We start from the raw sequence: 250,628 nt of genomic DNA, 5'->3' as shown, positions 1-250,628 counted from the left end.
TAATGGAAGGAAGAATATATAGTATTCATTCTATGATTCTTTCTTTCTTTCTTTTTCCTGCTTCACCTAAAGTTATGCAGGAAGGCTGCCCAATCAGTCTTTTAGCAATGAGTGTTCTTTCAGATAGATAATCTTTCACTGATTAAATCAGCAAATCTCAAAATGAAGATCTCATAATTATGCTTACGGACATCAGTTGTTAGATGGGTTTCACAACTCTTAGGAAAGATTTGGAGAAGCTTCTCTAAAGCACATTATCTTCCATCAGTAATGCCGTTTGAGTCCATTACAGTTTATAACCTCCTATTTGTTGCATTACATAACTTCAGACATAAATTGCATAAAGTTTTAGATGCATCACTTGAATCTTTGAATTATCCTGATCAATTTAGAAAATGCTAGGATTCTGTTTTTGAAGTTACGATCTACATGAACCAGATCCACTTTAAAGCATCACAGGAAAATCAGATATTGGAATTACTGGAGCACCCAATGTAATAGTCTGGAATATAAACATTCAGAGAAACTAAAACAATAATTTGGATTTATCTGCAAAGATTTCCTTCAGATCACAAAACTGTAGCATTCATTCCCCATCTCTACCCCCATTACAGATTAACAGTATGCTATGGAAAGAGGATTTTTGATATTTCATTATATCAAAGGAAATAATTCAATCTTTGTGTGCATTGTATATAATAGTAATTCTAGTGCAAACCTGAACATACCTGATAGTAAATGCCATGAAAAGTAAGAGAGCTCATAAGCAGGTATGTGTAGGATAATGATATTTATAACTGTTATTTAAATATAAATATGAAATACAATTATTGGCCGGACAAATACTGCTAGCAATATACAATGTACAAAAAATGGGTGTCAGTCCTTTGGTTAGCATAAACTCTTACCTGCCCAGAAAAAAAATAGCTTTATACTCAAAACATGGACCATAAGGTTTCAACTGAAACAATAATATGCACTATTCGTTTTTTAAAATTTCTCACATTTTATTCTATTGACTCACATTTGTTGCATTCAGCTTTATTATTTAGGAGTTAAGGCAGGTATCTCAGTCCCATGTGGTCCTCACCTTCTTAACCTGTAATCTAGAGGTTGTTAATATAATACAGAAACAGAGAAAAAATGAACCATTTTTTTGTGCTCCTTTCTTAATCTTCAGAATTTTTCTTTAAAACTTAATGAGCCTCTCTGCCATAGCTTTTTATGATCATAGATTTTTTAATCCCCATTTTAAGACTTAACCCTAGAATTTATAGCAGGAAAATACATCTTTCAGACTTTTGCTGGCCCGTTTTCGGTGTTGACATACTTCAGTATTTTAAATATTGAATTAAAAAAAACCCTTTACCATTTCATTGAAGGCTAAAAACTATTAGATTATTTTCAGGTTCAAATGAAAGTGCTATGTGTTCAGGAAAAGTTAAGAAATTTAGGAAAGGAGAAGAAAATGTTTCTTGACAGTTAATGAAAGTCAAAAAATAGAGCATCCTGCCTCTCAGTCTTGGAGAGAAGATAAAGGCCTACAGATAGAATTCAGCATCAAAGGCCCAAGCTACATTTTTATAGTGACATGTATCAGTGATATATGCATGACAGACATATCAGATTTGCCAATACAATATCCTTCTAATGTCACCTCAAATTTCATTGGTCACTACCTCTTTGGGTTCTAATAAATTCTTGGTTCAGTTACTTAGTTAACAGTATTTTTGACTCTGACCATGGACATGATTTCTCAAGGACTGTCTGCCTTGACTTCTTATAAGCTTCTTATAAAGTCTTCTTATAAGACTTCTGCTTATAAGCTCGTGGTGTCATCAAGCCACCCTATTTCCTATTCTGCCTTCAGTTTTTCTAAGCACCAGATTCTTCTCCAGTGGCTCTTGCCCTTGTATTATGTGTTCAAAATGTTTAAGCCTCAGTTTTATTATGAGTGCTTCCAGTGAGCAGTGTGGCTTTCCTTCATATAGTATGGAATTATTTGTTGTTTTTATGGTCTCGGCAGTTTTATCCAGCACTGTAATTCAAAGGCATCAGTTTTTCTTCATTCAGCCTTTCTGACAGTCCATCTTTCATAGCCATACATTACAATGTGGAAAATAATGATTTTGATAACATGCATATCTTTGTTGTCAGTCTGATGTCTTTGCACTGTAATATCTTTTATAAATTTGTCATAGTTTTCATTCAAGTAATAGTCATCTCTTTATGTCATGGCTACAGTCACTATCCCTGTTAATTTTTGAGCCTACCAATTAAAATGGACATTATGATCACTTTAATTATATAATATTGCATTTTTTAAGTTTTGAGTACCCCTTCAGAGAAATCTGGGCTAATTTCTCTGAAGGCCCATATGAGATTATGTTGACTGAAATTCTAGATTAAATTACACTTTTTGGAAATACCCTGGTGTCATGTTCTCATTCTAATGTCTAGTTAACATTGTAACGTTTCACATGTCATTCTCTGTTCCGTGTTCCTTCACCCGGGGTTTTTCCATTCTTTCGCCCTCCATTGTTTTGAGGGCTTGGAATGCATGTTTGGGTTTGCGCTCCTGTTCAAGGTTACTTTCCCAGGCGCGTCTAACGGCTTCCAGCACCTGGGAGGGGGAGCGTCCTGACGGGCGACGGGGCGGGACCTGCTTACAAGCAAGGCTTTTAAGTTTGTATTTGGCGCGCTTTTGCTCATTCTCAGCTTTCTCTGTATTTGCATACTATTCCTTTAATAAATCAGTTATCTTTAAGCCCGAGCTTGTGAGACTGAGTATTTGGGTTTAGGCAATCATTACACCTGGCCTCCTTGATCTTACAGGATAACTTCATGTCCACATGGAAGAAGGGAATCCTGGAGATTCAAAATATTACAGTGTTTTAGTTCACCATGTGATCTCCTTGGTTCGGAAAGAACCTGGTTAGATTTGCAACAACAGGGCCTCACTACAGATATTGAGCAGGATTTATCCAAAACACTTGCTTTGCCATGGCTATAGGAAGCCATTCTCTCATGCAAAATATTTTTTTTTTAAAAATTCATCCATCTCACAGGAGAGCCTTCACTCTTGCCCACTATGATGTTTTGGTTTCCTCCCTTTTTAGAAGAAAGAATTCAGTATGTTCCTGTGCAAGACCAACTTTGCCCATGCCCCCTAGAGGAAATGGAATCAGTTTCACAGCCCTTTTTAAATGACGTAGCGCATTGAATTAATACCTTCTCTTCTGATTCATAATCATGCAAGATCAAACCAGGAGATAACTTGTTCCTTCTAGCTGATTAAACAGAAAATATCCTTAGAAATATTGCCAAATTTATTGTAGTCATTGTTCCTACAAAATGATTGTCTAGCAATATTATAATTTGCAATGATTAGTATTTTTATGCTCTTTGATTCCTCAGACTGCTTTAACATATACAGTATCTTTTTTTGTTTGTTTTGTATGCATCACCCTCTGACTATAAATTTAATTTAAAAATCATTCTAATTTTAAAATTCTTTAATTTCCTCCCCCCACCTTAATTTACCTGGATATATTGTGTTGTATTGTATTGTATGGTAATATCCTTGATATTTTCATTTTTGGCCACAAATAAGCTTTAACTGGCTAACTTCATATTTCTCCTAAATAGCAGGCATTTGTTTTTCATGAGTCTTGTCAATATTCCTGTACATTTTTTACCATACAAGTTAAAATTGATGGATATAATTATGTAATATTAACAAAATATATATTTTTTGTCAGTTGATATATTTTAATTCTCACAGATATACTGCAAAACTAATTGAAGCTAATAATAACTTTCTCTGGGTTCTGGTAAAATAAAATTTAGAAATATATTTCTCTGTATCAGAGTATTAGATTACAATAAAACTGTGAGGAAAGTAGTAATTACCAACAGTATTACAAAATTAAATGTATCTAAACATAGCAATGTACAGTCTTCTTAATACTTTCTATCTGTTGGTTATACGTTCCAGTGACTTTGAACAAATTCTGAAATTCTCCATGGTCAGATTGGGATGTTATAAACAAACATATATTTCAGGATTTTAATTGCTAATTTTAGAGGAAGGTGCATTTTTTCTCTCTTAGTGTAATTTCTGACAGTGCATAATCTCTCTGTGAATTATTATCCATTAACTGTTCTATGCCAACTTTTATTCTTGTCACTCTCTGTTGGAGAGAGAATATGGGTTGTTTAATGCAAAGCTTGATTCAGACCATGTCCTCAAGCAGTATTTACAGGTCCATTTAAAGCAGATGTCTCAAGCTCAAATCTTAAGTGCCAGATGACAACTAATTTATTATTCCAAAGCCTACATCACTGAAGCCTTTTCATATAGATGCAAAAGTATCAATATTCTAGTGAGTCAAAAATGAAGATGAAAAAGAGTACCATGTACTCTTTTAATAAGCATTTATTTTCACCATTTCAATTTGGCTACTTAGACTGCAGTGATGGCTGTGCAGTAAGAGTTAGGGATGTGGACATTGGTGCTGGATGTGTGATGATAGGTGGCTCTGCATGAAGAGCAGCTAAGAGCAGCAGGACCACTGGCTTCTTGTTTTTCTGCAGAAGCTGTGAAACACCAGGTTGAGGTACCTCCTCTCACACTCCTACCAGAGCTAGGCCTGAGCCATTGCCTTGCACTGGGCTGGTAGATTCTGCCACTGACCCCTTGTAAGGGTTTCCCCTTCCCTACAAGGTGTTTCAGAAGGGTGAGGTGGCAAGACTGCAGTGACAGTTGGTCCGCAAAATGTTTAGAGGCTGGACTAGCTATTTTTGTAACTCTGCAAACCATCTGATATATTTTTCTTGTGTATAGATGGTGATGCTTATACATATATGCATACACACGTTGGTTTCCTAATCAGTCGATACCATTGCAGAAAGTTCTGTATCTTTCACATAGAGTGGTTCATGCAGTATGTGTGTGAAACAGTATTTTCTGTGATTACACCTCCTTCTAACTGGTACATTATGGGATTTTGATTTTATTCTTTTATTTATACCACATTAAACAATTTCATTAAAGCTCAAAACAGTACAAAAATAAAATCATAAATAAATGCATGTACTTACATCATTTGTAATCCATTGCTTTGTAACTGTCCTCACCATAATCAAGTTTCAGTTGATTTCAAAGAATCTTGACATAACAACTACAATCAAGAGAAGTAATACCTACAATTTTCCCTTTCACACAGCATTACAACATGCTGCTTGAGTGGTTTAGAAATGCAAAGTAACACAAGTAATGGAAAAGAATATAAAGTCCCATAGCGTATATCCATCTTTTGCCAAAATAGGCTTTCTGGATAATAGCTAATGCATTTCAGCCAGAACGCTAGTGTCATTACTGAATAAAGTAGAAGTACTTCTTGTACAGAATTTCCATATGTAATAAAGGTTCTGAGAATTCTGGTAGATTTATCATTAACATATATAGAACTGTTAACTGTGTTTGTTGTTTATTCGTTTAGTCGCTTCCGACTCTTTGTGACTTCATGGACCAGCCCACGCCAGAGCTTCCTGTCGGTCGTCAACACCCCCAGCTCCCCCGGGGATGAGTCCGTCACCTCTAGAATATCATCCATCCACCTTGCCCTTGGTCGGCCCCTCTTCCTTTTGCCTTCCACTCTCCCTAGCATCAGCATCTTCTCCAGGGTGTCCTGCCTTCTCATTATGTGGCCAAAGTATTTCAGTTTTGCCTTTAATATCATTCCCTCAAGTGAGCAGTCTGGCTTTATTTCCTGGAGGATGGACTGGTTGGATCTTCTTGCAGTCCAAGGCACTCTCAGAATTTTCCTCCAACACCACAGTTCAAAAGCATCGATCTTCCTTCGCTCAGCCTTCCTTATGGTCCAGCTCTCACAGCCATATGTTACTACAGGGAACACCATTGCTTTAACTATGCGGGCCTTTGTTGTCAGTGTGATGTCTCTGCTCTTAACTATTTTATCGAGATTTGTCATTGCTCTTCTCCCAAGGATTAAGCGTCTTCTGATTTCCTGACTGCAGTCAGCATCTGCAGTAATCTTTGCACCTAGGAATACAAAGTCTTTCACTGCTTCTACATTTTCTCCCTCTATTTGCCAGTTATCAATCAAGCTGGTTGCCATAATCTTGGTTTTTTTGAGGTTTAGCTGCAAGCCAGCTTTTGCACTTTCTTCTTTCACCTTCATCATAAGGCTCCTCAGTTCCTCTTCGCTTTCAGCCATCAAAGTGGTATCATCTGCATATCTGAGATTGTTAATGTTTCTTCCAGAGATTTTAACTCCAGCCTTGGATTCCTCAAGCCCAGCTTGTCGCATGATGTGTTCTGCATACAAGTTGAATAGGTAGGGTGAGAGTATACAGCCCTGCCGTACTCCTTTCCCAATCTTAAACCAGTCCGTTGTTCCGTGGTCTGTTCTTACTGTTGCTACTTGGTCGTTATACAGATTCTTCAGGAGGCAGACAAGATGACTTGGTATCCCCATACCGCTAAGAACTTGCCACAATTTGTTATGGTCCACACAGTCAAAGGCTTTAGAATAGTCAATAAAACAGAAATAGATGTTTTTCTGAAACTCCCTGGCTTTTTCCATTATCCAGCGGATATTGGCAATTTGGTCTCTAGTTCCTCTGCCTTTTCTAAAGCCAGCTTGTACATCTGGCAATTCTCGCTCCATGAATTGCTGAAGTCTACCTTGCAGGATCTTGAGCATTACCTTACTGGCATGTGAAATGAGTGCCACTGTTCGATAGTTTGAACATTCTTTAGTGTTTCCCTTTTTTGGTATGGGGATATAAGTTGATTTTTTCCAATCTGATGGCCATTCTTGTGTTTTCCAAATTTGCTGGCATATAGCATGCATTACCTTGACAGCATCATCTTGCAAGATTTTGAACAGTTCAGCTGGGATGCCGTTGTCTCCTGCTGCCTTGTTCTTAGCAATGCTTCTTAAGGCCCACTCAACCTCACTCTTCAGGATGTCTGGCTCTAGCTCACTGACCACACCGTCAACGCTATCCCCGATATTGTTATCCTTCCTATACAGGTCTTCTGTATATTCTTGCCACCTTTTCTTGATCTCTTCTGCTTCTGTTAGGTCCTTGCCATCTTTGTTTTTGATCATACCCATTTTGGCCTGGAATTTACCTCCAATGTTTCTAATTTTCTGGAAGAGGTCTCTTGTCCTTCCTATTCTATTGTCTTCTTCCACTTCCGCGCATTGCTTGTTTAAAAATAATTCCTTATCTCTTCTGGCTAACCTCTGGAATTTTGCATTTAATTGGGCATATCTCCCCCTATCACTGTTGCCTTTTGCTTTCCTTCTTTCTTGGGCTACTTCTAGTGTCTCAGCAGACAGCCATTTTGCCTTCTTGGTTTTCTCTTTCTTTGGGATGTATTTTGTTGCCGCCTCCTGAACAATGCTGCCAACTTCTGTCCATAATTCTTCCGGGACCCTATCTACTAAGTCCAGTCCCTTAAATCGATTCCTCACCTCCACTGCATATTCCTTAGGAATATTAGTGAGCTCATATCTAGCCGATCTGTGGGTCTTCCGTAATCTCTTTAGTCTGATCCTAAATTGTGCAAGAAGAAGTTCGTGATCTGAACTACAGTCAGCTCCAGGCCTTGTTTTTACCGACTGTACAGATGTCCGCCACCTTTGGCTGCAAAGGATGTAATCAATCTGATTTCGGTGTTGTCCATCTGGTGAAGTCCATGTATAAAGCCGTCTCTTAGGTTGTTGGAAGAGAGTGTTTGTTATGCAGAGCGAATTGTCTTGGCAAAATTCTATCAGCCTATGTCCTGCTTCATTTTGTTCTCCCAGGCCATACTTTCCTGTAATTCGAGGTGTCATTTGACTGCCCACCTTAGCATTCCAGTCTCCTGTGATGAAAATAACATCTCTTTTAGGCGTGTTGTCCAGTAGGTGCTGCAGATCCTCATAGAACTGCTCTACTTCAGCTTCTTCAGCATTTGTGGTTGGGGCGTATATTTGGATCACTGTGATGTTAGATGGCTTGCCCTGAATTCGAATTGAGATCATTCTGTCATTTTTTGGGTTGTATCCAAGCACTGCTTTAGCCACTTTACTATTAATTATGAAGGCTACTCCATTTCTTCTGTGGTCCTCTTGTCCACAGTAGTAGATCTGGTGGTCATTTGATGTGAAGTGGCTGAAAAGTTGAAATTATCACTGCTTGGTAGAATATCAGTGATAAAAATGAACATACTACCCAGGATAATATTTCTATTTCAGACAATACCAATATTGAAAAATGATGTACCTTCTAAAAAAAAAATCAAGGTTTATATAGCAGGGGAATAAACCAAATCTAAAGTATAAGATTTTACAAGATGCAAAAGAAAGAAGAGGGTTAATCTTAAATTATACCTTGCTGCATGTTGTTTAGTATGGATGAAGGAGTGGATATTGTTAAGAAATAAGATAATGTTGGAGTTGGAAGTTCACAATCTGAGGTTTTGGGTGGTTTCTTATGGTATGACAAAGTGAAAGTGAGTGTAGCTTTTAAGAATCATTACCTGAAAAATACATTATTAAAAATATGGAATAAATATAAACCCAGACCATGTCCAAAGATATCATTATTGACATCTACACAAGAAGCTTTTTGTAGAAGAGAAACAGCAGATAAAGAAAAATGGTTAACATGTGAAGATCTATTAATACAAGATAAGGGAAAAATTAAGATGAAGACAAGAGAACAATTAGCAACAGAAGGACACTCTTTTCAGTAGTTTTCTTATAGTCAGATAAAAGAGGACAAAAGGACAATTAGAATTGAGAAGAGGAAAAATGAATTTGAAGTAGAGTTATGTACAAAGGATGATCATATAATAGCTAAAATGTATACATTGTTATTAAGAATTGAAACAGGATGAACAGGTTAAAGACTGTATGGTGAAATGGGCTGCAAATTTTGGTTGTAATATAAATATGGATATATGGGAGAAAATGTGGGAAACTGGTGTTAAATTTATATTGTGTCATAATTTAAGAGAACTTTTATAAAATTATTTATTGTTGGTATATGACACTGGTTAAACGGTAAAAAATGTATAAAGGAATATCAAACCAGTGTTGGAAGTGTGAAAAGGAAGAGGGAACTTTTTATCATTCATGGTGGACTTGTGAAAAAGCAAAGAAATTTTGGGTGCAAATTCATAGTGTCCAAAAGATATTGCGGATTAATATTACGATGAAACTGGAATTATTTCTATTGGGTTTTATGGACAATGAACCAGAAAAGAAATAGGAGAAGCTAACATTGTACATGATAATTACAGCAAGATTATTGAGTGCACAAAGATGGAAGAGTAAGAATAATGACATACAATAATGACATACAGTAGAAGATTGGATTTTAAAATTGATGGGAGCTTATGGAAAAGGCAAAGCTCACCAGGTGGGCCGGGAAAAAATGATAAAGACTTGTTTAAAAGACTGGAAGCCTTATATGGACTTTTTGTTGAAAGGTGAAGAGACTTAACATGATTTATGCATTTGGGGATTAAAAAGGGTCAAAGAGGAAGGGGAAAAAATAAGATGGCAATTACTTGATAGAAAGAAGGGTGGAAGTCATATTCTATGTTTTTTTTTTTCTTTTCTATATTCTTATTTTGTCTGTAGGTTGTGTCATGGCAACTGGATTTCTTTCTTTTTGGTTGAAACGTTTCACTGCTTGTCCAAGTGAAAGCAGTGAAACGTTTCAACCAAAAAGAAAGAAATCCAGTTGCCATGACACAACCTACAGACAATTCCACCTGGATGACTGAGAATCTTCATTGACATATTCTTGATTATTCTTCTAATGTTTTATACTTTTATTGAATTGAAAAATTCTAATAAAATATTTTAAAAATAAAGTTCTGTCCATAGGATTATGTTCTAACAATATTTATGTGAGTTTCATCTCAGATGAAAGTTTAAGCACTGTTCATGATTCCTTCACGAGCGCTATAGAGATTTTAACAAGAAATCCTATATGTATATAATGCCTGTGAAGATGCGAGCAGGAATATATGCAGAAACAGCCATGGTGGGTGGGAGTCAAAGGCAAAATGGCAGTCACAATATCACAACAGAAGCCCCACCATTGTAATTATATACAATATTGATGCATGTACAAAAGGGCAGGGCTTCAATTTTATTTATTTTCCATTTTATTGTTTTATTGCTTGAAAGTATGTAAGAGATAAGTGATGAAGATAAAATCAAGTACAGGTAATGAAATACAGGTGGATAAACAAAAAAAACCTAAAATAGCAAAAAATTAATATCATTGAAAGTTTATGGTATTTTAAAATATTTCATATCCATTTTAAAATGTTGAATTTTGAGCTAAAAATCTTTGGTTAACAGTTGAAGTTATTAAAGAAAGACTGTAGATAGTAAACAATACTTTAAATCAAAGCTTTAAACTGTTCATTGCATTAATTATAACCCAAAACCCAAATTTTGGATGTGGTACACTTTCCTGTATAAGATGATGATGATGATGATGATGATGATGATGATGATGATGATATATTAAACTTGTATGCCACCAACTTGTAATGACTCTGGACAGCATATAACGAACAAAGAAATCACAATTAATCAATAAAACATAAAAAATGGCAAGCATGATGAAGTGAGGGGTCTTACTCTTCCTTGCCAAGGACCTGGGTGATGAGGCAGGTCTTCACGGCTCTTCTAAACAACAGCAGAGTAGGGGCCATCTGGATCTACGTACTTTCCAATTAGTATTAAATTCTATATCAGATTTACTTTTTAAATACAAAGTTATTTTAGACATCAAGCCATACTCTCACAATTTACTTAGCCATTCTCCTGAAGAGAGAATGAGAGATCTTTTCCAATAAGAGGTATATAAAACCCTTACAGCCATTAATATAAACAATGCTATTTCTGTGTATTTTGAAGGGATAAATGATTTAATGAAATTTAGTAACAATACATCAAGTCGCAAATGAAATTACAACTTTCAAAATTTGTTCTGTTCTACAAAAAAAAAAATATTCCAATGTTGTTGGTCTTTATGACCACAGAGATTCGGTTTCAATGTTGTCAGCAGCTTGCCAGGTTTGAACCTCTCCTGTGAATGCCTGGAAATCTGGAAAGGCCCTAGAAGCAAGTAACTACAGGGGTACAAAAATTTTGAGGACAGAGTAACTTCTATATTGTTGAAGATATACAGAATTAGGAATCCTAAGAAAAAAAAGATATTGCCAACTTCATATTATAAAACATCTGTAAGTTTTGAAAGCTTGTATCTTATACATTGTACAAGTTAGCATTCAGTATCTTTGCGAAACATTGACCCTAAGATTTTAACAGCTACCTTGACAAGAAGCTTACAGAAGGTATAGCTGTTACTATTATATCTACAGGTAGTCCTTGTTTAATTAATTAATCATTAAGTGAAGTGGTCGCTAAGTGAAACGACTGTGCTTATGATCTCACTTCAGCTTTCCTTTGCTTTGCAGACCTGCGAAGGTCGTAAAAGTGAGGACCGGTCATAAAAGTTACTTTTTCATCACTGTTGTAACTTTGAATGGTCACTAAATGAAGCAGTCACTAAAGGAGAACTAACAAATTACTTTGAAGAAAATTTCTAATGTTTTTAGAATTCAATTTAAAAATTGATCTTTTAAATTGTTCTCAGATGTACATTTACATTATACCTTTTATTTATTATATGACTAAAGGGAATTAGAATTATTTTGTCATCAAATACCAATATGGTAGAGTTAGTGCAGAGGATAGCAGGGATTTTTTCCATACATTTCAAAGGCATCAAATAAATATAGATATCAAATTAATAAAACTGCACAGCTTACTTTTTCTTGATATTTTGTGTAGTAAATATATTCTTACTACAGACAATACTTTTTAATGGCAAAAATCTATCTATGCTGGGAAATTATAATATTGTTTTGAACTGCAAAGCATTTGGATTGTGTCAGCACAGATTCATTAATAGTAACACACTAATTTTTTGTTGTATTTCAGTCAAGTAAAAATACAGGAGGTCTAACTAGATCAGCTGTGATAGTTGGGATTTCATTTACAGTTTCACATTATGTAATCAGTTACTATATAATTATTTTGCCTATGTTTTAATATTGTGAGAAAAATGTTCCTTTAATAAGAAACCAAAGCAACTGGAGATAAATGTCACAAATACTTTTATAGGAATGCACTACAGTGATCACTGGGCTTTTTGCCAATGGACTGCAAGAGAGAGCCGAAAATGAAACAACTCTACAAATTATGTATGTTTGGCTTGTACCACCACAGAAACATAAAAGGAATATTACAATATGACCCTGAACCAGAATGCTTTTGATAGACAAAATATTGGAGTGACCTCTGTGTTACTCTTCATACTAGTAACACAAGTTCCATTTAAATAATATCTACACTTTTACTGTATTTGCATCTCTTCACACCACGCAATCCATACTCAGAAAGGACAGCTGTCTGGCTTCAGTTATCTGTCTCCATTCCAGTTTATCTGTCTCTCAATGAAAGCCACAGTGGCATCCAGGTGGGGAAAAAGTACCTGCCATAGTCCAAAACCAACTCTTCAGTGAAAAGTCCACATTCATAAGCCACAGTCCACCCGGAAAAGATGAAAAGTTTGTAATGGTGGGTCAGCAGCTCCAAACACATATACAGTAGCTGCTGCTCTGTCCTTTCCAGGTCCAGGTGCTGCTTGTCAGAGACAAGATGGTTACTGGCCTAATGCAGCACTCACATGGCCCAGGGCAGCTCAGCCACATCACTACTGGCCTGCTCCTGCTCCCTCTGCTGCCACTCCACCACTGTCAGAACGCTGCCACCTGCAAAAGAGAACTGCCACTCTGATCTTCTGTGGCCACCTCCACTTGAAAAACATGCCACCGACTTCCTCTGGCATTGCCAGCTCCGTTTTCACTGCTCTACTGCCAACCGCTAAACAGCTAATTGGCACACTGGGAACAGTGGCTTGACTCCACAACTGCCAGTGACTCTCCAAAGGGCTCCCTTACCATCTCCAATGAGTAGGAGACAATCACCAGGTGCCTCTCCTTCTCAAGTCACCCAAGGGCCCGACAAGAGACACAATCTATGTCAGACTGATAAAACACGATTCTTCTCTTTTTCCTGCTCCCGTGTTTGGCCTGGGGGATCCATAATCCCATATCCTTCCAATAACATTTGGATACCAACTCTAGCATCCTAACACAAATCCAAAACAAAAACCACATGTAAAGAGACTTTATTTTTATTTATCAATGTTATTGAAACAAAGTTGAAATATATAATACCATATGGAAGACATTGGAGAAACTATTGATATACTTTGTAAATGTTTTCACATACTATTTTTCTTTTGCAAAAACACAGCAGTGGTCTAGATTTCTGTTTGAGTAATTAAAAAAATATATTCTGCATAATCTAACACTGCTAAAACAAAAAAAGAGGTTTTTTTCTGACAAAAGGCATAAGTATTACTTGATTTCTTAAATTATATACATGCTACAGATTAAATAATGCTGCTGTGATATTTTCAAATAAGGAGGAAATGTGCATGAGTTGTGGAAATATAGTACAATATAACAGTAACAATATGGCCATAGCCAGCAGTATGTGGATTAAAAGAAATATTTTCTAGGCACTGTTGGAATATAGTAATTGTTCTAATGAACTGTAATTGTATCTCATCCTATCTGAAAAGCAGGATTCCAGTTGTATTGAAGTATTTCTAACCTGAAAATGGTTCTTCCTGTCCCATCTTGAGGGATGAGATTTTTCCAGTGGCCATGTTAAAAATGCATTAATATTTTAGAACAGGAGTCCTCAAATATAGCAACTTCTAAAAGAATAAATGAATTGTGCAACCCACCCTGCCCAAATAAAACTAATAATTTTCATTAGGACTAGGGTTGACTAAGAACCAGATACTGTATATCAATTAAAGATATGTAAAGTTCATCATGCTTTCTTGACTAAGGCTCATTTTATCAGTACTACCAGTAGATCATCCTTAGCTTTTCTTTTACTGTCAAACCAAAACATTTCCATTTAGAAAGACTAGAAATTTAAAATAACAGCACATTTTTAAAGACACTCCAAAGACTACCAATATAGTGCTACTTCCTGAACCAGAAGTTACCAGAGATGTCAGGAAAAAAATCTGCCAATCACAATACTGCTGCTGCATTGGTGGATGATTTTGACAGATGGCCAGACCCCTTCTTTTGGCTTCCCAGTCACATCAGAAACAAGATTCGACTGTGTTCCAGCTTTGCCTGTACAAGCCTCATCCATTTTTTTTTTTAAAAGGGCAACTCCCTCCTCAGGGGTTTGAGAAACTGCATTTTAGAATTTAAATGCTGCAAATGTATAATCTGGACACATTTATGTATCAACAAAGTTAAGATTTTTAAAGGAATGTATGCAAGGGATACTTAACGTTCAGTAGGTGAATCATGCCTCTGGATATTGAGAAGTAAGAATTTGTTTTTTGCTCTACAAGGTATCATTCAAACCCTTCAAGAAAGATCATTCTTGGATCTAGACATCATTGTATTTGATTTTATAGTACACATATGAGCATGAATTCCCACAGTCATTCAACACATTTCCATTTAAGCTTTTTACTGTAATTTAGTATCTTTAATCTGGCATGCATTTATACATAATTTACTGTTGCTATTGTGCTGGTAAAGAATGTGATCTAAACTAATAGCCATGATAAAGCAAACAGTTTTATGTAATGTACTCACTTTTGAATAGAAAATACTGCACTGCTTCCTTAGGGTGAAAGCATAGAATATTGTGAATGATCTCGATTATATTGTTGCAGGACCAGCATTTGCACTTTGTGGTAATTTTCTTTCATCCAAAATGTACATATTAAAACCTTGGCATTGCCTTTTTGTGATTCAAGAAAATGCAGGATTGGGAAGAAATAGTTATTAATTCTTGCTTTCAAATTATTGGGAGTGGTGTTTTTTTTTAGCTAACAGACTTTCATTATAGAAAATCGCAGGAACAGCATGATCTAACAATACAGAAATATGCTGACCTTTTGTGGGGCAAAAACTCTCTGTATTGTAACAGAAAGTTTACAATTCCGCAAGTTTTTTTTCTTAATTAAAAACTGGTATTATGTCTGACCACTTCACTGAAGTAAATAACAGGGTACGTGTTATTTTTATTTATTCCCTTCCATTCCTAATGGATATAACCTAACAAGCATTTTTATACTAATTAATATAAAGCACAGGAGAATTCTACTGGATCAGACAGAGGCCTGTTTCCTTTGTAATCCTTTTCCTATTACTTGGGACTCACTGAATTCAAGGGAAATGTATTTATTTGGGAGACATATGTACAATTGCACTTTTCAGTCTAGCTTCCTTCCTGCCAGCAAGATCTCTTACTTATACAGCTTACTGTAAAGGTTATAGATATTTTTTGCATCATTTGTTACAATGTCTATAACTTGAAACATACTGTAATACATTTAGACAATTATCAGGACACATTAAGTGTGGCTTAATGTTAATCAAGTGTAAAATCCATGTAAGTAAATGGATCCCAGACAACAGAACCAAAACCAACCAAGTTTTGTTAGCTCTCCCCCATTTTGTATGGTTTTTAATTTATGTACAAATTGTCAGAAAAAAAAAACCTCAGCTGTGTCCTGATCTGAGTTCAAGGCCCTGCATATGGAGTGGGGAATGCTAAACTTTCCCCTACCCCCTTGGTTTTCAAAACAAAACCCTGTTCTATTTTGTGGTCAATCCTCTACCTCACCTAATGTTCCAGAGAACTAATGGCTATTAAATTGTAGATCAGCCATTAGTTTAGAACTGGATAAGCTAGACCGTTGTTAAGACAAGGTAGCTACAACGAACTGTAGTTACAGAATGTGCTTTAGGCTTTCATTTTTAATCACAGTGGATTTACACAACACTGTAAGGCTAAGGCAAACTGTATATGGTCCATGCAAATAAAAGTCTTGAGTGTTATGGTTGTCATGCGTACTGATGGCGAGCAGGAGGGGGACCCTATCCAGGGGGGAAAACGCATGCGTAGTACTGAGGAGTTAAGCAGCCATTCAAAGAGACACAGATCAGACCCGCCTTGACTTTTGGGGTTTATCTGTCTGGGTTTTTCCCACGCTTCTTCAGTTTGTTAGGATTTTCTGTCTAATGTAGCAGTAATAAAACACTAGAGACCTATTCCTTGTCTCAGCGTGGTTCCTGGCGGTTAGGACAATGGTGGCGGGGGGGGGCGAGGAATGGAGCATAGCTATTAAAATGTTATTTTAAAGATTATGCTTTAACTTTAAGACCTTGATAAAACATTAACTTTTCAGGTAGTTTGATGAAAGATACAATTTTGAATTAAAACAAATACGTTTGTTGGATTTTTCTTAGTGAAACTTTGTGTTTTCACATAAACATACTGAGGTAGAAAAATGAGTACGACTGAATATCTCAGTTGAATTTTCTACAAACACTCAGCATGATCAAAACTGCTATTACAGGAAAGGTTCCTGTCAAAAGCTATTTTATTTATTTTTATTTATTAAATTTATATCATATATATTAAACAACTTACGAAGTAGGCCACTGAGCATAATTTTGATTCATCTATTCCATCTGTTGTTTCAGTCCCTCACCTCAATGTGAAGCAAACTGAGTTTCTTATGTTTAAATTTACTGATACCAAAGCATGCAACATGACTGTGTGAGACATGTCCTAGGAATGCATTTCAATATACAGTACCTCTTCATCAGAACACTAATTTAATAAATCATCCTGTGGATGGAAATACCGCTTTTTTGAAATGGTATAATGTACTGTAGTGGTTTTTCCAATCTGTTCTTCTCTTTTGTTTCATGTTGCTGCCCATACTTAACTGAGCGATTGGCATAGCTGAATCAAGCACTTAAAAACAGGAATACATTCACAGAACATGCACATTAAATCCAGATATTCTTTTTTCCCCCAACTGAAGTCATTTCTCTTTATTTACATAGTCACATTTAAGAAGAAAGGGCCCTGTATTCATACTGCAAAGACTGTTAGGTTCATGTTTTCCTTCTTTCTGTAGAAACTGGTACATTGCTTAATCCTCAGATAAGAATCTTTACTCTTCTCCAACAGGTGGTGGTGGCTGACACAGTTTGTACAATCTGCCAACACAAAGAATAATTATAATAGTTCCTGTGACATGAAAAATGTTCAAATATTAAGCATTATGTGTGTTTTTTCCATTTACTATACATCTGTTGAGTCAGAAGCAAAATACAGATTGAAAACCAGAATAAAATTACTATCCTTAAAGCATGCATAATTCATTTAAGTAAGAAAATAGTTTTGCATTGATATAAGTACCGTTACATTGGTTACTATATTAAGGGCTCTTAGTCAGTAAGAAGCACTTCATTTATTTTAACAATACTGAAATGTCTGTGTGTTCCACTTCCAAGTGCTGGTGTGTTCCAGGAGTTCTACAACTTCCCCAATATTACTTTTTTTGGAATATATTTATAAATGTATGTGGATGTTGTATGGTGAGAGGTTCTCAGAATTAACACTCAGGGACATTCTCATCACATTTATTGGGAACCACCATTTCTACAGACAGCAATTCAAATTTGCCTTCTTTCTTTAAGTTCTAGCCATGACAATAAAAAATGACAAGCTAGTCTAGCCTTTCCCACTTCGCTGAGCATTGTAATATCAAAATATATTTAGGTAACTTTCAGGACATTTCTAGGAAGTATATGGAATAATTACCCATGTCTTCTTGGGATCACTGAAGCACAATAATAACTGTCACTTCTCCTTTGCCAAATTTTAAGAGGCATTGTCTTAGAACTATATGTTCTAAATTCAAGATGGGGGTGGGGAAAGCCTATTTATCTTAAATTGATTAAAGGTTCCCTCTCTGATTGACTGAGGCCAAATCTGAATTTTGCTTTGGAAACAGGAGGTTTCCATATATACAGTTAACTCTTACTGGAAATCAACTTTTTTATGTTTAATTTTTGTTATAAAAGTAAAATGTAAAATAAATGTTTCAGATGGACAGATGTAGTCAATTTGTGCAAGAGAAGCCTTTCAGCAATGAAACAGCAGTTAAATATAGGGAAATTGAATCAACTCTAATCACTGTAAACTTGCATCTAATTCAAAGCAATAAGCAGCACAAATGAAGCACACAAGTCTGTATATAGAAAGGCAGAGACAAATGTCTGCTTCTTCCAGGAATGTAATTTACTGAAAATGATTTACATAAAAATGAAATAAGCATGCTATCTCTGTTGCTCAGCAACTAAAAGAAATTAATATATATTAAGGGTGACTGAATCATTCACTAAACAGGTATTTCAAAAATAAACCTTATTCTGTTAAATTTTAATACAGCTAAGACTAACGTGCCTATACAAATACATTACAGTTCAATTATTTTTCAATAAAGGTATTACATTTAAATCTAGATAAGGGCAGTCTGTAAGCAGAATTGATTGGCATGATTCTTGTAAAACAAAAGCATAATTCACTCTTTAGGACTTATCCATTGAAGCTTGAGATGTGTGCAATTCATCATTGCATGAAAATAAATTCTCAGAAATCTAAACCAGAGACATTTTTTAAAAAATCAAGCAAAATATTCTTGGACAGTTACTGAATCCAGATAAAGACACAGCACTAAAATGCAGCACTAAAATTATTTGTTACACTGCATTAAATATAAAATCAAATATATATGAAATAACTATAATATTTAACTTACATTCTAAATAAGGACATGAGAAATGTCATACTGCTAAATAAGACGCAAAGTCTATCTGATCCAGCATTGTGTTCCTTCAGAGACTCAAGTAGCTCACGAGGGCATTAGCATCCTCCCTCACAAGTTCTCTTGCAACTGATATTCAGAGCATTCCCATCAGCTTGACCATTGCCAAAGTCTTTCACCCCACAACTAAAATGCATGATGGATTGACCAGGCTATTTCTAGATCTATCAGAATGCTGTAACAGCAAATATGTTGACTTGTTTCCAAGTTTATAATGCTTGTAGACAGTGAGCAATAAGAGTTTTTTCTTCCTGGGTAAATCAAAGCTCATTGCCTACCAGTAACAAGTGCCTTGTCCTGTCTCCTCAGATTAATACCAAAGCACAAATCCCTTTCCCTTTAAAAAAACGAGCTGGAGCAGGAGGAGGAAAGAGATGATGTTGATGGCTTGATGTGCTTATCATGGTGGCAGTCCCTAAAGGCTATACAGGTAGACCTCGCTTACTGACTGCCTCATGCAGTGACCATTCAATTACAACAGTGCTAAAAAAATAACTTTGCGACCAAGGCACGCATTTATGACCTTTGCAGTATCTCTCTCTCAGTCACGTATTTGCCATTACAGTCAGTTAGTACACATTGTCCTGGGCCTGACCTGGTTTTTTTCCCCCTTACAGAGTGAAGGGATTGGAAAGGAAGGGATTACAAGAGAGTAAGCAGGCACACAATGGGGAACACCCAACTATTTGCCTAGCATGCTCATGGCTCCCAGCCCCAAGAGCATGTATTCCCCATTGTGTGCCTGCTTACTCTCTTGTAATCCCTTCCTCTCCAATGAATGTAAATACAAATATTAATTCCCTTCTTACTAATTATCCCAGCACTGGGGTGAGAATTCCAAAGGGTGGGGAAGTAGGGAAAAAAGAAAGCTGAAATAAAATTGTAAGCACAGTCACAGTCACGTGATTTTCTACTTAGCAACTGCATCACTTAGTGGCCAAGTTGCGGGTCCCAATTGTGGTTGCTAAATGAAGACTACATCTTATTGTCACTGGGCCCTTTAAACAGCATGATGTCCTGCCATTACAGTGAGAGGCAGTGAAAGCCAGGCATCCCCTCCGAAGTCACACAATCCAGCCCCAGGCAAGACAACACAGCAAAATTTGGCTGCTTCAGCCTGTGACCCTCATTACTTGAAAACATGTTTTGTGGGATAGTAGAAATTGCAATTTTACTTCTGGGACTTGCAGTAGTGTCACAGAATTAGTAGGAGGCTCAGGTGGATCCCCAATTAGATCTGTGTCCTGGTCTGAAAGAATCCTCAGCAAGAGAATTCTTCAGCATCTGATATTCAGAGAACAACTATAGATACTGGCTTTTCCCCCCCATGCATCAACATATTCTCATGGTACTTACATATCTCCCATGGCATTCCACAATAGGAGAGCAGCTAGAGAGGGATACAAAGAAGAACAGTCTTCTACTGCTCTTCCTAGTTCTGCCACTAATTAAAAGGAAGGGAGGGCTAGTTCTGCCACTAATTAAAAGGAAGGGAGGGCTGTATTTTGGGAAGATGGCATAACCAACAGTTGGGCATTTTTTTCTAATTCAGAAATATATCTGCACCACAAACATTTTGGGGCTTTAAAACACACTTCTAAATAGGAGTGGCAGTTTTGCATGCTTTCAAAGAAAGCTTCACTGAAATCTCTGCATGCTATAGCTCAGCACCATCCTCTGTTGTGAGCAAGATATAATATTTGCATTATAAGATCTTTGGTATACAGAGTTCTGCATGTACTAGTTTTAGTGAACTCTTTGTTCAAAGTAATTCAGTACACAAATTGACACTTTTCTCTACGATTAGGTTTTTTAAAATGGTATTTTTGCTTGATGGTATTCCTGCTGAGGAACAAATTGCTAAATAAAAATAATTACATTGAAATCTGATTCTAAAAAGGAAAAAAAATCTTCACTTAAATATTAGTGGCAGTTCAAGTCGATCTCCAGGAAATATATTTGGCAGAAATTGTTAAAATTATTTCAGTGAAAAGAAATAGATTGAAACATTAGGTTACCTTGGGGCAGATGGTGGTGTTCGATCCCTAACTCCTAAATTCTTTGCAGTATTTTGAACTCTTGCTCCCTGGAAGAAAGAAAAGTAGTTGTGCTTCCCATATAGTTTTTTTTAAGCATTTGTTATTATCATTATTAGACTAACTTTCAAAAAGGATAAAAGCAGAATATCTAAATAATTATTTTTACTTCTCTATCAGAAATATATGCATAAAAAATAAAGAGTAAATAAGAATATACTGCTGCTTACAACATAATCATATAAAAAATTAAAAAGTATGGATATATTTGTTAATCTTCAATTCATAAAACTTATTTGTCAATAGACATATGCTGGATTTCTAATTCATTGCTAACCAGTTTCATAGATGTGGAAGTTGCAGCTCCTATATATGCAGATCATAATCCAATAATTGTAAGATTGAACAGAAGAACCTCCAGACAAAAACAACAACATTTCTGTTATTACAAGAGGACATCAAATTGAAGTGGCAACAGGAATTAAAGAGCTTCTTCCAAATCAATTTCTGATTTTCTGTCTTTGTTGTTTATTCGTTTAGTCGCTTCCGACTCTTCGTGACTTCATGGACCAGCCCACGTCAGAGCTTCCTGTCGGTCGTCGACACCCCCAGCTCCCCCAGGGACAAGTCCATCACCTCTAGAATATCATCCATCCATCTTGCCCTTGGTCGGCCCCTCTTCCTTTTGCCTTCCACTCTCCCTAGCATCAGCATCTTCTCCAGGGTGTCCTGTCTTCTCATTATGTGGCCAAAGTATTTCAGTTTTGCCTTTAATACCATTCCCTCAAGTGAGCAGTCTGGCTTGATTTCCTGGAGGATGGACTGGTTTGATCCTCTTGCAGTCCAAGGCACTCTCAGAATTTTCCTCCAACACCACAGTTCAAAAGCATCGATCTTCCTTCTCTCAGCCTTCCTTATGGTCCAGCTCTCGCAGCCATATGTTACTACGGGGAACACCATAGATTTTCTGTCTACAATATGGGATATCAGCATTTATGAGAAAAAATATTTATCTCTCTAAGATATAAAGGAAGCTATGCAAAAAGAGAAGGATATACTGAAGCAATTAGAATTAAGGCACAAACATAACTCAGTTTTGGATTTAGAAGAAAAGATAAAAGTGATCTGTAGTCAACATAATCATATAAAATCTTATTTACTCCATTAGATCTAATGGAGTAAATGAGACCTACAGTAAAGAAACTGAATTACAAATAATTCTGCATCTCAAAAGAAAACCTAACAGAATTTAATTCAACTTGGGATCCATGTTTGGATTATAATTCTATATATAGGCTTGTGCCCTTGTGGGGAAGATGTGAAAGAGATTCAGAGACTGACACAATATTTCTGGCAGCGCAGAATGTAGGAGAATGAAGAAAAGTCAAAGTATTTATTTATCGAAGTATTCTAATAAACCATATGATGAAAAACAGCATTTTAGTTGCAGGTATTGGGATGTGCCCAATCTAGACATAGACATCTATGAACCTGGGGGATTCTTGCAACCATCAGGGCTGCTTTCATGGACCAAGTCAGAATCCCCATGTGTGCAATCATGAAGCCAGTAGTGGTCAAGATTATTGATGCCCACTCCTGAGGGTCCGGCTCTGTTAGCAAGAACAACTGAATGCCATGAAGATGTAGAACCCCTGCAAGCCACTCAACTACCATTGGGAATATTAGATGTATCATAGCAATCAGATAGCACTGCCTGAGCTATCAAGTCAGAAAGCACTACTTCTGATATATAGCAGGAAAAAATGGAGGATAACTGTTAATGTTTTCTACTACAGATTAAGGTTACTATGGTAACTAATCATTTTGGCCGGGTGAAGAGGTTGAATTCAACTGTCCCCTTTTCAGATGTTAATTTTTGCACCTGGGGGAAAAAAAAAACTTGCCTGGACTTGTTTTTTAGTTTCTGTTTCCCTTCTGTGTAGGCATGTAGAGAGTCAGCAGCTCTCACTGAGAGCCTGCAAGAATGCAGAACCTTTTAAATATGTTTTGCTTTCTGTAAATAAAATTATTTTTATAGAAATGCCTGGTGTGTGACTTTTCTGATCTCTCCTGGGCCAAAGGCTTTCCCAGCAATCTGCCAACAGGTTATGTGCCCAGTAAACAGCCCAGTAAGCCCAGTAAAACCCAGAGATAATAGAGAGATCAGCTCCACACCTCATGCACAATTTAAAGGCAGGTAGCAAAGACCTGTGAAGATTTTCTTTGGAGCCACCTGGAGATTTTCCAGCAACTGCCGGTCTACAGGACAAAGAAGCCAGCTGAGGTGACTTGCAAAAGAAGGAAGAAGCCATGGCTACCTCCCAGCCCTCAGCGATGCCTCTTGAGCACCTATCAGAGACCAACTATTTGAATTGGGCCCTGAAGATGGAGATGTATCTTCGCAGAGAGAACCTTTAGCTGCCAATTGGTGAGCAAACCCCGCAAAATCCCAGTGCTGAATGGCTGAGACAGGATGAGTGGGCTAGAGCCACCATTATCCTGGGAGTTGAGGACAATCAGCTAGTCCACATGCGAGGTATGCAGTCTGCAAAGCAACTTTGGGACGCTTTGAGAGACTTGTATGTAAAGGCAACAGCAGGGAGTAAAGTTACCCTGACGAAAAAGCTGTACAAAGCCTACCTTGCAGAAGGAGATAGCCTTCCTGAACACCTGCATTATATTCAGCAGCTGTTTGTTGAGTTGCAGGAGAGAGGAATGGATTTTACACCTCTCACAAAATCCTATATCCTCCTATCCTCACGGAATGAAATGTGGGACACACTGATTTGTACCCTGGAGGCTATGCCTGAAGCAGACCTCACCCCATCGTATGTTACACAGCGCTTACTCACTGAATGGGAGAAGAGAGAGGAAAGATCCCTCCCCATCTCTTCTGGAAAGCTGCAGTACCAGAAAACAAGGGAAAAGAAGGGAAAGGAAGCTGAGGCCACAGCGCTAGCCAGCCAGTGATGCTTCACTTGTGGTTCAGCTGGACATTTGCAGAAAGACTGTGCCTTGAGACCCAGAGAAGACAGAGAAGAAGAACACAAGGGCAACACAGAAGAAGGCTCTTCAGACAACCCAAATTGCACAGGTTGCTGAGAAGGGTAATTCTGGTGTATGGGTGTTAGATTCTGGGCCCAATTGTCATTTATGTAACTGTAAAAGCTCTTTTGTGTCACTGTCTAAAACTGAAAGACAAAGTGTATCTTTGGCTGATGGGTCAGTGACCAAAATTATGGGACAAGGTGACTTGTATTTATCCTGCTTGGGAGAAACTGTAAAAGGTGTGTTGTATGTGCCAAATTTACAATCAAACCTTTTATCTGTGGCACAATTGGCTGCAACAGGGTATATCATAACATTTAAGAAAAATGGTTGTGAGATACGTAAACATGGAAAATTGTCCCCTTTTCAGATGTTAATTTTTGCACCTGGGAAAAAAAAAACTTGCTTGGACTTGTTTTTTAGTTTCTGTTTCCCTTCTGTGCAGGCATGTAGAGAGTCAGCAGCTCTCACTGAGAGCCTGCAAGAATGCAGAACCTTTTAAATATGTTTTGCTTTCTGTAAATAAAATTATTTTTATAGAAATGCCTGGTGTGTGACTTTTCTGATCTTTCCTGGGCCAAAGGCTTTCCCAGCAATCTGCCAACATTAACTTCCCAGCAGGCTGAGGCTGGCTAAAGGAAAATATTTTGTGTTGCTGCCCTGTTAGTGACCCAAACTCTCAGTGCCTCTTTAAAAAAACTGCATCTTTTCCTGGGCTTGTATAATAGCTGCAGAATCTCCAGAAAATATGCATTTGAGTTAATGAGATGCCAACACTGTACCCACGCTGTTCCAATGCAACTTGTTACACACTGGTGGTACTTCTCTAACTCAAACATGCATTTTTCTGTTACTGCATGTCAGTTGAATCTAAGAAAAAAATGCAGCTTATTTAAGGAAACAGTGACAGGTACAACATGCATGACCATGCCTAATGCAAAGTACTTTCTTGTTTTCAATCTAAGTACTACATATCCCTACCAGCATGCGAGTCAGTGTGGGCTGTCATGCTAATTAAGTGGGTACATTGCTGGCTTGAAAATCATATTCAAATAATACTAATCAATGGTTCCTCATCAAACTGAAATGAGACCACAGGATTCAGTATTGACTCCTGGAATCTTCCATATATTTATTGATGACTTGTATGAACAAGTGGAAGGAATGTTTATCAAATCTGCAAATAATAAAACATTGCTGAGATAGCTAATACCTTAGAAGACTGAAATAAAATTCTAAATGATCTTGCTAGGTCAGAGAAATGAGATGAAAGTAAAGAAATTCAACAGATAATTGCAGGTTGACACACATAGGATATGGGATCCATGGCTTAGTAATGGCACATAAGAGAAAGATAGTGGAATAATAATTGATTGCAAACTGAATATGAGCCAGTGGTGTCATGTGGCTGCAAAAAAAGGCAAATGCAATTTTAGGCTATATCAGCAGAGAATAATTTGCGAAACAGGAAGTAATCATTCTATTTTATTCTGCTTTGGTCAGACCTTAATTCAAGTACAGTCTCTTCTTCTAGGCCCAGAGAAATTGGAAGAGTTCAGAGGAAGGCAATGAGCTTAAGCTGATGGTTAGAATTGTAGTCCTATGAAGATAAATTAAAAGACTTGTGTATATTTAGCCTTGGGAAAAAGACAGGTAAAGGGAGGTATACTAAAAGGTCAAGATTTGTTCTTTCCAGAATTCAGACAAAGAATAATAGATATGAATTACAAGAAGGCACATCCCAAATGCATGGTAGAAAAATATTCTTAAAGGTAAGAGCAATTTGACAGAGGTACCAATCATTCAGGTGGTGGGTTCCCATTCATTGGATGTGTTTATGCAAGGGATAGACACCACCTATTTGGGATGCTTTAATTTGGAATGACCCCTTCCAATGTCACAATTCTATCATCATGGCCCTTTCCCATGGCTCCTTCTATGACTCAAAATTCCTTCTCTTCATTTATTTGATTCAGTTTCAGCACCTCTTGACTCCAGACCAACTCTGGGTAGCTCACAATGTAACAAAACCAGATAAAAATAGAACACACAATAAATAATGAACAAGATGGGGAATCTGGGCAAACACAGAAAAATATATACAAAATACAATGAACAAGGGGCTCCATACACCTTAGCTTAAGGTGGGTAGGGAAGTAGGCAGAAGCAAAACAGCATTTAGTAATTACTAATAACAACAATTAAATAATAACTAACAATTAAATTTAAACAATGCAAAGTAAAAACTATTTTTAGAGGAACTGTAATAGTTCCTATGAGAATATGATCAATGCCAGCTTATCTTCAGCCTCGTATCTTTCTACACTTTTCTTTTTTGGCAAGAGCTATAGAGAAGATAAAAGTCATTAACATTTTCAGCAGCAGTTTGTTGTCAGTCAAAAAGGAACAATATTCATTCAAAATTTAATAGTTGTTAAATATTTTTTCTATACTTTTTTTGGTGCTTTTTCCAATTGTGTTCCTTTCATGACTTTCCTCAGGATTCACAGGAAACACAACTGCTGCCTTGGTGTCATATGAATTCTTCCTTAAATCTCACACTTACTCAGATTGGTGCATTAGTTGTACATGGTTCAATAGTTCTAAGTTCCTGCCATGACTGACAAAATCTGAATCCTTAGATCCTCATCTTGCACATGCTACACTTCCTTATACTTTCCAAATTGGAAGTTTGATTTGCAACTCTAGAAATCATTTTTGGAGAGAAAGCTGAGTACTGGATAGGAAAACAACAAATTATAATTAAAATAAAATAACTTACTTGCTTGCGCATCACATCTGTAGCTTGGAGGATATAGCGAGGAGGTAGACCATGACTTCGAGCAAGAATTATTGCTTGCTCTAAAGTGATGCTCAGCGTACAACTAAAAAAAAAACAACACCCCCAAATCAGAGAAATCAAGTAAAAGTATAAAATCAAGTATACAGTATTTGTTTTGTGGAATTAAGACCAGCTGGTTGTGGGGCTGTAGCCTAGATTGGGATATTAAAAAAAAAAATCCTGGACAAAAGAAATTGCAAATTGTTTCATATTTTTGCTAAGAAACTATAATGACATACCCATGAAGGCACCAACAGTCAAACTCAACTCAAGGGAAATGTAAACTTTATTATAATATAAAGGCACTTCCCAAATTATGTTCTGTTCCTTCTGTTCCAGAAAGGCTTATGTAACTTGATTTTTGCCTGAGAATAGGATGAACTGTCCCTAAAACATGCAGTGCAAGTTCATGTGTGATGAAATACAGACTATTACCTCCTCCTTACTTCTTCATTATTTTTATTTTCTGCTGTATAAAATGAAGGAAAGCCTCCACCTTTGGAGGTGCTACCCACCTCACAGTCTCACTCTACAGTATTTATCTGCATGCACTGCATGCATAAGGTGTGAATTTTTATGCACCTTGAAAATTTTAGATGTGACTTATGGAAACATTTTAAGCTGAGTTTAAGTAAGTCAGGTCCTACATCTGACTGAGAAATCTCTGCACTATTCTTTTATTCCTTTTAGGGGAAAAACATTCAAAATCATAGTAAGATAATTTATTAGAAATGTCACAGTGTCACAAAATAGCAACCAATTTCTCTAGATCTCTTCTTTTACATCCAGCCTTAAGAACTGGAGAATTTGAAATTTTGTTTAGTACTTTGGTCTTATTTTAACTAAGTTATTACCTAATAGCATCTTTATGCTGTTATTGGATATGTGCACTTAATGGATTATTTTGAGAGACTTTTTTCTCAAGATCAGTATAGTTAAAGCTTACCAAGCACATTGAACATATCCATGGTCAAAATTTAAATTTGGTCCTGACAAATTTTCCACATTCAGTGTTTGTATTTTTTAGACGATATATAACTTTAACGTATTACTGTAATCATAAGTCAGACAGGAATTATAGTGGCATTATAAATTGCTGTAAGTTGATGGTTTATTTACAAACATTTATAAACATATTTGCAAATGCAATTAAAGCAAGCAAATTACTTACAAAGTTAGTTTGATAATACCTCAAAAAAAAGATTTGGTTGATTTTCATGTTCAGTAATAAATCTAAACATGTTCCACATAATACTATGAGGGTTAAAAGGAAGATGCATATATTACAGTGAAGTACCATGGTACAAGAACTCTTTTTCACTTTGATACACTACACTTCTGAGACTGCTCAAACTTGTGAATTTTCACTCTACTTTTTTTTCAACTGTTGGATGTTAGATGTTTTATTCTCTTCCCTCAAATTAAGCAGATATAGAGAACCTAACCAGCAGTTGATATCCCTATAGTCATCTGCAGCTAGCCAAGATGATGCCAAAATAGTAAAACATGTCTTGCAATGTCATGATGCAAGCTCTGCCCTTTCATCCTTATGTCGCAACACAACACATAAGTATGTAAGGGGCAGAAATTGTATCACAATGTTGGGATGCACAGTTCATCACTTGCCCCCCACCATGGACTCCCACAAATCTCTCATATAAACTTCAAGCAATTATAACTAATTATTTTTTGGTTTTACTGAATAATTTAAAAAATGAGCCTTTTTTAATATTAATTTTAGATTTAATCTTCTCATTTGCTAAATAAATATCCTACCAGCTTATCCATCTGCCACTTACACACCCTATTCCCTTTGCTGGATTTCACTTATTAATGACCTTTAAATAAATTAGTTTTTGTTCATGAGAAAGTCAATGTTATTCAGGATTTTATTCAAAATACAGAAGAGAGTTTCCAAGAGTCTGTATTATTAAAACTGCCCATTAAAATTTCACGTGTTTCAGTTCTCTTCTGATGCCTTTCCCCATACTGCTGATACCCTTCACAAGGCAAGAGAAAGATAGGCTATGTAACACAAATGGATTAATATTGCCTCCAGTAGTACCATGCAACCACACTCTCCCCGATGAATTCTTTCAGTTCTATAGGTATCCTGTTTCCCATTATTTTAAAAGTTTAACTAGAAAAAAAAATAAGGAGAGCCATGTATATACCATCTACACACACACACACACACACACACACACACACACATATATACATACATACATACAAACACACCAAGACACACACACACACACATATATACATACATACACACACACCAAGACATACATACACACACACCAAGACATACATACACACACACATACATACACACATACACACTGTATACGCACACAATACGCATATAAACAAACCAAAAGTCAGAATAAGATAAAGACCTTGTTCCTAAAAGTCATGGATTTCATGGTCCCAATTTCAAGGAGAAGCCACAGAACCTTTACAGAATTCCAGATTCAGACCCTTATTTCAGATGTTTCAGATATTGTGACAGTTTGTTTTATATCTATATTTGCAATAGTTAATAATGTATTTTTTTTCCTAAAAGAACCTGCCCTGGGACATAAAACCTTCATTGCTCTCCTAATTACTAATATGTACTATATTTTCACCTCTAGATTTTATAGAGAATAATAGCAAATCTAGGAAATGAGAATGATAAAACAGAAAACTCAGCTTGGACTTTACATCAGGACTTTATTTAAAAAATCATTCTCATTGTTATAAAATAACTAATTGTACAAATTGCAGCTGACAGTTAAAATTATGATACATTATTACTTTTTTTAGGAAACTGAGAAAAATAATTTTAATAGAGGAAGAGAGCAGTGGGCAAGATAGCTCAAAGTGTGGTTTTATGAACACAAGTGAATCCAGGGGAAAAAACTGTTTGCCATAAAAAGTATTATCCCTCTGAAGCATTGAGTTGTATCAACATTGCCTTTCCACAAATAGTTTATTTCTATTTGCAGAAGCACTTTTAAGAAAGCTCTCCACTAAAGGAAGAATGTCAGGTAGTTTCTTACATTCCTGGGCACTTGTCCTGGAAGATTGGGGGCCTTTCATAAGCTAAAAAGTCAGCAGATTATCTTTAATTTATACCTATAGCAAACAGTAGCCTAGATATTTGTACATCTATACACTATAAGGAAAAATTACAAGAATATGGTTCTGTATAGCCATTTACTGTTCATACTTAAGACCTGAGTATGGAGGATATACAGTATAAACAAGCTTCAGTGACATGTTGCATATACTACCCCTATCTGCTTGCCAAGATATCCACATGGTTAGTATAAAGATCTCTATGAGATTTATCAATGCATTTGTCTGTTTGGTTGTATTAGGACTGTAGGTTCTCTTGAAGTTTGGGCCATTTCTAACTTTTTAAAACAAAATGTTCTTTTCGGTCACAACATCACAAGGCACATAATTCACCACATAAAAGATTGCCAATCCCTTTGTGCATGATAATTGGGTTAAGGTGCCAAAGCCTGAGGCCTCTGTAACAGCTGCCATGAAACCAGCTACCATGGAGAGTTTGAGAGTAGATGTTGTGCTGATTAACAGGTTTGTGTGAACAGCATACTGATGGAATAGCTCAATAGCATCAAATGCAGAATGAGGAACAGAAAGCAGCATGCACAGGTAATGTTCTGGCATGTGGTATCACTGCAAGATCAAATAAGCCCCGGCTCTGGCCTTACAGAGGTAATCCAGATGGATATGGATAGTCTGGTACCTTCTGCTAAGGAAAAAGAATGACTTTAGGCAAAGGTGTGGGCCACTTAGAAGCAGTTTCAAATCAGTTTTTGTTACACAACATATCTCTGGTTGAATTGAAGAGTCTAATGCAATCTGTAGAATGACACTTCAGTCTATCAAGAGAACTTGGCAGTATCACTATGTATTCAAAAAGAATACTAGAGTAGTTTATGCATACAGAACCAATTTAGTTTGGGAAATGTCAATTCCATTTTAAAATATATATTTTACAGAATGTGAAAAATGTTACATATTCTCATGATGACCCAATGGAATTCCACTCATGCAATAAGCATTAATCTATTGGAATTATTTTATAGTTTTCTGTGAAGCAGTTCTATACTGCTAATGACTGGAGTACAATAAAGAACTGCTGGACAGATTTTTGTCATCTCTAAATTTATTGCAACAGATTATTAGAATGTTCTGAAAATATGAATCTGTTACAGTAACTTTCACACCACCTACTAGAGATATGAGTAAAAAATTATTTGTAAGCATTTTGCATATGGGTAGGTAAATGTTCAAAAGAGGAAGGATTTCTTGTTCATGATTTTACTACATATATAAGTATGAAATGTTACCAGAGATAATATTGTTTAAAATGTTTATTCCTAAGCTAAAATCATTACCATCTCAATCAAACTATGGTTATTTGCAGGTTTCATTTAATTCAGCGAGGCATTTCTGCACATTACAGTTATACTCTGAAGCTTTCAGTTAATCAGCAGGATTTCAAAATTCTTAATGTAGACAAGATTGTTTAGCGCTGTGCATGTTTGTGTGTGTATACACACACATAAACACATATATTCCTTAATAGCTGTAAAAGATGCATCACTAATATTATCCCTGTACCAATGAAAAGGCTGAAAATAAGAGATAATGACTTCCCTAAATCTTTTATTTCTATCTATCTATCTATCTATCTATCTATCTATCTATCTATCTATCTATCTAATTTATCCCCGCCCATCTCCTCCTGTCGGAGGACTCTGGGCGGTTTACAACAATCGATTAAAACCATCACAATAATACAAAAAGTAAAATACAGTAAAAAATAGTATAAATAGAAATAAAAATAAAAATGTATTTTCTAGTCATTAAGATCATCTAGGATGCTGCCTTGATGGTGCTACATATGCCAGAGATCAGTTACGTGGTAATCTGAAAGAAAGTAGTCCCAGTACAGGTGCTCCAACTATAGAATTTCCTAAACTCTAGCTGCCATGCCTAATTAATTTTCAGTATCAGCTGAAGACTCAGAAGTTTATCCAAGTTTTTGTTGAATCCATGTTGCTCTCTTCTTTCGTATTATTCCACTGTCCAGTTTATTGCTATTTAATTGTTTTTAATCTCAATTTACACAACTGCTTTTTAATTACTTTGTAATAATAGAATATGTATAATAAATTGTATAAGTAAAAACAAAGCATGACTGCATTATGATTTCAGTCCCACCACTCGTACTCTTAGTTATATCAACAGTACTATCTATCTATGTAGGATACACACACACAAAAACATGTACACACACACACCCATACCCATACCCATACCCATCCTCTTCATTCTTGGGTCTGGATGGCAATTAACAGTAATTTTTAAAAAAGATAAATTATCGTACCGGTGAACTCCACTATTGCACATGACGATGTGGCAAGCTCCCAGCCGGCTACAGAGTTCTGAAGAGACTGACAGTAGTCCAACTCCAGAAGCACCACAAGCTGTGAAAGCACAGGCTGCTGTGCGCTTGGATCTTATGAAAGACGCCATTAGTCGGTAAAGCTCATCCAAAGAATTGATGGGTCGCATTAGCTGCAAGTAAATTACAATGCTTCCTTCATTAAGAGTGTCCTCTGTGACAATATACTGTATATGTGCTATTATAAGTGAAACAAAATGAAAAATGCAACTCTCTTGAACATCCTGTGAGTATCTAGAGAACACTGGTTGTCCTCACAATGAATTCCTAACTTCTATTTCATATAACACATATGATGAACATTTATTAAATTTATACCCTGCATTTCTGTCCATACAACAGTTACAGTAACGTACAACAAGCAAAAATAGAAACTATGAAACACAAAGATGAAATCAGTACAACACAATTAAAATCAGGTAACATTAAAATCAATTAAAAGGTTGGTGGAAGAGATGGGGTGTTGCCATTTTTCTGAATACTGGGAGAGTTGAGAATAACCACACTTCCTTGGGGAGGGCATTACAAAGCCTGGGAACCACACAGAGAAGGCCTTTTCTCACATGGGTCTAATATTGTTCACCAGACCTCTTTGAATAGTCTTTGACAGTCTCCCAGGCCATGTCCTTCACTTCAACATGTTCTTAATTCCTTTTTAGTGCACTAGAGTAATTACATTGTTCTATCCAGTGTTGTTCTCATGAAAATGAAAATAGGGTATTCTCTGTTCCTCATCTGATCTGATCTCATATTTTGCTCAATGACAAACATAAAACAAGAACAATCAGGCAAACAAGAAAAAGAAAAACAAGTGAGAATGACTTCTAAAATATAAGTGGAGTAAGACAATGAACACAAAAAAAGAAAAAGAAAAAGACAAGATATTAGCACTAAAACAATAACTCTAAAACTAATTCTTAGAATATAAAATGGATAATATTGTTAACATTAAAGTGCTGACCCTAAGATAGATTTACATTCTAAAGAGAGCCAGTTTGATCTAGTGGTTAAGGCAACGGGCTAGAAACCAGGAGACTGTGAGTTCTAGTCCTGCCTCAGGCATGAAGGCGAGCTGGGTGACCTTGGGCCAGTCACTCTCTCTCAGCCCAACTCACCTCACAGGGTTGTTGTTGTGGGGAAAAGAGGAGGAGGAAGGAATATATGGTATGTTCACTGCCTTGAGTTATTTATAAGAATAATAAAGGCAGGATAATAAAATAAATACATACAAATAAAATACAAATTATTATACACAATAATGTGAAATCACAGCTGCCAATTCTTTAGCTGGTTTGGCCTTCAATTGCATTGAGTTCTTCCCAAGAACCTAGGATGTTGTAATGTATCGGCATAGTATATGTGCGGACCCAAGCAGTGTCGCCTTCTGTAATTGACAGATGGAAATTTTGTCAATGTGCAGATTTTCTAACTGCTGTCCAAAGTTTTGAATGGTACCCAGTATGCTGATAACCACTGGGACCACCACTGCTGGTTCATGCCATAATCTTTCGACCCTGATTTTCAGATCTTGATACCTTGTGATCTTCTCCAATTCTTTGTCTTCTATTCTACTATCCCCTGGTATTGCCACGTCAATTATCCACCCTTTCTTCTTTTCAACCACAGTTAAATCTGGTGTGTTATGTGTCAAGACTTTATCAGTTTGCATTCAATTTGTAATATTTTAACCTGTTCATTTTCGAGTACTTTTTCAACTATATGCTCCCACCAATTTTCATTAATGGCAGATGATGATGATGATGATGATTTTGTGTCTTCAGGTCAGTCTTGACTCCTGGCGACTGCCTGGACAAGTCCCTGAAGTTTTCTTGGCAAGGTTTTTTGGAAGTGGTTTGCCACTGCCTGCTTCCTAGGGCTGAGAGAATGACTGGCCCAAGGTCACCCAGCTGGCTTTGTGCCTAAGGCGAGACTAGAACTCATGGTTTCCTGGTTTCTAGCCTGGTGCCTTAACCACTACACAAAACTGGCTATCCAAATTATTATTAGTACTAAAACTATAAAAACTAGTTAACGTATATAATCAAAGGAGAAACACAGTCTCTGTATCTGTGCATGCACAGCAGTAAAGTCTTTTGTTGTCATTCCATGTTTTTATTATACTCTATGACTGAGAACAATCAGATGGCATTATAATATAAGAGCAGCAGTCAGCTCACATCTAGCTTTGCAGGCAGCATAACAAAATCTGGTGACATCCAAGGAAATAAAATCCACCTGTACATATAAAATAAATCAGTGGATATTTTACCAAATGAGGATAAGTAAAACAGGCTCTGAAATTCCTATCCCTATAAAACCAGAAACTTGGGCAGTGGATTCTGTAGCTCCAGAATTCTTTCTGGTCATCACGAAACTTTTCTTCTTAACATCAAATGCAGATAAAATAGAATTCTCAACTTAGTCACATGAATTAATTGAGGAAACAAGGATTGAGGTTTGCCATTCCAGGAACAAATGTGGTTCCTGTCTCTAATGTAGACTTCGGTAGTCAACTTTGGTTGTTTACAGAAATTGAACAGAGTTGGCCCCAAAGAGCAGCTGGATGGAGAATCACTTCAAAATTCCAGGCTGTTTAGTAGATTGTAAAGGAAAAAAAAATCCCAAAACTAGGCAAAGACAAACCACTTCTGTATCACTGCCAAAAACCCTACATGGAAGAAATCACCAGAAACTGAATGGAGTCAAACACATCTTTACCTCTTTATTTCTGAGATACAGGATCAGAAATTCCATAACTATAAAAAAAAGTGTCCTATTTGTCAAAGAGGTAGCCAAAGTTAATTCTTTGACTCTGACTGAAATACATATGGCAATTAGACATTAACTCTCAACATTTTACTACAACACAATTTTTTTCTGAAAATGTTGACCTATACAGGGCCAGATTAAGGCTGATACCTTAAGCCCAACAATGGTGCCCCTCAACAGAAGTGAAATTCTCACGCCATGAGACGGAAACAAATGTGATATCTGATGACACTTTTATATCAAACGTTTAAATTTTAACCACTCACCATACTAAACAAAACATTTTTTAATAATGCAGATTAAAGTTGAACATGGCAGATACTGTAAGGACAATTACAAAAAAAAATTGACCAAAGTCAACTGTGGCAGTAAAAGGGTTAAGGGCATGATAGGGGAAAAAACTATTGTACCCCCCTTCTCTTGGCGTCCTAAGCACATGCTTATTTTGCGTAATCCAGGGCTGGACCCATAGCATCAAAGCAAGTTTGAAACCTCTGCTGACTGCTGATAATACCCATCTATTTTACCTTTTATGCTGCTTGCCTTTTGTTTTAAATTTGTACAGAAATGTCACCTTCTTTGCATAGGATAATGTCTTTGTATGCACTTCACTGCTTCTATGAAAAAAACGAATTAATTGCAGTTCTGAATATAATAGGCTTGGAAGATACATGGGACCTTCCCAATTTCCCAATGTTCAACACTTAAATCCCATTACTGTGCGACTATGAAAGTATTTCATGAGATTAAAGGTTGTATTAATTTATTACAAAATATAATTGGTTCATGTGGACAGCATGCACTGCAATACTGCTTCACAACAGACCATGTTCAAATGCTTAGTTTAATCTCACACATATTGATTTACCTTATCTACATAAGCAGCTTTTGATGTTGAATTAGGAGGAAGATTTGATTTGTCCAGATAAAATGCTCTGGAAAAAAAAACAATACCCACAATATATTAATATTACTCAGGTTCATTTATAAAATAAACTCATTCAGTCTCTTTGTGACATTTTAAAGTATTTACAACCCTGAAAATTGCAGAACATTAAATGTGAACTGCCTTATGAATCCCTATGTGGAACATTAGTGTGCAAAAAATACTTTAGAGGCACTCAGAGCTGTCTTGAGAATTAAAAGCATTCTACTACAGAATGTAAACAAATGTTTAAGAGACAGTAAAGAAAATAGAATTATCAATTATAAATCTCTTTTTTACATGTTTAGAATTCTTGATATTCTGTGATTTGATCACAGTACCAGCAGCTTTTTTGCAAAGCACCACAATTAATAACAATTTGGGGAATGGGATTATGCATCAGAATCCATGCTCACAGTATTAGTTATACTTTCATTTCAGTGTAACAAATGAAGTTTTAAAAATATCTTTGATCTATAGTGGGAGTGACACCTTTTGCTGTCCAGGACCTGCACAACATCCTTCAGGAAGGTAAGGGATACAGGGGGGTGGGGCAAACATGCAATGTGACCATAGGGAGGTCATGACCTTGGATAAGGCCAGGATTTTGTCATCTTACCCACATTATGGGTAGGGAACTTTCTAAATTATGTTACATCTATTTGTGGTTGGAATTACAATTTTTATATATTTTCCAATTAAAAACTGTGGGAAGCTATGCTGCTAATTTTACACACAAAAGGAGTGTGAGGACATGTAACTCTGGGACTTCAAGATGCCTACCCCTTCCTCACGAAAATGATCATGCAGCAAATAGTCAATATATTACATAGTATTTGTAATCTTCAGTGATTCCAATGTCTAATGCAAATATTTTAGAATTTCAGAGCTGTAAATATGGCATCAAGCTTCCAAAATGATAGCTGTTTTCTGTATTGCAGCAAAAGACACAATGCATTTTGTAGCACCTCTGTCGTTTTTAAAGGATTATGTTGATATTTTCAACTACAAGATAGATAAACTTTCATTTTAGAGATACCCAAATACTGCAGATTCTATTGCTGAAATTATTTTCTCAATGTACTCAGGATCTAAAGCAATACTAAAGAACACACTGAATGATGGAATATTGACAATGAAAAAAAATCTGTTCAAGTGTCCTCTATATATTAAAAACTCAGTATTTATTATCTGTTACCTACCTTACTATGAACTCTTATATTACGTAGTATATATAAAAAAGGAAATGACAGTTCCTATCATATTTATCTAATATAAAACTTTTTAAAACTATATAGTTCAGTTAAATAAGAACCAATGGCACCCTAATGCAGTATAAATATGTGACTCTTAAAAATGTATTCTGTAGTAAAGATTTATTATAACGTAAACTTTCACGGATCAGAATCACTTTGTACAGAGAGCAAAAAATGTATTCAAAAGTTTTGAAAGACCATGAGATACAAAATAAACGATTTCAGATTTTGTTCTTAGGTTCAGATTTTGGCCAACATCTCACGTTATCTGAAGAAGGAGACTACTGTACACTCTATGAAATTTGATCCAAATAATATTGAAACCCTATGCACATTTACTACAGAGTAAGAACTGCATTCATTTGGGATTTATTTCTTGGTTAAAATGTTTGGAAGTGCACTGTACATTTGTTAGTCTTTACAGACCCTTCTTTCTCCTTCTTGTTGCTACTGATATATGTTTAAATATAACATTTTTTATATTTATGAATGGATAGAATGGAGGCAGTGTTGCAAAATATTGCATGTTGTCAGTGCAGAAATTATTTTGAATGGTGCATCTCTCTACTACTGTGAGTTCAGTGACTTCTTCTAAACATGGCCAGTGTATAGGTGCTGCTGGGAAAGTCCTTTATAAATGCTGTTCTTAACTTTTTTCAGCACAAGTGAAAAATGACTATCATTGCTCTGCCATGTTGGTATCTTCCAGTTTGTGTTTTTTTCTCTCCAGGTTTAGCAAGAACGAGAGAGAGCAATCTTCCTACTTCCATAATAGCAGCATTTCTGATCCTGACATGATGTGGATGTAAGATTACTCTTCCCAAAATATTAATTAGATTTTTAAAGTATAGCCTATCACAAAAATAATTTCCTCCACAATTAGCTGACACTTGAGTGAAAACTGGTACAGCAACTTCCGGCTGTTTTTCACAGAATGATCTCTGGTGTTTCTGAGAACCTGCAAAGCTGCAGACAGCATACAAATTCCCAGCACTTCACTTAATTACTAAATGCTTGTTTAGAACCTTAATCAAATGTTATAAGGAAAGCTAATGGAAAAGTTGGCATACTGCCTGAAAAAAAAAACACTATTTTTTAATCTACTTAAAATGGTAAGGATGAAATCTTAATGCTTATGCATGCACAGAAACTGTTTGCTTTGCAACTTTTAAAATTTAGTAGATACTTTGTAGGGTTTGGGGGTTGGGGTTTTTGTTTGTTTGTTTGTTTTGTATATGCAGAATATCTGTATATTCTGCGAAAAATTGGCTTCTGTTCTGCGTCAAGGTTTGGCTTGTGTGACTCCTAGCTGCCATTCTCCAGTTTAAGGAGCAGAATTTCAAAGTTTGGGTTGGTAAATCCAGGTTACTTAACCTAAGAGCTTGAAGTCTGCTATACCAACAGCCACTCCATTTGCAAATAATGCTCAATGCACTTTAACGTAACTCACCTTTTCCCCTAATTGTCCTCACCATCTACAGTTCAGAAATACTCTGGTGAAACAGAATTCCCTTGCCTTACCACACTTGACAGGAGACGGCTCTATTTTCCTTCTCTGCTGTTCTTCCTCTCTCACTGCACCTCAACCAGTACAAACGGCAGCTAAATGTTTTATACTGTGTATCTTCTATTTATCTATTGTGTATGTTTTAATGTTATGTGATGGGGGGTTGTTTTTTGTTGTTATATGCCACCTAGGGTCACATTGTTTGAATTGGACAGCCTTACAAATCTAATAAATGCATGCATGCATACATAAAAAATCATGAAGACAGGTTTGCTACCACTTCCTTTCCAACTTCCACTCCAACCACATTTTTTTCTTCCTTGTTTTTATGTCTCTTTGGGCTCTGCAAACCTGGAATTAGGGAGAGGGAGAACAGAGAAAAAGCTGGCAGAAATGAAAATTACAACTTATGTAGGGGAAGAATTCACCTCTCCAGCCTTCCTTTGTGTTGGGAGAAGTTGTGTCCACAAGGAGAAAAAGGGTGTGCATTCAACTGTCTTTGAATAAATGCATTGTTTGGCCTGTAGTGAATTTAGGAAAAGCAGTGTCAGGCTCCCCACCCATCTCACCTCCCCCAAATAGATTTTGGTTGTTTAGGATTGAGGAAAACTGAAAGAGAAATGCATGGAGTCTCACTTTGCAGCACAGAAGCTGTTCCTGTTCCATTCCTGAGGTGAAAGGAACAACAACAACAAAAAAGCTGTTTTGCAATCTGGTTTGACAGGGAGATTTTCTCCTCTCTCAAAACACTAGGACCAGGATTGTTCCAATGAAGCTGATTTGAAGATTTAGAACAGACAAAAGAAAGTACATATTCACACAGTGTGTAATTAACCTGTGGAATTCATTGCTACAAGATGTGTTGATAGATCTTAACATACGATTATAGAATGTAAGGGTTTGAAGTGACATTAGAAATCTAGTCCAACCCCATGCCCAGCGCAGAGATACTACACTAGCTCTCCAAAGGCTCTAAGAAGATAGCATAAGCAGAGAAGACAGCGTTCTGAAGGGAGCCACATGGAATAAAAGTTCGCCGGAAAAGCTGGGTCCAAAAAGGACTCAGCAACGGCAGCCAGGCGCTCCGCTGGGCAAAAAAGGTGAAAGGTCAGTGCGGGGAGCTGGGAGAAAAGGCAGCTGGGTGAAGGAATGCAGGCTGGGGAGGCTGGAGCTTGCTATTGGTGGCCTCCCACAGCGCAGCTGGGACAGGACAGGTGGCCTCATGCCATGTGGCTGGGGTTCCCGCCCTGCAAGGCAGGGTGCAGGGCTTCCAAAGGGCAGCGATGGGGGGAGATAGGCAGGGGGGAGTTGAAGACAGTGTTCAAGCCTGGGAAGAACCAGGCCCAGAATGGCTTGGATTGGGCTGGGTGCTCAGGCTAACGATGGGTAAAATTCACTTAACAATGGCAAGGGGAATTGCTAGGATTGCTGTCACTAAGCAATGCCATCCCGTTTTACAACCGCATGGTTTAGCGATGGAAATTCCAAGCTCAGTTACCATTGTTAAATGAAGACTACCTGCATACAATTTTCCTATCCAAACATACGACTTTGCATGTGACCCTAGTGAAATTCATCTTGTGTGTTTTTGCTAATTATTCCAGTTTGTTGCAATCTTCCTTAAATTCTCATGCTGTCATCTAAAGTGTTTTTATGTCGCCTGCAAATAATCTGATAATCCTATTTTCTAACACTTCATTCAAGTCATTTATAAATATGTTGAACAGCACAGGTCAGAGAATGGAGCCTTGTAGTATAGCACTCAATCCTTCCAACTAGATGTGGAGCCTTTAACATAGCCTTTTTCAACCTTCTGACCCTGGAGGAACCCTTGAAATATTTTTCAGGCCTCGGGGAAGCCCTGCGCATTCAGGCTCAAATATAGGCCAGAAGTTACAAAACTATTATATCCGTTTCACGTGTAGGCCTGGATATATGCATTAACAGTGTTCTTAAACTAAAAATAAAAGAATGAAACTTACCTCTTTAATGTCAAGTTGCCCGAATTTGAAATAATTTTTTTAGATAAATCGTGATCTCCCAGGGAATCCCTAGGGACCTCTCGCAGAATCCTAGGGTTCCACAGAACCCCAGTTGAGAAACCCTGTTTTACCATGTACACATTGGGTACAATTGTTCAACTAGTTCTGTATCCATCTAATGGTAGCATAGTCCAACCCCCATTTTGCCTTCTTTTCAAGTGAAATTTACTGGACACTTTGTCAAATGTTTAGTTGAAGTCAACAGACTGCTTAATAATCTGTTATAAAGTTTTGCCTGATATTGGCATCAAGCTGATCATTTGTAATTACCCAGGTCCTCTTTTTACTCTTTTTTCCTATTTAAAGACATGAACATTTGCTTTTCTCTAATCCTCTGACACTCTGCCTGTCCTCCATGATTTTTGAAATATCATAGAAAGGTGCTTCAATGTGACATCTAGAAGCTCCTTCAAGAGTATTTCAGACCTTAAGCAAGCATGAGCACAACCTCTCTGCTACTAATTAGGGCAGCCATGCCTTTTTTTCTGGCTTCTTCATGAGTCTGAAAAAAATACTACTGCATTAAGGACTCAACTTATTATAGTGACTTTTAGAGCAGCAGTATTTGATTTCAGCTTCACACAGAAGCCTGAAATAGAGCTGCTTTAATGAATAGTAGAGAAGTGCTGAGTTTGCAGAACTCTTCTTCTGAATCTTTTTGAAGCATGCACAGCCCTCACAGGTAGGCCTTTTCAGGGTTGAAAGGAAATTAAGCGAACGGAGATTAGAAAAACAGATTTAGTTCTTAAGGCTGCAGTCTACTAAATTTGAATCTTATCTTAGTTCTATAATTTGGCACGTTTATTTTATTATTATTTATTAGAGAGATTTACATGGCTGCCCAACTCACTCACAGTAACTCCAAAGACTTACAGAAATAAAACCCCAAATACAAAACCCGCTACATCTCCACCCCTGTGGCGGCAACAATACATTCAGACAAACAACTTAATGGGCTCCACATCAACCTGGGGTCCTCAGGCCCACTGGCAAAACTATGTCTTCAGGGCCTTTCGGAAGAGTATTAAGGTGGAGGCCAATCTTATCTCTGTGGGGATGATGTTCCACAGGGAGGAAGCCACCACGGAGAAGGCCCTTCTTCTCAGTCCCACTAGATGGAACTCCTTAACGGGGGGACCTATAACATACCTCGCCTCCCTGATCTGGTGGGTCAGGTAGAAGTAATTGGGTGAAGGTGGTCCTTCAAATAACCTGTCCCCATGCCATGTAGGGCTTTAAAGGTGATAACCAGCACCTTGAATTGGACTCGGAAGCAAACTGACAACCAATGCAGCTCCCGCAAGAGAGGTGACACATGTGCAAATCTGGACTTGCACAAAACCATGCGGACTGCCACATTTTAAAACCAACTGAAGCTTCTGGGTACTTTTCAAGGGCAGCCCCATGTAGAGCACATTACAGTAGTCAAGATGGGAGGTGACTAAGGCATGGGTGACTGTGAGTAGGGCCTGTTGGTCCAGGAAGGGTAGTAACTGGAGCATAACCCATAGTTGTGCAAAGGCCCTCCTGGCCACAACCGCCAGCTGCTCCTCAAGCAGGAGTCGCGAGTCCAAGAGCTTGGAGTCCATCTAGAGTAGTGCAACCCCATCCAAGACCAAATGTGGCAATTCTCCATGAACCAAAGAGCCCCAAACCCAGAGCCATTCCCTCTTGCCAGGGTTCAGTTTCAAGCCATTGCTCCCCATCTAGACTTTATCAGCCTCCAGGCACTGCCAAAGGGAGGTGACAGCATTGAAAAGGAATTTTGTTAATGTGCATTGTGAAAACAATATAGGAATAAACCTATGGTCTGAAACATGATAAAAGGGAAATAAAACAAAAGAGTGGTGCATGCAATTACATTATAGCTGTGGCTAACTCAGTGAATTTGTTGATAAAGTTGGGTTCAACTACACAGCAGTACATACAAGTGCTTTGTATGATACAAAATAATGCATTAGTTACTAAGAAAGAGGAAGGGAAGATAATATACTGTTCTTATGCATTGTGGTGCTGAAAAAACTTTACTGTGATCTGGCCTCTTTCTTTAAACTGCTCAAGCAATGAAAGGAGTAAGATGTAAAGCATTTGGAAGGAAAGGTAAAATAAAAATCTTAATTCTAATATGAACATTTATTTGAATTTATGAGAATAATATGAATTATTGCTTTTTAAAACATTAATCACATTACTTAGTTAATGAGAAATTCAGCACATTAAAAACCCATCAGCAACATAAAGATGTCATTGTGTTCATAGGAGATGTTCTGGTATTATATGCCTGTCAGTCTTTTTTACATATCTAGTAAGACTTGGGTTCACTTTCTAGATCTTTGGAACGGACAGCTATGGAACACAATTGATGTACTTGAGGGTTCACAGTACTGGAAAAAATCAAGTTGTGGCAGGAAAATGATTAAGACCAAAAACACAGCATAGACTCTCAAATGAGGTATTGAAACATGCATGTAAAGTTAATTCCAGGCTGAGTTATCATAGTTTATGGGAATTATGCTGGAAATTATATCTAATATGTTCAGATTTTTGTCTTTATTTTTCCCTACCTACAATCAATCAATATACTCATACTTAACTGACTGCAGATAGAAAAAAAGAGAAAAATCTGAATGTGTTCTTGTACTATGGTCCACTAAAACAGGACTTTTGTCCATACTGTTTTAGCACTGTGATCCAAATTTGTGCTTAGAAAGAACAAATAGCTGCTCACTCACCTGAGTTTTTGGTTATACTGTTTTACTTTTTCCAATGAAGCTGCATTAATCTGTGCCTGAAATTCTTCTACTGATACATTGTCTCTATAATAATACCCTTCCATACTTTCCAGGGCTATAAAAGAATACAAAAGATACAATACAGATCCTTATCAAACTGATCCATTCATTTATTTATTCTCGTTTTCCTATATCTATAGATGCTGTAGTCCTCCAGGTATGATTTTGCTTTTCTACAGCTAACACACATGGGACTGGAATGTACACGGTCATATTACCTAAAATAAAATCATTACTGAAGGAAATATGACCTCTAAGTAGAAAGATATCACAAGCCTGTTCTTCTCTGTACCTTTAAATATACTGTATAAGTTAAGGAAGAATGTTCTGCATTTCACTGTTGTTTCACATTCCTATAGTCATCTTCAAGTAGTCACATAAGATTAGGTTAACCTAAGTACCTGCAATAGCCTTTTTCAACTGGGTAACAGATTTATTATGTGAATAGATCAATAGGTACCGCTTCGGCGGGAAGGTAACGGCGTTCCGAGTCGTCATGCTGGCCACATGACCCAGAAGTGTCTATGACAACACCGGCTCCAAGGCTTAGAAACGGAGATGAGCACCGCCCCCTAGAGTCGGACACGACTGGACTTTACGTCAAGGGAAACCTTTACCTTACCTTCAGGATAAACATCATTCTAAAACAATATAAAAATCCTCTTTACTAGCAAAATTTGAAAACAATTTTTAAACTTTTAGATCAGAATTTTTCATACTTGGCAACTTAAAGGAGGGTGGATTTCAACTCCCTGAATTCCCCAAAAGCACGTAAGTTTTTAAAGAAAAATTTGGACATTTCATCAAGTTCAAATTTGCAAGAAGATGTCCAGACAGACAGAAGTATACAAACAAATTAATATATAAAAAATCAAGGTAGGTATTAGTAAAACATGTGTAGAATAACAACGTACATATATTTTACCTGGCGTCACTGTGTGTGAGTTGGACAGCCATATAAATTTATTCAATACAACATAACACAACACAATACTTATGCATGATGTGATTTTCTTCAAAATACTGCTGTGTCCAAAAATACTGTAAAGCTTCAGAATGTCACTAACTAAGACTATTCAGAATGCCACTAATTAAAACTAAAAACTATTAAGAGAAGGTGAACTTAAAAATATTTTACCTTGTGCAAATAGAACTGGGTAAAGTTTAAAACCTCCACCATTTTTCAGTCTTTGAGGAAGCTGTTCAAAATTGTAACTATCAAGATAAAAATAAATCTTCAAAGCTTGCCGGCTTCCTTCTGCTTGATATGTGATTGGCATATCTAAAAATAAAATAAAATAACATATTATCAAAAGCTACCAATCCAAAGTTTGCAAGCTGTTTTGCAAAGATTTGCAAATGTTTTAAGAAAGTAAAGCTAAATCAACTATTTTTAAGTGGGAATAAAGGAGCTATGTGTAAGACAGGGAAGTAGTTTGACATAATGATCTTAATGTTGGAGTACAGTTGAGAAAACTCAGGTTCAAACTTGGTCAGGACTTTTGTAATGAAAAAAATGAGGGGACCAGTATATTTACTTGAGCTACTTGGAAGAAAGATGGAACATAAAACAAAGTATCACAGTTAATCCCTGTGGTGCCATGGGAAACATAGTTTGGATTGGAAGTTTATGTTGACCTACTATCCAAATGCCAAACATTGAATCCTTGTGTCACAATATTAATATGCATGTAAAAATACTAATTCTATGTCATAGTGTCATAGCCTCATCACATAATTAATTTCATCTATGTTCCATATCATTGGCTACTGCTGAATAAAGATATGAAAATGCCATGATAACATACTACATGGACTATTATGGGAATATATGAATATTAACTGGAAGAATTAATACATGAGGCACAAATGCAGTCTCTGTGACAATACTAGATGGCACCATCTCAACGTTTAAACATTTTTTAAAAAGTACATAGTTTTTAAATGTATAAAATCTTACAAGACTTCTTTGTTCTTGTACAAGAATTTATAAGAGTTCAGCCATTTTTTAAAAACTCAGTGAAAATGTAACATTCCCATCAGAAAGACTCCTTCCTCTGCATTTTCTTTTGTAGATACCATTACATTTCTCAGATAGCTTTAAGATAAAATTTGAAATTGTGACTATGTTCATACATTGTGCTGAGTAGTAATGTGTATGTGGGAGGTGTTGGCCTAGTGTGATGTATGAACCCAGCCATTATGGCTTACCCAATACACCATGGTTAAAAGAAATAATTGTTTAGCACATTGCAGAACCCAATCAGTACCTTTAAACTTGAAATAATGGAACCTGAATAAAGACCTTCTGCCCATCTTCTTTTCATTTTGTGCTTGGCTGCTACCCCAGGCTTTTATTAATAATTCTCCTTTCCCCTGTAACTTGTACTTATCCCTACAGCTATCATAAGTAACATTAAACTTAGTGCACACCTACTATCATTGCTGGGTGCTATAAATAAAGGAATGCCATCAAGGTTGCAGTAATACTGGATACCCTATTACCAGTCTCCTCAAAATGGTTAAAAATTGAAAATGTTGCATATGTTTACTGTACAAGCAAATATGACACAAATGAAAAAATGTAATTATATCCTATAATATTTTACAAGAAAAGGGAGATTTAAATATACTTTGCAATACTCACTTGCTACTAAAGGTTCCTGTTCAGAGTGTTTAAAATAAAATGTAACTTTCTCCAAGTCAAATAATGCAACCAATGTGTCTTCTAGCATAGCTTGTTCGTCAGTCTGAAAATATATACATAGAGAGTAATCATGCTATATTGATTATTATAAACATTAACTAGAGATAGCCATATCCTCTTTCACTGAAGCAATAAACTGACTCATCAGTAAATGAAGATCAATTGACTTCTACTGAATTTTACTCCAGCTTCTCTTGTCAGATTATTATCAACAATGAATACAGTATAGAAAGTTAATTTACTGTGTTGGCTATGTAATTTAATTGCATATAATTTTAATTGTTGTTCAAGGAAATAAGTATACTTAAAATGTGTTACTACAAACCAAGCATAAAAGCTTACATTGGCTTTTGTATGCTACAATATTTAGTACCACTGAAAGGAAAATGAAATTCTGCATTAGTGTGGCTTCTAAAATAATTTGTAATTTTCTCATCCTGTTTTATTATTATTGCTAACAAAGAAAACATTCACCCAGAACTACAGCTTACTAGAAGGCAAAGATTTATAGAACTTACAAGAAAAATCAAGGAGTTTCTGATTCCTTTCCTAATCAATCAAATGCAAAATAATACAGATGGACTACAACCTCCAGAGGCATCTTTAACGTATGAGGTATGCTACCTTTCATCAACCTAATGTCACCCGATGGACTGTATAACAACAGCCAGAATTCTCAGCCAGAAAATGGGCAATGGTTATTTCGGAACTCTGGGAGGTGTAGTGCAACATATTTGTAGGACACAAGTTTAGGAAAGGGTACAAGATGAATTTGATTTCTGTGGACCAGAATTTCTGAACCAGAAATCCCAAATTTGTGGGCTTCATAGGCATATCTGAAATTCTGAGGGCAAATCATGGTTACACAAGAATACACAGAAACACACGCACACAGAATGGTTGCCATGGCAGTTTGCCTATTTCCAAAGTGACTTCATTTGGAGGGTTGCCAATCACAACATCGATTCACCAGAAGTATAATATGAGATTGCTTATTGCTTCCCCATCTCATCCCTTCAAGATTTGTCTGTCACATCACAGATCGCTCTTTTTTCTCAGTAGGGGAACACATTTCCAAACAAATGACTAGGCTAAAGCCATTTGCCAGTTTTATTTTCTAGCAACATTTGTTGTGCACAGGAGTGAGGCAACAGGCTTTTTTGTAAATAAAGATAATGATAGTGGTTGACACATTATTATAGCTTTCAAAGATTTCTTTGTTAATCTGTTCAAAATTAAACTCAGCTGAAAAGGGAACTGATGGGTGCCAAGAGATGTCTGTTGCCTCAAATACCATGTTGAGGATCCCAGCTCTGTTCCATGAAAACTGCTTCAAAAGTGAGGAATATAAGATACTGATACAAAACCACAGATATAAAAAAGAATGAAAACTCAATTATTTAAGAAGAATCTCTATTTTCTTATGGAATAATTAAATATATATATATATATATATATATATATATATATATATATATATATATATATAATTTAAGTCAATAATGTTAACAGCATTAACTGCTAAGATGTAATGTGTTCAGTCCAGACTGTAAGTCCTATGGAAACTAAGCTGTGGTCAATTTAACAATGACTAAGCTGTACCACCACTTTCACTGAAACTAAAGTGTAGCTAACGTAGCCTAGATTTAATTCAATGGATCCTGGTTTCCCAGATTTACAAAAGGAGTCCTGGAAAAGTAGGAATGAAGCCAAATCACATATAAGGGAGAGGAAACAGCACTTTCACATGAGTGAGGACTTGAGGAATGCACTTAACGGCTTCATAGAGCCTAGAAATGCTATGTCTAGTGGTCTCAAACTCTTCCCAGTTCTGGCTTCAGTGAGCACTTCAGAATTATGAACCAGCCATAATTAGGAGGCAACAAAAAGGTTTAAATGGCTAGAAGTAATTTCATATATTAATATGAACGAATCAGCTCTTTTACTCTGGTACATAGTGGACAAATACAACAGATCCTTGATACAATTGACCTATTGGTTTGATTTACCAGGTTTTTAGAATAATATAGAATGATATCAATCAACAGTCAACAACATTCTTAGAAAACTGTTCCTTCTTTACAGAGTTTCATTTCAGCCAGTTTTGGTCAGGACAATAAAGTATTAGTCAATATTATATAGACATTCATAGGGTTTCTCACCAGATTTGGTGACAGCAGTGATTGGAAATAAAGGAGGACACCTGCAGTGGATATCTGTTCCAACCATCTCCTACTGGCTTCTTGTGTTTCCATTTCACACTCCTTGCCATTGTCAAACGTTTGATTTAAGGCAGCCATTAATTGCTCTGAAAATGCACAAACTGTAGCTACTAGACTCTGGCAAAAGACCATATCTCTCCTCAGCTGTATCTCACTATCTGCAAAGAGCATTATAGAGGAAATAGATGAAAAATTTTCTAATTGGACCAGAAAGTAAATGTACTCTTAAGCACTGACCTTGTTTTCTTAGCACAAAAATTGCTATTAAGCACCAAGTAATATATATGCATGTAGTTTCTCTTGATTGCACAGGCTGATGATAGAAATGCCATGCTGTGGCTATATAGTATGCTTGTAGACTATAGGTAAAACCATAAATGAATTTAATAAATGATTCTACCTCACTAGGCATTCAAGCATCAAAGAATGCTATTTGCTGTAAAATCATGTTTAATTTAAATGTATATATACTGTAATGCTATTCTATTTTGCATTTACATCTAATACATATCCACATGTTAACCTACTTTCATGGCAATTGTCTTCTATATAATAAATAATCATTTACCTCTTTATATCACAATCTTATACATGCTTGCTCAGAAAGTCCAATGAGATCCATGGGTCTTACTCTCATGCATCAATAGAGGTAGTCCTTGTTGAACAACTACTCATTCAGCAACCATTCTAAGTTACAAAGGCGCTGAATGAGGGAGACTTATGACAAGTCATCATAGTTGCGGCCATCACAGTATCCCGCAGTCATGTGATCACCATTTGTGTCCTTCACTGAGAGCTTCTGACAAGCAAAGTCAATGGGGAAGTCAGCAGAAGGTCACAAATGGTGACCACGTGACATCCTCACTTAACAACCTGCAGTGATCTGCTTAACAACCGCAACCAGGAGTGCAGGAATTTCCATAGCTAAGCAGTGCGATCACATGACATTGCACTTTATGACTGTGTTGCTTAGCAACAGAAATTCCAGTTCCAATTGCTGTTGAGGACTACCGGTAAAGGAAATTGTGCAAAATTCTGGTCACAGCTACCACCTGCTCCTCAAACATGAGTTGTGAGTCCAAAAGGACTCCCAAATTGAGGAGTGGTTCTGTTTGGGGTAGTGCAACCCCATCCAGAACAGATTAATACCAATCTCTAAATATTAAACTATTTTACTTACTTATGTTTATGATAATTATTTAAGGCCATTAAAGCTCCTAACAGCAAAAATGTCTGGCTACCTGAATGAATTCTATTCTTCATTTATTGTTTTTGGGTTGACAAAAAACTGAAGGTGACATACCATTGCAAAATGCTACCTTTTAGCACCTTGGACTCACCATAGTATAATACCCCTAGTTCTGGACAAATATAAGTGCTAATCAAGGTTTACCAGTATTTTATTTTATGATTTTATTTTATGTGTGGACTTTGATCTATGGCCACAATAAAGAATCTCTCTCTCTTTCTCTCCCTCATACATGACCAACTATACTTTATATTTTGCATACATGTAAGGTGGGAAATCACATTTAATGAATTAAATTCATTAGATGTGGCCCAATCTTTTCCCAGGCTTATCTTTTTCTTTCTTTCTTTTTTCTTTTTACATTCAGTAAATACTCCTAAAGATGAAGACATCTGCAAAATTTGGTCAACTGCTTTAAATAAAAATTACCTGTATATTCAAGAAGTGCCAAAAGAACTCTTGCTTTTACCTCTGGAAAAGAAAAATAGAAGAACCAGTTACAAAATCATGTTTTGCACTCAGGGTGGAGATGGGGAGTTCCTTTCTATTTCAACACCAAGTTTCTGTTTTTTTTTATGAAGTATGTCTTTCATTCATGGATCTTCATATGTTTCTATTCAAAGTGACTAGTACTGTACGTATAAATACAGGACCATACATATAGGGTGAAAGATTTATACCATCTGAAGAGAAACCAGAGAAAACAATAAGTCCAGCAACCTTACCAACAGCTTTGCCGTCAAATGCCATTTATTTCAGGGATAACTACACCACGAAAAATTTAATCACATATGCGAATGTGGCATATCTAGACTCAGAAAATAGACTAAAGACATAGCAAAAACTGCTCAGTGAAGGTTGGAATTTACCATGGTTGATGTATTTACAAATTGCTGGAAAAATAAAAAGTGATCTCAAGAAAGATCTCAAGAAAGAAGGAGAGACCTTGAAAAAGATGACAGAATTTGAAACTCTTATTCAAAACCAAGATCACCTATTGTCATATATATAAATTGTTATTAAAATATGACACGGAGATAAAACAAATCAAAAGTTGTATGATAAAGTGGATGCAAAACTTCACAGTATAACAATGGGAAGAGCTATGAAAAAAGTCAATAAAATTTACTTCAAGTTACAATTTAAGGGAAAATTGGTATAAAATGTTTTACAGATGGTATATAACTTCATCAATAATTACCAATATAGACAAATCATACAACAATAAATGTTGGAAATGCTGCAACAAAGAACATTTTATCATATGTGGTGATCATGTAAAAAAATTCAAAAGTACTGGAAAGAAATACATCAAAATATTTGGAAAATTCTAAAAATAAAATTGAACTGAAATCACAAATATTTTTATTAGGTATCATTCCAGAAAACATAAATGAAAAATACCACAATTTACTAAGATAGATGCTGAGAGCTGCAAGAACAAATTTGATACAACACTGGAAAAGAGAAACTTTGCCAAAAAAAAGGAGGGGGGTAGTCCTTCTAGCTTTGGCAAGAGATGCTGCTGGAGTGAAAGGCACCCAGATGGGACGTGGAGCAGAGGAGGCTGCAGCTGGGAAAACCAGGAACTGGATGATGCATGGCCAAGAAAAAGATACTGTGAAGATACTGTACGTATCTGAGGCAGCTGAATGCAAGAAAAGGAATCTGCAGAAAGAGCCAGTAGAAAGGAAAACACAGCCATGGACTGCAGATGGTGGCAGAGCAAACTTTGCGTGGTTCAGGTGCTGGTAACTGGACAAGTGTGTTAAAGACAGAAGTTGTTAGCATTCCTAATCCTGTGTCATAAATAAATATGTGGAGGAGGAAGAAGAAACTAGAGCTAAGCATTTTGTGTTAAAAAGTAAAGGTGTAGAAGTTTAAGTTATTTAGTTAAAATCTGTTAGTATACCTTAAAGCCAGAATTTGTTAGTGTACATATTTACATTTATGCTTGCTCTCTGTCTCTCTCTCTCTCTCCACCTCTGCACCCATACACACAAATGCTTTGTATTCAGACAAAGCTTGGAATTCAGACAAATCAGCCATCAATAAACACATAGAGATAAACCACATTTACACCCCATTCAAAAGAGACAATAAAAAAGCGAAGAAGGAAACAAGAACACCAGAACACCTCCTCTCCAGCAGCCAACACCCAGATAAGCAGGGATTAACACCAGGCAAACAATCAAACAGAAAACAATACTCTAATCAAGGAACCACCAAGGAGAAAACCACACCCCAACCAACACTGGCAGGGCAAGCTACTGTATATAAACAGGGAGCAAACCTCACACTCACTTGCACTGAGGATGTTACCTAGTCGGGTAATGAAATATCTGGAACCAAACAACCAATCTCGGAGAGTACCAAGGCCTCCACAGTTCAGCCCTGAGCTACATATATTCTTTTCTATTGGATAAACACTTTATTCACTAAATTCGTGCTGTTTATTGTTATATAAGCTTAGTATAAATAAACTTTGCACTATGCTTGTAGAATAGCAATAAACAGCACCGTATACAGATGTTACCTGCCTGTGTGTGTCTGGCTTCATTTCTCTCTGTTCTTATCCTCCAACATAGTGATGTCTCCAAATTCGGAATAGTGGTATGGGTTGCCTTGTAGCATAGAGTGGGGAAGCAGATTTCCTCCAGACTCCCCACAGTACAGATTTTATCAAGATAAGGGCTTTAGGGAAGAAAAGTCAAGGAACTCTGAAGTCCTATTTTCTACCATTCTCTAGGCATCCTTTCTTCCAGTTCAAGAGAGGCACAAAAAGGCTGGAGTGCTTGCAGATTCATCCTTAAGGGATAAGATTTTGGTGGAAGTAGAAGGATTTCACCTGAATATGGACTGAATGGAATGGCCTGCCAGGCCCCATCCCCACTCTAGCAAAAGACCACAAATATCACTAATTCACACAATCAGGTTACTGGGATTTTACAACTCTTCTATAATCTGAATTATTATCAATTATTATCTTTTACATTCCAGAACTTCTGCCTAAGTTGCATAATAAAAAGAACAGCTACAGATGAATTACTAACCTTCGACGAATTTTCTGATGTTTTGAGAAAGGTTTTGGACACTGTTGGGAAGGTTCCAAGGATCTTGCTTAATATGAAGCCTCAGTTTCTTTGGACAGCTCAGCTTAAGTTCAATTTCTTGCTGAAATTCTGGGCAAAAACAGAATTATTAATTTTGCTACAATATTTTTATATTACAATACAGTAATAAGCAATTCATTTGAGGCATACAACCGTAATAAATATGTTCAGAAAAATATGTTGTCTCATTAAGCCATACCATCCTGCAAATCTCAACAAAGCAATTAATCCACACAATGTTACTACTCTACTTGCACAGAAATGCACTTCCCTGTTCAGATATAGCAACCAGACCTGGCCATCATCAGTGGATTTGGATAAACCCATTCCTCTTCAATTATTCTTGATTTCATGATTTCAGAAATCATAGTTTGTTTCCAAATCTGAATCCAAAATCACACTTTGAACTAGGCTATTAATTCAGATTTGGAAACATATAGTAGCTTTCAGCACATTATAGTTTATCTGGTTTGGATACTACAGCAGATACTTACAGATGAATTATTTTATTATTACTACTAAGACTCAGGACAGCTAACCATATTAAAGGATAAAAGCATAATGTAATAATCAATTTAAAATAGCAGAATCAGTACAACTTTGATAAAGAAATAGAAGTCCAACCTAAAAAAATATAAATGATTCCATTAAAAAATATTAGGCAAACCGTTTTGGAGACAGCATTCTACAACCAGGGCATCACATTGCCAAAAGCCCTTTTTGCAATCATCAACTGCTTAATTTCTCAGTAGGCAGGAAATGAGGACTGATTAATGCAATTGATCTTCCACATGTTTTTTTCTAATCAGAAAGTTAAAAAACTTGGAGTATGGGATGGAACAGTGGAGGAGAGTAAACAGAATTTATATTGAGTTTTATAATATTCAGAAACCCTTCCCAGAGAAAGAAAAATGTACCAATTCTAGTTTATAATCAAGTCTCTTCTAGTTGTCTGCTTATTTGCTGTAAAAAGAATCTTTTTACCAACAGGAAGGAAGGAAGGAAGGAAGGAAGGAAGGAAGGAAGGAAGGAAATCTGGAGAAATGAAAAATGAAAAAATCTGGAGAAAAGCAAAAATGAAAATGGGATGTATGAGAATGGAAAAAAAATACTGGCCAAACTCAAACTCTTATTCAAAAAGTTTTATTCAAAATATTAAATATTTATTGCATTTCAGTTGAATGTATCTTCTACAACACCATAAGAACTAATGAATTTGCTACTTTTCTCTCACAATTCCTTCTGCCACAGCAACCTGTGTGCTAAAAAAGGCCCCTAAAATGGTTATTCATGGAGGTTCTCTAAATATAATACAGAATACATTTCAAATTTTTACATCATGTTTAGTATTTAACAACTTTCAACTATAAAGTAACCCTGTTAACAAAAGTGCTAGAAACTACACTCACTGTCATACTTAGCTTTGCAAAATTAATACCTTGCAAACTTCGACCAGGAGTGAAGAACTTGGTCTGCTCAAAAGCTCTTGCCACTGCTGGTCCTTTCAGTAGATTAATAATTGAATCTACCTGTTGGATTCAGAAGCAATTGATAAATATTAAAAAGAAGTTTATTTTGATAATCTTTTCAATATAATTTAAAATATTATAGCAATTGGTAGATCCAGTTAGGAAAACCTAGGCATTTGTTAGAAGAAAGAATATAGAGATGTGGGACAAACCTACTTTCATTTTTTGGTCTCAGTGGACAAATGAACCTCCATCCTTCCAATCTTTCATTAATCAACGATATCAAAACCAAACAAGAACTTTTTAACAACTCAGCAAGCTTGTCTAAGGAGAAAGAACTAATCACTCTGATGTTTTCTCAACCTATGTCAGGTTTTAGTTGACTTTAGCTCCTTGCAGAGACTCTGTCTGGGTACACACACTGTGGTAAGCTATAAAGTGATTTATTTGCCTTGGTTTAGTGTGCTATGTAAATCAAGCCAATCTGTAAACCATGGTTATTCTTTAATGCAACCTGTGACCCAGCCAACTATGGTTTATTCATAGTTGCTGCTTAAATGAACCATAGTTTAGTAAAAGCCTAACAGAAGCCAGGATGGCTTTCCTTATCCAAGGTCCTCTTTTTGCTTGTTCACTGTGCAAGACAGCTATTGACTTTGCTCACCTTGATTCTGATCTTATCCCATTTCCTCCCCCCATTCTTTCTTATCATATATCATGTATCTTATGTCACATGTTGTGAGATTCAGAGTCTAAAATTAATATTCCCTTTAGGTTTTTTTTTTTAATCATATGGCATAGCAGTTTGATGTTCATGCTGCTTTTTCTTGCTGGGAAATCCTTGTGAGGTACAGCAGCCAGATGTGTAGACTATTTAGCCGTGATAAGTCACATTGCCTGGGGTGCACCATGAGGAGGCTAGTCTACATTGCACTGAGTTGGGCTGAGAGAGAGTGACTGGCCCAAGGTCACCCAGCCGGCTTTCATGCCTAAGGTGGGACTAGAACTCACAGACTCCTGGTTTCTAGCCCAGAGCCTTAACCACTAGACCAAACTGGCTCTCACTCCCTTTAGTAATTATGATTGAGTAAACCTGGAAAAAATACTGTCAGAAGTATAATTAGCATTTATAAAGTAGTTTCACATAAATGTACTAGATTAGATCCCTTAGTTAGATGCAGTTAATTCACTGAAATCAGTAAGAATTTAAAAATTTATGGAATATATGAAATTTTTCAGGAGAATAAGTACAGTCACTGGGAGAAAAAGGACAAGTAATAGCTGCCCTTTTCAGTTAAGTAAATATAACTGAAAATCAGAAACCTTGCCTGCAAAATAAATGTACCAACTATGCAGCATGTCATCCCCAGCTAAATCCAAACTGTGTTCATTGTTCTTTGCTCCTGAATGTCAGTTCTTGGATGTAATGTTGAAACAGTATATACGTATAATTAAAGAATTGCTCTTATTGACATTATATTAAAACCAGACAAGAATAGAAACAGACAACACAGCACACAGGTATTCCAAAAATTAACAATTAAATGTTTTACAGACACAAGGAATAAAAAAGCAATTTTTAAGAATCCTTTAATTATGACATAGGCTGAAGAAAACTGAAATGAAATAGCTCACCTGACCAAAAAGATGCTCCAAACAACCATAAAGTTTATCCTGCTTATCATGAGAAATGCAGATACTCTGAGGAAGTTCATCACCTATTAAAACAGTAGTTGAAATTACAGTTGACTTGAGAGCAGAGATATTCACACTCTGTATCTGGATTAACTTGATGCTGAAAAAGATCTAGAAATTGAATTGGGGCACTAAGCTTGCTACCAGAGTAGGGATTTTCCTCCTGTTTTTGGAAAAAGCTACATAATTATATGAAGTAACTACTTCCAATCTGATTTCCCTCTTGTTTCACTCAAGTTCTTGTTAGCTTAACTGACAGTTTCATTCAGGTTTATAGCAGCATTCCATCCAACGTATTTCATCCATTTCCCTAGGTTTTTAGGGTGTTGCAGTGGGAAGAAAAAAAACGAGATGTATGCTAGCAACATCATCCTTTGTTTTGTCCTCTTTCTACATCCTATTGTTGTTTAGAGGGAAGATAAGAAGGATTCTTAAAATCTATCCTGATTTTCAAGTATAATTTGTCTGCCCACATATGGGAGTTAGTTATAGGTAAACTAGTCTAATATGTCTCACCTATCCAGTTCAATTAAATGGTAAATGAGAGCTTTTGAATAAAGAAGATACTTGTAGCTAAGTGGAAGAAGGACCTTATTTCCATCTACATGACATATAGACAACAAGATTTTGGAGATGAATATCTTTATTGTAATCTGTTATATTGTTTTTAATGAGTGTTATGATGTGATTTTATGGTTGTAGTGTTTTATGACCTCAGTTTGTCATAAATGTGTAACTGTGACAGTATGCAAGTAACAGAAAATTTAAAAAAAATTAAAATAAAAGTTCCAGTAAACAGAATTCACATTCCCCTAAATAAGTATGTAAACACACACACACACACACAACCATATATTTAAAAAGCACCTGAATCCATTTCATCACTATGAAAATAAGAACTGCACTGGCTACTGCAAATACTGGTGAAAGAAGCAGTAGAATTCCGGTTGCTGTTGCAATCACTAAAAAAAAGAAAGAAAAATATAAGAGTATAAATCCTTCAGAATATTTACATTTACATTTGTCTAGGCATTTATTTCAAATACTTTATTAACATTATTTGTACTATTAAACAAGGCACACAGTAAATTTTATTTGTCTCTTGAAGTAAAAAACATCAGTGCTTGAGTAATTTTGAAGCTAAGCAATATAGTGCCAAAGGCTACAACTGAAGAGGGAAGTGGGATTAAGTTCACTGAAAATGTATCAACAGCCGAGTCCTCTAAGAAAGGGTAATATGGTTCAAGAGAGAGGAATGGCTGTGACAATGAAAAACTTCATTCATATTAGTATATTGATTCAGAAAGTATAAATTTAGCATGTTTGCATCAAAATGCATATTAAAAAAATCCTTCACTTGCAAATAAGCACAAATGGGAAAAGATTTTCAATACCCCAGATATGTATTACTTAATAAGACTATGTAACAGATTTTTAAAAAGCTTTAATATTTTATTATTATACACAGTAGAAGTGTGAACATGATCCATTCAATGTCTCTCCTCACTATTAAATGATCCATTACCTATATGAATCCCGGTTGCTTGTAGTGTCATGACCAGAATCTTCCTGCTCATCACTTAGTACACTGAAGCATACTTTTTTTCCATTGCGTTCTCCTTTTTCATTATCATTGTCCGTTGATGTTAACAATTCATGGGTTGTATGTTCTGAACTTGGAGAATATGTTATTGAAGAGAGAAGGCTGAAATTGATAAATTTAGTAGAGGTAATTAAAAATAGTGCATACCACTAATATAGTATTAAAATGTATAAATGCTGACATGGCATATTCCTAAAATACAAGCAGAAATCTAATGTGGCTAGGCTCATATACTATCTAATCAAGAATTACTCTGCCCAAACATTGTTCATTTACTCCATACACATACTGTATATCTTTACATAAAATATATAATACTTTAAAATTTTAGATTAAAACCAGACTCTGCTCCAACTGGCAGAAATGCAAAAGACCTGGGGTACTTCTATTTGATATTAGAGTTGTCTTAATGAAATTAATGGAATTAAAGTTAGTCCTATTGGTCTGAATAGGTATTTTTAAATACCGTATGACTATTCAACCCACAAATGCCAAGTACTGAATGTGGGAAGACAACATGAAAATTGTTTTATCACTGAGTTATGGTTGCCCAAGAAAAATCCAAAATACAAACTAAAGCTATAATTCTAGGAAGCTAATGTATGTATTAATGCCTAAATCCCTAAGATATGTACCTTACGTTTACTTACTCATCTATTTGAAAAATACAGTTTTCCATCTCCTTTAATGCACTTTGTAATTTGCACAACAGTTTCTGATAGATGTCTTGCATTTCTAAATCTTCCTCTTTTAACAGATACCGTAAACCATGGCCATCCTGTTGACCTAATGAGTGACCTGATGGAGCTGCCATGGTTGTTATTGTATGTTGTATATAAACCACGGGATTCAGTTTACCTAGACAAAGTATATTGCATAAATTGCTTAAGAATATATAGATTCACTATAACTCAATTAATTTAAGCTCAAAACAGTTTATTTTCATAAATCTAATAGTTGCAATTACATAATTTTAACAGCCAATCTGTACACATTCATAACATGAACACAAGTTGCTGAAAATCCACTTGTGTTGAAATTAATTCATTTTTACAAGCGTAATTCATTTTTTAAAATTATCCCACAAGCTAATGAAACAATTTAATCCAAATGATAATATAAATTATTAAACAATACTGAAAAAACATGAGTAGTTATTGAAAAATATATTTGTGTCTATACTTTAGCAAAAACTAGAGACAGAGATAGACAGGCTGACATAGACACACAAATAATTATGATTGCTTCTCAGCTGTCAGGGGAGTAAATTAAGCAAGCAAACATTACTCTCAACTTTTTCTTTTTTAGTGATTGTTCAATGACTACTTCAAAAGTAACAATGTGCTTCTTATTTAGTAAAGATGGCACTCATTTTAAATAGGATGCACTTGATGCTGCTGAAAAAAATAACTGAATCTGATAAACATTTGCAACATCCTGTTATTACAATCATAATGTGACCATTTAATTATATGAGGAAGAAGAAATAAGCAGTAATCTAGAAAATGACAAAAAAAGTGGCAGACTGGGGAGACAGATGTAACAGAATCACAAAATAAGAATTTAATAGTGGTTACTGAATATATCTGACTCCAGCAAATAAATAAATAAATAAAATTAAAATGGAAAATTATATGTATGGATGTGGCTTGGCTCTATGTGCGAGTCTGCAATTACCACTACACCAAACCAGCCATTATGCAGTACCACAGTGGCAATTTCCCATTCCATCAGTTTTCCTCTCCATAGAAGAAAAGCTGATGGGCTGGAAGCCTGAAAGTTTCAGAACTCCAGTTCTTGGGAGAACTGTAGTCATCCCAGCCACTCTCTCCCACCTGCTGTTCAGGAGGGAACACCAGACATCCCTGTATGCAGATAAACAGGGCAACTTCAAGGAGAAATGTCCATCTCAACACATTCCCCTCTCCATCATTTTTCCTCTGCGAAAAGCAAGCATGAGTGAAGAAAGGTAGAAAAGAAAGGCTAAATGGTGGCAACAACAGTATTTAGTTTATAAAGCAAGAACAGTCCAAGCTCATTAATCTCTGAGTAGAACCAAAAATTCCTCTCTGCCCTTAATAACTGTAGCAATTAAGACTTTCTCTACCTCCCAGTTAACCCAATCTTTTCATTTCTTGTCACACTAGTAAAGAAATCAATTTTCAGAGAAAGACCTTGATGTTTACCTTGTTCAGTATGTCTGTTTTCTTTTTCATTGGAAAAATGTTTTCTGCTGTCTAGCTGAACACCAAAAGCACTGCCAAGTGAGGTTGAAGTTTTAGGGTATGAAACCTCCATGACATTGATATGGCAGTTAGTCGGACAGAAATCACTGCTGTGCAGTGGTGAGATCTTTGACTTAGCTTGCTTGAAGGTAGGCCAAGCTCGATTTTTTAAGACCCGTGAAAACTACAGGTAAATCCAAGAGGGGAAGGTTATACAAATAATAAAGATTTCAGCTTAAACTACATAATTTCAAAAAAATAACTTAAACTTCAGCAATTCATTTTTCAGATGTGAGAAAATGTATTGTTTCAGTCTCTTATTTTTACACACAGAATTTCTGTTTCCACAACACATATTTCTGCACACAAAATTGTGTTTCTGCATCGGAATATGGGAGGACACCACACCTTGTTGAGTTTAAGACAATGTCAGTTACAAAGAATCAAATGCAATATCCACAAAAGGAACTTGAACATATCCTATGTTTTGATAAGCATAAATTATACCCACTTCACAGATCATGTAACTTTATAATAGAGCGAGCCACAAGTTTCACCTCCAAAAGTGGGAAAAATCAATCACTCATCCATCATTTCTATTCCCATTTAATATCCAAAGCTGCTTTGTTTTGATCTGAATGTTCTATAGCCCATGGAATTACAAAGTTAAATAGTTAAATAGATGTTGTCATAGATGTGTGACTTGGTATTATATTTGCTGGTATGACAGGCATATGCGGAATAATCTTAAATGTAGTAATCCTGGCGTGCTTTAACAGTATTTTCAAATTTGACTGATAAAGTAGCATTGTTTGGTTCCAAGAAAGGAAATTATGCTGAACTCAGAGGAAAGAATTCATAAACACTGAGCACAAATCAAATGCCTTGGCCGGATTCCTTCATATATGACATTGTATATTATATCTATAACCAAGGAGTTTGAGGTTTCTGAAACCGATAGCAATTTTAGCAGCATTGCTAACAGCAGCAGCTATTTTTTCATATGTGGATAGTTCCAGTAGACTTCTATGCTCTGCCAAAAAACCTCCAGGTTTAGACAAATTTTACCAAAGTCCCCCAATTACTGTAGATCACATATTACTTTTATAGTGGAGATTACAGTGGTCTCCTCCATTTCACTATTTGTTAGATCTTTTAACCTATCCTTCTGTTATCACCAACTATCATAGATATGTTGGCATGAGAGTTGTATTCCAATATATCTGGAGGAGACCAGATTGTAAAACACAGAAATCATAACTAAGAGTTATGTACATTTCACTCAGGCAGTTCTGTTGAAAACTTGGGACTTTAGAAATAATAAAAAGTTACATTTATTGCTGAGTGGAAACCCCTTATGGACTTTTTGCATTAAAAAAAAATGAACTTAAGATTTATGGCCTTGACGATTAGATAGGATAGATTATAGAAAAAAGAGTCATGATGTAACTTTAGAGAAAGAGGTAAATTTACAGTTGTACTTATAACTTCTGTAAAGAAGATTGGAAGCTACTTCTTTATATCTTTTTTCTTTCTTTTCTATTTTTCTTCTACTTTTTTTTCTTTTTACACTTTAGCTTTCTCTTTTATTTCTTCCTTTTTCTTTCTTCTTTCTTATTCTATTTTAGTTTCTATTAATTTTCACTCTTGCTTTTAAAACTTTCAATAAAATTATTTTAAAAAAAAAGACACAGTAAAAACTGCAGGGAACCAATGGATCTTTATTTATAAATTTCAAACTTTTACACTGAAACTAACAACACAGTTAAAGCATTCTTAGACACTTTTGTTTCTATGGTTTTACATACCTCTCTGAAAGAGAAAAGCATAACTATCCTTAGAATAAATCTTATTCCTAACAGCACCCCCAATAGTAAACATACTTAAAGTAACAACTGTGCATCATGTTTATAGATTTCTCAAAGAACTTATCAGGGCAGATGGGGAATGTGGGGGTTTATTACTTTAGGTTTAGTAAATATGTCTACCTCCCCCAGATGGTTGTACCAGTGTACTTGTTCCTGACCTCTTGCTATTCTTGTCTTGGACACTGCAGATCATATTACATTTTTCTACAATACACAAAAAATATATGAAAAGGACTTAGTCTATCATAGAAAGTTCAATTCCACAGGAATCATGATAAACATAAGGCCAGTTCGCAGCCAAACTATTTTTTCTGAGATTGTCATCCTGTTCCACCTTCCAGGTACACTCTCAAAATCTACTTTGCAAGTTTAGAAACCTTCCCAAGCATATTTTGAGGTATACTTTATCATGTAAATTCCATCTAGATACCATCTATGCATTTACTTTGATTATATATATTTATATATAATTGTTTACCCATACTTAGTTCCAGCTGAATGTTTTCAGTATTTCTTCCAAGCAAATTTCCAACCTTTACCTTTTTGTAACTTGTAATCCTTCTGCAAATGTGCTCTATTTTTTCATTGCAAATGGCACTGAATTTGCTTTGAAGATTGGCAGGAATTACTTCATGAATCCTATTTAAGCTACTACAGTTTTGCACAAATTGCTCATCACTTTTTGCTAGAGCTTCAAGGATCTGTAAGTAGGACAGAAACAGTAATTATTAAAAGGTTGTTATCAATCCTCATACTTTAAAAATATTTCGGAATAAAACAAAGTGTTAAAATGTTTTAAAATATTTAAAAAGAATATCTGAATAAGCATACATGAAACTTAAGACAAAGAAGGACCTTTTGAGTCACTTTTTTTTTTAAGTTTAGGAATTATGTCATGATTTACCATAGCAAATATACAGATGCACTCATACTTCCCTTCAAAGGACAGCACAGCCCTAATACATGAACCCATCCTTTTGTTTCTGTCAGGTATTTAATATATAACACAGGTAACACAGTAACAACAAGGGCAAGAAGATGGAGGCAACAACACCATGCACCGATGATGGAGGAAAGGAAGAGGCAGCAGTAGTATATATTGTTACAGTCTAACAATAGAATAACATTTTGGAGTAAGGACAGATTTGTTAACTCTGTTCTTAAATGTTTATTTTTCATGGTTTTCAAAATATTGGGAAAGAGAATTCCAGTAAGTCTGCAAGCTCCATTGACAAGCCAATTCCTTATTGAATTATCATCAGACATCAAATGGAAAGAGATCCTCTCACGATACCACACAGAGACTGAAGGAACAGAAGAACTGGCAATCTCCACTGATGACACATATTATAGGCACACCTCTGTTGCTGCCAGCAAGCTATCAAATAATGGACTCAATATTGAGAGAAAGCAAAAGAGAGCAAAACTTCTCCTTTATGTGAAATGAATCTCTGGATCAACTAGGGAGGAAAGTTATCTACAGTACATACATTAATATAATAATGTAGTCTTTCCATGATGATTTTGATAACATGGGGACAAAGGGATTTGCAGCAGGCTAGCTTAGCTTGGTGTCTTAATTCCCTTTATATAATCTGTATATTTAGGGAGGTTGTCATTTGGTTATATACTAATAACACCTTTATGATCCTTGAATCTGTATCTTCTTCCTTCTAACTCTGTACTTCCTCCTCCTCCTCCTCGTCTATTAGATAAAGTATTTGTAGAGTTTTGCTGCTCTGAACAATTAATAAACATCAGAGTAGAAATTCTTAATATATAAATAGAACAACTGAAAATCTGCTTAGTATTGTAACCAAGCATGTTCCTCCGCCTATGTTGTACAAAATGATATTTCCTAAATGCTATTAAAATACAGTAGCAGTTTTGGGGGAGGGGTAATGCTGTATTTAATAATTTCCTTATTCAAAACACTTCTAAGAAATATTGGGAAACAAAAGAAATTAGTAATCAGGATTAGTTTGATGCTTAGCCTCTTTGGCATTTATCATTTATTGTTTTGAATTTAGTAGATAACCATGATTCATAACCTTAAACAAACATCAAGAGCACACAAATCCCTGATTTGAAATAACATGATTTCCAATATGTTTCTTCAGTGAGAATATAGGGGAAAACAAATTAAATAAATGTTTTATGCATCATACCTTTGCAGTCAGACTGAAAAAGCCTTTGGGTTCAATCATTTTCTCTAAAACATGGCATTTTATTCCAGCAGTACTGTCATACTCGTAAACAACACCATACTCCAGATGAACATTATCAACAGTCAGGCAGACATGGTCCTTTCGTCCATCAATTATTGCCATAGTATTAAATTTATCAATTGCTTCTAAAATCAAAAATTTAAATCAATTTATTTTGCTTCTGTGTATTAATTAAACCAATTAATGTAATAAGAAGCAATAAATTTTCATGGTTAAATAAAATAATTTTAAAAAATTATTTAAGTGATGAGCAAATTAGCATCCAAGGTAACAATGTATACAGACTACCTCTGAAACATGTATTATTTATTCCACAGTGATTTAAGAAATTATTACCAACCAAAAATGTAGACTCTCCTTGTGATGGTTTAATGGCTGGCTAGTGCTATATAATTTCTAAGATTCCCAATGAATTCAAAAGCAAAATCATGGATATGTAAGGTATGACAGCTTTTCCTCATTCTTTACTTTACTAGCTAATAATTCATGCAATGCATACAAATAATGTCTGAAGAAGTCATGCATTTCTCCATAGTTCGCATCCCACCTTTGCTGGCATGTATCTCACTTGAAGAGAGATGTGCAATTTCCTTGTTTTACTCCGGCATGTTCATATTTGCTTTTCTTGCTTTAATAATGGCTAAACTTTTATTATGGCTAATAATAAGAGACAAATAATCCCACCTTCAACTTTATAATCAAATGCATCTCCTCCATCATCGCCCAATGGTTTAGTATTCGTTTTCTGAAAATCTTCCTGGGCACTGTCAGTGTTGTTATATATCCACTGAATAGAATCTTGCTGTAGGATAACAACAACAACAACAACAATAACAACAACAAAAAGTTTACAAGTCTCATTAAAACCATAATGCATGTAGGTTTTGAAAAAGTAAAAAAAGTGGGGGTTTTATTTGCAATAAATCAAAATGAAACATTGATTTTTCAAAACTATTTACATGGGGGAAGGGAGGACTGCTGCTAGAAACAACCAGGTTTTGTTGTTGTTGTTGTTGAAGTGCATGGTAAATTTCTATTGATCATATGAAGCTATATGATTAATTATATGATACTATAATTCTTTTAAAAAATCCAAGAGGCATTTTAATTTATTTAATAAGGGAAAAATCAAATACTGATTTACAAAATTATTCTTCCCCCACTCCCCACAAAAATTCTACCACCTGGATAAACCTATAAAATAGCTTGTATTCTGATAGATTTTAAAATATAGACTCTAAAGGGAAATGTGGAAGATAAAATGAAGCTTAAGCAACAATATCAAGTATTACTGTTTTTATATGTGCAGCACTAAAATAGGTTCCCTTTCAATATAATTGAAATTTTATTTATGACAAATTCCAAATTTTACTCAACAGATTAATATAGAAGAGGGTTATAGACCCGCACACAGTCACATATAATGATGCCTTGTATTTTCTCATTTTTAACCTTTATTTCACAACAACTCATTACCAAAAATATCAACACAAATTGTTTGATAATAATAAAAAAGAGGCTAATCTAGCAGTGTGCTATATTAAATCTCACTGTTGCCCATTTGTTTAATAGTGAGAACCAAACAGCAGGATTTATACATCAGTGGAAGCCATGACTGTTCTCATAAATCTTTATTCAGTTCTTTGCTCATAAAATGGGCTAGAAACCAGGAGGCTGTGAGTTCTAGTCCTGCCTTAGGCATGAAACCCGGCTGGGTGACCTTGGGCCAGTCATTCTCTCTCAGCCCAACCCACCTCACAGGATTCCCGTTGTGGGGAAAATAGGAGGAGGAAGGAGTATTAGGTATGTTCCCTGCCTTGAGTTATTTGTAAAAAATAATAATAATAAAGGCGGGATATAAAAATAAATAAATAAATAAATGAGAAGAAAGCACTGTAGTCCATGGAAAAGTCCACAGTTAATCAAAGAGAGCTTACAGCTACTCAGAGCATAAAAGGTTTTGTGTTAGTGGGATATTCAAACCCATCACTGGAAGAGTTCCATCAAATGTTTGTCTCTGATATTGTTAATATCTGGTATTGATAAAGTTGTCAAAAACCTTAATGCTAGGTAAAATGCCTCTATATGTTTTTCTTTTCTCTTCCATTTCCACCCTGCATGTATAACAACAGCAACTCCACTATTTTCACTTGCAGATTGTACCTGAGTAACGGAAGAGAGTAAAATATTCAAGGATGGTATCCCTACATTTAATTTTTTTGTTTAAAAATTTGTACTCTTTTATGGAACATAGCTTTTACAGAATATAGCAATTAGGTTAGATAGCAGCCTTTATCAGATAGCAGGACAAGTTAAAAAGGTTGACATGGTGGGTGCCTCCTTGTGAACGAAGCCCCATCCTTTTTCAACATGAATCATGTACAAGTAAAAAAATCCTTTCCATCCATTCATGGTGAAATGTTATATTAATTATATTTTTCCATGAACTGCCAAAGATAGATAACAGATATGGGCCACTGAAATAAAAACAAGGATGTGTATAACTAACAAAATAATTAGCATTACATGCATTGGACGTCTGAATTTCCTGCAGGCTGTCACATGGGCAATTACACTTGCATGTGTTTCTTTGCTGACATTAATTCCATTCACTTTGATTATGCACTGTCCAGGATGAAGCCCAGCAGCAGCTGCCACAGTTCCTTTAAAACAATTCAGAAATTAAGTTAGAAATCTACCTAGAAATGGGGGAAAGCCATACTACAGCTGACTTTAGTGTTATTCCTTCTCAATTCCAAATTATATTAAATTGAACCAACACTGCATTTGTTATACACCACCTAGAAATACTTTAATTTCAATCAGTGAACACTGTAAGAAAAAATGTATTCAGTTATTTCTAGTTGACCAAACTCTAAAACTCTGGATGCAAACATTGCATTTTGTTAGTTTACTCCCTTAGACCAATAAGGCACACCATAATCATATTTTAAGGATTTATTCTATAAAAGATTAATACAATTAATTATTGGCTGCAAACAATACAGCTGAATAAGGTTCAACCAGGATAAATGAACTGAAGATGAATTTATAGTTTTAGATCCCATGCAGTCTGAAAGCAGTTATTTATAAAATCCCAAATCCTAAGCCACACCAAATCACCATATCAGAACCTTATTACTTTCTCACGTTAAATTAAACAGCTTGCCCCCACATATAAGAACTGCCCACTATTCCCTTCATTATTGCCTGTTGTATCTGATTTGTTGTTAAATGGCAGCACATAACAACAGAATTTCCTTTTATCTCTACTAACTCTTCGTGCATCAAATTTTGAATATTCCTCAAGCATCAGTCTCAAGGCTCTATATATTTGTGTGTGCATTTATTACATTTGGCCAAATATTCATAAATACAGGCCAATTCTTACCTCTTCCAACAGCATGAACAACAGAAGGACCAAAGCCTCGTATTTGGAATCCAAGGCCATCCACAGAGTCAGGAATCTTAACTGTCCTTTAAGCAAGATAAACCTCACAATGAAGCATCTAATACTAACATTTCTATTTATGTGTCAAATTTTACATAAGATTCAAATAACATATTGTATTCAATTTTTCAAAATAAAGCTTACATTCAGTGGAAGAATAAGCATTGCCTTTAACATAAACTAGCAAGAAACTTTATAATAACCATGAGTTCTGTGAGGTTTTCTCCCAAAAACCAGGACACCGGATCATGGCTTTTATTCATGTTGGCTATTATTACCCAATAGCCAACATGAATACAGGTAGACCTCGGTTAGCAACTGCCCTGTGTAGCGTCCACTCAAAGTTACAATGGTGCTGAAAAAGTACCTTAATGACCAGCCCTTGCATTTACAATTGTCACAGCATCCCACAGTCACATGATCACCATTTGCGTACTTCACAACCAAAAGCCGGCAGTAAAATCGCAAGTTGTGGTCACGTGATGTCTTGCTTAATGACCCTTGGTGACTCGCTTAATGACCAAATGGGAAGTGAGGTTGTACATCCGTGTGGTCACATGATGCTTCACTTAGCGAATGCATCACTTAGCAATGGAATTGCCAGTTCCAACTATGGTTGCTAAGTGAGGGCTACCTGTATTCAGTCTGAACAGAAAATTGGCATATCAAGCAAAAAGATAAATAAATGTTGTTGATACATAATATACTAATAATATACTAATAATATATACTAATAATAATATACTAATTAAGATTAACAGAAAGATAAATGTAATAATGTCTTGATATTTTGGTATTATTCAGTGATTAGTGGTAAAAAGCACTGGGTAGTACATCCATACCAGCCACCAGCCACCATCCATCCATCCATCCATACCAGCCACCCTTCAGAACTACAGGAGAAGAGGAAAATGCTATTCTATCTGGCTTATTTGTTTGACACATGGGAGAGCATCTTCTGCACTACTCCCAGGCTGTGAAATGCATTCTTTGGAGCTGTGTTTAGACCCCACTCAATGAACAGCCAAGATGTATTTCTTTTGTTGAGCTTTTAATTAGTGGCATTTCTAACTTACTGGTATTGGTTCTAACTTACATACAGTAAACATTCAAAAATATATCTTGCATTTTATTTATGATTGACCACCTTGAGCGCACAAAATTGAGTGGAAAGGCAGGATATAAATTGAATTCATCATCATCAAAATATATAAAATTTAGCAAAACTATTTCCAACATAATGACATCTATGCCTATCTATCTATCAAACTTTATCACCGCCCATCTCCCCCCCAAGGAGGGACTCTGGGTGGGCAAGGATACAGGGCATATGCTTTTGTAATGTATTTTGATTACTATTTTTATAATTTCCAAAACCAAACAAACAACTTACTCCCTTGGCTTTGTGCTCACAAGGACCCTGAGCGGCTTTCTACTGCTTAAACATGCTTTCAGAAAACTATCCACTTCAGTGAAGGGCCTTAGGAAAACTAGGTCACCATTAATGGTAAAGATCTTTTTCCCAATTTCCAGGCCTGCCACCTAGATAAGAAAGCAAAAATAGATATATAATCAATTAGCATCACAATATCAGTGATCCATTATTATTATTTACATATACAGAGGAAGAGCTTCAAACTTTTCCCATCTAGCTATGTTCACAATTGTGGAATCTATATAATCTTACGTTTTTTCTCAAGAGCAGAAAACATCTTTATGGAAACAACTAATCCTGGAAGTTCAATATTATTGGAACAGTCTCCTGTATTTGTTACTTGTCATTTCTAATATTTTTTTCCAAGCTTGACAGCATAAAGTTTAAATAAATGGTGGATTAAACAGATTCACTTACCTATTTACCAAAACCACTTCATTCAAGAAAGACATGCATATGAAAATGTGTAACTTACTGTAAATAATAGTAAGTTTGTAGATACAGATTTTTTGAAGGTACAAAAGTCAAATGGTACCTTCAAAATTCTTTTGACTAAAATATTTGACTTGCCACAGCACAAAAATCTTGTCCAGGTTCAAGTGATTTTTGAGCAAAGTGGACTTACTCAGGAATGTTTGCCAGTTTATTTAAACACTCAAAAATTTATCACTGAAATCCAGTTTCCTTTTCAACATTAAACTCTAGTTTCACAAAAATACAGAGATGAATGCTAGATCTAATTTTAAACATATATTCCTATACCCAACTGCATATACACAATGTATGTATGCTGATAAATTTTATTTATTTATTTATCTTATTCACATAGCCGCACCTATTACATAAAACAACTTTGTGCGGCTAACAACAATTAAATAAATAACAAAAGACAAAAAAATTCCAAATCTTGTCTTCCTGTGGTGAATAGCAGACTAAGCAGTACTGCGTTTTTAAGTAGCGCCAATGGCACAGCATTTTCTGGGTGCAGGCAGGGTCCCTGCAGCCTGAAGAATTCTCCAGGTAAGGAGAATCCAGGAAATCATCCCTTTTGTTCTCCAGACAGCATTTTCTTGCAGGGTCATCATGGAATGGAATCCCTGCCATCAATCCATGATTGAGAATGCTGGGAGGCGCAGATGTCATCAAGTTTGGGGCTGCACTGAAGCTGTAAAACGGACACTAAATCTTGCCACCCCATTTCTAAAACACCAAGGTTTTTTTTTTTAATTTGTTACCAAGGAGAGGCCTTTTGCAACAAAGAAATGCAAAGCCCTTGGTGATTTTCATTATTTTTGGAATTTACTAATTTGGAAAGTTGGCCTTTTTAATATTTAAATTCTAATATTGGGATTTAATATTTAAATTCTAATATTGGGATTTAAAGACTTTTGCTGTTTTGTTGCCATTTTCTTAATGTTTTGAGGATTACAAAAGGTTTATCTACTTCGCTGAATCGGCAGAGTTGAATTTTGAGCTATCGGCCTCTGCTTTCCTGTGAGAACAGCTTTTATCTACATCTTCTTTCTCCCGGTAACACACTGTGGAAAGACATGGAAAAAATGAAAGCAATCTTTAAAGAACTTTATCTTGACATCACCCAAGCCCTGGATTGTCTCTTAGAACTTGTGGAGTCTAAAGCCTACTAACAACTTTAAAAAGAAGACAAGAGTAAAAACTACTTTGAGAGTAGTGCTGTTTCCTTAAAGAAGAAAATGGAGATTATTGTTTCCAAAAAAGTGAAGGGAGAAAAATTGGACTGTGGAGAGTTAACTTTGATTCTGAAGAAAGAAGAGTTTTGGGTGCAAAGGGAGATACACATTGGCTGTGTTCCTGGAAAATTGAGATCAAGAATCAAGGCCGGCTGCTGAATTTGAGACTTATAAGGGAAAAGCTTTGTGTGTAATACTGAGATATGTAAATGCCTTAGTTTATTTTGAAGTCAGATAATCGTTTAAATGTGTTTATAAGGATGGTCTCTTAAAGGTTTCGACTGATGTTTTTGTTTTGGGGATAACGATTTTACCTTGCGTAAAAGCACATTAACCAAATGTAGATAATTTATTTTTTGTTATTTTATTAGGCAGAGAGTAGTAAAATTTTAGTGAAGTAGGACAGTATTTGAGTATTTGCTTATTAGGTGAATAATTATGTTGGAAAAGGTTTTTTATTTTTTTAAGAGGAAGAGATAGTTTGTTTTAGAGAAGAATGTCATATAGAGATGGAAATGGTTGATAGAAATAATGTTTATCTTAGTTTAAATTAGACTAAGAGATTGATAATGAGTTATATATATATCTTTATTGTAGAAAGTTGGAAGCCACCATGTAATAGTCTTCTCTGTATTTTCACACTTTTTTAGTTTTCTTTTTTCTTATAGTATTCTTTGTTTCAGTCTTTTTAGTTTTTATGTATTTTATGTATATGTTGAAAAATAATAATAAAGCTTTGTTTAAAAAATTACAAAATCTTTTAAACCAACAAGCGCCATAATAATCCAATCACAGAACCACAAATGCCAGATTCACCTCCCCTTCTGATCCAGTGCCTGAGGGAAAAGCCAGATCTTAATTGCCCTCTGGAAAGCAAGGATGGTATGGACTGTTTGGACGTTAAAGGTCCAAAGTTGAGAAGACAGAGTAAGCACCACCCTCTTCTACATCTGAGGGAGAACAATTCCTCAGAGTTGATCTGCTGAAGGCACCATAGAACAGTTAAGAGTTGAACATACCACTGAGCCAAAATACAAACAAACAAACCTTACAAAGCAGAGAAAAAGTTATATGGAGTTACTTGTTGAGTTAAATCTCACTTATAAATTACATCTTTTAGAACAGAATATTGTGTGAGAAACCAGTAATGAGAGGTCAAAGAAATACAAGTCTGGAAACATGAGGCTGTTTATTACAACGGCAGAAAGCCTTGGAGATGCTATTAAATAGCTTAGGCCTAGCCTAATTAGAAGAGTTGACATCCTCTCCTCTCAAAAAGGCTTGCCAATCTCCACTGTTCAGCTCTCCTTAGCTAACAATGTATTCTAGGGTTTGACACTCTCCAAAATTCAAGATCCAATTCCTTATAATCTTAATTGATAGCCACTTGTCCAGGGTCTGAATGGTTACTTGCAGATGGTTGACAGCTTGTTGATGATCAGAGATTCTAAAAGGTTTTCATCTTCAGCCTCAGAATTAGAGTCCATTCCCCATAGCACAACATTAAAGACTTTAGTTGCAGATTCACATGTGAAACAAATTAGCTTGAAAATTGTAAGAAACAACATGCTATAAATACTGAAACAGTGTTCCAAGTTAATGAGAATATTCAAGATGAAATGACCCATGTACAATGACTATTTGAATAAATAATACAATTTTTAAACATTCCTTTAAGCACTGAACAAGATCAATTTATGCCGGTTATTATGGAGCATATATGAGATTTTTTTTCAGTGCAACTGTAATACATGTTGGAAATTAAAACTACAAATTGTGTGGGTTTCTGTTCCCATGCAGTACAGCATCCTGCTCCTATTCTAGGTAGATTTTTTTAAGATCCACAACATCAGATAATACATTTTATTTATCTTGGCAATACAGGATCTTTGGAATAGTATCCCAAGTGGTTAACAATTTTTCCCAATATGCCTCCACAGACAGTTCAGAAATGCAAACTACTTAATGGAGTTGCTTTACTATAAGACAAAATAAGATTAAACCTTTTCCCCCCTTGCAATATTTTCTATGTTCCTGGATTCTGAAGCAAAGACATATACTGTATAGTAGTGATATCCTCTGTCCTATCACAATGAGAAAATCATTTTTTCATCTGCAGATGCATGGAAGTGTATTGGTCTAGAAATATGGAACACCTGAAATAAAGAAATAGCTGTCTGTTTTGTTTCTAACATTTTCCATATATTTTAAAGGGAGATGGGAGCTTTGGCTCTGGGAAGAGTTCTACTGCTATATAAGAATATACTTTATGGAAACCCTTGTAGTAGTCTTTTTTTTCTTTGAATTTCCTTATAGGTTTTCTTTGGAAATTTTCTTTTTGTTACTTTCTAGTTTTTGACATGTTTTTCAGACTATCTTCAAAGTTCATTTTTACTTTTTAAATTATCTATGTTTTTCAAACTTTCTAGTTTTGTAAGTCTGTTTCAGTTAAAAAAATTCTTTTTCTTTGATCTATAGAAATTTTAGTTATTTTATTTACTTATGTTCATGTTATCTTTAGATCTTTCATGAAATATAAAAGACCTTAGATGTTGTTAGAAGAGACAGTTCTTTATTAGACAGGTAACTGAAAACCTGAAGTTCTTTTTCCTAACAAGAAACTCATATTCTTCCACATAAATTTTTTATCAAGAAGATGGGTAGATCATCTCTGTTTGGTAGCAATTCAACACCTGCTAGGGATACAGTGACTTTGATAGGCCTTCAAAATGTGTACTGGAATAACAACTTAGTAATCCAGAAGGATATTTTTTTTAATATTGTTAATTTAATATTCTAACAATTACATGAGATTTATTCATTTTAATAGCCCTACTAAATACCATCCAGATACGGTGGGGGCAGTGGGGGAGATACTACGTTTTTTAATACTACTGGTAGATCAGATAATTCTGAATGAAGATTTTAATAAGTATTCTTTGCTAGACTGTAACCTTGCTCCAATCAAAATTAATTTCTTGTACATGGAAAGTCTTACATGCTTACCTATGAACCTACTTTAAAATAGTTATATATAAGATTGCATTGCAGAAATATATTTCTTGTTCTACAAAAATAATTCTCAACGTTTTGGATCTAGGTAACCTAAAAAATCACCTGTCATATGTAGACATATCTACACCAACTTTCTCAGCTGTCTTACTCATCACACACTCAATCAATTCTCTACAGTTCTTCCCCTAAATTTGAAGAATAATGTTTCTTTCAATAAACATTGAAGGATATCAAAGTTCACATTTTAGGAAATTACAGATGTTGAGCATCTATAAGCTTAAATACCAAGAAGGTGTGCATAGCTGACTGCAATTCTCTGTACACTAGTGATATCCTGTGTCCTATCCCAATGAGAAAAACATTGTGCTAAGGATAGTTCTCTTAACCATGAGTCAGTATTAGGCAGTTGTAACCCTGTGTCATGAGTACTGATGGCAAGCAGAAGGGGGCCTCTATCCAGGGGGGAAAACGCATGCGTAGTACTGAGGAATTAAGCAGCCATTCAAAGAGACACAGATCAGACCCGCCTTAACTTTCGGGGTTTATCTGTCTGGGTTTTCTCACGCTTCTTCAGTTTGTTAGGATTTTCTGTCTTATGTAGCAGTAATAAACACTAGAGACCTACTCCTCGTCTCAGCGTGATTCCTGACTGTTAGGACACCCTGGGCCTCCTGCATTCCCAAGCACTATTTTTTTTGCAGCCCCTAAAAGCCTTTCTAATCACTGTTGCTGAAAATCAGGAGCACGCTTACCAACTTTTTGAGGTAGAAAAGGTGTGAAAAGTGTAATGTAAGCCCCAAATAGGTTTAACATAATTTAAAAGAAAACATCAAAACTCCAGTGCCAAAAACTGCCAGGTGTCAGGGCCACATCCAGTATAGTCCATAACTGGATTTTCACAACGTGCTAAGCCGAAATCAAACAAACCACAGTATGGCTTAATTGCATTGTGGAATCATCCATATTGTAAGTTTTTAATTTCTACCTGAGAAATTTTGTAAATGCTTTTAGATATTCTTTAATGTTTTAAACACACACAAATCAGTTAAAAATAAAGTAAAACTCTCTAATTGAAGTAATTGCCAAAACATCTGTGAACCTTTTCTATGAGTAGAAATGTAATAATTGGGACAGTTATGAATAAGACTGTATTACCTCAGCATTGGAGCCCTTTTCTAATGTTTTAACAATGGGTGCTTTGTTTTTGTCTTCCAAGCCAAAACCATAGGTCCCTTCAGTTGATCTGATCTGAAAAAAGAAAAATTTTAAATTATTATGCTGGATAATTATTGCTGACAGAGAACTATTACCACTTTATGATTGTTACCACTGTGAACATTAGGCCTGGCAAATATTTTCATCTGCAAAAACTGTGACATTAATCATATGCATCTATCTGGGCATTGTATCAACTTTTAGCCAACAAAGACTAAGCATATGCTTCACTCTCTATAAAGGGCCTATATGTTATTCTCCAGCTAATACATATTTTCCACTCAAAACTGAAGAGTACAAAAAAATGACAAGGGTTAGAAAAGCAAGAGGGCTCTAATGGGATTTTAAGTTGATGGACAACAGAATGGATCTGAAAACATTATGTTATAAAGTTGTCTATGTACAAACAGTTGGAGTCAGCAGCATCAAAATCAAATAAATAAAACACAGCATTTTTAAAAACTTACCAGCAATGATTTTGCTATTACATTTTCTACTACTTTTAAGTCATGCTTCATAAGTCTGTGCTTCATGTTGGAGCCTTCCATTTCTTCATCCGCAAAAAAACGAAAAAGAAGTGGTTCATCTTTGAATTCACTTTTTTCCAGCACTATTTGACAGAAAAAAAGATTAATATTATTTGTGAAACACCTACAGACTTACTGATTTATAATTCAGCTAAAAATTTATTTAGTATATAATTTATTAAATAAGTGTCTTACTACACAGAATTCTTTCAAATAAATAGTATTTCCTTCTTCACTTCTAACTCTACTTCCCTTTTTTTCTCTGTTGCTTTCCCCACATTGAATTTTACATTATAAATATATTAGAATAAAACCCATCCTATTATACCCTATGAAGTATTGTGTATATTGTTGTAGGTACAATGGATAGAGAATATGGGGATACCATCACTACCCATTGACTGAGAGAGAAAAGGTATGATGTTGTAGCAGAGTAGGCTCAAGAAATATCATAACAACTGAGACTTCCGGTGGGATCGTGGTGGACTGAACAGCTTTGCCCGCAAACTCTGCGGGCAAAACTGGCATCGTGGCAGTTTTTCGGGCTCAGGCTGGTTTCTCCTGAAACCCAGGAACGTTTTTCCGGATCAAGGAAAACGCTTGGAATTGACCCATTTGTCCTCCGGACAGCGAGTTGCAGCCGGGAGATCATAAACAGCATTTGCGATCGATGGGTAAGACTTTGCCGGGAGGCTGGGACGACCAAACCGCGCTGCAGCCTTAAAGGGACATTAAGTCCAGCCACCCCATTTCTAAAGCACTCAATTTGTATTGTATACAACCCAAAGTATGAATCCGGTATGTAGATGACACTTTTGTCATAATACAAAAGAAACAACTGGAAGAAACCCACAAAACCATCAATAACATCTTTAATGGAATAAAATTCACAAGGGAGGAAGAAAACAACAACTCACTACCATTCCTGGACATCCTCATCAGTAGAGGAAATGATGGTAAGTTAGAAACACAAGTCTACAGGAAAGCGACCCACACCAACCAAGGGCTCCACTACCAAAGTAACAATCAAACCTCCCACAAGAGAAGCTGTGTAAAAACGTTATTCAGATGAGCACTTACACACTACAGCAACCCAGAACACCAGAAAAAAGAAAAAGAACATCTGCACAGCATTTTCCAACAAAATGGATACCCGCTCAACTTTATCAAAAAGTGCCTCACAACCCAACCCACTACAACCCACCCAATGGAAACTATGAAAAAGATAACACTGCCATACATCAGAAACGTCTCAGAAACCCCTAACAGACTGTTATACAACCACATGGCATCACTGTAGCACATAAACCAACTAAAACTCTTCAAAACATATTAAGCAACCCAAAAGAACCAATAGCCCAAGAAGAAAAAACAGGAGTTATTTACAACATACAGTGCAAAGACTGTTAACAGCCACTATGTAGGACAGACAGGCAGAAGACTAGCAGAGCGCATCCATGAACACCAACTAGCAGTCAGAAGACACGATGAGAATTCCTTAATCTCACAACACATGGACAGACTCAACCATAGTTTCAACTGGGAAACTGTGAGCATCCTAAACAAAGCCAAATCCAAAAACACCAGAGAATTCCTGGAAGCCTGGCACTCAGACCAAGCAGCCATCAACAGACACATAGAGGTAAACAACATTTACATACCATTCAGAAGAGACAATAGAAAAGCCAAAAGACCAGTACACTCCCTTGCCAGCAATCAACACCCAGATATGCAAAAATCAACATTAGGATTAACACCAGATGAACCATCAAACAGCACAATACACCCTAGTCAAGGAACTATTAACTCAGGCAATCAACCAAGCAGCAAACAACAGCCCAATCAAAGAACTCCCAAAGAGAGAACAACACCCCCACCAACACAAGCAGGGCAAGCCACAGTATATAAACTGAAAGCAAGGCCCACTCCCTCTTTGCAATGAAGATGTTGCCTAGTCTGGCAATGAAACGTCTGCAAGAAAACAACAAGGCTCAGAGAGCACCAAGGACTCCACAAATCATTAGTAATTTCCACTTCTGTGAAAGGCGGAAGCTATGTCCCAGAAACAATTATTTTTCATTGATGGACCTATATTATGGAATATTTTCCCTCCTGAACTTAGACCAGCACCCATTCTGATGGCATTCCAAAAATTGGTTAAAATGAGGTTTTCCAGAAAGTGTCTGAAAAATGATGAAGTGTCACCACCTTTGGCTTTATTGTAGGTGACTACTTATTATTGTGTTTAATGTAGTTTTGTTATATTGTTACACATGTTATTCTTTTATGATGTTAACTGCTAGGAGTCTTCATGGATTATGGCATTTATTAGTTTTAATAAATAAATAAGAAAGTGGATCCTTGTAGTATTGTATTTCTCACAGCTAGTAGCAGGTAAGTTACAAAGGAAACGGCATAGCACTGTATGATTAGGAACAATGGGTGACAGTATATTGTCTGTAATCTGTACAGGTATTCTAAGGGAAACTCAAGAAAGTTCGTAATTAGGTAGTACTTTTTAAAGTATAAATAACGAAACAAAAGTTCTAGCAATGAATCAATAAATACTACAGACTGCATATCCTAGGGAACTAGCTTATCTCAGTATTATTATCCGACTCTAAAGTTAGAATCTTTATATTAACAAAAATAAAACTTTTTAAAAATTTATATAAATCTATAGTTTACCATGATGCATAAATCCATTGTCACAAAGTGCTATTCCAAAGATCATTGCTTCTTCTCTTGTTCTGCAATCCCCCTGCAAATAATACACTTATCAATATAAAAACGAACATAGGCTATTATAATTTCTGTAGTATCTTGGATTATACAGGCCCACTATTTTAAATTTAGAACATAAGTGATAATAAATTTACTCTTTACTTTGGTAACAAAATAAAATACACTTACATAATATAATGTATCTAATTTTTTAAAAAATAGATAAATATATAGTGTATGGACCAAGAATGCTTAATACTTTTGAGTCCTTCAAAACATACTGGAATTCAACAGTTGGCCAAGAATATCAAGATATTTATAGTTAACAGATATAAAAAAACAAAATTATATGGCATATGAAAATGTTAATTTCTGATGGCAATATATTGACATTTATTTCATTTTTCTAATCAAGTTTATATACTTCAAGCACTGCCCTACCTGTGCAATTAGCCAGTCTATCATTTTATTAGCCATTATGACAGATTTGTAGGTTCTTAAATGGTAATCTTTATCTCTGGGAAGGAGGAAAAAAACATAGAATAGATCATCTCCAAAATATATATTCTGCAGAAGCTGAATACTACATACTATACACCCCAAATATAATCTAAGTAGTTCCTTAATATATTCAAAATTATTTCCATTTGTATTAGTTTCTAATAATAATGCTTTATTTTAGTTACAATTATTGTGTATTTTAGCCATGGTTGAAGTGTATTACAAGTATTAACCTCCCATATATCTGCAAAACTAGGCTTTTTTATTTATGGAATTCCCTTGAGGAGAGAATAAAAGAGAATGTTACAGTATAATATTATAATTTGTCTCACATCATGGATGTTTCCAGATGAAGTTTTTATCTAGCAATCAGTCTGACTTTCTGGAACCTAGATGACTGTGTCATGTAACACTCCTTTTTTCTGCCCACCTTTCCCATCTTTCCACATACAAACCGACATACAGACACAAAACACAAAAAACTAAAACACTAGTAAGGAAATCCGAAATAGTAATACATCTTTAATATTCTTGATTGGCTGATTAATTAGATATATATCCTGTCTTTCCTGCAAAAGCTCAATCTGGCTTATTTGGAATCTCCCTTTATTTCATTCCTACTATAGGCCTGTAAGGTAGGTTGGGCCGACAGAGATAGTGATTAGCCCAAAGTCATTTAATGAATGACTGAATACGCACTTATACCACTGAGAGGTATTCAGGTGGAAGTACCCTTTGCTTTAATATATTTTTTTTATTTCATAACCATATTCTCAATATTCTTTGGAGTTGAACAACATATATACTATGCTCATAGGGTTATGGTTACTGAGAATAAGGAATGTAATGTACATTCTTAATTTTATATACATACATACATACACATATATATGCTCTTAATAAAAATGATTTGGAACAATAGTATCTTCAGACAGAGTCATACCCGAAAAAGAGAGAAAGAGAAAATGTGTGCATTTCCAGATCATCTGAGAGTTTAGAAAGGCAACTGCAGCCTATCATTTTATTGTTAAAGTTTAATGAAGACTAGTTTACTTTACTAGAATTTTTCTTAAATTAATTTATGACATTTTACAATTTATTCCTTTTATTTCTGGCATTTTCAAGTTTGAGAATTGCAATTGCAATTCTTGCTTGCAATTATTATACTGATTTTACATGATACTTTAAAAAGTACTATTTTTGTTTTGTTTGGGGTAAGCCATACACACATAATTTGTGGAAAGAAAGGGCAACTGGGCTCTTTTAATACCAGAAGGGTCTATGAATAAATAAATAGGAATCCTGCCCCCACATGTGGTATAGTTGTAATTGTCATAATCTCAATTTTTATTCATTGTTGATTTGCGTTAGAATGAAATACTGTATGCGTTGTTTTAACTAATTTTATTTTATGATATTATTATTTTATGTCTTTATCTGTGAATCACCCTAAATATTGCAATTATTCCAATTCATCTGTGGGAAAGAGAAGTGTAGATACAAGCATGCCCTGCATTAGTCTGATAATAATGAAGGCTTTGCTGGTCAATGATCAAAATAAAATGACTGACTGACTTTATGGAAGGCTGCTGTTCTGGCAGCACTTTCTATGGCAATAATTTCAGCTTAATCTTCTCTTACTAGAACAATGAACAATTATTTAGCTCTGCATAAGTGGGTAGCGACTATTGTTTAATTTTAGGAAAATAAAGAACTTAAACCCAAACTTACCTTATCACAGGAGTAAACAGACTGTGCAGACGACAGTATAATCTTACACCCTGTTAAGTATATGAACAATGTTAAACCTAAATTATTCAAAATCAAGTAAAGCTAATAGACATTTATGCAAAACTCACTGTCTCAAATAATGGGAATTTATGGCCTTAATTTAAATTGCTTTATAAAGTGAGAGGGAAAAAATCCTTCACAAGCATATTTGAAATCCAGGAAAATTCCACATAGCTACCTCTTCAAAACTAACTATTGATTTTAGTTCATATCATTTGTTGTTTTAGTATACGCAGCAACATTTTCAACTGTGACCTCTTACCCACTGACACCTAAAACAAACACTTATCAAATATGAGTAAAAGTGATAGCTTTGTCTAATGAATTAAAGAACAGATGTCGCTACTTCTTGCTGAGAGTGGCTTCTACTGTTACATTTTAATTATCAGCATGACGTTCAAAGTGTAGCCTTGAAAGCAGTTATGCACTTCTGATCACAATACTGTGATAAGGTAGGATTTGTAGCTTATTTAATTACAATGCTCTTTTGTTCCCACTTCACTTCTCCCTTCACAAGAGCAAATACATAAATCAGGCAATGTTTTCTAATGGTTTATTACACCAAACAAATCAGGATCATAAACCAACATTTAAAACAGGGTTTCTTGTTAGCTTATAAAGTATGGCTTGTTTGCCTACCACAAAGCATTATCCTGGGTTCAAGCATCACACTAAGGTAGTGTTTTTCAATCTCAGCAACTTTAAGATGTGTGGACCACACATCTTAAAGCTGCTGAGGTTGAGAAACACTGCACTAAGGTATTCCTGCCCAATTTATTTACTCAGTTAAATAAGGCAAAAGGATGACTAGAAGGCTGCATGTAACTCATGCACCCTGTGAGCTTATTTTTAATGAATTATTGGCCTGCCTTCTAGTCCTTCAGCAAATGAATATAGTATGTTATTCACTGAAAGAATGGTAACATTAAACTGAGAAGCAAAATTCAATCAAAATATTTATTTATTTATCCAATTTGTCCCCGCCCATCTCCTCCCTTCAGGGGACTCTGGGCGGTTATACTAAATATACTCACCTACTATTACATTAGTGTTAAATATTATATAACACAACAATGTAATTTATCTTACTCTTCACCCAGCTCAACAGAACATAAAATAATTTTATCTCGTTATTTTTGCACATCAGTAAAACAGGAAATTTGATTTATATTAATATGTTACAACACAAATTTTATAATGGCATGTGTTTAGTTTTTAATCAGAATGTTTGTATTTTTAAATATATAGTATAACTTTGGAATGTTTGTACCTTGGAAATTACATCCTGCATTTCGTTTCTTGGATAATATGTGCCATCATCATAACGGAATCTATAGAGCATGTGTTCAGGTTTAAACTGATGTTTGTCTGTAACTAAAGCAAAAGCAAACATTAAAATATGTCTATGCTTTAGTCCATAAAGAAAATCATGAAAAGAGCTAGAAGTACAATATGCTGTATCCTAAAATTCCCTGTAATAGATTTGTCCTTTTTCACCATGGCAAATTACCATGGTAAAAAAACATCAATGAGATTTCATTAGACTCCAGCTTAAGCATTTATTTTATTGTGCCCTGTGTCTTACCAGCAAAAACTTTACTTTTCAAAGAATGCTGCACATGGTAGCCTTTGTCTTACTTCAATTTTATTATGGTCACTGACCAGTACAAGATACAATTCTATAAAGATATACACATTAGCCTTAAAATATGAACCATCTGATTTAAAATAATTTTAAATTTGAATTTACAAGTTCCAGTTAAATGTTAAAATACATTTAGATCACAATGTAAATGAGTCCCTTAATCAAATTTAAAAACAATCTTATTAATTTACATTATCATGACTAATATTCTATCAAATATAAGTGTCTATAAAAATATGGTATGTAAAATATTAAAAAGAGTAATAAAAAGGCTTCTCGGCCTTTTGGCTAAGATCAAGTATAGTATCTGTAGCCTTTGTCAAGGATTCAGAAGTCCAATTATTTCTAGGGATCTTTGCACAGGGAAAATTATAAGCGTTAAGGATTTAGAATAGGAAAGCATAACTTATGAACCCAAAGCTTTCCTGCCACTAGATTTATTCCAAAAGTGGTTGCCAAATTTGAATCTTTAATATGAATAATATATCCATCTCCCTCTCATTTTGTGTTAGGCCCCTGCCAGCTGCCTGAACTGAAAAATCTTTTTTCTCAAGAACAAATCTCACAATGTCCTCATTATCAAGCTTTATTAAAAACAATGTAAGAGTGTTACAAGTATTCAAGGAAGTGAACAATTCTCCTGTTAGTACTAAAATATTTTCATGTATATCAGGGCAGGGACTTTGAGTCTTTTCTCACAACTTATTGGTATAACAGTGACAATGCGTATTTTTTTCTCAGATGCAGTGAGGGGAATCTGCAGCTGTGGGTTGTTTAGTGAGTTATCTGAATCCTTATCAGTTTCAGAACAAATCTGTTTAAATAAATATAACTTCATCATTAGTTTTTGCACAGTCATTTACTGACTCTTCTTTCTGATGGTCCCACTGACTTTTGGAGCATTCACTCAGTGAAAAGTTTTACAACCGAAATACACCTCTAGGATTTAATGAAGGCCTGCTTGATATGCTTCATATTCTATCAGAATAAGTTTGGAAGAAGCAAAGGCAGGCAAGGCATTTTTCTAAATCAATGCCCAGCAATGTTTTTAGGCCCCTTACATCAGGATGCAATTTAATGGCCACAGAAATATAATATTTTATCACATGCCATGTTGTATCATCTTTCTCTCACAGACACAGACACCCACAAACACATAATTAAAATTTTTAAACAACCCGAAGCCTATATAAGAGCACACAGCTCTTTTAAGATTTTCTTATTCTGTAAGAGTTTGTGCATTTTTAATTTTTAAAAATGAGTACTGCTTTGCAGACCCATTTTGGGGTATTAAAAGTGATATGCCTCCAATTATGTTTCTAATGGTGTAATTGTGACCCTGACAATATTTGGTTCTCACTGACCTATACCTAATTAATAGACAGATCAAAATCTTACCCAAATTAACCCATTCTAACACAATACATTCCAAACTAAAACAGAGAAACTTATTCATAAGTATATATTATTTAATCCAACACTTTCTTCTGTCAGATTAGTTCAATATTAAGATTAATGCACTTTCTGTTCTTTCCTACTGTAGCTCTGTTACTACTGTACTCTTCATGCATACATCACTCAGTCATTAATCAGATTCATGTTTCAGTTCTCTATCTATTTTGGCTCATAGTACTACCAGCTATTGTGTTCATTTGTGTCCATTCTAGAACATCTATACGTGTGTCTTTGTTTGGCTTGCTATTTAGAAGGTATGGACTTGTAACCAAATAGAATCTGATAAACAACCAAACTGATGAACAGAGGGTTTTCAGATAGACTAACTATGCAATAGGAGTAAACAACCTGAGAGACAGAAACAGCAGAAAAAATAATTAAATGCAGCATCTGGACATTTTAAACAACTGAGCTGCAAAACAGGAAGAAGGAAGTTGCATGTTGATCATATTTAGTCTGTACCACCAATTATACTTAGTCTAAGTTATTTGAAAATCAAAAAACAAATTTCATATTCATTTATATCCATGATTGAAAAGATATGAACCTTTATTCTGAATCCTTGAAACACTTTGTTCTGCTGTATGACTAATAGAACAAAAATATTAAAGATTTAAATAACACATTTTAACTTCTGCTTTCTTCAGTTGTATCTCCTTGTCTGGCCTTGGAAAGTACACAAGAGCAGGCTTGGTTTGTACTTAAGATGGGAGAGCTCCAGGGAATCCCGAAGCTGTGAGCTAGGCATAAAATGGGGAAAAAAAGTGAACTAGAGGAAGGACATTGCAAACCATTGCAATTTTGTATTGCTGCCAAAAAACCCAACATGACTTTGAACGCAATAGGAGTTGAACTTGACTTGAAGGAGACTTTAGTTCTTACTTTCTTCAGCTGTTCTGATATGAAAAGCATGTTTTGGGGTCTTTATTATTAGATAAGATTATGTCTCATTTAAAAATTTAAAAAGAAGTAAAGTAAAAAACACCCACAAACTTCATAGTAGTTCTGAGTTAACCAATTATTGCAAGTCCATAATGAATAATATTGAATAAATAATATCAATAAAATCCTTAAAATTTACAATCAAAGTGGATATAGCAAATCCAGAAAATAATACATTTCTAATGTAAACCTAATGGTCTCTCAAATGCACAGCGATTTTCTGCTTCTGTGCAAAAACAGATGGTCTGTTCAATTTTATTTTAAGAATACAGTTCCTGTGGAAACACAGCTGGGTCTACATACTAATAAGTAAATAAGTAAGTTCCTCTATTTTGGTCAACAACCAGCATAAAATAATAACAAGACAAAAACAAAAAGAGTCAAGTATGTTGTTGTTTATTCGTTTAGTCGCTTCCGACTCTTCGTGACTTCATGGACCAGCCCACGCCAGAGCTTCCTGTCGGTCGTCTACACCCCCAGCTCCCCCAGGGACGAGTCCGTCACCTCTAGAATATCATCCATCCATCTTGCCCTTGGTCGGCCCCTCTTCCTTTTGCCTTCCACTCTCCCTAGCATCAGCATCTTCTCCAGGGTGTCCTGTCTTCTCATTATGTGGCCAAAGTATTTCAGTTTTGCCTTTAATATCATTCCCTCAAGTGAGCAGTCTGGCTTGATTTCCTGGAGGATGGACTGGTTGGATCTTCTTGCAGTCCAAGGCACTCTCAGAATTTTCCTCCAACACCACAGTTCAAAAGCATCGATCTTCCTTCGCTCAGCCTTCCTTATGGTCCAGCTCTCGCAGCCATATGTTACTACAGGGAACACCATTGCTTTAACTATGCGGGCCTTTGTTGTCAGTGTGATGTCTCTGCTCTTAACTATTTTATCGAGATTTGTCATTGCTCTTCTTCCAAGGATTAAGCGTCTTCTGATTTCCTGACTGCAGTCAGCATCTGCAGTAATCTTTGCACCTAGGAATACAAAGTCTTTCACTGCTTCTACATTTTCTCCCTCTATTTGCCAGTTATCAATCAAGCTGGTTGCCATAATCTTGGTTTTTTTGAGGTTTAGCTGCAAACCAGCTTTTGCACTTTCTTCTTTCACCTTCATCATAAGGCTCCTCAGTTCCTCTTCACTTTCAGCCATCAAAGTGGTATCATCTGCATATCTGAGATTGTTAATGTTTCTTCCAGAGATTTTAACTCCAGCCTTGGATTCCTCAAGCCCAGCTTGTCGCATGATGTGTTCTGCATACAAGTTGAATAGGTAGGGTGAGAGGATACAGCCCTGCCGTACTCCTTTCCCAATCTTAAACCAGTCTGTTGTTCCGTGGTCTGTTCTTACTGTTGCTACTTGGTCGTTATACAGATTCTTCAGGAGGCATACAAGATGACTTGGTATCCCCATACCACTAAGAACTTGCCACAATTTGTTATGGTCCACACAGTCAAAGGCTTTAGAATAGTCAATAAAACAGAAATAGATGTTTTTCTGAAACTCCCTGGCTTTTTCCATTATCCAGCGGATGTTGGCAATTTGGTCTCTAGTTCCTCTGCCTTTTCTAAACCCAGCTTGTACGTCTGGCAATTCTCGCTCCATGAACTGCTGAAGTCTACCTTGCAGGATCTTGAGCATTACCTTACTGGCATGTGAAATGAGTGCCACTGTTCGATAGTTTGAACATTCTTTAGTGTTTCCCTTTTTTGGTATGGGGATATAAGTTGATTTTTTCCAGTCTGATGGCCATTCTTGTGTTTTCCAAATTTGCTGGCATATAGCATGCATTACCTTGACAGCATCATCTTGCAAGATTTTGAACAGTTCAGCTGGGATGCTGTCGTCTCCTGTTGCCTTGTTATTAGCAATGCTTCTTAAGGCCACTCAACCTCACTCTTCAGGATGTCTGGCTCTAGCTCACCGACCACACTGTCAAAGCTATCCCCGATATTGTTATCCTTCCTATACAGGTCTTCTGTATATTCTTGCCACCTTTTCTTGATCTCTTCTTCTTCTGTTAGGTCCTTGCCATCTTTGTTTTTGATCATACCCATTTTTGCCTGGAATTTACCTCCAATGTTTCTAATTTTCTGGAAGAGGTCTCTTGTCCTTCCTATTCTATTGTCTTCTTCCACTTCCGCGCATTGCTTGTTTAAAAATAATTCCTTATCTCTTCTGGCTAACCTCTGGAATTTTGCATTTAATTGGGCATATCTCCCCCTATCACTGTTGCCTTTTGCTTTCCTTCTTTCTTGGGCTACTTCTAGTGTCTCAGCAGACAGCCATTTTGCCTTCTTGGTTTTCTCTTTCTTTGGGATGTATTTTGTTGCCGCCTCCTGAACAATGCTGCCAACTTCTGTCCAGAGTTCTTCCGGGACCCTATCTACTAAGTCCAGTCCCTTAAATCTATTCTTCACCTCCACTGCATATTCCTTAGGAATATTAGTGAGCTCATATCTAGCTGATCTGTGGGTCTTCCCTAATCTCTTTAGTCTGATCCTAAATTGTGCAAGAAGAAGTTCGTGATCTGAACTACAGTCAGCTCCAGGCCTTGTTTTTACCGACTGTACAGATGTCCGCCACCTTTGGCTGCAAAGGATGCAATCAATCTGATTTTGGTGTTGTCCATCTGGTGAAGTCCATGTATAAAGCCGTCTCTTAGGTTGTTGGAAGAGAGTGTTTGTTATGCAGAGTGAATTGTCTTGGCAAAATTCTATCAGCCTGTGTCCTGCTTCGTTTTGTTCTCCCAGGCCATACTTACCTGTAATTCCAGGTGTCATTTGACTGCCCACCTTAGCATTCCAGTCTCCTGTGATGAAAATAACATCTCTTTTAGGCGTGTTGTCCAGTAGGTGCTGCAGATCCTCATAGAACTGCTCTACTTCAGCTTCTTCAGCATTTGTGGTTGGGGCGTATATTTGGATCACTGTGATGTTAGATGGCTTGCCCTGAATTCGAATTGAGATCATTCTATCATTTTTTGGGTTGTATCCAAGCACTGCTTTAGCCACTTTACTATTAATTATGAAGGCTACTCCATTTCTTCTGTGGTCCTCTTGTCCGCAGTAGTAGATCTGGTGGTCATTTGATGTGAAGTGGCCCATTCCAGTCCATTTCAGTTCACTGACACCCAGAATGTCTATCTTTAATCTTGACATCTCACCAATAACCACATCCAATTTGCCCTGGCTCATAGATCTTACATTCCAGGTTCCGATGGTGTGTTGATCCTTAGAACATCGGATTCGCCATTCACCACCAGCACCATCGGCCGCTAGCCGTCCTTTCGGCTTTGAGCTAGCTGCGTCATCACGTCTGGGGCTAGTTGAGCTCATCCTCTGTTCCTCCCCAGTAGCATTTTGACCATCTTCCGACCTGGGGGTCTCATCTTCCGATGGTATACCGACATATCTCTGGTTGTACTGATCCATTTAGTTTTCACGGCAAGAATACTGAGGTGGGTTGCCATTACCTTCCCCAGGGATCGCATTTAGTCTGACCTCTCTGTCATGACCTTCCCGTCTTGGGTGGCCCTTCACGGTTTAGCTCATGGCATCATTGAGGTGCTCAAGCTCCAGCACCACGACAAGGTAACGATCCTTTGCTGAAGAGTCAAGTATGGGGCAAGGTATAAAAGATAAAATGGAGAATACCAGTCCATGTAAGCTCTTAAACAATATTTGGATATAGTATATTGTGGATATAATATAGCATAATAAAACAGATTATTCTTTAGGTTAAAACTGAAACTCAGAGCTAAAACTAATATTTTAATCCCATCAACAAAGCAGGTGAGGGAGAAATTATTACTGGGTTATTGGGCCAAGAAATTGACTAGAGCAATTTTACTTGAAGAGAGTCCAACTTAAAACACTGTCAATGGCAACAATAATGATAACAAATAAAAGAGGGATTTTTCAATGTATTTGCTCACATTCCAGCCTGCTGACTAATAAGAATAGGATGTCTGGCTCAAACTTTCATCTTCTAAAATAATTACTCCATCAGAAGTGCTTGTAAAATAGTCATTACATTCCTGTTGGGTCTATTTAGGATTGAATTCTGTTTAAAGCAACTGCAGTTTTGATATCAAAAACTTCCTCCTAAAAACAGTTTAATGTAGTACATATAAACTAAACACAGCCTGCACAAAACAAAAAAATATGAACCCTTAAAGAAAATCCAATGTTGATTGTGATACTTCATCAAATACAAGCTTCATTTTCATGTTTGCTCACTTTTTAAAAAAAAGGTTATTTGGGCAAAGTGGAAAATACAACTATATTATATTGTCTAGTCAGATTGATTTATCTTGCAATTTATCTTATTTGGTTGTGCAAAGAATGATCAAAATTTCACATAAAGAGGCAGATAGCCAAGGAGCGATAACCAGCAAATATTTATTATATGCATTTAATGCAGATAGCTTCTGCAGTAGGTTACTGTTTTAGTTAATTAGAAGGGAGCGAGAAGGTTAGTGAAGGTAGTGAGAAAGTCAGCATAACTCCAGCTGCAAATTTCTTGCTAGATCTTAAGACTTGATTTTTATTGATAGTCAAGAGCCTCTTCTCTCAACAGCCTTCTATACCATCAACAATGTTATCCTTCTGGACTGCTTATGGGGACTGGTGATTGGAAGCACTGTTTTACAACAGTTATATACCTCCTCTGCAGTTAGTGTAAGTCAGTGGTTGTGTCAGAGGAGAGGTAAGCCTAATGGCCAATAACTAGAAGAAACATGACTAGATGAAGAACTCTATCCCTATCAAACTCTGCATCAACTGACTCATCCACTGTCAGCAACTACACTGAGCTTCAGTTCATGAATACTGTCTTCCCAACTACTGACTCCAGACATTGGCTCAAAACTTCCTTCACATCAGCGGAAATTAAGTTTACATAACATAAATTAAAGCTATATTTCTATGCTATGAGAATATTCATTAACACTAAAATCATGGTCATCCACAGGGGACAAGAGATGACATCTGCATGACAACATCATGCAAATACCATGACTTACCAGTTGTCAGGATGCAAGTACATAATGGCGGAAGCATCACTGTTCATGTCATAATTTTGGTGTCATCAGAGTTTACTGCAGATGCCACTAACAGAACTCTAACCCCCCACATAAGCTATTCTAGCCAAATAAAAGCTGCTAATATATCTCTAAAAGCTAGGACAAATAATAGACCAAACTGTTCCAAAGACTTATTCCATAACTTTTGGCTATAACAAATGTCACTCACATAAATAATTATGTACTCCGTATACCTACAGACAAGTAAAAGAAGTTAAATGTTTGAAAATAATTGTTGGGAAAGGTAACTTATTTACCATGGTGGATAATGCCATTCTCTAACAAAGCCTGACCAAGATGAACACCTTCTTCCGGCCTGTGAATCTCTCCAGTTTCCAACAACCAAGATACAAACTCACTAATTAAAAAAAAAGCAATTAAACAAAAATTACTTTAACATATTTAAGTTAAATATAGTAGAGAAGCAAAATTCCTAAAGAAGCAACAGAAAACATGTTGATTATTAACGGTGTAGTCCAATTCATGTCTACTTAGGAATAAGATGCTCTGATCACAATAGGATGGACTCTGAGGGAAGAATATCAGATTAGAACCTAAATTGTGATTTTAGAATTCATAATTTTTTGTTTCTCTAACAGCTAGGATGGAGCAGGGATCAGTAAAATCTTGGTGGCCAGAGGTTGCGTTTAATATTTTTGGAAGAACTGAAAGCTGCAGTGGATGAAGTGATGAATCAGAGCTAATGACACCATCACACTTTTTTTTTCCCCTGAGGTACACTGGGGGATATTTCTTTGTTTTTAACTACGGTAAGCCAGTTTAGAGGTCACATTATAGTTTTCCTACGTGTCCTATCTCAAAACGGCAGGGAACAACTGTGCAATCAAAGTTCAGTAATATAGCCAGAGGGAGCTCTTACGAGCTACTAAGAAGGCATTTAGGAACTATGCGTGACTTTATGGTTACAAGTTTTTATTCCTTATCTATTCTGATCTGATCTGATCTATGTCCATAGGTACAAATTTGTTGCTGGAACTTAAGTCCTGTTTTACACTGATAGTCTGGTGAAGCAAATGACTGGGCTTCAGGAAGAATCTGATGTTCCTAGAAGCAATATGCAATCAGTTTTATTATACAATATCCTTATTAGTCTAAATGAAAGAGCACTCATTTTTTACTGTGGCACCTGAGACTATCTGCATAAAAATGTTATTTATATAATAATCTTTATAGGCCATGGTTTTTTTATCTCCTTTTAATACCTTATGTGAAATATTACTGAACATTTTAAAAAATGGCTTTATGTTTTACAAGACCAAAAAAGAGCTATTTATGCTACTCTCTCTTGTTGATCCATGAAAAGAATGAGAAACCGTAATACACATTCTATTTAATGTTCCAAACCAGTGTTTGGCCACTTTCAGATGTGTAGATTTCAACTCCAGAATTCCCCACACATCTTTAAGTGGCCAAGGATGAGAAACACTGTTCTAAACTTTAGAACACAATTCTGTCTACAAGAAAGACTGAGGGGGAGTTCACCAATTACTTTTGCATATGTGAAGTAACATTTATGGTTTCCACACTGCATTTCTAATGCTCAGGGGACAGGCAGACATTGTATTTATTTATATCAGCATTCCAGAAAGATTTGTATACTTGTATAGTATCTGCTGCTTCCTTTCAGAAAGATTATTTAGAACAGCCAATTCCCAGAATTTACCAGTCAGCATCAGAGTGAGAATATGTGGGCCAAAGCAGGAATCCTAAGCAGTCTGATCATTTTAAAGAAATTTCTCTCAAGTTAAATAAAGAATAACTAAAATAATGATACAAAATTTTAAACACAAATATTAAACACATACTTTCCAAGGAAACATTTTGGAAAAGTAGTTAATTTTCTCTTTCGGTCTTTGATCAAATTCCCTTGTTTGCACATCATTTTGTAAAGTTTTTCTCCTTGTTCAGAGATCATCACCCAAGTATCTTGTTCCATACCAAGTTTTAGCCCTGAAAAAAAAAATCACAGTATAAGAATTCTGAAACATTTCCAAATACTGTATTGCCATCTGTCTATAGTTGGGGGGGGAGAGCTTCAGCTTTCAATCTTTGTAACTTTAGATGTAAAGTAACTTGTGATTCCCTTTAAAGGCTTTTAAAATCAGAATGGTAACATCACTAAAAACAGCTGGAAAAGTTCAAACAAAACATTGCAGACATCATTTTCTGTAAACACACACACACACACACACACACGTACATAAATATATACTGTCATGTTCACCGTTGCGGTGTTTATGCATTGTAACAGTTTACTTGCCAAGGTGCTGATACATGTGCTGGCTGGGAGGGTGCTGCTGAGAGCCTTGTACATGAGACGTGATGGACTGTGCCAGGGAGGAATGTGTTTCGGCTATCTCTTAAATGTCAAGGTCTTTTTACCCGTTGATCAGCAGAGCTCGTTAGGAGCACCTGGGAATGTGGGGTTGTACTGGAGGCGAAGGAGGAGGTGGGCTGATGTTTGTAACAATGATATTTAGTTTGAGTTTAGGCGCACTTTTCTCATTCTCAGCTTTTTACCTGTTTGCACTCTTTTCTGAATAAACCCAGAACCTGAATTGTGATTTTGAGTCTGAGAGTTTTATTTGGATTAAGGCAATCGTCACATAAAGCTGAGAATCATACTTTAAACCAACCTCGCTACTCTTTACCGGAAAATTTTCTTGCGAAAGGGGAACTAGCGATGGCAGAAGGGGGAAAGGATCCTACGGAGTTCGAGGAGGAAACGGGACAACTTCCAGAGTCGACGTTCCCGAGCAGGGACCCGAGCCCCATCCCACCCCACCCCACACCCCAGTCGGGGGACTCCAACTCTACCACGGGATCGAAGAAACCCCTGACGGACGACGTGACGGGGCAGGAACAATTTCTGTGGGATGCCCTGATGGACCCCCGGCCCGGCACATCCCGTTCCACCTGGAAGCTCCGCTGGCCCGACACTCCGAGGGGGGTGCGCCCGGACGTGTCGGGGAGCCCGCTACCTGAGGGGCCGGGGCTAGAGGACTCTGCCACACCGGATAGAATCAGGGTCCTGGAATCCAAGATTGAATCGATGGAACACGTCTTGCGCTCTATGTCGGCTGCCTTTGGGGACCTCGTGAAAATCATCCGAGGTCCCGGAGCACTTGGGCCACCTAGCCTCCTGCCTTCACCGTCACAGACTGCTGAAAGGAGAAGCCAACCACAAGACTTTCCATCAGGTCCGCGGGGATCCACTCCCGTAGGGGGGGGCCCTAGTCGTCCTTCCAGTGGGGTCCCACAGCTTGGAGGAACTTCCCGGGAATTCGCGGTAAAGTTTGATGGTGACCCCGCTAACCTATCTTTCTTTCTCACCAATGCCGCCAGTTACATGAGACGGCATGGCCACCTCTTTTCTTCGGAAGAAGAGAAGATCTCGGTGGTGGCCACGAAATTGAAGGGCAGGGCGGCTGACTGGTATGTCCAGCTGTCGGAGATTGAAGCGCCAGCCCTGGCAACTTTCGATGCCTTTTTGGCTGCACTGAAGCGCTATTTTGAGGATCCCTTGGCTAAAGAGAGGGCTAAGGACGCTCTTAAAGAACTAGTATAAGGGCAAAAGCCTGTTGCTGATTATGCTCTTGAATTCAAGGTTTTGGCAGGTAAAGTTCCTGAATGGTCCGAGGCCACCTTGATTGATCGATTTAAGGATGGCCTCAATCTCGAAGTCTTGCGCTGGGCGCTTGGGCGAGCCGATCCGAACTCTTTACTTGACTGGATTTGCCTCGCTGGTAAAGCTGAACATGCCCAGCGCACCTTTATGATGGCCACCAAAGACAAGCCTGGCACCACTACCCAAGCACCGTTTCTACCATCAACCTCTAGATGGGATACAGAGAAACAACGCCGCTTTGTCAGGGGACAATGCATCACATGTGGAAAACCGGGTCACCGCGCCGTCAACTGCCCCAAGGCTAAGGCACCAGATTGTCCGTCCAAACTGCCACAAAAGATGACCAAGAAACCACTCAACCCTCCTCGCAGATTGACGGTGGCACTGGCGACTGCAGACGACGATGTCTACACTCCGGGAGACGATTTAGCTGCTCTCGACCAGCCGGCAGAAAACACTTTCCACCTGCCTTAACCAGCGCCACGGGGCAGGTGGTAGAATCCGGGCGCAATTCCAACATGGTGAGTGCTGATTGCCCTATCCTCGCTGTCAAAATTGAATTGGGATTTCAATCCAAGTCCGTCGAGGTCTGGGCTTTACTAGACTCGAGCTGTTCCAGATGTTTAATCCATCCTGACTTAGTCAAGGCATTGGAGTTGCCCTGCTTCCCTCTTCCAAAGCCGCTGCTTTTTCAGCAGCTTGATGGCTCCATGGCAGGGAGGGGGGCCTGCCACACAGTTTACTGGGGAAGTCGCTTTGCGTATGGGATCCCACTTCGAACTCCTTTACTTCATTGTCACCCCAGTGGGAAATCCTTTAGTGGTGTTAGGGATTCCATGGTTCACCTCTCATAATCCCTACATCAATTGGAGGTCCCGCTCCATTACCTTTGAGTATGGCTTCTATCGAGCTCCTCTTCTGGGACGTTCCATGCCTATGACGGTGGGGCGAGCAGAGATTGTTGATTCTCTAGCTTCCCCATCCCCCTTAGAGGGTCTACCGACTACATACTCAGACTTTGCTGATGTTTTTGGGGAGGAGGAGGCCGACCAATTACCCCCCCATCGCAAGACGGACTGTTCCACTGAACTTCTTCCTGACGTCCCCTTGCCGAAGCCAAAGATTTACCCCATGACTAAGAAAGAACTTACCGCCTTGCGGGAGTTCATTGATAAAAACCTAGCTCGCGGCTTCATTGAGCCAGCAAACTCGCCGGTTGGGGCTCCCGTCTTGTTCCGGGAGAAGAAGGATGGCACCCTCAGACTTTGCACGGACTACCGCGGGTTAAATTCCGCCTCACTCTCCAACAAGTACCCTCTGCCCCTCGTCAAGGACATGCTCGCACATTTGTCCACTGGCAGAGTTTTCTCAAAGTTGGACCTCCGCAAAGCTTACTATCGCATTTGCATTCGGGAGGGGGATGAATGGAAGACGGCTTTTAATTGCCCGTTGGGTTCTTTCCAGTATAAGGTTCTCCCTTTTGGTCTGGCAGGGGCTCCGGGGGTTTTCATGCAGCTGATCAATGAAGTTTTGCATGACCACTTGTTTAAAGGGGTTTTGGTGTATTTGGATGATGTCCTCATTTATACTAAGTCTTTGGCAGAACACGAACGACTTCTTAAACAAGTTCTCACCAAGCTTAGGAATGCCAAGCTTTATGCTAAACTTTCTAAATGTGAGTTCCATAAGTCTCGCTTGGATTACTTTGGTTACAGGATTTCGGATAAGGGCATTGAAATGGATCCTGTTAAGGTTCAAGCAGTGCTTACTTGGGAGCGACCCCGAACCCAGCACCAACTTCAAAGTTTCCTGGGGTTCGCCAATTTTTACATATCTTTTGTCAGGGGGTTCGCTGAAATTGCCCTGCCTCTAACTGATTTGTTGCGTACTAAGGGGGTGGGGGAAACTCGCAAGGTTAAGAACCCGGGGGCCATGCTCAATTGGACTCCTGCATGTCAGGCTGCTTTTGATCGGTTGATGGCTCTTTTTACTGAAGAGCCCATCCTTTCCCACTCTGACCCGGACCTTCCGTTCATTGTTCAGGTCGATGCCTCTGATTTTTCTATTGGAGCTATTTTGTTGCAAAAGGATTCTGCTGGGCTTTTGAAACCTTGTGCCTATCTTTCTCGAAAGTTTTCTGAAACGGAGAGGTGCTGGCATGTTTGGGAGAAGGAGGCTTTTGCTGTTAAAGCTGCCTTGGAGGCTTGGAGGCACCTGTTGGAAGGGGCTTCTTCCCCTTTCAAGGTTTGGACGGATCACCGCAACCTCGAAGCACTATGTACACCCAGACGCCTCAGCCCAAAGCAAATTCGTTGGGCTCAATTTTTCAGCCGTTTCAATTTCCAACTTAAATTTATCCCAGGGAAAAAGAACTTTTTGGCTGATGCCCTTTCCAGATTGCTGCAAGACGAGGGCCCGGTTTCCGATGTAATTGGCACTGTCCTCTCGGGGCCGCAATTGGGTCTAGTGGCTGTCACGCGTAGCAGCACTCAGGGCCAGCCATCGTCTCCTTCATCTCCGATTCCATCGCTCCGCCCTCCAGTTCGCAAGCCACCTCCATTGTCGGGTGGATTGCGCTCTGCTTTTGTTTCTGCATTGCGGTCTGACCCCTGGCTTCTTGCTAATCCTGACAAGGTGTCCATTGAGCACGACCTCGCCTGGGTTGGGGGACGTTTGTATGTGCCTGACTCTCAATGTTCTGCTGTACTGGCCCGTTCGCATGACAGTAAGCAGGCTGGTCACGTTGGTTTTCTCAAGTCCCTCCATTTGGTCCGGAGACAATTCTGGTGGCCCACCCTCCGGAAGGATGTCAAAGCCTATATGGCTTCCTGCCCTGTCTGCGCTATGTCCAAGTGTTCTGCTGGTAAACCGCATTGGCTCCTACAGCCTGTGCCTAACGCTTCTCACCCTTGGGATGTGATCTCCATGGATTTTATTGTGGACCTACCCCCCAGTCAAAAGAAGACTGTCATTTGGGTGGTCAAGGACTATTTTTCTAAGCAGGCTCATTTTATTCCCTGCGCTTCCATTCCCTCGGCGCAACAGCTGGCTAAGCTTTTCTTGGTACACGTGTACTGTCCGCATGGCTGCCCCTCTCGTTTGGTGACCGATAGGGGCACACAATTTATCTCGAAGTTTTGGCGGGCTTTTTTGAAGCTGATTGGCACTGAGCAGGCGTTGTCGACCTCTTGGCATCCCCAGACGGACGGATCTACTGAGGTCCTTAATGCCACATTGGAGCAATTTCTTCGCTCATACATAAACTACCATCAGGATGATTGGGTTGACTTGCTCCCTTTCGCTGAGGTCGCTTACAATAATGCCGTTAACCAAAGCACTGGGCAAACACCTTTTCGCATTGTTTCTGGGAGGGATTTTGTTCCCATTCCGGAATTTCCACAACCTCCCGCTCCGGCTGTTGCTGCCTGTGATTGGGGCTCTAAGTTGGCTGATTCCTGGCCCGTTATTCAGACCACTCTTCGAGAGGCTCAAGCAGCCTATAAACTGCACGCTGATAAGCACCGCTGCCGGCAGCCCGCTTTTCAGGTGGGGGATTTGGTCTATCTTTCTACGAAGTTTATAAAGTCTCCTCAGGCCTCTAAGAAGCTGGCTCCTAAGTTTATTGGACCTTTCCCTATTACTGCGGTGCTCAATCCTGTCACTGTTTGTTTGGATTTGCCTCATAATTTGAAGCGCTTGCATCCTGTTTTTCACTGCAGCTTGCTCAAGCCTGCTCAGGACTCATTTCGCTGGCATCCCCGCCCGCCTCCCCCTCCACTGGTCATGATTGATGGGCAGCAACACTTCGAGGTTAAGGAGGTGCTCGACTCTCGCAGGCTTCGGGGATCTCCTCAGTACCTGGTCCGCTGGAAGCACTTTCCCCATCCTGAATGGGTTGCTGCACGCGATGTTCTGGCTCCTGATTTACTACGTGCTTTTCATGTTGCCTATCCTTCCAAGCCCTCTGCTTGATGATTCCTTTTTTTGGGGGGGGGGCGGTATGTCATGTTCACCGTTGTGGTGTTTATGCATCATAACGGTTTACTTGCCAAGGTGCTGATACGTGTGCTGGCTGGGAGGGTGCTGCTGAGAGCCTTGTACATGAGACGTGATGGACTGTGCCAGGGAGGAATGTGTTTCGGCCATCTCTTAAATGTCAAGGTCTTTTTACCCGTTGATCAGCAGAGCTCGTTAGGAGCACCTGGGAATGTGGGGTTGTACTATATGCGAAGGAGGGGGTGGGCTGATGTTTGTAACGATGATATTTAGTCTGAGTTTAGGCGTGCTTTTCTCATTCTCAGCTTTTTACCTGTTTGCACTCTTTTCTGAATAAACCCAGAACCTGAATTGTGATTTTGAGTCTGAAAGTTTTATTTGGATTAAGGCAATCGTCACATATACATAGTAAAGGTAAAGGTTTCCCTTGACATTAAGTGTCCGGCTCTAGGGGGCGGTGCTCATCTCCGTTTCAAAGCCGAAGAGCCAGCGTTTGTCTGTAGACACTTCCATGGTCATGTGGCCGGCATGACTAAACAGAACGCAGTTACCTGCCCACCGAAGCGGTACCTATTAATCTACTCACATTTGCATGTTTTCGAACTGCTAGGTTGGCAGGAGCTGGGACTAGCAACAGGAGCTCACCCCGTCACGTGGATTCGAACCGCCAACCTTCCGATTGGCAACCTCAGCAGCTCAATAGTTTAACCTGCAGCACCACCATGTCCCTTGTACGTACGTATGTACATACATACATACATACAAAAGAGATACTGAAAGATTCAGGTTAAAATTCCTAATATAGTATTCACTGTTAAAATGATCTCAAGAAGCAGGTCTGGGAAAGCTCCTTTTCAAATACACAGTGACTGTAGAGTCTTTTCAAACATCCCCATTCAAGAGGGATCTTACCTGAAAATCATTTCAAAAGTTGAATGGACAACAGCTGCCAGGGAAACTAAGGACCCAACAGTACCAGATTAACAAAACTGGATAATGAAGACAAAGCCTAAACACTGACAGTAATACATACATACATTCATATACAGTATATCCCCTCCCCCTCTAACAACTTCTACTGGTGAAATGGTGGGTGACTCTTGCTCACACTGGGGTAAGCTGGAAGGGCAAAGCTGCCCTAAGAGTGACTAAGTCTGGATCCAACTTACAATTTTCTAGAAAGCCCAAGGGCTTTATTTGCACTGGTTTAGTTCACATATTATGTTAAGCCATAACAAGGTTGGTTTGTTTTTGGTCAGCACTGTGGCTTAATATTATGCCAACAAGATCCTTATGGCTTCTTCAAAAACTATAGTTTAACTTCTTTAAAGGAATTGCCTATCCCAGATATCTCAGGTATATTGAATATGCATATATTACACTCAGGCACATTACTGTTTATTTATTCAATCATCTAAGTTGCCTAATGATTTTAATGACCACTCCATCTTGAGAAAGTTCATGTTCTTGGGGACTTTTTTGACCTACAGACACCAAAACAGAGATTGCATCCTAAACAGATCAATGTTTGAAGAGAAAATAGCATATCATTATTTATACTCTTTTATATTACTATATAATACAGTATATGTAGTGTGTGTGCCTATGTGTGCACGCGCGCATATGTGTATAGTATATATGATATACTATTTTCAGGCAAAATTCTTATTTTTTATACAGTATAAGCACTTTTATTAAGCATTAAAAATCCTTACTTTTAATTTTTATTAATAGCATTATTTCGATTTTACACCATCTTTAATATCAGAGGGTGTTCAAAGCAGCTAACAGATCAACTGTTAAAATACTCACAATTAAAATTAATAAAATTGCAAAAATTATTCAGCAATATTCCATTGTGGCAGAATACACACAATGCTCAAAATATAAGATGACAGGAAGAAAGTGAATACATCTTTTTCCATCTCCCTCACCAATCTTTTTAAAAATCTTTTAAGATCATGATCCCACTACTTCAGAAAGTCAGCTAAATTTCCTTTTCACTTATACTTATGTAAACGTTTTCAGTTACTTTATATTCATGAAAGTGAGCAGAATTATAAAGTAAACAAAAGCTCCTTTTTATTCATGGTGAATGGAATGCTGTTTACAACTACTTTTAGTGAAGGCATTTGAATTCTGCACACTGTTTTGTCCATGAAACTTCTGTTATTCCATATGTAATTAAGTCAGTGCATCTTGATTTATAAAAGAGATGTTTACACAGATGTTTTGGAGATGCGATGACTGAGTTATCCACATAGATTATCAAAATAAAATCCCTAGAGAAATGTTCCAATAGAAGAGAATACATGTAGCTCAGGACTGACCAGTGGAATCCTTGGTGCTTTCTCAGCTTCCATATATACTAAGCCACTGTATATAAACAGGGAGCAAAACGCATTCTCACTAGTACTGATGATGTTTCCTAGTCGGGTAATGAAACATCTGCAAGCAAACAACCAAGCTCAGAGAGCACCAAAGACTCCACACTAGAGAAATGTTTCAGAAGCTTTTATTCTGAGAACCAATGTGATACAGGTAGTCCTCGCTTAACGACCACAATTAGGACCAGAATTTCAGTTGCAATCATTAAGTGAATCCGACCCAATTTTACAGCCTTTTTTGCAGCGGTTGTTAAGCGAATCACCACAGGGGTTAAACAAACCACATGGTTGTTAAGTGAATCATCTGGTTCCTCACTGATTTTGCTTGCCAGAAGCTGGCCAGGAAGGTAAAAAATGGTGTTCATGTGACCATGGGACACTGCAATGGCCATAAAGGAGAACTGGTTGCCAAGAGTCCAAATTGTGATCATGTGACCGTGGGAACGCTGCAATGGTTATGTGAACACTGGTTGTAAGTCGGATTTTTCAGCACTGTCTTAAGTCCGAACCATCATTAAACAAATGGTTGTTAAGTGAGGACTACTTGTAAATAATCTGACTCTTGCTCTTGTTTCCCTCATTGTTGGCTATAATTTTCTACTGTCCCTGAGGCCCTGCCTTGCATATCTAAAACAATATATAAATTCTTCATGTGAGACCTAAAGTACATTCTCCCACTCTAGGCTCAAGTCACCCATTTTTTCAAAAGATCTAGGGAGTTCTGTTTTGTTGTTGAATTTTTATCGCACATCTCTGCTTGGGCTAAGAATCTTAGGAGCTGTCAATGAGTGCACAGGAGGCTTCCTGGGGGCTTGGTGGATCTAACTCAACCAGAGCAGAGTCATTGGTTCCATCACTACTGGAATCACTCACACCAAGTCTAATTCCACTTCTTCCCCATCTTCCTCATCAGAGGAGTGTCCAGCAGGATCATAACATTTCAGGACTGAATTCACCCACTAGATATTGCTGGTAAAACCAGTTGGTATTGCCCGGAGATATAGGGAACAGAGGTTCAGAGATACTGCTGTTCTACATCCCTCAGGTGAGAAATGCAAGGAACAAGAAGTACACAGCCAGTCTTCCTCCAGGTGTGATGTTGTATGGAAATAAAATTCATGCTCTCACCTTTTCTTCTTTCCCTTTCTTTTAGGATAGCTTCCAGCCACTCATGCTTTTCTTCAGGTGTTTTGGCCATACACACAAACCATTTATTTTTTGCTGTGTTGTGTATCTTCCAACCATTGAGAACAATGTGACCACTGCTGTGATAATCAGCTGGAAAATGATCACAGAAAGGAAACATCTGAAATGTACTTTCTGTTGGATGGCTACTAAATGCTCTGAGCTGTACAAAATTGCTTCTGATCTCACCCTAAGCATTACAAACAATGAAAGAATGTGCTCTTACCTAAAGCAAAACTTCCCTAGATAAATGCTAGCATCTGAGTGTTTCCTCCATGTTTTATGAAAATTTCAAAATGGTTTGGAAACAGGAGGAAGCTATAATTTAATTTTTGACTGGCAGCTCAGAATTATGAATGTAGTCATGCCTAGCCAAAATCAAATCAAGTATCTTTCTGTTATCTAAACAGAAATGCCAGCTCAGAAAAATCCATCCATTTACCAAATAGAGCAAATAAAAATAAAGCATGTCATAAGCAAAGAAACACTGGAACACAAGTGGCAATTTCCACTGGAAAAGACAGTCATTCATGCCCTGGTCAACTTATGGCTTGACTTCTGCAACGTGCTCTACATGGGGCTAACCTTGCAGACCACCTGGAATTTTCAAATGGTCCAGAATGCAGTGGCACAGACAGTAATGAGCATGCCTTGGTATGCCCATGTAATATCTCTGCTTTGTGAGTTGCACTGGTTGCAGGTTTGCTTCTGGGTGCAATTCAAGATGCTGGGTTTTACCCATAAAGCCCTTCATGCATAGGGCCTGGTTACCTGAGGGACCACCTATAGTATCTGCGCAGCCAATTTGATCTGGCAGGACAGACACACTCCGGGTTTCTTTGATTAGACAATGCCATCTTTTGGGACCCCGGAAATGCATCTGCTCTGTCCTGCACTTGTCCTCTGGAATGAGCTTCCCCACAAGATCCAGATGGCCCCCAGCCTACTGGTGTTTTGAAGGGGCTTGAAGACCTGACTCTTCTCCCAGGCTTTAGCAAGGGTGAATGAAGCCCCTTGGATTATTTTTTCTATTCCAATCTGGTTTCTGTCATTTTGCTATCATTTATTTCTGATTTTTGTTTCTGATTTTTTAAAAATGTTTTTACTTGTGAGCCACCCAGAATCATTGGGAAGCATACAAATTTAATAATAAATAAATAAACGCTAAAATAGTACTATATTCCAGATACAGCAAGAAGATATAACTCTGCATCTTGGTAACTCAGTGAATGACTATTGCTAATCTTTTACTACCTTTGTATTACTATCAGGATCCCTGGAATATGCTGCTTCAGCACAGCAGCTCACAGGATCAAGGCCCAATAACGATCAGGAGCCATTCTGTATACATAGGAGCATAACTTGCTTATTTATATAACCTTTGATCTTCCATTTATGCCAAATTTATTTACATCAAATAACTGCATAAGTTATTGAAATTGTATACAGGTAGTCCTCATTTAACGACCACTCCTTCAGCAACTGTTCAAAGTTACAACAGCACTGAACAAGGAGACCTCCAACTGGTCCTTGTAGTTGCAGCCGTCGCATGATTATGATTTGGGCACTTGGCAACCAGCTCACAATTACGACAGTCACATATCCTACTGTCATGTGATTGCCATTTGCGACTTTTACTGCTGGCTTCCAACAGGCAATGTCAATGGGGAAGCCAGCAGGAGGTCGCAAATGGCAATCATGTGACGTCGCGCTTAACGACCATGCCGGATTTGCTTAACAATGGCAACTGGAACTAGACCGACTGCTGTCATAAATTGGTGCAGTCACATGATGTTGCACTTTATGAGCACATTGCTTAGTGACAGAGTTGCCAGTCCCAATTAACATCTTTAAGTGAGAACTACCTGTATTATTACAGTTATATGGGACACGAAGTTAACATGCAAAAGATATCAATACTTAAAAAAGTGATGTATATTCATATACCTGTGCCATCATCTACGTTCTCAACTTCCATCACCTCTGTATTTATTCTGCCCCGGAAAAGGTATCGATGACTTTCTGGAGATGCTTTGCTGTTTTTCAGTCGTCTAATTGAGAAAAGTTTTAAAATTACTGGTTGTACTTCAGGCTCACCAAGATTGTTTATTATTATCAGCAATTAGTTTTACACTAAAAATTGAATACTATCTAGACCTCATTTTATTTTATGCTGTTGTAGATAAATAAACCTTAATAAGAAATTTTGGTTGCAATGAAAGACAAAGGATGCTTTGTAGTCTTAAACTTTTATTCTAAAATCTTAGTTTCTTTTGCATTAGATGGAAACTTGTATTTCTAGAATTTTCATTATCTGAGCATTATAGTAGTTAAAATATCCATATATTTTAAACATTTAAATTCACATAATTTATATATGTTCAGCCTTGAAAGCATAAATCAAAGAATGTGTCTTACCTATGCTTTCTTTTGCAATAGACCAAAAGATTGTCAAAAAGAAAGAACACTCGCTCCTGTATATTTCCTGCTGAGATTTTCAACAAAACACCACACATCAGCAATTCTGTGCAAGTGTCTGTGATGTTAGATCCCTAGCAAAGAAACATATGAAAAGAACAATTAAGTGGACCCAAAAGCTGACTGACAAACCCAAGAAATACTGTTTTCTACATACATAATGCATTTTAGCTAATCAAAACAGCAAAGTGGATTCAGCATTCAGAAAACAATCTTGATTATGAGTTATTATTCCCACAATCTACCTATCTTGTTTTAAAAACTGGTTTATTACACAGACTAGTGATGTACCATCTGGAAATACCATCTCAACGGATGGTTCTTTAAAACCACGAAACTAAATTTCTCAGAGGATCCCTTTAAACTGCTCTCATAAAGAAATTTTGTATCAATCTTCCCCAATCAGAGAGAACAAAGAAGATGGAACTCAATACAACTGGAGGCAGAAAACTGGGGATACTGCCTTACAAACTGGTTGCACTGACCAGAAGCTGCTCTCCAAAGTTTCAGAAAAGTTTTCCCTGTTACCATCAGGCATAGGTCTTTCAATTTCTATCGCTCCTCATACTTTTACATACCAATAGGGATTCCTATATACAAAGCATGTGTTCAATCACTGCCCCCAAAATCTGGAAGCTGCCTCCAAAAGCCACAAGATGACTTTTAACTTTTGTTCTGTGGAGACATCTTTTGAAGAGATTGTTTCAAAGAACTGCATATGCTTCAGGACTGCAACCATAGTAATTTGGATATAGGAAAATGTGGACTGCACATCCAAATACATTTGGTTAAATAAAAGTTCTCTGAAATCAGTGAAGCTTGCTTTAAAATAAAAAAAAATTAAGCAGAATATTCACCGTATGTGCCAGGATCAGACTGAAGAGGTAAGCCATTTGAACAAAGCAAGATTCTGCTGAATTAGGGACTATGAGATTCTAAAAATAATGGGTAACATTCTTCACTGATGTAATTGCAAAGACATTTTTAAGAGGGACTCTAAAGAAAAGGTTCAAAAAAACATTAACTATACTGCAAGAACTTCAGCAAAGGATCGTTACCTTGTCGTGGTGCTGGAGCTTGAGCACCTCCATGATGCCATGAGCTAAACCATGAAGGGCCACCCAAGACGGGAAAGTCATGACAGAGAGGTCAGACTAAATGCGATCCCTGGGGAAGGTAATGGCAACCCACCCCAGTATTCTTGCCATGAAAACTAAATGGATCAGTACAACCAGAGATATGTCGATATACCATCGGAAGATGAGACCCCCAGGTCGGAAGATGGTCAAAATGCTACTGGGGAGGAACAGAGGATGAGTTCAACTAGCCCCAGACGTGATGATGCAGCTAGCTCAAAGCCGAAAGGACGGCTAGCGGCCGACGGTGCTGGTGGTGAATGGCGAATCTGATGTTCTAAGGATCAACACACCATTGGAACCTGGAATGTAAGATCTATGAGCCAGGGCAAATTGGATGTGGTTATTGGTGAGATGTCAAGATTAAAGATAGACATTCTGGGTGTCAGTGAACTGAAATGGACTGGAATGGGCCACTTCACGTCAAATGACCACCAGATCTACTACTGTGGACAAGAGGACCACAGAAGAAATGGAGTAGCCTTCATAATTAATAGTAAAGTGGCTAAAGCAGTGCTTGGATACAATCCAAAAAACGATAGAATGACCTCAATTTGAATTCAGGGCAAGCCATCTAACATCACAGTGATCCAAATATACGCCCCAACCACAGATGCTGAAGAAGCTGAAGTAGAGCAGTTCTGTGAGGATCTGCAGCACCTACTGGACAACACGCCTAAAAGATATGTTATTTTCATCACGGGAGACTAGAATGCTAAGGTGGGCAGTCAAATGACACATGGAATTACAGGTAAGCATGGCCTGGGTGAACAAAAAGAAGCAGGACATGGGCTGATAGAATTTTGCCAAGACAACTCACTCTGCATAACAAACACTATCTTCCAGCAACCTAAGAGACTGCTTTATACATGGACTTCCCCAGATGGACAACACCGAAACCAGATTGACTACATCCTTTGCAGCCAAAGGTGGCGGACATCTATACAGTTGGTAAAAACACGACCTGGACCTGACTGTAGTTCAGATCACGAACGTCTTATCGCACAATTTAGGATCAGACTAAAGAGATTAGGGAAGACCCACAGATCAGCTAGATATGAGCTCACTAATATTCCTAAGGAATATGCAGTGGAGGTGAAGAATAGATTTAAGGGACTGGACTTAGTAGATAGGGTCCCAGAAGAACTATGGACAGAAGTCCGCAACATTGTTCAGGAGGTGGCAACAAAATACATCCCAAAGAAAGAGAAAACCAAGAAGGCAAAATGGCTGTCTGCTGAGACACTAGAAGTAGCCCAAGAAAGAAGGAAAGCAAAAGGCAACAGTGATAGGGGGAGATATGCCCAATTAAATGCAAAATTCCAGAGGTTAGCCAGAAGAGACAAGGAATTATTTTTAAACAAGCAATGCGTGGAAGTGGAAGAAGACAATAGAATAGGAAGGACAAGAGACCTCTTCCAGAAAATTAGAAACATCGGAGGTAAATTCCAGGCCAAAATGGGTATGATCAAAAACAAAGATGGCAAGGACCTAACAGAAGAAGAAGAGATCAAGAAAAGGTGGCAAGAATATACAGAAGACCTGTATAGGAAGGATAACAATATCGGGGATAGCTTTGACGGTGTGGTCAGTGAGCTAGAGCCAGACATCCTGAAGAGTGAGGTTGAATGGGCCTTAAGAAGCATTGCTAATAACAAGGCAGCAGAAGACGACGGCATCCCAGCCTAACTGTTCAAAATCTTGCAAGATGATGCTGTCAAGGTAATGCATGCTATATGCCAGCAAATTTGGAAAACACAAGAATGGCCATCAGATTGGAAAAAATCAACTTATATCCCCATACCAAAAAAGGGAAACACTAAAGAATGTTCAAACTATCGAACAGTGGCACTCATTTCACATGCCAGTAAGGTAATGCTCAAGATCCTGCAAGGTAGACTTCAGCAATTCATGGAGCGAGAATTGCCAGATGTACAAGCTGGGTTTAGAAAAGGCAGAGGAACTAGGGACCAAATTGCCAATATCCAATGGATAATGGAAAAAGCCAGGGAGTTTCAGAAAAACATCTATTTCTGTTTTATTGACTATTCTAAAGCCTTTGACTGTGTGGACCATAACAAATTGTGGCAAGTTCTTAGTGGTATGGGGATACCAAGTCATCTTGTATGCCTCCTGAAGAATCTGTATAACGACCAAGTAGCAACAGTAAGAACAGACCACGGAACAACAGACTGGTTTAAGATTGGGAAAGGAGTACGGCAGGGCTGTATACTCTCACCCTACCTATTCAACTTGTACGCAGAACACATCATGCGACAAACTGGGCTTGAGGAATCCAAGGCTGGAGTTAAAATCGCTGGAAGAAACATTAACAATCTCAGATATGCAGATGATACCACTTTGATGGCTGAAAGCGAAGAGGAACTGAGGAGCCTTATGATGAAGGTGAAAGAAGAAAGTGCAAAAGCTGGCTTGCAGCTAAACCTCAAAAAAACCAAGATTATGGCAACCAGCTCGATTGATAACTGGCAAATAGAGGGAGAAAATGTAGAAGCAGTGAAAGACTTTGTATTTCTAGGTGCGAAGATTACTGCAGATGCTGACTGCAGTCAGGAAATCAGAAGATGCTTAATCCTTGGGAGAAGAGCAATGACAAATCTCGATAAAATAGTTAAGAGCAGAGACATCACACTGACAACAAAGGTCTGCATAGTTAAAGCAATGGTGTTCCCCGTCGTAACATATGGCTGCGAGAGCTGGACCATAAGGAAGGCTGAGAGAAGGAAGATCGATGCTTTTGAACTGTGGTGTTGGGAGGAAAATTCTGAGAGTGCCTTGGACTGCAAGAAGATCAAACCAGTCAATACTCCAGGAAATAAAGCCAGACTGCTCACTTGAGGGAATGGTATTAAAGGCAAAAATGAAATACTTTGGCCACATAATGAGAAGACAGGACACCCTGGAGAAGATGCTGATGCTAGGGAGAGTGGAAGGCAAAAGGAAGAGGGGCCGACCAAGGGCAAGGTGGATGGATGATATTCTAGAGCTGACGGACTCGTCCCTGTGGGAGCTGGGGGTGTTGACGACTGACAGGAAGCTCTGGCGTGGGCTGGTCCATGAAGTCACGAAGAGTCGGAAGCGACTAAACGAATAAACAACAATACTGCAAGAAGTATTTTTCTTAGTGCTTTATTTTAGGCTTATTTTAAAATATTACCTATTTGATACTGCTTTCCTATAGCACAAAATATTATCATATACAACATACATGCTTTCTCCTGAATGAAATCATCAGTATAACTAATCAAATATAGGCTCTTCTGTCCTCAAACCACTGCATGCATACTTACTCACATTATATCTTTGCCTAACCGCATAATGAAAGCCAGTCTGGTGTAGTGGTTAAGGCTTCAGGCTAGAAACCGGGAGATGGTGAGTTCTAGTCCCACCTTAGACACAAAGCCAGCTGTGTGACCTTGGACCAGTCCCTCTCTCAGCCCTAGGATAGAGGCAATGGCAAATCACCCCTGAAAAAACCTTGCCAAGAAAACTGCAACAATTGTCCAGGCATTCTCTGAGAATCAGACATGACTGAATAGATAAAAAAAAAAATAACCTAATAGTTTATCTTTATTATCACAGTTGCCAAATAATGATTAGTGGGTTCTCCAAACCAAAGTTACCAAAATAGTTTCACCCTGATTCTGCCTAAGTCCCCTGTTCATTGTGTAAACATAACAATTATCAATTTGCTCTTCTACTTGAGATCCCTTAAATGGAAATGCAATTAAGTATGGTTTATTATTAACTTATGAACCATAACCAATCAATAAAATGTCTGCAAAGGATGCAAGTAAAAGCAGAACTGTGTTATTATTTATAGAAGAAAGGTTGGGCCCTCCATACAATTTTTCTCGTCTAAATGCTATAGCTCTTAGTTCTCTTGGGAAATACATCAGTTACATTAATAAAAAATTAGTATAAATACAATATAAAAATAACAACCAGTAAAACACAATATAAATCTCACTTTCTATAGAACTCACTTAAAATAGAAAATTCTTCAGCACATAAAGTAATTCATTTCCTAAATAATGCAATTGCCACTGTATATGAAAGTCAAACCACAAAAATAAAATCAGGTCATACAGATTATTTCAATTTGATTTAACAGTGTTTCCTATAATGCATAACGGCCACTTATATTCTACTTTTCTAAATTTGCACAAAAACTGGATTTTTTTAACTAGTACAGGTAGTCCTCACTTATCAACCGCAATTGGGACCAGCAACTCTGTGGCTAAGCGACACAGTCATTTAATGAAATATCATGTGGCCTCACCAGACTTAAGACATCAGTTCTGCTGTGGTCATTAAGCACAACATCACATGACTGTGACTTGCGACTTACTGCCGGCTTCTCCACTGACTGCTCGTCGGAAGCTGGCTGTGAAGCACTCAAATGGCGAGCACATGACTGCAGGGATGCTGCAAATGGTCATATGTTCAAGAAACAGTCAGAAAGCTACTTTTTCAGCACTGTCGTAAATATGAACAGTTGCTAAACAGGGCAATCTTTATCTGAGGACTATCTGTACTAGTTAATCTGTCACATAATGAAATGTTGTGTTCTTACAATTAGAAGATTTTTTGCAATTTTGGTCATTTGTCCAAATGGGACATTGTAGAGGACTGCAGAATGCAGCCCAGAGCTTGAAACAGTTGCCAATCTCTGCTCTATATTAAATGAAATGGCAGAGAAAGCACCTGAAATGACACTGGAGGAAAACAAGGAGCTAATATGACCAAACATAAGTAGGAACCTTTATTAGGGACTACCTTTTGGCAATAAGAGTGCCAAATTATTTTTCTGCTGTTATCATGTCCACAGTCAGCTAGGGTGGGAGGGCTTAGAGGATCCTCCCCAGCTCTGGTCTTGGAGGACCCTGAAAGGCCACTGTAAGAAATATTCTAGGCATCTAGCACATAAAGTTACTCAAATCCACTATGAGCTGGATTCTAGCTATGCAGATCTTATGGAGTTGACTTGGGGCATGGTTTGTCTGTGTTATCTAGCAAATGTTTAAATCTGTTGGTCCTGAGGAAGTGGACAGAGTTCTCAGAACTGTGGGCTTGGCCACCTATATGTTTGATCCATGTCCCTCCTGGCTGATCAAGGAGGCCTAGAAGGTATTTTATGAGTGGGTCCAGGCAGTAATTAATTTAGTTTTTTAGTGAGAGGGTGGTCCTCTCTGCACTTAAGGAGATGGTGGTCCATTCTCTCTTCAAGAAACCATCGCTGGAACAACTATTGTTCAGTTTCCAACCTCCCCTTTTTAGAGAAGATTATGAAGACGTTAGTTGGGCTGCAGCTTCATAGAGTTCTGGGGCTAACAGATTATCTGGACCCTTTTCAATCAGGATTCAGGCCTGGGCATAGCACTGAAATGGCATCAAGATGGTGGTGGTGCAACTTCTGGGGAAGAAATGGCAAACTGAAGACAGCGCCCCTAAAAGTGGAGCTGACAACCATGGTGGAATAAAGAGCCAGTGAGTAGACAAACTTCACAATTCCTCTCCGGACAAGAAGAGGACTTGAGATTGCCCACAAGTGCTCCATATAGTTGCTCCTTGCAAAGAGACCACAAGACAGCAGTCTCTGGTGGGTTTAGAGCTATGAGAGATGAAGGAATAGCCATCTTTTTGCTCAAACCACAGTCAGTGCCTTCAAAAGGACATATTTGGGTTCGCATACTTCCTTTTCTAACCAGTTTCAGAAATAGCTTGTTAACTGCTTTTCAGCTATTAGGAACCTTTGGATTGACATGTTTTACAGCACCAGGTGAGTTTCCTTCAATCCTTAGCAAAAAAGTTTTAAATGCAAGTTGAAGGACCTAACTTTTTCTTTTCTTTTGGAATAAACAGCAAAAGGGTGATTAGAATTTTGATTTTGGAAAGTTATAAATGGACTAAGGGTCCAAATGGATTTGAAATAAGATTTTGGAATTAATTGTAAGAATCCTTCCTGTGACAAAATGCTTTAGTTTTGAATTATCTTTAAAAAAAGGATAGGATGAGACTTTGAAGGTTGGACACTAGAGGGAACCATAAGAAACTAAAGATTATAATTAAAGGAGAAGAACACTTAAATTTGACTAATACAGAATGAAGCAAAATATTTCAACATTGGACATATTGAAGGATATTTTTGAAAAATGGACCCAGAAGTTAATTGTAAGAGTGCCCACCTCTATAGATAGACTGTGTTTAAAAGATGTTATGGAAGAGAAACAAGTTTTAGCTTACAAGATTGAGACTGATGTGACAGTGGATTTAAAAATGACAGGCTACAAGAATGATATGGAAAAAGATGCTACACTGGACATACAAAAGAAACTGGCTGATATCTTAATAATTAAAAGGGATATACAAATAACAAACCAAGAGGGTGGCCTGGATAATTTTCCTATATTGAATTTACAAAAGAGACTTGTTAAAGCTTTGAGGAATTTTGTGAGAAATGACAAAGAAAAAATGAAAAGCAATCATGTTCTAGGACATTATTTGAAGGGATTAAAGATTGGGATTGTTAAATGTAAAAGGAAGGAATATACAGTTGGTTTATTTGACTAAGGTTAAAATAGTTATATTATTATCCCTAGTAACCCTTAATGGACTTTTATTTATTTATAAATTTATTCACTGCCCATCTCCCCCTCATGGGGGACTCTGCTGATCAGGACTGAATGACGAGGCCTTAAGGATTTGTTTATAGATAAGAGATGGGATATGGGAAGGCGAGATCATTTGTTGGATTTTAAGAGAAGGTGGTAAGTTACTAAAATTGCTTATACTTGTGATGAAAGGGGAAGTCATTTCTTTATATATTTCTTTTCTTTTTCTTTACTATATTCTTATTTTTTTCTTCCTTTTCTATTTTTCTGTTTTTTTCATTTCTGCACTTTTTATTTTTCCTTTTTATTCTTTTATTAGTTGTTATCTTTTTAATTGTAACTTTTAATAAAATTACTATTAAAAAAAGACGGTGGTGGTGCATCCTCCTTCCTCTAAGTTGGTTCCATTCGGTGTTAATTGGGGGCCCGGGGGAGGAGAAATTGAGCCTAGGTCTTTGCTTTGTGGAGTCCCTCAGAGCACTACCCTCTCCCCACTCCTCTTTAACATCTACTTAGAACCATGGTTGAGGTCAACTGCTGGCAGGAGGGATCAATTCAAAATATCCTGAATTTCTTCTGTCATGAAACCAAAACAAAAAACTAAGTTATTTTAACAGCTATGATTCTACAATAAAAACACCCACTCAATAAAACTTCAGAGATTTAGCATTAAACAAGAAACAATTAAGTTTTAAAATGTATTCTTCAAGATAATGTCTGCTTTTCCACGATTTTCTAATTATAATCATCAACAAAGCCCAATTTTATGACACTTTTGCATAGGAATTCAAGTCATGCTTTGATCCTCCATCAGATGCTAAATATAAGCCTTTTCCTAAATAAGCAATGTGCTAAACATTTTTTTCTGACAGAAAATCTCTAACTAGTATGTTTCTCTGTTCTTAAGCCTTATAGAAAACCAGATGTTCAGTTAATTAAAGCTGCTCCTTTAGTGCAGGATGATTTATTGAAGAAATGTCTCATAAAATGTGGTGGTTTAAAAAAAAATTAAATGAGAACATTAAACTCTCATTTGAAAAACGTTTACCCTTAAACATCTAGCAACTGAGTTGTAACCAAAATTTATTTTGGTTACAAAAAATACTTATGAAGGTGTAATGTAGCAAGCCTTCACTAGTAAACCATAATTAACTGGCAATATGTTTTCCATACAGAACAGTGATACCATATATATTTATCTTGCTATTGTAATAATGTTTGTTTTTAACTGGTAGCAGTTATCTTGAAGTCACAAAGGCCACCCCAGAAATCTGAATACAGGTAGTCCTCATTTAGTGACTGCCTAGCACAGCAACCGTTCACAGTTTTGACAGTGATGAAAAAGTAACTTTGCGACCAATCCTCACATTTACGACCTTTGCACGTCTGTAAAGCAAAGGAGCGCTGAAGTAAGATCATAAGTACAGTTGTGGTTTCTCTTAGTGACCATTTTGTTTAATGACTGAGTTGCAGTCCCAACTGTAGTTGCTAACAAGGACTACCTGTATTTTTTTTTAAAAAACTCAGGATGCCAAGGATTGAACTAGGAACTTCTATATGCAAAGCAGATGTTCAGCTACTAAGCTATTGTCCTTTTATCATATGAAAACTCTGATGATGCACTGGATGTCCTTCCCCACAAAACCTATTCTAAACTAGTGATACTTCATTAAATTCAGTGGTCAATATGCATATTAATTCCATCTATTTGATTAATGGGGAAACATGCATTCAAAATGATCTGAGAGATCATAAATTTACTATAATGATACTTTAACTGTTTCTCACTAATACACAACATTAAGTTGATTACATGTTAATATGTTTTTATTGCGTACTGTTTTTGTTACTATTTGTAGTGTATTCAATACAGAGTAACTGTAAGAGAAAGAAGAAAAAGGAGAAGGAGAAGGAGACAGCACATGGATTGTATTCATTTCTGTTAAAAGCAGAGCAACCATTCATTCATTCACAGAACCGGCTAAACAGAAGCTAAGTTGATGGTGACTGAGTTCATATATCACACAAAGACATGGTTTGCTGAACTACAATTTCATTATTGAATCATAATTGGGTTTGGGTATAATGCTAAGTTAAAATCTAAAAAATACTGCTTAGCAGGGTATGAGAAAAAGCTATAAGTTTCATGCTTTGGCCAATACAGATTACCTCTTTTCTGCTTCCATTAAACTTCTATTTGATCAGGTACTGTGATTCACTTCATCTATTATTTCCTTCTGCTGAGTTTTCTTTTATATTCTCATCCAAAAATATTCAGACCCATTTTCTATCTTCTTTCAAGTAATTTCTCCTAGATCATTTATTTTCACCTCCATTCTTTTGAATTTACTTCATATTTCTGTGACAGTACAGAAACTAGATGCAATGGTTACATCAGGAACTTATCATAAAGGTTCTGGCCTTTTTTCCTTGCAAACGCATATGCTTCTATTTTAGACGTATTTTTTTAACTTTGCACCTCAGTCTTATTTCTATTACTACAGTGAAAACATTTTTAAAAATTCCACAAAAATATATAACCCAAAAAGTCCTAGCCATTATAAGGAGTTTTTTTATAATTAATTATCATTTTTAGGAGTTATGGGTACTAAGACCCGTGAGCAATCATATTGAGAAAGAGGCAAGACAGAAGCAATTTTCCCTCAACACATGTTTCTCCATCCCATTTATTCTGAAAGGAAATGTACTAAAAAGGAATTTCACATTATTTGAAACCTTTGCCCTCTCCTCAATGGAAAATATAGTTGATTACAAGGGAAACCTTTAGCTGTCTTTTTTCCCTTTTCCACTGGCTCAATCTTGAAATTTCTGTTATTTCTGTTATCCAGATGTGGACTGATCAAGTTTCACAAAGTTAATAATCTAATCAGTAAAACAAAGAACAATGATGTATTCTAATTGTGAATTATGTATGATAATGTCCTGGGTGGAATATTAAAAAATTGTACAGAGTTCTTATTTCCTCCACATTTGCTAAAATGACATATTTTGTGACATTACCTCCCATCCTTCAATGTTAGACTGCCATTCCTCTAAAACTTCTAATTTCTCCATCTGTCTTTTGGCTTCATTTATGTTGGAACAGACAGCTTTCATTGTTTGGAGAGCTTCCATTAAGGTAGAGTAGTCACTGTGCTTTTTGGGAGTGCGCTTTAACAATTCCTATTTTTTTTTAAAAAAAAGAATAATAAAGGGAAAAATAAATTCTTACACTCTTCCCCAAATGGAAATCAATTATTAAAATACCACTGTTCATGATAAGCAATAAAACCATGCATAATCATTTGGGAATAAATTCTGTTAAAGGTGTAGGTACCATAGGATTGTGACATCAAACTGACCATGAGATTAAAATTAAATACTTAGCATCATTATCTACTTTCATTAAATGCATAGTTTCCTATTCAAATATCTAAGAGACTGGATCACATCTGAATCCTGTTTTACTTGGTGTCTTGCTGAATGTATTTTCACTATCTTTATGACAGCTATAGTCAAATACCAAAAGATTCGGTTCTAATATTTTGTATCAGCAGAAGTCATGGATTGAATATGGGCATTTGTGCCTACATAGGTTTTCTCTTCTTACTTTATCTTCAGATAACCAACCAGCAACTTTATTCAAAATTATTCACTGGGGAAAGTGAAGCTAGAAGATCTGCTGGTGGGCCCTTGTAGGTGTAGAAGTACAGTGACTCCAGAAATGGTCCATCCATAGTGCTGGACAGGATTGCACTCCCCCATATGAAACTGGCTCTTTTCCCAGACTCACAGCTCCTGCTTCACCATCAGGTACAGAGGGTGGCCAAGAAAGCCTTTGCACAATTACTTCTTGTGCATCACTTGTGACCCATTCTGGGCGAGGAGGCATTGTACATGGACATTCACGTCCTTATCACCTCAAGATTGGATAACTGCAATGGGGCTGCCCTTGCAGACCATCCAGAAGCTTACAGTGGTTCAGCATGCAATGGCCTGAGTAGAAACAGGTACACCTAGGTTTGTGCATGTAATACTTCTATTCTGGGAGCTGCATTGGCTGCCAGTCGCCTTCCATTTTATCACCCTTAAAGTCCCCAACAGCATTAATGAATAGGCAAACAAACAACATCCCTGCTGCACATTTAGCAAATCCACAAATTATTCTCACTCCTTTTCAGATCAAGTACATGCAGCAATTCTTTATGTTGCATTTCACTCCATGGTCTAATAATTTCAAGCATGCCATAGTTATATAATCTGAATGGAGGGACAGACTACTTATATCCTTTAAAGATATGGAGGGAAACAGATTTCAGAAGGAAAGGAGTTTGCCACTCGGGGGAAAAATGGAAGAAGGCAATATGATTCCAACAGGAGATTTACACAAGAAAGGGGTAAGTAGAAGTGTGTTCCCCTGAACAAGGCCCAAAACAGCTTCCAGTTATTTCTTCCAGCTGAAATAAGAAACCTTATAGGCACATAGGAGTTCCTTCCTAGCAATAGCAAAGTTCTTTTCCAAAAATCTCTGTCTGGGGACAGTAGTGTTGGCATACTAGGTTCCATCTTTTGTCTCTGTGCATAATGGGTATACCTTTAAAAAACAATCTCATTTGTTTCGGCAAACATATTTTTATTACTGAATGACAAACAGAATTCAAAAAAATAACATGACTTCCATGTAAAATATAATATATTCAAAAGAAGAATATATCGTCACACTTCTTCAAACAAAAATGCATACCTTCAAAAGAAGTGGATATTTGCATATTCTCTGGATTGGCGATACCAAATAACCTTCTAAAGGTACATCTGTATTCTTCCGTCCTCCTAACAGCATGCAGTTCTAGAAAGAAATTAAATCATTTGTATTTCAACTGAAACAAATCTCTTATAATGCTATAAACTTGCTTGGCTACTCAATTTTCAAGTGGCTTCATTGTCCAGGAATGTTGCTCACTCCATTTTATGTATTAGCTGGCTGTAGCTAATCATATTACAACACAGGTAGTCCTCAAGTTACGACTACAGTTGGGACCAGAATTGCTGTTGCTAAGCAATGAGATCATAAAGCGCAACATCACGTGACGACATCATTTTGTGACGGCAATCCAGGCTGACCTGGTTGTTGTCGTAAACCCCAGACTTGTGGGTTGTTAAGTGAGAGAGTCCCAGGTAAAGTGCGTGGGGATGCCGCAGAGGGGTGGAGGAGGCCAGGGGAGGCCCAGCACAGGCAGTGCATGTGTTGGGGGAGGGGGGTGCTGCCATGCAGTGTGAGCTCAGGAAGGTTGGGAAAAGAGCGTACAGGGTGCATACAGGCGCAGGGAGGCAGGGGAAAGAGGACACCGAGTGCATGTGAGTGAAGGGTGGAAGGAGGTTGCGATCCATGCAAGCAAAGAAAGGCTGGAGGTGGGAGTGATTTGCAACCCTCCCTGCTGGCTTCCCCACTGACTTTGCTTGTGGGAAGCCAGCAGATAAGGTCGCAAACAGCAATCACATGACTGAGGGATGCTGCAACTGGTCATGCAAACTGGTTGCCAAGCACTCAAATTTTGTTCACATGACCGCAGGGGTGCTGCAACAGCAGGAACTTCGTTCTAAGTCCCTTCGTTCAGTGCCGTCTTACTCTGAACAATCACTGAACGAATGGTCGAAACTCGAGGACTACCTGTACATGTTCTCTTGCTAAATCTACTAGACACAGATTCTTCAAAGTAGATGTAACAACTAGCACACTCAAGCACTCATTCAATGACAGTCCAGAGAACAGGCTATTTCTACTGCTTTAATGAGGTGAATTGACTAGTACAAGAAGAAAGCTGCGAATGGAGAATTCCCGCTCAAACTAAGATTTAAAACTACAAGCCTCTAACTTACCCCCCTTACCCCTTTACCTACTAAAGCATGCAACCCCCCTTCCCATGCCAGATGGCTCTTTTGGCATTCATCCGCCCCTGATGGCCTTGGGGCTGCTCTGCCAATATGTCTTCAGCCATAACAATCCAGTTCACGCTCTGATCCAGTACCCCCTCCGTTCTGGTGACACAAAGTCTGTTAACACCAGGAGGTGAAAGATGGAAGCAATCCCAATAAGAGGGTTCTGTGAACCTTTGATCAGAGAATCTGACAGTAGATTTTGCTATGAATTTTTGGAAAAATTGTTAAAATTTTTACTGGGAATTGTTCATTATAAGCAACTATATAAAGAACAAGGCAACTGCATATGGTATCAAAATTCCAGAGTTCTCTGTCTTAGCTATTTACATCACTTAGACATAATTTTTGAAGCATAATGGAAATTTGGTAGCCTGTTACCTGGGTCATACTTCCTCAATATCTTTCACAGACATAGGCATAAATAGAATGAAATAGAGCAGACATTGACACTCAACCTGGGGAAAAAATAATTTATCTTGATAATATAATGTAACCAGTATATTGTTTAAAATGTAATAAAAACACAGTGAAATTTTAATTAACTCCAGATCAAAAACACTTTGTATCATTTTATATACATTATGGTAAAATTCTGACCTAATTATCCTTTGCTTTTAAGCCAGACTGATAGTGCTTTTCGGCACTGATGCGAACTCAGATTGACTGAAATTGATGGGCAGTAGATTCAGAACAATGGACAATGCATCACATGGCACATGATTAATTTATAGAATTCACAATTATAAGATCAGGTGTTCTTATGCTATTTTATTGGCCTAAGCCATTTTATTAATGGCTATTAGCCATGTTGTCTATATGGAATCTCCTCATTCGGCTTTAGTGTAATACCCGTTGCTAGTGTAGAAATAGGAAAAGAATGTATTGAGCAAAGGATAAACTTGCACTACCCCAGACATTACCTGACAACAATTCACTTCATTTCTATAAACCATGCTAATTGGGACTAATTTAGAATTCAACAACATTTGAATAACTGCACGTTCTCCACCCTTAGTCTTCATGCCCTCTTTAGAAGTTTCTTAGAGGCATTTGGCAACTTTGGGAAGCAGGATGGTGAATAAGGTGGGCACTTAGTCTTGTCCAGCAGGCTACTCTTTAGTTAGTTATTTAGCCTTCAAAATAGGTACATGTCACTTAGAAACTTTTTTTTTTTTGGTGCCTTCAAGTCATTCTTGACTGCTGGTGACTGCCTGTACTTGTCCCTGAAGTTTTCTTGGCAAGATTTCAGAAGTGGTTTGCCATTGCCTGCTTCCTAGGGCTGAGAGAGAGTGGCTGGCCCAAGGTCACCCAGCTAGCTTTGTGGCCAAGGTGGGACTAGAACTCCTGGTCTCCCAGTTTCTAGCCTGATGCCTTAACCACTACACCAAACTGGCTCTCCTTAGAAATATACTGCAATCAAATTACTGCACAAATCAGAAGACAGAGATACAAAATACAAAAAAATATTTACCAGTAAAAATGTCCGTACTGTTTTTATTTTGTTAAGTTCAAGCAAAAGCTTTTGTGCTTTTTCATGATTGCTGCAGTATTCATCATAGATACAAAATCTGTCTCTCTGAAGAAAAAGTTTTTAGATTAGTTATTTTGGTCATATTTTTGTTTCTTTTCCTTTAACAGATATTTTTAAAGGAATAATGTAAATTTAAAATATAAATAAATACAGTATCTGCAAACTAATATAAAACACAATTGGATTACAACAAATACCTAATGCTGACAGATCAATTTATAAAAAATTAAAGGTGCTTTCTTCATTTTTATTTTAGTTTTATAGTTAGGTTCAAGTAGTGTTTGTACCTTCTCATGGTTAAGATCAGGCTCCCATATGGCACCTATTGCACAATGAATATCACGTGTAACTTTAGAGAACTGTGCATTTCAAAGTCAGTGAAATTACTGCTGTTCACTTACATATCAAATCTGTTCTAGTGTGAAATAAATGTTACCTGCATCATACTGGGGAAAAAGTTATTCAGGGCAAATGTTAAAAAGTGATTATTGTTCAGTATGTTAGGCCAGCTTCATGAAAAATCATGATGACACCTACTCTTTCTACTGAATAGGCTGCAAATTCAGCTTCCAAGATCTCATAAATTATGCAATCAAGATCATTTTGTCTTCTGAGTGGAGTATGCATGAACTATCATGCCAGCAATTGTTTTTTTAAAAAGCAGCACTGCAGAAAATAATATAATCAATTACATAAAGCTTATATTATCGGATTTGACATACAAAGTGGAGAAAGCAGGATCCCACTTCTTGTTGTGAATTAGGTTCAGGATGCAGACATTCTTCAATCCTAGATAGGAAATTCTTGTGAACTTCTAGAATATCTTCAATATTTGAGAACAATGTCTGTAAGTAAGAAACCCAGAGTATAAATAAATAAATTCAAGAAACAATAAAAAGGAAGTGAGAATAAATAAGAACTAACCTTAACTGTTTCCTCTGTTACATTTTTATCAACCTTTGTAATAGCCCATTGCATTATTCTGTGAAGGAATGCCTGGATACAAAGAAAAAGAAAAATGAAGAAATTACCAACGCACTAAAAAGGCAGACCCAGTAGCTCAGAATAGCTAAAGAAAGAAAGAAAGGATACAGTGATAAATTTTGACATGAATGAAAATGATACATGGGTCAGCACTCTACTGGCTTTCAGCATCTTTGTGCAATGGTCCAGCTATTTCTCATAAATATAAACAAAATTAGCAAAGATCTCATACAGAATAACCAAACTATGAACTCTCAAATGATTATGCAATCCCATGGAATTATGTAAGATTTTGTGATTTCACAGAATTTCAGGATAAGTTATTTCAGGTAAGTATCACTCTGCTCATCCCTGGTCTATGAAATCACAGAATATAGATGATATTTTAGTTTAAAAAGAAGAAACACATAATACACCCCCAAGAAAAAAAATGTTACTTGCAAATACCTAAAGTTATTAGTGAAGAGAGCTCAGGATGGCATCCACTCACCATGAATGAAACCCAGTTCAAAACCCCCTAATTCAATGCACAACTCCTCAGTTCTTATTTCCAAATATTTTAAGCACAATATGGGAAAACCAAACCAAAAAAGACCACAAATAATGCATACACACCCTTAGGGAAAGCCAACAGATGCTGACACAATAGATTATATATATTCTCTATAAATTAAATATATTATCTATATTTAAGCATTATGTCTCTTTGCAGGTTTTTACATAAAAAGATGAAAAGATTTTTCACTTCAGAACGAGCTAGAAAACATATTTTGATAAATTTGTCTATAAATCTGTAATTTCTGAGCTCACACCACACTGCAGCACCTCCCTCCCCAACTCATGCGTGGCCTGCGCCGGCCCTCCCAGGCCTCTTGTATCCAGGACTCCTGCCTCTTCCCGCTTAATGACCCATGGGTTACAACAGCAACCAGGACTGCCCAGGATTGCCATCGCTAAGCGATGTGGTCATGTGACATTGCGCTTTATGACTGCATTGCTTAGCATTGGAAATTCTGGTCCCAACTGTGGTCATAAGTCGAGGACTACCTATAATCCAGCACCTTAACCACCAAGCTTTATGGGGAAAGTACTGATGTTACAACAATTTCTTTGACTTCTGGGGAGCAATGGCAAATGGAAGACAGCTCTGTTGAGAGCGTAGCTGAACAGCAGAACAAGGAGCTAGTGAATGGACCAGCTTCTAGAAACTCTTCTCTGGACAAGGAGAGGACTCAAGATAGCCCACAAATGGCCACAAACCATCTGGACTTATAATATGCTGTTTTTGAGAATTAAACATCTCTCCAATCACCAAGAGTTAGAAAGATAAACAGAGTAAGCCTCATATGGAGACAAAGCAATAAAAACAAAATCTGAAGGAATACAATAACAGAATATTTTATTTGACCAAAAATATATTAATAAGAAACTGCAAATCTATTTTATTGAAACCTAACTCCAGAATATTTACTAGAGATTCTTCCCTCACAAAAACTATGTTTAGAGACTGAATTATCTGAGAATATGCCTGGCCAAAAACAACCACCACCACCTGGTAGCAGTTACAATTATATTGGTGCCATGGCAATATAAGTGTAACGGTTGCCTAATCCCAAATACTCAGTCTCACAAGCTCGGGCTTAAAGATAACTGATTTATTAAAGGAATAGTATGCAAATACAGAGAAAGCTGAGAATGAGCAAAAGCGCGCCAAATACAAACTTAAAAGCCTTGCCTGTGAGCAAGTTCCGCCCCATCCCTCGTCAGGACGCTCCCCCTCCCAGGTGCTAGAAGCCGTTAGACGCGCCTGGGAAAGTAACCTTGAGCAGGAGCGCAAACCCAAACATACATTCCAAGCCCTCAAAACAACGGAGGGTGAAGGAATGGAAAAACCCCGGGTGAAGGAACACGGAACAGAAGAGGACATGTGAAACGTTACAATGTTAACAGCACATTGAAATGAGAACATGACATATTGCCCCCTTAAAAAAAACTATGGAGCAGGTTTGTCAGGGTAGGCAGAGTGGAATTGAGCTACGAGTCGAGGGGAAAGGACGTCTGAAGCAGCAACCCATTCAGGATGAGGGAAATGTTTCCAGCGGACGAGGTATTGTAAAGTGGAGCGCTGGCGTCGGGAGTCGAGGATGGATGTCACCTCGAAGTGTTGCTGGTTGTCGATCATGAGTGGAGGTGGTGGAATGGGTTGTGGATGCCAGCGGTCCGACGACAGGCAGGGTTTGAGTAAACTACAATGGAAAACAGGATGTAAACGTTTAAGGTTGTGAGGCAAATCAAGTTTAAACGTAACAGGGTTGAGTTGAGCAATAATTGGAAAAGGTCCGACAAATTTAGGGCCAAGTTTCTTAGAGGGCTGTGGGGACTTGATAAACTTAGTGGATAAGTAGACTTTATCCCCGACAGCAAAGGATGGTTCTGGGGAACGCTTTGCATCGGCATGGCGTTTATAGGTAGCCTGGGCATGGAGGAGAGCCAGTTGAATATTAGACCATGAGTCTTGTAGAGAGTCCGCCCAATCAGTAAGGGAGGCTGGTAGCGGTTGAGGATGAGGAAGTTCAGGAATAGGAACAAACTCACGTCCAAAAACTGTTTTAAAAGGAACTTGACCAGTGGTTTGATGAACGGCATTGTTGTAAGCGACCTCAGCAAATGGGAGTAAGTCGACCCAATTGTCCTGTTGGTAGTTAACAAAAGCCCTGAGGTACTGTTCCAGTGTGGAATTAACCGCCTCTGTAGATCCGTCCGTTTCCGGATGCCAGGCGGTGGAAAGTGACTGTTTTGTACCCAAAAGTTTTAAAAATGCCCGCCAGAATTGTGACGTAAATTGTGTGCCTCTGTCACTCACCAAACGGGCGGGGATACCGTGGAGGCGGTACACGTGGGTGAGGAAGAGGCGTGCCAGCTGTTGTGCGGTGGGGATAGACGCGCATGGGATAAAGTGGGCTTGTTTGGAGAAAAAGTCTTTGACCACCCAAATGACAGTTTTGCGTTGACTAGGGGGTAGATCAACGATAAAGTCCATGGAAATGTCCTGCCAAGGGACAGATGGGGTGGCAACGGGTTGAAGGAGACCTTGGGGTTTGCCCGGTTTGCGCTTTATCGCCGCACATACAGGGCACGCAGTCACATATGCCTTCAGGTCTTTGAGTAAAGTTGGCCACCAGAATTGCCGGCGCACAAGGTGCAAAGTTTTTACGTAGCCAAAATGTCCAGCCAGCTTGTCATCGTGGCAGCACTGGAGTATGGTTTTTCTCATAGCATCGGGTACATAAAGGCGATCGTTGCGCCAGGCAAGATCGTCGGTAAAAGTTAAAATGTGTCTATTGGTTTGTAACCAAGTATCTGTTTTAAGGTGGGAAAGCAACTGTTGTTGCAAATCGGAGGGAATTGACAAGTGCGGCGAGCGGCTGGAAGGCAGAGCGGCTGGAGGTTGCGTTGATTGTGCTCGGGTCTGGCTGCGAGTCACTGCTTGCAAACTTAATTGTTTGTCGGTCCAGACGGTGCCTTGGACCGTTGGCCCTGGGCCAGCATCTTGGGGTCTGCGGGAGAGTGCATCAGCTAAAAAGTTTTTCTTGCCTGGTATAAATTTAAGGGTGAAGTCGAAGCGGCTGAAAAACTCAGCCCAGCGCAGCTGTTTGGGACTGAGTTTTCGACTGGTGCTTAGAGCTTCCAGATTTTTATGGTCGGTCCAGACTTCAAAAGGGTTTGAAGTGCCTTCCAATAGGTGTCGCCATGTTTCTAAAGCCGTTTTTACAGCAAAAGCCTCTTTTTCCCAAACGTGCCATCTTCTCTCCGTTTCAGTGAATTTGCGAGAGAGGTAGGCACAGGGTTTTAAGGCGCCAGATTGGTCAGATTGTAACAAAATTGCTCCTATGGAGAAATCAGAAGCATCAACTTGTACAACAAAGGGTTTAGAGGGGTTTGGATGCTGTAAAATTGGTTCTGTGGTAAATATTTGTTTGAGCGCTTCGAACGCTTGCTGACAGGCAGGAGTCCATTTAAGGAGCGCGCCTGGGTTCTTTGAACGTCGCGTATCCCCCTGTCCTTTAGTTTTTAACAGTTCAGTAAGGGGGAGGGCGATTTCAGCGAAATTTTGGGCGAATGCCCGATAGAAATTGGCGAATCCAAGGAAACTTTGTAATTGTCTCCTGGTACGGGGCGGCTCCCATGCCACAATAGCCTCTACTTTTGCAGGGTCCATTTCAATGCCCTGAGATGAAATTCGATAGCCTAGGTAATCAATTTGTGACTGATGAAATGCACATTTTGACAGTTTTGCGTACAACTCTGCTTTTTTCAATTTAGCCAGTACCTGACGCACCAAGTGGATATGTTCTGACATGGTTTCAGTATAAATCAATACATCATCCAAATATACCAGTACCCCCTTAAATAGGTGGTCATGCAAGACCTCATTGATTAGTTGCATAAAAACCCCAGGTGCTCCGGATAAACCAAATGGTAAGACTTTGTATTGGAAAGCCCCAAGAGGACAGTTAAATGCTGTTTTCCACTCATCCCCTTCCCTTATGCGAATACGAAAATAAGCTTCTCTCAAATCCAGTTTTGAGAAAATTTTGCCTCTGGACAGATGTGATAACATATCTTTGATCAGGGGCAAAGGATATTTATTTAATATTGAGACCGCATTGAGCCCGCGGAAATCGGTACAAAGTCTTAATGACCCATCCTTTTTTGGCCTGAATAGGACAGGGGCTCCTACCGGGGAATTAGCCGGCTCAATGAAACCCCTAGCCAGGTTTTTGTCAATGAACTCCCTTAGCGTAGTGAGCTCTTTGGGAGACATGGGGTATATTTTTGGGTGAGGCAATTTTACATTTGGTAAAAACTCAATGGCACAGTCCGTTTTTCGGTGGGGTGGCAAGCGATCCGCTTCCTTTTCCCCAAATACCTCAGCAAAATCCTGATACTGATTGGGTAGTCCCTCAAGAGGTTGAAGCGTTTGCACATTAGTATACGCTACCCCTCCACCCTCCATGTCTTCCAGTAGGTCCTTTTCGGGTACTTTGTAAAATCCATCTGCAAAAGTCACAGTTCTATGCAGCCAGTTCTGCTGTACAATAAAAGGGTTCTGCTGTACAAACCAAGGCATCCCCAAGATTACCAGAGGACCCCCCACTGGAGCTACCACAAATGGCAGCTTTTCTTGGTGGGAGCCCATCTGCAAGGCGACCAGTCCCGTGGAATGATTGACTGCTTTCCCTCCCGTCATAGTTCCATCCAATTGGGTGAAAATCATAGGTCTTGGCAAAGGGAACGTGGGCAGTTCCAGAGCCGCTACGACATCAGGGTGCATAAGGGAACGGGAGCAACCCGAGTCTAGCATGGCCCACACTTCCACAGTTTTGGTTTTTGAGCTCAGTTTAACTTTAACAGTCAGTGTGGGGAAATTTCCACTCACCGAATCGTGGTTACGCCCGGTTTCTTCCACCTGCCCTAGGGCGCCCTTCAGGGCAGGTGGTAGGCTTTTCCCGCCGGCTGCTCGAATTGCAACTCTTCTTCCTCTTCTCCGAAGGGTAGTTCTGGGGGGTCCAGTTCCGCGACGGCTGCTTTCAGTTTCCGCGGTGGAGCAGGAGCAGGCGACTTTACCGTAGGTTTCGTCTGTCGTTCCTCTGGACGGCGTCTCGGGCACGACGTGGCTCGATGCCCTTCTTTCCCACATCTGAGGCACTGACCCTTGGAGAACCGTCGCTCCCTCTCCTCTTCCCAGGTTTTCGGTTTGGGGCGGCTGGCAAGTCCAGATGTGCGCGCTCCTCTAGCAAGACGCGTTTGTCTAAGCTCTTTGGTATGGGCATAGGTTTGTAGGGCATTTTCTGCGCTGCCCGCCAACTGAATCCACCCATATAGCGTTTTGGGATCATCTCTTCCTAGTGCCCATCGAAGGATTTCGGGTTCTAGCCCCTGTTTGAACAATTCAATTATTGTTGGCTCAGACCAGTCTTCCACTTTTCCTGCCAAAGCTTTAAATTCCAACGCATATTTGGCAACTGAGAGGGACCCTTGGTAGAGTTTCCGCAGGTCATTTTTAGCTGTTTCTTGAGCTAGGGGGTCTTCAAAATGCTGTTTAAGTGCCCACAAAAAGTCATCGAAGTCCTCTAACTCAGTTGCCTCAGCCTGGCATAGTTGCACATACCAATCCGCTGCCCTTCCTCTCAGCTTGTTGGCAATGAAATTGATCTTGCCATGTTCTGACCGAAAGTTCCGACCCCAATCTTCTATATAATGCTTGGCATTAGTGATAAAGAAGGAGAGCGTTGTGGGATCCCCATCGAATTTCACTCCAAATGGTGGGAAGGTTCTCGCCGGCTCAGCTGGCTGTGGCGGTGCCGCGAATGTCAGCGTACGCCGAGCCCCCATGGGTGGTCGATCCCTAGGAGGTCTTGCCTCTCGCTCCCCCCCTTGACGGGCTGATCGAGTCTTGCTTCTCCCCCGGGTTGATAGGGTACTGTGCCTGGGGTACTGTGACGGCTCTTCCTCCCAATCCTCCGGGGTGGGCTCTGCCTCTCTGGGTAGATCCTTAAGGATTGTCACTATTAAATCCATTTTATCCTCTAATGCCCTCATTCGGGCTGGAGTGACCGGCTCTTCCGGAGGTTGGTTGGTTACCACCACCCTCGGTGACAAGGGGACTTCGGGCTCCCAGGACAATTGTGGAGACCCCCTCCCCGGTGCTCTTTCCATAACAGTTCTATGTTCACTCCTGAGACTCTCCTGCAGTTCGTCTAATTGGATATCTCGCAACTCCCGACGTGCTGCTCTTTGCGCTCTCGAGGTTAGCGCTGGTCGGATTCTGGCCGCCTCCCGTTCCTCCTCGCTTCCCTCACTTGCGCGAAGCTGAGGTTCTGTCATCGCTAGCGTTCCCTCTTATCCAACGATTGGATGGGGCTAGCGGAAAATGGATGAAATGATTCTCAGCTTTATGTAACGGTTGCCTAATCCCAAATACTCAGTCTCACAAGCTCGGGCTTAAAGATAACTGATTTATTAAAGGAATAGTATGCAAATACAGAGAAAGCTGAGAATGAGCAAAAGCGCGCCAAATACAAACTTAAAAGCCTTGCCTGTGAGCAAGTTCCGCCCCATCCCTCGTCAGGACGCTCCCCCTCCCAGGTGCTAGAAGCCGTTAGACGCGCCTGGGAAAGTAACCTTGAGCAGGAGCGCAAACCCAAACATACATTCCAAGCCCTCAAAACAACGGAGGGTGAAGGAATGGAAAAACCCCGGGTGAAGGAACACGGAACAGAAGAGGACATGTGAAACGTTACAATGTTAACAGCACATTGAAATGAGAACATGACAATAAGGACATCAATGGGTATTGCTCAGGCATATTGCCTCTGAATTCTATATTCAATGAGAATTGCCACCCTTAGCATAGTTTACTATCTGAACCTATACTATCAGCAGAAACACTTTAAGAAGTAGAGATACTTGCACCAGATTTCTGAAGTCAACTGAGAACTACACATGGTCTTGGAAAACACATGGCACAGCTCCAACAATATTTCTACTAAGATAAGGAGGTGCTTATGAACAGGGGTGCACATGAGAATTGATAGGGGAAAAAAGGGATAACAAAGCTTCTAGAGCACTGAAACATGCCTCTTGTATTTCTTGCATTACATCTACTTTAGTATTAATGGATAACTGGCAAAAAAAGTTAGAAAGAAGGTGTATTTCTCTATTTTTGGCAATCATAAATAACAAATAGCAATACACATAAGGCTACTAAAACATTTCCTTAGAGATATAGGGTATTTCCTTATACTAGATCAGATTAATTTTTCTTAGAGTCAGCATTGTCTATTCTGACTTCAGAAGTTGTGATTTCAATTTGCCAAGGCTAGAGATTTTTGTACTTACATCAGCACAAATACATCCAATTAACACAAGCATGTATAGATGTGGACTCAGCTTTCAGCTACAGTGAAACAACTCTTGTGAATAACCAAATGTTTTGCATGTGACTACAAGCAATTAGTAGATTGAAGCAATTAGTCCCTGCTCTTCTCAAACAATCCATTTTTCATCAGCAACAACCAGCATTTTTTCCTTCAAAGATTTAAAATTATTTCTAACTTTTCTATGAAAAGGCAGCCATGAATGCTGTAGAATGTTCAAAATGTATAAGGCTGCAGTGTGGATTATTTAACCAGAGAAATGTTGAAATATGAATACAGTGTACTTATGGAATAGCTGTTCAACTTTGCATGTGTCAAATTGCATTTGGACCTGATGACTGGAAGCGTGCCTTCTCTATCGCAGTGCCTGCCCTTTGGAATGAGGTTCCCCATGAGACCCAGTTGACTCCCAAACTGTTGACCTTCCAGAAGACCTTGAGCTAGGGGGCTTAGAACCCCTTGTCAGATGTATGGTATGCTGCTGTTGACTGGATTTGTCTTCTTGTTTATTTCTATGTACTTCATTTGGACTGTGTATTTGTTTTGTTGTATTTATGCTGAGCGCCACCCAGAGTCAATTGGTGTCAAGTGGTATCTAAGTTGAAAAAAATAAATAAGAATGCCATTAGTGTTTTCCTATATAAAGGAAAAGGTAGCAAGAACAAATGCAAAAACTACAAGGGGATTTGATTGCTACATGTGCCTGGGAAGGCGTTTTGCAGAATTTTAATTGAAAGGATATAAGAGGTGAAGGAGCAAAAATTGGGACCTACATTTCAGCTTTATGCTAGGCAAAGGGTATGCAAATCAGGTTTGATCTTTAGCAGGTCACTGAGTAATGTATGAATGTGAGAAAGAAACTTCACTGAACATTTGTTGACTCAGAGAAACATATGATTAAGTTAATAGGCTTAAACTATGAAACTATTGCATTGGAATTGAAGGTTGCTTAATAAATGCCATGAGAGCAGTATTATAGAAGTAAACCATATATGCTTCAGCAAAGGATCATTATCTTGTCGTGGTGCTGGAGCTTCAGCACCTCAATGATGCCATGAGCTAAACCGTGAAGGGCCACCCAAGACGGGAAGGTCATGACAGAGAGGTCAGACTAAATGTGATCCCTGGGACAGGTAATGGCAACCCACCCCAGTATTCTTGCCGTGAAAACTAAATGGATCAGTCCAACCAGAGATATGTCGGTATACCATCGGAAGATGAGACCCCCAGGTCGGAAGATGGTCAAAATGCTACTGGGGAGGAACAGAGGATGAGTTCAACTAGCCCCAGATGTGATGACGCAGCTAGCTCAAAGCCGAAAGGACGGCTAGCGGCCGACGGTGCTGGTGGTGAACAGTGAATCCGATGTTCTAAGGATCAACACACCACTGGAACCTGGAATGTAAGATCTATAAGCCAGGGCAAATTGGATGTGGTTATTGGTGAGATGTCAAGATTAAAGATAGACATTTTGGGCGTCAGTGAACTGAAATGGACTGGAATGGGCCACTTCACATCAAATGACCACCAGATCTACTACTGTGGACAAGAGGACCACAGAAGAAATGGAGTAGCCTTCATAATTAATAGTAAAGTGGCTAAAGCAGTGCTTGGATACAATCCAAAAAACGATAGAATGACCTCAATTTGAATTCAGGGCAAGCCATCTAACATCACAGTGATCCAAATATACGCCCCAACCACAGATGCTGAAGAAGCTGAAGTAGAGCAGTTCTATGAGGATCTGCAGCACCTACTGGACAACACACCTAAAAGAGATGTTATTTTCATCATGGGAGACTGGAATGCTAAGGTGGGCAGTCAAATGACACCTGGAATTACAGGTAAGCATGGCCTGGGAGAACAAAACGAAGCAGGACATAGGCTGATAGAATTTTGCCAAGACAACTCACTCTGCATAACAAACACTCTCTTCCAACAACCTAAGAGACCGTTTCATACATGGACTTCACCAGATGGGCAACACCGAAATCAGATTGACTACATCCCTTGCAGCCAAAGGTGGCGGACATCTATACAGTTGGTACAAACAAGACCTGGAGCTGACTGTAGTTCAGATCACAAACTTCTTCTTGCACAATTTAGGATCAGACTAAAGAGATTAGGGAAGACCCACAGATCAGCTAGATATGAGCTCACTAATATTCCTAAGGAATATGCAGTGGAGGTGAAGAATAGATTTAAGGGACTGGACTTAGGGTCCCGGAAGAACTATGGACAACAACACTGTTCGCAACATTGTTCAGGAGGCGGCAACAAAATACATCCCAAAGAAAGAGAAAACCAAGAAGGCAAAATGGCTGTCTGCTGAGACACTAGAAGTAGCCCAAGAAAGAAGGAAAGCAAAAGGCAACAGTGATAGGGGGAGATATGCCCAATTAAATGCAAAATTCCAGAGATTAGTCAGAAGAGATAAGGAATTATTTTTAAACAAGCAATGCGCGGAAGTGGAAGAAGACAATAGAATAGGAAGGACAAGAGACCTCTTCCAGAAAATTAGAAACATTGGAGGTAAATTCCAGGCCAAAATGGGTATGATCAAAAACAAAGATGGCAAGGACCTAACAGAAGAAGAAGAGATCAAGAAAAGGTGGCAAGAATATACAGAAGACCTGTATAGGAAGGATAACAATATCGGGGATAGCTTTGACGGTGTGGTCAGTGAGCTAGAGCCAGACATCCTGAAGAGTGAGGTTGAGTGGGCCTTAAGAAGCATTGCTAATAACAAGGCAGCAGGAGACGACGGCATCCCAGCCTAACTGTTCAAAATCTTGCAAGATGATGCTGTCAAGGTAATGCATGCTATATGCCAGCAAATTTGGAAAACACAAGAATGGCCATCAGATTGGAAAAAATCAACTTATATCCCCATACCAAAAAAGGGAAACACTAAAGAATGTTCAAACTATCGAACAGTGGCACTCATTTCACATGCCAGTAAGGTAATGCTCAAGATCCTGCAAGGTAGACTTCAGCAATTCATGGAGCGAGAATTGCCAGATGTACAAGCTGGGTTTAGAAAAGGCAGAGGAACTAGAGACCAAATTGCCAATATCCGCTGGATAATGGAAAAAGCCAGGGAGTTTCAGAAAAACATCTATTTCTGTTTTATTGACTATTCTAAAGCCTTTGACTGTGTGGACCATAACAAATTGTGGCAAGTTCTTAGCGGTATGGGGATACCAAGTCATCTTGTATGCCTCCTGAAGAATCTGTATAACGACCAAGTAGCAACAGTAAGAACAGACCACGGAACAACGGACTGGTTTAAGATTGGGAAAGGAGTACGGCAGGGCTGTATCCTCTCACCCTACCTATTCAACTTGTATGCAGAACACATCATGCGACAAGCTGGCCTTGAGGAATCCAAGGCTGGAGTTAAAATCTCTGGAAGAAACATTAACAATCTCAGATATGCAGATGATACCACTTTGATGGCTGAAAGTGAAGAGGAACTGAGGAGCCTTATGATGAAGGTGAAAGAAGAAAGTGCAAAAGCTGGCTTGCAGCTAAACCTCAAAAAAACCAAGATTATGGCAACCAGCTTGATTGATAACTGGCAAATAGAGGGAGAAAATGTAGAAGCAGTGAAAGACTTTGTATTCCTAGGTGCAAAGATTACTGCAGATGCTGACTGCAGTCAGGAAATCAGAAGACGCTTAATCCTTGGGAGAAGAGCAATGACAAATCTCGATAAAATAGTTAAGAGCAGAGACATCACACTGACAACAAAGGCCCGCATAGTTAAAGCAATGGTGTTCCCTGTAGTAACATATGGCTGTGAGAGCTGGACCATAAGGAAGGCTGAGCGAAGGAAGATCGATGCTTTTGAACTGTGGTGTTGGAGGAAAATTCTGAGAGTGCCTTGGACTGCAAGAAGAACCAACCAGTCCATCCTCCAGGAAATAAAGCCAGACTGCTCACTTGAGGGAATGATATTAAAGGCAAAACTGAAATACTTTGGCCACATAATGAGAAGACAGGACACCCTGGAGAAGATGCTGATGCTGGGGAGAGTGGAAGGCAAAAGGAAGAGGGGCCGACCAAGGGCAAGATGGATGGATGATATTCTAGAGGTGACGGACTCGTCCCTGGGGGAGCTGGGGGTGTTGACGACCGACAGGAAGCTCTGGCGTGGGCTGGTCCATGAAGTCACGAAGAGTCGGAGGCGACTAAACGAATAAACAACAACATACCAATGCATTCCAATTATAAACCTAAACAACACACTTTTATATACAGGCACCATCCTGACAATACACATCCTTCTTACACAATTCTACTACCATAAAATAATTCTACTGGTATAAAAACAGAAGAGGTTTGTGAAATGCTGCTGAGTAATACATCACTAATTCCCTCCACAAGTCGGAAATTCACTGTAATTTTTGGTTCTCTGCCTAATGCATAACAGTAATTTCTTCCTTGAATTTAATTTTCACATAGGCTAAGTATTTGGAAAGCAAGTGAATATTTTAAACACACATATCTGACATAAAGTTTCTATTAGCAATGACACAGTGAAGCAAAATATGTCCCTTCCTTAAAAAATAATCAGCATGAAGAATTGCATGATTTATAGGAGATTCCCCCGACATACTGTAATATAGGTGGTTTTTCTCTTACACCTTCTCTAATTGTACTTTATTTCAAAAGAAATAAATTTAATTAAATATATTAGAAATATTCAATTATTAATATATGGGCAAGAGCCTCGTGTAGCGCAGTGTGGTAGTATTTCAACCGAAACTCTCCCCACAACCCGGGTTCAATCCCAGCGGAAGCTGGATTCTCAGGTAGCCGGCTCAGGTCGACTCAGCCTTCCCTCCTTCCGAAGTCAGTAAAATGAGTACCCAGCTTGCTGGGGAAGGTGATGACTGGGGAAGGCAATGGCAAACCACCCCGCTATAGTCTGCCAAGAAAACATCACAGAAATGGCGTCCCCCCAAAGGGTCAGACATGACTTGGTGCTTGCACAGGGGACCTTTCACTTTCACAATATATGGGCAGATGAAGAGATAAGCAGAAAATTATTTAAAACTCATCTGCATAAGAAAAGCAGGTACTTTGTAAGGCTGAAAATGTCTACCTGAAAGCTACATCATTTACCTCTCAGTCTGTTACGTGGTTCATTTTACATGTTTATTCGGGATACTTTATCTTTACTCCAAAAGAAATCACATAAGTTAATATGAACAAAAATATTCAGATTTCATCAAATCCTTACTGAGATCCTCACTGCATCATTACATCTCAACTAACCATGCTGAGAAATTAATACAGAATAGTATTTCAAAACACTGTTCAAAAACTGTACACGATATTGTTCGCTGACCAATGAAATAAATCATTCACTATAAATGAAAAAAAAAAAGAATGTTGCATCTAATCAGCTGAATGAATTTAGAAAAAATTGTACTGCAACAAAAAGGAAGATGTCTGGGCTGACTGTCCTTCTTAGGGTGTGAATGTAATTGTATATGGTGTGGCACGTACCCATCTCCTTCTACCTGTACCTCTCAAGATATCACTGAACACCTTTACTGCTTCCCCTGCTTACTAATTAGAAAAATAAAATTGCTTCTTAATTAATTCAGAAATGTGTTTTACATTTTAAAAGGATTATTTACATGTTCCTCACCTAATGCAATATATTTGTATATGTATCTCCATATAAGTATGTGTATATATACATGTAATCCTTGCTTACCAACTGCTTGTTCAGCAACCGTTTCAAATGAAAAAGGAGACTTACGACCAGTCCTCAAAGTTGTAGCTGTCACAGCATCACCACAGTCATGTGATCAAGATTCAGGGGCTTGGTAACCAGCATACATTTATGATGGTTACAGCATCCCACTGTCACATGATTGCCAAGCCAGCTTCCAACAAGCAGTCAATGGGAAAGCCAGCAGGAAGTAGCAAGTGGCAGTCACATGATATCGTGCTTAATGACCTGCAGTGATTTACTTATGACTGCAGCCAGAACTGACATCTTAAGTCAGCAGTCATGTGATGTTTCACTTAATGACCACGCCACTTAGCAAAAAACTTACCAGTACCAAATGTGGTTGGTGAGTGAGGACTACTATGCTTCAAAGACCAGGACAGAAAAATAAATTTACTATTAACTGAATTTATAAATACTGATTAATATTAATTGCCTATAAAAATATAGCCTATATACAAAATTAATTGATCTCACTCTGCATATACCAGTGATTCTCTCAAACACATACAACACGTTCATATACAGAAAAACACAAGTTTGTCTCCTTCCAACAGAACAGCAAAGAAAAGTAATGCTGGAGAACAACAGAAGGGGCAGTTGCATTGGGAAGGGAAGAGAAGGGGGAGACATGGATGGAGATGAGACAAGGGAACAGGTAACTAGACAGGAAAGGAAAGAAAACAAAGTGAAGTTATTAAATGTTATACACTTGGGTTAAGTTCATCACAGAAACAGCTCTTAATCTTCAAAAGCAACAATGTTCTGCAGCATCCACTTGCACCTCATGTGTGTAATTCCTTCTACACTCCTACTATTCTCATCAGCTAATATAAACCAATGTCCTCTCCCATTCATAGGAACTCATTACATGCCAATTTAGATGCCAATTTATCCATCTTAAAATCTGAAAACTCACAGGCTGAGGCAGGAGGGCTCACTCCATCTCATTCCAGTGCTGCCATCATTGCCATTAAAGTGAAGTATGAGCAAGGTAGACCTAGAGGGTATGTGTACAACTCTAATATAGAGAACACTTGTGAATATCGTATACATAATGCCATGTCAGAAGCACTAGCAGAAGAGTAACAGCAACCCTGGAGTTGAACTATCCATTTTCAATCTGTCCTAAAGGCTAGGATTTACTCTGCTTTATCAGCAGGCTGGCATCATCTTTATTGTTCTCAGTGGAAATTCCACAGAAGTCCATGTGGGAAGAAAAATATGTCTTATGCTAAGCCATAAACCATGATTCACAAATCAGAATGTGAATACCAAGATACTAGCTCAGATTCTATTCTCATATGTATGAAATTAAGATTGCTTGCCCCAGTGTATGCATATTAAACTTTTTATACTGAACAGCAGTTACCTTTATAATGCCCATTCTCTCTGTTTGAAAAATCTATTTTTATGTTTCAACCACTCTAAATAATTGTGAGTACCTCTTAAAGTATCTCTTTTCAAATCATTAAAGCAGCTGCATCTTTCCCCAGGCTTGCATGGTTGGAAGACAGCAAAGATCAGCAGTCACTTAAGGCCAAAAAAAGCTGCAGCTGTTTCAACAGTTTGAGAGAGATTATTTGTATGTCCTCTCTCACAATCTGAAACTTCTCTCAATGAATCTGTACAATGCAAATAATAACAATAGATCTTGCAGCATATCCAGAGCAGCACTTAAGAGTTACATCCTTTCTAGTTAATTCCCTAATTAACTAACCCATATCACAGTAATGTATTTAATATACTTTCTATGTCCTGAAAATACATTCACTCATTCTAATATATCAAACTCTCTAATTTATTTTACCATATCAAGACCATTATAATAATTTTAATCTCAAATGAAATATTATGTAATAGTTTTCAGTGTTGGGCATTTCAGATCACTGTACAGGTAGTCCTCACTTAACTATGGTAATTGGGACTGGAATTTCCATCAATGAGCAATGTGGTCATAAAGTGTGATGTCATATGACTGCACCACTTAGTAACAGCAATCCAGCAGTCCCTGTTGCCATTGTTAACTGAGAATTGTGGGTCATTAACCAAGGACCTCCTCACAACTTCCTGCCAGCTTCCAACAACAAAAGTCAGTGGGGAAGCTAGCAGGAAGTTACAAGTCCCAGGTGGCTTGCAAGCAGATCGGCAGGCAGGTTAGTGGTGCGCATGAGCAATTTCAAGCCTGGGGGTGGCTGCTGCTGGGTGGGGAAGGGTGTGTATGTAGTTGCAGTGGCACACATGAGCAATTTTGGGCTCGGGATAGCTGCTGCCAGGTGGGGGAGACTTACACAAGCAACTTGTTACCTTCGCTGCTGGCTTCCCCATTGACTTTGTTTTTGGGAAGTTGGTAGGGAACGTCACAAATGGCGATCACATGACTGCTGCAACCGTCGTGTGAGCAGGTTGCCAAGCACTCAGATCACAATCATGTGACCACAGGGATGGTGCAATGGCTGGAACTTCGAGGACTGGTCATAAGTACCACTCATTCAGGACCGTTGCAACTTTGAATGAGTTGTCAGTGGTCAGTGAGGACTACTTATAAACACTATCTTTGTTTTTAAAAAAGCACACAGACATCCACACTTGTATTCTGGCCTCACTGGAAAAATACACACACATATATACACGTACGTGTGAGACAGATTTTCCACAAACCAGGAAGAAAAAGATGAAATCTCCATCCATGAAAGGATGAATGAGCAAAGACTGGAAGAATCCAAATCTGAGCCTTTCAAACAGCATCTGTACAGTCTTGAACCAGTTTGGCTACATATCTAAACCAGTTCTGTGATCTCAAGGCACGAATGGAGCAGCATTATTAGTGAAATGTTACCACTCACTAAACATTTCTGCTGGTGCTTCTGTATGTCATTCACATTTGGTTATTTTTCGCTTGAGATACAGTAATACATTCCTAGTGTACAATAATATTGCAGACAAATTCCCAAACATTTATTAGAAGATTACCTGTAGCAGGAATGGTAACAATAACAATACACAAGACTGCATTATTAGGGGCTGTCACTGGCTCAGTCTAATGTTTGCCAGTTTCTAGTTGAACTACAGCCCAAAGTTCAGAATAAAAGGATTTCTAATTCTAATCTGATAAAGAAAACAGGTGGTGCTACTGATACTTAATTCTGAGTCACCAAATGTCCATTCATGTTTTTCCCCCACACACAATAGACAAATCAAACTTAAGAACAGCAGAAACTAGAAGCAAATGGAAGAGATTTTGACTTTCTATGGTAATTGTGTCTCAACTTCCGTTATATTTACAAGATGCATCTGCCATACAAATGGCATGTTATGGAGCAAAGGAAAAGGAAATCACACAACCTTATCAAATAGCACAGCCATCTGAAGCTCTTCCTCTCCATTTAAAGCATTCACAAAACACGAAGTTTTGAAAACTATTAGGGAGTCATAAATTACTATACAAGTTATTCATATTTTTCTGAACAATATTTATGGAATGTTTAGAAATGAGATGTGGAACATGTACATAGATAAATAATATATACGAAATGTAAATTTAACTCCAGGTTACCTTCTGACTTAACTTAGGAGAAGGGCTTGATAGATTTAAAAAATATATTGTATTACATAACAAATGTGGTCCTCCATTTCTGTGTAAACAGCTGTTTGGAAACCTTTAGTAGTATGTGTCCTTAATTATTCATGCTGCAAAGGGGAAAAACACTTTTGTTTACAAAGGTGTTATTATTCTCTTGATATCTATCTCTCAAAACAACTATTTTTCAGAATAACCCCATCAACACAAGTACATTTGTTTTACAGAGCTACACTCATATTGTCATGCAGTAATGCATCTAGTCTCTGGTGTGCTATCATCTTTGAACTTCATTACTGATCCTGACACTGTTATTATGAGTTGTATTGAACAGTCTTCTATAATATATGCTCATCTACTGTAGTGTGGAGACTTTCTGATTTTTTTAACAGCCTTCCCATGATCCAGCTAGCAGGCAGTTCTTTTCACTGATCATGGAGAAGCTTGTTGCTGGCTGTTTACAAAATTATCTCCTGAATCTTTATCAGTCTGGGAACCAACTACAATACCATCTACTCTCCAAATCTATTGATGAGCAAAGTTCTCATAGGCCAGCTTGGACTTATGCAACCTAAAAGATTTTTTTTCCCAGTGTAAAACAATGGAAATCATTATTTCTTTTCTTGGAGCCCGTCCTTAAGTTTAGACCTCATTATTCACCTAATAGCCTGTTTGTCAAGCTATTTTTAAACAGGGATTGGTATAATGAATGCCTCCCATGTGCATTCTGAGTGGAGCCCAACATGTCCCTTCCATGAGTGGAACAGGGAAGGACAGGATGCCACTAACCCTCTTTTGTCCGCTAGACCATGAGATACATCTTGGAGAGCTTGTCTTGTTCCTGCTATAGTTCCTTGGTCAGCTTGTACAACTCAGATTCCTTGTCCACTATGGTCACCAGCAAGGTTAGAAAGAGGACATAGCTGGTGCTAGGAAATCAGACAGCTGCCTCATCTGGTACAGTAAAAGCCAAGGCCTGTCTCTTAGGCCAGGGAGGGAAAAGACAGTGCATTGTGTGCAAGTCACTCTCTTCTCAATGGGCTCAGCCTCTCTGATTTTACTGGAGAGGATGGGAGTTGGAACCTAAAGGAGGCAAGCAAAGGTGCTCTCCTGTAAGAAATAGCAACTCAGCACCTCCTGGATACTCTCCATTGTCATGCTGGGTTCTCTCTGCTCAAATGCCGAATAGCAATGGACATTCTAATCTTCTGTTCTAACCTTATTAATGTTCAGCCAGATGTGGAAAATCCCATGGAAGGCAGCAGCTTCATCAAACTGAAGCAGGGGTCAATAGGATTCCCTAAAGCTGCACAATCATGCCACTACTACATCAACTATAGCAACAATATAAAGCATGCAAAGACAGATGCTTACACAAGAAGTCAGCATCTTGGCAGAATCTGAGAAACATAAAACAAACAAGCCACTGCTGGGATGGGTTCGTATTTTTAACAAATAAAGAAAAAATATGCAAGTTTTTGAATCACCCAGAACTCTGACCAAGATTTGCATGCTGCCTATTTCTGTCAGTGTCACCTATTTCTGTCAATGTCATCATATACATACGATCTCTGGGGCTGACTCTCAGGCTAGAAAAGAAACAGAAGAAACTTCAAACATTAATAATTAGCAAATGAATATTTCAATATCAGTCTTATCTGAGAAAAGGATGATTGGTCCTTTGGCCTTGCATTCTGGGAAAGAGGTTCATATCACTCTTAGATATCTTGCCTGAATGAATTCACTAATAAAGGATTCTTATATTAACCCCTTACCTTCTTGACAATAAGCCTAACTAATGAAACTCACTGTGAATCTTTCTTTCTGGGTTATACACTGCTGATAGGGGCTTGATACCTGACACAACTATTTCTACCTGCAGCTCAGGAAAAGAGGAAAAGAACTTTTGGTGAACAAGCTGGAAACATTTTCTGCATTTGGGGATGGAATGGGGTTCTGGAGCTGAAGAACTCTGGAAAAAATCTGGAGCTGATTTTTTTGAACTGGCAAGGTTACAGGCTGGAAGGTGCACTGTGAGGAAGTCCTGAAATCAGGCATTTAAAAATAGAAATGTAAAATCTCTTATGCCTCTTTTTTCTTTATCCACTAACATACTTCAAAGTTTTCAGAAATGGCTAAACCTCCAGTCAAAGCTTATCTTCACACCATTCCACATTAAAGACAGTGATTGGTAGATGTTTTCCTGCTGTCTGGTGGCATTTGGTGGGAGGGGAGGGAAACAAAGTTGGGGGAATACAAACAGTCTTTTTTTTTTAACTTCCTCTGTATAAGGGTGCCACCTTTTGACAGCATACTTCCTGTGGCAAGATACTACTCAACAGTGGGAGCCATTTTTTTTTAATGTCAGTATAGTTTTCCATAGACTCCAAGACCAGTGAACAGTACTTCAGATGAGTTGTGAAGAGCAGCTTGTAGTCTCAGTTACAAATAGAGGCAATAAAGTATTCTGGGAAGAGTAAAGAATGACTGAAAGCATATCTTGCCTGCTCCAGGACATTTTATTAATTTGATTGATATCCACCTTTCAAAGAAATACTCAGGGCAGAAAATGTGAATGATGCAAATGATACTGGTACAAAACAATATGCTTCTCACATTTAATCTACTATAAATGTTTATGTGACTTACAGAGTCTTGAAGAAGGCAGAAGTCATCTTGAACATTAGCTACTTAGGTATACCTAGCTGCATTCACATGACCCATTTGGCCAAGCCTGCTATTACTCCTGCATAAACACTTAACCAGATGATACACAAAGAATAAGGATACCCCAGTTTAACAGGAAGCCCCTATCTTGGCAGGAAGCCCAACCACCATGAGGGAAGGTTTCCTGGTTTGGTTTTATTTGAAAAAAAAAAAAGATGAATCCCAAATACCCACCCCAGCCACAGTTGGAAAAAGCCTGCACATCTGCACCCCTTTTCTGTCCATTTCACAACCCATGTGACAATGAAGCATGACTGCATGTGTGAAAAGCTAAAACAATCAGAGAGACAAAACGCTAGGACCATTCTAGGCTCTCTTCTCTCTTATGGCAATAGGAAAAAGGATAACCCTATATGGTTTTTATATGCTTTTATGTGTTTTTCTACTGTAATTTGTTTTTTGGTTGTATTTTTAATTATGTACTTGAGATGGGCAACTATATAAGTAGAATAAATAAATACAAAAATAAATAATAAAATAAATCCTCTCTTCCACTATTACATAACATGGCTGACTGGCGGAATTTAGTCTAAAACAGCTGTTTTCAATTAAAGCTAATTTCCTCTCATTGTAGTACAGACTAATTTATGATATTCACACGGCATGCTAATCTCCCTTAACCTGCTCCAGCATTATGCTGTATTCACACAACATCACAGTGACCCAGAATAGTAAAAAAGCAGTCAGATGATCTACTACCTGAAGTGCTTTTTATAATTCATTTAGCAAGTATATACTGGAGGCCCTATTTTTTTTCTTCCAACAAGCCAAAAGTTGAAAGCCAAAAACAAAACATTATTTCTCACTCTGGAAGCATGAAAATCTAATTGAAATAAGAAGATTTAGACTTTCAAGATTTATTTATTTATTGAAATAGCTAGCTGTTGAACTCCAGTGAGCCTTCATACATGAATATCTTCACAGTTTAGTCTGTCTTTTTGCATTCCAATATGGTACTACTACTACTACTACTACCACCACCACCAGAGTTAAACTCAAAAGCTTCATTTCACAATGGCAAACACTGCACTAAAAGAGTAGACAGGTTAGCCATGAGTTGAATAAGTTATAATTGTCTGGATTCATTACATACACTATTCATACAACACTATTCCAGGAATTCTCAAACTGTGGGTCATGATCCTCTGGGAGATCATGTGCAAATCTGAGGGGGCTATACATGTACATTTCTAGGTGGTCAGAAGGGGAGCAGACAGAGATTGCAGGTTCTGCAGAGCTCTGATCCCAGGGAAGGCAGGAGACAACAGCATGTGGCACGTGGCCAATATAAAGAAAACGAGGAGTAGGAGAAACGAATGAGGAGGTGTGCTCTGAGAAGCAATTTCTCAGAGCTGGGGAAATAGCAAGGCAATAAACTCACTACTTTGTGTAGCTGCTGCCGAAAATGGTACATTTGCTCAGCATCACTGTGAGCAGCTATCAGCAGCATGGAATTCTAGAGTGCAGAAGCAGCAGACAGAATCTGCTTAGGGCCCAAAGATGCTCAGTCTCCATATCACTGGAGAGCCTGATGTCTTGTGTGCCAAGAGAAACCCCTTTTTCCCCCTGCTGCCTTGGTACTTCAACTTTCTCCACCTCTGATGCTAGACACACATCTCCCAATTTCTCACCCTCAGCCAATCATACAAGTTTCAGAGTTCTTCAAGAGCCTTAGAGTATCCCAAAGCAGATACAGCCATCTTCCTTACATAGCAAAGGGCATGCAATTTTTATTTCAGGAAGTCCCTCCACTTCCCCTGTAGCAGGCTCCCTAAACACTCCCCCAGGGATTAGAAGAGCTAAGTTCCATCCCCCCCAGGTGGGTCATTGCACCTGCTAGATTGCTCACTATGCCTTGAATCAACTAGATCAGAATATCTGGAGAAAAGCAAGTTAAAAATTCCCAGCCTTCAGAGTTGTCTCAGCTCCCTTGGGCAACTTTCCCCTTCTTCCATCACTCCTTCTTTTGCCATTTCCTCTCCAAAATGCTTTCCCCATCCCCTGCCTTCTCCTCCCTGTTTCACTGGCTCTTGTTAAGGGGACCCAAAGTTGGCAAGAAGGAACTTCACAGGGAGAACTGCACCCAGGAAGACAAAAGCCTCAGCTGCAGCCTCTCAAAAGCATTTGTGCCCAGCAGGAAGATGAGGATGAAGATGAGGATGATAATTTATTAAACATGTGTGCTGCCTGACTTCAACAACTCTGGGTGGCTTACAACATCAAATGAAGATTTTATTACAATAAAATCAATTAACGATAAAGACAAAAGATGGCAAGGGTGACAGACCAGATGGAATGAAGTGAGGAGTCTCATTCTCCTTCACCAAAGGACTGCGTGAATATGGAATATTCCCCAGATTTGGGTGGCCCAAACACCCACAGCCACTCAGCCTTTGTAGGACTGAGTTGGAGACAGTTCCTCCCATCCAAACACACATAGCCTCCAGGCACTGGGACAGACCCATGACAGACACACTTTGCTGGCTCAGGGTTGAAAGATATAATTGGATATCATCAACATATTGATGATACCAAACCCCAAACCAGCAGATGACTTCACCCAGTGGTTTCATGTAGATGTTGAAAAGAAGGAGAGAGAGAGACTAGAATCCTGCGGCGCCCCGCAAAAGAGGGGCCTAGGGTGATCTCTGCCCCGCAACCAACACCACTGGAACCAGCCCTAGAGAAAGGAAGAGAACCACTCTAAAAGAGTACCCCCAATCCCCAACCCACAGAGCGGCTCAAAAGGATACCATGATTGATGATACTGAAAGCCACTGATCAAGGAGATCAAGGAATACAAGGATGGATGCACCACCTCCATCCCAGCTCTGCCACAGGTCGTCAACAAGTGTGACCAAGGCTGTCTCAATACTAAATCCCAGCCTGAAACCTGATTGAAATGGGTCTAAATAACCCGTTTCCTCCAGGGTTCACATCAGCTGCAGACTGACCACCTTCTCAACAACCTTCCCCTTCCCCAAAAAGGTAATTCCCCAATGGTAATTGTTGAAAACCACTGGGTCCAAGAGTGGCGTCTTGAGGAGTGGGTGATGCTGATGCTAATGCCTCTTTCAAGGCAAGGGGTATCATCCCCTCCTTCAGAGAGGCTGACACCATAGTCTGGACCCAACTGTGGGTCACCTCCCTGGCCACTTTTATGACCCAAGAGGAGTCCAGATTCAGTAAACAGATGGCTGAGCTGACTGCACAGAAAAAACTCTCCACTTCCTCAGTAATCACTGGCTCAAAACTCATCCCAGATCACACCATCAGATTGTGCCCAGGTACAGTACCTCAACCTGCCCTGCCTAGTTAGAGTCCAAGTGAATCTGAGTGACTTTATCCCTCAGATAGTCTGAATAATCCTCACAGTGACCCAATAGGGATCAAGTTACCCTAAGCAGAGCTGCTGGATCGCTATCAGCAAATGCAAGAGCAGAGAAATATTGACATTTTGCTGCCATTATTGCCATGAGGTAATCCCTAATATGGGCTTTTATCCGTGTCCAGTCAGACTTGCTCTGAGTTTACCTCCAATGGTGCTCCAGGCATCTCTTCCGGTGCCTCATCTCCCAGAGCCCCTTGGTAAACCAATGTGCATCCAAGGATTGGTGCACAGGGAGAGGCCACAAAGGAGAGATATGATCCACAGCGCCAGCCACTTACCCATTCCAGGCAGCAACTAGCGCTTTGGCCAAACCACCCACCAGATCTTCAGGGAAAACTGCAAGCTGTCTTGGGAACCCTACTAGGTCCATCAGTCTCCCGGGGTGGATTGATCAAACAGGCCCTGTCTCCCTGAAGGGAGGGGTGAAGGGAGCCAAAAGGCAACCAGGGAGTGATCTGTTCATGGCAATAGGCTGATGCTAATGTCCTCTACTACCAGATCACAACTCAACCGCCCCAAGACAAAAACTAGATATAATGTGCAGCCTCCAGTATCTATCAGGCTATCAATGAATTGGGACAGGTCCATGTCTGCACTGAGGCCACAAACTCCTGAGACGCCCCAGAATCAATGTCATCAGATGGCAAGTTCAAATCCCCAAGTACCAACAACCTTGAGGACTCCATGGCCAACCCAGGAACAGAATCCAGCAGCTCAGGCTGAGATGCTACTGGGCAGCAGGAAGCGCGGTACACCAACAGCAATCCCAACTGTTCCCTTAAGCCCAACTTCAACCAGAGCACCTCACATCAGGTTATCTGTGGAGTGAAGCCCCAGAAAGCCCGTAATAACTCATGGATAACAACAGCCACCCCACTCTCCTACCTTCCCCTGGGTTCTCAACTGGTGCAGAACCCTAAACCCAGGTGGGCACATTACCAAGAGGGCCAACCAGGTCTGGTCCCAACCAAGTCTGGTAAAACATGCCAAGTTTGCAGTCTCCTCCAAGTTAAGATCATGGATAAGGGCAGTTTTGTTACACACTGAACTGGCATTCAAAAGCAACAGTCAAAGTCCAGGGCCACCAAGGATCTGGTTGCCAGCACCAGGCACTGAGGGTAGAAACTGAGGGCCAGACAGCGGGATCACTTTCAAACAGCAGCCTGGTGTCCCTAAGTGCGGCCCACCCTTGGATTCCTGCCATATCTTCCTCTGCCCATCACCATCAAGGTGGACCTATCTGCCCCCCTCAGCTCCCTACTTCCCACCCCACTCTGCTATGCTTCCTTCCCAGGTCCAGGCACACATACCCAATCTCTGCACCACTATCACCACAAGACAATTCCCCTATAACTCACTATGACCTATCAGGAACTCAAGCACCCCTAATCACACCTGCCTCAGGGCACTCAGTGTCTGGAGGATCCAAGCCCCAGTGGGAGAAAGGAAAAAAAACACACACACACAGACACGATGCAGGGAGGCAAACCAGAAGCCCATCACTATAGACCAACTGGCCTCTCTAGGAACAAGGCTTCAGCAGTAGTTTTTTCTCTAATTGGCTTGCTTCCTAGTGTGGGAAGGAGTTCAAATCCCATCATCTCCAGTCAGCTGACTGGAGCTGATGGGATTTGGCATTTCAGTCTTCTAGAGTACAGCGCCAAAAAGTTCACACAATTGGAGAAAGTTTAATTCTTCCAACAGTTATTGATATCCATATAAATATTGGTAGTAGTCATAATAGCAGTAGTACTGTTAGTCATTTATTTGTTTGAGGGGATCAGAGCACCATGAATGTTTAGAACTCCTGCATTAAACCATAAACTATGGTTTAGAAACCACAGTCCTTGGGTTCACACAACATACTGAACATACTGAACCTAATCCAAACAAACTATGGTTTGTACAATGTGTTTTGTGATGTGGGCAAAAGCTTTCAAGAAAATACAGAAGAAGAAAATGGGTCTGATTATTTCCAGCATGGAAAACGAACATAAGCTGACCAAGCAAAAGCAGCAGAAAGTAATAATGGATGGACTGGTCAAAATGGGATGGAAGACGGCATGGCATCTGCATTGTAACTTGGGGAGGGGCAGTTTGTCCTCTAAGTGGCTGAAGAGAGCAAGGGCACTGATGTCTCTAGAGTGATGAAAGAGCTGACCTGGCTGGGGCAAGGCTGAACAGTTTAAATGGTATTTTGCATTAAAAAGTAAATAACTATGCTGCTAAAATTTGGCAGTTTCAATGTCAAGTAAATCGTTAGAACAAATTGGGCTTTGATGTTGAGGTACATCACAACAGAAACAAAATCCCCCCAAAATCACTTTTGTATAAAACCAAATGACAAATTAGAACAATATGTTTTCAATTAAATTAGATGTATTGATGTGTATTGATGTATACAGAGCTTACCAGACTAGACTTCAAAGTTATTTTATAGATCATATTTTACTTCATCATGATTGTTCTTTCCAGCAGACAAGTTAAATATTTTCTCTCACATGATAATCAGCAGAAAGTTCACATACAACAGAAAATTAAACAGGAAGTTTGCTATTTGAAAGATTTCCTTTTCAGACAGGATGAAGAGGGGAGGCGGAAAAGAGGAAAAAATGTGAAACCTATTATGGGAGGCACTCTACAGAACTAAGCAGATAACTTGATTACTTTTTAATTATGCTGCCAATAAATCCTGAAGATATTGTAGGTAGAAGATAATGTAGTTGATGTTTATAATATAATCCTGTCCCAAAATATTACTTTGTTTCCTTAAAAAAGATAACTTTATCCATACGCAAAACCATATTCTGATTCTAGCAAAACAAACCTCTGTCCAGAAATTGACTGTATAAAATCAGTGTTTTTAAAATTGTCTGTTTTATGCTTTTTTAAGACTTACTCAGACTTGTTCAAAAACTAAGTCAAATTAGCAAACTGGCTTATTAATAACTAAATTGCAAGCCACAGTTAAAAAACATAGTGGTTAAGTTCACACAGTACATTAATCCAAAATTTAAAAACATTCACTTTGGTTTACTGTGATGTGTGCATCTAAGCCACAGAGTTGGACCCAGACTCAATCAAAGTAGACCCATTGAAATGATGCCTTAAATGCCATTGAGTAACAGCACATGCTTAAGTACAAAGGAGCATCTTAAGTGGCATTAATTTAAATGGATTCACTATATAATTAGGTTGAATTCCCTGTCATGTTTTTTTCCCAATAATCAGTCACCAACCATTACCAAAACAAGATTTAAGTAGGAGGATTTCAAAGGGGAGTAAGAGAAGAAAGGGTAAATGCTACATGTGGCTTTAATATTATACAGATGCTGTAGATCAACCACCCCCTTTGTACTATTTTACTCTTTCCCTGGTTACCCCCCACCAGAACCCAGGGCAGTATAGAGATTTTAGAGCCTTGAAAGTTGAAATTCCATAGCTAACACCTCCCTAAACTCAGCAAACGTGATTTTCTTTTTCAGTGCGTGAGCGCTCAGAGAAGTTACCTGCCAGGAAATGACCTTTTAAAGGAAGCCGAGATTTCAGCTTGTTTGTTTGAAACGTTACTCTCCTCCGTTTACACATCAACTAAGTCAGTCCAGTCCACCAGAAATCCAAGATGCGCTCCTAAGCTACTGCATCCCTTTCCAAATGTTGCTGGCCTCGACGCCTCAAAGCGGCATCTTTTCACATTAGACCCCGGAGATTTATTTCCTTCGCTCTTCGCTGGCAAGCTTGGCCAGGGGGAGAAGGGGGAGGGGAGGCAGGGCAATTCTTTGTGCACAGCAAACAAGCCAGGAAAAGGCCGGGGAGGGGGTGGGGGGAATGTAACTCACCGACACCAAAAACTCCAAAGTGTTCACGTAGTCGCGCTCCGTCTTCAGCAGCTCATTCAAAACGCACACCCGCAGGCGTAGCTGCTTCTCCGGATCCTTCCCGCTCTCGCCTTTCCCTTCCCCTTTGCTTTCTTCTGTCATTATTTCCCCACCCCACCCCGCAAAAGAAGCGCAGCTACAACTTTTTTCCTTCCGCCTAAGGCGGCCGGTAGGAGTCGGGAAAGGCCCCCGCGACCTCCCCCAACGAAGTTCAGAACAGAAAACAGCCCAAGCGCCCGCGCGCTTCCATTAAGGGCGAGAGGGCATCTAAGCAGCTGAGACAGGCTCCCACGGCTAGGCAGCAACTTTCCTCTTCCCGCCCACCAGTAAGTGCTCTTTTCCAGTAAGGAAGAGGGACCCTGCCTGTAGGAAACGAGCGGCCTCCTCCGTAGAGCAAAGAGGTTTGGAGGATCGCGGCAGGAGCAGCCTTTGGACATTAATCAAACGCGTTGCATCCATGTGACTCCGACCCCTTCCGTCTCCCGCGCCAGATCTCAGGAAAAAAGAGAGGAAGCCCAACCTTGGGAATGGTTGCGTGCCAGCAACGGCTTGTTTGACACACAAGCCTGTGTGCGCTTGAGTTTGTTCTGCGCTAATTGGAGATCTCCCAGTTGAGAAGCTACAGCTTTAAACTGCCCCAAAAAAGTTGAGCTGAATTCTGAATTCTGGCCCTGAACGTATTGTTCTTGGTGTTTCAGTCACCTCCTAAGTCCTGCATATTCATAGTCATATCCTGCATATACACCCACATATTCTTCCCCATCTCAGGTAAGTATAATGTGAAAGTCATGCAATGATAGATATAAATTGGGGGATAAACATCATACATGCCACTTACAGCCAGTTACCAAAATTATTCAACAATTTATGCTGCTGAATGTATTTATTATAGCAAAAGCCATACCCCCCCAAAAAAACGAAAGAGAAATTGATAATAGTTATAAGTCCATCTGTTATAGTAATAAAATATGTCCCATCAAACATTTTATGAAGGTACAGGCTATCACACAGGTTAAATCCATCCTGTTGAATCCATCCTAACATTCCAGATCTTTATGCCTTTGAGTTAATATCTACACAAACACCTAAGCATATTCACCCAAACATACACAGGTTTCCTACTTGTCATTTATATGCTTCATTGGTGCAAAGAACAGATTATTCATTTACATGTTGCACTCTTACCTTACCCTTCAATCACAAAGCATTTCCTGGCAGCTTGGAAAGATCAACCTGCTATTTCTCAGAGGTGTGGTGGCCTCCCTTTCAGTGGATGTGTTCATGCAAAGGTCAGATAGCCATATATTGTGGAACTAAATTCAACAGGTTTTACTTCATAGTTCTGCAAAATAATATGAATCATCATCATCATCATCAAGTTTTAAACTAGGCCTAAACAACTATCAGCACTAAGTTGTCCTTAAGTGAGGAAGCAGCACTACTAAGGAAAGAGACCTTTCGTCAGAGAAGATAAGATTTGTGGTCAAGGCTCTATTCCTGCATCAAGGATACTGTTAACAATTTCTTTAACAATGAAATGCTGCAGAAGAAAAAAAAATAAGCTCAGTACTTCAGCTGAGGGAAATAAAAATGGTGCCATGGTTCTCCCTTAACTTTTTGTAGATTTAACAACTTATTTCTGTGTTCACCCACAGCAAATACTGCTGAGACCAGTTAGGTACTGAATTACAGTTCTCATAATCCCTGACCATTGGTTATGCTTGCTGGAGTTGTAAGCTATGGTAATTCAGCAACTTTGGGATGACTGCGGGACCCCAAACCCTGATTTAAGAAGAGATCTAGTGGATGTCTTGTGATAATACAAGGAGTAAAAACCAAAAATGGTCCTGTTTGCTTTTGAAGTTGTTTAATACTGGCAGAGTTAGGTAAAAGAATGTGTGACTGCAAAGTTATAGCTGTTGTGCTGCTCTGGCACAATAATTGAAGATTCAGTCTTGCTGGGGATTTTCTCACCTATCAAATGCAGCATTAAACAGCATTAGCATTTATTAATATTATAGGATAAGTGTTTGTGGTGTGCAGAGTATGCTACCAGAATATCAGATTCATGTTTTCATTGAGATGCTTACAATGAAGTGCATTCCAATGTGCTTACCCTCTCACATGTACTTGGTGAGCCAAAACACTAATGCCTCTCTCAATAGCAAATAAACGAGGGTTTATTCAAAGACAGCTTGTGAGCCACCAGAGAAAAGGCAAAGAACAAGAACAGTCAATCCTCTGTTTTCTTCATTTTAATGTGTATAGTTGAGGAAAAACCACACCACAAATTGTGTCAGGAGCCAGGACATAGAAAAGCAATTATTTCCTGTGAAAAGGAAAGTTATATAAGATATGAAGATGGTGTGCATATGTATACACATGTGTACAAAATAAAAGGCATTCAGCAATACTTATCCAAGCTTCTTTAATCATGCTTGTGTAAAAGAAACTTCATTCTTTAGACAGTAAAACTGGGGTACCCAACCTTTTGGGTCCAGTGAGTACCTTTGGAATTTTGAGAGCACATTATGGGTACTTACAAAATAGTTACCATGGTGAGTGTGGCCAATCACTGAACACCCTTACACCAGAAGGCAAACAAAGCATTTAGTCGTAGCTACTCACAAGTTTTTTTTCTTAAGAATACCTACAAAATCTATGTGAGGTACACAAGCAGTGCTGGATATAAAAGTTATGCTTGAGGACAGTGTACTGCTGCAAGCTATTCCATTTCATTTTTTTTAGTTAAAAGAGTTTTTAAAAATCAAATTAAGTAGGGCAGGGAGCTTCACAACTGCTAAATAACATATCTATAGACATTCTGTCAACCTGTAGTTCCAATCTGGAGATTCAGAGTATAAAATGAAGACACTGTAGACTTTTTTTTCCTAGTCCAATATGATAGCCTTGGCATTTCAGTATTTCACCCAACCTAGTAATCATCACATACATTTTAAGACCAGATGCAAACATTTCCTTTGTTTGCAAAAACCTTTGCTTAATTGTATTTCAGGATGGTTTATAATTTCAGTCTGTATTAGCTTGTAACATAGACATTGATCCTATACTAAAAAAGATATAATAATTTAGATTATACACACTGCATTTTAATAAACTCTAGCAAACATCCTGAATCTGGCTCTGTATTTGGTACTCTGTTTTCTTATTGTCTATCTTCCTTCCTTCCTTCCTTCCTTCCTTCCTTCCTTCCTTCCTTCCTTCCTAAAGCTCAAGGCAACATATGTGATACTTTTTCTCCCACTAACAACTGAGATGGGTTAGGCTTTGAGTGATTGACTCAAAGCCATCCAGCAATCTTCAAGAGTGAGAGAAGGTTTTAAAATGGGTCTCCAAAGTTCCCACCAATAAATTTTGCTATGTTGATAAAAAAATCATCTTCCACTTCTCTTTTTGGATATGGTTTCCCATTCTTCCAAGAAAAGGTAAAATGTTCTTTATTCAAAAGAGTTGCATTTGGGGAAGAAACATTTAACCACAGCCTCCATGGTAAGACACCCTCCCATAAGATACCTTCTTCAAGACAACTGGTCTTCAAAAAGGCTTCTGATGACTCCTTCATGAAGGATGCGGTTAGAGAAGAAAGGTTGACCCTACTCTTTTTGCACATTTTGACCATTTCCCTCCAATCATACCATAGCAATCATATAATAAAAGGTATTTTCCATCTAATTGTCTCACACAGAAGAAAGTCAAAATAAATTCTCTCTCTTCCCTGTACCGCAATTGCCGTTAGTTTATCCCTCTCCCAGCAATATGTCTAGAAAAAACTCTGGCATTAGCTACAATCAGAGGCTTTTTTCAAACCAAACTGCTATAAAGGTAAACAAGAAAAGAATGCAGCTCTCTGGCTAAAAAGCTGCCTCACTGCTGTTTTAAACTAGCCGAAGTTACCCTCATGTAAAATATGACAAACTGGTTGGCTTAAAACAGGAATTGAGCACTTGTGATTCCACCCTTACATCTGAGCTGAAGGAAGAGGAAGGCAGAAAAGCTCATGCAGACTTGAGACTTGTTGTTCATTCCCCAAAAACAACAGCTTAGTGTTTTACATCTAAATGGCCTGAAGTCTTACAGACTTCAAATGTATTGTAACTGATTTCATAGTATGTCCAACCGATTCATCCAGCGCCCTCAAAATGTCATCTTAGTGCTGTACTAAATATTTTACTATTAATGCCAACTTCTGAAACTCTGATTTAACTTGTTCTGTTTAATTGCTGTGATTAGTTTAATTCTATTTATAGCTTATCACAGTTATATAAGTCCTGCAATATGCATTTTATCACTCCCACATAAGCCTATAATGTCCATAAACCTACGAGTCCTCCTTAATCAAGTGATCAGCTGTTTCAACTGCTGAGATTAAAAATCTGATAGTGCATCTGAAAGCTGGAAAAGTTCTAGTAAAAGTGATCATATTATAGCCAAGCTGGTTAAAAAAAATATTGGCCTTATCTTTTACTTACCTCCATAAAAAGAACCTTATATCCAGTGTTAGGGGATCAGCGGTTATCATACCTATATTCATATACCCTGTCTGAGGAACAATCACATTTTGAGCAGAGCAATCTTAAAGTCTGATATTGCTACACATGATGGAAAATTTTCAAACTGAAATTAAAATTAATTTATGCAGAGAATTAATTTTGTTTTACTTTAAGAACTTACCAAACCATATCTTCAAATAAGAATAGGCCTTTTTTGACAGTTAAATACTTTTAAATCTATAGTCTATTTTAAACATGTTTATTAAACTTCAGTTATGGGCAAACAGTTTGCATAAGCCTGTTGAATTAATTGTTAATGCATCTAGAATTAGACTGGGTTCCTTTTCATTAACATATTGGGGGGTTGCCTCTTAATGCAGAGGCAAGGAATTAGGAAAAAAAGAATTAGATATACATATATAAGAATAGCTGAGATAATGTTATAAAGCTTTTCAATTATCCTTTGTGACCTATCTTGACTAAGCTTTCAGCTCTATATACACCTAGTTAAAGGTATGCTCCTTTGAAATTAGTGCAACATATTTCTAAGCAAACAAAATCCACTCTAGATACCTAGAGAATATCCAGAATATCCACTGAAATTCATTCTAATTAAGAACATCTCAGATTCATATTTTCATTTTGGAGAAATTCTATTTGTTTTATCCAATATAAGATAGGTTGGTGAAAGTTTGCAAAATAAACTCTGTGTAGTTGCACAAATAAGTGGCCAAATCAGTACATCTTTAGATACTCATTTCCTGTCTGAATTTTGAAAATCTAATGCAACTGAAATGCATTAATATAAATTTTTGTGTCCCAGCACTGAGTTTTATATTTTCTTCCACAGGGCTGAGAAAATATGGCAGAATACAGTATTTTAATAGCAGTAGAGGTATTAGTACACTTCACCAAAACACTTCTGTTTATTCACCCTATGTAGTGAAATGTTATATATTTACCATTTGCTATAAGAGTCTCTTTCAAATTTACACTAATGAAATGGTTGATACTGAATTTAATTTCTTTCAAGAGTTAGCTTGTCCTGTTTCTTCATTAACATTTTTCAACCAGCCTTTCTCTGGGCTTTTCCAGTTAATTCCTGTTCAATTAATGCATTATACAAATGATGGTTGGTGCTCCTGTGTGGTTCATGGAAACCAGAAATGAAATCCTAATTTAATAAATATTAATAAAGACTATACATGTTATCTGGACGGTGTTGTGGCTAAGTTCATACACTTGATATCAAAGGTAACAGAAGAATGGTAAAGTTATAGCACAGAAAATGTTAATAACAGAATTTCAGAAAGATTTCCTTACTGAAACTTGCAAAATGTTTGAGATAAGTGGGTTGCAGATTTTGCTCAGATAATTAAACTTTTTTCAAATGACAGCTTCTGACCCTTACAGCTCTATCCAGTTAACACTACATATATTGGGTGAAGGATTATTACTGTATTGTTCTGTTCCAGATCAAAAGAAGAAAGTTCTTCCAACCACATCATTTCCCCAACCTTGCTTCTCCTTTTTGCAAAATTGCTATTAGCTCCTTTTTGCAAAATGAAGACCTGTATTCTACCTATGCCCAGCAGATCAAGTAGCAGCTTAGGAGAGATGATTCAGATCAAGCAAATGACTCAGTGCTACTAGCGTAGTGGCCAAGGCTACAAATCAGGAGACTGTGAGTTCTAATCCCCCCTTAGACACAACGCCAGCTGGGGGACCTTGAGCTAGTCATTCTCTCTCAGCCTAGGAAGTAGCCAGTGGCAAACCACTTCTGAAATCTTACCAAGAAAACTGCAGGGACTTTTCCAGGCAGTCGCCAGGAGTCAAAACAGACTCGAAGGCACCCCCCCCCCAAAAAGGGGGGAAGGAATACCAAGATTGAATACTGTCACCTTATTTATTAACTTACATGCAAAATACATCTTAAAAAATCTTTGAGTAGAAGAAACAAATTGGAATTAACATAGATGGGAGAAACATCAACAACCTCAGATATGCTAATAATACCACTTTGATGGCAAGAAGCAAGAAAGACTTAAGAAATCTGATGCTGAAGATGAAAAATAAGAGTGCAAAAACCAGAACTCTGTTCAATATTTAAAAAACCACCTTAATATTACTGTATGTCAACAGATGATGCCAATCCAATGCAAATGGGTAGAGAAGAAGGTGAAGTGAAGAGCCGATCTAACTATTGCTATCTCACTTTTGTAATACGCTTGCACTAGGGACAGAGGAGATAAGCAAAATTGCTATTGAGCCGGGGCAAAGACCTGAAGGTAGCTTTGTGATTGGACCATGCCACCACTCAGGGGACATGCGTCATGTCTCAGGCACATATAAAAGCTCCCGATACCTCCATCGTGTGTGGGTCATGCGGTTTCCCAAGTGAAGCCTGTATTGAGCACCCAGCCGTTTGTTTGATCAAATAAACTGTTGTTGAAATTAAATACATGTTGTCTGAAGTGTCTGCATTGGGAAGTAAAGGTACTTCAGACGTTGGGACCCTACAGAAGTACAACAGACCTTCTCATCTTAGGCTTAAATATTCCACAGGGACAGTGATTTTAGCCATGAAATAAACAGACAACTGGTGTCTGCTACTTCGGTGAAAGACTATAACAAGTCTAGACAAAATATTAAAATGCAGAGACATTGCACTGACCACAAAGGTATTTATTTTCAAAGCTATAGCCTTCCCAGTTGTAATATATGGCTTTGAAAACTGGATCATCCTAAAGGCTGGAGAAATCATTGAGTACTGTAGAGGATCACAATAATAACAAATAATTCAGTACTATATGAAGTAAAATCAGTTTGCTCTCTGGAAGCACTAACAATGAAGCAAAAGCTTAGCTATTTTAGAGACATAATGCAAAGGCATTACAGGAGAAGAGTCTGCTGCTTGGAAAATCATAGGCAATTGAAAAAGAGGCTAACTAAAGACATGGTGACAACACAAGCGTAAGCTCACAAGAGCTCAGAGAAGCAGTTACTGACAGAGAGTCTTGGCAAAATTTTGCCCGTATGTGTCATGCGCTGCCTACCTCTGAATAATGCTCAGACACTGGCTCGGTGGAACAGGCTCTGGTTTATTCACAGCGCAGGTACAGCATCGGAAAAAAGCTGAGAGTGACAGGAGCGCGCCGGTGCGGGGTTTAAATACCCCGCGCCGGTCAGCGCCCCCTCACTCGCGGTCACGTCACCCCCCTTTGTCCAACACGTTGACCTGCCGGTGGGCGAGGGGTTGCGAGGCCCCGCTGGCGTTCCGGGATCGCCCATCATCGGTTTCTCTATTCCTCCGGTGATTGCTGTCAGCTGGGCGATCTCCGTTGTATTAGCGCTAATGGCTTGGGTGTGCTCCGCGATCCGTTTAGCTATTGTTTCTTGACCTACAGTCGTTGTGAGTTGATGGCTACTTATCTTGAGCCCCTTCCCCTGTTTCCTTGCTATTGTCATGTGTGCCATTGCGCTGATGACTTCAGCTCAACGGCACTCATGACAGTATGGTTACGAAGGATCAGAAATAACTGAACAACAATGTTGAGATAAAATTATGAAAAAGTCTAGTGATTCCATAATAGAGCTCTTGCATCTTACCTAGCTTGCCTTGAAGAGAATGCATGAAGTTTGGCTGTACTGCAAACAATGTACATTTTTCAACATGCGTAGAATTATATTTCCAGAATATCTTAAAGGCACAAGCTTGAATTACTAGCTAAACTTTGCAGACACTGCAACAATTTTTCTAAATAATATATTGCACAGCAGAAATAATGGAGACATGGTGTAAGTATACTTTAGGGTACACTTTATGGAATCTTTATGGAATCTTATATCTAACTAAGATTCATTGCTTCTTCCTCCTCTACCCCATGTTAGTATAACAAATGTGTGGATCCAGCATAATTATCACCATCCTTATTTCTATGCAGACAAAATATAGGGAAAGAACCCATGCAGGATTTGAGCATTAACTTCTTTGGTAATTTATATCTTTTTATTTCTTGAGACAAATTCAGATCAATTTTAAGATCCACAAACTGTCCCTTACATTGGCAGCCATGTTATTGCACTTTATACCCAGAAAATCAAATTAATAATGTTTTCAGATTTTTCTTCAGTTAACAAAATTCTTTAAAATTCCATGACTGTATAGAGTATCACACTTTCATTATTTCTGTATACTGAATCATTTATTCCTGACATTATTATTTTGCCATTTGAAATAATGATTACATATCAAAGTCAGCATCCCTAATTGGCCAACTGCAATACTTACCAGCATGATTCATATTTATTGCACATGGAACACTTGATTCAGCAGTACATTCAAGGATGCATAAAAAGTATTTTCCTTATTCAATGCTAGAAAATGTAGACAACAGCTTATAAAATTCTATGCTGTTAAACTTAGAAATAAGGATGAATTCATGTGCAACACAATCATTAGATTCCACCCTAATCATCCAAAATTATATTAACAAACCAGAAGATTGTTACTGATTTCTACATATACAACAAACTAAATTCATTAACAACAGCAGACACAGATCTAAAACACAAGTTTTCTTACATAATGCATATTCAAGAGAAAATATAAGCATAACTACTCATCATATTAAGCTTTATAAACATCAATATATCATACAAGTAAAAATATGTAGAATCCAGTGTGGGTTAACCACATGCATATTCAAAGTAATCAACATGTGTGTCTTTAATAATATGAAATATGTTGGGTTAGTAGTTAACCTCTATTCAACCCATGTAGTCCCAGCAAATATCATCCTAAAACTACTATCTGTAGGAAGAGACACCATTAATGGCTTTGGGAATTTTTTTTCAGTTAATCTCTCTGACATCCCTTACAGTTCTGATGCTGCTACTTTCACGAGGAGGACAGAGAATTTCATTATTATACATGCAACCACTCTCATTATTTGCATTTACATAATACAACAACTAACTTTGGCTCTAAAGGAATAGTAATAATAATAATAATCCCCCAGCAAGGCACTGCGTTGACATGGTTGTGGGGCTTGCATGCTCTGAGGAAGATGAGAGCTATGACAGAGGTTCAACCATACTGGGCAGGTCTAATCAAAGGACCCAGACAAAGAGTGCCTCTCCCATAAACAATATGGTGAGACGTAACTTACAGAAACCTATGCTGGATCAATTGTCACCCAAGTCAACAAGGACCGTGCTTGGTGTTGGAGCTCCTGGACATCTGGTGACAAGTGGGCTAGAGGACTCAGGACTGTTGGCTGAGCAACCAGGGTCAGCAGCTGCAGGACTACTGGAAGAAAAGTTGCTTACCCGTTGCAAATATCCAAAGTAGCAACAATGGTGCATTGGAATATCTGCAAGAAATACCACTTTTCTGCAAGCAAGAACTGGTGGGACCACAGAATAGACGAAGTAATAGAAAATGAAGAAGCTAAAGTGCTCTGGGACTTTAGAATTCACACAGACAAGCATCTGCCGCACAACACCTCAGACTTAACAACTGTTGGTAAGAAAGACAAAAAAAACTCTGGATAGTGGACATTGCAATACCTGGAGACAGCAGAAGAGAAGAGAAAGAACTGGAGAAAATCACAAAATATAAAGACCTGCAAACATAAGTAGAACGACTGTGTCAAAAGAAAGCAAAGATAGTTCCAGTAGTAATAGGCAACTTGGGTTCAATTCCAAAACATCTGGAGCACCACTTGAATGCCATCGGCACTGACAAAATCACCATCAGTCAGTTGCAAAAGGCAGCCTTACTTGGAACAGCTTACATCCTGCGACATCCTTTAATACTATTAAACAGCAACATCTGCCTATCCCAGGTCCTTGGGAAATTCAACAGGTGGACATAAATGCCAAATTCAGTCTAAACATCTGACAGACTGTGTAACCAACCATAATAATTTTATCCTGCCTTGTTAATTATATCAGGAGGGGGGTGGTGGGGAGAGAGAGAGATCAGAATTCTATTTTTTGTCCTTCCTGATTCTTTCTGAGTGTTAGGGCTAGATTTAACAAGGACAGAAACAAAAAACCTAAGATTAGAAGAATCCAAAAAAGTAACAATGCATAGTTTCAACTCTTGCCCAAAACTGAGAGGTTCTCAGCCTGTTATGGCACATAGGCTGGAGAAAGAAGTTTAAGATTTGAATCATGACTCTACTATAAATGTGGCTTGCATTTTTTTGTTTGGTAGTTGCTGGATTTCCTTTTTAATGGCTTTCTTGGTTCTTTCAATAAATCTAACTTATCAAAGAGCTACATCCTTAAATAGTTGTAGTATCAGTTGGGAGAAATTGATTTCAAGTTTCATTCTGTCTCTTATTATAACATTCTCTGTGACAAACCTGTTCTAGTATGTACTCTGGTTGAAATAAAGGCTAAATTTCTGTTACAACTTTGATTAATTCACCTAATTGTCAGTTGTGTAGAAAAAACTTTCCAAGAGCTGAATGTACGTATCCTTCCAAGCCACATTAAAAAAAAAGTACATGACAAAAGGCAAGCATCCAGTGAGAGAATGTGGGGAGTATGGGAAAGTAATGAGAGAGTAGACATTAACAATCAAAAGACAGAAGGCAAATCCCTTGTCATCCTCTTTAATCCCTTGCAATTTAGCCAAGGTGGCAAGAAACCTGGGAAGAAACATTTCAAATCATTTAAAGAGACCCACCTTAATTTACGCACTAAAAATGAAGGTTGGAAATTCTGCTTAGATTTTTCCAAGATTCTGCATTCATCCCAAGACTAACAGTAAAGATACTTACTGAAGTCTATGTAGTTTTTGATCTTGCCTAGCTGTGTGGGGCTTGACATATCCATTTCACATATGATATAATAATAATATAGTAGTAGTAATTATTATTATTATTTATTAAATGTATATGCTGCCCGACTCCCAGCAACTCTGGGCAGTTTACAATTGTTAAAAATATTTAAAAACAAAGAATAATAAAAAAACAGCACAAAACAAAAGAACAAAAGGTGGCAGAGAAAACAAACACGGAGGGGAACAATGAAAAGGAAGAAATCTGTTATAGCAGAGGAAAAGTGTCCACTTTGTACTTTTAGCTGAGATTATACTACCATAAACCAGAACATTAATTCAAACACAGCACTTCATTTTGCTTTTTATACTGCTTTTATACTGTCAATTTTAAAATGGTTTTAATGGGCAATATCTCCCATGCTAGAGGAACCCTGAGCCTAGATAACAAAAATACAGCTATTAGTCTCAAGCTTGTTTGTACTGCAGTCCAATTTTATAGGTCCCAAGAGGACTATTTACATGGTGTTTTGCATGTGTACCATTCTATTATTCCTTAGTGGTTGCAACAGAAGTACATGATTTCTGTGGAATTTCTGTTTCTGCCATACTACTAAATAATGGAAGGTTAAGGAGGGAGTAATCTAAAACTATGTTTCCAGAATAACTCAGAAGAGATGGATTATTCATTCTGGTCTGGAATCTGGTTTGTTTCTACATGTAAAAAAGGAGATAGCCCACTTTCATCTGCAGTATGTTTTGCTCAGTTATTTTTAAAAACTCACAATTTGTAAATAGGACTCATTGCATAGCTGAGTCATGCTGACAAATTCTTCAAATGAAACTCAAGGAATTCCAGGAACTCTCTACAATACTGCAATACAAGTGGTAGACTATTGAATAAAGATTTCCTGTGGAAGTACTGAATCTTTTGCTTAACATAAGTATTTCCCATTTGGTCACATTAATTTTGTGTTTCATGTATAGAAGCTACTTCAAGGTTAAGATGGAATGACTATAAAAATACATTCTTCATTTTGGTCAAACTGAGATACCGATTTATAAAAAAGTAGGAATTATGCGTGGGTTGATCTGGAGCCTGGATGATCATAAATTTTAGTGTCATTCTGGCCCTATGATCTTAGGTATATAGAGGAGGTCAGCAACCCCTTACTCCAGGGGAACATTTTGAGTGTTGGGCAAAGGCTCCCCTGGCCATGGCTGCCACCTGCTCTTCAAGCAGAAGTCATAAGTCCAGGAGAACCCCCAGGTTCCACACTGGATCTGTCTGGGGCAGTGCAACCCCATCCAGAACCAAAGATGGTAAATTCCTGGATACCAAGGAGCCCCCAATCCACAGCCATTCCATCTTACCAGGATTCAGCTGAAGCCTGTTGTTCCCCATCCAGACCCCTACAGCCTCCAGGCATCGAGAGAGGGTTGTCACAGTATCACTTAAGTCACTTGGAATGGAGATGCATAATTGGGTATCATCAGCATACTGATGATACCTCATCCAGTGGTGACGGATGATCTCACCCAGCAGTTTCATATAGATGTTAAAAAGGAGAGGAGAGAGTACTGAACCCTGTACCCCGCACAGGAGGGGTCATGGGCTGGATCTCTCGCTCCCTAGCAACACTAATTGGGACCAGCCCTGGAGGAAGGAGGTGAACCAGCACAAAACCGCACCACCCACCCCCAACTCCCTGAGCCAACCCAAAAGGATACCATGGTCGATGGTATTAAAAGCTGCTGAGAGGTTAAGAAGAGCAAGGATGGATGCATTGCCCCCATCCTGCTTCCGCCAGAGATCATCCAAAAGTGCAACCAATGCTGTTATATTTGTTTAATATAAGAATAGTTCTACAAAGTTTTAACTGTTTTGAATAATACACTATTCTGCCATTATTTGGTTTTCCTTTTAAACTCTACTGGACCAATGACTGCAAACATTTTATAAAATCAGTGGTAGAGAGTAACTAGACATTTACCTACTTATACAGTATTTATATCCTATCAATCCTACCAGCAACATTTATTCCCACTGCTCCAGGGACCAATATCCCTAATTATTACAGTACTCTATTCTTCTTTATGCCTAAATATAAGGAACTCTAGGAATTATCATTTTAGCGGAATAAGACACATATGGCACTGCCTCTCTGCCTCCCAGACTGTAAGTTCTAGTTTAAATATACCAATATATGCCACTAATGATCAGCTACACTAAATCTCACAAGATATGGACAATGTGGAAATTGGTTTCTGCAAAAATTTTCAAGCACCATCTAATTCTTTTTTCCGTATGGAAATTGAATTAATGACCTCTGTGGATCTTTCTGGATTGCTGGTTCCAGGGAAATGTTATTTGTTTTTCTCCTTCCATGTCTTCATGGGAAAATCAGCTGGTGCTACTGCCCCCCTATTTGTCATGACAGCAGATAGTTTTAGTTGGTGAAGAACAATGAAACAGCGACAGTATAGAAGCTCATGCCTAAGAAAAAGGATCTACGTTACACAGGGGCTCCTCTTCACAAATTCACAGCAATCAAATGTGATAATTACCATCAGTTTAAATAGTCTTTAAAAGTCTGGACAAATTAATGGAGGATTATGCTATTACCAATTCTTAGTTTAACAATTGTATATTGGCTGTATACTCTCTCTTGAATTAGAGGCAGCATACATTAGAGAGCAACAGCAGAAGAGAACTATCATCCATGTCTATGAACTCCCTAAATGCATTTAATTGGCAACTGCCTGACATAGAAGTCTGAACACAGAGTTAAATGTATGTTCTTATGGCAAAATAGGGATATTAAACCTGGCTCTGTGATTGTTTCAGAATGTTGTCATTTTATCTTTGAATTTGGACAATGTTTGTTAATTACTTTGTGCTCAGAAATTAGTACAATTGTAAATGCAGTTCAGGCATAAGGTTTTTAATGGAATGTACTCTTTATTTCTCACTATCTATTTAGTAGCTGTATTTAAATGAGAAATACATTTGTGAGGAAGATCATGTTAGTGTGCTTATTTATTCAGTTCAGTAGAATAAAATATGCACTTACTCTTTTTCCCTTGACATTCATTGCATTGCTATTTTGACATCTGAATTCTCAGTATAATGAGATTTCCTGATTAAAAAAATTCTTTACTCAGTATCATTTCTTTTTCTTCACAAGGTTTTGTGAGTAAGGCAATAACTCATTTCTGGAATCTGCCACGTTACCAGTGTAACATTATTAACCTTATTTTTATTCTTATTTAACAACAGTTTTTGAATGTATTTCAGTGCGTATGTGTCCAAAACTTCCATTTATTATTAATTTATTTCTAGACTGACTCCGCAGTATGCAGTATTAGAATGCATGTGTATCCTGTACTTTACCTGTTGTCTGTCATTCTTATGTTTTACACGCTGCTTAATTTTACAATATTGAAATTGTCTTTGGAAAGATATGTAGTACTTTTACCACTTTTGCATTTCTCCATCTGACCATCCATGCACAGCTTGTAGGAAAAAAACAGTGCTCCAGGATATTAAGAGTGCTTATCAATAGGACATTTTAAATGTAATTCTTCATTGTGAAACAAAAACTTTAAAAGCTCTGAGTTGAGACTTCATAAACTGCTATTTTATATGAATAAATATTTTTAATGAGAAAGTATACATGCTCTTACTGTGAAAAATCTCCAGAGAAAATCAGAATTTTCCTCCTCTTGAAGGAGGAAATGTGCATGCACAGATCATAGAGAGGTAACTGGAAAGTTGTGTGCAAGGATATACGGCTGTTTTATATCCACTGTACTGTACAGAAATAAACCTGGATTTGGTGCCACATATTAAGCAACAAGAGGAAGGAACCAATCTGAGTGACTTTGAACATGTAAAATTGTGAAATGTGGTACATTTTAGTTACATGCATTAAAACTTACTAAGCGTCTATAAAAATGTTTGGTTGGCCCTTAAAATACAACAACTTCTGGAATAAAATCAAAGAAATCATCAAGGAGGAATGTGAAAAGTGACTGCCAAAGACCAAACAAGCAGAAAACAGCAAACTGGACCTCAGAACAGACAGTGGAAATTACTAAGAACAGAAGAAAAGTGAAAGCCAAGACAGACAATGGTCTCAGCAAGGAACATAACAAAGGATTTTATGAACTGTTAGAAGAGTTAACAAGCAGTATTACAACAATATCTGTAAAGACACTGAAGATGGAAACAGCCATGGAAAAACAAAAAAGTCTTTCAAAATATCTCTGAACTCAGAAGGAGGTTCCTCAAATTGGTATGCTAAAGAATGCCAATGGACAGATAGAACTGATTCAAAGAAAAGAAAGATGGAAGGAATATACTGTACAGAGATGACAACAGGCAAGATACCTTAGAAAATACTGTAGTCCCTACTTACAAGAACCTCTAGTTCTAGAAGATGAAGTTAGATCCGCACTCCGGTCCTTACCAAGTCAAAAGACTACAGGAAGTAATGGGATACCTAAAGAAATATGGCAAACAACAGAGGAAGAATCAGTAAAGGTTCTAACCAAGCTATGCCAGCAAATGTGGAGAACAACATAGTGGCCAAAAGATTGAAAGAGGTCAATCTACATTTCAATACCAAAAAAAAGGAGACTTAACAGAGTGTGCAGACTATCATACAATATCCTTACTTTCACATGCCAGCAAAATAATGCTTAAGATCATCCAATGCAGATTAGAGTCCTACCTGGAAAAGGAGATGCCAGATGTTCAAGGAACATTGGAATGTGCTTAGAAAAATGGGAAACCTATATACAGGTCACGTAGCCATAGAACAGACAGAACTTAGTGAAACAGACTGGGTCCAGATTGGCAAAGGAGTGAGACAAGGCTATACATTCTTCCCTTATTTATTCAACCTACAGTATATGCTGAATATATATTAAGGGAAACTGGATTTGAAGATGAGTGCAGTTTTAAAACTGGAGGAAGAAACATCAATAACCTGTGCTATGCTGATGACAGCACTCTGATAGCTGAAAATGCAAAGGATTTGCAAGCTCTAGAAAAAAATCAAGAAGCAAACTGAAAAAAATGGGACTAAAATTAAATATAAAGAAGACCAAACTAATGACAACAGGTACAACAACCAGCCTTAGAATTAACAATGAAGATAAAAAAGTGGTAATTACCGTAGCTTCTGCCTTTTAGGATCAATCATCAATAGTAACCATCAATAATAGTCAATAAATATGCCACAGAGAGCACGTGGTAGGCCAGCAATGAAAGATATTGGGGAAGAGATATTCAGATGCTGTGATGAATGTAAACCTATAAAGATTAGAATCATGCAGGCAATGGTTTTTCTTGTGACACTATGGAAGTGCAAGTTAGACTTTGAAGTAGCACAATAGAAAGAGTACTGACACCTTTGAACTATGGTGTCCTAGAAGACTCTTGAGAATACCATGGATAGCCAAGAAAGCAAACAAACAGATCACAGAACAAATCAATCCAGAAGTCTCACCTGAGGTGCAAATGACTAGATTCAAATTATCATATTTTGGATATATTATGTGAAGACTTAACTTCCTTGAGAAGTCAATAATGCTGGGAAAGATGGAAAGAAAGGAAAAAGGATTACCAGCAGCAAGGTGGATAGACTCAATTGCAGGTATCCACCACTGCTTTAGGTTATATTATGTATGCACAATTATAGTAGCTAAGATTCATTCATGATGCATCATAGCTTTTTTTTCTAAATGGAAATTACTCTAGTGAAGAGACAAAAGCAGATAATATTGTGTCTATTATAATGCAGTCAGCTAATTGATTGAAGTAATTGGCATTTGCATTCAATTAAAATGGTATTGTGTTTAAGGTTTTAGATTAGGACCAGGGATATCTGAGTTCAAGTCTAGCCTCATCTATGGAACCCATTGGGTAACTTTAAGCTAATTCCTACCTGTCAACCCAAGATACAGTGGAAGAAAATCCTGGAGGAATGAGTACAATTTACAGTGCCTTAAGCTGCTAGAGAATAGGCAGGAAATAAATACAATGAAAGAAAGAAAGGTTTCCTTTCTGTGAGGTACTTTTGCATGAGACTCTTGCCAAGTACATTTCTCATTCAAAAAATGGTCAGATCCAGATCAGCTTAATTTCATTTGAGTTTTGTGAGCTGTCAAACTATGCCCTAGGATGTACTTACCTTTATTAAGTGCTTTCTATTTAAATTAAAACTGCCTATGACTTTTCAGAATCCAATATTTCAATATCTTGTATTAAAGATGATTTGTCTTTGGCAAAACTTTTTCATTTATCATCAGCTGTGCCAAGGATATGTTTCTCCATTATTCTCATTTCTTGAGGTTTCTTCAGTCAATGTTCTCTCTTCTATTTGTTTATTTTACTTAGACAAAATGGCAGAGAAATTTCAAATGTAGTATTCATCAACATTCTGAAGAGTGCTCTTTTAAAGGCAACAGAGATATCTATTAGCAAGTTACACAGAACATAAGGTATACTCAAAAAATTATTTAATATTTTGAAAGCTTGCTTTCATAAAAAGTTGCAGTTGGAGAGCCTATTTCAAAAAGCACAGCTCTGATTATGAATATATAGCCTCAACTTTTATCTGATATTGAAATGTCTTCTTGCTCCATGAACTTTTCACTTCACAGCTGCATATTTGATAGATTAATTAATTTAAAAATTAATTTTTAATTTACTAATAAGATCATCTTGCTTTCTTGGACAGCATACAACTTGCCTCCTCCTATTGCACGCTGTATTTTTTATACTATAAAAAAACTAACTTGTTCATACAATATGAGGATGATTCCAGATGGACAGGTCCTAGTGCTATCAATCAAAATATACCACTATACCATTCTTCGCATTTTCCTGTGGTAGGCAATAGGGCATAAACATCAATGGGATGTTAGAGGTGTGGAAATCAGTGACTTATGGATCTCTGCAGGTCATTGATTTCTAAGAGTGACTGTATAAAAGCTCTTCTAGAAGCATACAATTCAACTTGTAGTAGCCAAAGTAGAAATCAGTATCTCTTTGCTTCCATCTCACTGATGGACAGCAAAGACAATTTATATAACCAAATTTTGTTGAATAAGCCATAAGTGGCTTCGCTTATACAGACCACAGTGATTGGGTTAACACAACGAGCTAAGCCAAAAACAAACTACAACTCAGTGCAACATCTCTCCCTCCATTCCTCTATCTCTTGTTCCAGAAAAGAAGACTAGTATTCCACAAGAAAGCATGCAAAAATAAAAAACGCCTGACTATAAATGTGAAACTCTTCTTCCTTCCAAAGTATAAGAGTGCAGACTTAGTTTCTAAAATGGACAGGAAGTGTGAAAGTGCTTGACTAACAGACTATACAAAAAGAATTAGTATTCCACACAATAAAATATTTGTTTCAAAGGACAATTTTTTAAAAAACTTTTATTTATTTATTTACTATCCCGCCTTTATTATTTTTACAAATAACTCAAGGCGGCAAACATACCTAACACTCCCTCCTCCTCCGATTCTCCCCACAACAGCAGCCCTGTGAGGTGGGTTGGGCTGAGAGAGAGTGACCGGCCGAAGGTCACCCAGCTGGCTTTCATGCCTAAGGCAGAACTAGAACTCACAGACTCCTGGTTTCTAGCCTGTTGCCTTAACCCCTACACCAAAATGGCTCTCCACAATGTCTTATGGGAGCTTATAGAATAATTGAACAGCAAAGAAGTGACTAACCCATGACAATATTTTGGACTTATAAGTCTGAAATGATTTTATTAATCTATAAAAGACCAAGCAATATAATCTAATTAGAGCCACCATATTTTTTCATTACTGTACTGTTGCAGCACACTGAAATTTCCATTCTGTTCTTCATCCAAAAGATAATTTTAACACTTTAAGTGGGTCATTTTCAGTGAGGTTTCAGTGAGGTTTCACTAACAGCCAGTAGAATGCATGGCAATTTAACCTCATTTTATCATTTTCTTATATTTTAATATATAGGCTAAAGAATTTCTGTTTATATAAAAGGCAGCTGATATTTGAATGGACTGAGGATTAATAAATACACATAAAGCATGGTTATTTTAGCAATCTAGGACATGGATATGTGTATTAATTCCAATCATACTAAAATAAATGTGGGGATAGGTAGAAATTATATTTCAGAAGCCACTGCAGTGGCAAGACATAGTTTGGAAAATTATACAAAGCAAGAAAGTTCAAGTAATAAAACATATGATGCTTTTCAAAAGTGAAACCTACAGAGAAAAGAAAAGAAAAGAGATAAACTATGCTCACATTTACACAAGGATTAGTAGATTTCAGAACAAGAGGTCTGTCATGGATAGTTGGAAAAATATTTGTTAAGCAACTCTCAAGTGTCCCAACTTTTTAAACTATAATTCACAGATGGGCAAATCTGCAAACTGTTTACATTCTTAAACACACATTGAGTTCAATTGCACCTTGACACTAACTGAGCAATCCAAAACAGATCTGGGGAGCAAAGCAATGGATTCACTGCCACATTGCAAGCCCATGTGGCAGTTAATAACATTACATCCCACATATCTGAATTTTGAATATTTAAACTGTGTTTTAAATTTTTTTAAAAATATTATTTTTTTTATTGACAATTATTGACAAACAATAAAAGAAAAAATAATCAACCTGGCAACATGTTGGATGACTTGTGAAATTGACAGTATTGACTGTCAATACAACATGAGTAACTGTGCAACTGATAGAAAAAACAGTCTGATAAAATGAACATATGGCTTTGCTATAATCATATAAATCAGTCTTTAGGGATGCTGTAGAATGATCATACACACCTCTGATGAATACATTGACAGCTTACACTATCTAGCAGCAGCATATAGAGAACTATATGGAGTTGAACTATGTGGTTCAATTCTGTTCAAACAGAAATTATAAGCAAATATTTTCCAGTATTCCTAATATCTACAAAGATTCATTAATATGATTTCCATTTAAGCCATTCAAGTCATTCATTAAGCATTATAAAATTATAAGCTTCTCCTCAACTAAGCAAAATACTCATGTTTTCTCTATTACAGGATGTCCTGAGATGAAATAAGATGTTTTCTAAACATTCTTTGAAAAGTCAGTCTGAGGCTTACTTCAGATATGAAGATCAACATTCTGTTTACTAGAAAACATCCATCCATCAACCAAAGCCATATGCAAAGTAATGATTCTTGCGGATGGACGTTTACTTAGAATTAAGGAACAACATGGTACTGGAGAGATGTTCTGCCAGGAAATTGTGATCATAACAAAGTTCTCAAATTGTTTACACACTCCATACCCCAATCCCTGTATTCTTTTCAGCAGTTTAAACTGGAGGGGACAGGATGAGGTTTTTTCCCATGATATCTACTGCAAATTCCACAGAGATCTATTAACTTCTGAACTTCTATTCATTCTCTTTAGTCTGAAATCCTATGCACAATCAGCTGTGAATAAACTGAACTGAGTTCAGAAGGATTTACTTGTAATTTAACTGATACAGAATTGCATTGCTAGTCTTTCCCCACCCCACCCCTTGGTAATAAGTATATTGTTCATTATAGTCACATAAAGTATATGACTATAAATAAAAAATTCCCTTCTCACCCATATGGGTGGTACGTGTCTTCCTCAACCTCGGGTCCTGTACCAGGCCTGGGAGTTTGAGGGTTCTGCGCAGTATCTTAGCTGTTCCTAGCACTACACTCTTCTGGACAGAGAGTTCTGATGTGGTTCCTGGGATCTGTTGGAACCACTCCCCCAGCTTGGGGGTCACAGCCCCGAGTGCCCCTGCCACCACTGGGACCACTTTGGCCTTCACTTTCCACATCCTGTCTAGTTCTTCCTTCAGGCCCTGGTACTTCTCCAGTTTCTCATACTCCTTCTTCCTGATGTTGCTGTCACTTGGCACCACTACATCTATCACCACCGCTGTCTTCTGGTCCTTGTCTATTACCACGATGTCCGGTTGATTGGCCAGTACCTGCCTGTCTGTCTGAATCTGGAAGTCCCACAGGATCTTAGCCCTGCCATTCTCCACAACCTTCTGTGGAATCTTCCATCTGGACTTGGGAGGGTCTAGCCCATACACTGTGCAGAGGTTCCTGTACACAATGCCAGCTACTTGGTTGTTCCGTTCAGTGTATGCTGTTCCTGCCTGCATCTTACACCCTGCCACTATGTGTTGGACTGTCTCTAAGGCCTCTCTGCACAGTCTGCACCTCGGGTCCTGTCTAGTGTGGTAGACCCCTGCTTCTATGGATCTGGTGCTTAGTGCCTGTTCTTGTGCTGCTATGATCAGTGCCTCAGTGCTGTCTTTTAGTCCAGACCTTTCCAGCCACTGGTAGGATCTCCCATGGTAAGCCACCTCAGCTATCTGTCGATGGTACATCTGGTGCAGGGTCTTGTCTTGCCATGGCACTTCCTCTGCTTGATCTTCCTTCCATGTCTGCTGCTGCCTCAGGCATTCTCTCAACAGCTCATCTTTTTAGGTGCCATCTTACTGAGGTACTCCTAGATGCTCTGGGTCTCATCCAGGACAGTGGCTTGGACACTCACCAGACCCTGCCCTCCTTCTTTCCACCTGGTATACAGTCTCTCAGTGTTGGACTTGGAATGGAAGCCTCTGTACATTGTGAGGAGCTTCTGGGTCTTCACATCAGCAGCCTCCATGTCCTCCTTTGGCCAGCTCACTATACCAGCAGGGTGTCTGATGACTGGCAGGGCATACATGTTGATGGCATGGATCTTGTTCTTCCCATTGAGCTGGCTCTTTAGGACCTGTCTTATCCTTTGGTGGTACTTGGATCTTGCTGTCTTCCTTGTCTCCTCATCGTGGTTCCCATGTGTGTGTGGGATACCAAGGTGCTTGTAGCTGGTCTGTATGTCTGCTATGTGGCCTGCTGGTAGTTCCAGCCCATCAGTCTTAACTACCTTCCCTCTTTTTACTACCATTTGGCCTCACTTCTCCAGTCCAAATGACATCCCAATGTCCTCAGTGTAGATCCGTGTCAGGTGGATCAGTGAGTCTATGTCTTGTTCACTCTTAGCATACAGCTTGAAGTCATCCATGTAGAGGAGGTGGCTGATGGTAGTTCCACTCTTGAACTTGTATCCATATCCAGTTCTTGTGATACTCTGGCTGAGGGGGGTCAAGCCCATGTAGAACAGCAGTGGGGACAGTGCATCACCTTGGTATATGCCACACTTGATGGCCACTTGTGCAAGCTGCCTTGAGTTGATTGCCAGTGTTGTCTTCCACAGTCCCATTGAGTTCTTGAGGAAAGTCCTGAGTGTCCTATTGACTTTGTGTAGCACCAGGCATTCACAGATCCACGTGTGTGGCATTGAGTCATAGGCTTTCCTGTAGTCAATCCAGGCTGTGCTCAGATTGGTCTGTCTAGACCTTGAGTCTCAGGCAACTGCTCTATCTATGAGCAACTGGTGTTTAGAGCCTCTGGTGTTGTTCCCAATGCCCTTCTGAGTTGTCCTCATGTACTGGCCTATATGGTCCTGCAGCTTGGTGGTTGTGATGCCTGATAGGACTTTCCATATTGTGGGGAGGCAGGTTATTGGCTGGTAGTTGGATGGTGTTGTTTCCTTGTTGGGGTCTTTCATAATTAGCACTGTCCTACCTTATGTTAGCCAGTCTTGGTAGAAGCCTGCTGCTAGCAGTTGGTTCATCTGTGCTGCTAGGCATTCATGCGCTGCTGTCAGTTTCTTTAGCCAGTAGGTGTGGATAATGTCCGGGCCAGGTGCTGTCCAGCTCTTCATGTTCTTGACCCGCTGTTGGATGTCTGCTACTGTGACGGTGACTGGTTCCTGCTCTGGGAAATTGCTGTGGTTTGTTCTCAGGTCCTGCAGCCACTTTGCACTGGTGTTATGTGTCTTCTCTTTCTCCCATAAGTTCTTCCAGTACTGTTCAGTTTCTGCTGTTGGTGGCTCTGCTGTTACTGTGCTGTTGCACTGCAGTTGGGAGTACACCTTGGATGGTTCTTTGGTGAATAGGGCATTTATCTTTTTGGCCTCTGCTTCTCTAGTGTATCTCCTCAGCCTGGTAGCCAGTGCTAAGAGCCTTTGTTTAGCAGTCTCTATGGCTTCAGATGGAGTCAGGCCCTTGTATTTTTTCAGTCTTATCCTTAATCTCCACACCCTTCTGTAGTTCCACCAGCTGACTAACTTATATATTATATGATTTTTTTAAAAAAGACAATTTTATTTGTATACTTTTCTGCCTAGATCCCATATAGAATTCTCTTGAGATATGGACAAGTTTTGATGTCATGTTGATTTCAGTAATAAAGACATATGGTTTTCATTTCATTGATACTGAAAATAAATGAAGCCCACATCAGCAACCTGTTTAAATTGTAAACCACTTTGATTTGAACCTGTAGGCCAGTAGTTTACATTTGCTGCAAACCTTGCTATGCAAATATTTAACCGTGAGTTATTCTTTCTGCTAAACATATTTACTATGGTTAATGCTGTGGTATACAACAACAAAAACTTAAAAGGACTATTTAAAAGTTAAACTGAATCCTGAAACCATCTAGAATTCCAAGTAACAAAAGTAGTCATTTGTTAGAACATTCAAGTTTCTTTGAGTCCACTCTGACTCCCCTGAAGAGCCTGATCAGACAAGCTGTCAGTTTCAGGAGCTGGCTGGCGATCAGTCACCTGAAGCAGACCAGGGAACACAATGAGCAGGAGCAGGTAAGGGTGGATAATGAGAGGCCAGATCCTGACAGGGTGCCTAGCACCAGGACACATCAGCAACTTTGAAGGACAGAGCAAAGACAATCTACTTGGCTATTCAGGAAGCAAGGACAATATCTGTAATTAAACCGCAGCCACAGCTAGTGGCTATTTAGGACCAGCCGCCGGGATCTTGCTCTCCATTAGAAACAACCCTCCATGTTCCTATATCCTTGCTCTGCTCTCAGACTCTAGGCTTTTGTGACACAAACTGGCACAAAACTCTCTGGTGTTTGTAGTCTAGACTGACACCGCTCTTGTTTCTCTGCCACTTTCTCATCCCATTTTCCCAGATCTGTGTGCCACTAGCGGTTTGCCTTCAAGCCCTGGCTTTTAGCTATAACTCTGGACTGGACACTGTGAACCTCTGGCTCTGGACCCCTGAACTCCTTTCTTCAACCTGCATTGGGGCTACCAGTGCTGTGCCCTGGCTACCAGGCAAGATCTCATCTTGCCTGCGTTTCTCCTGGAACTTGTGTGTGACTGCTCAGCCAAGCATTTTCCCTAACTTCTTAGTTGTTTGAATTACGACCTCATCAATATACCAGTTGCAAATTGCGACTACAGTATGTGATTGCTTGGTCCAGAACAGGACAACATTATTTATTAGGGAAAGAAACTTATCCAATCTTGGGGTGTGCTTTATTTTAAGTCCCTGAATTAACTGCACTAAGATTAAAGATTAATGATGTTGCTGGTTCTAATGGCACAATCATTTAAGTCTGTTCAGCCAGTATGGTGCTCAAAATATGACTCTTTTTCTGAGGGCCTTCCCAAATGCTATGGTTTTGTGTCTAAGTGGGATAGAACAAAAGCAACATGAAGTGATAGCATGAATACTTGTTCTTTTAAAATAGGTCATAACTTTTATTACTACATTAGCAAAAGCATGAAGCCACTGAGTTAGGCTTCTCACCCAGGAACAGATCAGCCTAAATTAGAAGGAAGATATTGTTCTTCTCCAAGTGCCTTGTGATATTCTGTATATGTCACTCTAGCCCTTTCAGTCTATATTTCCATGCTATGCTTAGGGCTGATTGACCCATTTATTTTAAAGACAGCAGCTTTGGCTCTTAGCTAAAACTGGGAGCAACCTGATCCAAGGAGATCCCAGCATTTTCTGCTTGGACAAGCAGTCCTTAGTATCTTTCACTGGAAAATGTGATTGCTTAAGCATCAATAGCCAGTGAGACCAGCTGAAAACCACAACTCTTTTTACCTTACCATTTCTCATACTCTCTCATCCTGTATAACCAGCATCTGAGTTGTAAAAAAAAAGTCTTCATTTGTTCTTTTACCATGTATTACTTCCCTTCACCTTGTCCTTGGTATAAAACAATAAGCTTATTTTGGATCTTGAGAAACCATGGAATGGCACCGAGTTAAAGTGCCTTTTAAACAGCAGCCAGATAAATACTCATGAGAGCAAGATACAGTAATGAGGTTACAAAGAGACCAAGCACAAGTTATACCAATGCTTCCCCAGTCTGATGTCCTCCTGAAATACTAGATTTGTGTTCCATAACTGGTACTGTGTCTCCTTGTATCATCTCACATGCTATAAGTTTGAAGGGAAGCAAGTTTTCTCCAATTTATTAAATTTGGACCTTAGCCATCTTTGTTTTCTTTTCCCTATACCTCCATTCTCAAACCTGGTCATATTTTTCTAATCCCTTCTAATCTCAGTTTCTGTCGCCTATGACGAGCTAAGAATAAGAATCTGTGAGAAATCTGTTTACTTTGTGTTTCAGAATAAACATTCCATATGGCATTTCCTAAATGTATACAAAAACTGGAACATGCCGATAAGCTGAAGTACAGTTTTCCAGTTCTTATGATGCAGTGCAATATGTATGCCATGAAGTGCAATCTGTGTGTCTATGTGTCTGTGTGTGCATATTGGAAAAACTCTACCATTTCCAGTCCTAAGCCTGGATGAGAAAGGAGGAAGATCAGGCAACCTGATTCTGTAAAACAAAGTCATCGCTACTGAAACAGTGAATGGAATTCAACAAAACTGATTGAAGTTGTTGGAGAGCAATTGTTGCCCAATTTGCTGTACAGCCTAGTTGGACCTAGATCTAAGTACTATGTCAGACAAAAGTATGCACAAAAAAGTATTGTGTATTCCACAATAAATATTTAAATATTGTATTAAGGAAACATAGTTTGGAAAAATGTTACCAAAATTAACAAATAGTCCAGTATCTTTTTTCAGAAAATGCATGCACAACTGTACTAATTTTCATGCAGTTTTTGTAAAAATTGCGAACTAATTTGGAAACAGCTCTAGGTTGCAAAAATGGAAACTGAATAAACCCAAACTAACAGATTTGTCCATCACTAATTGGATGGTTGCTAGCTACCTTTAATGTAGCTGAATTCTGAAGCAATATGGAATTTTTTTTCAAAAGCAAAAAATCCCAAAATAGGAAGAGGTGTTTTTAAAAAATAAACAAAGAAAAACATAGTTGATAGGAAATACACTGTATTTTACTAAAATATATTTTCTTACATTTCTGTTAGGGGTTACAAAACTAAAGGTACCACATTTTATTAAAAGCCCCTCAAAAGCAGATAGTTTCAAATCACGAACAATACTCTGCAAATAGTTATGTCCCTACTTTTGGAAATAAATCAAATCAAATAAAAAAAATTATCTAAATAAGGCACATGAGTGCAATTTTTATGCAACATTCCAATTCCAAAGTATATCTGAACATGCCTTTAAATCTTTATCTTACTGACTTTTTTATTACATCCATATATTATATGAAGCAAAACTAAAACTGTGCTGTTTGTTCTGATGAATTATACTTTTCACAGACCTAAATGTTACCCATAATTTATTCTGTAATTTTAAGCTTTTATTTTTAATGTAAACTACACTAATAAAATATATAGAGAGTCAGCTACTGAAGGGAGGTTAACACTGTGTTCTTGCCATGCTAATATGTGCTTCGGAATAGGGATTTTCTTTAGGATGTGACTAGGAAGAAATAGTTAAATTCTGCCTTAACACATAGCACATGCCTGCTATGATCACATTCATTATCAGCCTCTCATTTATTTATATACAGATAAACAATTATCACATTTAGACTAGATTTACAAAAGCACATTACACAAAATGAAATAAATTATAACTTATTTTAATGTTTTAACCCAGCAAATCATGGTTTATTCATCAAATCATGGTTAAACAAACCAAGTGTAATGGTTGCCTATTCTAAAACACCATCAGACTCATGAGCAGGAATTCAAAGATATGATTTATAAAGAATAGTATGCAGGATCATAGAGAAAGCTGAGAATGATGAAAGTGCGCCAAATTCAAACTAAAAACCCTCAGTGCAAATGAAATCCCTCCCCCCGTAGAATCTTCTCAAGTTCACAATCCCAGGTGCTCCTAACGGTTTCTGATGGTCTGCGGGAAAAGACCTTGAACAGATAACACAACCCAAACACATTCCATTGTACTGATTTCACATACAGAGCTTGGTACAAGGTTTCACAGCAGCTCCCTCCCAAACAGAAATGTGCGTCAGCGCCATGGCATGTGAAATGTTACGATGTATAAACTACATTGAATCAGTGAACATGACACCAAGGCTTGGCGTAATGTATGAACATAGTCAACGGTTTATATTAGGAAAAATAAAATCCAATAGTGCAATTCTGGAGGAATAATGGTGGATGCTATAGAATGATAATATCTCAATTCCCCAAAATCTGCTACAGATAGTTGGGGAAAATTTCAGAGTGAAGCAGGGAGCAACAGTGCAGGGAGAAAGAAGAACAGGAGTTCCTTAACATTAGAAATAGCTCACAGTTAATTAATTATTTTGGAAAGCTATAACTAGGAATAAGCCCTGCTGAACTCAATAGCACATCTTCCTGAGTAGATAATATAGGATCACACAGTTAGACTGAAGTGTGGTATGCAATCTGGGGTTTTTCGTGGACTCACAGTTCCTGCTTAATGAGCAGGGGGCAGCTGTGTCCAAGAGGACCTTTGCACAGCTTCATCTTATGTACTAGTTGCACTCTTTCCTGGATTGAGACACCCTTCAGACAGTCACTCATGCCCTAGTCACCTCATGGCTTGGCTACTGCAATGCACTGTACATGAGGCTGCTCTTGAAGACCACTCAGAAGCTTCAACTGATCCAAAATGCAGTGGCATGGGCACTGATAAATATGCCTCAGTATGCCCACGTGACACCTTTGCTCCGTGAGCTGCACTGATTGCTAGTTTGCTTTGGGGTGTGATTCAAGGTGCATTGGGCCTTATTATTTGAGGGACCACCTATCTCCTGTGGTTTCTGTCTAGTCAGTACAAGCCGACAGGGTCCTATCAAGTAATGTCATATTTTGGGACCCAGGAAACACACCTTCTCTGTCACTATGCCTGCCCTATGGAATGAGGTTCCCGCAGAAATCCATGTGGTCCCCACCCTGATGGTGTTGTGGAAGACCTTAAAGACTGGGCTATTCAACCAGGCCTTGGGCTAAGGTAGATGGAGTCCTGGTGGGACGTGTTTTATGTGTTATGGACAGACCACTGTCTTGTTCTTGGTCTTCTTTTGTTCTTGTTCTTGTTCTTGTTTGTTTGTTTATTTATTATTTTCTATCCTGCCTTTATTATTTTTATAAATAACTAAAGGCGGTGAACATAGCTAATACTCCTCCCTCCTCCTATTTTCACCACAACGACAACCCTGTGAGGTGAATTGGGCTGAGAGTGAGTGACTGGCCCAAGGTCACCCAGCCAGCTTTCATGCCTAAGGCAGGACTAGAACTCTGTCTCATGGTTTCTAGCCCAGCACCTTAACCACTAGACCAAACTCTCTCTTACTTTTCATGTTCTTTATTTATTTTATCTCTAATTATTCATATTGTATTTTTATTGTTGTGAGCTGCCCAGTTATTTAGAGTCAGGTGGCTCGTAAATTGAATACATTAAGTTAAATTAATTATAGTAATCTAACTTCCAGACATGAAACAAGTCCATACCTCATTAGTTTACACAGTGTCACAACATACAGCATTCCAAACCTGCAAAAACTGCCCATCTCTCAAACTGATACACACATACACATGCAATCTAATTCAATTCCTAAGATCTGATTCCGCTGATATAGATATTAATATAATGGGACGGGGCAAATAATCTAGTGATAACCAAAGAAGGTACACTTTAATGAGCCACACATCAGAGAGTAGGCCTAGCATCAAGTATGTTGTTGTTGTTTATTCGTTTAGTCGCTTCCGACTCTTCGTGACTTCATGGACCAGCCCACGTCAGAGCTTCCTGTCAGTCGTCAACACCCCCAGCTCCCCCAGGGACGAATCCATCACCTCTAGAATATCATCTATCCATCTTGCCCTTGGTTGGCCCCTCTTCCTTTTGCCTTCCACTCTCCCTAGCATCAACATCTTCTCCAGGGTGTCCCGTCTTCTCATTATGTGGCCAAAGTATTTCAGTTTTGCCTTTAATAGTGAGCAGTCTGGCTTTATTTCCTGGAGTATGGACTGGTTTGATCTTCTTGCAGTCTAAGGCACTCTCAGAATTTTCCTCCAACACCACAGTTCCAAAGCATCTATCTTCCTTCTCTCAGCCTTCCTTATGGTCCAGCTTTCGCAGCCATATGTTACTACGGGGAACACCATTGCTTTAACTATGCGGACCTTTGTTGTCAGTGTGATATCTCTGCTCTTAACTATTTTATTGAGATTTGTCCTAATCCTAAAGACTTTCAGTCATAGGGCTGAATTAACAAATGTTGTGGCTTGAGTCAGAACTATGAGTGCCCTTCCCCACTTCTTCTGAAATCTGATATTTTACTCTCGAGACAAACCAACTAACCAACCAACCCACAAAAGCAGCCTCTCTTCTCCTTCCTAATAGTAAAAATACAGTAATAATAAGTAAGCTGCTACCTGAATTGGCTGTCTGTTATGGTAGAATTGACTGTGTTCAACAAACAAAAGAAAACAAAGTGGGCACAGTATTTTGTTCTTTACAATTACATAGCATTAACAGACAACACCCCCCTGCCAGAATATATATTTTCTATTCATACTATGCAAGATGCATAACTATAATGGTTTTTGAAAGTTGTTTTCTATGCAGATATATCATAGGATTAACAGTCCCACTAAAAAATAATTCTCTCTATAATAGAGACATTGGGCCTCACCCCTGGTCTTTTCTGACAAACTGGGACTGTAGGAAGATCTATTTTTGTGTGTATTACAAGGACTAAACTAGAAGACTGTTCAAGATAGCTACTTGATGCCTCAAATCAACGAGCTGCTATTCCAGGAGGGAAGAGCTCAGTTCATCATCATTCTGGACCTAACAAAGTCATACTGGCAGGTGTCCACAGATGCCACTGCCCAGGAGTGATCCACATTCATCACCACAATTTACATTGGTTCATGTAAATTACTTTTTGAGCTATGGAATTTTCCAGCTACCTTTCAAGGCAAGTCAACCAAATTATCCATGCTAGGTCATTACTTATGCTTTAGGGAAGCTGCATTGGTACTTAAAGAAGCCAAGATTCCTGCTACATATATGCAAACACCCAACACACAAAAAAGATTATCCCCTGAAGCTTGGCATTGCAGAAATATGATTTCCAAAAGGAGTACATACATGGAAGAACCACTAGCACACTAGCACACTAGCAGTTGCTATATTCAGAGGATCATTTGAAAAATAGGACTGAAAGAAACTCCAATAGATCTGGGACATGAGGGAACAGATCTCTGCTATTTCCCTCTGGGTTAAACAGATACTAAAATATTATGTTTATAGTATTGTGGTCTGGTATGTGCTAGCTAAATAGCAAGTTTAATAGCAGACAGGAGGGTTAAAGTTAATGCAAGGTCCCCGAACTCAATGCTTCTAACATGGAGATGCTTTCGGACCCTAGAAAGATACAACACATTGACTGCATAGTTTTATTCCTTATTCCTTTAAGATGGCAAAGATTAAAGTGTTTCTTCAAAATTAAACAAAAAGAAGAAAAAGCTATGTTCCTTGGACTTAAGGCTACAGCAGCTACAAGAAAAATAGACTGATACTTATTAGTACTAGATTGATTCCACTGTGATCAAGGCTTCCACTAAGCCTTGATCATAGTCGCAACTGCTGAAAAGCTGCTATACCTGTACTCAGACAGACTCTGTTATACGTTATTGCTTTGTCCCACTATTGCTCCAGTCTTCCAAGAAGTAGAATAATGAATTATTTTTTTCTTTGTCTCACTGATTTCAGTTGAGATTATTGCCACATATGAAAGTTTAAAAATGCAGCACGGATCAGAGTACATATTTAAATATTTCAGCATCATTGCTCATAAAGTTTCCAATCATGAATGCTCAGAATGAAAATAATTATCTCAAAAAGAAATTATCTTTAATTATATATCAGATGTACCAACTGAATTCATTCTGTTTTACTGCATTCATTCAATCTCTGACTATCATAACAGATGTAATCCCATTTCCAATTAAAGGTAATTAAGAGAACTGTTGACATACAGGGTGAAATCATTCAAAAATATAATGTTTTGTTACATTTCAGCAACTTGCTTCTTTAATATTTCTGGGGACAAAAAGTTGAATTTCAATAATTAATGAAGTCTAAAGTCAGGAATTCTGAGTAAGTGCATTGCTTAGCTATACAAAAAATAGTAATATTTTTGCAGCTTACCATTTAATTCCACAGAGTGTAAAATGTATTTGAGCTTACTTAATGCCATTTCTTCTCAGATCTCTTAGCTGAAATCAGAATATTTGAAGCATAGAAGCAAACTAAGCCTGTAGCAATGCTGTACGTTGTCCATATACTGCTCTCTAGTGGGTGCTTGTCAGAAACAAAATGAAACTGGCATTACCTCAAATGCAACATATTCATTCTGCCTTAAAAGCAACCAAAATAGAAGACATTATATAATTAGCCCATCTTCTTCTCTTTAATGGATTTTCTGTGACAAAGAGATGGATGGGTTTTCATCATTTTTCTAAATGCTGGGAGAGTGGAAGCTAAATTCCATAGCCTGAGGACAGAAAAACACCCTCTCTCACATATTAAAAAGACAAGCTTCTAGTAGTGAGGAGGGGGGAGAGGTTTTTCCATAGCACCCCCCCACACACACTGATTGATGCAACCAGGCAGGTTTATAGTGGGAGATGTGGTCCCTCAGATAGGCACACCCTAAGTTGTTGAGGGCTTTAAATCTTATCTTAAAGGCAAGTGGCAACCCATGCAGACCTTTCAATAATGGCATCATATGATCCCTGAACCTTGCATCAGATCAGCCTAGCCATCATATTTTGCATCAGCTGCAATTGCTGGACACTTTTCTTTCTTTTTTTCTTTCTTTCTTCTTATAGTTTTTTTTTTGTTTTCTTTGTTATTAATTTTTCAAGATATAATTAAGACACATAATGCAGAATATAAGACTGATAGAATACAAGTCTAAAAAAGAAACAGGAAAAGCTAAAACAGTACAGGAATAAACAAAAAAAGCATATCAGACCAGTAGCTTCTGACCTTTTTCAGCACAGGTATAAAAGTACATAAAAGTTAGTCTTTTACTATTATTATTACTATTACTATTAATTAAGCATTTAGTAACATTGTATCTCTGGATGATTAAATTAATGGAATTGGCGCAAATGGCTAATCTGACAGCACTGATAAGAGAAAACACTGTAACTAGATTTGTTTCCCTCTGGAAGCTGTTCTTGGACTATTTGCTTGTAATGCAAAAGAATGAGGTCTTGATTTTAGGTTTTGATGATTGAATGGCAATTGCCGGACATTTTTCAAAGGCTGCCCCATGTAAAACACATTTGATAGTCATGATGAGATGTAATGAAGGTTTAGTTTGACTGGCTCAGGAAAGGGCACAGTTGGTACACTACCTGTAGTTATGGAAACATACTCTTTGCCACAGCTGTCAACTGCAAATCCAGGGACAGCTGCTGGTCAAGGACCATTCCCAAAATGTAAATCTGCTCTTTTTGAGGGATATACGTCATCCAAAATAGGCTTGACATCGAATCACCAAATTCAACTTTCTCCTTACCAACAGGTCTGTCACGCTTCTGATAACAGCCTGGACTGGAAGTAATTAATTCCAAAATTATATTAGACTAGTAACTTTTCTAACATTTTTTCAACTGACATTTATCTTTCACTCAGCCTGACTCTACCCACTCTTTTATCTCATTGTCCTATTACATCCAGGGTTCAACCTATTCATCTATTATTTAAAGGTACATCTCGACTAATGTGGTTAATGAATCCCACAAAATGCTTGCATTATTTGAATTTAAACTATTCAAAATGATATTTCTACAGAAAATAGGTAATTGGTTCCAGCTCGATTGAAATAGGAAATGAAAATTTTTAAACATAAATTTTTGTATGTTTATTAATGAAATATGACAGTAAAATCTCATAAGTATTTAAAATACAAAGGAGAAGCTGGAGGATGAACTCATATCCAAAGCGTACCAGCTATCTCCTGTATTCAGCTGTAGTTCTTCAAAATTAACCTCTTCTATTTTGAGGCTTCCCTGAACGGAACCTGACTTTTCTCCATTTTGCACACACAACTATTAGCTTCTAAAACTAACTGTATCCATTTGGCTAGATGGCTGGTTAAAGAAAATGTGCACACTTTCCATTCTTCCATATCCTTACCTAGTTTGAAAGTGAGAGAAAGATAAAAAGAAACAAGAGCTTACACTGTGGTCTATTGAATGTAAAATATCCTCAAGTTAATTCCTCTCATATGTATTGCATACCTTTTCTACACATCCTTAAAAAAATTCATTTATTGTACTTAAAGAGGCCTCTGAATTGAGCTTGAATTGATTCAACTGAACTGAGACTGGTGCTGATAAAAGAATAAAAGTATTCCTGTAAACTCCATCTAAAATTTCTCAGCTTGCTCCCTAATAATATACATTCTGTATAAAAAGGAGTGAAAAGGCTGTCCTACTTTTCAAAGGACATGTAGTGCTGCTTCGTGTAGTGAAATGGGTACTATAAATAAAAAGTAAAATAGTGCAAGTCCTGAGGATAGAGATTTATTCTACTGTGCCTGGCCAAGAGAAAAGAAATTGATAGGTTAACCAATCTGAGTCAAAGAAAGCAGAAACTTCCAACTGATTGGAAGACAATGTGATCAATTCTTCCCAATTCTTTTCTTGGAAGAAAATATACCCACAAGAAAGCATCCTTACCTACAGAAACTCATTTTTAAAATCATATCCAAGAACAATTTTTTAAATAGCCTTTTATCTCTTACTGTTTTATGTAAATTACTTGGGCATTCTTCTGCACCCTGGTCTCCTCCAGTATTTTGGGACTTCCATCCAGATATCCTAGCCAGCCTGGCCTAAAGTAATGCAAGCTGGAAATTTAACAATAAATAAATCTTACAAATCTCAAGGCTCTAGATTGGGGAAGGTTGGACTATAGCCTTGACTCTTGTCTAAGTCATAATGAACAAGATTGATCATTATGAAAACCTTATCCCAATAGTTTGATATAAATCGTAGCTTGACTGTAGTCAATTCCTCTTGAAATACTTCAGTTAGAAAACTGAATTTAAAATTAAATTAAAACAACATAATGGAAAATAGGAGGAGAAAGTATTTCGTATGTTTGCCGCCATGAGTTATTTATAAAAATAATAAAGATTGGATATTAAATAAATAAATAAATAAATAAATAAATAAATAAATAAAGCTTTATTTAAATCAGTATGACTTATTTCAGAGCAAACAGTTATAGATGCGCACTATTCAAAAGACAACAAAGACCAGTCTTCCAGTTATCTCAGTGACCTGTTCAGACTAAACACCAGACAGATTCTCAAACAATATTCTTTATTAATAACTATTTACAATAAATAAGTCCTTGAAATGCGAGACTGGGTTGAACAAGCCCAACTGGACCGACTGGATCTGACTGGAACACAAAGGCTGGAGGCAACAGTTCTCAAACTGGAGCAATACTGGAACAACATAGATGCTGAATCTCTGACTCGCTGGACCTAGGATCAGGACTACGAACAGCAGATAGGGATGAACTGGAGACTTGGAGCAGGACTCGAACTCAGAGCAAGTTTAGACTCAACTGGGGGTTCTAGGCTAGGATGGGTACTTGAACTGAAGACTCGAAGACAAGATGAACTGGAACAAGGCTGGACTTGGCTGGAATTCCAGGACTAGGCTGGATTCTGAACTGGAGACTTGAAGCAAGGCTTGGAACTTGGAACTAGGCTGGACTCAGCTGGAAGCCCCAGACTAGGCTGGATACTCTGGACTGGAGACTTGGAGCAAGGCTTGGAACTCGGAACTAGGCTGGACTTGGCTGGAAGCCCCAGACTAGGCTGGATACTCTGGACTGGAGACTAGGAGCAAGGCTTGAGACTTGGAAATTGGCTAGACTCAGTTGGAAGGACCGCATGTGCTACAAACCCAGATCCTGAACAAGATAGATGTGAAACCTCAAAACACGCTGGAGTCTGTGAAGCATGGTCACGTAGAACTGTGGTGCTGGGAAGCTGAAGCCAACTGACGCTGCTGAGGGTATTGCGAAGATTCACAACTAGAAGCATGACGAAGGCTGCTGGGCACGTCTGACTCTGTTTCCTCACTGACAGCAAATGCAGGGTTCAGTTCATCTTCGGACTGGAGCTCAAGTGTTGGTTCCTCTTCGACCACAGACTCTGACTCCGATACCAGTAAGGACTCTTCTCCCGAAGCTGCAGGGTTAGAGGATCAGTTGTCTCCAGCAGCATGCTGTCTGCACGGCTGCCTTTTATCCTGATTTTGGTCATGCTTTGAGTCTCCTACAGCCAATCAGGCTGCCTTCTCCTTCACGCGCCTTTCAGCCTGTCTCTGGTGCGCGCTGATTGGTGTATTCAAATCCTCCCCCAGATCTTGCCCAATCAGCAATGTGGATTCTTCCCGCTCTGCTGAGCCATGCTGGAGTTTCATTTCTCCGATTTCAGCACAGTAAGTTTCCAATTCCTCCTCTGACTCAGAATTAGTTTCACTTTCCAAGTCAGAGGCAAGCTTGGTTCTGACACTCAGATTGCTCGCTCATGTGACCACAGTGCCAAACACACATTCTTGCTGGGGTGGAGAAACTGACAGAGAGACAGACAAATTTAAGAGGCTGGGCTAGGAACAAGAGGTTTAGAACAATTATTGAAAATGAGGGAAGAACCTCCCCACCCCCACCCCCACCAACACAAACACACTGAAACAGCACAGTGAGAATAAATACATATGTCTCTACCTTTTGTAATCGTAAACTTCTGTGGTCAACCATCTTGAAGAATGTGAACAATGAAGTTTTAAGCCATTTTCAGTGCAAAAAAATGCATGCAAAATCCACAATATTATTTTGTTGTTTCCCTTTCTATCTAAAGGTTAAACTTGTATTGATATTTACTTGTGAAGCCTGAAGCAAACAGAGTGCATATGTTTAAAAAATAATCAAATGCATTGATGCAGATGGAGCTGTATTAGTGTATTAGTGGAAAGCTGTCAAAATTCTTTCATTGATATGTATGAAGTTGGGCCTCACAATGGGAACATATTATATTAAAGTTTAGATTTTAGATAAAGTTCACTGAGCTCATAAGTAGTTGGAAAGTTTTAAACTTTAAAGTACATGGTACAACCTAGCACAAAAAGATATTTATTTTTCTCTTATAAATAGTATAATATTAACACTCTGTTTTCCATTTAAGCAGATTGTTCCTGTAATGTAACTGTTCCATTCATTACTGGACTAACAGTCCAAAGTGATTAAACAATCCATAAATCTTTATATACTGCAGTAACTATGAGCCTAGCAATGTTAGATATTGATTGGGCAGATTCAGGTATGTTTTTGACTATTCCTACGGTCAAAAGCAAATAGTCTCATACCAGATCTGACTATTACCCAAACAATGAGCAGATGGCAAGTGCCCCACTGCCTCCAAAATGGTAGTTTCTACCCCTTTAGTCAAAGCGGATGGGAGAAAGAGGAGCAAGAATGTGAACACTGATTTCACTATTAAGAAGTCTCACATTTGATACGCTTCAGTTTCTGGGATTATTTTAACAGCTTCTTAGGTTTTCTACAATCAATCAGAAGTTCCTGTATCTTGGTGTGCCTATTTATCTCTTTCAGGCCAGCTTGCCAGAAGAAACCTGACTGTGGATAGCACTGGCACAATAAATTCTTGCTCCTCCTTGCAGGCCACTGCACTGTTTGTGCTGTAACCCTATTCTGGAGGGTTAAATAAAGGAGGGCAAAAAATTATAGGAATGGGAGAGAGGAAGGGAAAATCCTATTGTGCTACTATAAATCAGGTGTGTTTAGATGTTGGCTCAGTGCCTGGAGGCTGTGAGGATCTGGATGGGGAAAAACCAGCTCCAACTCAACCTAGCATGACATAGCAGCTTTGGGGTTTTGATCCTCCTAGATCTGGTAAAGCATTATTTTTGACTCTTGCCAGGATAGCACTTCCTCAGACAGAGATGATTTGCAATTTGGGGGTCCTCCTACACCCACAGCTCCTGCTTGAGGAGCAGGTGGTAGCTGTGGCTAGGTGAATCTTTGCAAAGATTTGTATGCCATTTGCACCCATTCCCAGACTGGGAAGTCTTGCTCACAGTCACTCACACCCTGTTAGGTTCCTGGCTGGATTACTGCGACATGCTCTAAAACCATCCAGAAGTTACAGTTGGTCCAGAATGCAGCACCATGCACATTTCTGGGCACTTCACAGTTTGCCCATATTACACTCCTGCTGCATGAGCTGTATTGACTACCAGTTTCTTTCCTGGAGCAATTCAAGGTGCTGGTTATCACCTTAAAAGCTCTGAATGGGGCTTCCACTCCCTGAGGGTATCTGCCTGTTCCACCAGGTTAGGTAAGGCGGGTGTGCTCCAGATTCCATCCCTTAAATGCTGTCATCTGATTGGATCCAAACAGGGCACCTTCTCATAGCAGCCCCTGCCCTGTGGAACACCCTTTCCCCTGAGATCTGACTGGCCCCTACCCTTCTAGTCTTCTGGAAGGCATGGAAGAGCTGGCTTTTCCCACAATTGTTGGGGTGGGGTGAGTCTGGAGCCAAGCAAAATTCTGAATGCTGATGTATGGAGGAGGGTATGCCTTTGGGGCTCCAAGGTATTTTTTATGGATTTATGGATTTTGGATGTTTTTATTGCTGTTTTGTGAGCTGCCCAGGGTTATGGCACATCCAGATGGGCAGTCATATAAGTTTTTAAAATAAATAAATAAACCTGAGTATTGCATTAATATAGTCATAATTTCCTTAGATTTCAATGAAGCAGCCATTAAAAGTGCTTTATTTGAAGTTCTGCATACTATAAATTTATTTGCCTTTTTCTTTAACTTCTGACCAAAAAAACACCCCCAGAAAAATTTAGCAGATAATTTACAGCTAATCCATAATGTTGCTCTATAAAAACAAAATGTTTATACCAAATAATATTAAATCTATTTTTGTTAGCCATCTTCTATCATTTCAATATATTCTACAATTTCACATGTAATCTAACATGCAAGTGATAACTTAAGTGATAGATAAGACAAATTATAAGTTTAATGCATGATACTATGTGCTCCAAACAAAGTGTTTAATTAGAATTAAGCATATACATGTAAAAGAGCTGACACCAGCTTCCATATATTGGAGACTACTTAATTTCTTAATACTTATGAGCCCATTTGATTGCTAGAGCATATAGGTAAAGGTAAAGATTTCCCTTGACATTAAGTCCAGTCGTGTCCGACTCTGGGGGGCGGTGCTCATCTCCGTTTCAGTAAGAGATAAATGTGGTTTATAGAGAAGTGAGGCTTTTCTATCTTCATGAATTTCTTAATAAATCTAGATTTTACTTCAATAACAATCAGTATCTGCTAGGATTCATCAATAGCTGGACAAAGCCCATCCTCTGTATCCAAGACAGCTACAGTATATTATGAACATTCTTTTTAATTGGATATTCTGCTATTTAATTACTCATAATTATTTCATAACTTTGCTTATGTTCAGAAGCATATCATCTAACAAAAGCACTCACTAAATTCAAATTTCAAACTTCATATGACTTCAGCATAAAGTTCCGCTATACTTAGTGATAAATGTCTTCAAATTCTTCCTACAATATATCTGTTAGCCATCCATAATTTTGTTCCATTTAGCATAGAACATCAACATGGCAGACCTTTATTTCATTCACAGCGTCTAGAAATGCCTGGAACTGCCCATGCCATATGAAAAATTATAATCCTGCATATTTCTTCAACATTACTTCTGCCCTAGGATAAAATATAATATCCTTAAAAACCTGTTATTTTTCACATTGTTTCTCATGAATGTTTCTTTTAATATACTGTATAATAACAATTATTTAGGTTGATACTAATGACTGGGGTAAATTGTTTCCCCAAAACAAAATTATTTATGGATACATTTGAATAGTTTGGATTGATTGGATTTATGGTCAGCGTTCAAGTCAATGCTTGTTTAGATCTGTTCAAACGCATATCAAGATTTTGATAAGGTTTTTGAAACTGTATGAACTCAATTAATTGTGCAAACCTAAAATCCTTTTTTCTGACACTAGATGGCAGAAAATTACACTGTTTCTAACATAATTCTAATTTCATGATTTTCCTGAAATTAGAGAAAGCCTGCTCATAATCTGCTACTGAATATAATCCAATACTGAGCAATAAAGCACTGCTTAGTGGAAGAGAAGGGTTTTTTCCCCCATACCTGCTCTGGCATATCAAATAAGATATTTGTAGGGCACTGTATGGAAGACCAGTTGCCTCTTATGACTTTCAGAGTTGAAAGCCATTTGTCAGCAAAAGAGGATCACTGGATTATATCCCCTTGTTTTTGCAACACACCTTTCCTTTTGCAACACACCCGTACTTTAATTGTGATGAAATGTGGCATGTGCTTTCATTTTATTATGTCTTAACTACATTCATGCATAGAATTTAGGAAATGATTAAAAACTTACACTTTAGCAGATAATAGTTAAAATGAAATTAATTAATGGTTTATCCTTAAATTGGAATGAGAGAAAAAGAGAGAGAGACTCAGAAACACTACTAACAGCATTTACAGTTAAATAAACATGTGTCAACATCAGCACCTGGTTGATCTGTTGTTAGAAGTCACATATAACATTGTTCTATAAGTGTCTGCCTGTGTGTGTGTATGTGCCTTCAAGTCAATGCTGACTTCTGGCAACTGCCTGGACTAGTTTTCTTGGCAAGTTTTTCAGAAGTGGCTTGCCACTGCCTGCTTCCTAGGGCTGAGAGAGAATGATTGACCCAAGGTCACTCAGCCGGCTTCATGCCTAAGGTGAAACTAGAACTCACAGTCTCCCAGTTTCTAGCCTGGTACCTTAACCACTACACCAAACTGCTCTCCCTATAAATGTTCCTTATTGATTTTTCTGTAATAAAATATTTCAAATGGGGAAAAAAGGTTAAAGTCCTTAGAACAAACCTGAAAGGCAAATAAGTGGTATTGCCTCCATATTATAGTTGAAGCAAGAATGAAATTTTGAGGCTGTAATTTAACTAGGACACCAAGTAAATTCAGGGCAGACAAGAGACATAAGTCATGTCTTTCTGATCCATAGCTTATCCTGAAATTCACTATATACTCTGAAGTAAACTGCATCCTGTTTATCTTATTTTAATTTATTTAAAACATTTATATAGCCTCCCATCTTGTACCAAACTCTGGGCAGCTCACAACCAAAAAATAAAACAACACTTATTTACAAGACAAATATTAAAACCAAAAATATTTAAACCAAAAGACCTGTCCTGACTAAGCAAGAACCACGCCGAGACAAGGAAGAAGTCTCTAGTGCTTTATTATTGCTATAGTAGACAGAAAATCCTACCAAACTGAAGAAGCGTGGGAAAACCCAGACAGATAAACCCCCAAGAGTCAAAGTGGGTCTGTTCTGTGTCTCTTTGAATGACAGCTCAAACTCTCTCTACTACGCATGCGTTTTCCCCCCTGGATAGGGCCCCCCTTCTGCTCACCATCAGTACTCATGACATCACCCTCCCCTCCAGATTCACATTCCATGTCAGCCTCCTCCTTTCCAGAGTTCCATCTTCCCTCCAAAGTCTCATGAGAGTCCATCTCCTCCTCTTCCAAGCTCCCATGGGAACTTGGCAACGATGGAAATTCTTCAAAGGAAAACTCTTCCAAGGACGAATCACTGCTGATCTCCAGTTCTGGTAACGCTTCTGGCCCAGGTGGCTGCTTCTGGAAAATAGCTAGATAATTAGAAGATTCCTCCCCCCTCCCCCTTGGGAAATGCAAGCCCGAGGTAGAGGGCTGTGGCTCCCCCTCCTCCTCTCGCTCTGGCCTCTGAGCCTCTGGTGGGGGTGGAGGTTGCCAACTTACAAACTCCTCTGCTTGGGATTCCTCTGCTTGCTTGGCCAAGTGAGGAATCTCTGGGAGAGTGCGAGGCTTTGGTTTGTGAGGGAAAAGCTGATGGAATTGTTGAACCAGTGCTGGTGCATGCACATCTCTGGCATTTTCCCATGTGTGCTCTTCCTCAGGGTACCCTTTCCAGTGTATTAAATATTGGATCCCCCTTCCCCTCCTCCTAGAGTCTAGAATTTCCTCGACTTCGTATTCCTCCTCCCCATCCACAATTACTGGAGGTGGGGGGGCATTTGCAATCGCAAGGCACTTGGGGGAGGGTCTTTGGCTAGCAAGGATCTGTGAAACACAGGATGGACTTTCATGGATGCTGGCAGCTGTAAACGATAAGCCACTGGATTTATCTGCTGCACCACAGTGAAAGGTCCCACAAACTTCTTGGAAGGCCTGGTAGAAGTCAAAAACTTGGTAGAGAGCCACACTTCGTCTCCTACAGCAATCGCTGGCCCTTCTTGTCTGTGAGCATCTGCAGCTCTCTTATAAGCACTTTTTGCCCTGTTCAGATGCACCTTTAACAACTCCTGTGCGGCTTGTTGCTCTTTAAGAAAATCAGACGCTGCTGGAACAGTTCCCTGCTGGGAGGAGGTGGGCAACAACCTAGGGTTAACCCCGTAGAGTACTTGGAAAGGAGACATCTTGGTAGAGGACTGCACAGAGTTGTTATAAGTAAATTCTGCCATGGGGAGCAGGTCTGGCCAATTGTCTTGCTGATAAGTGGTGTAACACCTGAGATACTGTTGCAACCATTGGTTAATTTTCTCAGCTTGCCCATTACTAAAAGGATGATGCGATGATGATAGGTGGATCTGGACCCCTAATGACTGGGAAAGGGCCCTCCAGAACCTGGAAGTGAACTGAGGGCCTCTGTCACTCACCAAGTGATTTATCATGCCTCTATATCTAAAAACATGTTCTATAAACAACTGCGCTGTGGCTTGCGCTGATGGGAGGCCCTTGCAAGGAATAAAATGCACAATTTTAGTGAAAAGGTCCACCACCACTAGTATGTAAGTCAGTCCCTGGACCGGGGGTAAATCAGTGATGAAATCCATGGAAACTGTATCCCAAGGTCCACTGGAGGTGGGGAGGGGTTGCAAGAGTCCTGCGGGCTTCCCTGGGAGAGGCTTCGCTCGTCTACAGGTATGACAAGAAGCTACGTAACCCTTTATGTCTGCAGTCATCTTAGGCCACCAGTAGTCTCTCAGAGCTCTATGGAGAGATTTGAAAACACCTCCATACCCGGCCATTTGATGGTCATGGCAAAGTCTCAGTACTTCTTCCCTCAGTGAGGGGGGAATGTATAATCATCCAAAGGGGTCTATAAGACACCGCATCCCCATTTAATGTGGAAGCAGGAATCCTATGCCAGAGGATTCCTGCTTCCACATTAAATGGGGATGCGGTGTCTTGTAGACCCCTTTGGAGGTCATCCATCCTGGCCCTGGCATACGGGTCCTGTTGCTGCTGAGCTGTGTCCCTTACAAAGAGGTCCTCTGCTTGTCTGCCTGCTGCTAAAATCTCTATCTGGTTCCCCCCCATAGACTGATCAAACTTGTGAGGTTGTAATATAGTAGCCTGGACCTCCTGGTGTGTAGCAGGGGTTGCCTGAATGGATCAAGACAAGGCATCTGCCAAACAGTTCTGCGCCCCAGGAACGTAAGATTTAACAAAATTGAAATGGGAGAAAAACTGGCTCCATCTGATTTGGCGTGGGGTGAGCGATCTGGTGTTTTGTAGAAGCTGTAAATTCTTGTGATCAGTGCAAACCTTCACAGGAAAGGTCGCACCTTCTAGCCAATGCCTCCACTCTTGAAATGCTGCTTTAATTGCCACCAACTCCTTGTTAAAAACATCATAGTTTCTCTCTGCTGGTGAGAGCATGCGGCAGAAAAATGCACAAGGAAGCAATGTCTTCCCTACTTTGTCAATATATTGCAATAAAACAGCAGCAATAGCAAAATCTGAAGCATCTGAATGTATTATGAATTGCTTTGTGGTATCATGATGCTTTAAAGCCGTTGGGATGCAAAGAAGCATCTGAAGAAGAATGGGAAACTGAAGAAGCATGGGAAAACCCAGACAGATAAACCCCCAAGAGTCAAGGTGGGTCTGTTCTGTGTCTCTTTGAATGACAGCTCAAACTCTCTCTACTACGCATGCGTTTTCCCCCTTGGATAGGGACCCCCTCCTGCTCACCACCAGTACTCATGACAAGACCTGGCACCATAGCTAAACTTTCCTACGGAGCCCACAACAAATTCATCTCACCAAACTCACCCTATCCTAGCGCTTGGAGGAAAAGCCAGGTCTTGAGTGCTTTTTGAAAGGTTAAAAGTGTGGGAGCCTGCTGAACTTCAGGGGGAATAGTGTTCCGTAGGGCAGGGGCTGCCACAGAAAAGGCACGCTTCCTAGGCCCCATAAGATGGCAACATTTAGGGAGGGGACTAGGAGTGTCTCTACCCTATCCAGTCTGCTAGTATGGGCAGATGTGCTTAGGAAGATGCAGTCCCGCAAATTATTGGGCTTATTTCCAGAAAAACATGCACAAGATGTCTATTCTTCCACCTAAACTACACCAAGGTTCTCAATTCATAGCAAAATAATCCTAAAAATGATCCATTACAATCAAATATTATGTATAATTTGCCAAAACAAATAGCAGACCTAACGTGCATCCTTCTAGAGAACTGGCTGATTATCTGCCATCAAGTTATTGTTGACTCTTAGTGATCACATAAATAGATTTTACATGACAATCTGTCTGTAACCTGGTCTTTTAGGTCTTCCAACAGTGCACTCATCACCACTGTAACTGAGTCCATCCACCTTGCTGCTGATCATCCTTTTCTCTTTGTTTCCACCCAGGATCAGAGCCTTCTCTGGAGAGCTAGGTCTTTGCATAATGTGTCCAAAGTCTGATAACTGGAGCCTGGTCATTAGTCCCTCGAGTAAGAATTCTGGGTTTATTTGTTTGTTGATCCATTGGTTTGTTTTCTTGGCTGTCCATGATATTCTCAGAAGTTTTTTCCAACACCAAAGTTCAAAAGTGTAGTATTCTTCTAATCCTGCTTCTTCAAAGTCCAACTTTTGCTTCCATAGAGTGTCACAGGAAATACCACGGCTTGCATGATTCTGATTGTTGTAGGTATAGAGGCATCATAACATTTTCCAAGGCCTTCATGGCTGCTCTACCAAGTGCTAGTCTACAGAGTATTTCTTGACTGCTTGTTCCTTTACTGTTGATGGTTGATCCTAAAAGGCAGAAGCTATCCACCACTTTGATGTCTTCATTGGCAATTCTAAGGCTGGTTGTTGTACCTGTTGTCATTAGTTTGGTCTTTTTTATATTTAAGTTTAAGCCCATTTTTTCACTGTGATTCTTGACTTTTATTACTAGAGCTTATAGATCCTTTATATTTTCAGCTATCAGGGTAGTAGAGTCATCAGCATAACACATGTTATTAATTTTTCTTCCTCCACTTTTAAAATCACACTCTTCTTCCAATCCAACTTCCCTTAATATATATTCAGGATATAGGTTGAATAAATAAGGGGAGAGTATACAGCCTTGTTGCACTCTTTTACCAACCTGGTGCCAGTCTGTTTCTCCATGTTCTATCTGTACCGTGGCTTCCTGACTTGTATATAAATTTCTCATGAGGACAATGAAATGTTCTCGGATTCCTATTTTTCTGAGTACATTCCACAGCTTCATGTGATCAACACAATCAAAGGTCTTTCTATAATCAATGAAGCACATACTAACTTATATTTAGTATTATTTGGCTTTCTCAATTATCCAGCATGCATCAGCAATAATGTCTCATGTTTCTTGCCCTTTTCTAAAGCTGTCATTTTGGTTATTTGAAGACAGTGTTAGCTACGAAGAATTCATTGGAGTGGCAGAAATTGAAATTGGACTCCTGCTTCATTTTGGTTTCCTAAGCTGTAAAATCCAACTACATTTTCCTCTTTAATGTTTCCAACTTTGTCATTCTAGTCTCCAGTCACAAGCAGCACATCTTGTTTGCATGTTCTGTCAATTTCAAATTGAACTTGATCATAACACTCATCAACCACATCTTCCTCTGCATCAGTGGTTGGAGCATAAACACGAATGATCGTCATATTAAAGGGTTGTCCATGAAGTCTAATCAATATTATTTGGTCATTGATTGCATTGTAGCTGAGTACTGTTCTTGCTATACCCTTCCTAAGTATAAAAGCAACACTGTTCCTTCTTTGTTTTTCATGTCCTGAGTTGATCTTCTGACTGAAAATGTTTTGCATCTGGTTCCAGTGAATGGATTTTAGGGTTCTAGTAAAATACAAAGTAGAACATGCAAGTCCAAAGTCTGTCCAAGCCTGTAGATCAGCTGTTCCTATATTGCTTCCATTGTGTATATAGGTTCAAGAAGCCGCATTCTATAAAGTTTCTTAAACTTTGCCAATGTCACAGTCCTATGATAAATTTCTGCAACCCCTGCTGCATGAAAAAAAAACAATACTTTCACTGGTGTTAGAGTTGGGCAAGAAATACATGATTTTTAATAGTTAAATGTTAGTATATAATCCAGTTGAAATGATAAAACTATACAACTTTATAAAATAAAATTGTTTGATTTGAAATGTTTTCAAAAATGTAGTAATGGATAATGTGTTTTACAGAATAGAGATTTAAACAATTGAAATGGACAAAAATCTCAGTTTTGCAGAGTACAACCACCAAAATCTATTGATCATGCCCCAAACATTATTGGGCATTGGAGATCTGTTGACACCAACCACCAAATTTGGGGTTATCACTAAGCTAAAAAATCAGTTTTCTACTTGCTTCCTTTGCTTAGCAGAGATTCAGTGGTTCTTAAAATGGTTCTACCAATAACACATTTTTATAAAATTATTCTTTATGTTGTACAATTAATTAATTATAGTTTCGATTTCTACAACCATCCACTCCTACACAACTCTGAGCAGCTTACAAGAGTTAAAAACAACAATACAAATGAATTAAAACAAGAATAGTAATACCTATGCTAGGGAGAGAAAACAAAAACAAAAATTAAAACTCAATAGTGGGCTCCTGAAATGTCTTGGCCCAGTGCCTGTGTGGAATGACCTGGGTCTTCTCTTGAAGGTAAGCAAGGTTCAAATTAATTTTTAAATGAATTCTTTTAACCCTCTTCTGAGTTGCTAGGGTCTTGCAATATACAGCTTGAGAATACCTACTGCAGAAAATTTTCAATCCTCATACACAACGGTAATCCTGGGAAACAATTAAACCTATACACACTGTCTAGGCAGTGTTAAATCCCATTTCATTGAATGAGTCCTATTTGCTTGGATATTTTTTTCTATTAAGGGAGCAGCTAACTTCAGTAGTACAGTAAGAAAAAGTATCTTTGCCTAGGCTATGGCTAAGTGATATTATGCTTACTTTTTTGCAGTACTTCAAGATTCTGAACTGATGAACTCTCTGTGTAATACAAATAAAAATATGTAGATTCATCTCTGTTTGCTGAAAAAATTAAGTGTTTTGCCATGCAGATTATGTCGTTTGGAAACTGAAAAATGCCAAGATGCCAAAAACTTTTGTTAATGGAAAACACGCTCTTTTGTTGGCCACATGCCACCAGCTATTTATTATTATTGTTTCTCCGCAAGGGCTTTGCAAAGCATGAACATGTGCTATACTGGATTAACCCTGCCGGCACACAGGCACCCACCACATGAGGCACTGCCAATTAAACTGTCAAATGGCAGGAGAAAGCAATAGGTCAGTCTGATGGTAAAGCTTTCATTATCTTGTTATCAGGAAATCTCATTTTTAGCTATCCTGAGTACCAAAGAAATCAAGGCCACATCTTCAGATTTTTACAGGAGTGAACAACCAGATTGATATAATCTGCATTACTTGTACAGACACAGAATGGCTTATACAATCACTGGTGCAATTATGCTGCTATCTGATTAGGGCAATAGGAGTAGTCATCACTTTTTGCTATACCATTCATAATGTTTGACAGGTATAGCCCTCATCAACTTTCTTCCTATTCCACTACCTTAGGATAAAATTAGGCACAGTTCTAGCTGCAGACAAAGTTTACCGTATACACAAATCAGTTTAGAGATTTTGTCTCAGATCCTGAGATACTGGAAGGCTAAGTTAGATAGATAATAGACAGATACTTTTTAATTTATTTTCTCAGAGTGCATGCCTCTTCATCACAGGCTATAATATTCGTGGACCAGTCACTATCTCTCAGCCTAATATTTCTCCCTTGCAGAATTTCTGGAATTGTAAAATAGGAAAGAATGCTGCTTTGAGCACACTGAAGAAAACAGGGTAGAAATTTAATTTTAAATTGTTTTCAACAAAATGCTCCAACACAGCTCTCACATAAACTCAGTTTTTGTCATTTGAAGTTCTATAAAAAGCCAAACTTGAAACAGCATAGCTTTTTGGAAAAATACTTAATTGGACAATTGTAATGTTGTGTTATCTTTTCTGTTACCACCCTGTTAAAACTTTAATATATATTGTGGTATTTCTTTCAGGATTATTTTTGAGATCTGAGTCCAAAGGAGGAGAGAGATTTTCTACCTAAAACAGAGTTACATTCAAATCTCTCTTCTGAGACAATGGCTTGTTCATTGTCTCACAACGTTTTCCATAATCAGGGCCATGGGAATCTGTAGTGATGTTCACTGGCTTTAAAATGGCAGGCACAATCACACAACTGAAATGCCATCCCATTTTACATGTATCCAATACCTGAGATGCAAGCTAAAAAGGGGTGTAGCTTCAATCAGCCAGTCACACCCACCATTTTGATGTCAGTGTCACTGTGGACACCCTTTACTAGGCTGCAGTCTTCTTTACAAATCAATATGAAAATAAATTTAGCTATACTTCCACTTAGAACCTCGATAAAGTTCTTAACAATTCTTCAGTATGTTCATCAACAAGTAATGGGGGTAGAGGTAGGAGCCAAAAACTTCCTTACTCAAGATAGAACTCTCATTTACATGTCCTGCTTCATGCAGTGCGAGGATGGCCCACTCAACAACTTCCTGAGAACATGAGCATGAATCATCCTTAGTCCCCCTTCAGCTCACCCAGCTCTGCTACAGAAGTAGTATTTTCCCACTTTTTAAATTATTTTATTTTAAAACAGTGAAATACAAAAAAAAAACCCTACATCACCAACAAAGAATAAAGATAAATAGTGATTATATCGTGCAAAAAGAGAAAGTATTATAGTGACTAAAAACAACTAAATGTAACAAAAGAAAAAAAACTTATAACAGAAAAAAGATTCATATGGTAACTATAGATAACAATATAAAATTAATTCAATCCTTAATTCAATCTAGACCATATATGAAAATAAAACTAATTCAATCCTTAATTCAATCTAGACCATATATGAAAATATTGTATCATTTTCTCATTTTTAGAACACAGAGACTTTTCAAAAATAGGCAGTAAACTCATATCCTGGATCTCTTCCTTAAAATCAGGACAGCAAGGTTCTTTCCAGTAATGTAAAATTATCCTTTTTTTCTTTGCCATGACCAGGTTCAATCCAAAGCTTTTGATGAGATGACAAATTCCATGCTCTAGGAATATAGTTCAATATCACACTGAGATCCTTAACTATAATATTTTACTTCTGATGGCATAAAGTGTGCTGAGTGGTCAGTGTGTCAGCAATTTGGTCTGAGATCAGTTTATAGGCAGGGGCTGCCTGCTCCCATGGGTGGCAAGAGCAGCAAATGGGAAAGGAGAAAAAGAAGAAGGTCCTTTTCAAAGACCCATTTTCACCACTGAAGATCTGTTTAATTGTAGAGGTGTCACTTCCCCTATGATACAGCTCACTGTCACCCCCTGCAGTTGTTTAGGTGCTGTAGCATCGGGGGGGGGGTTGTTATACTTGACCAATACTGGTAAACAGTTGGACAAGTGTCACTTTGACAAGTGACAAGAAACCCCCTATAGGGGTGAGGTGGCCAAGCTCCTTCTCCCAGGTACAGACTGCCCCTACCACAAGCCTTCCCATAGACGGGCAGACAGTGGCACTGCTGCCTCAGTGTTGCAGTGTAAAAGGAGCAGGGAGTGTTGCAAGCCACTTGTACTCCTACGTGGAAGAAGGTAGGCGGTACAGCCATTTGCCCCAGTTGCAGGTTGCATCTGGAAAAAGCAGTTCTACCATCTGCACTCCTGCCGTAAAGGGTGAAAGACCTGCTTCCCTATCTTCTCTCTCCTACCTCTACTGCTACCCATCACAAGAAAATCAGGGGAAGAGGAAAAGACTGGGTCTTCGGTGGTCTCATACTGCCAATAACTGTTGCCAAGATTTTTCCCTCTCCCAGGTCCTCACTGCAGGTAAAACCTCTATTCTGCTTCACTGCCCAGGCAGAATAGAGGTTGGAAGAGCAGTCAGAGGTGGGGTTTTTTTTAGTACAAGTAGTCCTCACTTAATGACAGCCCTGTTTAGCAACCAACGTGACAAAGGTGCTGAAAAAGTAACTTTTTGGCTGGTCCGACAAGCTTAGCGACTGCGTTGCTTAGCGATGGAGTTGCTGGTCCCAATTGTAACTTAACATGATAGATAAGGGTTGGATATAATCTAGTCCAACCATCTGCCCAACATAGAAATCCAGTGCAGGACTTGGATATATTGATCTGTAGTTCTAGTTCTCAATTACTACATGAAAACTCTGGATAGATATAGTTTAATATCTTTACTCAACCAAATTATTTAATGATCTTGAGTAAGTCAGTAGCTTTCAGTGTATAATCCAGGAGTAGGCAATATACTTGTATATACTTCCCTTGGCACAATTATTCTTATTGTAGCTTATTTATACCAAATTTATTTTTTTAAAGGGAGACTGGCATCCTGCAAAGTAAAACATCAGCCTCTGGCGTTATCTTGATTATCTACAAAAATGTGTCTGGGCCCCACACAGACACCATAGGCATTCTCAGAGAATAAAAATAGTGAGTGCCTAGAGTCCAATGTCTTGCTAGGAGTGGCCACCCACTCAGAAAAAAAGACAACAGTAATGTAAAGTGGGAGAAAATATTCTAGGTGCAAGAAGAAATGGGGAGGTGCTACTTCAGCATTGCGATCAACAGGTGCTTCATGGCTTACCCCACCTACCATGACTGTCATTTTAGGAATTGGCAAATTCCCCAAGATAATCATTTTGTGATCATGCCCACTACTTGCCTATTGCTGGCCTAATGGCCCCCAAAATTACCTTGTACTGAGTCCAACCATCGGTTCAGCTAGTTTTGTATTGTCTGTATACTGACTGACAACAGATACCCAGGGTTTTAGACAGAAGCTTTTTGCTACCCTCCCTGCCTATACTAGAAATTTCAAAAAGACTCTTTCACATACAAAACATGCAAGTCCAGCTTCCTGGAAACCCACAGCTGTGTCACCATGAGCTACAAGCAAATCTAATGTACCAATCGAAGAGAGTATCTGTAGCTCAGGGTTGAACTGTGAAGTCCTTGGAGCTCTCTGAGCCTTGTTGTTTTCTCGCAGACATTTCATTGCCAGATGAGGCAACATCTTCAGTGCGACAGTCACACTTAAGATGTTGCCTAGTCTGGCAATGAAACGTCCGCAAGAAAACAACAAGGCTCAGAGAGCTCCAAGGACCTCACAAATCTAATGTGTTATGCAAACCCAGCCCATGTCAATGATTTGGTGCATCATACAAGCCCAAAAAACTCGTTTCAATAAACCGTGGTTCAGCTTATGATAGGTATAACATGCAAAAACAACTTAAGGGGCTTATTTTGGAGTAAACATGCCTAGAACAGTACATACTTGTTTTCCTACTCTTCCTGTTTTACATATACCTGGTCTTGCCAAAAAAATCCATTAACTATTCCAGCAAAATTGGCCCCTAATTCTTCTAAAGCAGAGAGCAAAGCTGCAACCTCACTGTGAAAACCAAACTGAAAACTCATTATCTGAGGCAATTAACACAATATTCATCAGTCTCTATATTAATTAAAATAATTAATAAAGTATTACCGTCTCTATTTTTTTTCTAAGCCCATGATTTATAATCCATGAAAATATGAGCTTTCTGTCTGTTTTAACTTCGTAGATTTTTGTAGATTTTTTACTCTCTTTTTACCTGTAAGCTGCCTAGAGTCACTTACACAGTATAAATTTAATAAATAAATAAATTTAATAAATAAATAAATAAAGCTTATGCCATAAGACTCTAGTCTTTAAAATTCCACAAGATGCTTTGACGGTTCAATTCTCAAAACTCTTAATCTCTTAAGAGAGCCCTTCCTTCCTTCCTTATTCCCCAACCTTGGTGCCTTCCATGTTGGGCTACGACCTTCATCATCCTCACCTAGCATAATCAAAGCTGGGAATGATGGGAGTTACAGTTCATTCGAAACTGCTCATTTCTTTGACTGAATTTATCTGACATATAGCGCAAGAACGGCAAGTCCTCCTATTCCGCCCTACACACACTCTCTCTCTCCCCCCCTTTTCCCTCAAGGGAAAAAAAGGGAAAAGAAGAAATCCCACTCCCACCCTCTGCTCCTCCCTCCCAATTCCAAACCTCATCCCCTCGGGGTGGCTGTTCCGTTTACACGCAAGAGAGACGAAAGTCCTATCCCATCTTCTCTCGGGATCCTGCGGCAGCCACCATGAAACTTCCCCGGCGAGCGCTAGCTTTCCTGTCTTTTGGGCTGCTCCTCGTCCAGCAGCGGGCTGAGGTGTCCGGGCGAACCTACCTTTACGACAACCGCTACGCCGGGTAAAGCTGCTTTGCTCTGCTCTCACGTCCCTCGCGCGCTTCGCTGCTCCGTTTGCGCGCGGTTTTTTGTTGTGTGGTTTTGGGTTTTTTTTTTTCTCCTTAGTTTATCATTCAAATTTGTTAACTGATGTTTAAACTCAATTCCTGCCTATTGGAGGAAACGTGCTCCTATTGCTATTTTTATTATCGGGGTAAGTATAATTGAATATAGTAATACTATTTAATATAATGATGTTATCGTTTAGTATTAATTTTTGGAACAGCATGGTTTCTCTCCTGCTGGGATTTAGGAAACTCTTTAAAATCTGGCTGTTCCAGCAGGCCTAATGGGGCAAATGATCCTTGGTATGTAAGAGGAAGCATACTGTGAGGGCTGCATTTGTTAATGGTATTTACAGATGATGGTTATGTAAGCTGTTCAGAGTTGATGTCCACTGGTGTGGCCTACAACCCCAGTAAAAGAAATAAACGAATAAATAATAAAATTGATAATGGGTAAGTAGAGTTGCATTTGTAGGAATACATTATCCTAGTCTGGGAGGCAGTCGTTCATTTTAATATGGCAAAAAGAAATGTGAAAAAATAAGAAAAATTAAGTAGTTTTGAATAATTTCTAGCCTTTCAGAGTAATCATTTACACGTTTACTCAAAGCAGAGTTCCCCTAAAAGCTGGTGCGCAAAATTCAGAAGCAAAGCTCATTACTATCATTGTGACATAAATTATGGCAAAGGAAGGCTTGGACACTGATCATGATATTGATCAGAACTTACTATTTTCCTTATTATGTTTATTTTGATTTTTTTAAATTTGGTGTTTTATTTATTGTCCATGGCTTTGTTATTAGCTGCCATGTTTTGCCATTTTCCACACCTCTTTTTAATCCGTTTGGCATTTCAGTTGTCTTCATACAGCTTAGTTCTCTGCACTGCAGTTCTGAGTAGCAGGAACAGAATGGCATGAAGTTTTAATGGGACTGGGTAGAAAGTACAAAATAAGGGGACTTAGAGTTGTCTGACTAAAATATGGTTCTATTATATCCACAACCCATTATCTATATAAACCAACTCAGGGGCTGTTAAACTAATTGAATTCTAAGCTGTTCATAAACTGTACAGGGAACCACAGCTTTCCAATTATTTATAAATCAATGCAAACCCAAATCAACTCACATGTACCCTCAATAAGCTAAAACTAGCACTTCTATAGAAGGTGCCATTACATAAACCAGTGTTTCTCAACCATGGCAACTTTAAGATGTCTGGATTTCAATTCCCAGAATTCCCCACCATGCTTAAAGCAAGGTTGAGGAATACTGACATAAACTATAGTTCATTGGTAGAAAGGTATGTAGGTTAAATCCCTGGAAATCCAATCAAAAGAATCAGGTACTGTATGTGGAACCTGGGCTTGGAACCCTGAAAAAGCCTCTGACAGTCAAACAGAAGCAAGTTATCTTGTGGCATCTTAAAGAATAACACATGTGGTATAGCTTAATCTTGGGGTGGATTAATAACCATCTACCCTCTGATTAGAAAATGTGTTTAAAAAATAAGAAGAAAGGATGAAGTGGTAAGGGGATCAGCTGAGGGAAACACCTACAGTTTAGGTTAAATTAGGATAGAACTTTATTTGTCCCAAAATGGCCATTCAAAGGATACCCATGTTGGCTGGCTGAAGAAATCATAGTTATTATTAACTAGAAATATGACTTCTCAAATGGTTCACACTACCCTCTGCACTGCGTACTTACGTATCATAGAGTTCATTGCTTGGCTTTTGTTAACTAGACAGAGGAAAACTGCTGAATGTAGTTTAACTTTGGCCTTTGAAGATGTGATAGCTATTCTCCAATATTCTGTTTAGTGAGAATAATTCAAGAGTGATTGCAATATACAACATTATTAAGATAAAATAACGTAAGAATATGGCTTTAGAAATGGCTTGCATTTTGTATCAGAGGAACTAAAATCGTATTTTTTTCAGTTAACAGCATATTCTATGCAGATTTTGTTCATAACTGTTCTATACATGATTCAAGATAAACAGAAGGAAATAATAACTGCCTTGACTTTTTCATTTTTATTAAAACAGTAGGGCCAAGTATGTACACACTGAAGTCAAAACACAACCATTCATTGAAGTTTAAAAAACATTCCATATGCTTTAGGAAAAAAGTACATGGAAATGGTAATATGATACAAAGCATTTCACCTCTAGGTCATGTAGCAGTGACAAAGCATTTAACACATGACAGCTGCTCTGTGGCCTGAGTCCAATGCCTAATTCTAGGTATCTAAATGAAAACCCCACAATTTTGACCCTTCCTGGGTCAAGACAGGCCAAGAACCTAATGCATATAGAAAGAAAGTTGCTTATGATGTTCAATGTGATGAAACAATGGGAATTCTAGGACTTTAATTGTTGCTGGAAACAATTTGGGTTTGTAGAATGTTTGGGAGGAGCAGCCTTTGCTACATAATCAAATTTTATTGTCAGTACTTTCTTTAAATTGCCAGTTAGATACCAGATATTGCCATGCAACAAAAGAATGTGAAAGATCAGCCATATTGGAATAATTGATGCGTTATTTTAAACTGTTAAGGGCTACTCTTCAGAGTCAGAGGCTGAGGAGCCTGATCCATCCAATGCCTATAATTGAGCCCTACCTGTATTGGCCATATTTAAGAGCAGCCACTTGCTACTGACCCTTTATTGACAAACACTTGGCCAACCTTGGATTTGCATTCTTGTTTCTTTGCTTCTCTCTTCTGCTCCTTGCCTCTCAGCTCTTTGACTCGGATTGGGTAACTAACCCCTCTGGTGTTTGAATCTTAAACGGTCATAGACTACATTTACTTCTCCGAACCTGTGCTCTGTTCAGCTTCTACAGCTTGACTATGAACTGGACTCTCTTAACTGCCTGACATCCAGGCAAGATCTCATTTTCTGATTTAGCAGTTCCTCTGCCTTACCTGAATCTGATGAAACAGAGATAGAGCTCATGTCATCAGCATACTAATGACATTTTAATAAAAATCTCAGTATGATCTCACTCCATAATTTCATGCAGAAGTTGAACAGAGGAATAAATGAACCCTTTGGAACCCCACTATTTAAGCACCATGTATTTGAATAGAAATCACCTAGCACCACTACCTAGAGACAGCTATTCAGGTATGAGCAGATCCATTTCCAGGCTGTTGCACACACATTTAATTTACTCAGTGGTAAAGAAAGTATCTGAGGTGCAGCAGAATCAACAGGATTATACTCCCCTGTCTTTCTCTGGTAAATATCATCCAAGAAGGCAATGAAGAATGTGTCAGTGCCAAAAGCGAACCTAAACCCTGATTTTAATGGATCTGTGAGTTCTGTTTCATTCATTCAGGAATGCCTGGATCTGATCAATAGCATCAGCAAATATTCAAGCATCTTCCCCAGAAGGAGATATCGGCCACCAATTTATAATTTTTAGGCTGGGATCCCACTGTGTGTTTTCCTCAATGTGATTAAGGAGACCATAGTGAGATTACTCCTTCTCAAGATGTAGAAAGCCATGAAGATGACCTTGGAGAAACTATTCAGAAACCATTACAACAACAGCAGGTGTGAAAACATGTTTTGAACCTGGAAAACAAGGGAAGTATTAGGAAAGGACACAGACTGGCTCCTGCCTGACTCCCTGGGGTATAAGAGGGAAGGGAAAACACAGGCTTCCAAGAATCTGTTACTATAGCCCAGTGTTTCTTAAACGTTTTCTTCCCATTTTTAGAGAGGACTTCAAAAGAACTTTTGTTTGTATGGGTTATATTTATCAATATTTACCATATTAAAAATTAAAATAGATGCATTCGGTGCCGCTATTACTTCTCATGATAGTTTGATGGGATTTTAATGTTGTATTATTTTTCAACATAGGCTGGCAAAAAAATATTATTTTGCAGGCCCCTGAGAAGTTCTTAGGGGACCCCCAGGGGTCTAGGACCACACTTTAAGAAATGTTGCTATAGCCTATCTTGATAAAATATAGTATTAATCTGTGTGTGCTGTTTGTTTCTTGATTTGGACAACCTTGAAGGGCTGACATAAGGGGAGGAACATATAATCTCCTACCCGAGCACCTTCTTCTTACTAGTTGTGATAAGCCATAAAGATCAGGGTCAAGGAACCATGCAGACATGGTCATTAAAAGCATGCCCTAAAGTTCCAGTTGTTTTATTTTATAACAAATATTAGGGTGTTTTTTCATTCACCAATCAAGTTGGAGAGTCTCATAGTAAATAAAAGTCAAAACAGCACTACTACTAAAGAACACATACACAAAGAAATCCTAGTGATCACACCTTTGAGCATCACTTTGCATAGTTTGAATTAATTTGGAAGCAAGTATAGATACGTTTCTTCAAGCTCATTTAACTTCAGTAATGAATTACATATATTGTTAACTTTATTTGGCATCTCTGGGCATCTGAAGCCAAGGTTATCCTTGAAAAAGCAAAAACCACATATTCCAAGCACTTTTCTGCAGCAATAGTAAATAAATTCATTTATTGTAAAGTTTTTCAAAATTCCAGTTTGTCCCCTTCCTTCTCCACCTCTCAAACACAACATATTTTCAAGGCAAAATGCTTGTGAGATTATATAATTTACCTTAGGACCCTGCATATTTCTAAACAAGGTGATTAAATCAAAGGGACCCATGTAACCTCTGCTATGTGATTATGTAGGTGGTTCGAGCATCATAGACATTGAGCCTACAGCTATGAGTCTGATTATTATCTTTCCTGAGGAGTGATGGTGCAAATAGTAAAGAAATTACTGCTCCAAGGCCACTTTCCCTCCCATGATATATTTACTCATAAAGATAAAATCTGCGTACAATTTGGAGTACATCCAGAGAGCCAGTCTGGTGTAGTGGTGAAGGTGCAGGCCTAGAAACCAGGAGACTTTGAGTTCTAGGCCTCCCCTAGGAGTGAAAGGCAGCTGGGTGACTTTGGGCCAGTCACTGTCTCTCCACCCAGCCTACCGCACAGGGCTGAGAGACAGTGACTGGCCAAAGTAAAGAAAACAGGAGGAAGGAGTTTTAGGTACTGTGACTAAGTGATTGTGTCACTTAGCAACAGAAATTCTAGTCCAAATTACCATTGTTAAGTGAGGACTACCTGTATTAAAGGGAAAATATATATTGATATGAAAGAAATAGGATTGCACAATAAATGTACACAAGAACTATTTGATTATATCCCAGGAAAGTTCATGAACAGCCAAGGTGTGCTGTTTTATCACATAAGCTAGCAAGCAATGTCAGACAGCATTGCTATTTACCATTAACATTTCATTGGTCTTTAGTCATCTCAGTATGTGTACAAGTCTCATTCTAATTTTCCAATATCCATTTAGCTAAAATGCTTAGAAACCCTAGAATGCGACAAACTTAATATCTCATTAATGTCTGCTGAAGAAAAATTGGGTACCCTAAATAATTTCCACATGATCTTTGTGTATTTAAACCTTTCTAAAATAAATGTATAGATCAGGGTGGGGTGGGGTGGGGTGTAGGGTTAATACTTCACTGGCTAAGGCGTTATTTTATTCTATAATTAACAATAATGTGTTTACAAGTCTGAGCAATCTCCTTTCCTACAATTCTTGAGTATTAAATACTGAATATTAAACTGTTAATACTTGTCCAACTGATAATGAAAAAATATAGTTTGAAGTTTCAGGATATACCTTAACAGTGACTCTTCGTCTGTAGTGTTTCTTTCTCCAAATATATCTAATTTTGCTCTGTACCTGTATAGTATGTGGTATTATGGTCAACTATTCACTGTCTTGGAGAAGCATAACCTTACCCTGAAATATAACCTTACCTAGATAAAGACCGTATATTTGTTATATATTTGACAGAGAAGGACAAAATAGATAAGATAAATTCAGTAATTTGTCCATCAGATTATGTTAGCCACAGACATCACTCCTTTTTTCAAATTTTTATGTAATCGAGTGGAGTTCAAACTTTAGTATTATGAACCCCAGACCAAGTCAGTCTGGACATGTTTGCATGCATGTGCTGGTCTTCAACATAGCTGACAAGCAGCAGCATCATACATGGGCTGTAATGTGACATGAGTAGGTAATCAGAACTAGGCTCAGACCATTAAAAACCACAAAGCTCTCTAGTATAGGAGCATACAGGTAGTCCTTGCTTAACGACCACAATTGAGACTAGAATTTTGGTTGCTAAGCAAAGCAGTCATTAAGTGAATCTGACCCATTTTACAACCTTTTTGCAGCAGTCGTTATGCGAATCACTGCGGGCGCCAAGCAAACCATGTGATCGTTAAGCAAATCATGAAGTTCCCCATTGATTTTGCTTGCCAGAAGTCGGACGTCAAAAATGGAGATCACATGACCATGGGATGCTGCAATGGTCGTAAGTGCGACCTGGTTGCCAAGTGCCAAATCGTGATCATATGACTGCAGGGACATTGCAACAGTCATAAGTGTGAGAACTGGTCATAAGTCAATTTTTTCAACACTGTTGTAAGTCCAAACTGTCACTAAACAAATGGTTGTTAAGTGAGGACTGCCTATATAGAAAAAAAGAAGGCATACCTGTATAGCTTCTGCAGTTGCTTATTAATAATGCATTAGAGTGGCTTATTAAGTGTAAACATGGCCATTATGTTAATAGAATTGTTTGTAGGGGTTGTTGCTTTACATTTCCTTTTTAGATACATATGAAAGCTTTCCTCAACCTGGTTTCAGCAGGTAGCAATCAAGCCAGGAGCTATGTTGAAGGGAGTGTTCCAGTGAATCAGAGCAAAGGAACACATCAAAGTACAGCACAGCTGAAAGATTCTTGAATTAGGGAAAAGCTCAGTGTAAATAAGTGTGCTAACAGCTGTAAGCAAAGCTGGATTTCCTGTTCCTTGCTCTCTCATGGTGCCAAAATGAACTGATGTAGTTAATCCAGGTTAGTATAAATGCTTTATAATAAATAATACATGCCAGAAGAAAGCATTTCCATTGCTCAGTCTGTTTCAGAACTGCTTAACATGTGCTGAACTTCAATGCCAGGATTTCCCTTTGATCATGCTTGCTGGGAATTATGTTAGTTGAAGACCAGCCCATCTGGAGCACACCAGGTTAAGAAAGTCTAATGTTCGCTACTGCATTTTATTTCTGTTTCAAGGTTACATCATTTTACTATTTTATTTTCTTGCTGAAAATAATATCCTATTTAGGACTTCATTTTAATATTATTCTACAGGCATAAGGTGATACGGATTATACCAGACAATGACCAAGTGGCAGAGACACTGAAGATTCTTTCTCAACAACTTAAGGTGAGTGTGTGCTTTAGCAATGCTCTGTACTATATCATAAGTATAGAGTTTTTTTGTCCATAATCAGGAGATCTGAAGTGTGATATTAAATATGCGTGGTTGTGGTTCTGCGGATATTGCAGAACTAACTGCAACTCCCAACAGCAGTAGCCAGCATGACTACTGATGAAGGAACCTGGCAGTTACAGCTTGCAAATATTTGCAAAGCTTCAAGTTCTCTATACATGATATAAAGGATTACCACAATATAAGCCAGCAAGAGCTGAAGAATTTTGAATTCATATCGTTCTAGTCAGCCAGTTAGAGTCTTTAACTAGTTGGAAGAGCTGATGGAAACAAGGAAACTTGAATAAAAGGAATCCATATCCTAAAAACTATCTTAAATTATAGTAACTGATGTTATTCTAATTAGATTGGGTGCTCTAATCCAGGAACCCTGGCAAAGTCTTTCACATTATTTATATCATAGTTCTTTTAATGAAAAATACTACTAAAGCTCTACCACTGAGCTTTGATCTCTTCAGATTTTTATTTGTTTCACTGTAGGATGCAAAGCACTTGCTATAGGACATTTGCAAACAGAGAATTGGGCCCTGAAGAACAGTTGTGTTGGCTACTTGAGTTCTAAGTGGTTGCTATGCTTTGAACTGATTATATTGAGATGTATCAAGCCAGCCTCTAACTGTATTACTGCTTTTTCAGGCAATATTATTATTTCTTTATGAGCAGAACCTATCTGTAGTCATGAATTATTTTTTCTCCAAAGAAAAGTTGTGCTACTTTTCCAGCAGAATATCTTTTGAAATATTATCATCCTTCCTTCTGTGACTTTTAGACAGCATGGGCTTACAACCATGCTTGCTATTTAGAGTTGGGAGAGCAGCAAACGTGGGGAAGAAACTAGAAGGTAATTAGTGATCCACTGTGCAGTTTGTTCTATTGTAGCATCCAGAATAGGATGCTGTTGTTGCAGCAATGGTTTTGTTAATACAGAAATAAATCAAGCTTCTTTTTTTAAAAAAAAGAATAAAACATATCAAGAGCTTCTGAGTGGGAGATGCGCTTCTTTGCAAAGTTACACTTCCTGTAGCTCAGTCTTCCCTGACCTGATACCATCAAGATGTGCTGATTGAGAATTTTAGCCAGCCAGCCACAATGGAAGAATGGATGGTGAAATTATTGGAGTTCGTGCAGATGGCAAAACTGACAGCATTGATAAGAGAAAATACTGTGACTGGATTTATTTCTACATGGAAACTGCTTTTAGACTGTTTGCTTGTAACAGAAAAAAACTGAAGTTTTGATTTTGGGTTTTTATGATTGCTATTTTTTATATAATGTTTGTTAAGGTTTAGTTAAGAGTAAGAGATCATGGTATCACAATATGCATTTATGTCTGTGTTGAAGAAGGTTGGAAGTCATTTTCTTTGTATCTTTTCTTAGCTATACTTGCACTTTTTAGATTCTCTTTTTTCTTTTAGTTCTTTCCTCAAGCCTTTCTATGCTTCGTATTTTAACTGTATTCTGAAATGTTAATAAAGTTCTTATAAAAAAGAGAGAATTTTAGCCAGCCAAGTAGCCTTTTCATCTCTCAAATCTGAGCACAGATCATCAGACAATCAGTGCAATGCCTCATCCTACTCCCTCAAATCTATGTGTAAATATGCATCTTTTTCCTATCTTCACAAAAATAAAAAATATTGTACAGTACTAGTGTCTCAGTGGTCAACATGGTGACAAACTGCCATTAACTTTGAAACACTAATATGTACAGTATGTGGACTTCCTTATATGATCATGCCAATAGGACTGGGTACAAAAGAGAAAATGTGTCTTGTTTCCAGCTTGAAACAAAGCTTTGTATGTTGCAGTTTGACTCAAAACAGGTATGAGTGTTCTGGCAATGGGAAACAGTAGATAGTCAAAACAAATGGGTTGTAAAAATCCAGACAGCTGCCAGATGGCAGCAAAGAAACACCTGCAATTCTGGCTGTGTCCTGCCATCTAGTGGTCACTCAGATTTTGCAATATTGTATTCCTAACCTTTCTTGAATTCATATAATTCAAACATTTTAGTCTCAGAACCCCTTTACATTCTTAAAAATGATTGAGGACCCCAAAGAGCTTTGGTTTATGTGGGTTATATCTATCAATATTTACTGTATTAGAAATTAAAACTTTTAATTAAAATTTTAAAATAATTATTTAACTTTGTGAACCCTGAAAGGGTCTCGGGGACCTCCAGGGGTCCCAGACCACACTTCGAAAATAGCTGATATAATGTAAAGAGAGACTAGTACTCTGGCTCTCTCACACAAGATACAACACTTCCAAATCAATTGAATGTTTATTTGCTTGATTTTATTTATATCCCATCTTTCAGTCAGAAGCTCCTGGTAGTATACATGGCACTTCCTCTTCCTATTTTCCCTACAGCAACAAACTTGCGAGCTAAATTAATCCAACCATCAAAAGGGCTCAAGAGAATGCAGTGTGCAGAATACAAAGATGAATGAACAGCACCCCCAAAACGCAAGCCAACCTAATCAGAATTCATATCGGCCCTTCAAACACAGTAAAAAAAAAATCTCCAAAAAAGCCAACCAAACCAAAACAAGCCATGAGCATATAAGTCTTGAAGAAAAAGAAATAACTAAGCTAAGTTGATTATGGTTTCCTGAATATAAATGTGCACTCTGTGCATATTGCTTTGTTGACTGTGGAGTTACCAGAATATCTATGAAGATGAAAGTACACACTCTGTATATAAAGGCATCCTCAATCTCAATATCAGCAGGATCAAAATGCATGTACAGAACACACAATCACCTAACTTTAGCAGGACAACTAAAACAAAAATTTACTAGTATTCTTTTATATTTACATCTTGACCAACATTTCTATGTGAACTAAACCACAGTAGTATGTGCACATGAACACACATAATGTGGTCACACACACATTAACCAACACATATGAAGTCCAGTTTCCTCCCAGGGATCTTTACAAAAATTGCACAAGGAGTTAGAAATAGTACTCTTTCTCTTCTGCCTAGGCTGTGTGGTCTACTGCTAGCCAGAACATCACCTTTGTGCTGCATGTGTGTGCACTATGAGTACATTTAGCCTCAGGGCCAGCACACCATGTTTGACTCAGTTGGGGCAGGGTGAGAGCCTCCATTAGCAGTTGCTTAGTGAGTCACATGGAGCCTTCCCCAATGTACATTTCTTGGATAATATGGGCCAGAGACTTAACCCACTATGAGTTGCTCCAGTGAGCAACTGTCTATAGGCCAGCTTTGTTGGTGTCCTAGGAAGACCATTTACCTCTCATTATTGGTCATTTCTGGACAGACTACCGCCAGCAATCTGGAGAGAATTTGCAGACGTGGATTGGTCAAATTCCGGAGGGGGATTTGAATTCTCCAATCAGCGCTCTAGACAGGAGAGCAGAGAAGCATGCAAATCAGAAAGCAGCCCAATTGGCTACAGGAGAGAAAAGGCACGGAAAGGATTGCCTTAAAAGGCAAACGCGCAAAGAGCAAGCTGCCGGAGACAACCGATCCTTCGAGCTCACAGCACTTGTGGAGGAGTCCTTACCTGTGTCAGAAGCCTTGCCTGTAGCCAGCGTGGAACCAGCATCAGCGTCTTCTACCTCCGCAGAACTGCCTTCTGCACAAGCTGCTCCAGTCGAGTCACTCCTTGCTGTCCTTGCTGAGCACAGTCTCACATTTAACTCCAGACCTTGTCACTGCGCTTCAGCGTGATTCAGGTGTGCTTCTAGCCTTGTTTCCAGTCCTCAGCCTTGCTTAGACTCTCCAGTCCAGTCCAGCCTTGCTTCCAGTCCTCAGTCTTGCTTGGATTCTCTAAACCAGTTTAGCCTTGTTCCCAACTCTCAGCCTTGCTTGAATTCTACAGTGCAGTCCAGCCTTGCTTCCAGTCCTCAGCCTTGTTTGGATTCTCCAGTCCAGTCCAACCTTGTTTCCAGTTCTCAGCCTTGCTTGAGCTCTCCAGTCCAGTCCAGTCTTGCTTCCAGCTCTCAGCCTTGCCTAGACTCTCCAATCAAGTCCAACCTTGTTTCCAGAGATCAGCGTTGCCTTGACTCTCCAGTCCAGTCCAGCCTAGGCTCTAGAGCCAAGCCTTGCCTAGCCTCCACATTCCAGATTGATCCTGTCTGAATGCCAGTCTACAGGGCCTCGCCTTCAGCTTCCGCCTTGCCACGCAATCTAGCATCACCAGGTCTGACAGCTTCGCTCACAGAGTTAGCTGAATTCTGCCTTGCTGTCTGGCCGCCTCATAGTCTGAACAGGACAGAATGTTGGTTGGTGAGCAAGAGATGTACTGCCAGACAACTCTTTCAAAATCTGGTCAGATCTTAGTTTTGATTGCCCAAAACTGAGCAGGTCCCCTCACCTTTCTCTAGTTTGCTCAAGTAGTGCTCAATAGATCATTTTGCATTGCTAGCCAAATTAACAAACAACACCTCTCTTCTTTTTGGCAATTTATCAAGCATGCTCTTGCAAGTTGAGCTTGATGCACTTGTAACTGCCAAGGAAGATCCCATATCAGAACTGTGGCTCTAATTGCTACTTCTAGGGAAGGAATGTCTTCTGGAAAGCCAACTTTCTCCTCTTGACTATTGTGTAGTCTTCTCTCCATCACGTAGGTCATTTGCATCCAAGAATTTTCTCCATCAGAGGAGATATCAGTACAAATAATCACCTTTTCAACTTTGGATTGTGCAGGCTGGGTTCTTGTTCAAAACCCAAGGCTTTAGTGCTGTATGTCTTACTGTGAAACTGGGATGCTAAGGCTCTACTGTTGTTGGAATCCAGCTTCTCCTGGAGATCATCCAACACAAAAACAAAAGGCAGAAAATGGATCAGTATGGCTGTTTCTGCACTTCAAAATGGTTCAAGTGCATAAACTATCTCAGCCATGAGTCCATACTCCCAGGAATAATGGAGACCCTTGAAGAATAGGTAGGAGTCCTACCAGGTGGGAACATCATACCAGATCAAGTAGGTAGATAGAGCTTAATCTGGTGGTATGGACTAGTATTTGCCATCCTTCCACACTCAGATGGAAATAGTCTTATTATCTTATGGTACTTGTCCATAAGAGCACTGATGCCAGCTAGGATGATCCTGGCCCTCTAGAACAAGACCATCTGCACAAGCAGATGCTATTAATGAAACTTACGGCACCTGTGCCTGATGGATTGTCCTTTGCAGGTTGGGCTCATGTGACCATGAAGCTATGGTTGTGATTTGGTGCCCAGGTGACCAGCTGACAACATGAGGTATATAGCCATCTTCAACTTAACTGCAGTATGAGCCACATCCAGCAACTTGTCATGAAGTAGTACCAACCTTTGCCTGGGTCCTGACACCTGCATAGTGGAAAGTACTGGGCCTACAGAGACAAACGTCCCCTCATTCTCCTATCATTTCTACCAAAACAGTGAGCAGTTAAGAACAGCCCATCTTGGCTAGACCACTTCTTGGCTGTGAAGTGTCTGAGGTGAAGTGGTTATATATACTGAAGCCTAGTATTCACAGTGGTCCCAATGTTTCCTTCATGATCGGTTGTACAGAGAAGGCAACACCGGCCTGCCCAAAGTAGAGCATGAGATGATCTTGTACTCAGGAGCAGCCTAACTGAGGAGGCTCTGAAGTCTGGTATCCTCCACTACACTGAATAGCTGATCATATAAAACCATCATCTACACAATGGCATTGTGTCTCATGCCTTTGAGCCACTCTCATCAACCACCAGCAATAAACAGAATGTCAGGCTTGATGAAGATTCACACAGTGCTTTATTGCCCCTGGTCTTTTTCAAACAATCCATGCTTCATGGATCCGCTCCACCTGTTTCAGTTGGGGAGGCAGCAGAATTTGGGATGGGAAGCATTCTGTATTCCAGACTTAGAAAGGGCAGAGACTGGAATATTTGATCCCCCAACAAGGGGGATGTGAGAGTTTTGAAGTCAGACAAACTAACAGTGAATTCTCTGTGCTTCCTCCTCCTTCTGTCCCGTTCTGTACCTCCGGATCTAGGGACTGCTCAGGAGGATGTGGTATCTGTCTTGACTCCTCACTTAGCTGCTCATTTCCTTCCTCTGAGTCTGCATTGGTAGAAAAGCCCCTTCTCCAGACATCCCCCCCCCCGACTCTGGGGAGCATGGGCCTGATTCAGACAAATCCCCTGGCCCCATGTTCTGAGACTGGAGGGGACTTCTTTCTTTGTACTCTGTGGAGGAGTGGGGCTGGAGCCATGAGGAAGAAGTTGATATAATGGAATTATCTGAGTTTGGAAACAGGAATAAACATTTGAAGACTATATGGAAACTTCAGTTGGTGCAAAATACAATTGCCCACGTGGGTCAAACCTGTTGTCACCATGAAAGCTTATTATATTGATACGAAATCTAATATTCATTTCTAGAACAATCAATAGACGTAATCTGCTCCACCTTTTTAAAACTCTCTGTTCTGAGAGTTTTCTAGGTAAATTACACTTTCCCTTCTGTTACTTTATATAGGATCGCACATGCTTTCTTTTTTTTTTTTCAGAAACAAGGTAGACATTACAGTACTAGATACATGGGTCAGGATGGTTTCAGAGACCAGGGAGGCTTAAAAACAAAGCATGTGGACTCTACCATTACCAACATTTTTCTTTTTAAATTCATTTTTCTTTAGGGAAGGAGCCATTTTTCTTCTGGAGATTTGTGACTGGAAATTCCCTTCTGGAGAAACAAAGTAGATTTTTGAAGCCATTTTATGAGACAGCTATGGGTCAGAGATTAATTTTGGTTCTGCCCGGAAAGAGGGAGGGAGGGAGGGAGGAAGGAAGGAAGGAAGGAAGGAAGGAAGGAAGGAAGTTATAGGGATCTGACTACATAGGAAGCTAAAAAAATTGAATTACATTAGTCAAATGCTTATTTAAATTATAGCAGCTTCTTTTCCTTCCCTTCCCTTCCCTTCCCTTCCCTTCCCTTCCCTTCCCTTTCTTGTTTTTAAAGAAGTATATAAAAGTCTTTAGAATATGAGACTTCCATCCTATACCCCCTGGTATGGGAATAATACTTATTTAGCTTGGTGGAGCTTCCTTCTGAGTAAAATTCATAGGACTATAGATTTGCATAAATACACTGCAGTCTTCCTCAGTTTGACAATCACCAGCTATATCAGAACTACAGTTGCTAGAATTACACTGGCAGTGGTAGCCAGGATTGTGGAAGCAGCAGTGCAAACACACCTGGAGCATGCTAAGTGGGAAAGTCTGATGTGCTAACATTAAAAATGCACTTGAAAGATAAGAAAAAAATATTCAGATTATGCAGTGCTTATTTACAGGATTTATTTCAGCATATACACACACACACACACACACACACACACACACACACACACACATATATATATATATATATATATATATATATATATATATATATATATATATTGTAATATAAGATATAGGACTGGGTTAAAATAATTCCAGTTTGGGTTGGGGGTTTTTTTCCCATTGAAAATGAGTTATACAAATCCTATGCTCAAAGTGTGTGTTCTTCTCAATGTGCAGAAAATATCAACAAATTTTTCACTAATAATTCAGCAATAATCTCTGCTATTCGTTATAAAATATTAAGAGGATATGCTCTTTGATCTTTTAATTTCATGGGTGTTTCCAATCTAGACTGAATAAATATGAATTACAGGTTGGTTCCTGCACTACAGGTGGACCTGTGGCAGCCAAGCAGCATCTCTCTCATCTCCAAGGGTGCAGTTGCAGATGTACATCTGTCAAGAAACAGTTCACAAATTCTTCAGTTCTCCCTAGAACAAGCAAACATCCAATATACGTAAGCATGGATTTTAGTTGCAGAAAGTCCTTCGTCTCACAGTTTAAGATCTCCTGAATTTTATTAGAAACAATAATCAATATATTAGCATGCCCTTTTAATTAAATAATTTGAGAGTATCTTTTAAGTGTTATTTGAACAGAAGTAGGAAAGAGGTCCCATGGAAAAATTTTAATTATAGAGTCTTCTTTATAATGCAGACTAGTGTTTCCTTAGTGCATGCAGGCCTGCTTTGTTTGTTAAAAAAGCAGTAATTGTCACTACTGTAGTACAAGCACAATGTAAATTCAAGTATCCACATGTTGTTAAATTATATGCTTGAATGTATATATATTATGCTGAACTATGCCAGCCAACATCTGTCACATTATAACAGTTAGTGGCACGATGTAACAAGCATTTATCAAATTTCTCTCTTAGATGAAAAGGATAAGGATTTGTCTGTCAAGGAAATTACAATGGGTAAATAAATCTTACTTAGTCAGAAAGCTGATATTCAGGTTCTTACCTTTTCTTTATTGTACTTGTCTTGCCATTACACATTCAAGCTCTCTAAAGCTCTGGTGGCTAAGATGATTACCTCTGAACACAAGAAACTGGCAAGAGTTTAGCAGAACCCCTATTTCTGGGGTACTGATGTTCCTGTAGGCACCTTTCTTGACACCCAACAAGCCCTACCAGATTTTTATATGAAGAAAAAGAAATGGTTAATTTAAAAAATGGAACTTGTCATTTGCAAACCAAGCATGATATCTGAGGGATTGCCCCTCTCAATATTAGCCTGTCCACTTAAATCAGCATGAGGGGCTGATGAAGATGACGGAAGAGGTAATGGTAGAAGGATTTAAGAAAACAGAACGAATCCCTGTTTAAGTTTTAGGGGGGGGAAATAAATAGGCAAACAACCTTCCCAAGCAACCAGCTAATCTTTAAATTTCGAAAGTACTCACTGTTTTCAGCAGGAGTGTCTGGGGTCATTTGCATCTCCTGCCCATTCCTCTGCTTTTAGCTACTTATTAGGAGAATAATTTACCAATAGTCCTATAGGTAAATACTTACTGTTTCATTTAAGCATGTATTTTATTACCAGTCACAGATGAAAATATCCTTTTAAATACTGGTTAATTAGTTTTTATTTGTTTCTTCAGTCAATGTAAAATACAAATAAAATACAATAATAAAATGCCTGCTTTTTTTCAAATTATTGCTGCATTCCAAAACATGTTGTTTGCTTTGCAACATGCTACAATATGTTCTTAGAGCCAATTTACCTGGGTTTATTCAAATGTCATAAATAGTCCATACAGTGTTAAAATGTTTTATTTTACTTTGACTATATACTGTAACTTTCCATTCCTTTGTATTATACCATGCATTTATTCAAAGTGTTCCTTTCTTTTTCTTTTTTGTTTTCTTTTTGATGTAGAGTCCTCATATCTGATCTACAAAAAACTGTAGAAAAACAAAGTGATTCAAAGCCATCCAGGAATCGTAGATCATTGCCCCAGTACAGTTATGAAATATATCATTCGCTGGAAGAAGTATGTAATATACATTTGCACTCTCATGTTCTTATTCTTAAATAAGGAAATGCCAGTGATTGTTTGCTTGTTTAACTATAATTAAACTTTGATATAAGATTTTAACATTTATAAATTGGAAAACCTAATAAGAGATGGAAAACTAGAACTTTTATTTTCTGATATACTATAGAGTTGTATTTATTTATTTTATTTAACAATGGCAAAGGAAAATAATTCATATACGTTTATATATCTCCTTTTTCTTTTTTTTCAGATTCAAAGTTGGATGTATCATTTGAACAAAACTCATTCTGATCTCATTCACATGTTCTCTGTTGGCAAGTCATATGAGGGAAGACCACTTTTTGTGCTAAAGGTAAATTTTGACATAACATTGTTGCAATGAGGTAGTATCAAGATAAATGAATACGAAAATATTTAATTTACTAGATTGTGGATAGTAATACTAGATTATGGAAGCAAAATCTAATATATCTGCCCTATATCTGAAGTCACAAGCTGAGGCCCCAGGGTCACTTGCAGTCCTTGAAAGCCTTGGGTGTACATCACAGAAACCTGCCAAAAATTGCCACCAGTTTTCATTATTTTTAATGTATTAGAAGGGGAAATTATGAAATACATGAAGAATTCATATTAAACTGCACTTAATTAGACTCATCTAACTTTTGCTTACCCCACTATTTTCTTATATGTAACCCCAGCAGATCACTTAAAGGCCAGTTGTGGTCCTCTGTCCAAAACATAGTCATTCCTATCCCATGTACGCATATAAAAACACAGATTCGTATTCTTTTTTTCAAGATGTTAGCTATAAACAGTTGTTCACATGTAGCAATCTCTTGCTTTGCTTGCAAGTAAGAATCATAGGCTTAGAAGTGACCCTGCAGATCTTCTAGTCCTAGGAGATACGGAGGATCTATTCAAAGAGCAAATTCTAGGCTATTGTTCTAGCAGACATACCGCTTCTGCAAGTTACTATGATTCCTACAGACTGCTGATATTTGCTAAATCTTTCTTAGCAGGAGTCAGCTTATCAGAGTTTTGTTAATTAATTAACCAATTAATCTTTATTCTGCAAAAAGAGAAACTGACCCCAGTATCGCATTAGCTTTCCTTCCCAATTCCTTGTCTTGGTAATATATATTTTTTATTTCTTTGAATGGCATTAGGTAATTGTTTCTGGTAATATGTGTGTTGATACTTAATTTAGAATTTTCAGGATGGATACCAAAGGAGAGGCCAGGATGGCAACAAACTTCTGAGAAAGTTTACTATATAAACGTCCCAAATATACTCACAGCACCAGGGTCTTCTTCCTGAATAAGCTACAACGAGCCTGAGTGGTGAGGACAATCTCCAGAATTTGACTCACGAGGAAGATGTTTCCCTAGGACAGGTCTTAAATAGCCCTTTATCCCACTCCCCCACCCTTAGGAATGTTTACCTCAGTGCTGGGATAATTAACTAAGAGGAAATTAGTATTTGTATGTGTACATACAAGTAGTTGTCAGTTAATGATGGTAACTGAGACTGGAATTTCCATCACTAAGCAATGTGGTTGTAAAGTGCGATGTCATGTGACTGCATTACTTAGTGACAGCAATCCTGGCAGTCCACACTGCCGTCATTAACTGAATCCCACCTGTTGTTAGGCAAAGCCCCACCCTGATCCAAGCCACTCCTGGCTTGGTCCCTCCCAGCCCAAGCCTGTAAGGTAATGGATGCCTCCTCTTAAACTCCCCCCATCTACTTATCTCCCCCCCATCTCTGCCCATCTGGCCACCCTGCACAGTGGCACTCCTCTGCGGTGGCCTCTACTTCAGTCCCAGCACCACCAGTTCTGCAAAGGAGTACCACCTCAAGCCCTGCACTGCAGCCAGCCTCCCCAGCACCACAGCACAAAGCCCCCACTGCCCCCACTGCTTGTGCTCCATCGGCCCTGCTGCCCCCAGCTGACCTTCACTGTCTTCTTCCTCCTGCTGCTGACAAGGTGCACCTGGCCTGGCCCTATGTGAGGTCACTTCTTCTCGAGGTGGCATGAGCGTGCTTCTCCAAATCTGGAGGGGAAAGCCATTAGGTATTACTTAAAAAGGTCAAGGCAGAGATTCTTTTAGTTGCTAGCAGCATGAGTCTTGCTAGAGGTAACTAATTTATTTATTAAGGTCATGGAGCTTGTTAGCTTGTGGTTAGCACTTATTGGGGAGGCACCGTGCCACAGAGAAAAGCCACTCAGGAAGAGATAGCTTGTTCAATCAATCTCTCCACTTAGCGAGAGGGAGGAAAAAATAAAGGAAAAAAACAGGTCAAGCATAGGACAGTAATATAGTACGTTGTTCTCATGAAAGTGTTGAGAGATGAAAGTACATATTTTTGTAAGATAATAAAATCAGAATCCAAAGACACAGGAAACTACATTAAACTAGAGGAGTCCTTCTTTCTTCTACTACAATATTTCCACATTCTGTTTGGTTAAATGGTTTAGGATCCATTAAAAACACTTCACTAAGTTGCCACCTGTCGCTGGCAGAACATGCATTTCAGCTTTTTTCAATCTATCCAGATTTTTTTCTTTTTCTCATGTATGTATCTTTACAATTGCAGCTAGGCAAAAGAACAAGGTTTTATAAGAAAGCTGTTTGGATAGACTGTGGAATCCATGCAAGAGAATGGATCAGTCCAGCCTTTTGCCAGTGGTTTGTGAAAGAAGTAAGGATAATTTTTAAAAACTAGCATTATATTTTAAAATTAGAAAAGGTTCTGTCTATTATACAAAGTATGTTATCACAGCAGAGATGAACTGTTATGATGTTTAACTAGACTTTAGATACCTGTATCTGCGACGATATTTCAAACCTTAGTCGGTGAAAATATTATTAGCGCCATGTTACTGCTGAATGTAAAGTCAGTCTTGGCTAATAAGGATAAAATAACTTTATGTATCCTAGATTATAGCTTCCTTGTCATAATGACAGTTATTTATAAAACTCAAATTTAACTAGGTAATACTGTGAAATTCACAGAGATCAAGATAATCTCAATAAAAATATTTAGTTACACTAATGAAATGAGTTTCCAACTTCAGTCAAATAAAGTTATGGGCTTGATATTCTTTGTCCAATTGATTGGCCTGAATTGGATAGTGCAGAGCTTGCAGAAGCATAAATCCCTCTACTGATTAAGGCCTTACTTTATTTACTACACTTATATCCCATCTTTTCACCGAAATGAAGAGGTGTGATAAAGGGTCTTACCTACAGGATAGAACTATTTTTGGTGTTAAGAGATCCCAGGAGGTATTATAAGTATGAATGAGAAGCTGCAAAGTATTCTCTTGTAAAGTATGATATAAACACGTTTTGAAGGACTAGGAGCAATTGGAATTAAGAATTCTTTTTTGTTTTTTCTTACAATTATTTTTTATTTAAGGGAATTCCATTACTTGAGCACACTGTTTGAACTCTTTGTCTGTGTTTTTTCTTAATATGTCTTTCAGAGTCCAAAGAAATATTAAAGAGATTTGGAAAGATAAAATTTGTTAAGAACTAAGAAAAGCAGTGGCTTTGATATTGCACAGTTCAACATTATTGTCTACTCTCAGTTATCAAGATTTCAAGAATTTTACGAAGATGTAGATGTGTTAGATGTGGAGGAGATATAGCCCAATAATATTTTATTTGGAAAATATTTGATTATGGCCTACAAGAAATCTCAAACACTTAAGCAAAAGTATTCTTTGAAGAAAGTATAGGTCTCACAAAATTCATTTACCTGTTTTACCTGGATTTGTTGTATTTCCATATTCATTTTATAGTTTGTTTTTTATTTTACTTAGTAATTTGGATCTTGTTATTTTTTTACTTATCTGCTGAAGTTCCTGTCAAGGAAGGGTGCTGTTGTTGTTGTTCACTTTCTAGTCCTTTTCAGGTGTATTAGATGAGTATAAAGGAAATGGAGGTACAGATTTCTACTGTTTGACAGGTGGTCATTATTTCAAAGTGATTGTAAACAACAGATGAAGGGCAGAGCATTGCATACCCCCTTGACTTTCTTGGAGAAGGGCAAGGGAATGAATAAACACATGATATGCTTGTAGTCTGTTGATTTATTATGCACATTCTTCAAAATCAGGGTGCAGTATTATCATCACCACAAGGGGGCATGCTAGACATGCTTACCTATGTAACTATGGTTGCTTGCAGTGCCTTTGAGCTATAGGTTTTTTTGGGGGGGTTAGTTTTAACTATTTAATTGAACACTTTTGAAACTTGGAGTTTATGTAAGATACTAATTGGATGTCTGGAATAATAAGCAGCAGCCCAGATACTGTATCTTTAAGTACATTAATTTAAGTACATTAAATTATATTACTAATCAAGTCACATATCTTCTATAACGTTATGTGATTTGTTGGAGGCTTCAGGGCAAGCACTATTCCTTTCAGCAAATTGAAAGAATAAAACTGAAGGTTCTTCTTCCTTAAAAATAGTTCATTCCTGCCTTTCACTGGATGAGTAATGCTGCAGGGTCAGCTTCTGCAAGAGTACAATATTTGATAACTGCCATTACCATCAAATTATAGCAAGCTCAGTAAGTGCCTTCACCCATTTAGTCTTTTGAAATAAGCTTGCTAACTCATGAACACAAATACAGCAGAGGAACACCTACTTTGCTGGAAGTCCATTCGTTGCCAAAAGCTTCCAGGTCCAAGTCAAAGTGCTGGTTATTATTCTTTAGTAATGACTCTTTATGGTTTAGATCCTCACTCTCTCTGGGACTGTCTGAGGCAGATGCTGCTTGCCCAGTCTGTGCTGGGTAAATGGGCAAATTGAAAATCCCTGCCTCATAAGGAATGAAGGGGAAGGTTGCTGGAACAGGCCTTCTTGGTAGTGGTGTCCTCGTTTTGGAATAGCATGCTTCTCAGGTGTAGAATGGCCCCTCCATGGTTATAATTTCATAAAGCAGCTAAGCCTATGCTTTTCCAACAGGCCTTCAGGGTGAAGAGTGCAATATAATTAGAAGCATGCTGGGAAAGGCAGTTTTACTTTAGTTCTGGGGTTACATGATATATTTTATTTTGTTTAAACATGTTTATTTGAAATGTTTTATTGTGAGCTATTTGGAATTTTTAGGAAAGGCAGCATAGAAATATATGTGTAGCTCTTTTTTAAGGGTTCGAGGAGCTGGCTCCCTGTTAGCCCTGCAAGGTAGCCCAGGCAAGAAGCATAACCAGGAGAACTAGCTCTATCTTTATTGTAAGGTTACATTAACATCTTGCAGGACTGAATATACAGTAATTCTCCGCTCCTTTCCTTTTACTCTCCGGAAAACCAGGGAGGGTCCCTTCTAAAATGTTTCCCACACCCTCCCTCCTTCCGTGAGCTGAGATATCTTTTACACACCAGTTATCCAGTCTGTATTTCTGCTCCTGTCTCCCAAGGTCATTCCCACATACCACTACACTCCTCCAGAGATTCCCAAACATCCCACCAGCACCATTCATTTTAAACAAGCTTGCTGCCATGTCTCCAACTGGAGGTGTGTCTGGGGGAGGTTTTAAGGGGCTGCTTCCCCCTTCCATCCTGGGGCAACACAATAAAAATATCCAACAACTTCATTGCTTGCATTAGAAAAATACTAAGACAATATCCCATAGACATACATAATTTTAAACAGTAAGCTATTGAACTGAAAAGGGTGAATCTCCCTGTGTCTTGTAGAGATTTGTTCAGTTTGTATGCAGGAGACTGCACAGTCTCCTTAAAGGTCTGTGAGATTTCAAAAGCATACTGCTTATGGACTCAAACTGATTCTGCTCCTGCCTTGCAAAATGCCCACAGCAACAGCTCTGTCTGCAAAAATTTCGTGTAGGAATTTCTCTTGCTCTCTTCTTAGCTGCTTGATTCCTTGACCTAGACTATACAGTAACTCCTCCAGCCTGGCCTGTCTGAATCCAGGCTGCTTCTCTTCCTCTCAGTTCTGTTCTCAGGCTTGAGAAGCCCCGAAGCAACTCAGCAATTTTCTCATGGGCAAAACTGCCAGCTTCTTTCTTTTCCCATTGGCCAAGCTGCCAACCAATATTCCTTTTTTTAATAGTAATTTTATTAAAGACTATTATTACAATAGTAAAAACTAATACAAACAAAAAAAAAGATAGAAGAATAAAAAGAAGAAAATAGGTGCAGAAAAGAAACGAGAAAAAGGAAAAATAGTAAGAGAAATAGAAAGTAAGAATATAGTAAAGAAAAAGAAATGACTTCCCACCTTCATCACAAGTATAAACAATTTTAGTAACGTACCACTCCTCTTAAAAGACAACAAATGATCTCTTCCTATATCCCATTTCTTATCTGTAAACAAATCCATAAAGCAGTGTCATTTCAGTCCTGGTGTCAACAAAAGTCCATTAAGGGTTACCAGAAATAACAATATATCTGTTTTAACCTTGATCATATAAACCAACTTTATATTCCTTCCTTTTACTTCTAACAACCTTAATCTTTAGTTCATTTAAACGATGTCGCAGAACTTGATTTCTTTTCATTTTGTTTCTCACAAAATTCCTCAAAGCTTTAACAAGTCTCTTTTGTAAATTCAATATAGGAAAATTATCCAGGTCACCCTCTTGTTTGTTATTTATATATCCCTTTTAATTATTAAGATATCAGCCAGTTTCTTTTTTATGTCCAGTGTAGCATCTTTTCCCATATCATTCTTGTAGCCTGTCATTTTTAAATCCACTGTCACATCAGTCTCTATCTTGTAAGGTAAAACTTGTTCCTCTTCCATAACATCTTTTAAACACAGTCTATCTATAGAGGCAGGCGCTATTACAATTAACTTCTGGGTCCATTTTTCAAAAATATCCTTCAATATGTCCAATGTTGAAATATTTTTGCTTCATTCTGTAATTGTAAGTTGAGTGTGTGTGTTCTTCTCCTTTAATTGTAATCTTTAGTGTCCAATTTTTAAAATCTTCCTATGTTTTTAAAAAAATTCAAAACAAAAGCATTTTCCCATGGGAAGGATTTTTTATAATTAATTCCAAAATCTTATTTCAAATTTATCTGGACCCTTAATCTGTTTGTAACTTTATAAAATCAGAATTTTAATCACCCTTTTGCTGTTTATTCAAAAAAAAATTGTTTACGTCCTTAAGCTTGTAGTTAAAACTTTCTTTCACTAAGGATTAAAGGAAACTCACCCGGTGCTGTCAAACTTGTCAATCCAAAGGTTCCTAATAGCTGAACAGCATTTAACAAGCAATTTCCAAAAGTGATCAGAAAAGGAAGTATGCAAACCCAGTGTCCTTTCAAAGACGCCAATGGTGGTTTGAACAAGATGGCTATTCCCTCATCTCCTGGAGCTTTAAACCTGCCGGTTTCTCTGCTCTTCTCCTTCCTGCACCCACCCTATTCCTGCAGCAAGTGTATGTCTCTCGGTGTTGATCTGTCTGTGCACTGACAGCTTCTTGGCTTTTTATGTATTTCACTAACTCTTCTGAGTTTCATTTCTTGCCTCTCTACTCTTTGTGAAAGATGTCCTCCCTTGCCAGATTGGGATTTCCTTCACTAAATTATCCAGCAAGGAGCATCTTACTGTTTCTCTTAAACTGTAGTTCTCTGTACTTTAGCATACCTGAGGATCCTGTTTCCCTTGCTTCTGACTTCTTCCACATACAGACCTGTGCAACCAATACCCTAGCATTCAAGTTAACTTACATCTCCTGGCAAACTCTTGCAAGTTTATACCAGATTTACTTCTCAACTCTTTGGCACCCAACAGAGTTTCTTTTAAGAAATGGGAGGGGGAGAGGGAGGGTTCCTTATCACAGTCAATGGAACTATGAACAAAATCCTGCACTGAGTGCAGGTTTCATTTGACATTGAAGCAATTGAAGAATTCAAACAAGCTTGCATGAGCCTGACAGAACAAAATAAAAGGAGGACCAGCTATGCTTTTGCTTTCCTTTCCTTTTCCAGACCACTTATTTTGCCATTTCCCAATCCATTTTCTCTGCCCCTCTGGATATTGAAGCTAGGAAGTAGGGGTTTTCATGGACATTCTCTCTGCCCAAAAAAGTCTTTCCAGGCCACTACTCAAATCATAGAGCAGAAAACATTGTTTAAAATCTTGATGATAGTTTGTTGAGTTTCATCTGAAATAATTCTGAGAAATTACAGTTGAACCTAATTCCAGGTTAGAACAATTTACTAGAACAAATGTGATTTGGGAAAATAATTGCTCCTGCAGTCAAGAGATTTTCACATGAAAAACACCAATCTCTGTTTCTCTGAAATTAGTCATCAGCAGGACATAAACAATTAATCCATTAAGATTGCAGCATTGTTCATCACAGTTTACCTGCAAATGGTAATTTTTACGAAGAAACATACTACTGTATGCCACAAAGAATCTGTTCAGTATCCTTAACTGTTACTGATGTTCTGTAGTTTGTTAACAGACATCTCAGTCTTTTATTAGTGTATACTGACATAGACCAGACTCAGGCACTTACTTCATGGAATGGGAGCTACTTCCAGGTAGCTTGATTCTATGTTTCCTTAATGACATATGAAAATAGGCTCCAGAATTATATGATGCTGGTGATAATTACTAACATAATCAAGTCTATCTCAAATGTTTCTGTTTTCATAACCTTTTCAGAGCAGTGTAAGACAGTCATGTCAAGCTGCAGGCATGTTCAAGTGATTTTATATAATGTGGCGAAAAATGTCTGAGAGTATATAACAGCTGTGTGATTAGAGTGAAACACATAGGCCTGTGTGATCATTGCTGCCTCTTCTGGTAGTTTAGTGACTGAATGGGAATTACCAGCATTTTTCAGTGCTTATGTGTTTCATAGACTAGCAAGTGAAATTACCATGATGGGAAACAGAATTGCATCTAAATAGGATCTCAGTCTCTGGTTCCCAGTAAATTCAATGTCAAAATGCCTCTTATTTCAACTGAAGTTGTAAAATTAAGCTTCATTTCATAAAGCAATTGCATATTTAGATTCTATTTTACAATCATTAGTTCATATTCTTCTGTTTCTTCCTGTCTAAAAGATTAATAACTATGCACCTCTTTGCAGGTTACATAAGAAACCCAAGTAGAGAATGCAAATGTCTCCACTGACTTCACTGTTACTCATGCCCTAGTCACCTTGTGGCTTGACTACTGCAACATGCTGTACATGGGGCTGCCCTCGAAGACCACCCAGAAGTTTCAACTGGTCCAGAATGCCTTGGTATGGCCATATAACACCTCTGCTTCATGAGCTGCACTGGTTACCAGTTTGCTTCTGGGTGCAATTCAAGGTGCTGGTTGTTACCTATCAATCCATACATGGCATAGGGCCTGGTTACTCAAGGGACTGCCTGTCTCCCATAATATCCACCTGGCCAATTCAATCCTACAGGGTTAGTGCACTCCAAGTTCCTTTAAATAAACAATGTCACCTCTTGCTTTGTCACACTTGCCATCTTTTATCTTTATTTTTTATTTTTTATTGATTTTGTTGTAATTTCTTTGTCTGATTGTTGTGAGTTGCCCAGAGTTGTTGAGTGTCAAGCAGCATACAAGTTTAATAAATTATTATTATTACTATTATCACTTGACCTTATCAAGAAACAGTGAGCATCAGCTGCAATAAAATAGAATAAAATAAGGTACAATGAAGTAAGATGAGATGAAACAGAGTAAGATAGGATAAAATAAAAGATAAACAAGTAAGATAAAATAGAGTAAGGTAGGATTAAATAAAAGATAAACAAGTGAGATAAAATAGTGTAAGATAAAATAGAATATAGAAACATAAGTACTAAAATACAAAACAGTATGAGTTTGAATGAATGCATCACATTTACATGGTACCCCAATGTGTTCTATAAAACGTGTTCACAGTTGAACGGTTCTGACTATAAACTTAGCAATTCTAATGACTACATATGTGTTTGCGCTCTGAAGGAAATAATATAATCTTTTGTTACGGTCCCAATGTGTAGTTCTGTCAAGTAGTGCTTGTAAATACTGAGCCCTAGCTAGGGCATATAGTTGGCAGTTGAATAGGATGTGCGCAATGTCTTCTGTTTCTGTTACCCTTCAAATATACTTTCTCTCAGAGCACTTGGTGGAATCATCCATATTTAACCAGAGAATCCTGCTGCTCAAATCTGGCTCTGGTAAGGGCTATCCTATGGTACTTTGTCAGGTATTTTTCTGTTTGAAAATACATTTTATTTTTGGCCAGCCATTTCAATGAACTGATGTTTGCAAGTGACTCAATGTCAGTTTGGGCATTAACATCCAAGACTCTTTTTTTGAATATTGCCTTGGCCTGATGTCTGGCTGTGAGTAGATATCGTGTTGAGAAGCCAAGCTGTGAGATGATTTTGAGAAGTTGATTCATCTATGTGGTGGGTTGGAGTGTGTCCATCTGTTTCTCAAGGCACATTTTGACAGCCTATCAAGTTCCATTGGGAGAATCCTTCACCAGTAGTTAAAGACTTTAATAACTGTTAGGCTGTAAATGGAATGGGTGCTTGTTTCAGCTCTGGCTGCTGTTGCAGGTATCTTCCTATCAGTCCCCAGAATAAATCTTAAAAAGCATGCTTGATTTTGAGTAGTGGGGCTACTTTTTTCTGTGTCAGAACTATAATGGAGAGTTCCCATCCTGCTGGGATATAACCAGTGTTGTCTTCATAAGTAAACAGCCCTGCCAGCAGTGGATCCCACCAGTCAAAATGTGTTCTGAAAAGTTCAGAGTGTAGGAGGTCTTCCCCAGGTATCTTATTGGGTTTCAGTAACTGAATAATGTGTTTAATTTCGGTCACTCACTGGTAGCCAAGGAGGGAGGTTATCAAGGGTCAGAAGCTCAATAGTCATCTTTTCTGGGTGATAAGAATCATAAGGACAAAGAATGTTATGGGAAATAGGGGACTAATCGATTGTTGTTTAAGCTTTCATTGACTAGTCATTTAATCAAATTAAAAGTGGGCTGAGATCCACAAAATATCTGAACTACACATATTATTTCAACTATTTTTATGTACACTGATAGGCTCTTCAGACATATCAAAATGACTCAGCCATGAGAAGAATGCTAAATCAACTGTATTTCTTTATCATGCCTATTTTTAATGTGGATGGATATCATTTTAGCTGGACCCAGGTAAGAAATATGTCAACATTAAGGTATTTGTGAAAAATAATAATAATATTAATATTAAAGAAGTGTACTTGGGAAAAAGTTTAAATATTTAACTTCTCACTATCTGTGAGAAGATTTGTTACAAGCATATCATAGTGTTTTATCTATATATATGTTGCATTTTCATACTTTAAAAATCTATGGCTAGGATCGATTCTGGAGGAAAACAAGATCAAGGAATTCAAAGTTCCACTGCCATGGAGTAGATGCTAATCGTAATTGGAAAGTGAAATGGTGTGGTAAGTCCAGAAATAGCTGAGTTTGAACAACAATTAGCTTAACAATTTGTATATAATACAGGTAAATATAAGGAAATATATGGCTGGCACTCTGATGATACTGTTGGAATTATGTCAGAATCAAATCCCTCCTTTTACTTTTGGCTGTAGATTCCTCTTGTCTCTTAATTCTGGCATTGGAATCTTGTTTGACTTTTGATCACATTATTATGTGACCATCATGAATTCACAATATAGATAAATATCCAGACTTTGGCCTGCTTACAAATATCGTTTAGACTTTGGGATAGCTAAAAATAGTAAATTTAAGAACAGTAAGAGCAACACTAAATGCTAAAAACAGTGATAGTTAAAAATAATTCTAATTCACAGGGAGAAACCAATGATTAAATATTAAAAACAAGATTGACTTTGGCTAGCTTGTAAAATATAGTAATGAAAACACTAGAGAAATATGACTCTGAAAATCATTCCCTAGCTTGAGTATCCTCTTAGCAGGGCTATGCCTAATGTCCAAGAAAGAGCTTAACAAACAAACAGGTTCATGTGGAAGATCATGGACCTCAGATAAAGAGACAGGATGGAGAGTTCCAAATTAATAATATAAATTACAAGAAGATTATGTAGAGAAAAAAGATATTTTCCAGAACACAGCCTGAAGTAAGAACCCAGCTGAAATTAATTACAGTTCCTAACTTGCACAGACAAATAAGAGCATGAGACAATGAGATTTAGTACAACACAGAAACAGAAATCAGAATCCATTTCTACAGAAATAAAGGACTCAAAAAATAGATTGTTTCCTTTGCTTCAGTTACCTGGAATTCCCGCAGAGCCATTAGGGAATGATGATAGACCTAAGCATTTTCTAGCCCTGGTATTGTTTTAAACAGCTGAACATTCCCACTCTTAGCAGAGGGAAGGGGTTGGGTATCTGACCCTGTACATGACCATCTTTTGGGATGTGTGTCAATAGTTCAGCATGAGTGGCAAGCTATATTCATAGCACCATTTACCGCAGTCCTTCTGATCAATACTTTTCCTTCAGTACTTTGTAGCATAAAAGCAGAAGAGAAAGGAAAGAGGAAAAAAATCTGTAAATGTTAAAGTCAATTACCTGCTTAAAACATGAAAAATAAACTTTTATCAAGTGACATTTTGAACTATATATCATTCATTAAAGTTTCCATTTCAGCCAAAAACTCTTTTCTCCTTTCTGTCCATTTTACTTTTGCTCAGATAGTACTTCTATTTGCTTTTCCAAATACTATTTTGTATTTGTATAGAGTGAATTCATATAACTGTCCTTTCTTTTAACATAAATGATTTTAGGAGAGAAAAAGGGAGATACAGAACAGCAATGAATTTGTCCAAGGGTGAAAAGTAATCAATAATAATGACAGATGAAAAGTTAAAAATATTTACTCTGAATTCTGTGAATGTTTGTCATCTTATATTTCCTCTCTCAAGAAAACATGAATAAAGAAGTTGTGAGTTCAAATTTTTAGATCCTTCAGAAATTTAGGTCTTGATTTATTTTAAATATATTTACTTTGAATTCTTAATGAGATACCTTAGTTCAATTAGCAGATTTTAAGTCTTGAAATTCTAAGTGGGTATCTCAGGATAAATGTGTTTCAGCACACATCTAAGTTTTGCATTTGTTCTACCCAAGTTTGGCATTCAGTGAGCTTTTATTTTATTTTGTTTTGTTTTGCTTTGCTCTTTTAATTTTTTAAGGCAACATTTTTCTGTCAACTCTGTTTTCTTTCTTTTTCTGACTTGAGTACCTTGATGCAACACTCACTATTGCATGTTATTCTATATGGAATTTTAAAAAATTTCTTCATTTGACAAAGTCTCTGGTCCATATTGAATGGTTTGTTTAATTGCTCCTCCCTTTCATTTTACAAATGATTTAATACAGGCAACTTTAGACTCTGCCAAAGTTGTAAGTCTTATAAGAGATATATTCTTTTACTCAAAATTGTGGGAGCAAGAAGTTTTCTTTCTATATCCTGTTTTAACTGCACAAGGAAAACCTCACAATAAGGATAATACAGCTAGCCCCATCTCTGGAGCTATCCCACTATTGAAGAAAAATGTGAAGCAGATATGTGGATCTTTGTTCACATGATCAGGAAATCCAAGTGACTGGCACTCCTAATCACATGGAATAGCATTCATGAGCAAGGCTGGCTGTTACATTGATTTTTTGCTCAGCGTATGAAGATTGGAGATGAAACAAGGAAGTTAGAAATGATGTTAGAGGCAGGGTCAGTGATGTAGCTCTGCTTCCCTTTTTTAATTAATTAATTAATTTTATTTATTAATTCAATTTATATGGCCACCCATCTCACAATTCTAACCCCAGGATGGCTAACATATAATACAAACTCAAAATACAAAATAAAGAACAGTATAAAAAATATGTAATGGCAACCAAGGACAAACCAATCAGCAGTAAATTAACAAAATGTCATGGGCTGGACAAACTTCCAAATCCCATTTCCTTTTATCAGGAAAGGAAACCTGTATTCCTGCATTTGTTCTGTTGGTTGGAGCTGCTATAGGTAGCAAAATCCAGAGGTCACAGTCTCCTTACTCTTGAATGGAGCTTTTTTATATGAATAATACATATGAGCCAGACACATCTAACCTAAACCTTGAGTTACAAGTCGCTGGAGTTTTTCCTCTTGTAACAGTACATGCTGCTTAGCTGAAGAGTAAGGATCAAACTAACTTTATAATAATTACATGATACTTCAATTTTTTAATGCAGTGTTTCATCTCATTATTTTAAGACTGAAGACACGCATTATATGAGGAATATTTTGACAAGAATGTTTAACAGTCTGTCACAGACAAGAAAGTTTTGTGGTGTAGTATTATGTTCATGCATCTCTCATGTGAAGCAGATCCATTACTGTTTATGGTTAAGGATATTCCTAAACTGCTGGTCAGAAGCTAGGTTACATTCTTCTTGTCACCAAATCATTCATAAAAAAAGAATCACATTGGCTCAAATGAAAGGTCCAGCCACTTCTGTTCTTTTAATTTACATGAGTGCTGAAGCTGTAATCAAAATTTCAAACAATATCCAAGTCATTTTAAATTATGTCTTGGCCCGTCAAGAAAATAACGAATTTTGATTCATATAGAATGCCTTTCTCTTGTTAAAAAAATTATATGCAAATCAGATTTAATACTTGAACTGTGCCAGCCCAATTTGTCCAATTAGAGCAATGATGGACAATCTATAGTTGCATGTAACCTTCAAATCTCTTTTTCTGGTTCCTGGAGCCTCCCATAATTGCATCACTGGAATTAGGCAGCAAACTAAATAAGAGGAGCATAACTTTCCACTACTTTTTGGCAGGAAAATAAGAAAAATAAGTGTGTGAGCTCTGGTACAATTAGTTTGCCTTTAAAAGCCTTGTAAATCCCAGACAGGAAAAGATTGACTTAAAATCTTCCCTATTCCCATGAAATCATTGCATCTCTGTTCAGCCTCATCCTATCATCATCATCATCTTCAAGGTTGGCCACCAGGGAATCAAAAGTATTTTTTGTATTGTTGGAATTATGTCCATTGTCACTGGTCCAAGCTGGATTATTTTTCTTCCTTAATATGTTCAAGACAGAACCTCAGTCAGGTACTATGTGTGTGCCCTGTGTCTGTGTTTGAGTTAGGTTTAACTTTGTGGGGATCATCATCATTCCTTTCCTTTCAACATGTAGATGAAGGTGCTTCCCTCCACCCCTGTGACGATACATACTGTGGTCCATTCCCTGAATCTGAACCAGAAGTGAAGGCTGTTGCTCATTTTCTTCGCAAACACCGGACTCAGATAAAAGCCTATTTGTCCTTTCATGCATACGCCCAAATGCTCTTGTATCCATACTCTTATAAGTATGCAACAATTCCAAATTTTAGCTGTGTGGTAAGTATAGAGTTTGAAAAATTCTGCATGTTTGCATGCCAATTATGCTTTTTAATTTAGTGAAAAGAATGTGCTTCTGAGTCCCCCCTCCTCCTTTGCCAGTGAATAATTATAAATCTCATAGGAATTCAAATGTACGTTGTCCTGTCCAAAATAAGGGAACAGAGTTGGGGTGGGGGAGGGGAACACAACTATTTTTAGCTGAGCCAAAAACATTGAAAACTAGATTTTTAAAATTATTTTATGACTATATAACCTATTAAAATTCTTCAGTCAAATACATAATGATTGAGGGGATAGTATCTTTGAGACTTCAAATCATATTTCAGGGAGGTGGGACAAATGAATATATTTTACAATGGCATTGACATATAATGGTTGATTAACACATTGCTTTAAGTCAATATGCGGTTGGTTTGATTTCGGTTTTAATACAAGACTACAATCCAGGTACTGTATCATGGTTGGTAAACTGTGATTTTAGCTCCAGCTTATTGCATATACATAGCCAATTGTGGCTTACTTAAAAATCATGGATGAACATGATACGTAAATTCAGCCACTGTAAATCTGCAGGATTAGAGAGGAGTAAAGGGAAGGAGAAAGAGGAATCTTATTCTATATAATGGCCAATATGTTATGGTCCACACGAGCTCATTATGCACACCAGGCAGATCTCCATTGGGCAGTATGACAGATCTTCCACACAGGAACAACTGATCATCTGGAATATGCCAGAGATATCCTGCAACAAGAAAGCATATCTTGCAGATTCGTATTATTTCATTTGTATTATACACACACACACACACAATATATTCACACACATGCACAAACGTACACACATATGTAGAACACAGATCACATCAGTCATATAGCATCCTATCTACATTCCCAGGATGAAATGCTATTCCTTGTATTGGTAAAAGCTGCACAATTAATGCCCTGGAAGTTTAATTTTTTTCACACCACTTATTTTGATTCTTTCCTTTTTTATTATTGAATGAGAGTATAAAAAGAAATAAAAGATATGTAAAAAGAAGTAAAAAGTAAAATACAAATAATAAAATAGAAGTAAGTGAACAAAGGATCTACAGGGGCATGGAGATGATAGTTTTCCAGTATATCGTTCATTACATATGAGATATAAAATAGGTTATATCACTTTAAAAAAAAACTAGGAATCACTATTAAGGTTTAACCTAAAAATACATATTAGGAACCAAGGTCAACACAGTATAAATCACTGACTAAAATTATAAGCTATAATAAATTGAATAAATACTGATAATCTAATATCCTGTATAAATTAAAATATAGATTCTGTACATTAAAAAAACTGATTTTGGATGAGATAAAAATCAGTATATTAAATTATAGTCCAGGAATGATTTTCAATTAAAATTAAATTCGACATCATATTTACTTTTAAGGTACAAAGTTATTCTGGACATTGAAGCATACTACCATTATTTGTTTGTTTGTTTGCTTTCTATAGCCGCCCATCTCAGCGAGTGACTCTGGGCGGCTTACAACAATAAAACTATAAAACAATTAAAACAGTTAAAATATAAAATAAATACAGAATAAATATGCATGGCTGCCAAGCGAGCAATGCATGAATGTTAATACAGCCAAGAGACGGGACCATCCACGCGTTCGAGGCCCCAGGCCCCGGCACAAAGCCAGGTCTTCACAGCCTTATGAAAGGCCAGCAGGGTCGGGGACATCCTAATTTCTGGAGGGAGCAAGGAGACAATTAGCCTTTTCAATAAGAAGCATATTATATCCTTGTAGCAGCTGACATATACAAAGCTAGTTCAGTATAGTTTGGAAGAATTTTATTTGATTTATATGACCACTCATCTTACTAATGTGACTCTGGGTGGCTAACAAGATGTTAAAAACAATAGAAAAACTAAACAAAAAGAAAAAAAATCAACAAAAAGTAAAAGTTTACAGTGGTCAGTAAACACAAACAAAATGATTAACAAAAGCCTCTCAACAGGCTATTGAACTTCCCAACCCCCAGGTCCTAGAGTACATCCAGATCTTCAGTGCTTTGGAAAAGGCCAACAGGGTCAGGGTCAATCTGAACTTGGGGGGTATGGTATTCTAGATGTCACGAGTAAGGATGGCGAGCAGGGGGCTCCCATCCAGGGTGGAAAACGCATGTGCAGTACTGAGGAATTAAGCAGCCATTCAAAGAGACACAGATCAGGCCCGCCTTAGCCTTTGGGGTTTATATGTCTGGGTTTTTCCCACGCTTATTCAGTTTGTTAGGATTCTGTTTATGTAGCAGTAATAAACACTAGAGAACTACTCCTCGTCTCAGTGTGTGTCTCACTGTTAGGACACTAGAGGACAGGCACTTGAATGGAAAAGGCATGCTTCATAGTCACATAAGATGTCATTCTTTAATCAAAGGGACCTGGAGCATATGCCTCCAATCAAACCTAGTGGGACAGATAGAAACAACCAGGAAGAGGCAGTCCTGCAAGTAACCTGGCTCCATGCCTTGAAGGGCTTTATAGGTGACAACCAGCACCTTGAATTCCACCTGGAAGCATGCTGGGAGCCAGTACAACTTGTGGATCAGAGGTGTAACATGAGTGTACCAAGGGGCACCCATAACTGCCTGTGCTGCTACATTCTGAACCAGCTGCACCTTCCTGATGGTCTTCAAGGGCAGTCCCACATAGAGTGCATTGCAGTAATCCAATATATGGTTTACAGTAGTAAAATTCCCACTGTTGCATCCCTATTACTACATTCAAATTCTGCATCATATTTCAGTCATACAATTTATTCAGATTCTGAATCACCTTTCACCAACAGTTTATAAACAAAACTCAGTAGGTGTTCAGAATTGCATTTTTCATGATTCTGATTCTCTCCTGATGGAGAAAGAGCCCAGATCATGAGAATTTACTGATAGTTATAGCCACTATGAGCCCTTGACCTCCTTTTCAATTGTGGAATTGGAAGAAGCAATGTATTTCTTAAATTTTCTTCCAAGCCTGGAGAAGTTTATAGTTGGGATCTCCGATAACTTGTACTGATGAATAAGGAATGAAAAGATAAGAAAACAAAAATTCTTACTGCTTTTCAAGACTTTCCATGGCTTAACACAAGATCAAGACAATATTCCACCTTCTCATTGTATAAACCGTTTTCAGCTCCTTTGCAAAATCAACATAAAATTCCTTTCTAGAGTTGGGTCTCATTAGAACAATGTGCTAAGCAATGCATTCCTTATATACCAACATTTTCTATATGTGCTAGTCTCCAGTAGCTAACTTGGGCAAAGGATCATTACCTTGTCGTGGTGCTGGAGCTTGAGGATCTCAATGACGCCATGAGCTAAACCGTGAAGGGCCACCCAAGACGGGAAGGTCATGACAGAGAGGTCAGACTAAATGTGATCCCTGGGGAAGGTAATGGCAACCCACCCAAGTATTCTTGCCATGAAAACTAAATGGATCAGTACAACCAGAGATATGTCGGTATACCATCGGAAGATGAGACCCCCAGGTCGGAAGGTGGTCAAAATGCTACTGGGGAGGAACAGAGGATGAGTTCAACTAGCCCCAGACGTGATGACGCAGCTAGCTCAAAGCCGAAAGGACTGCTAGTGGCTGACGGTGCTGGTGGTGAATGGCAAATCTGATGTTCTAATGATCAACACACCATTGGAACCTGGAATGTAAGATCAATGAACCAGGGCAAATTGGATGTGGTTGTTGGTGAGATGTCAAGATTAAAGATAGACATTTTGGGCATCAGTGAACTGAAATGGACTGGAATGGGCCACTTCACATCAGATGACCACCAGATCTACTACTGTGGACAAGAGGACCACAGAAGAAATGGAGTAGCCTTCATAATTAATAGTAAAGTGGCTAAAGCAGTGCTTGGATACAATCCAAAAACGATAGAATGATCTCAATTCGAATTCAGGGCAAGCCATCTAACATCACAGTGATCCAAATATACGCCCCAACCACAGATGCTGAAGAAGCTGAAGTAGATCAGTTTTATGAGGATCTGCAGCACCTACTGGACAATATGCCTAAAAGAGATGTTATTTTCATCACAGGGGACTGGAATGCTAAGGTGGGCGGTCAAACGACACCCGGAATTAGAGGTAAGCATGGCCTGGGAGAACAAAACGAAGCAGGACATAGGTTAATAGAATTTTGCCAAGACAACTCACTCTGCATAACAAACACTCTCTTCCAACAACCTAAGAGACCACTTTATACATGGAATTCACCAGATGGACAACACCGAAATCAGATTGACTACATCCTCTGCAGCCAAAGGTGGCGGACATCTATACAGTCGGTAAAACAAGACCTGGAGCTGACTGTACTTCAGATAATGAACTTCTTATTGCACAATTTAGGATCAGAATCAAGAGATTAGGGAAGACCCACAGATCAGCTAGATATGAGCTCACTAATATTCCTAAGGAATATGCAGTGGAGGTGAAGAATAGATTTAAGGGACTGGACTTAATAGATAGGGTCCCAGAAGAACTCTGGACAGAAGTTGGCAGCATTGTTCAGGAGGCAGCAACAAAATACATCCCAAAGAAAGAGAAAACCAAGAAGGCAAAATGGCTGTCTGCTGAGACACTAGAAGTAGCCCAAGAAAGAAGGAAAGCAAAAGGCAACAGCGACAGGGGGAGATATGCCCAATTAAATACAAAATTCCAGAGGTTAGCCAGAAGAGACAAGGAATTATTTTTAAACAAGCAATGCGTGGAAGTGGAAGAAGACGGCAAGGACCTAACAGAAGAAGAAGAGATCAAAAAAAGGTGGTAAGAATATACGGAAGACCTGTATAGGAAGGATAACAGTATCAGGGATAGCTTTGACGGTGTGGTCAGTGAGCTAGAGCTAGACATCCTGAAGAGTGAGGTTGAATGGGCCTTGAGAAGCATTGCTAATAACAAGGCAGCAGGAGATGACGGTATCCTAGCTGAATTGTTCAAAAGCTTGCGGGATGATGCTCTAAAGGTAATGCATGCTATATGCCAGCAAATTTGGAAAACGCAAGAATGGCCATCAGATTGGAAAAAATCAACTTACATCCCCATACCAAAAAAGGGAAACACTAAGGAATGTTCAAACTATCGAACAGTGGCACTTATTTCACATGCCAGTATGGTAATGCTCAAGATCCTGCAAGGTAGACTTCAGCAATTCATGGAGTGAGAATTGCCAGATGCACAAGATGGGTTTAGAAAAGGCAGAGGAACTAGAGACCAAATTGCCAATATCCGCTGGATAATGGAAAAAGCCAGGGAGTTTCAGAAAAACATCTATTTCTGTTTTATTGATATTCTAAAGCCTTTGACTGTGTGGACCATAACAATTGTGGCAAGTTCTTAGTGGTATGGGGATACCGAGTCATCTTGTCTGCCTCCTGAGGAATCTGTATAACGACCAAGTAGCAACAGTAAGAACAGACCACAGAACAACGGACTGGTTTACGATTGGGAAAGGAGTATGGCAGGGCTGTGTACTCTCACCCTACCTATTCAACTTGTACGCAGAACACATCATGCGACATGCTGGGCTTGAGGAATCCAAGGCTGGAGTTAAAATCGCTGGAAGAAACATTAACAATCTCAGATATGCAGATGATACCACTTTGATGGCTGAAAGCGAAGAGGAACTGAGGAGCCTTATGATGAAGGTGAAAGAAGAAAGTACAAAAGCTGGCTTGCAGCTAAACCTCAAAAAAACCAAGTTTATGGCAACCAGCTTGATTGATAACTGGCAAATAGAGGGAGAAAATGTAGAAGCAGTGAAAGACTTTGTATTTCTAGGTGCAAAGATTACTGCAGATGCTGACTGCAGTCAGGAAATCAGAAGACGCTTAATCCTTGGGAGAAGAGCAATGACAAATCTCGATAAAATAGTTAAGAACAGAGACATCACACTGACAACAAAGGTCCACATAGTTAAAGCAATGGTGTTCCCCGTCGTAACATATGGCTGCGAGAGCTGGACCATAAGGAAGGCTGAGAGAAGGAAGATCGATGCTTTTGAACTGTGGTGTTGGAGGAAAATTCTGAGAGTGCCTTGGACTGCCAGAAGATCAAACCAGTCCATACTCCAGGAAATAAAGCCAGACTGCTCACTTGAGGGAATGATATTAAAGGCAAAACTGAAATACTTTGGCCACATAATGAGAAGACTGGACACCCTGGAGAAGATGCTGATGCTAGGGAGAGTGGAAGGCAAAAGGAAGAGGGGCCGACCAAGGGCAAGATGGAAAGATGATATTCTAGAGGTGACGGACTTGTCCTTGGGGGAGCTGGGCGTGTGGACTGACAGGAAGCTCTGGCGTGGGCTGGTCCATGAAGTCACGAACAGTGGGAAGCGACTGAACAAATAAACAACAAACCAGTAGCTAAATCATAGTACATCACTATGAATATACAATTTGCAGCAGGAAAACAAAGCTCAAACATTAAAAAAAAGGTCACAAGACATTTTTTTTTACTCTAAGCCTTTGGGCAGACAGAAAGAAACATGATGGAGAATAGATTAGTCTCAATCAAATACTGAGAACATTTGCTAGCTGACAACACATTTGTGCAGAAAACTCAAAAATATGGTTTCAACTTATATATGCAGTGACCTCCACTGAGCAACAAAGCAAGATCCTAAAGAATTTTTCTTCCTATCTTCCTATTGCTTCCTTTGGGGCCAATTTCACAAGTTCCTCAGATTTATCTTATGTTGAGGTTGGCTAGGAGATGAAAGCTTTTCCATGAGCATTACTATCCAGCAAGGAGAGGATTCTTTAATAATTTGTGAGTTGAAGACAAACAGGCTTCTGTCCGGCTTACTACACAGCATTGTGCTGCCAGTCACTGTCTGAATTAATGTTAAATTATTTAGATCTTTGGAACTGGAGAAAGGAATATACAGCTCTCAGTACACAAGTCATGTTATCCAGTGTAGACATGTTCTTTTGTTATTTCAATTTTTTTTAATTCAGAAGTTTTCCTTCAATTGCTACAGTCATGAAATATAAACTTACATTGGCCTATTTTACACAGTACACTACCTCACAATGTAGTTTGTTTGGTTTGGGCTTTAATGTGCCATGTCAATGCAGTCATTGTGACTGTAATCTGTGATTTGTTGGTTTGCACAATATGCAAACCAGCCAAAGCAGTAAGCCATGGTTAAAATACATAAACCATGGCTTAGCACAATATGTAAAGCCATTCTCTGTACTGCAATTTAACAAAAAGGTGGCATTAGAGCTTCTTGCCAATGCGTTATATACTTTATCACTGATCTGAGAGAGACTCTAGCAAGGAAACAACAGCAATGGTATTCTTGAGGCCATGTTACATTAAAAAGTCATTCTTTTTATTAAATATAGTATAAAAAGCTACTTCCCCAAAATAAAAGCTCTGATAGTCAAATTGAACACAAGTTTTTGTTTTTGCTGTATTGGTATCATACGGTGAAGCCAAAAGCAGCATAACTCTCAAACTCCCTTTTACGAAGATCTGGGATTCAGAACGATTGCTGCACTATGGGTTTCAGCTCAGCTCATCAATCAGTAGCATATGCAAGGAATGCATCCAAATTAAACCTGAATTTTGCATTTAGGTTAGTAATTTTTAGTGCACTTCTAATCCCACAGTTGTGGAATTGCAGGCAAATCTCCATTTAGAAGCTAGAATATATCTCTTCAAGAGCAAAAGTGTTTCCCTGGAGCATAGTAAAGGTTAGAAAAAATCATGTGCTACTTTTCTTCCCACTATTATTTAAATTTGTAGCCCCCCTAATTGTTTATATAGCTGCATCAGCATATTGTACTTTATAAAGTTTAAGAAGCCACACCTCTGCCCTGAGTTTATAATTTAGTAAAAGGAAAATAGAGGAAGGGGAAAGAAGCAGAGATGAGAAACAGGGTAGCAGTGTACAGTTGCTTTACATGCTTAGGGCTAGTTACAGGTTATTGCTGCAGTCTTTTATCCATAGATCTTAGGGTATATGCACTGAATTTAATGAAACATTTTTCAGAGCAGATGTTTAGGACTGCATTCTAAGATATAGTTGAGCAGACTGGGAAATCTTTTTGAGTTGGGAGACTGTATTGGCCCATTGGAATTTTCGGGGATTGTACAAGTGCATTCTGCTTGTGATTGGACACTGATACATAGATTGGTTTCACATATTTCACTAAGAAATTATGTAGCTTGATTTTTCTTAATGTGACATATGTAAATAGCCAATGAGGTTTGAAAACCATGGGGTATGGCTTATTTGGGTAGCCAGCTGAAGCTTCTCCGACAGAGTATGATCAAAGAAACCATAACGTAATGTGAATTTACCCTAATTATGTGTATTCACCCAATTACATCCTGTATCCATTCTTTCATTATCACATTGTTTTAGGAACATTAGGAAAAGATTTCTTAGCGTTAGTACTATCCAGTGATTCAATTGTAGGAAAAATAATTCTGCTTCTAGAACGGCAACAAAAGAACAATCTTAACAATGACTTCATAACAGTAATTACAGCAATAACAGTGCTACATAGTCAGCTCTTTTGGGAGGAAAAGCTGTACAAAATAGAATGATTCTCATGAATAGTAAATGTTAAGATTTATTTTTTATTTTATATTTCTTTCATCAGCATATTTCAATACCCTGAGCCCTTACATGACATTAAATGGAATATAATATGCATATAAAGTTACTGTTCTTAAAACAGATACACAAATCCCTCTAAAATGATCAGAATTAAGAATTTTTTGGACAGAAGTTCAGACTGAAATGTTAAGTGTTCAGTGCTTTTAAAAATGAATACTTAATGATACTGCTTCTGGCTAATTAATTTTAGAATATGATGCAATACTTTTTAGTTTTAAAAATACAGCAAATGTAAGTGTCCTCTGGGATCAGTACTAGTAAGTAGAAGACTGTTTAATGAATGGTGCAACCAGTTGTAAACTAAATCATCGTTTTGCACTTGTACAGTCTTTATATTTCTAGTGATTTTTTAAATAAAAGCCAGTATACCTATATTCACAACTTTCACTCTTTTAAGTAACATATCTTGCATAATTAAAGCATCATGCTATGCACAATCCCCATTTCAAATTGCTTAGCAGCTGATAATTTTTAAGCATTTCATATTTTGTTGTACGCTGCCCAGAGTCACTTTTCTGGGAGATGGGTGGCTATATAAATTTGATATATAAATAAGTAAATTCTGTAACATTTCTGTGCTTGGTGAGCGAGGGGAATCTTTTGCTTTCAAACAATTGTATTGATTCATTTTAAGTATATTCCATTGTAAACACATTTAACCCTAGTAAAATAATGTACACACCCGTCATCAAAAGTGAAGCATAAGAGCTGGTTCAGGCAAGTCAGAAATAAGCAGCCTGAAAATATTGTAACAAGGGACAGGTGGAAAGCATCTCTCCAGTCCAAAGAGGAGTTTCAAACCCATTGTGCTGCATTTGCAGGAGAAAAAAGATGCAAGAATCTGTACCAGGAATTCACTATAAAAGAGTTTGTATTTGATACATAGCAGTCTCTGGAATTCTTTCATTACTGCTTCATTTTTTTTTTGTTTTTTGTTTATTTTTTGCAATAAACCTATCAAAAAACCTGCATCCTGGAATGCCTTCTTGTGCTTGCTTCCATTTCTAGCGTTTGGCAAGAGAAGCCAGCCAAAAGAGTTCCCATACATAAGGTTATCTGTATATCTTGATGGCACCAAGGAAAAAAAAAGGACCTGAGTCTTTCAGGCTTTGATGATGATGATGATGATGATGATGATGATTATCATCATCATCCAAGGTGTATATTCTGAAAACAAATTATTGCATGTAAAAACACCCTAAATCTGTGGTTCTCACAGGTAGGGTGATTCTCTTGTTAAAGCTAGTGAACGAGGAGATAACATTTCAAAGACAGGTGGAATCCTAAAACAAGTGGCCAATTTCCCCTGTAGCCAAACCAGTTGAATGTCCTTGGCAAATGACCTATATTGGGTAGATCTAGACTGAGATAGACTTCTCAGGCTGTAAAGGAGATAGTGGGAGATTTGTACTTTCAGACTTGCAAGATTCTGTTAATGTAGCCTTACAATAAAGTAGAATTAACTCATGTGGTTGTGTTTCCTGTGTGGTCTACCTGGGAAGGCTGACAGGAACAGAGATGTCCTCTCCAATACTTCCGTTAATGCTGGTGTTGAATCAATAATATTCCCATAACAGATCCTTATGATGAGTGATATGCATATAAGCAGAAATGTATAGATTTATGCAAGGATATTCATGAAAATGATTCATATTTGGTTCCAGAGGTAGGGGTTGGGGGCACAAGATACAATAAGCTATGAAGGGTAGAACTAAAAAACTGGATAATACTTGTCCTATACATTCATTGGCTGCAATTTCAAATGAAATACAATAATTATAATATAATAATTAATATTCATTTATTCTTGGGATGGTTTTTTTTTCTTCGTCATCTCCCAGGAATCTGCAGCTGTTAATGCTGTAAATGCCTTGGAGTCGGTTTATGGAATAAGGTATCGATATGGTCCCGCCTCCAGAACTTTGTGTAAGTGTCTCTGACAAGTTGGTTTTTTAAAAAATAACTTCTGTTGATGACTACTATAATAGAGCAGGAAGCAGGATTACTGGGAAAAGGCTTTAAAATACTCAAATTATATTAATATATTGAATGAAGAGCATATTGTAAATGCCAACTATAAATTACTCATGAACCCTGAGTGGTAGTTGTGTCTTTTTTAAAAAAATGCAACTTAAATACAACCTTAGGATACTAGTGCAGATGAGAAAGCCACCTGTGACATTCTCAGTGCCCCATTTGCAGCCTTCTAAACCTCACAATTCAGTGCCAAAGTAATCAAATTTTGCCAGAGCATGGTTTTTCCCCAAATTAAGAATGAGTTGGGGGTCTCTGGGAAGCTTCTCACTTTGTTCCCACACTTAATCCCTCAAACCATGAAAATTGCCCCAAGGCAAATACTTAAGGCTGTTTTTCAGGGTATGGGGGGTTAAGGATGGGTATGAGATTGGGAGGCTTTTCCTATCCTAAAAATAATAATAATAGATTAAGAAGCCGTTAGTCCTCCTGTTTCCAGTGCAGTCACCCACTGCTTGAGGGCCCTTGCAGAAGATTGGGAAGCTGAATTCACCCCTATCCTTGTACTAGCATATTGTTTCCTAAACCCCACATAAAATGTTTTTCTTTTCTTTTTTTCCAGATGTGAGTTCTGGGAGTTCAATGGATTGGGCCTATAAAAACGGAATCCCCTATTCATTTGCTTTTGAACTGCGTGATACAGGTCATTTTGGATTTTTATTGCCTGAGACCTTAATCAAGCCAACCTGTACAGAGACCATGCTGGCTGTTAAAAATATAACCATGCACCTCCTAAAAAAGTGTCATTAAGGGTTGCAGTTAAGTATTAATTTTTATAATTGTTCTTAAGATATAGTGTCAAGTCAATCAAATGTAAAATATGACATTTCCCACTAGTTGAGAGAAAAAGTGACATTTTCTACAAGTAAGAGATATTAAAATCTGTGATACGTATTCTGGGCCATGCATATCCTGGCATCAGGGTACATGAAGGCAGAAATCCTTGATTGTATCTGAATGATTCTTGATGAAATTATGAAGACTGGAAATAAGAAAAGGTACAAAGCAAAATTTCAAGTGAGAAGGGAACACCAAATCTTCATTCAAGCTCATGTCTAGCAAGAAAAGGGATAAATTATGCTAAATCATTGTTCAAATTTGCTTTATTTGCATAATTTATACAAGCTGTGAATATCAGCTTGGCCCAAAGAAGAATCAGAATTATCTTGGCTCAAAATGTTGATTTTTAAACCACAGAAAGTTGGGTATAGCTCAAATATGTACAACCTTAGCTAAATCTTTTGGGATAATAAAGATATGTTATTTTCAGTCTCCAGAGTCAGGATCATAAGTTTATTAACTTTGGAATAAAATACATTATGCAGCAAAAACATTGCCAAGACCTGTGCATTAACCTCATGGGAAGAATATACTGAGAATAAAGGAAAGACCTTTGTCTATATTCCTCTTCCTTATATGAATATCACCAAAGAGCTACATTCCAAAATTAACCTTAAGATTGCAAACATCCTGATGGAATGTCCTGTTCTATCTTATCTTTTGCATTCATTATATGCCCTATTTTCTCATGTCCAAATTGTAGTGGAATAATAGCATTTATTTTTACCATTGTTCTTTGAACCCCAGGGAACCTATTTCATTTAGGTTATATTTTAGAATTCTCCTTCATAGCTAGAGATTGAATAACCTTTATTGCTATCACCTTGGAAATGTCAGAATGAAGTCATTTGATTCAGTGTAGAAAATGGATAGCATAAGATGTAATCAAAGGGTCAACTCACCCAGTAAATATAGCATTTCCCCAGGCAGAGTGAAATGGAAGATCTACCGCTATGTGGAAAATAAGTAAATAACAGCCAAAGCAGACAAGCAATCTCAACCTACAATGAATTGCTCTGAAACCAGGCCAGAATCAGCTATTTTATAAATAGCTGGATAGGAACTAATTGGCTTCTCAGATCACATAATATTGGTGTGCTGAAAAATTGTAAAGTTTTGATCATTTCCATTGTGGCCCTGCATGGCTGCAGAAATCATAACAGCTCTTCCTGCAAGATACCAAGTGATGAAGAAAGCAAGGCATACTTGTCAGACTTGCTGAGTTTTGATCATGTGTCACTTTCTGAGTGCAGCATATCTATAGCATGCAAGTATTGGCTATCTTATACTAAGCACGTACAATCATGGGCGGCTATACAAAATGAATGAATGAATGAATGAATGAATGAATGAATGAATGAATGAATGAATGAATGAATACCTATTCACACATACCTCCTAAAAGGGCAACATGCTAAAGGTAAACTGTGCATGTAAAAGAACATTCCACAAAGTAAATATGTATTTTGGCATTGTGTGCCTGGTAGGTTGTACATGGTTAATCTTTTTTAGATCTGGTACTGTACATACACATCCTCTAAATGCAGCTGTAAAAACAGTGTTCAATTTTGGACATACAGGTGTTCTATTAATCTGTTGATGGCCAGGGTTGATTTGGCTGATGAAACTGTCAGGCAGTTGTTCCTTACTTCACTCTTCCATGTTTATTCTCCTGAGATTCATGCTTGGTGGGAGTGGACAGCCATTTCAGATATAAATCATATATGAAGAATGATTAAGGATATAACTGCACTTCTGTGCTAGAACCTTCAAATAAACTCAACAACAATCACCTTTCCATGTATACAGTAGATGACTGTTACTAATTGACCAGTATATTTATGTTTTCACATAAGGCTAAGTATAAATAAAAAAATTGAGACTACCTCCTATCATGGCATGTGCCTGGTAATACCTAGTGAGGTTGATATTACAGAATTTTTCCGTTATAGTTCTCTGAAAATTTAGATGCCACTGAAGATTAGCTGTTGCTTGAGAGACTCATCACTCGGAAAGTTAACCCTTTTTTAATGCCTACACGGTACTGGGCTTTTCTTCCTTTTATTTATTTATCAAGTTACCTCTTCCCACCCCCCATCTCTATCTGATTTTGTTTCCCCCTTTTCTTTTTCCTTCCCAGTGCAGCTACTGCCACCCCTTTCCTCCATTTTTTTTTCTTTATTTCTTGCTGTTTCTAGTAGAAGGGGAAAGGAAATGCATCTGTGTATAGAAATAATTTCTGCGTGAGAACTCTAGGTTGATAAGATGGTGAAAGTAGTACTTGCAAAAGATTTTTATCTACAGTATATGTATGCATGAGAGAGAGAGAGAGAGAGAGAGAAAAGAAAAAGAAAGATATTCTTACTTTTGAAGGGAAAGTAATCTTAAATTCATTGTTGGACATATAGCACACTTGTCAAAAAATTGCCAGCACTGAAGAGGATAAAAGTTATCAATGGCTACTAGTCCTGGTGGAGACTAATATTCTATTGTAATGTATTACCACCAGGGTCAGGATCTATGCTTCTGAATACTAGTTGCTGGGGAACCAATGCAAAAGGGTCTTATTGGCTGTTGTCCTGCTTGTGAGCTTCCTAGAACCATCTGGTTAGCCACTGTGAAAATAGAATGCTGAACTAGATAAGCCTTTGATCTGACATATCAGTTTATCTTAAATTCGTATTGTCACTTACACACCAGATGAGGATGTGGTCTGTAAATTTGGTTTTAAATGTTACTGGATGGAAAATTAATTACTCCTGCAAGAAAGAAGTGGTATAAATACATGTGATTATGATGCAGATTCAAAACATTTTCATGCTTTGTCAGGATCTCATATAATTTTTAAATGATTGGGGCATCAGACTTTTATCTACATTTCTGATAGCAGGTTCCCTTAATTCAGTAAAATGTAGATATGGAAGTGATTAAAATGCATGAAATTTTGGAACAGTGGAACAATGCAACTGTAAAGGAATAGTATTTTCAGTTCAGCAAACAATGCACTATTTAAACTAGGAGCTCCTTTTCCAGAATGGGGTAAAAATGTGCAACTGTATGGCCTGTAGTATTTCTTTAGTATCTTTAGTATTCCTACTCTTTAATAGTATAATTTCAGTAAAGTGCATTTTATATTTAAATGTTCATTGATACAGAAAAGGCTGAGCACATTAATTTCTTGGGGAGCAACCACAGGGACTAAATGTCTCTTTGGTCCTATAGGTTTCCTGCCTCACTTGAAATGATGATGAAGATGATGATGATATGCTGCAAAGCACCTGCCTCTGAAATCATTTTTATTTACAAAGAAGTATATTCTGCAAATTGACTCCATAAGTATTAGATATTAATATTCCGTAATTAGCAGTGGTGATGTAAATATGCCCAAAGGTAAACTGGTAATAGCATCCTGGAAGGCTAAAGGGGATGGCAGGGAGCAATGTTGCTCATTTGTCTTCTGATAAATGGATATTTTGGGACTGGCCACAAACCTCTTTTGTCAGAATGCTCGCAACATGCTCTCAAAATTCCAGATGTGGCTACCAGACCAAAAATCTTTCCTATCACTGTTCAATTATATTACTCATTATTATGGCTTGCAAAGTTGTCACAGTCTACAAAATAAAATTGGCCACTATTCTACAGTGCCAATCTGCATTCCCAGAATTGCTTAAAGATACCATATTACTAGGAATCTATATCTATGGACAATTCTTACAGTCAGCAAAAAAAACAACAACCCACATTTAAAATCAAGTTGGTAATTCAGGATATAGAATACAAGTATACCTTATTTTGCAAACTTAGTGAAATATTTTACTAAGTATACCTGCCTTACTGATCAGAGATGCCGTCTCTGCCATCATTTTCATGAGAAGTCAACTGGAAAATTAATTGCTTTATCTACAAGTTTCTTTATAACAATATAGGCTGACAACCATCTGTAAAAAGACTTTGAAGATTTCAAGTCAGTGTTTCACATCTGTTTTGAAATTCCCATATCAGTTGGCTAAGTCACATTAGTCTGGATTGACATCTAGTTGAGAATCAATAAACTCACAAGACAATATTCTTTTAGTGTTCTAAGAAACACTTAGATGACTATCAGTTGTATGGTAAACCTGTTTCCTAAACAGAAAATGTAGCTTTTTTGTTGTTGTTGTTTATAGTATCTCTTCACTGCTTAATTCCAGCTGATTCTGAGCAGCATACAAGTAGGTTCCAATTAGTGCAAGTTTGAATAATGCAATATTCAATTTAGTGCAAACTGTAAATTGATACTAGGTCATGTTTAATGTGACACAAAATTCAGTTAATGCAAGGCTAGTGCATACACAATTGAGGGTTATGCATATGCAGTTGCGGTTGGGGTTTTAGACATTGCTAATCTTTGTGTGTGCAAAATATAAAAAAGGAAGATTCTGTCAGTGGAAAACAGTACAAGTTTTAAAACAAAGAGGCTCGTTATTACATTAGACTAGAGCAAGAATTTGATGTAACTGAACGATATGAAAGTGGTCATAGCAACGCTAAAATAGGACAAGATGTTGGAATGCCCAAATCTACAGTAGATTTTTTTTTTATTTTGCTTCCTATAACTACTCTGTGACTCATTAACCATGAATTTAAATTAAAAGTATATTCTTTTTATCCTTTACTGTAATATTTCATTAATATAAAAAAAAGTTTACAATTTTTCATTGCCTATTTCTGTCAAGCTGGAACCAAATATTTTCCATGGAAATATTTCTTCAAATAGTGCAGACTTGAATAATTTGACCATTTCGCAGGATTCATTAGCTGCATTAATTGAGACCTGCCTCTAAAGCATAAACCAAATATTAAATATTTCTTAAATCTTTCTCACTTCCAATCATCAAATGAACACTGACTGTATATGTATTCTACACCTCTCTGTGTGTAAATGTATAGGTATAATACCACAGATAGAAACATGGCCAGCCATATAAATCAAATAAATTAATTAATAATATATTTTATGCACATAAACTTATGTCTGCATTTTTTTCTTTTTGGAAAATGTTTGCCCTGTAAGCTAATTAATCCAGGGGAGAACATTTTAGTTCTAAGCAAAGGTAGTAGCAGTCCCTTTTTGTTCAAAAAGCAGATAAATCTCTGGACATAAAGCCATCTTCCCTGTTTTTCCTTGCTGACAGAAACTGAAGTCAGGCAGAACAACAATCCAGATGTCTTCATATGCAAAGCATCTCCCCTTGGTAAGAGATATCAAGTCCCCTGCATGAAGTATCCCTCTATTAAGATTTTACTTATTTAAATTGGTAATTGAAAGAATCCCATTGAGATACATGGATAGGTCCTTGCGGATAAAAAAAACCTTTGTTCTGCAACATGGAAAACTGCATAACTCACACTGTTGCCCATTCAACATATACCTTTACTTGGCTGGCTGCATGAAACACACATACACATAGTTAGGAAGATAATGTTTAGACCACACAGTCCATATAGTTCAAAACTTTTTTTTTAAATGCTACAGTACAATATAAAACTAATCTTGATTCAGATCCCCATTCAGTTCAGACTTCACCCCCAAGCAGTAAAAACATTCCTTCATTTTTGAAGCAATCCTAGCAATTTATGTAATTTCTGTTCATTGACATCATTTGCATAATAACATATATGACACAAATGATGTAAAATGTTAATTACATAGCAATGCAAAAGACATAAACTCTATCAATTGAGTAAATTTAAATATGGTCCATTAAAGCAAGATTGTATGTGGATTTTGAATGAGCAATATTTACGAGACAATACCTACTTTTGAGAAATAAAAATAACAAAAATTGTGTATTTTAAACACAACAAAATCAATGTATATGTTCAATCTTTCTAAAGCATGTATGTTTATTTAAATATAGGAAATACTTACAGGTGTATTATTTCTTAATTTGGCATGCACATTCTGAGATTCCACTTGACTCATTAGAACAGGGTTTCTCAACCAGGGTTCCATGGAATCCTAGGGTTCCACAGGAGGTCACTAGGGGTTCCCTGGGAGATCACAATTTATCTATAAAAAATAATTTCAAATTCGGCAACTTCACATTAAAGAGGTAAGTTTCATTCTTTATTTTTAGTTTAAGAACACTCTTAATGCATATATACAGGCTTACACATGAAACAAATATTATAATTTTGTAACTTGTGGCCTATATTTGAGCCTGAATGTGCAGGGGTTCCCCGAGGCCTGAAAAATATTTCATGGGTTCCTCTAGGGTCAAAAGGTTGAAAAAGGCTGTATTAGAATGAAAGAAATCCTTTGAATAGAGGAAAATATTGATGACAACTGGGCATGATGGTGCTATTTACTAGGAACACAAGTGGAAGCATGGCATTATGCTCATGTCCTGTCTGGGGATTCTCCAGAGACAGAAAAGGATGCCAAAGGACTGAGCACTACTACACTATAATTTTTCCCTAACTCTACTGCTGTACATTCCTAAACTGATCACATGACACTGATATTAAATTTGATGCTAAATTTAAACCACTTTGGTGTAGCAGTTAAGATACCAGGCTAGAAGCCAGGAGCCCATGAGTTCTAGTCCCACCTTAGGTACAAAGCCAGCTGGGTGTCTTTGGGCCAGTCACTCTCTCTCAGCCCTAGGAAGGAGGCAATGGCAAGCCACTTCTGAAAATCTTGCCAAGAAAACTGCAGGGACTTATCCAGGCAGTCGCCAGGAGACACAATGACTCAGAGGTGTGCACACACAACATACTGCAAAGTCCTAAAAACTCTACTTGTCAGCCTTTGAAAATCAGATGCTTTTACTCCTCTATTCAGCTATGGATGAACTCATGTTCAGCAAGGCAGATAAGTGCTTAGGCTCTATCTGGATAAAGTGCCTACCACACCTCTGACTCCTAGATCCACTTTTATTCCAACTCAGCACTATACCCTCAGAAGTTACTATGCTCTGGGGACTTACTGGGATAATATATTTCACAGGGTTTGCTGTCAGACCAAAGGGCTTTTTGCTTCTTTTTTATAAACAAATGAGGGCAGGTCTGTTTAATTCATAAAATACTGGATGTTATTGGGCAGGGAGGAAAGAAATGCAACAACTGACAAGTTCAAAAAACAGCGCAGATTGTTAGGCATTGTCAGAGCTCAGTTACTGATGATTGGCTGAATGTATCTTGTGAGCTCTAGTTTCATACCAAATCCCTTATGGATACACAGATGGTAAGGCAAAGTGGGTAAATTGTCAGTTGGATTACAGAGTGTTGGAATGATTTGCAAATCTCACTTCTGAAAGAAATAGGCTGGATTTTTAAAAGTGAGCAAATGGTGTATCTTTCTTCTAATATGCCCTGTTGGGAATTACATACATACATCTCTACCATGGTAAACTATTCTGTTATTGCTGGTATTTCAGTGGCTGTGCCCATTCAACACTGGCTTAGAAAAAAAATGTACCAGATATATACACACAATACATTAAGCTTGGTTAATGTTAACTCTGATTAGATTTTCATCATATTGTTTGAATGTCAGCATGTTTGGTTAGTTTATGGTTCAGTATAACGTACAAACCAGAAAATGGGTCCACCAGATTAACCATGTTGTGTGAATACAACCAATACCTATACAACATTAAAAGTTATCTCCAGTTCTGTTCTATCTCTGTCCATCCGATTATAAGAGTTATGTTAAGCCACATTCAAACTGCACACAGGCCATTCATAAGGGAT

The 250,628-nt window shown here is 38.2% G+C and overlaps 2 protein-coding genes across 2 annotated transcripts; one reads left to right on the top strand and one right to left on the bottom strand.

The window, feature by feature from the left end:
* Positions 1–16,652: 16,652 nt before the first annotated feature.
* PREX2 (phosphatidylinositol-3,4,5-trisphosphate dependent Rac exchange factor 2) lies at positions 16,653–146,880 on the bottom strand. Its single transcript, XM_063299363.1, has 40 exons — positions 146,637–146,880; positions 119,351–119,422; positions 119,149–119,271; positions 118,367–118,471; positions 115,703–115,804; positions 113,980–114,141; positions 103,128–103,261; positions 102,657–102,760; positions 100,653–100,802; positions 91,319–91,463; positions 89,750–89,850; positions 81,641–81,744; positions 80,311–80,360; positions 78,520–78,595; positions 78,043–78,115; positions 75,295–75,437; positions 74,768–74,860; positions 68,847–68,995; positions 67,394–67,479; positions 66,529–66,665; positions 64,687–64,804; positions 63,943–64,127; positions 62,314–62,475; positions 59,868–60,090; positions 58,332–58,539; positions 57,604–57,783; positions 56,946–57,040; positions 56,019–56,101; positions 54,353–54,443; positions 52,855–52,983; positions 50,231–50,272; positions 48,493–48,710; positions 46,271–46,373; positions 44,762–44,905; positions 43,564–43,678; positions 35,970–36,036; positions 32,255–32,445; positions 26,779–26,881; positions 20,931–20,998; positions 16,653–17,239 (listed from the first exon to the last, which is right to left on the bottom strand). Exons 1-40 carry the CDS (start codon positions 146,775–146,777, stop codon positions 17,194–17,196), a joined length of 4,821 nt encoding a protein of 1,606 aa, XP_063155433.1. The 5' UTR covers positions 146,778–146,880; the 3' UTR covers positions 16,653–17,193.
* Positions 146,881–199,044: 52,164 nt separating this feature from the next.
* On the top strand, positions 199,045–242,883 carry CPA6 (carboxypeptidase A6). Its single transcript, XM_063300246.1, has 11 exons — positions 199,045–199,154; positions 206,432–206,507; positions 214,255–214,379; positions 215,806–215,920; positions 216,177–216,278; positions 218,525–218,629; positions 226,986–227,096; positions 227,284–227,374; positions 231,116–231,318; positions 241,856–241,940; positions 242,611–242,883. The coding sequence occupies exons 1-11, from the start codon at positions 199,045–199,047 to the stop codon at positions 242,796–242,798; spliced, it is 1,311 nt and encodes a 436-aa protein (XP_063156316.1). The 3' UTR covers positions 242,799–242,883.
* Positions 242,884–250,628: the final 7,745 nt, after the last annotated feature.

This window comes from Candoia aspera, chromosome 3 (genome assembly GCF_035149785.1).
Source record: "Candoia aspera isolate rCanAsp1 chromosome 3, rCanAsp1.hap2, whole genome shotgun sequence".
In the NCBI taxonomy this organism is placed as follows: domain Eukaryota; kingdom Metazoa; phylum Chordata; class Lepidosauria; order Squamata; family Boidae; genus Candoia; species Candoia aspera.
This window is presented reverse-complemented; position numbering and strand designations above follow the sequence as displayed.

Bases quoted from the DNA above. Each gene is read 5' to 3' on its own strand.
- PREX2 (XM_063299363.1), bottom strand. From the start codon at position 146,777: ATGACAGAAGAAAGCAAAGGGGAAGGGAAAGGCGAGAGCGGGAAGGAT. The intron at 118,472-119,148 runs GTATGTCAAATC...CTTTTTCTTCAG, and splicing joins GATCCTGCTTTCTCCACTTT to AGAGACAGATTTTGTATCTA. The intron at 43,679-44,761 runs GTAAAATATTTT...ATTCTTTTATAG, and splicing joins CCCAGTTCTATTTGCACAAG to CCCTGGAAAGTATGGAAGGG.
- CPA6 (XM_063300246.1), top strand. From the start codon at position 199,045: ATGAAACTTCCCCGGCGAGCGCTAGCTTTCCTGTCTTTTGGGCTGCTC. The intron at 199,155-206,431 runs GTAAAGCTGCTT...ATTATTCTACAG, and splicing joins TACGACAACCGCTACGCCGG to GCATAAGGTGATACGGATTA. The intron at 241,941-242,610 runs GTAAGTGTCTCT...CTTTTTTTCCAG, and splicing joins TCCCGCCTCCAGAACTTTGT to ATGTGAGTTCTGGGAGTTCA.